The sequence below is a fragment of the Cuculus canorus genome, chromosome 3 (genome assembly GCF_017976375.1).
Source record: "Cuculus canorus isolate bCucCan1 chromosome 3, bCucCan1.pri, whole genome shotgun sequence".
NCBI lineage: Eukaryota > Metazoa > Chordata > Aves > Cuculiformes > Cuculidae > Cuculus > Cuculus canorus.
In genome coordinates, this window is record NC_071403.1 from 37,620,380 (window position 1) to 37,908,737 (window position 288,358).

A 288,358-nucleotide genomic window follows, 5' to 3' on the forward strand; every position below is an offset into this window, starting at 1 on the left:
GAAATCTCGACTGATTTCATCAAGGCTCCTCAGAAGGTAAAATAGCCCACCCACATAAATCTGATTAGTAGCTCTGCCCTTCATCCTGGTGAAACCTTTAGGACCTTTGCATATGAAAAACATTTGCTGTGAACTATCATCAGTTATGTTCCCAGGGGAGAAAAAAACCCTGCTCAACCATTCCTTATGACTGGGAGGAAAGGAGCAAAAATTTATTTTAAAGCTGAACAAACAAACCTCTCTCAAGGTTACCTTTCCTCTGCAGTTATTTCTACTGGGAAGTGATTTCTGGCTCTCTCCTAAGATCAGAGAAGGTCTAAAAGGGAATGTAAGAGCATTTTCTTTCTTTAAAAGACTAACAGCAGGAGCACATCTTCACAGTTTTCTTCGTGTGATGACAGTAGAGATGATTTTCTTCTGTCTTTCCAAGATGTTACATGACGAGCTGAGACACAGCAATACTGTCTCAGATTCCATTCCTGGGCATGTAACAAATATTTGTCCACTGTCACAAAATAGTTTCTAAGCAAGTTAATATTCTGAAACTTGATTTCCAGCATCCAGGGTCATGAATACCCTCACGGCAGCCTGGGAAAAAAAAAAAAAACCAAACATACTTTCGACCATCTGACAGTTTAATTGACATAATTTATATTCTTCCATACATTTCACTACATACATCTACTTTTAGGTAGAAGAACCAGTCAGGTTTTTATATCGGTTGTTGGCTAATTAGTTCCACTTGCTCTAGCAGGAGGCTTCATGAAAATACATGAGGGCCACCAGAGCAGGTGAACAGGCCTGGCAAAACACTGGGAAGACTCAAAGGGAAAAAATACAAGAAAGGTTTTTGCAGCACTGAAAAATGTAAATGTAAAGCGCAGAAAACTCAAAACTGAGGATGGTGGGGGTGTGGAAACATACCATGGGGATTTTCTTTGCTTAACAGTCACTTCTCAAAGTTCACTATTTCATAACTAGGTATTTTTGGAGTGGTCCTGAGCTCCTTTTTCTCCGAGAGCTGTGAAAACATGGCTGAAGCACACTTTTGGAGGACTCTGCATTGGTCCTGAATGTCTCAGGAAATGGCTGACCAAAAAACCTCTCCACTCATTTAATGAACCACAGCTTCGCTCCATTTTACTTCTAAATTTGGGAAATTTAATTTAAATCTCTTTTATGTTACCACGAACTTCTGATTTCTTTGTACTTTCTCATCATTGGAGATCAGGAAAGTATTTCTGCTTTTGAAATGTCAGGGAGGCGCCTCTACTTTTTACATCCCTGTTAATCATGGGAACAGATCACCACAGACATTCACAAGACTATCTTTTTTTCTGTCTGGGAATATCATGAGGCAGCAAATGATAGCCTTGCCCTCACTGCTGAATTTAAGTCTTTCTAACATCATATGCCAATAATAAACAAAAAAAGCTGGTCTTACTGGAGCTTTTACCCAAAAGTAACTGCTTCTAGGACAACATTGTGTTAAATCTCCCACATCTGACCTATGAGACACTGCAAGACCTTCACATGCTGCAGCTCTTCTCCAGGTTATCAGTCCTGTGTAACCGCAGGATCTAAAGACAATGAAAGCAGAAATGTAGCAGATTTCATTGTAGAAATCACTGATAGAAATGGAAAAGTAGAATTGCAGAATCATAGGACACCAGAGGTGACATCTGGAGGTTACCTGGTCCAACCTCCTGCTCAAATTAAGGCCAACTTCAAAGTTACAGGAGGTTGCTCAGGGCCATCTCTGGTCAAATCCTGAATATCTACAAGGGTGGAGGAGATTCCACAATTGCTGTGGACAACTTGTCCCCATGATCCAGCAAGCTCTTCACAGCCACTCAGGAATTTGTTTTAATTTCAGTGACAACTTCTCAGATTTCTGCTAATATGAAGAAATTCTAATGGAAGAATCTATGGAAAGCTCAGAAAGCTCAGAAAGATTGTGACAACGAAGTCAATGGCAAAACTCTGTCTAATTGCAGCTGGACAGGCATTTCATTCCTGAATTTCACTTGCCTGTGATCTACACCATTAACCTAAACATACAACACGATACTTATTTTCTTCCATACAGGTGGCATGAAATAAAGAACTAATAACGAACTAGCAAACAGTTTCACTAAAATGGAAATTAATTCAGAACTTTCTATGGCCTGTATTACAGATAAAATCCTATTAGAAGATCAAAATGGTCACTTCAGCTTATTTCCATAAATCTATGTTACCAAACATGATTACATTGTCAAGTAAGGTCAGTGGAAAACCAGAGAAACTAAAAACCAGAATAAGGTAATAGTAACTATAACAATTAACTCCCATGAAGCCAGTATGTTCCCCCAAGAGAGAAACCTTCAGCATGGCAGAGTCACTTCCTTCAGCATGGCAGAGTCACTTGGGTCCAGGACCATGGGAGGAAGGACCAGTCTGCTTTAGTGTGACTCTCTTCTCTCAGGTCTCTCCAAGTCTGTTTTGCAGTTCAGTCCACCCCCTTGAGCTCACACCATAATCAGCGCAGATCAAAAATCATTTGTAGAAATCAATTCATCTCATCTATCTTCAATATCAGTTTCAGGATGGTAATCCACTGGCTTGCAGAAAAGCTTAGATGTTTGGCTTGGATAAAACATTTAAGAGGCTTAAATCTGCTCACCAGCTGGAAAACACAGAATTAAAATCAGAGGAAAATACTCTTGCTAAATCGCGGAATAGTCTCTCAAGACATGTACAAGAAACTTTTTCATTTGGCTATTTAAAACACAATTGAATTATCACGTTAGATGTACTAAAGATGTATCCTGCCTTTGGCAGGCTGTAGTGGGTGGAATAAGTCCTTTCCAGTTCAAATATTAAGGTACAAAGTCTCTAGGGCTATATTCCAGTGGTTAGCTCTTAATCAACTTTTGCTACAGGAAGGGAGGACAGGGAGGCAGGAGGAAGGATGGATGTTTCTTGCATACTGGCTGAAGTTTGAACACAGTATGATGCTTCTGAGTCTCACTGGCAAAATATCTACATTACTTTCACAGCGCTGTCAAGAAACAGCACCAATGGAGTAAAGCAATTGGAGATAGGATGAAAACACAATGCAAATTTTGTTTCCATTCCAGAGTTTTTGATGCTGCAACCATGATATATGGCTTCTAAAAATCTTCTGGACAGTAGCTATTAAATAATGCCATATAATTTCATTTATAATCTTGGCAGATCAGTGTTCCTGAAAGGCTCCTCTTCTGTGTTTTTTTCTTTACAGGACAGTACAGAGTTTTAAGCATGTTATTTCTAGGGCACTTTAAATCACAAATATGAACGTGAAATAAATACTTGTCTTGCAGGTAAACCTTGATCTCTGCAGAAAAGGGATGCCTTCCAGTTCTAATATCTTTTTTCAATTGGAAATGAACTGTAGGCAACTGGTCCAGATCTAAGATACAGTGACGAAGTAGAAGTCTTAATGATCTGCATACTGTCTTCCGTTCTATTTCTTTAATCCCCAGCTCATTTAACACTCCTCGCTGCTTCCAAAGAAACAGGTTCTGAGCAGAGTGGTGTGTGGCCGCTTCTCCACTAAATGAGACCAGAAAATCATTACTTTCTGCATTGACTGGGGTCACAGAGTGGGTTCTCAGAAACAGCATGATGCTCATCAACTGACCTCCCATTTGTATGGAACATAGTTATCTATTCAGATTACTTTATAAAGTAAAGTATCGAATTTGGAGCCACGTTTGAGCATTGGCACTTGGAGCTGGAGTCACAGAGATGTTCTGTAACTCTCCACCCTCCCACAAGCCCCTACATTCTGTGGGAGCTCTGCCCAAGGGCAGATGGAAGCTGCATAGACATGGGACTGTGACAACAGCTGTGCTGCAAGAGGATGTATTATTACATTGGTGAGAACAGGATGCCTGAAGTGCTATTATTTCTCAACGCCTATTCTCTTATTCTTCTACCTTGAAGATTTTTAGATGAATTACATATCATGAATACTAATATCAGATAGCTAATAAATGTTTATTTTAAAAAAAAACAGTAGAAAAAATAATAAACCGTCTAAACAAGCACTGAACAGAGATATTTCTTATAAGTGTGATTTGTGTCTATTCGGTAAAAAGTTTTGAGCAAGGCTGAATTGTGAATGTTGTGACATACAGTGTTGGTTCTGGCTTTTCTGCCCAAACTGGTATTTTCTAATGCCTACAGAAATATGGACAAAGCCCACCACATTATTCTGGTTAGTGGGCAAATGTCGTGCTGAAGGAGTAAGAACTTTTCTAAGATATATTTCTTTCTGCAGTGGTAAAAGCAAAATGAAGCAGGGTGGAGATAAAATGTCCAGATATGAGCAATGCTATTTTGTCTTTGTTTTCACGGGAATTCTTATTTCGCCTTTCTCCTGAAATATAAACTTTCAAAGTATTTCAAGAATTTCTTTATTGTATTTAAATATGACTGGGTGAGCCAGCTGCCTAAAGTAAAATGCTAAGCATTCAAATCTGGTTTATATCCCCTGCTCTGAAAGTCATTGTTTTGTCATTGCTCTTGCAGGTACAGTAAAAGGAAAAAAATAACTAACCATGGTCAAGTAACCCATTTAAAAGTTTCAAAGCCTGAACATCAGAGTTTTTGAACCATAAAAGCAAGCATGTTTTTAAGCACACACTATTTTCTTAGCCTATAAAAAGGTACAAGCTTGTTGTGTAGGAAATGAAACATAATTTACAAGAAAAAAAGGACAATTAACATTTAATGAACACCATTGTCTTCTAACACGGATATATATTTTCATTATTAAGGGCAGAAGGAACTGTTTTTATATGTAGCAATGGTCCCGTATCTGTCATTTTAAGGTGAAAAGCAATATAAAATTTCTACTGAGAGCAAATATAGGAAAGTTTTCAGGCGTCTGGGATGTGAAGGCTATGCATGCCTGAAAGACTTTCTGTTTCGTCTGACTCCATCTCTTGGTCTAATACATTACCACCCCCTTCAAACCTTGTGATTTTGACATCATTTTTACTTTTAAGTGTTATAAATTAGAACGTAGATTTTTGTCTACCCAGAAAGTTAATTTGGACTAGAGCAGCACATGTACAGTGGGTACAATAGCTACCACATTCAAAACTAGACACATTTATTTCATGTAGCAGCATCTACATGGGAAACTGATCAAGAACAGTTATTTATAAATTAATTTCCATGTGTATAAATGCTGCAGAAGTTTTCCTAGTGCTTAAGTGAAATGAAATACAATCAGAAATTGAATACAATCAGAAATTGACACATAGCATACAACCGTGATTTCAAAAGAAACTAATTTACAAAAAACCCCAAAGATGTCCTTAACTCTAGCGACTGCTGTTTGGTGAAACTCACTGTCTTCCTACTTGGAACACTCACAAACTGCAATTTGGCAGGCTAGTTCAATTTGTTAATATTTACATTTTCTTAGTTCAAATATTTTGACATTTCAGTGATGAAGTTGTGATATCTGTTATTTTAGAACTGAGTTATTTTTTTCTTGACACAAGTTTCCTGGTTATACTGAGTTTGATGTCATTTGTGTCCAATCTGTTATGCTGCAGGAAGCTGGTTAATAAGAATAGCCACTTAACCCTGATTTTGATTCCAAAGAAAAGTGTTTACTAGAAAGTGGAACACCAGTTGTTTGTAGTGTTGACCCTGCTTCATGAAAAACAAAGACATTTTACAGTGAAATGCAGCCTGTACTATTTCTGATGAAAATATTTTCCTGAATACCCGGTAATATATAGATTTTGCCTATTAATGGCTTTATCTATTTGGCTATTAGTAGGCAACTACTGCTAGGAAGTCCTGGTGAACAAAGTGATTTATCTTTGGACTTCTGCTGCCAAGCTTTTGGATATAATTGCTTCTAGGAGGAGGACAAGTAAAGATGTGCAAAGCTGCATTTATTCAATCTTCTCAAAGAACACATTGTAAATGAAGGAGGACAAGCAGGCCCCGAAGAGACAGCTGTATGAGGTAACAAGGCAAGGGAAAGCTCTGAAAAACTCTGCTAGCTCTGGAAAGGAAAAGGAAATTAAAATAAATAAATATTATCATAATGACGGACAATTTTTTAAAAATCCACTTTTGTCTCCAAATAGGAGCTAAAATGAGGACCAGCTACCATTTAACCCACATCTTCATCACAGAATTTTCTGAGATTTATTTAGTAAAATAGTGTTTGTTTGCCTTCTATTTCTCTTTCTCAGCTCTTCCCTTTTTCCTATCCACATTTTCAGCACTCTTTGCTGGTGTACTACTAGGGTGGTAAGTACACAGTCCAAAGCCAGGACATGTCCCGCGGAAGGAAATCAGCTTTGCTGTCTGTGAATGGCACAACTCATTTTTCTTATAGTGTGAAAAATCAGATTGTTAATGACATGAGAGATAAGCTATGATTTCTGGATTTTTTTTTTCCTTAAATCACAAAGAACTAGATGGGAAGCCTTTTCTAAATAAATAGGAGTGTTCACTTTAACTCCTCTGACCTGCATGACTTTTATGGAGACACTTGTTGCAGCAATGACCAGGATGCTGTGTGTGACACTTCTCTCAAGAAATATTGCAATTTATGGAGTCAGACTGCATGGAATCTCTTGGTAAAATACGGCTTTTTACTATCAGAAGTGTTTATTGTTGTAAAACAATAGTGGAAGTTGTTATTATATATTGCTAACATGGAGTGTGCCAAGTCTCCAGCTTGAACTTGTACATTTCTATAACAAACACTAAGGAAAATAAGTGAATTATTGTACCTTTATACAAATTTCAGTCCTTCCTTGTTACCTCAAGGCATGAATGTCAGCACTGGCTTTGTAGGCAGGCATACCATCCCTCCTAGCATCACTTCCTAGGCTGGGCTTGGTCCCCACTCCTTCTGCCGATTTGGACATTGGAGCCTGAATGAACTCAATATGTCAGCCTAAAACATATCAGGAATACTTGCTTTTTGGGGAACAAGTTGAACTTCATCTCAGACCTTACCTTTTGAAATTTTAGATATATTTCACAACTGCTGCTTTGTTATGGCTAAACCCATGCATGAGCACGCATTTAATTTTCTGTGAGCTCTAACTTGCCCACAAATGAAATGAGAATGGACAACAGAATTGCATGATGCTCTCTAAATTGAAATGTGCTATGAGATGGGCATTTAAAAAATGTTTTTACTATCTGCTTATTGGTATTATGAGTTATGTAGCATGAACTTCAAGTGCTGAGCTGCATCTCTTTGAAGTCAATAGAATCATGATTACTAGGTCAAAAGCCCAACCAGAGGACTTAATTGTGAAGTAAAGGAACTAGGAATTGAATGGTACTCTTGATAAGAAAAATACTAGTCTAAACAAATGTCCAAATTCCAACCTGATATAATTCAATTATTTTGCCTAAATTTCTCAACAGTTTCAGCATGGTATTCTTCTGAACATCTACCCAAAAATAGATTTAATTTTGCTCTGGATTCAAATGTGAATCACATTCATTGGAACTTAACTATATTGAAAATAAGTGCTTTTGACAACACATCTTAGATTACTGCCTCCTTCACCTTGGTGTACCTTTTCATATCTTTTTGGGAAAAAAAAATATGATCATATTCTCAGTATATGCATTATAAAAGCTCAGGACCCCTTGACATCAAAAGATTTTTACTTTTTGAATTGAATGTATCTTGGGGCACTTACAGAAAGGAATCTCCAGTTTAAATCTAAATGAAATACTAAAAATCCTAATACTCCCCTATAAAAAAATGGGACAATTTACATTTTCAAAGTCCTCATGCCCCACGGGATGTGATGAACATAGTCAGTGCTTTATCTGTCTTTTGAGCTGTCTGTTTCAGTCCAGCTGGTTATTCTACAGCAAAACTCACCTAGCAAGCAATGCCACAAAAACATGAGACGGATACACCTTTGCAACAAATCTGATAGTTAATCAATAAAATTGAGAGGAAAAGCTGAGAAATTGTGTCCTGCAAAGAAGCAGATGTTAGTAGCAGTTTAGAGTCCAAACACTTAAAGCTGATAAGCAGCAAAGTTACTGTTATTATTCTTCAAAGAAAGGGGGAAAAGTAGAATGATAGGTAGGAGCTGTACCACTTTTCAAAGGCATACTGATTTTTTTGTGGATGCCTTCATCATCCCCAGTATTTTGTGCAGAAATCACTTTAGATGACTAATGTGCAGTAGTATTAGACACGAAAAGCTACAAAGTTTATTTTACTTTCTGCTACAAGTCACAAGTAGCAGCTTTCATTTTGAAAGTTTTAACAGATTCAGATTCTTAAACTAATAAAAGTACTTATTGTTAATGAGAAGGGTGACAATCACTTAATAGGAGCTGCCTCAGAAACAAAATACCTAAGACTTGAAGCTCTTTATATTGTTTAGATAACAGAAATCCTCATAGTCTTTGCTTAAATTAACTAAATTTCCATTAGTCTGTGTTCTAACGTAAGTTTAGCATAGGAAGCATGAAATTCTAGCTAGTTTTAAATGTTCCAGAAAACTTCAGGAGATGAAACTGAGACCAATGTTTAAAATTCTTCAATATTATTATTTTCCTTTAAGCATAGAAAGCCCAAATACAGCAGAATATTCTGAACATCTGCTCAGTGTAGACCAATCGTGTAATATATAGAACGTTTTATGTTTTCCATAGGATTTTGTCTATATGCGTTTATCTTTGTGTACATGTTTATCTGCAAAGTATTTTCATATACCTAAAAATACATGGAGTTGCATACAGTTTTATTACATGGAAACTGGGCTTGAGCACTGCAGCAAACTCAATGTACAGATCAGATTCACTTCCAGTTCATCAAACTTGTAAAATATAGAACTCATCATTTTTTACGGTTCATACATTTCAACATGGATGACAGCCAAATTTGGATATTGCAAAGAGTCCCTGAGCAGCCTGGGGTCAAGTGGGACAGTAAAGCCTTCCTTCTTCACTTCCAAAATCACCAGTTGAACAGCAGCAGGATATTTACCAAAAATACTTTTCAGGAACTTCTGGAGCTTGCTGCTTTGATTTCTTGCCTTGGACCCTGTTTTCCTCTGCTCAGCACTGGTCCTTGTTTTCTGGCTCTTTATACCTTACTCTCTGGCATCATTGTCCTAGTGTATGTTCCCAGCACCAAGCTTCAGCTCTGCCTTCTTGGTGCCTGTTGACAAAGTAATTTGTAATATTTTTATGATCAGATTTGGAGGAGCAGTCCTTCCTGGGTTGAACTTCCCTCTACTTCTTAAGAAATTTTGGTAACAGTCACCTCGAAGATCAACAGCTCTCCTTGCTGGCCCTAATACAGACATAGCACGTGTTGTTCATTTCAACAAATAGGATGAATATTTATTGTACTAAAGGTGTTTTATAAAGCTCCAATTCCAGATATGATAGTTCTTGCTGTTTTTCCAACATTTTATTGAAATCATAGCCATGTTTTTGCTTTGATTTAAATATTTATGCTTTCTCAAATTCAAGACAGAATACCTTTTTTTTCGTCAGTGTCAGTTATGTTTAATGGCAAGGAGGGTGTCCACTGAACAAGCACATGCTGCTCTTAAAACAATGGTCTGCCTTATAAACCATCTGATTCATCAACAATATTTGCAAGTATTTCTTCACTTTAAGATGTAATTTAACCAGTTGCATTCCACAGCTAGAAGAAACAAGAACTTCTTGTCATGTAATATAAAAATAATACGAAAGCTAATTATGGACGCTACTGGTATTTTTTATTCCATGAAGGTTCAAGCTTAATCAGTATAATTCTGAAAGACAGAAAGCACTCGCTATGCAGAACACCATTCCCTTGGGAGGCTCCCGCGGGAATGGTCTGAAACAGGTGTTTGTGTCAGACCCATGCTGACCGTGGTAAGCTGGAGCCGGGATCCCAGCCAGGCACACTTTATCAGCCCTTTTGGTTCCAAGTGATCACTGAATGATGCAACCAATCAATCTGTTTCTATGGAAGCCTTTACAGATAGGAATGCAGGTTTTTACCCTTAGAAAGTCAAGTTAGCAGAGGCTGTCAAATAAACAAATCTGCCAGCAGCCTCCCGATGCCAGCACTGTATTAAATGTTAGACATAACAACATTCTTCCCCTAGACAGTGAAATTCCTGGACCCTCACCAGCACCAGGCAGAGCTGGCTGGATTCTCTGTTACACTGATACAGAGTCAAAGCTGTGAGAGGTGAGGAGCCAAGCAAGGAGGCAGGTTGCCACCCAGGTGAGCAGCAGCTGCAGAAGTCTCCACCCCTTCAGCCATCCCCTGTGTGCCATCCCAGGAAATCAGACAGAGCAATTACTGATTTCAGTGGACTGCAGCACTGCTCTGAGTTGGAGTAATTCAATATTATAGAGTGAAGACTGCAAATCTCTCATCTATCCTTTCACTTTGTGTTCTCAATTATAATGACTGCAAACTCCAGGATACAATCTGTATATTCCTCCCTTTCTGGGCACTTCTGAGCTCACCACCTGTATTTGGTACATAATACATTGTTTTAAAGGTTTTAGCAATTATTATTAGGATGATAATTTATTAAGAATAAGCACACTGTCCCCCATGTACTCAGCCAAACGAATTTCTCCTCAGTGTCAGAAAAATTGCTCCTCTAACCTATCAGCACTCAGCATCTTGTCACAGATTTGTTTTCTTAAAAGAGCAAAGTATAATAGCAATATTCAAGTTTGTTTTTTACTTGAGTATTATCTGCAAGGAAGGACATGGTAGCCAAATACCAGTTTGGCCTAAATATGTTTCACCTTTCTGGAGTAGGAGACCAAGCCAATAATGCTGACTCAGCGCTTTCATCCCTTCCCACTGATACCCTGTAGCAGAAGATTCTGGTTTCCTTCCCCTCCCATCTACTCCATTCTCCCTTCCTCTCCAGCAGCAGTCATGCGAGCTCAGCTCCCCCTCAAAAATACGACAACCTCGCGAGTGTTTTGTTGGCTCGGAACAGCAAGCATCAGTTCAGCTGCACTCAGAGAGCCAGCTCCAGTCTCTATAATCTGCTACTCAGTCAGAGGCACACAGTAATTTGTTCAGCTGGTTTTGGGAAAGTGAGATGTCTCTGAAACCACCAGCTCTTTTGCTTCCTGCACATCTCCAGCTGACCTTCTTTGCTAATCTTTTGCCCCAGGTTACTGTTTTAAATTCAGGAATGAAAAGCTGTACAGTCAGATTCTGTATCTTCATCGCTTGGGGTTTTCTTTGTACTTTGAGCACTGCACAAAATGCTGGAGGGACTGGTTGCATTCACATACTCTATGCCCTTTCTGTACTTTCTTCTCCCTCTCTCTGAAAAAAAAGCCTCTTGGCATGCAGAAGGAGAAGCCAAAGGAAAAATGTTGTATTGTTTGGGGGAAAAAATGCAGTTACTAAATGAACTATTTCCCTTTTTTGTCCCTCTTGTTCAAACCACAGTTACTGTAATTTCTAAGTAAAGGTTAGTTTTCTAGCCAAAGACAATGTCATGCAGAGATACCCGTACACACTAACTAATCTGTTTCAGAAATAATACAGCCACTTAAGGGCAGTGCTACCAGTCTTGCTCTGGGCTTTCTAAGTGGTTCAATGTTTCATTGTTTCTCTATTTGATTGTTGTCAATCAAACCGGATGTCAATAAAAGTTCACAGACCTCATGTCAGTGTTGCATTTTGGAAATTTTATAATACAAGGTAGTGGCCAGATATGACTGCACAGCTGTTTAAGCAATGTTTTCTTTAGACATTTTTTCTAGTATTAGCTGTTTTATTCACACTTGACTGCAAACACGACCATGAATCTATATTCCATTTTCAGTGTTTGCCATCTCACGCATGTTACAATTTGCAAAAATCATTTAATATGTACAATCCAACATGATAATGTTAGCTTAGCATAATGAAACAAAATCGTTTAGAACTACTATGCACATTTTTCCAGCTAACACAACAAAACTATGCCCACTTGCTCCAAGAGAACGGGGTTTTTTATAGGTTAATATGAGCAACTTGGGCTGTATTTTCAGTATCTCTGACAAGGCTTAGCAGCATTTTCAATGTCACTGTTCACTGAAGTCAGCAGGAAACATCTCTGGACCTTTCTAGATTTTTTGCTCCCTGAGTGGCCTTCATGTTTCCTTCTATTATTCTGCATCACCTGGCCAATCACTAGGTGTGCCTTCAACAATTACTCCCTGAAATTCATAATATAGGTGGCAACACACTGTACAAGCCATCTGTGCTCACAGCCTCAATGTTTTGTCCCTTGGGTTTCATCCGAGCACTTCACTTGGCTGCGCTCCACCTGAGACTGAAGAGGACTTTGTGATCAGAGCGACACAAACATAATCTAGATCCTCAGCTTCGCTGAACTTCTATTAAATGGTCAAGAAAAAATACACCTGAATTTATACCAAACTTTCCGAGGTTCATATGAAATCTGAAATCTCTAAATGACAGAGGAGTAATATTTTCCATAGACATAAGTTTTAGCTGAGTAAATTTTCTGCTTGGCAAATTCTAATTTTGTTAGGGGTTAATTATTGAAAACCAGCAGTCCCTCTTTTGGTATCATACTACCATCTTGTCCCATTTTGTACACACCCAGCTTAATTCCAAAATAGACCTGTCAGCTTTAATTTAGTCAGATCTTTTCATGCATCACATTACACACATATTTCAATGTTGCGTGATGTGACTTCAGTACTCCAGACCGTTCTGCAGTATGATTTCAAAGTTATCTTTAAAATGTAAAGACATCCAGGCATTAGAAACAACTACTATCAGAAATAAACAATCTTTTATCAGTATAATTTTTGCTTATGTGCAAATTTAACTCTCAGACATCTTAATGTTCTTTATAGTTTAAACTAACTGCACTTTGTTTTATTTTGGGGAGAGAGGGTGCTGGTTTTCAACAAGCCAGCACATAGCAGTTATGTTTACAAATAAAACCTCAAAAATGTAGCCTACCTTCTGTCTGAAACTGTAGAGAACATGAAATAACAAGTCCAAGGGTAAAGGCAGTTTAGTTATTCCTGCTTATACTAAACCTAATGGCAATAAGGCCACTTTAAATGTCAACAATTCCACTGCTCATCAAAGCATGGAAGAAATGCAGGAACTGCTCATACAAAAATAGCTGCTTACTGCAGTTGAATCATTACCCCTTGTAGTAGATCTTCAATCAGGCATTAATTAAGAGGTTGCCAAGCAGTGCTGCAAAAGTGATACAATAGTTTTTTCTGAGCAAGGATTCAAAACTGAAAACACTTGGTCAGCAAGCTTTGCTTCTGTCACTAATCCTTCTCCAATTATGCAAACATTTGTGTATCTAGAAATGAGCACAAGATTGCACTTTGAACTGAGTTTGCTCAGCACACTTGTAAAGAAAGATTTTACTTTCCTCTGCTATCAGGGAAGACTTTTATTTGAAGAAAACCTGTGAGATAACACATTCCTGGATTAACATTTTTCCTATGCTATTTTTCACTGTTGCATTTTATATGACGTTGATTAAAGTCACCGAAATTTTATTACCAGTTTCTGCACACACTGTTTTGCCAAAATAAGTGTTTGTAAAAGCTTTTTTAAATTACCTACATTATTAAACCTTAAGCACAAACTGCAGCTACTGGAAAGTTTAAAAATCAAAATGTTTTACCTGGGAGGAGTACAATTCAGTTACATTCGATATGCAATTCAACTACACGTACTATACTCTCTAATCTTCTTGCTACACATACAGCTTGTTATTACTTGAATGTATATGAAAGAAATGGAAACAACGAGCACCTCTTTGCTGTGCTAAATAATGACAGTTCCACGGAAACAAAAGGAGCCTTTATAGCAACACTAGCAATGACGGGAGGAGATCCCTCCAGCAGCCATTAAATATCGCAGGAAAACATGGAGCATTGGAGGTTGTCAAATATTACAAAAATTTTCAGGTAATGCATCTGGAAGGCAAACCCCATGTCTTTATGTTGAACCTACGCAAAACTGCAAAAGCTTTGTGCCAGCAGAAGCCTTGGAATAAGGAACACGATTGTGTTTTAGTTATGACCAGTCACATGTGGCATACACAGAAATGAAACTAATGTGTCTGTGAAGTGTGGCCAGTCCAACTCATGGCTCCATGACAAAAGAGAGCTAAATAGCTGCACCATCAATAAAGAGAGAAACATTCTTCTGCAGGAGATCACAGAGTGCCTTTTGATGGCTGCTGTTCATTTGTTGTGCCCAATTATGAGTAGATGTGATACCCCACAGACTGTTTTTCTGGAAAAAGGTGGGGAAGTCTGCTGAACATTTTTAATATATCATTATTAAAGTTAACTTTGCAGACCTAGTGTTTTATACGCTAATGGCTGCATGCCAGATGAATGATTACTGTAAATGTGTCAGTTAAATAGTCCAGTGACAGGTCCATATGTGCTCTATAAAGAAGCTAGTTAAATTGATCCTGATCAAAACCAGAGTGATTAACTCAAAATTTCAGGAGCTCAGAAATAGAAAGACTGGTCAGAGATCTGAAATAGACCTAAGCAGATTCCTATAGCTGTTACGATTCTCCTCTCCCCTCTGGACTGCATCCATGTATGCACCCTACAAACCTATATAACATCTGTCCCTGGATGCAAATTTCATACCGACTTTGCAGACAACCGAACCAATTGAGGATGATGTTGCTGAAGGATTGTTTTATGAGCTCCTGCCTGCTGGAGTTGCTGCTGGTGGAGACTGCAGGAATGATCAGACAGAGACTCTTCTGCAAGCTTAGTGTAAAACCATGCACCATCACAGAGGTGAAGATACCACCAGCTGCTCCAGGGAGACACTGAAGGGTTCTGCTCTGGAATCATATTGCTTTCTCAAAGAGCAATGTGGCATGGGAGGTTGTTAACTCTCAAAACAATGTCCTATGCACACAAAAAGGTGTCAGTCAGACAACTGACCTCCATGTACACCCATACTATTCTCAAACAGCAATATCTGCTGGCAAATACTTCAGACAGAGAGTGCATGTATCAAGCCCATTGTGTTTGCTCCAACAAAAATGAGATATTTTACAAAGATGGTCTCGCTTCATATTCTGAGTCAGTTTGTGGTTGAGTCTTTGGAGTACGAGATAACATTAACTGGAAATAGTTTGGTATTGGTTTCAGAGGTAATTAGTTTCCCTTGTATCATCAGCTTCAAGAGCTTCAATATGTTACTGTTTTTCAGCCACAGAGCATGGCCTTTTTAAGCAACCAGATGATGAAACAGCCCATGTACGTTGCTTTTGTTCAACAACAGACCTGACTTTGATGTACTTGAAGCCATTTGTACTGCAGCATTTATTTTCACAATTTTCAGACTCTGCTTTTCAGATTACAGTGATTATTTTAAGGTTAATAGCCCCTCTGTCACCTCCTGAAAACTGATTGTTTCTATTTTGTCTTAGCATAGAAATGAAAGAATACAAACTGACTCTATATTCTTTAGCATTACTGTGCATGCTGGGTTTAATCCAACAGTGCTACAATAGCTGCAAAGCATTAATGCAAGGCACAGACTTCGGACTAAGCAATTCAAAGTAAACTTCTACAGACACTGAGGTTTGACCCTGAGTAGTCACCATCAACTGGGCAAGACCACTTTTCTATATGCATCTTAGCATGAAGCCTCCATCAGTCCTCTTTTGGCTTGATAAGCTCTTTTAGCAAACAGTCTCCCCCATCTTCTAAATATTTTCTGGAGAATAGGCAGTAAACACAGAATGCAGAAGGACCAAGAGTCAAGAACAGGTCATTAGTGCACCCTTAAAGGATGAAAGGCTGCAGTGCAAGAGTGGGCTTTATCCTAGGTTAGAAACGGTGCACCAGCGGTGAGCTAGATGACGACCCTAGAGTTGATCTTCACATATGCCAAGTGTCTTCTATCCACTGGAAGTCAGGAGAAGCAACAGAACAGTTCCTTAATCAAAAAAAAAATTGAAGAACTAATTAAAATTACCTAATTAAAACCTGTAACTGGTAAGAAAATGCAAGTGAGAAACATTCTCCTGTGCCACAGTCGGATCTAATGAAATCCTGCCCTGAATAAGCACACAGCAGGTAGGAATGGTTCTTTGCTGGCCTGTAGCCTGTTTGAATTAAGGTTTTTTGAATCATTATGCATGCTAAATTAGCTGAAGTAATCAATTCTAAAGTGTCATCGTGGTTCACTTCATTAATAAAATAACACTATGCAGAAGGAGTTACAAAGCAGTTTACTGCCAGTATGCCGAGTCTAAACAGATAAGTTGTTTTTCGCTAGATACAATTTCACAACAAAGTGTTGCTCTTCAAAAAAAAAAAAAAATTAAATTAAAATAGATGCACACTTGACTTTTATACTTTGTTGGCATATCTTTAAGTGCCATGCCTTCCATGGCTGTGAAATTAACAGCTGCCACAACTATAGACTTGTGGCTTGGCTTGTGAAGATTTCTGTAACTGCAAAGTTTTTCCAGCAATGTCTTTCTCTGTATTTGCTGATTATAGTTTCCTTTGAGGTATCTCCACATTTTTATGTCCATTGCCTTAGTGTCTAGTCTTTCTTTCCATTCATGCACTTAGTTGTGGTCTCTCACATTTTTTCCTTATTCTGAAAATTGACTTCTCACTCTCTCTAAGCAGTATTTTTATGTATTTTAAAGCAAATTCGGGTGGTGCTTAGGTCTCAGAGTGTATAAATTGTTGAGCTCTTTCTTTTGCTTTCTGAATTCTAGTAAGGACTAGTCCTCTGCTTCTGACACTTGGAAAAACAACAGCAACAAAGAGCTGTATTATTCTGTTCCATGTTTACTTCCTGAATTATTTGGGGGTTTGTATAATAGTATTGAAAGGCCCCAACAAAAAGATGGTCCCTGAATTGAAGAGCATATAAGTGATTATGTCAGAAGTAGGTCATAGTTTATTAAGTAATGTCAAAACATGTAACAGACAACTTCTGAGATGACAGTACCATGAAAAATACCATAAAGACAGAGGATAAAACCTTGATTCCGTTACAACTGTATTATCCCAGGCTAAAATAAGGCAGCAGTTCCCTTTTAAGGAGAACAACATCACTAAAGCGATGTGCTCATAAAAATGCTAACATGGTCTTTAAAATTATTCTAAACAGATACTTTTAGATAAGATATGGAAGCATTAAGGCTGTTGTGCATAGCAGTGGTGAGGCTTTGTCTACAGTACTGAGTACAGTTCTGTTTACAAGAAAAGTACTAAATTATTTTAGCTTGTTTAGGTGAGCAGAGAAAAAATTGAGGGGGAATATGTATGCTGCCTGAAATGTACGTTATTATGAAGTCAGACATTAAGGAGAGGATAGCTATTCAACTGGACAATGATGGATTATAAACAAATGTACAAAGACAAACAGGAGAAGCTGTAGGCTGGATGGCAGCAGAGATTCCCTAGCCAACAGAGTGGGCAGATTCTGCAACCACGTTGGCAGGACCAAACCCAGACTACCGCTAGAAGGAAGCTGGAAAAGTTTATGAGGGTCATTATAAAACATACTGCTGCAACAGAAGATGTAATTTTGGCCCTGATCTAGAGAACGGGGCAATAGGATGTCTTCCAAAAGCTTTCTTTGTTCCACATGTGAATTTTGCTCTCATAAGCTCTAAATTCAATGGCTCAGGATGTCCGTTCTAGTCTTATGATCCCATTTTATGCAGAAATCCTCTGTGTGAGAGATCACAAAAGTATTTCAGGAAAAACTTACACCAATAATCAACAAAGGAGAATATCAATGATTCCTAAGTGGAAGGCCCATATAACAGTCAGGTTCTCATACCATTGGAGCTATGAGCCTATGAGCTGTTGGGAAACAAGGGTACCCAGTATATCATAGAAACTGCTGTGTTTTAAAGATTTAGCATCTCCTAAATAAATAAATTTTTTTCTGTGCCTTACAGTTCAGTCCTGGTTCACTAACACGAAAGGCAATGTTTTCACTGATGTTAGCAACACAGGAACAGAACAGTGAATGATGTACCTAATGAATCAAGTGGTTTGTCCGCATCATTCATTATGATTTTAAGCCAGCTGCAACGTTTGATTCAAGAACATGATTTCCTCTTCTGTGATAAATGGACTGCTTCTAAACCCTGAACTTTTGTGAAAAGCTTCGGAGTTTCTCTTACAATCTTCAAGGTTTTCACTGAGAAAAAGATCAAATTATCTTTTTGGTTTCCCCTATAATTTTCTTTTTGCCACTGAACATGCCAAGAGAAATCAATTCAGGATCCTTCTTCACAAAACTAAAGTGCCCCCATCCTCACTTACCTCTTATACCTCTTTATGTAAAATAGGATATTTGGTGTAAATTGATTTCATGCAAAAGAATATGCATTTTTCCTTTCTTCACTCTTTGTACAAATTTCAGTATTGCCATTCTTGTAGCTGCAGCGCTCTACTGACGGCTGTGGGACACAGAAATCTCCTCATATAACATTTACAAGTTCAAAGCAAAACACCCTTTTAAAATAAAGTCCTAAACTTTGGCAATAGAAAACTGCACTACAGTAGTCTGATAAACAGGCTGGTTTGCAGAATTTGAACACGTGTGTTGCTGCCCCAGGCTGCATAGAGAACAAAGCCCTGTTTTCTTCAGAAGACCCCAGAATATCTGGGCAATCCTACTACAGAGAGAGTTTTCTGGGATTTCTTAATAACTCAAAAAACGTTTCTGTTGTGCCAGATACACTTAACACTTATAATTTCCTTCTCTTCATTTGGAAGTGCTTGCTGTGAATAGTGAGATCATGAAGGACGCCCTCTCAGATTCGCAGTCACTCACTCATCACCACAAGGAAAAGCATACCAATTATTAGGGAACGGCAAAGACAGACAATCATTAATGTGGTCATACAAATATTTTAATTAATTGCTAAATTAGTCCTAATTAATCCAGTTACTACTACCTGGAGTATTGCATGCTGCTAATGAGGAACTTTAACAACTATACAGAGGCCTGCACTTCAGAAGCCCAGTACAGTAAAAATTCTTTGAAACTGAGAAGCTTTGTGCTGAGAATTTTGGTTCAGGCTCCTCTCTGCTAGTGCCTAAGGGTCCTGGTGACCAGTATCTACCAAGAAGGGGCTTAGCAGGAGCAGAGTAGCTGGGACATTGCTGCCAGAGCTGTTCCACTGTTCCGTAGTACCACTCAAAAACAGTTTCCTTTCTCATCCCAAAAGGAAAGGATCCTCCCAGAACAGTGCATAATAGAAGTTACTAACAAGAATTCAGAGGATATTTCTGGCTTGCTTGTCTCAAGACAGATAATAATTGCTCCTATTAGAATATCTGTTTCAAGCAGAATCAATATTGCAGTAAAGCCTTCTACCCACGTAATGATTAATGAGTTTATACTAACCACCCTGGAGGTGCTTTTTTTTTTCTTTTTGAAAAGTTATAAACCATTTCCATAACAGTATCTGTAATATCCTGAAGGCTGCACGTACCACAGCAAAGTTCTGTATAGTCATTCAAAGGAATAATGACTATGTTCACACTACAACAGTAGTTTATAATAAGGGCTGAGGGGGAAGGAATATCTGAAAACCATAGAAAATATTTTTTAGAACCCATTACTCCCTTAAACTGTTTCTAAATGCTTTTGAAGAGGCAGAAGGGTGTTTTTCAAACTAATTTTTCAGCAGTTCCTACTCCTTCTGCTGTATGCATAGACTTTTTTTCTGGCATCCCCCAGCATCTCCTATATGAATGGACAGAAGGTTAGAACACCCTTTTTGCAACTGAACACATGTTCATCTCAGCTGAGGACATTATTGTCTTAGTTCCCTAAACTACAAATTTAGTAGTTTAAACATAGAAGTAGTATCTACAACACAGAAGCTTTGATGTACTATAAAGCAATGTTTTCCCAACCTGGTAGACACAGCACACAAAACACAGGAGACTCCACACCTGAGACAACAAGATCTGTTCTAGTCTGCCCTTTTGGTATCTTTAATCTTCCTCCCCATGCAAGGAGGCCCTTCATATCTCTCCTCTCTCCTGGGTTGGTGATATTCAAGAAGAATCCTGGTCTCTCTCCCTTTGCAGCATGAGGTATCCTTCAAAAGTTGTTAGATGTTCAAACACACTCTTTTGAATCTGTACTCCTCTGAAATATGTTGTGGCATAAGCAGCCTCATACTTCCCTGTCTTTCCTGGTGTTTCTTCAGCCTCTTTGCTCTACCCTTTACCACCTCCACATTCACATTTCCAGACCTACAGAGTTTGGAGCCCTCAAGCCCCCCAGATTTCAACACACTTGTAGTCTCTTTCCAGTTGTCTCTTTAGAGCTGTTCCTACTTTAAACTTATATAGAATTTCTTAGGTATGTGCTCAGTCTGGATTTTACAACACCCATACAGAATTAGCTTCAATAGTTGTATCTATATATACATATAAAAGCAAAAGAACAGACAGAACAGAGTATGGGTTACAAGCCCAGAAGACATCATTATACCACCCTCACAACCCACACCTTATCAGCCTCACTCACAAACTCATGAAATTACCCGCTAATTACCGGTTAAGCAACAATGTAGCTTCTAGAAGGCTTGTGGCTGTCTTTCATAACTGCAGTTTCCCTCTCCCACAGAGACTTTCATTCAATCCGCACAGAGCCATGAATAAAATTTATTCATATCAAGCACATATACGCACACTGCTCCCATAAAAGAGAGCACATCAAAGTGGTTTTTAACAGACATAATAGTGAAATAAAGACATTATTTTCTTCGCTATAATAATACTAAACCTATAACTTCAACTTCTCTTAGACTTACTTACCTCCTGCTTTATTCTGAGAAGACAATTAATTCCAGCAATGAATGCAAGTAGTCATAAGCACACCAGGATCCTTCAGAGTGAGACATTTTATAAATGTAACACATACAATACTGACAAGGTAAAATACTTGGCTATATCTAACTATGAGCCGACAGATATAGATGCAAAACAGACAAATTCTACTGTATTTAGTAATCTCCTGTAAGTTAAAAAAACCTCTTTTCTCTTCTAAACATAGATTATATTGACTTTTTCTTTTTTAAGCAAAAGGCAGATAACCTCTTGAATTTGTCAAGAACAAGAGCAGTTTTCCAAGGAAGTAGTCATCCTGACTTCTTTTCATTTCCTCTGTTCTGAAATTTCCCTTTTTCTGCATTTCCAGGAAGGCAAGAAGTTTGATTCTAGGTTGACAGAACTGAGCTCTTGACAGTATATACCTAAACTATTTGCCTATGCCAAGGATTACACAACTAACCAGAGCTGAGCACAATGTTGGAGGCAGAACTGGAAAAAGCATTGGGGATGGGCAGCTTCCAGAAAGCAGTTTGCAAATTACTCCTTCTAATAGCATAGTAGTTTATAGCATTGAGTGCTGCGTTCCTGACTGCATTCTTGTTATTTAAAACACTTAAAAGCAATGAAGATGAATGATCATAAGATTATGGAGTAACTAGAAAATTATATTATCATTAATTAGAACAAAAGAAATTTAAACTGTTGTGACTACCACAATCTGTGATTGCAACAGGCAGACCCTAATGCCTCCACGCAGTTCATTGTCAAATCACAGCCTAATTAAGATTAAAATTATGAAAGAAACTATTTATAAAGCATGTTCCTACAGAGCATAGTTCAGAAATAGAATACCTATCAGAAATAAGAGCAGAAGGTTCAAGTATATTTACATCCTTAAAAATTATGTAAAATACACATTAAAAATCCTCATCACTGTTAAGAAGCCCAGCTTTATGTGCTCTACAGGATTGTTCACCTCTCTGTAAACAAAAGAATGTAATTCATATTAAAACAAATGAAGATGTGAACTTATTGTAACAGTTCTACTAAAAGTCCGAGTGCAAATGAGGAAAAGAAGTTGTAGAGGTTCAGAAAAGGGAACTACGATAATCTCTTCTGAAATGTTGGTAAGAAATGATGAGGGCAAATCTTTAAGCTGGTCCTCTGCGTTTTTTTCCCATTATTATGCATGTCCAGCAGGGAAGCTCCACCAACAAAATCATCCATAACAACAGTAATCACCCCTGTAAAGACAGGATTGGAGACATGTGAGAAGAAATGTTTACACAAATGCAGTTTACCAAAACAATGGAACCATAAGCTAGATCCTTGAAACAGTCTGGTTTTTGCTGTTCCTATATACCCTACAGTATCTGGTCAAGTATGATTCTGCTACCAGTTAGGCTTGTATGACACCCAAGCTGACACAATGATAAGAAACCCGCTGTGTTCACATACATCTTATTTATGCGATTTAAAAATAAAAAAATAAATAAGACAAAGGATGACCCTAAAGATGAAATCCAGAGTAGAGAAGGATTTTTTCTATTTCAGGCTCAACTCAGCCCCCAGAAAAATTATAAAAACCCCACCACAGGAACTTCACTTTTCAATTTCCTACAAGTCCAGCATGGGAGCAATTAGCTCAAAGCGTGTGACTCTGGACAGCACAATTCAAATTGCATGAAATGTTCATGCTGAGAGCTAGCTTGTCATTCATAAGACATGCCAAAACCTCATTTTTAGTTTCTTGACAGTTTTTTCCTTATCTGAGATGGTGAGCTGCAAGAAGAATTATGTTCAGATATTGCATTTTTATTAATGTATGTTTACAGAACCACAGGGAACAGGAGAAGTAGCAAGGGGCACAGTTTCAGTAATAAAACAGATACATCCAGGGTACCGGGTTAATCTAAGAGACAAACTGTAAATGAAATTGTATCCATTTCAATTCAGGCAAGGGTAATGCAAGACTGTGCTGTTTCAAACAAAAATTAGAAATCTCTCAAGTAGAGAAATATTCTGCAAATCCTACGTCATACATTTTCAGGACATCTGGAGAATCTTTGTTCTTTACAATTCCCACTTCTCTTCTAAAGAGCATTATTAAAGTGTCAAATAAAAACTGCTGGCAAGTCCTAAGCATTTCATAACAGATTGTGCTATCTTATGTGATAATATCTTGTTAGGGCGTGAGACAACTAAAAACAATATGTGAAAAAACATTCAAATCAGAGAAGTCAGTGCAAAGAAGAATAAAACTAGGAAAAGTATTCTCTTTGCTCATTTTCAGTGTCCAGACAAGTTCACATAGCCAAAAGGAAATGGCAGGAGCCTCTTTGTGCTGAACAAAGCACCAAAGAATACCCTGAGAGGAAGGAACAATCATGAAGATAAACAGATACCCCAGAAAAAAAAAAAAGTCCAGACCTTATTTTCTGCAAGTTTTACAGCAAACCCCAAAATATGAGCATCCATGTTGTGGAATAAAAAATAAAATAAAACCATTTTGAAATAAACCTGTCAATCCACCTTCCAGATTTGGTAAGTTTTTTAAATAGTTTATATGTTTCAGCCGCTATGTTTCACTGGTCCTTTAAATCATTTTGACACCAGCATGACTCTATTGAAACCAGCAGGGTTACCGCATAACAGAGCAGAGAATTAGGACCACTAGTGTGATTGCTGGTTGCTAGACTGAAGGAAAAACAACGTTCTTTGAGTTTCATGTAAGTTCTTTTAATCACTACATGGGCTGAACTAATCCAAAAGACATCAGGCAATTCCTGTGCTTGGAGAACATCAAGTGCGCTGGGTTTCTTTTTTCTCCAGTTTCTGGGATATTACTGAATTAGCACAACAAATAGTCTGGACAACATAACTCTCTGAAGACACTTCCAATCCCACAGATGTGAATAGCAAATTAACAGAACTGGAAGCCAGGAAGAACCAGCAGGTCATCTAGTCTGCCCTTTTGTCAGCAAATTTCATCCAGTCTTTTGAGGCCAGTAACTTGTATGTCTGATTAAAACATTCCCTGTGATTCAGTTGAAGCAGAGTTCCCCAAATGATAAACAGATCTAGAAATTTTGAAATAAATTAACTGTTTCCCTAGTGGTTAGCTTCATGTTTTAAATAACTATTTTAAAAACAAAAACAAAAAAAAAAAGGCTTTCCAGGAACATCAGTGCAAAGAGCAAAGATAAATCTGGAAAATATGCCACGTCACAGATAAGTCTTGCATCTGCCATTAACAGGCATTCAAGCTGGTAACATCTAGAAAATCTAGCAAATGGCTTTCACTCTTAGCAAATAATGTTCTGCTGGAGGTGGGGCTAAAGATGCCTTCTCAGGTCAGACCAGGAGGCTTCCAGGACTGCAACTGCAAAAATCCCAATTCTAATACAGCCCCTGAAGAAATGTCTCACTTCCAGGCTAAGTAATTCTCTGCAGCTGCTCGTGCTTCGTGACATCAAATAGTAAGTTTCAGTTCCCAGAATTAAGTCGTTTGCTGCAGCTGCTAACAGTCATTTGCAGGAATAGCTGGGGCTGAGAGATCCCCAACATTAAAATACCTGTGGAGAGATTGTATCATTACATTGCTTGACTCAACTGTTCTTAAAAATGAGCATTTGCCCTGCTATTTAACCCAGTATTTCTCTCTGTGTATCTAAAGACACCAACATGTTCCCATTACACGATGACAGTGGATTTTTGTGCTTTTTACATTTTCCAGGCATTCTGTCTACAGATGGCAGAAAATGCAGCTGAGGACACTGAGATTATTTGACTGCCAATGTGCTTCCAGTGCCCTGCAAATAATTTGAAGGAGCTGGAGATTTTTATGTCTTTTTTTCTTTAGGGTAGAGATTGTAAAAAGTGTTTACCTGTTTGACAGAACTGTTTTAACCTCATAAATTCAGTTATAGGGAAGATGGATTGCTAACAAAGAATATGTGATAGAAAGATAGGAGATTGCCCCCTGTTCCAGCTGATCTGAACAAACACTATTACTGAACACAGGAAGGTTTCTCTTCTTCAGTTAGCATTCAATTATCGTGCAAAGTAAACTGCAACATCCTTTGCAGTACCTCAAAACTAACTGGAGACTCATTAGCTCTACAAGCAGATCTGAGGATTTGTGGCTCTGGGAATGGTGACAAATTACTTAATGGGACTCATATCACTAAACTGCTTAGCAAATCCCATTCCTTAAAGTCTGGCAATACATAAAATGTTGCTATACTCTGTTTTGATTAAGGTATACGAGGCTATACTCTGCTTTGATTAATGTATGTAAGGCTATACAAAAGCTAGGCTAAGGTTTTGCCAGGATTAAAGCAAACTTTAAAAAGGTCCTAAGTAACCAACTCACGCAGCATTTTGTGAAGACCGATGTACCACATTATTTTAAAGGCCTATAAAAGAAATTCAACCTCAATTTTGCCATATTTGCCTTGTTAAATAAAGTAGTTTTAGGAAGGTCTAGAGAAAAATTGCCATGCTCAGCTCAGATTATACTGGTACAAGTCATTGCCATGCTGGTGCATGTACTCACTTATGGTGTCTCCAACAGAGTGCTATGAGCAGACATAAATCTCCTACAGCACCAGATTTAGGGGCTGGATTGTGGCTTGTTACCCTCAGAGAGAAATTATATATACACTGCGAAAGCCTTCTTCTCTTGGGAGACAAGGATGGAGCCAGCAGTGACTGCTCATATAGGGCCCAGAACTTTCTATTTGATAGATATCTGGGAATGGTGAAGGTCTTTGAGATCTTTTCTTGCCTCCTCTCCTGCCACTCAGCCATGGAAAAGCTGTAGTTGGCAAGGAGAGGCTCTGTCTCCTGCGAGACGGTTAACCATAGTGTCTTTTGGAATCCAGTTATGAAGGAAATGATGATATTGTTAAATTATACTCAGCACTCAAAAATTTTTGAAAGCTGAGGAGCTTTGGGGAGCAGCATGACTTATATGAGGCTTATTGGGACGGAAAATGGATGACAGAGGGAGCTTGATGGACTTGCAGCAGCAAGAGGTGGCAGCTGCCACCCAAGGAGAGGTTGAGACCACCCCACCTTTGCTTTACAGTGCAGAGCCTGAATGCTTTCTTGAGTCTTTACCACAGCCCTTCCTTCTCAGCTTCTAGTGCAATTTCCAGTCCATATTTTGGAGGCAGATCATAGAATTACAAAATGGTTGAGTTTAGAAGCGGCCTTTGGTGGTCATATCATCCAACTCTTCCTTTCAAGCAGGGCCACCTACAGCCGGTTGCCCAAGACCATGTCCAACTTCCCTGGGCAACCTGTGTCAGTGCTCTGTTACACTTAACAATTAAAAAGTGGTTCCTGATGTTCAGAAGGAACCTCCTGTGTTTCAGTTTCTGCTCACTGCCTCTGGTCCTGTCAATTAAAAGGCCCTCTGTCCTTTCTACATCCTCCCTTCAAGTATTTATTTATACGCATTTATGAGAATCCTCTGAACATTCTCTTCTCCAGGTTGAACAGTCCCAGCTCTCTCAGCCTCCCCTCCGATGACAGATGCTCCAGTCCCCTAATCATCCCTGTGGCCTACTGCTGTAGTCTCCCCAGTATGCCCCTTTCTCTCCTGTATTGGGGAGCCTACGACTGCACCCAGCACTCCTGATGTGTCTCACCAGTCGTGAGCATAGAGGAAGGATCACCTCCCTCGTCCTGCTGGTGACACTCCTCTTAAAGCAGGATAAGGAAGGAAATGCCAATAGGTCTTATCTTCATGCACAGAGAAACAGTGATGAGCATAACATTGTTCAAAAGTCCTTCGGATTCTTCCTGCATGTTTCAGCATCACCTCATCAAAACATCACACAAAAAACTCCAGTCAAGAACCTAAATGTCACAAACTGGGGGCACCTTTTGTGTTTGAAAGCTCTCACTCTGCGAAAGTAACAACATGAACTTACTGGTAGCTGGCAGACTCATGCGGTTGACTGATATTATCAGTCACCTTGATAACGTCTCCCTGTAGCTCAGTTTGAATTTGGATTTTTTTTTTTGTTTAATTCTTTTTAAAAAATCCCGAAGAACAGGAAAAAATTGCAAGGTATGTGGCAATAATTAATAACAACTCCAGAAATGTCCTCCTCAAATCTTAAAGGGTCTTTGTTCTGATACTGGACAGTGACTCAGTTCATTAATTTGAAATGTTGCATAATTTTTCCTATTTCTCAAAACTTCCGGAAAAGAAGTGACATTTAAGAACTTTTCTAAAACTGTGGGGTTATATTGCAAACATTTACCTGCTAATATTATTATATATATCATCTGAGGATGATAACCATACATGTTTTACCAAGGATCCTTGACAAAATCATCATAATGTAACCCATAATATTCTCTAAAGGATGCTTTTTTCTTTGCCCCACAATTAACAGTAGATTACTGACTAATCTAATTCAGAATTACATCAATATTCCTTCACTTACAAAACATTCTGTGATATTTTTGTACATTTTCAGTTAATGAAAACCTTGCAATGGAAAAATATCAGCATTTGAAAGAGAGGTGCCTAAGGTCCTTGGCACTGTCATGGAGAGAGAAAACCCCTGTGATAACCTTAAATACTATTAGAAATTCGGTTCTCAAATTTTGGATGGGTTAACATGCCTAAACTTTCTGGATTTAGAAATTCCAATTTTTTGAGAGCAGCATTGTATATCAGTTTTCTGAGTAAAAAATCAGCTGAGATTGTAATCTCAAAAAGAAACAAATTTGTAGAAGGCTGCTAGCCAGGTGAATGTGTTTGCACTGGTTCCTGTGATATATGTTACATTTTATACCAAAGATTAGAAAGAAACTACAGACAGATCGTGGCATGTGTATTATCAGCTCACAGCAGGAACTAAAGATGAAATCCTGTGGAGTCAGAGTTCACGACAACCTCTAAGAATCCTTCCAGGTGTTTTCATGGAAATTGATACAATAGAGCACAGAGATGAAAGAACAAATATAAATTATTTTAAATCATAGCTTCGGGGCTTAAAGCTAAGCTCAGCAGGTACTAGGAGACCCAGCATGGATTTCAAAGCAAATGTACATCTAAAGAAAGCAATTTTTCATTAGAGTCATATTTTACACTCCATTCACTTTTGGTTTTCTTTTTTTTCTCACAGTTTTCTCTTCCTACACTATCACAATCTTTTCTTCAGCTGCTTCTTGTTAAAAAAAAACTTTTTCAGAAAATGAAAACATGTATTTCTTCTTATGTTTGTGGTCTCTTCATTTACCGTTTCCTGACTATGTGCAGAATTCAGGCATAATTCAGCTTAAAACTAGGCAAGCCAACAGCTTACACTCTGCTTTTACAAAGGCAAGAGTAATATCAAAGTAAGAATGCAAAAGGTCCTATGTCAGATGCACGCTATGAAAAAGAGAGTGAAGGGTCAAGTCCAATTTACAGTTAAAACCTGGCACGGCATTCTAGAGAAAACAGCATTTTGAATGTTCTAGTTCAGTGACAAGAAGAGGACAACAGTCTGATAGCCATACATGCAGAAACAAGGCATTCATCTGGATTTTCTGAAAGAATTTATCCATAATCTTGTACATGGTGGCCTGTTTTCTCCTATACAAAAAAAGCAAATGGATACCTGAGAACCACTTGTACCATTTTTCACACTTCTAGATACACAACCAGATTTTTACTTACTAATTCTCTGAAAGCACTATAAGCACTTTACATGATCAGAGAGATGACTGTCACGTTTGGATTGGTAAACTCTTGCTTGTGTGTGCAGCCAAAGATTTCACAGACATGTACCTGGAAAAATGCAATTATGTTTCAATCTGATTTCAGAGAGCACTTTCTTGGTACTTTGGGATAACTCACTCCACGTCTTAGATTATTATAAAGGCTTCCAAGAGACTTGATCTCATATGGATGGAGAGTATCTTTATATCATTTGCATTATGGACCTTTGTATTAAACAGAGAGACATACAGCCTCTATCACCGCTTACAAATAAATATACAAGGTAGATTAATATATATATATTAGCTCTTTCTTCTTCTGTTATCAAAAATGGAACAAATAGCATTCATTTAACCTGAATAGTTTAACACAATCCAGTCCCTTGTTCAGTTAATAGCAAAACCCCTTTACAACAGTTCATTTGAATTTATAGATTTTTCCATTCACAAGTAAACTTTTTAAAAGTTGTAAAAAAAACTTTAAATAATTAGGAATTGAATGCCTAAGAGAAAAACTTCTTTCCAAACACACTGGGGACAGAAACTATGATTTTATCACATATTCCCCTGGGTTTCTGATACCCTGGATGCCAGAACTACATCCACAGAAAAAGTAATACCACGAAACATCAACTTTGCGATAGGGAACGTAGAGTAATTCTTTTCAATTCCATTCTTATATGAGCAGAGCCTCGATGTGAGGAATTTTTATTCATGCACAGGGCTCAACATAGAAATAACTTTTTGTGATCTAATTGACTACCAAGGGTACTTCCACTACAATATTCCGCTTCAAATAATTGCAAAGTTACAATATACATAAAAGATTACTTGGATATAAGCAAAGAAATTTATAGAAACACACTGATTGCCCCCAGATGGATGCTAACTGTGGTGTGGCAAACCATAATACTGCACACTGTGTAGCAAATGCATCTATCTATCGGCTAAATTCCAGATAGGACTATATGAGAAATTGCAGAATAAACATAGAATGCATGCTTTACTTCTAAGAGCAATAGAGCTAGTGGCATTTTGGATGATAGGGAGCAAGACAGATCTTCAGAAAAAAACGAAAAGAAAAGAGGGAAAAATATGACAATGGTTTGGTTTCGGTACAGAAAGAGAGCAAGCAATCAAAAACAAATATACAAACATGAACTAGATATTTATCATCATTTTTATTGCATACTACAATTGGCCCATATTTCTTAAAACCTTTCAGACAAAGATTCTGAAACATTAACAGCCTTTCAGGAATTAATGAAGGTGAAATGCAAGGCCACTGGAAGGAAAATTGAGTTGTACAACAGTTATGGGATTTATCGAAGGTCAGGCACTGAATTGGTGACATCTGGAAATAAAAGCATGAAGTTTCCATTCCAGCACCCTCATTTTGCTGCTATACTTCGTATAAAAGTTTTGCTGCTTTTCATGGACATTCTGGCAGAAGCTTGAGGGACTTAATAGAGCAAAGCAGTACAATTTGCTGATTTTTTCAAAATCGTAATTGTCTGCCTCACTGTTTCTTTATAGGACACAAGATTTAGTAAAATTCTCTGTAAAAATGTTCTGCTTCAGTGTCAGCTGGAAAACTATATACTATGGATCCTTTAGCTGTACAATCAGTATGACCAAGCAAAGTAGAATCCACCAGAATAAGTGGCATCAAAAAAACCTTCTGTTTGCCTTGTGAAACTGACTTCAATATATATACATAAACTCAGATACAGATTTAGGTAGATACAGATCTGTTAATTTCATTATTAGTTAAATTATCATATGCCTCCACTAAGCATGTCTAACTGGCCACTCTTCCACTAATGATCTCCCTTATTGTCCTGAGCTGAATTTTAAAATAAGAGCAAGTTTAAATTCGCATAAACCAAGGCTCTTAGTGATGCCATGTAACATGAGCACTGTTGCTGCCATATTTAACAAAACAAATAAGGTCTGTTCAGATGTAGTGCTGAGTAATCCAACCACATTAGCCACTTCTGCTGACTGCTGCTGACTGGGAGCACTGGACCGCAGAGTTACCCCATGAGTCTGAGCAAGAGAAGCTGCATTCAATATACTGAGAGCAGTGGGTTGCTGTAGCTGGCAGGAAGGTCAACGGTAAGGGTCAGGAATAAAAACCAAAATTCACCGCGTATCTTGGAGGTTCACAGAATCATCAAAACTTTTTCATGGTTAAGCAAGCCAGATCAATCTTCTAATTGTGGTTTGTCTGTCGTCATTTTCACATGTGCCACGACGACTTTGTAAGAGCTTTACCCCTTTGCAAAGCTAACCCCTTTATTAGGAGGCAAGCCTACACCACAGAATAAACAGAACCATTTTTCAGCTTCTCAATGAAGCCTAAATGACCTTCCCCTCTTTAACTGTTCACATGAAACAACAAGGATAAGAGATTGACATTTGCTTTCTGTATGTTGCCAGGAATTACTTGCAGTATATCTAAGACCTACATTGCATGTACTAAAATATCTCAATTTTAAAAAAGTTAAAACATTTAATTATCCTCAAGATTAATGCATCATGGTTAATTTAAACACCCAGAGCCTGCTGAGTCACTATTAAAGGATACACCACAATCACGATTGATTGCAATATTGACCGCAATTTCCACATCCAGGATGCACACTGAATCTAATTTGCTGTGTGCTTCTACAACAATAAACTACCAAATCACAAGCAATCTTGCATTCAGCCACCAGTAGTGTGTGTCAGTTGACTACATATTCTCAGCTTACTGTGGCTTATTACTATTTAAATAGGTCTCACATGTGTAGTTAGAATGCTTAAATGCTGTTATAAAGTGTTTGGAGATCTACAGGAGGAAAAGCCAATGTGTCTTCAGGACTTTTCTGCACAAATAGCCCATTGCATGGCCATCTGTGATTGCAGGGCCTGGGTTCTGTGACCCAAAGCATCACTGGGACTACCCCGCACTTCTGAAAAAATATAATCTCTACTATTAGCTTCACCATGGAATCTGGGAATCATCTTACTAAAAGGTAATGGAAAGAGGTGGTAGATGGCTTTGCCACACTCCTAGATTTTTAGAATAAGCAGTTAATGCTGTAAAATGATGTGTCAGAAATCAGTAACGGATAGTCAGCCAAATTCTGAGCTCACTGATACTCCAAGTAACTCCAGTGAAGTAATGATTTTACACTGTCCCAACCAATGAGATCAGCACTGGGCCCATTTAACAGAGCAGATCCCCAGCTGGTGTTATTGTTCTAGCTCTGCAATTAGCAGTATTGGTTGATGTTCTTACTGTCTGTAGCTGGAGTCATGATGTTAGTATGTTGACAGCTCTTTATCCAAATAATTCAGCTGATCAAGACAAACTATTGATCCACTTGTACTTGTCTTTATTACTTCTTAGAGTGTGATCTTTATTTAGACTGGCAAGAGGAAATCAGTGGCGTATTCCTATAAGTTACGTGGCCACTGATGTCATTGATGATGGTGATGCAACTGATAGATAAACATGAGGTATGACATGTACTCTTAGCCCAGCAAAGAACAGTTTCTTATAAACATACATCTTTACCTCATCCAGTCTCTCAATTGAATTTTCAAGTTGCAGTGATGGTGCTTCACACAATCAGAACTATTTACTGTGATTTGTCATCGCTGCAAGCTTACAGACAAGGTGTTTTGCTTCAAAAAAAATATTTATTTTGGTTACTTGGATTACTGCCTGGACAGGAAACGATGAAACAGATGTCAGGGAGCCGGATGAGTAATAGAATAATTCTGAAGAGTGATCTGAGCTGCTAAGAAGATGACACTTGAGAGGTCTGGGGCACAAAACATTTTCCACTTTCTTTCTTTCCTTCTGAACTCAGAGCTTAAAGCACAAGCTGTGTGTGATTCAGCCTTGTCGAGCTGAGGCTGGCGTGGTCAGTGCAGCTATATTTTAGATCTATTCAGCCATTCTGAAGGTCTTCAGCAGTGCCATTTCAGGGGAAAAAATGCACATAAAAATTTTTTAAAAAGGTCAAAAAAGCAAAAGCAGGGAGATGTATTACAGCTAGAGAAATTGTTTCATGTATCATTGTGCTGTTACAGACATGGACTTATCAAAGAGGCTAAGAAACCATTAGCTACCCAGCCCGCCCCCGGCAGCACAGACTGCACTCGCACAGCTGTGCAAGACCCCATTTAGAGTAGAGCGGCACTCAGGGCTGTCCTACCGCTAAGTGGAGGCTGAGTCATTATTTAAGTTGCAGTAATAAAGACAACCCTTCTTGGTCTGGGTGGGGAATCTTTCCCCTCCTCAAATGCTAGTCCCTGCCTAAATGACAGATAGGTGCTTACTGTTCACAAAGAAAAAAGGCGTGGGAGTGGAACTGCTGCTATCTCTCCTCCAAACTAGGGAAGTGGGGCACCCAGACCTGAAGAAAGTGGACTGAATTCACAAGGGAAAGTTACTACAGGAGATGAAGCCAGTGGCATTTCAGTCCCCAAGCACTTTGATCACAAAGTTACCTTCGAAAAGAAGTTTGTAAAACTTCTTTGCCCAGTTATAACTGTCCTAGACAATAACTCTATCCAGGAAAACGGAGGCACATAAAGACCCCACACACCCCCTCAACATGCTGAGCAGCCAAAATCCAAATAGCACTAGAGGTTACAGCACAGCTGATAGGTAACCCCAAACGTACAAAAAATGAGTGTGTCCCCCACTGTGGGTTTGTCACAGCAAGCATGCGATAACACTGTACCAGGGGAAAGAGGTAGCTGTAGTCAGGGGACTTCTGCAACACTATTACCACAGCATTAAAAGGCAAAAACAGCGAAGTATTTAGATATTCTGCTTTTATTACCTCATGTTGCAACTTATCTGTAGATAGCAATTAGTAGACTTTCTGGGGATGTTGTATCTCACTCTGCAAGCTCTTTGATCCAGAAAGAAAGCACAGGATAGGTCTTCATTTGCTTAGCTAAAGTTATGTCTAATGTGGAGAACCCAGACAACACAGGATCAATCCACAACACAAACAGGAAGGAAAGTTTCTATTGAAGTAAGATGCTGCCACCTTCAGATCAAACTGAGGATTAGCAGAACTCTCATGGAGGCAAAATGCGCTCTGAAAAAATATGGAAGTGGGAGGAAAAGGCAAGAAACAAAGAATATCTCAATGCCATGTCAATAATACTTAGTTACAGGTTTTTCTGATTAAAAATATAACTTCGAATTGTAAGAAAGCAAGCAGAATAAATGACAGAGGGCTTAACACCTTTTGGTTTCTACTGTCCCATACAATGTTCTTTTCTTACAAGTAAAATCTAATAAAATGTTTTAGATTAAACTTATATAGGTTCTGTGCATTGCTACTTGGCATTGAGAAGACTTTTTTTCTGGAAGTGAAAGGTAACAGTAATAAGACAGCCAGTTGCAGAAAACTAGAAATTAGTTGTTCAGACCAGATTTAAGCTAAGTCATCGAGTTCTGCACATTTTATTGCTCGTTACAAAAAGAGCATGGATTTCTAAATAGCTATATGTTACATAAGCAAGACCAAGGAGAAGAAAAATGTAAAGGAAATTTTTCCTTCAATAAAGCACAGGAAAAGGACTCTCTTTTTAATTTTCACCTTCACCTCAGAGAAAGTCCCCAGATTGCTCTTGTATTTGTACAGATTTTAGGGATCTGGCAGAAACTTGGAACTATCCATGAGAAAGCCTTTTCCCTCAGTTTTGAGATTTGAGCACTGTTCTCTGCCAGCTTCTTGGCAATGCAACACCATTGAAGTCAGGACATCAGCAGCTCACTGGCCAAAAACCTTACAGAGCCATCTGTAAAATGTGGTTCTGAAAAGGGCAGAGGACATACAGCAAATTTAGGGATGCTTCTGGCTATATTTACATTGTTAAGCATTTGCACAGAAGTGGGATATTTGTATACACTCTGCACAATATCCCAGAGAATTCTCACTTGCAGTTCAGAACAGCAAAAAGACAATCGTGCCAGAGGTATGGTTGTCACCCTGTGCAAGTCAGGTGAAAAGTAAGCAGTCAAGGTTGTTTAGTGGTGTAGATCAACAGAGTACAGCTTAATGCCACAGGTGGTCAGGACCTCAAAGTCCACAAGATGGTACTCACAGCACTGTCCAAAGAGGACCTGCCACATATATCCCAAGCCCTGATTCCCAACAGGCATCAGAGCATGGTACTTAGTTGTAAGATCAAAGCAGCCGTTCTGTGGCTCAGCGCAGAGAGCAGTCTGTGCCTCCCAAAGGAACACAGACAAGTTTCAATACGGTATTTCTCTCTGAAAATCAGAAATACATCTGCAGCCTCACAGGCAAGGCCTTGCAAAAACTTTTTATGGGGACATAAATACATTTATAAAATACAGTATTTCTTGTTAGCAGGATTTCTTAATGATGACTTTAACTTGTTCTCAAACTTCAGTTATGCTGAAAAAAAGTTAGCATAGAAAGGATCAGGCTGCATGAAAGTCTGCACCAGTCTTTTTATGTGCAGGAACACATCAAAGGTCTTCAAGGGGTTTAATAATGGAACTATGACAGCCTGAAGAATAAACAGAAATTGAGTGGACAGATGCACAGGACTTAGAGCTTAATCTAGGAGTCTGTGACTTGCTGAAAAGAGCCAATATTAAAGCAATTATGCATTTAAAACAATTACTATTTATTCTTCAAAGAGTCATACTCAAGTGAAGTAACCCATTTTAAATTACTTCTGGTAATTGCATTGCATCCCCAAATTATATGTCTGCATACTCTTTGAACTAGGCTTTCCAAAAAAAAAAAAACCCAACCCACCTCTGTATTTTTGCTTAAACATTACCCCCCATCTTGAATACTTCCCTTCTAGCTTATCATTTCCCGCAAGTATAATGTAGGGCGTTAAGTCTGGGTAAATACCACTAATTTTAGTTTCTGTATCTAGGACAGAAGCCAGTTTAACAATGAACAACTGCAAATGCCTAGATTGTTCACTTACCATTGACCTCTGATAATCAGAGAAGTTCTATAAAATTATCAAGGCATTTCTATCAAAATTGTGGTAGCTCATCAAAACATTATTGCATGCAGCAAAATGACTGAACACAGATTTAGGAGGGGTCACTGCCCTGCTTCAGACAGCATGCAATAGCTTTCCATTTAGGAACTTCAACATATAAAATCTGGTTTAAAATAGTCCCCAGAGCATCCACACTCTACGGACACGTAATCACATTGTTCTTGTGTAGCAAAACCTAGGGAGAAACCTCAATCCTCTATATCTTCTACTGACTAGCTGCAACTGTAAGTATAAGTAACATAGTTAATGATCAATTTGTGGGGAAATTTCCAGTACTACACTTAAGAATATACCCTGTTCATATATATATATATATATGCGCATAGGCTAACTTTAAACTTGTGAGCCGAATTATCGCTGGCAGTGTGACTGCGGCAGAGCAGGCTTAGTACAGAGACTTGTCCATGGAACTAGGGCCATTTTGGGCAGCTGATCCATACCACGATCCAGCTTACTACCATCTATGAAGCTAGCAGTGCCACTGCTAGCTAGTTGGCAGCTTGCTCAGATGAGGCTACATAAGTTGCATCCCCAGCAGGAGTTTCGTATCAGCAGTGAAAACAATGCTGATTCTAAATGAAATGGTTTGGTTTGCTATAGACAAGACACCGCTCCTCCCAGTCTGCCTCGAGTCCACCAAACCTACTCATTCTACCCACAGAGTAACTCCTCTCCTCTCCATGCTTTGTCACTCTGCCCATTCTCTTTTGTTCTACAGACTGTGTCTCAGGCTAGATTTATATCACACAGGCATGTGCTAGCTAAATCTGTTGTCTCTTCTACCTTTGTCTTCTACCATATCAAAAGAGAAAGATCAGTATCTCCAGAAAGGAAATGTTGCATCAACCTCAGACCCTATCTCAGGGCAGGGAGAGCTGTCCATTGAAGAGTAGCTTCCACAACACAGAAAGGCTTTGAAGAAAGATTAAAGAGACTTAATTTTTTATCATTTTCATTATTGGTTTTTAAAGTAAGGACAGAATTGTCCTGCCTACAGAAAGACCACAGGATGAGTGGCTTAGACTAGTTCTCTGAAGCTGAATTCAGCTGCCTAAACATTGGCATCTAGAGGGATTTGAGTTGCTGCAGGGTTTCTAACACATCCTATGGCTTTGGCATATGGGACAGAGGATGTGTAAGAAGCCCCCTCCATTCTGATGTGGTAGGCAGCAGCCACCCTGGATACATCAAAAATTGCACAGAAGCCTATATTTATACAACTGAAGTGAGTCTCTACTGTTTTGGCATCTAGAGTTAGCTATTATTACTCCTAGTGCTTATTTTCTAAGAACATATCTTCACTATTGAAAGAGTGTATGATTTCCATTTTCTGGGCAACTAAAGCCTGTGAATTATCTATGCTACAGCAAAACCACAGTCAGAAGTGGGCACTTCCATTTTAGTGTGGGTAAGCCTTCGGATGACAATGATGTGTCATGAACCTCACAGTGACAGTAGAATTACTGACTTTGCTTATTGCAGTCTCTGGATAAATAACATGCTTTATTGCATTGGGTAAAAAAAAAAAAACCCATAGATATGCGCTCTAAGTATTTACTGGACATCGTATGAGCTACTTGTATGTTAGTTCACGCTGTATTGCAGAATTCAATTAGTGTGGGCATAAAGCATAAATATGTGAAGTTGTGATAGCACAAAGACCTCTTTAGGAGCTGTTAAACCCTTATTAGAAGTCATTCGCTTAAGTAATTTCACAATTTAAAATACTTCAAGATGAATATGCTTCCTAAGTTCTTTAAAATTTCCTCATAAATATGCTGGGTGCCACCCCCAGCCATCTGCAATTTTTTAAGAGAAGTCTAAGGAGTCCATTACTATATTCCATAACACTATCAGCCATGTAATATCTAAGGGTCTTTTCCATGAATTAGAAAATATTATATTAGTATAGTTTTCCAACAGTCTCCTACTTTAACTCACTCTTTCTCTTGAAAGCACTTGGAAATATCTCAGCATCACCCTTGTCTTTATCCTGAGATAAAAATATATGATACGTAATGCCTAAGAAAGTATGTCTACCCCTGCATGGGGCGGATGGTTATTCTAATTAGTCTTCTTGGTCATTGGGTTTTCTCTCTATCCATCTCCCAGGCCTTCCCTGGCTCAAAAAGCTCAGTCTGACTAATTGTTGGCTATTCCCATGGTCATCCCAAGTGTGGTCAGTTGTCAGCACCTCAGTCTAAGATGAAGGGATGTCCCCAGCACCTGGACATCCTGGTGGTCCATGCCAGTTTCAGGTGTCCAGTTAGTTTGGTGGGTCATGCTGGCAAATGTGTCCTCCTGCCTAAGGCTGCCTCGGATCCTAGAACAACAGGGTTTTTGCAGCACTTCAGGCAAGTGGGTTATGATTTTTTTGGTTCTTTATAATTAAAATTAATTTCTCTCAGCTCCTTGAGATTATATTTCCTGTGCTGTTTATAATTAACGTTGTTCCATTCTATCTTTTCCCTCTGCCTTCTGGAATAGGATGCAAGAAAGCAAGTATTTTCCTCTTGCTTTTTCTTTCAGCAATACTGGTTTTTATTAGTATGGGTTTTTTCCATTAGTCAGCCCATAATCATCAGAATAGCCTAAACTCACTGCTTTTGCTTCCTAGTCAGAATGTGTTTCATGCCTTGGAGTCCAGAGCTAACCCACTCTGTGGAAAAGGTGTGAAGAGCCTGTCTAGGTCTTGAGGGCACCCCCAGCCCTACCTATCCCTGCCCAAGCTCCCAGGGCTCCCCTCAGCCTGACTACACCCCAGGACCCTATTTCAGCTCCCCAGCCTGTCCAACAGTGCCCTAGTGATGCTACAGCAGGGCTGGTCTCCAGCTCCTCATTGCCCTGCACCATGGTAAGCCTGCTGGTAGGCCACTCCATCCTTCTTTCTCAGGGTGAAGGTGAGAGGTGAGCATCTCAGACAAAGGGATTGGTGCAGGACACCCTGCATGTGAGGGTGCCAGGAAACACCTTCCAAGTGAGCAGTACAAACAAGACTGCTTATTCTCATTTGGTACCACGTCATACTGTTTTTTTCCCTGCTTTTGAGCTTTTGACTGACTGACCAGGAAATGAGCGTAATTTCCTTTTTTCTATTTAATTGTTGTCATTACTGTGACAGGGTCCATCATGTAGACTGTTACTTAGAGGGATGTTTGGGGCACACTCGCAGTCAAATGCATCTCAAATAAATATGGCTATATTGGTCTGCCTAGACACGTTCTAGCTTAGTGTAGCTCCATGTGCCACCTCCAACTTATCAGTGGTGATATCTAGGAAACAGCTATAAGGACAGAGATAATTATGCTGCAGCTTGTGAAAATATGTACCTCAGGACATCATAAGGCAGAAGTTGTACCGACATCTTTGTACTTAATCCCTCTAGGGGAATTATTTTACATTAACTCATCCAGTTGGTTTCTGAATCCATGTGGGGTTTTTTTTGCCTTCACAATATTCTGAGTTCCAAGATATGACTGCCTTTAAACTCAGTCTAGTGGTTCACTGTTATCCTTAGAGTTCACACAAAGGTGTAGTAGTTATAGCTAGGATGAAAACTGCCTCCAGTTCTTCTCAGCTTCATGTATATCAAGTAATGATGCCATTTGTGCTGTGTTTGAGACTCAACAGCTAATATAGTATGCCCACTTCAGAGGAACTCTTTTTCTAAAGCAAAAAAAAAAACCTGAATTTTCAGACTGAAACATCAATTTCCTGTCAGAGGAATCAACTCAGATCTACTGCCATGGATGCACATAGAAACTAAGCAATAAACACGACTTCTGTCCTCAAAAGTTCATTTCTCCAGTAACATCTCATGCAATCACAAATTTTATGTACATTGGAGAAGGGAATAAAGGAAGCAACCTAAAATGACACACATGTAGAAAGCCTCTCATTCAAATACATAAGCAGATGCAGACCAAAACAGATTCACAAATACAGACTGAAAAACTGCAGATGAGGAAGGCTATAAGGACGAGTAATACATAAAACACTTGTGGAAACATTACTAAAACTGCTGTCTCTACTGCAAATACATGAAGTCCTTATTTTCCCAAGAAATAAGTAACATGCTAATCCAATAATTTCCATAAGGTCAAGCCATGAAATGTTAGGATTGCAGCTCAAGAACTGTTGATTTTGGACTTGAAAGGATTGTTTTCTCTTAGTATGAATATGTGCAATGACGCAGTGTTCTAGAGTTTACAATGTTTATAGTTCTGTTTAGAATTCACAGATATCATTGCTTCTCCCAGACAATGTTCACTTAATAAGGATATTGTGTTTTTATTATCACTATTTCAGCCCAGTTGTTTAGTCATTTATTAAGCATCCTTTGCTCTCATTTCCGTAATTGTATCACAAGAAGAAATCTGTGTATCAATACCATGTCAAGCAAAGCTAGAAGTTTTTGCAGAGCATACCAATATCCTTTGCACAAAACCAAGAAATCTGCACTTCACTATCAGCTGAAGCAAATAGTATGGCTTCTGCAGACTTTCCTCCCTGCCTAAAGAAAAGCAAAGTAAAAAATTTGAACCCACAAGTCTTGAGTTGCTCAGTTCAGCATTTCTGCTAATATCTTGACCTGGCTCCGTATGTAAAGTGAGGTTTAGAACAATTCATATACAACACATCTTTACTCCAAGGACAGTAAGTGATGCCGCTCCTGTCATTACATCTAAAATATTTTAAAGAAGGCTGACAAATCTTCTTGCTCTGTGAGCCATATCAAATCTTCATCTGTCTGACATCTACAAGATATATACTGTAGCCTTTGAAGTGGTGTGAAGAAGAGATTCCTGGAATAGTTCACAAATGAAACAGGGTAATGGTTCCACAGGGCACCACTGTGATATTAGGTTGGGAGGCCAGGAATGCCATTGCATCCTCGGAGTGCCCACAGATTGTTTCATGAATAACACTGAATGATTCATTTCCTCCCTTAATAAAAACAGAGATGCTTTGGAGATGCACCTGGGCTATGTATGAAATACAGTGCGATTCAAAAAAATGCAAGTGGACAACCTCTATTTTAAACTAAGGGAAAGATTGAGGTTTAAATTCAACTTTTTCAGTGCTTAGAAAATTCCTTTAGAAGTCGAACCATAAACAACATTCCTTTTTTAACAATTTTTTTAATCCAAACAGTCTCAATTCCCATTTAATATTTTTGTGCAAGTTTCTTCTGGAAAAATATTTTAATGAGTATATATTAAGAAGCAAAAACATGTTATAGTAATTTTACAGTCAATTTTTAAACAAGGCCATTTTCATGTCTTTACAGGGACAGACTTCTGAAACATGTGCATTGTGATGACTCTATGAGGTGGAATATGGTTGTACCAGGTACACAAAAGTGCGTTGTGAAAGATGCTTTAACCAGAAGGTCAGAGGTTCCTGTTGCCCCTGAAGTTACCATGAAATGATCTTCGTTTGCCTGCATTTATAAGGCAGGTGAATGAGAATGATTTATGTACAGAACCTTTTCTTTTTTCTGCTCCTTTGTGCTCATATGCTCATGCCTGTGTCACATTCAGCTTCACAAACCAAACCATCCCAGGCCAGAGCTAGCTTCTCAGAGCTTCACAGCATAAAATGAACTCAATATGTGAAACTAAATTGTTTCAAACAGTATCTTCAGCCATGGCAGGTGAGAGGTGAAACAGGTTTGTTAGACAACTGTAGGAAACTGAGCTTGTGAGCCAGCTGTTCTTGGCTAGAGAATAATAAATGTTCCTCCCAAGCAGCTGTCTTTTCACACATTCTGACACCATTCTCTGACACTAACAAGTCCGATTCTCCCTGTCTCTAATACAGATAAGCTCATTTAGGGATCTGTTGTCGTTTTGTCAAGGGCCTGCAGTTGTAGGTGATTGACTGCTTTTCCTCTATCCAGAGCTGGCCTTGCCTCTTGATCACATAGGAGGTAGACTATTAGCTAGCACACCTTGAATGCCAAGCTGTGCCCTCTGCTCCTTATCCATTTTTATAGTAAAAGCAAAATGAAACAAAACCACAGTCTGTCCCTTTACAAGAATATTTTTACAGTAAACAATAATTTAAAAGAATTAGTTTGTAGACAGTGTTTGTTAGTATATACTTTGCCACATTTTACTTCGGCCATGCTATACTTTGGTGCCATACACCAAACTTATTTACTTGCTGCTCCTTTTTGTCGTTCAAAGATTTTTCAGACTAAGAAAAAAATTTCAGGCCATTAATTTGAACATGGGAACATTATTCTCAAACATGTTTTCATAGTAGTATCATAGCATAGTATCATAGCATAATATCATAGTATAGTTAGGATTGGAAGAGACCTTAAAGATCCTCTAGTTCCACCTCCCTGCCATGGGCAGGGACATCCCACTAGATCAGGCTGCCCAATGTCCCATCCAACCTGACCTTGAACACCTCCAGGGATGGGGCATCCACAACCTCCCTGGGCAACCTGTGCCAGTGTCTCACCACTCTCACAGTGAAGAAATTCTTCCTAATGTCTAGCCTAAATCTGTCCCTCTCCAGTTTATACTCATTCCCCCCGGGTCCTATCACCACAAGCCTTTATGAATAGTCCCTCTCCAGCTTTCCTGTAGCCCCTTCAGGTACTGGAAGGTTGCTAGAAGATCTCCTCTGAGCTTTCTCTTTTCCAGGCTGAACAACCCCAACTCTCTCAGCCTGTCCTCATATTGGAGGTGCTCCAGCCCTCTGATCATCTTTGTAGCCCTCCTCTGGACCCGTTCCAACAGCTCCATATCCTTCTTATGTTGAGTATTCCAGAACTGGACACAGTATTCCAGATGAGGTCTCAAAAGAAAGGAATAGAGGGGCAGAATCACTTCCCTCGACCTGCTGGCCACGCTTCTTTTGATCCAGATGCAGCAGTTTTAGAACCACTCGCTCCAAGCTGCCTGTTCTGTCACAATGTAGGCATTAGAAATAGCTAATATCATATCATACATGGCATAAATACAACATTTTCACTTCGCTTCTTTATGGAAGACAGAGAAATCAACTGCTCTGAGGGTTAAATCTCAGCAGAAGGAAGATACGCTTGAGAGAACTGAAGAAGAGGTGGGCCTCCCTGTGATTTCAGCTTGAGCGAGTTGGTATGAAGTGTACAAGATCTTCCTGAGTGACCTTGAATGGAATACTTGGACAAACTGCTAAAAGCTTGGAGATATCCATTTCTGTTTTGCCTATAAAAATATTTCAAATGCCAAGAGAGAAGCTGTCAACTGCACAACCTTCCTCTGGACCACTGTTTATGAAGTTCTCACCAGTGAAAAACACAACGTAGTTACTCTGCAAACATATTCCAGTCTCCTGTCAGTAATAGTGCCTCCACAGCCACCATGAGAAGAAGCAATTTTAAGAATTTGAGTAGATTGTAGACATGTAATTCAATGCAATGTGAATAAATCCTTCAGTTGCACAGCCAGCTGTATGTACTCACATAATCAAGTATACTGAAATCACAACTCGCAGGAGTTTTCCAAAGTCACAAATATATTTCTTTGGAAGGAGAAGATTGTAACTGGGTTCTACTGCATATGTAATGAAACAACCAAATGATAGAAAAAAACAAATAGCTACTTTAAAAAATAACTAATTAAAGCCCTTCTATCTAGCTGTTCCATAAACTTTTAACTATATTATGAACTAAAGAACATAATTGAGGAAATATCTTGAGCTTTTCCTTGCAGTTTGCTTTCTGAGAACATAGGCTTTAAAAAATTCCTCAAGGAATTTCAGAGACGAATGAATACTAACACTGTCAAGAACACTATTTTTTCTCTATAGTCATACAGTGAGCACAAGTGAGTGTATTAATTATAGACTGTTATTATGCTGTTATCTCAGCTGAACAGATCAGAGTTTAGCCCATGAGCATATCTCTACCAAACCAGTATATATACAGAGTTACTGAGAGCACATTCTAGACCAATGACATTGATCGATGATCCAAAAACTGAGTAATTAAATCATTATCTACTTGATACTGCAGTCAGACAGCAGTCTGAGAGAGCAATCTCATCACTATGAGAGGCATCAGCAAGGCAACAGCTACAGACGATAACTCCCCTTCTATACCTAGATCAAAACACTCCACTCGGAGGCACTGCTTTCACTTAAATTTATCTCACACACTCAGAGCTGGAGTTATACACACAGCAAATAGAATGAGAGGCCCTCACAGGATGTGTGCATTCCATGATTGCTTTAACAGTTATTTCTTTAGAACAAACGTCTGATTTTCTAAGTGGATTCTCAGTTTTATTTCTATTTCTTAGAACAAATGAATAAAATCACTGACAAGTTAATGGCTCTTTTTACTCCTCATTGGGCTTTGTTTGATTTACTTTGTTTTAATTGCTCTGACTAGGCAAAAGGACTTTTTGATTTTGTTTAGAGAAAAAATCTAAAATTTAGCAAAACTAAAAATTAACCTCCACTGTTTTCTTTTTCTTACACCATCTTTAATGCTGTAGTTAATACGTGCTTTAAAAAGTGAAGTAGGTGGGTCAGGTGCCTTCATTCAAACACCTTTCAGGAGTGCCACACTCTACAGTCATAGGAATGCCAGATGAATGGTCTTTGAAAGCTTTTGCTCTGGATCTGCAACAAGGCACAGCAATGGCTCCTTTCCAGCAGCTCCCTATCACGTTCCATTCTGACAGCCATTTTCCAGCTATATCTACAGCTAGGGCCTATAACTTGAACAAGAGCAAAAGAACAAAAAAGATGCTAGAAGATTAATGATCTTTGGAACTATATCGCCACAATCCCAGCTTCAGTCATCATAAACAGAAACACATGAACAAAATCAATGTATCATGTTGGTTCACTTACTGAATATGCTTTCTATAAACTTCAGAAGAGTAGCATTAGGCTAACTTGGGCCTCTAAGCACCAAAAACTCAACTACAGCATATTCAAGAATCTTCTCAGAATGCCCCTTATGATGCAGAACTTCCTCCCCAATTATCTGCTCCTACAAAAGGCAATAAATATTCTTCGCTGGAACAAAGAAACCTTGCAGTCTCAGTTTTGCATCATCTGATTTGTCTGAAGGATGCATGCTTGCATCATTTTTCATACAGTCTGCTCCTACAAGAAGTTGTAGTTGTGCAGTACCTGATAATGCCAGATAACTGGAGTACTTCTGAGTAGCCAACAACTTCCCAGATGTCTACATTGACCTCAACCTCTGCACTTCTGAGAAGTACCCAAGATAGACTGCAATCTGGACCAGTAAAGATGAGAGGTAGGGTAACCAGAGATGCCTTTTGTGTCAAAATTCTAATCTTTTGCACTCTTGGCACTTTATGTTGTAGGTGAGATTCCTGTCCTACCTGGTACTTGATCTCTTCCTTCTTCTAGAAACAGAGACACCAGCAGGAAGGATTCATCCAGTGTTGCCAAGATTTTTTTTCTGTCCAGACCTCAGCAGTATGTGTCAGCTGAGGCTGAGGATGTGAGGAGGACATCAGTCTTCATCCAGATTAGTCAGAAGTGAACATGCTCCTCACAGACCATGGTCTCATACATAGAAATGAGCCTATCTAAGGAGATCGCAACCTCGTTCCTTCTCAGGCCTGTCTTCCTCCTCTGCTCCTAGCCATGAAGGTCCAGTGCTTCCTGTACAGGCTGCGGCATTCACAGGACCCTGCTATGATCTGATTTAACCCATTAAAAGAGATTTCCAGTTTTAGCTGCCATACTAGTAAAGTAAGTTCTCTCACTTGAGACCCAGAGCTAGAACAAGGTAGACGATGGGAACCTAAAGCAGAAAGCTACAAAGAAAGGAAGTAGGAGGTGAAGGAAACCTTTTGTATTTCAGTGGCAATGAGCTAGTAAATAAATACACTCTGCACAACTGTAGCCACTGAGTCCAAGTCCGGGTATGCACACAGTAGTTCTGAACTTGTAGTTAAAGCAGAGGCTTTTCTCCTGATTTACAGTCTGTTGCACTAAGATATGAATAGTGACGAAATTGAAATCCATTTATGAACATATGACACTAAAATACTTCCCTGGTAAGCCTTCTCTGTGCTTGGAAACTACCCACATCCATGCACCACAAATAGAGGTTTCATCATGTAACTCTCAAACAAAAAACCAGTGGAGAGAGTATAGTGTTTATATCTCAGAGGCATCTTAAAATAGAAAAATGTACTTATTATGGAATATCCAAAGACCACCCCCATCTTGGAGAAAGATTGTGGTAAATGAAGCTTCAGAGAAGGTGCATTTAAAATCTAAAGCATACAAGTGTGTAGGAGGCTCTATCATCCTTCCTGGTATGCACTATGTAATGGCTACATAGCGAATGTGCTGTGTAGCCGCTCGAATCCAGGCTAAAGAGCCCTTGTTAGCAGAAGCGACAAAAATTGCACTGCTGGCATGAACATACTAGGAAATTCCAAAGTAAGTTTTAGCAATTGGAGACTTTTTTCTCGCATCAAAGATCTCAGTCCATAAAAGGCTTCTGACATATAAGAGGAAAAGAAAACCTAATTAAACTGTATGGGAAGTCAGAACGATAGGTGGCCTAATTATTCCCAATTAACCTTGCCCAGTAACTCACACGCAAGGTGAACACAGACAAATCAGTGTTGTGGATAGCTGCTTCTACTTAAAACAGATACAAATAACACAATTGAATTAGGTGGCATTCACATCCTGCTATGACTAAAAACCATATATGATGAATGTTCTCCAAACTTACTCCTTCTTGTGATTCAACTTCTCTGTTATCTTAAGCACTGAAACTGAAGGATTCTCCCAAAGCTCGATGTATCCTATACCTACCTGTCCTATTTCTTCCACCAATGTGCTTGGTACTCTTTGTCCTTAGACCCCTTTTAGCTCCATTATTGGAGTTACACAAACACAGCAATCTGATTTCATTCAGACAAACAAAATTATGAGTCTTTTATATTAGCACATTCTAGGCAGCTGTAACCTTATCAGATGCTAACTCTGCACTGTTCAAGATGAAACAAATGGCAGACTCTTTTTAAATAAAGTTTCTAATGAGATAGTCCAGTCGAGATAAGCAAAATTCAATAAAGCTACACATTCAGCCTTGCAACAGATCAGCTTCTGAGCTCCATGCTCTTTTTCCACACCTCACTGAAAGTGGACTAGTGTACACCAAGGATGGGAAGCAGGATTAGGTGGTGCTCTACACTGCTTAGTCAGAAGTTCCTTATCTGTCTAGGAAACAGACATTTTTACCAAGTAAAGCTCATGATGACAAAGAATAAAATCCACTTAAATGTATATTGACATCCTGCCTTACACGTATCTCCAAAAGATTACAAATTACTCTTGTAACAGTACCCCAGGCTTCAATAAGAATTAGCAACCTACAAGAAAAGTGGTTTTGCAGCAAAGCTTGTCCCAGGGCAATTAAGTCCCTTTTTGCTGCTCAATTCTTGTCTGCCACTGCTATTAGTGAAAAAAAAGAGAATTAATCACCCTGTACTTTACAGTAAAACATTTTTCTCTGGTAGCTGTTACCTGTTACACAGAAAAATCTTGTGAGATCTTAATTTATATACAAACCAACCTACAAAAGTAGCGTGTGCACATAGGCACTTTATTTTAGTTTCATCTGCATGAACCTAGGCAAATTGTATTTCAGCTACAAGAAATTTCCATAGAGAATTATACTCTGCAAGTGCTATCACCAAAAATACCTGAGAAGTACTTGGCTTGAAACAACTACACTACAATTAAAGACATGAAGTAGTGATTAAAGACATGAAGTAGTGACAAAAAAAAAGTCAAGTAGTAAGTAATATTTCTAGAATATTTCTAGACTTGCTGTTAATGAAGTTGCATTGACTTCCACACAGCTGCTCACAATAACAATATAGTAGGAAAAGCAGAGAAAGGAAAATGTAATTTCATTTTTTTTTCTTCTTGGATTACATTCTCAAATATTTTTTGTTTCTGCTGTGATTGATCTAAAGATTAAGCATTTCCAGCAGTGATAACTCTTCATACTTGTAAGACTGGGTTGAACTGCATGCAGTTTAATGGTATATGTTGGGTTTACTGATGCACCAACTTGAGAAGTGATACAAGAAACTTCATGTATGGTTTTCAGGCTTAGATGCTCAGAAAAAAACACAACAGTTTACAAAAGAGTTATAGCAGTGATTTTTTTTTTTTTTACCATTACTGTTACTTTTTAAACCAACCGCAGTGATTTTTAATAAAAACAAGATTCTAGGGATGAAACTCAAATTATATGCAATGGCTCTGGTCTGCCCTTCTCTAGAGAGGAGTAGATTGCCTCAAAGCAAAGGAAGGAAAGTGGCCAGCATGCTGGAGGAAGGAGCTGTGTGAAAAACAAGGTAGCGAAAAGAAACTTTTAAAATTCAGCATTACCTGCAGCAAAACTTCAGGAAAAGCCATAGGTACATACTGCTTGTAGGAACTATACGGTGCTGTTTGCCTGGGATATAATCAGTTTTCCACTTTCTTATCATGATTTTGTCTCAAAGAATTCCCATATCTAAAAATTCTTCCAGTTCTGCATGTGTTTATGAGACTACTACCTTGACTAGATAACTTCTAAAAATTCCTTCCAACCAAAAGCATTCTGTGATTCTAATATTCTATGAACTCTAGTCCATTTAAGTAAAATCATGACTGGAAAAACGAAATACACAGTTTCAAGAAGACAGTCTGAACATCAAAATGGACACATTAATAATAAATAAGGGTAACCAACCCAGCATTAGGAATATTTATTGTTTTCATTATGAAATCTGTGCCCCCAAATTCATGTAAGTAAAGATCAGAAGTTAGTGGTTCCCATAACAATGGGAGTATTTTTCTTGTACACAAAATGGTCATGACTTAAAATCTGTTAGCTTTTTCCTTCATAGTCATGGCTTAACCTATTTGCAAAGAAACATTCATGGATTTCTTGCACGTAGATCAACAAGCTTTCTTATATCAGACTTCTAAGCTGTCACATTTCCAAATATTAATGAATTATTCTGAATTATATGAAGGTAAGGAGGAGGAGGGTATGTGGTTCCTTTCAAATTTTTATGTAAAGAGAGTCATACTAACAAAGACATTGAGGTGAATTAGTCTTATGAAAAGTTTGCAAACTGTTTTGAATACTCCTGCAATCATGTTTTGGTATCTACGCGGTATATACTCAAGAAAGAATTTTGTGGCAGAAAAATTTTATTGGGGGGGTTTAGGCTACCTGATCTGATTCAAATGTAAACATTTTATTTCTGAAGAAGATGACAATGGCTCACAGAAAAGTGTGACTAGTACAATCAAAGGGTACCAAGCAGGTACACTGAGTTGGTCTTTTCAGTCTGTAAAAGAGGTGATGGAAACAGAGATATGACAAGTATCTCAATAATCATGAAGCATAGCAGGAAGACAGTGAACAGGGAACAATTTTTCACATTCTTTCTCTCACACAGTATAAAACTGTGAAATTCATCATCACAGTATATTGTGGGTGGGAAGAAAAATCCATCAAGGGCTATTAAACACTAAGTTACCATCTCCAGTACAGGAAATCTTTGAGTTATAGATCATTAGAACCTAAAAATTGGAAGTTGATTATTCTCCCACTGGCATCTGCTAGGTTCACTGTCAAGGAGCAGATGCTCCTTAATTTGAACAAGTGCCAATCCCTTTATGTCATCATATATGTTGTAAATGGAAAAATACATTACCTATGTAATCACACATTTCCCCTTTCTGCATATATATACGCACGTATATATATGCACACATATATGGACATATATATATGTATGTATGCATGATTTTCTTTGGTTCCAGGTACCTTTTTATCTTCAAGCAATAGTATAAACTACTTTCTTAGCAAAGCCTTATCAGTCTATTAGTACAGGGACACCGTGAGCTCATACGAACTGTGACACTGAGACTCCTGTTACAGAGATTCACTCTACAGAGTCTCCCGAACTAGTGGAAACAGCAACTTCAATAATGTCTTTTGACAGTTTATTTTTCTGTAATGCCCCAGATTAAAAGAAAAGAAAAACAACACACCACAAATAAAATCTGGAAGGAAACCAGCCCAAATTCCGGCATGTAACTCCACAATCAGACCCACATGTGCCTTTTGCAGGGCTGGAATCTCTCGCTCTTCCCTACAGACATCCGCCACCAACCAGCTCCTCAAAACACAATCTGGAGCATTTTTATTATTTCCCTCAGGTCTCTTGGTCTCTGTCTCTCTGTTCAGGGAGTCTCAGTCTTTTTGGCTCTAAGCCTTGCTCAGTCTCCTATTTTCAAGAAGTATGCCTTTTCCTGGTCCCTCTCTTTTGCTAAATGTTTTCCGCACTAGATGTCATCTTACAGACTTCAGACTTTCACTTACAGACATCTTTCCCCAGGCTCCCAAACCCAGCATGTCTTTCCAAAATATGCCTCACCTGCAATCTTACTTGCTTTCTCTCCTTGACTCCCAGCCTGTCCCAGTTGGTTTTGCTCTCCACTTCTTGTTCATCAGGCTTTTGCCCAATCCCCTCATTTTTATCTCTTCCTTGTCTCTTCCCTACACAAGATTATTTTTCCCATTTTGCATTTAAACTAGCTAATGTCCTTCTGTAGATTTCCTCAGTGGGTCTACGCAGCCACAGTTTTCATCTCCTTGCTGTATGAACCAGCTGGGAAAAGTCTTTCCTCCCTCAAAGCAAACTTCTCTTTAATGAGGAAATACTTTTCCAAAAATAATTAACACCATTAGTACACAGCAGTTTTATGCCCAACAGTGAAACTCTGGGTAGGGCATAGCTTTTTGTCCCTTTTGTCAATGTTTTTGGGCCTCAGTCTGTCTTTAAGCTCATTTTGCATCTGTTGCCAACCATGCAGTCTTCTTAGGTCACTGCTCAAGAGGGTTGTCCTTTCTGCCTTTGCAAAATTTCCTCAAGTTCTCCTTCTAGTACTGACTAATAAAAGCTATGGCTTTGGCAAAGCATCTGGAGACCACACGTATCTTAAAGAATCTGAAATTGTTTTCCCCTCAAGACCTTCACCACGTGGCACTAAGCCTGTCCCAGCTTCTGGTAATTCAGTGCATCAGTGTCTTGTCCTCATCCTTCCCTTGCAGATGCCAGGCCTTCATCTTTGCCATGATGGTGGCAGCACCACGGCTCCAAGCACAAAAGGCAGAAGAAGAAAGAAGAAGAAGGCAGCCCATGGCAAATCCTGTTTCATCCTCTCAGGTCCGGGCTTTTAGCTTGTGAGACCTCTTCACTGTCCGAGCAGGGGAAGAGATGCTGTATAGTCAGTGACAACATAAACACAGAGATATTAGAGTGCTGCATATCTGAACAGAAGGTAAACAATGAGTTTTTGACTTAATTAATTGCATTTTATCCAATCATGTTCTCAATAGGAGCTAAAATAGTTTGATAGGATTTTCTACACATAGCACCAGTCTGTCACTGATATCTAGTCTAGCAAAATTTTACAAGTGTCAGAGTTTATCCTTTTATGACTTTAGCAGTTGCATCTGTAGTAAAATTAGCTGCTTTTTTTCTTATTTAACTTTTGCAGAAGATATGCAATGTCACCCACAACCCAAAGTTACACTGAAACAGACACTAATAGACAGCTAACAGCTCTGCACACCCAATTAAATATTGAAAAAATCATCAGCCTAGTCAAAAGTAAAATGATGATTGCAAAGGCAAAGGTTTTCTGCATTGTTCTGCAGGCTTTAGATGCATTAGACCCTCCATATCACAAGTTATTTGGGTTTAATGTTGTAAATACCTGTATTTTCTCCCCCAGCTGTATAACTAAAAGAGATCATGCTTCCCTGCTTTCTCTGAAGGTCTACTCCATGCACACAAAGGGATGAGTGAAGCCAAAAGGAGGAAGCAGTGATATGCAGAACATCTAGGACCACAGCTGGGACTAACTGAATAGACATCACTCTTCCCATTCTAAGGAACTTCCCAGAAGAGAAAGATGTTCTATGACTGCAGAATGGACTTCAGCTAAGAGAGCATCTAAAGTTGGCTCTGTTGAGAGGACTGACACATACCACAGACTGCCAAACCCCCACAGAGGACTCTCTCTCCAGCATAGAGGCAGTTTACTATCCAAACATTTTCCAGCTAAGGGAGGGGTCCTTCTTTTTTTTTGGAGGGTAGCGGGAGCAGCAGGTGTTCAATAAATTCGCTTAGTGACCAAATTTGCAGTACTAATCTCTCTCACTGTGTTTTTGATCTAATGAAAACTAAATGAGCTATTAATCTTTACATTTTTTTACTTTTACTCTTGCTAAAGATCATGAACTATTCACAGCTAAAAATCTTCACTGAAAGGGAAACTATCATCACAGATATTTCACAATAAGCTTGAGGATGGTTTTCTTCCTTTTTTTTTCCTTTCTCCAGTTTATCAGGAAATATGAAACTGTTAAGAGGAACGTAGTAACAACAGCCAGGACATTCTGTTCACTTGTCCTTTAATCTTTCTGCTGTAATGCTAGTGTGAGAATTGATACCAATTATTTTCCTAATTCTGTCCGCAATTCTGCATGTATTAAGCAGTTTAATCTAGTCTGCAAGAAAAATAATAATACTGTATTTGATAATCTGCTAGGTTAAGAGTCTTCTTTATCATCAGTGTTTTTGCAGATTTCTGTCCTTTGCTTGACAGACAAATTAAAAACACTGTGAAAATGTAAAGTCCTGTCCAGAGAACATGAATATATAACATAAAAAAACCAAGTATTACAAGAATGCTCTCAGATTCGGTCACACATCACCTTTTTCAAAATAAGATTTTGCTTGCAAAGAAGACATGTAAACGTTGTTTCCACAGCATTTTATAGGATTAACAACTTGCCCATTTGAATTATCTTCTTTTAAGAGATTCAAGTAACTAGAGAATAGTAAGAAGATACAAGAAAGAATCCAAAATATATAAAATCAATGTTGAATGTATGTCTTTACTCTTTTTACTTGTGCATTGCATTCCTATCTTTAATTACAAGAGAATACGACAATATGTGTTGCACTTTCTTGCTACTAGCCATATATAGATAATCTATTTCAGCATGCACATTGCTTCGTATGTGCCATGCTAGACCACAAAATCTATTTATATGATATGTAAATATAAATTGTATTTACACAATATGCTACATATTAAGGACAACAATGAGAAAAGTAGTAAATATCTGCTAGCATATTAGGCCAACAAAGTACTTAGCCAAGAGTTGCCTAGATGGAAAGTTATATGCTTTTATTTAAGTTTTGCATTTAATTTAGTTAAACTGATACAAAGAGCTATGTGAAAGCTCATTTCAATTTACAGAAGGCTTATCTCTGTTTGGCTTATATCATTTAGAAATAAGCTTAAACCTAAAGAGAGTTTGGTCTAAGGTAAAGAGAGTTTAGCTCTTACCTAGTTCTTTATTTTAGAAAGTAAGCTCTGTGTAATGAGCTTTATAGCCTTATAGACAATCTCCTTATTCTATAAAATAGCTGCAAAAAGCCTTTCCTATATAGTGTGCTACAAACTTGATTGAGGGCAGAAAGAAAGAATGTATTTTACAATTACTGTCCAGTGCATAAGGAAAATGAATGCAAAAATGTGCACAAGAAGCACAAATTCAGAAGTATTAATTTGATTTTATAATTGCTGCACAGTATACAATCGAAACTAGTTTTTGCAACCCGGGTACAAGTTAAAATTTCTTTCATTTTTTCATTTTTGTAACATGGGCACAAGTCACAAACAATTTTCTTTTGTTTTGTAGCCTTCTAAGAGCTCCAGATGACTAAATAATATACACTGTATAATCCACTACGGATCATTTTCAGCTACCTCAGATTTTGAAATGTATTGAAACAATAATTTTGAAATAAAAATATTTTAAAATGTACTCAAGTAACAAGAAAACAAGTGAAAGTTTAAGTTCATTTAAAATAAGATCAGTTCATTACAATTTCCAAAATTCACAGCTATATAAATTTTAAAATCAATAAGTGCATATACATACGCACAATATGCGCATAAAGCATGACAGAAGAATTCAAAAGGATGTTTTTTGAATGTTCATCTATACAGAAAAAGAGGAGAAATGCTGTGCATAGTTCAAATCTTCAACTAGCTACCATTTTTAAACATAGTTTTTAACTTAGTTAATCCTTAGCTTTATAATTTCTTTTGCCTGTTAAACAAAATAATGGCATCACATCATTTTATTTGTTAACCTTTTGAAAACCCGGTTTCCCAGTGAGAAGAGAATTCCAGAGTGGAAGTAGAAAACGTATAACAGGATGATTTAGAAACTCTTGGAAATATTCCGATTTATTCCTCTGTTAAGCATGCAAATGCACTGCCTAAAGCCTTCCTCTTCCTGTCAAATATGCGCAGGCTAGCAATATCAGCAGATCTATTTCCTAAGGGCCACTCTCACCTGCCAAATACTGTGAAGCATTTTCTTAGAGAGAAATTTCTCTGGAGCAAGTAAAAATAGGAAAAAAACCTAAAACCATATATTCCCCAGAGGAAATCTATTTACCTATTAACACTCCCTATTGCTTAGGTATTATCTCAGGCATTATTCCAAGTTTTCTGCCCACCCAGCCAGAAAGCTTTGCAGTTCTGGATTGGTGTCACCTGCCTCAGTAAGAGTCAAAGAGAATCGGGTGCACCACGCAGTTGAGAATCAAAATTTTACTCAAGGTCCATGATAGAAAGTCCACTGCCAGGCAAACCTCAGTCTCGCCTGAACTCATAAGGCACTCTCCTCTGAGAACAAGGGGGATGGTCTGATTTTTAACAGGTCTTTCAAGATTCAGCTCTGAGTTGTCATTCAGATTCAGATCTGAATGCAGAAATCCCACAAGTTCAGCATTAATAACACTCAGTGCTTAAGTTTTCCCACTGCTGATTTCTGAGATACAAAGTGGATATCTAAATAAAGATCTAGATATAAATCTCAGACTGTATCTACAAAACGGCAAAGTAAAGTTATTTTAATTGTAATGCATGTAAAATGAGGTCAATTTTAATACTTGATGAAATTATATGCAAAGTTATAAAACCTGGGTCTGTATTAGCTCAGATTTTTTTCCCATCAGATCTCAAAACTGAAATAGTGTCATTAAAGGGAACATTAGTGAAATCATCAGCAACACTCTTTCCTCACACACTAAATTGAGAAACTAAGAACGTGCTTTTCAAGCTAGGGCCTGATGTTGCCTAGAGGATGAGGTATAGGAGTGAAACAATTTTTGTTAGAGGTCACAAAAGCATCCCACTTCAAAGACGTCAACTTTACTGCCCTGCCAAGATTCAAGTTTGGACAATTATGGTATTCTGTTCTCCTAAAATTTTGTTTCCTTCACAGTAGTGCAGTGTTTTTCCTATCCTACAATTCTGTACAATGTTGTTCCATGTCTTTTAATGTTTTTTAGCAGTACCTTCACTTTAATAATGCACAGGCTACTGCCAAAAATGTTTATAGATCTTAACGTTATACTAGCATGGGTTTTTTTATGAATTCTTGTATCCAGAGTCACCTTTCCACAGCACCAAAACCTATGACAAAAAAATTCCAGAGTTTCTCTCCTGGGAAGAGGCTGGGGCTGCAATTGTTCATGTCCTACGAGTCCCTCCCTCAAACCCATGGAAATCTGCTCATGAAAATCCAACATAAGGTTGGTACTGGAGTTTTCCAAGTATCTTGTGGCCCCGCTTGACGATAAGCGCTATATAAAGGTAATCTGCACTGTGGAATGTGGACTTCAAGATAGAACAGTAGTTACAGGCTCCATTTTCTTAATTTTTACCTTGGATAGTAATGGCAGGAGTGCAGGCATTTTCTGTTTCAATGTGAACAAACTTTTACCAGTGTTCTTATACAGGACATAGTCTTAAAAATATTTGTCGCTTGGGCAATCAGCCTGTGCTGCTGATTTCAGTGTTGTGCCACCCACAGAGATGCTCTGGTTGTCACATTACTTGGAGAGCAGGAATAGCTATGAAGGCTGCAAAGCCAAGCTTCCTCTGCCAGATCCAAAGCCAACCACAGACTTTGATATGCCTACGGTCAGGATTTTAGTGTTTACACTGTATTTTCTTTCTGCTGCACTGTTGAGGGATAACTGTGTTTGTATTTTCCCAAATGGTGTTAATATGGCTGTCATTTGCCCTTTCCATGCGATGTCAAAGGAGCTAATGGTATCCTCTCAGGATTAAACAAAGCAGCAAGCAAATCTCAAACTCAGGTAGCTGCTTTTCTGAAAATAAATGTATCCAGAAGAGATGGGTAGAAGAACGTAAAAGTCCAGGCGTCCTGTTTAGTGGATACTCTAGTGGAAATTAGTGGATTTTATGCATGTAGGGTCTGGTGAAGAAGGCTCCTGAGGGTGGAGGGAGTCTAACTTTAGAAAGATATTTAAAAACTAGCTTATATGTTTATTTAGATAATGAAATAGTAATGTTTTGAAATACTGAAAATCTGTAATTTTAATAAAATAAAACCACTATCACTAGCTACATTAACAAATCCTAGAAGTTTATTACTGATTATCACCTGAAAAAGTACTACTTATAAATCATCAGTCTTCCTTGGCTTGGGATTCTTAAAATCAAACCTAAATATGCCCAAAGCTGACAAAATAACATTGACTGGACTCTGCTTTCTCTTTCCTATATCAAGTGAATTGGGCTCTGTATTTTTATAATAAAGAATAACAGGAGTACCTATTAAAAGGATTTTCACTGCCTTGCCTTCACATCAAAGCACTACAGCATAACTGAACAGCTTCACAACTGAAGGATTGGGGTTTTCTTAAATTAATGGCTATTCTATTTTTTTATTTTTTTCAAGTGAACGGAAATTGACCTTCACTGTCTCTTTAATCAATCCAGCTCAGAATCAAAGAGCAAGTTAATTATAACCATTTAAAACTTAACAGTTGAAGCCTTTTGATGTAATATTGCATTCATTTCTAATTAACTGTACATATGTCTTGCTGAGTTATCCAGTAACTCTTTGAGATCTGTCAGCATAAAACCTTAATAAAAGCATGAACACTTCAGGAAGAAGATTAGACAATCTTTATATAAGAAGCAACAGAAGGTGACAGGCAGTAAGACTGAATATAGGAAGAAATCTCTGCCTAACTGCTTTCCCTAACTTTCTTTAAAATGTGGTTGCTGCTGCATAGCAGCTTAGCATCCTGAGAGTCTGCATTGTCAATTTTAGTTTTATAAGTAAAGCCATAATAAAAGTAGCTGTATGTTTCAGCCTTTTTGATGATACATTGTGTAAAGCTTTAATATAGTCAAGCATAGACATTTTCTTTCCGTGTCTATTTACAGACACTGTCCTAGAACCTGGTCATCAAAATCAGTGAAAGCCACACCAGCACCCTAGTGAAGTAAACTGAAGTCAAGGAAATGCCGTCTCTCTTCCAGTGAAACTCTGCTCTCCAGTGACACAACCAGGGGCATGGAGTTTGAGTTGATTTGTGGGCTTTGCGATAAGGATCCAGTAATGTTCTAGGAAAGCTCAGGATCTTGGTTTTGTTTCTTTGACAATGAAGCTACAGTGTATCTTAGTTCATCAAGTTTATAATTATCCTCATTATTCTGAACACTTCTACTTCCCAAAATAACTCACTTCGAAAAAAGACTGCACAACGTGAATATGATTTTCATTTCATATGGTTCTTAAAATAGCAACCATCTAAACAGTAGGGCTCAGAAAAAGATTCAAAGTTACAGCATGTCCGCTTTCTTCAAAGCCACTTCTATCATCCTCTATCATCTTCTATCATAGATAGATTTGTTTGGCTTTTTTTCACTTGGTGGAGGAAGGATAGGAATGGATTGATTCACCACTCTGCTTCTTCAGCTTCAAACCCTATATCAGGTAAGGCAGCCAGAATGGAACTGAACCTCACCGTATTAAGAGCTCTGTTCACCCCACCAGGCGCATCTTCTCACAGCTGAGGAATATAAAATGGAGTGGAATCTCTCTGCTCGCAATACTGAAACTCAGGACATAAACATTTTCTTCATCAACAGTGGTAACCACAAATTCAGGTAAGAGTGATTATCATGCAGCAAGAAACCAGAAACAAATGACTGGAAACCCTTTGGAAAGAGTGGATGAAGATCTGGGAAAGGATGTTGGCAAGACCAGAACATCTAGGTGAGAGCGGAGAAGAAGCTGTGTTATTCTTTCTTAATTATAACTTTAAAGTTATTTGGAAGTTACTCTGGGAGAAAAGTTTACATTAGCCCCGACAAAGGTCCAGACAACTGAAGAAAAAGTTGTGAATCCACATTTTTCTCAGGGATATAATTTATAGTAGCTTATTTTTACCTTGGGAAGGGTGAAAATTAGTATTTACTGGATAATTACAGGAGACAGGAAATAAAGCAAGACTTGGGTGATAGTAGGCACCATTGAAGGAAATCTGCGTATTACAACATTTTCATTCCTGAAAGTGTGACACACCATGAGTCATGCTACTGCACAGTCTGCTCTGCCAAACTCCACTGAAATCATTGAAGAGGTAAGAGCATGGAAATGTCAATCACACTCAAGATATGTTTTCCACATTTTTCCCAAGAAAGAGGCTTGCTTTATTTTATTTATTGATAATCCATTGGACTTGGGACATAGGTGCAGTAATTTTTTTTCACTTTACCAGATTTTTTTGCCCCTGCTGATAATTTCTAACCAGTAAGCCTATTCCTGCCAAGGACTGGGAAGAATCAGACAGAAAGATTTCTGTTGCATAATTCTGTATCCAGTTAGACTTAAAATAAAAGCATATAATTGACCACAAAAATTAGCTTTGTCCTCATAAAATCTTTCCAAAAAATACTGAAAGGAAATTATGTCACTGAGAATATTTTGTATTCAAATGTTTTTGTTTAGCTTATCATCACAGCCAAGTAGCTGTCATGAAAGTGCTTTTGTATTTACGATGTTTCTCAGCATGAATGATCCCCAAATGTTTTGTTTTGTTTTAACTGGGAAAATATTCACCACTGAAATGCAGCCCCTTTGGCTTGGAAGAAGGTAGGCAGCTAAACAAATGGGATATGAAAAGGTCATGTAACTATAAAATGAACTAAATTAGGGCCAGTGCTTACAAGCAAAGCTATGCACCATAGAAGTGTGACCAGAATGATTTTAATATCCATATACTGTTTCTGTTTTGAAGGTATCCACTGAATGAACTCTGCCCTGAAACAAAACTTAATAAGAGATTCGCCTGGGAAACTAGAAGCTGTTAGTCCAAGATTCTGGGATATATGAAAACTAAGTTATCAGCCTTGAAACTTGTATTGCTCTTACTCTAACCAGATGTAAGATGAACTTGGAATAAATTCAAATGCAATTATCTAATTTGTGCAATCTATAGTGCAAAAAATTGTTACAATTTAGCAGCACACTGGCCATTTCCTCAGTGTAGCTGTACTAGGTACCTGGCAAATGGATGGCATATTTTAATTTTGGTGGATCTGAGACACTTACGGCTGAATCTGCAGGACTTTTAGGTTCTTTTCACTCTTTCAGCTCTAATAATAGCAACCAAAATGTGAATTTTTCATGTATGAGCTGTAGCCCTTCAAAGAATTACATAGGCTCACTTTGTTCTTGCTTCTAATAGATTTAAATCTCCACTGGAAACTGTCCTCTCAACATGAAAAGAAAAGCAGTGCTATTATTTACAAGGTCCAGGTTTAGCCCAGTCTACCTTAAAGGACTGAGTATAGATACACCAATCACTTGTAAATGTGAAGGCCAATTTACCAAGCAACTAAAAGATCCTTCTAGGAAGCACTAAATGAAATTCCATTCAGGGATTCACTGCTGAAACCAAGCAGAGGTCAGTAGCTTGCGTGGTCAGGAACTTTCTGCACAGAAACAAGTTCTATGTAAAAATGCAACAGCTGCTCATAATGAAAACCTAAAAGATCGTGATGACAGGACTGAAAAACAAAAACAAAAGAATCTTGCATTGGAAAGGAGTTATCTGGACAGTCATTTATATTTAACGAATGTGAAAATTCCATTTTGTGCAGAAAGAGCTGTGGGATGCTCTTTTAACTCCTAGGGGTTTTAAGCCAATAAAAGACAAAGCCGGGAAAGGAATCCTGGGGCCCAAACATCTGCTATCACACTGTGCCATATTATTCTTTTCAGAGATGCAATATGAAGCAGTGTGGGTTGTGGTCTGTGTTACTTGTCCTAGCAGGTTATTCCAGAGCATCAGGCTCTGATGGTGGGAGGCTGCCTTCTCCATTCCAGGATTAGTCTGTCTGTGTCCCTCCACAGTCTTTGGCACTCATCTTACATGTTTTTGCTGGTCAAAGGTGTCATCCCTGAAGCAAACAGTACCGTGACACTTCAAAATTGAGAGGAAACCCAAATCTCTGGTCTTCCAAAAATTCCATGTAGGGTTTTCCGGAATAAACAAAAGAGGTACAATGGCATGAAAAAGACATTGTGATCCTCAACGAGTCTGTTTACCAGAAAACAGCTTCTGTAAGAGGACACTGCCCCATTCCGGACAACATTTAACTCACTGAGCTGTACACACTTGCCTTAGGCCGCTCAATACCTAATACAATGTGTACACAGCAAGATTTTAGTAGTGCGAGGGCTGCAGGGCAGCCTCTGTGAGAAGAGGTTGGGGCTGCCCCATGCTGGACACGGACAGTTTCAGCTCATTTCAACGCACCCCCCCCAGGTTTAGCCTCCCAGATAAGGTGGACGCACCTCGTGGAAAGCCTATGGAAGGAAGGGCAAATAATGCTGGAGCAAGAGGAGGGAACATAAGGGAACGAGGAAATGAGGAGGGGATCAGGGGAAATGGCAGACAAAGCACCAAGCTGAGGGGAGGAGGAAGCACTCTATGGCACAGAAGATATTCCCAGAGACTGCAGCCTGTGCGAGACCCACACCTGAGTGTAGCAGAAGAGTAAGGAGGAAGGAGAAGAAGAGACAAACCACCATGTCTTGACCACAGCTGTCTTCTGAGTTGCTCACTGCCTCGCTGAAGGTAGAGCGCAACCTGCAGCGGCAACAGGAGTCTGGACCAAAGGAGTGAAGCTGAGCCTGGGAATGAGGGAGGACAGGTGTTTTACATGTGTCTCCCAATACCCAAATCAGTACGCAAAAACTTAGATTAATTGGTAAATTATTTCCCTGCCTTTATTTCAACCTATGATCTTCTCACTCTCTTGATCATCCTATCTTCTCTCCAGTCCTGCTTTCGGGGCACTGAGCGAGCGGCTGTGTGAGTACTCGGCCACATGCCAAGGCCACCTCTACACTCATAAACCAGATGCACTTCTGAGGTAAAAGAAATCTTTCTTGTTATCTTTCAGAAAGTACAGTTGAAGATTTAAACATTTCATCTTGTTTTGGGCACTGAACATTACACACTTAGCAAGGGAATCTTTTTACCCAGGTAACAGGAATACAAGAAAGATCAGAAAACAGAAGAACATAAAGGTAATATTACTTATTCAAAAGTAAGTAGAAAATGTCAAGACTAGGAATACTGCTCCAGATTGACTACCAGTGAAGTGTCCAACAGATCAAAGACGTGACAGATCAAAAAGATCTCGTAGATAAGATGAGAAAAAGCAACGGGTGCAATCCCCAGAATAAGAAAGAGGAACAAAAAGGTGGAAGAGATAGCCTTGAAATTATGTTCATGTTTTCAAATCTGCTTGGCTTTATAAAGTTGCTTCTAAGATGCCAGCAGAGCAGACTGCTGCAGCATGTCAACAGCCACTCCTGAGAAATCCTACAGGAAGGGGGAGGCATCAACAGACTAGAAAATAAAAAATAGTACCTATCTTTAAAAAGGACATAAAAGTTTAAATCTACATAACTTCAGTTTTGTTTCAGAAATCAAACAAAATTTGATAACGATTGCGGTCCTGGAAGGAAAGGAAAAGGGTGGAAGTATGTCATTATTTCATTCTATGGCAATATAATAACTGACTTCACCAAAGCCTCTATTTCCTACTTATTCCTACCAAACTTGTTCTAGATTAAATGTCCACAGGACTGAAGAGCAGCAGGTAGGTACCTATACCTACAGAGTGTTTTCTTATGTAGCACTGAGAGATAGGAAAAATGCAGCAACTTAAGTTCTGTAACAGTCTTCCCTAAATTCAGTATTTAAATTAACCTCCTGCTTACACTACTGAGTAAACAATAAAAATATCAGCAACACAAAGATGGAAGGGATTGAAATCATCTTAGAGGACAAAATAACAATTAAAAATCACCTTATTCAGGAAAAGTAGAATGTTATTCAGGTACGAAAAATGCAAAAAATAATTTCTTGGACACAGAATAGGACGCCACTCACTAAGCCTCAGTTCAGCTGAAACTGACTTGAAGGTTATATGGAATTACAAGCTAAACACAAGTTAACAACATCATGCTGTTGCCATAATAAATTTTAAAAAAGGCAAACAACACACTAGACTTCTAATTGGTAATACAGACTGCAAGATTTATAAAGGGATCCTTCTGTTCTGTCCAACATCAACAAGGCTTTTGGTATAAAGTACAGTTCTTCACCATAATTCAAGGAAGATGCAGAACAACCTGACAAGCATAGAGCAGAACAACAAGAACAATGAGGGCTAGAAAACACCCTTGACTAGGAAAGATGGACAAAATTAGAAGAGAAGCTGAGGGCAGACATTGTATATCTTTCAAAAGCAGAATAAACTGAAATAAACAGGAAAGGATTGGTTTATTCTCTAATGTTCTTTTACGTGCCCTAACGTATCCCATTCGGCCTCAGCTGCCTGTCCAGGACAGCGTCCTGTAGGACTTGTATCAAACAGACCAAGCCTCTAAAGATGTCATAGGGCATCAAAAATGTCACTAGGCACCTTTAACAACAGTCTCTCCTATGAGAGAAGATAATTGGCATATAGATTATGCTGTGGGCAACAGATCTCAAGGCTAAGCTAATACTGGGCAATGTGCCTTCTCCTTATGCTCCATTCACTTTGAGAATGACTTATTCAATCCAAAAGTCTTATGTCTGAAATAAACTAGATTACTTGCACTGGGGAAGTGTTTATTTGCCTTAATTCTCCACAAGGGGAAAGTGACTAAGGCAGGTTTAGAAGTGTGTACTGTAAATAACTACAATTATATGAGATGAATTTCACACCATTGTACAAATATTAACTCCCAGGACATCCAATACTTTCACTCCATCACAAGTTATGGTCTTGATGCAAGAAATACAGAGTGAAGTTCTAAAACCCATGCTAAAAAGAAGGTCAGATCATAAATCCCTGTTTCATTCTTATAACTTACTCCATATGACCAACCCATACCCTTCTGCACAGTGTTCCACTAAACTTCCTAAACTCTAATAAGAATCACTATTACACACTATAAAGGTCATAAATTCAGAAAACAGCATGCCTGCTCTGAAGGTAATATAATTTCTCAAAACAAAAGAAAGGGACATTTTAGCTGTTATTCTTTCAACAGAAAAGTCAACAACTACACTGTAATATGGTTATGCTTGGCATTTTCGTTCTAGATTGTGTTTTAAGCCTCATTGTCAAATGCTTTCAAGAAGAGCAAATGAAGACTATATTTCAGCCTCTGCAAAATGCAACATGTTTTCCATGTCTGAAAATGGACAAATTCCTCCACAGTAATTGGCCATGCACCTAGCAAGAAATAATCCAAAGTATTCCTGACTGGTATCTTTCAGTTTCATCTTTGCTTTGATGGAAGAGAATATAGAAAAGAAAACAAAATATTGTTTCTCTGAATTTGTTTTCAGCTTTCCCATTGCACCTGTTTACTCTGTGTAAGACCATGCATAAATGAAAAAATGGTGAGACCATTGCCGTGACTTTGTTCTCATCTTCAGATAATTCAAGAAAATAAAATCTGTTACACTTGGCAAACAAAATCTGCTACCAGCAACAACTTCTTCAAAGAAGTTCTCAAAGTAGTCTATATAAATCCAAATTTTCTGTGACCCTGATTGGCTTAAGTAAGGCTTTGGAAATAAAATAATCACCTTTTTTTTCTCCAGAAACTTCCACTGTCCTACAGCAGCACCATGCAGAGCATCTCCAGAACAGACTGCACTACAGACTTGTCCTAGGTATACATCTGTAAGGTATCAACTGGTTCAGCTCCTTCATTGCTTAAGGAGTCTTTGGAAGACTTATTTATGAAGGAAATAAACTGCTGTTGAGCTTCCGCCTTCAGTTTCTGACACCTCAAATGGCGAAGTTTACAGCACTTTTAATGATCCTTGTAGCATAAATACAAGCAAAGGATATAAGCAAAAAAAAACCAAAAAAAAAAAGTGAAACTGAATGAACTATGCATGCAAACCCCTACAAATGTAAAGAAAAAGATTTGGGATCTTGTAGATCTTCAGAGCCTAACTCGAATTTTGCACTTCCACTCTCTCCATGATCCTATAAGCAGTGTGATATTCTGAGATAACTGTGTCTAACTTGGAAAGCAACTGAAATCTTTGCATTACTGTTTACAAAGCTCACATAATATAATGGGAAAATTCATGTACTAATGACTGTGCATACTAGTTTCTGTCCTTCGCTTATATCTCTTGGATATCTGTGGATTTGATCACAGCCACAAAGCAGGTGGGTTTTTTGCAATATTCTGACTGCACGAAGCTCAGTGTGAAACTGTATAACAAGTAATGGTAACTGAAACAAAACTGATTTAACTCACATGGATTCTTTCACACCCACATACTTATACGTGTGCAAGTAGGCTTGCCAGGTTTGCTTTAGTGACAAGGAGGACAAGAGACACTTCGCTATTCATCATATCACCTGCTGTCGTACACTGGTAACCATGTGCTAGTTTTCTGATGTGTCTTTTATACCTGCCAGGCTTTGACAGGAATGATGATATTTTGCCTTTTCCATCCTGCAACAGCTCTGTAAATCATTAGGTAATACTACTGATTTCCTCATATTCCTCATTATTTTCCACATTATTACATACTACTGATAGCCTCATTATTATACTTCGTTTCCACATGTAGCCTATCCTTCATCTTAGACTGATCATTTTCCTTGTTGCAGTGTGTTGAGAAGGTGGAAGTAGATGGATTCTGTCCTTTACAAGGTGCTAAACTGGATGCCACCAACACACGCCATTCTTTTATCCATTCTTCTTGTTTGCTTTTAATTCATTTTTGTTACTTTCATATCTAGAAACTCTCATTCATGTCAGTCTTAATATTTCTATTACGAATCTCTAAATTCTTTATGCTGAAAAACAGTAGGAAAAGTAAAGACAAGTAATCTCATTAGCCATTTCCCTGTTTATCCACATAAAAGAAGGCCAACATTCTTTCCTCACCTGAATGCATAATTCAGAGAGCACACTATAGCATAAAAACAAATACACACAGAAATGGAATGACAGGATCAAGATGAGAGTTAAAATTCAGTTCCATTTCATATATGGAAATTCTTTCGGCACTAAGAAGGCCGCAGTTCTGAAATTTTAATCACACTCACTAATTCAACAGCAATTCAAATCTAGGATAAAGGAAAGCAATTTAAACTATAAAATATCAATGACACTGATCAGTATGTTTTTATAAAAGGCATTGCCATTCAATCAATATGATTGTAACAAAACCATACTGAGTATCATCACCATCACTTGCCTGATTTACCAAAACAGCATAAGGCAAGCACACATGTCCAACAAATTCAGCATACCTTGGCTAATTTTAGTACTTTTGACATTGCTACTGAAAATGTAATCAGGACAATCTTGAAAGGTATTTTTTCTCCTCGTGGCTGGAGATAACTGCATTGCACAATTGCCCAAGTGCATTTTGATATGAGCATCCCTTCTCCTGCCCATCAGAACAACAGCCATTTCCAAAGGCTACAGATGAATGATGGACAAATGGTCTAGTATGAAGTAACAGACCTTAAAAGGCTTTGCCCTGTTCTCCATTCACCAGTTTGGAAAGTTTTTGTTGTCCCTAGTTATAGTGTGTGTACCATTTCAGTGTCTAGAAATCTTCAAAGACGTTCACAATCTCTCATTTAAGGGAAAGAATGGTGTTTTCCACAGCACACATATTTTTTCAAGCAGTGAAATATTTAAGATAATTATGCCATCTATTTCATAAGACTAAAGGTGGGGGTCCCAAAACAGTCCATATTAATTTTCAGGAGGTACCGGTTCCCTTAGGTTCTCTGGAGAATCCCAGCCTAAAGTCTCCAAAGATTTTTTTTTCTTTCTTTATGTATGAATTTATCTCCTGAAAAGAGCTAAGCACATCAGAGATTAATTTTATGGGTTTTGGCTTTATTGCTAAGCATATCTCATATAAAACAAAATCTTAAGAGAAACAATTTTATGAAGTAAATTCATCATGAGAGGAGAGGATTCATATTCAACAGTAATGCTCAACTAGACAAATAACTTCACAAACAGGATGACTGTAGTGAGAATAACTATGGGCATGCAGATGTTCATAGTGTATATGTTCATAGAAGGTCTGCTTCTATGTTAGAGTGTCCTCTACCATAATAAAGCCATTAGGAACCCTTGTTTCAAGTGTTCATATCCTAGCAGAGAGGAGAAAGGGGATTGTTATGGTAGAGAGAAACCCAACTCCTCCCAGAGTGAAGAAGAAAAATGAAGTCCCAGCCAGCCCAGTACCATTGTAAGCTGTTGTTTCTACCATAGTGTGAAGCCTTACAAAAACATGACCCAACTGTTCAAACAGTCCCAAGGATCCTAGCATCAGTAATTGGTTCAGCTCTATAACTTTCTTTATCATCACTGTATAAGAGTCAGGTATTGTCCATCATTTTTTCCACCCATATGTACCAAGAGTGCACTGATACACAACACACAGGCCACCCTTTGCAGAATATTATGAGAAAAAAAATTACTAGAGAAAACACAAATATTAAGAAACTTTTTTTAAAAGAAATGTTGAGCTTTAAAAGTGTAGAATCCATGTTAGATCCTACCTAAAACAAATATTATCTAGAACTTATCTGAACATTAAAACTTAAATCAAGAACAGGTACACGGTCTTCAAAGGCACACTCTTTGTACTCTTTTATGCCTCACATAGATGGGTATCTCTGGTTACTTGAAATGACAGCTGGCATTCACGTGGAAAGAAGGAGTTTCTTTTTTCACCATTACCTCATTGTATATACAAAAATGTTGTTCTGAGATATGATGTGATTTGACATGAAGTGAGGCAAAGGCAAAAAGAATTTTTAAAGGTTTCCTTCAGCTTGGGTGATTCCTGTCAACTTACGAAACCACCAAAGAGCAAAATGTTTTGTGAATAATTAGCAGTTTAATTACCCATAAGCAGTGAGTAATTTGTATTACCTATGTGGTTGGCTCACCATGCAAAGACCCATTCTGATTGCACGTCTGTGTTGCCTTGCAAATTAGAGGATAACCCTGCAAGGCATTGTCTGTCCTCAAGTCCTATGGTTGTTACAACAGCGCACAACACCTAATTCAAAAGAGATTCCTAAAGGATGACAAATGTTTGGTGGATTTTAGATTAGATGACCTGGGGCAATGTACTTCAGAAAATGAAGCAAAGAAAGAAAAAAAGCAAAGAAAGAGAAAAATTTAAGTAACTGAGCCCCTCCAGAGCAAAATTAAATATTTGTTGTTCTGATTACAGTAATGTTCCTTTATCATCTGTTCAGTATTCATAAAATAACCAGGAATCATCTCTTGTTGGAGGAGCTGGGACAAACATTACTGCAGGAGTGGCCACTACTGCTGACCATATGTATGCCTGCCTGCCTCACCTGCACCCACTCCATGCTAGGATTCCCAGAGAAATTTCTCATTTTGCCCAGAGAGATATTTGCAGAGCTCTCCTCAGCTCTTTTAGGTACATCTGTGGTTTTCAGTCATGCAAAGACTTCCATATGCAATTTGTACAGTTGGCTACCCTTTATTAAATAGAACTTTTTGTTTAAATTTGGAGAAGTTTGTGGATTTTTACTATACTGACCACAGTGAAAACAAAATTTCCCCTGACACCACTGTATGCCCAAGTTCCAGGGCACATATCTCATCCAGTAGAAGGTTTTGCTTTGCTTTCTCACCAAAATACTCAGCTAAAGGTTTACAAGGGCTTGTTTCCTCAAAGACCTTGAGAACTGCTGCTAGACAGAGCTGTGACTCAAGTGCTACACCATGAGACCTACTAAATGCTACATACAGATAAAAGAAAAACTGCAGGCTGTAATATATTGTAGATGTAAGCGCAGTCATTAGATTAGATGTTTGCTATCATTAGACGCTGCTCCAAACAGCGAGCAAACTAATATCCAAAATGTTATATTTCTTTGATTCAACATTAGCTAAAGATGGGTTTTTAACTCCATTTCTGAAATGATTAGCTTCTGTGGATTTGAACAAGACCTTTAAATGTTATTTGAATACAGATTTATGGGTGATTCATTTACCAGAAAGCAAGTGCATTAATTCTCCTTAGTTGGAAATCATCAATATGCGGTCTGTTGAATATATGTGCCTCCCTCTACTCAAAAGCTGTGTGCAAAATATTTTCACTGGTATTTGAAATGTTTCTTAAAACCGTGATTATTGGAATACTAGAAACTGGAATAACGTTAGCACCACCTAGAGGCACACGTTAAAAATACGCTTACATTTTACCCAGAAAGATTTTAATTTCAGAATGTGTTACACCTCTTCAGCTTAAGGAGGTTCCCTTTGGCCTGCAGTTTTGAGGGCTAGTTCTGATATAAAGTTGTACTGCAATTTCTTCATCCAGTATGATACTTTTAATTGAAAAAAAAAGTACATTTTCTTTGTTTATCTTCTGCCTCAAAAGAAAGAAACTTAGAAATAAAATTAATTTAAATGTATCTTCACATATTTAAAGTGGACAAAATCACCTCAGCAATGAAAGAACAGACAAAAAGCACAAATGGTTCTGTTTAGTTGTCTTTAAATAAACTAATAAATTCTATTAAAACTGCAATCTTAGTACACCTGATTTTACACACAGACGATCAGATCTTTGTTTTAAGTGAGCTCATACCCTTGAGAATATTCTCATATATAACCAGCTTCAGCATCTCCTTAAGGCTCAGAAATACTTTGCCTGCTTGTCTCTGTCTTTTTTTTTGCTCATGTCACGCCAGTGAACCCCAGTCATCCAGTGTTTGTCTAGTGTATCTTGGTCCATCATTGTCTACAAACAAGTTCCAAGTTTGTAGTAAAGTTTTGCAGCTGATCCCTCAATTCATGACTTTTCATTTCATCATATTTTTTAACTCATGCCATGAAATGACAGGAATCCTCTCTTATTGGAGGTGTTGGAACAAACATTACTGCAGGAGCGGCAACTCCTGCTGGCCATGAGCACGCCCATATGCCTCATCTGCATTCATTCCATCTGGGACTCTGAAATAAATTTCTCATTTTGCCCAGAGACACATTCTCAGAGTTCCCCTCAGATGTCTTTAGTACATATTTAGTACATATTTAGATGTCTTTAGTACATATTCAGTCATGCAAAGGCTTCCTATTACTCCATTTTTCAAAAGTATCTAATTTTCTAGCGCAATATTCCAGTTCTTCATCCTTTTGAAAAAAATTCCTAACTTATTTTGTCAGAAACGTCATTAACAGATGGCAAAGAGGTTTTCATTCTCATCTCTGAATAGTTTCCTACATTTCTCAAAATGCACCCTTTTGAAGTCAAGGCCCTGAATACCTGTCTGTTTCTTATTATATTTTATGTCAACAGAATAAATTCAGTTGCTATATCCATTTTTTTCTATGGTATTTTAACTGTTTTTTAAAAGCCTGTTTAGTAAAGCATGCTGTTTTTCTCAGATCAGATACTTTGATGAAGAACTCTGTTAATTTTCACCAGGAACAGTGCCCCACTGTTACTAACAATTTTGCTCTCCAGCCTATACTGGGAAATTACATCCAGCAGTCATAACTAACCACTTCATTGAATTTACTTTTCTAATAATATTAGGTACTCAAGGCACCTCTAACCAAATGAGAGTCAAAGTTTTTAACAGATACTTACCATGGTACCATAGAACTTCTTTTAATTTTTCCTATAAAGACAATTTTAACCTAATCAGCGCTTTTTTTCTTCCTTTAAAGTCTGCCACCACTTTAGTACATATTCATACGCCACCATTACGCAGTGTCATTATTTCTTCCCTGAGTGGTAAAATATTTTTGTGTGTCATGATGTTATTCTGCATCATGATTTAAGATTTTAGTACTTTTATTCCACCATTTTATTCCACTGACATCCACGTTTACATCTCACTGCGATTATTTATAGTCCTTTGCATTAGTATGAAACTAAATGGATAGTTTGCGGATTTTCCTAATCTCATCCAAAATCTCAACACTGCATTACATATAAATTCTTTCATGACACGTATCATCTGACTGCTATCAGTGTAATTTTCTTTCTTCTTGCTACCTTACTCTTTCTAACAGATGCAATCAGCTTGTCTCTACCATTTACCTTTTCGACACTCAAATGCTTCACACGGTCACACCAGACAGGTATTTGTCATGAGCCTCTGCCTTCATGTGTAAGCATTTTCTTGGATCAAGTTAAGCTGGAAAACACACAGTAGGTAGTTGAATATTTCTTCCAAATTCCAGGAAATATATATTTTATTTAAATAAAGTTGTGAATGTGATAGCAGCATTCTTGATCTTAAAAAAATAGAAGCACACAGGTCATCCAATCCAATCATTCTCCTCGCTTCGCTATTACCACAGACACATCCACCAGCTGTGCTCTGCAAAAACAAAACAAGGTACATCCTCATTTCCAGCTAAAGTTTAAGGATTGAAATATCTAATTGCCATATACAAGTGCCTTTTTCTGCCATATGAAAGCTTATAAATTCAGGAAAAATGGTGGCATAGACAATTTTCCCACTGGGTGGATTGTGCGTCTCTCTTAGCATAGAGGTGTGACACCACCATTCATAAATGTTTACTTTTTAACACAACCTAGAAAGGTGAGTATTGTCCTCCGCTACAAGTCAGGACACTGATGGGTGTCACCGGTGGATCTGTCTGTCCACTGCTCTGCGCAACACAAGCTGGAAGAACCCCAGCTGCTTCCCACGGACCCTGAACTCTCCTACACCACAGCGACTTGCTGCCCTTCTGCCAGGGCTCAGCCTCAGAGGGGGAATCTGGAAGCCTTGCAGCAGGTGGGGCTGGCTGAGGGCTCCTTCTAACCCCCCTGCCGATGGATACCATTCCGCCAGCACAGCAAGCAAAGAGCATAGTCCCAGTTATCCTCTGGGATTTTCCTGTGTTAATTTTAACACCAAGCAATTGCTTATGGCCAGGTACTGAGGTGGTAAAAGGCACCAAAGAAACAGGAAAGGGGCAAACCGACAGCCCCACTGGCAGCCACTCATCACAGTGGGGCACACAGTAAGATCACAGCAACAACTAAAATAAATGGCCAACTCGGAAGGGAAATGATAAGGGCTTCTTTAAACAGGAAACTAAGGGATGCACAGCAGTTCCTTATAACAACATTCCAGTACCTGAAGGGGCTACAGGAAACCTGGGGAAGGACTTTTTACGATGATATAACAGTGTCTGGAAAAAAAAGACTATTTGAAAAATACATGCCATAAAAACCATGCTATCAGGAGGACATTCAGTCTAACTTTAAAAAAAGAAAATGGTTATTTGGATGAACTTTAGCTTACATCAAAATATTCCACTTTTTGTAATAGTAACTACTTTTATCAGTGCAGGGGGCCCTTGGCCTGAGGAGAGCTTTAGGCTCTGTCATGTTGCATCCCTGTGGTCCGCTTAACTGTGGATCAGTGTGCTGCGGCCTCAAAGCTCCTTCTCTGAGGGCTCTGTGCAAGTAATGAAACCTTTCTCTGCCCTGCATCCAGGCTGTTTATGACTGAGGTGAGAGTGGTCCCAGGTGCCACCTGGCTGAGCTGGTGGAACGTCGCGGTGGTCTGGGTACATATGTAGGAGAGCCTGTCTTCAGGTAATGCTACGGATTCTGTATGTTCCTCTGTCTCTGAATACATGAATGCTTGAAGGAATCACAATAAGTAGTTAAAGTGTCCTAGTAATAACCTAGTGATTCTGACTGAAGCTCACAAAAACAACATTGTGGGAAAGACATAGGCTATCTTTTCTTGTTGATTTTATTCTGCTCTTGAAAGAACATTAAGAGACAGAAATTATTTTCACTAACATGGAAACAAGGCAGTCTTTTTGAGGCTATGGTTTACCTTCAGGCGATAACATCAGTTTAAGTAATAAAGCCACACTGATGATTCTTTTAAAAAAAAACTAAAATATTGTTTTCTAATGCCTTAAATGGCAAAGGGTTCTGTGTTCTTGTATGATTTCTTTAGGTGAAAAGATGGAAGTGAGGCAATTTGCATCATGCTGGTGAGTTGGTTGGTTGGTTGGTTGGTTTCAGCTGTCCTGCTGAATCAATTATAATCTAGACATCTGGGTTTAATTACTAGGGATGAAATGGTCAAACTTCTAGTATTTCGGTGCCTTCAAGCCAGGTGCAGCACATCTTTCCTGTAACCCAGGTGGGTATATAAGGGAACCCAAGGGGTGCAGGAGTAATTGCGGTAAAGTAAAGGGGACAGGGGAAGAGTAGGAAGCAGCAGAAGAGCTTGCTGTAAGAAGCTTCATCGAGAAAAGCATGGGTTTTCTTGCTTGAGATACATTGAAGAAGCTTCGTATGCTTGAGGCAGAGTTCTTTTGGCAGTGTGTATGACTTCAGTAGCGTAACAGAATGGACAGCCTCAGCTGAAGATCCTCTTGGGAAGGACTGTAGCTATCATGAGAGGATGTGCGGCTTTTATTTATGCGAAGCCTGTGACTTAAGAGTTTGAGTTATGTTTATGTTATTGATTGATAAACTGACAGTCCTGCCTGAAAATGAATTTTTAATCCATGCCTGGCAGAAATGTGACAACTGTATCAGTAAGTAATCTCACTGTGGTTTATCACTGTTTTGTTAATTAAATGCATTGCATTGGGTTTGTGCATTTGTTATTTTAGGATAGTATTGAATTTATGCCTCACTGAGAAAGATTTCACACAGAGGACTTGCTGCTTGCACTTCAGGAAATCTGGCGACTGCTTGCACGATCTTTTTATGGTGCTTTAGATGTCAGGGTTTGAGATTTTGGTTCTTCTTTGTATGTTTAAAAAAAAAATACCTGTCAAGTATGAGATTCTTATTTCAATGTTGTGTGAGACAATGAGGAGCTTATATACAGCTAGGTGGTGTGGGGTTTATTTGATTCAGTAACTTTCAGAATTGTCACCTTTAACTCAAAAGTCAGGCTGGCTGTTTCTATTAGGATGATACTTAAAAAGTAAGGGCCAGTTTTCTTTGTCTTTATGGACTTGTGTACTGGGAGGGAAGAGCCAAAACTATATACAGGTTTTTTGGTTTTGTGGGTTTTTTTGGGGTTTTTCTTTTTCATTTTTAAGAAGCTATTTAGTTGTGAACTGCTGATGAAGGCTTCTGTGACCAACAGGTACCTCAAGGAACACTGCTATTGATTTACTCTGATTCCAGAAACCACATCATATGATGGCAGAAGTATTGTGTAGGTTTAAATAATGTTTTTTCATTAAAATAAGCTAAATAAGGAATTTCAGTTCTGCGAGTTGTGAAAAATTATTTTGTTCATTACTAAAATGCTAGTTGTGAAATCCTGAGTCAGTAAAAGCTTTTCAAATGTTCATTTTGTGGCTTTTTCTGTAAATAAAATTTATTTGAGCCCCTCGGTGCATGTCTTAAATAAGAATGACCTAGAATGCCCTTTTTGTATCAACATCTCTCTGAATCTTTATTCCATTGCTTCTTTCTCTTCTATGTGTGTATCTTTTCTTTATTTGTAGTTTGGGGGTTTTTTTAGAACAGTGTCTGTCAAATAAGGCTGAGACCAGAGTTAACTTTTCCTATTATTTCCCTGTTTTTGATGGCAGGGTCAGTTAAAGCGTCATCTCTCAATCTCTCAAGAATCTGCTTGGCTTCTCCTTGTGACAGAACCAGCCCCTGAGAGCACTGTGACCTGCAGCCACTTGCTGTCAATGAGCTGAGAAGCAGACAGCTGAGTCGCAAGTGAAGTGACTCGATGCATGTTTTCTTGACCCTGTAATTGCCTTCCATGGTCTGCCAGCTGTGCAAGGAAGGAGGTCAGGAAGCTGAGCTGGGCTGATTATAGCTCTTTGGCTGGGATATCCTTTTTGAGTTAAATACTCTGCTAGGAGAATGTGCTTTAAAAGACAAAACTATAAAAAGGTTAGTAGTGGTAATTGGCCTTTCTGTGAAGGTTTAAAATAATTGAACTGAATTGCAAAATCAAGACTTTGTACTGAAGTTTCTACAGAAGCCTTAACTGATATGCTTAATGACTTGATTTGTTCTTTAAGTACATTCATTGTGACTCTTGGATGTGTTACTGATTTAAGTTTAAAGAACTTCAGTCTTCAATTTAATGTGCTCCCTCCACTTTCTGTACATAACAGTTCCTTGAATAGTCTTGAACAAGATGCCCTAGTATTTATTGTCTGACTCCCCTGTGTGGGAGGGAATGTAGCCAAAGCACTTGGTGCTTCTACACCATCATTCTCAATTGGAGCACTAAATCAAAGTGGAAGTAATCATCTGGAATGGGAGTATAATGTCAAGAAGACTGAAAGCACAGCCAAGTAATTTAACCTCCACATTGACAAGGCAAGAATTAGTTTGCTTTTATCTTTTAAGAAATGATGACCTGCCCCTAGAGAAATCTTTCATGCGAAAGGGATGCCTGTAATATCTATGTAACTGTAAGCCAAGGGACAGGAATGAAAAATTGAGTGCAATTGCATGGAAGAACTTTCAGATTGAATAGTGATTGATACTTTATCTTTAAGACTCTAAAATGTAAGACCTTAAATCTGTTCTTGTGACTCAAAAGACTGAAAACAAAGTATGTTTATTAAAACAGATCTCAGAGGCCCAAGTTGTTGGATTAGCAGTGTGCCATTGAGCGTTTGTAGTACTAGTTCAGCAATCGTGCTGGCAAAAAAAGCAACATGTTTGGAATGCTAATGGAGTTTTATGTTTTTAAGTAATAATAGCCTGAGTTCGTTCACTAATTTCAGATATTATACTTCTACTTAGTCTTATGATATCTCGCAGATAGGGATACATTCTAGTCTTGGACTCTATTAGCCATATTCACCTTGTAAGATATGAGAGGCCTTGATCAAATGTTGCTGGAGAGCATCAGTGAGTTTTGCTACTATTAAGATATTTTGGTTTGCAGACAGGATGGCTGTGGCTTCTGTAGTCCTCAGTATTTGCACTGCGGTACAAAAAAACTATTCATGGTGAGCGACCCAATATGTTATCTTCAGTTAAAAATATCAAAAGGCTCAAAGGCACAAACTGTACTGTCTCACAAGGAACAATTGTGTATGATCCTGAAATGCTAGCAATTCACAATTCTTGCAAATTGAACATCGGTATCTAAAATTGTATAAGCAGCACTCTTATTTTGGAATTTAAATATCCCCTTTCAGTTGATATGGATGTTGGAAGTAAGCAAGCTTGCTTGTTCTGGATCTTCAACCTCATTTTCCTTCTCCTGTTCTGTCACCCAACTCTAGGGAGAGAGAGGCGCTCTTAAGAGATCCTGATGGCACTAAGCTGTAGTTAAAATTAAAGATGTATTTTCTTAACAGCCTTTTATGATTAGCATAGCACAGAATTTATGATTAGAAGGGCACAAAGCAAAATCAATGGAGTGCAATGTATAAGTAGTGTAATACAGCTTTTATAATACAAATTAACTTATGGTTTCTAATCACCTAGACCCTCTACAGGTCAGGTCAATTCTTAATACATGGTTTGCTGTATTGATGTAACAATCATAGTCTAGACTTGAAAATCACCTAATCAATCCCTAATCCTGGAGGGAAGCAAACAGTGGAGGTGTCCATGGTCAACAGGGGGGCGGGTTACAGGTCTTACTGTCCAGCAGCAGTTAAAATACAAGTTGCCCACTTCAGACTTGTAACTGCTTGGTTTTACAGACAGTGCTCTGTGTGCTGTTATGCTTCCCTCAGAGTCATCAGCAGTGCCTGTCTGGCTGTGTGCCTTGGACTGTCAAGGGTGGCAAGGAAAGGGAGAGGTTGGCCTGGTGCCCAGGAACCTTGAGGCTGGTAGGGAGGGAAGAAGAAATGTTTAATTTGTCTGCTTTGTACACAGAAGCTTCAGGGCCTGATAATGGGGGAAATGGAATGAATACATGACCTGCCAGGCCACAGAGAAGAGATGCTCACCTTATAAAATGGTGTGTTGTGCTAACTGCATTGCCAGAGGTCAGGAGTAAGAGGTATCAGTCACATACATGCTTCTTTCCCTTTTATGAACCTTTTGAGAATGTGAGGGAATTGCTAAATAAAAAAACTTTTCAAGCAGTCATTTTGTCTCTTTCTCACTGCCTTTATTTGGTGTTATGTTCCACTTGTTTTGGGGACTTTTACCTTGTATAGAAGTTGGTAAGCATGGTCCAGAGGAGACTGACAAGTGTTAGCAATTTTTTATCAGGTTCAAGGAAAACAGGATGTAGTGGATTCCACACTTGCATCATTGAACAGTATGCAAAATTCTTCTAAAGCTGGTATATATCAAGACTCTGAGCATGTAGGTTTGTTCTTAAGTTATGGGTGGAGAATTTTTGTTTTCTTTTCTGTGCCACCATCCCCCACAGTCAAAATGCTTTTTTGAGAATTCTCATTCTCAGTTTTCTCTTGCTTGTGGAAAACTATTCCATTATGAAGTTGTACATCTGCCAACTGCTACAGAGGCCTGCTTAATGGGGCTGGACTGATCTGATATGTGGTAGCCAACAGCCTGCTGTGTACTGCATTTCACAGGCTGGGTCACTGCACCTGTGTTATGTAAAGCACTGTCATTTTTTTTAACAATGTAGAACCACATTCCCAAATCATGTCTTTAGAGCCCCAGTAGTTGCCAAATATTAATAACTTTCTTTATGCTCATGTATCTAGCAAAGTAGACAACTGAAAAAATAAACTGTCTGCTAAACTGAAGAACTCTAGTTTAAAAATTATATTTCTTAAGTCAGTCTTCTAGTACAGGATGTGCAAGGCTACCTGAATCTAGAGTTGATAGCTTGGACCTAATATTTGTAGATGCCTGAAGTTAGCTGAAATGCAGTATGCCTAGAGTGCCCTGTGCTTGTGGCACAGCTACTCAGCTATTTCTGATGTGCAATTGTATTATGAGAATGCATTTCTTAAGCAGAGGTTTAAATCCTGTGTTCTAAAAGAAAGTAAGGAAACTTAGTGTTTAACGTTCTTGTGTAACTTGAGGCTTTTCTGAGAGAACTCCTGGTGGTGTAAGCAAGGGAGCCAGCTGAAGACTGGTACATCACTGAGACCTTTTCAGGGCTTTTGAGTACTTTCTTGAAGAGCTGACCTTTAAATCTAACTTAGGAGACTGTCAGTGTGATTAGCTTGGACGTACATAATCTCTGCTTCTCCAGGTGAAGTACCTACTGTCTTTTTATCTGTTCAGGATGGATTGCTGGCTGACTTTCTTTCCCATGTTGCTTATTTCTTTTTTTTTTTTTAATATAAACAGCTCCTGTGATAAAGGAACTCCTCTTAATAAATACCATGGTAATAATAAAGTTCTTCTCTGTTCCTAGGGATTATATTTCCTCTTGCTGCCTTTTTCCATAGCATTGCATCACAGACTTAAAATAAGCAAGTAGGGTGTGGCTCCCTTAGACTAGGGAGTTCCACGGACGTACTATGTTCCTGTATATGAAGGCTTTTTTCTTGTTTGGCATAGTTTTTTTGCTGTAACAGTCTTGAGAGATTATGTATTATGATGGTACATGACTCCTGCTAAACCAGTACCCTGACTTTTTTTTTCATTATCATCTCTGCAGAGACTATGTCTGGTATAATAATGTATATCAGATGGGCTTGTGGAGGGAGGCAATTATCTTTTATTAGACTTGCTTAAAATGGGACAGAGTGCCACGCAAGCTTTTGGTCACACAGTGATCTCAAAGGGCTTATGTGCCCAGATGCATATCGAGTCTCTTTTCCAGCTATATTAGTCTAATAAAAGGTATTACCTCCCTGTAGAAATACTGCCTGACTTGCAGCCTTCATGATCTAAGGATACAACAACACATCCACCATTACCAAGGCTGACCAATACACTCTTCTGTTTCCAGTTCCCCCTCTCTCGTCACATGCACTTCTTTTTTCAGGTCTAAGGCTTTTTATGCAAGGTGTGATGAAGTCCTCTTTAATCAATGTGGTCTTTTCTTTAAGTTGTGAGACAAAGTTTGTCTCAGTAGAAATGAAAAATTTCACTTTGTAATGCCTATCACTTTAGCACAGACTAAGGTTGATAACTCTGGGACCCTAAAGGTTATTCATGCTTCCAGTATAAGCATATGTAATTTATCACTACACGTTTGTTCGCTTTAACACTTATTTGTGTTCATGAACAACACAGTGCCTCATGGGATGAGATTTATTGCTTCCTTTGAGGTATTAAGTAAAGGATACTAGAAACTTGTTTCTGACATCTACATTACGCAGGATGCATTTTCTGACTGAGATAATAACTAAATTCAAAAGCAATTTAACAAATAAGGTGTTAGGATGTGTCAGTAATGATCTCTTCACTTGCCCTGTTTTATCTCCATAGATCATCTGTTTGCATGTAAATAAGTTTTACTTCTTGATGAAAGAAGAATTTAGTGTTACTTATAAAATCCCAGCTTTCCCTTGCCCTTTTTCTGTCAATGTTGGGCTTTTTTAAGATCTACTGAAATACTTCCTTTGAATTTTCAGGGGGGAAAAAAGCCTTTGGAAGGAAGTTATTGATATTAAACAAAAGCAAATTGACAGCACTGAGGCGATAAGTAACTGTAGTTATTGAGTGATGCTAAACCATAGAAATTTACGTAGTTTAAAAGTGTGCAATTATGTCCAGCTTACTTACGTACCTCTGACACTGAGGAGTACCTAGGTGTCCACCTAGATAATTGCCAGCTACATGGCCTTCTGAGATGTATTTTGGATTAAGTAAATAAAAATATCTAGCAGTGGTTTAAATTACTACTTTTCAGAATTCCTTACTCATATCTGAGGTATTTCAGGTGGAATAATAGCTACTGTGCTACTAGAAAGCTATTATCCAGTTCCCATCATAGAAACATGGTGGGATGAATCCCATGACTGCAATATGACTATCAACAGCTACAGGCTGTTCAGAAAGCACAGACCAGGAAGGAGGGGTGGAGGCGTTGCCTTCTATCTCAGGGAAGGGATAGAATGTGAAGAGCTGTCATTGAAGAGTAGCCATGAACAGGTTGAAAGCTTGTGGGTCAAAATTAAAGATGGAAGAGCCAATGGGAACCTTGTGGTTGGTGTATACTACAGGCCGCTTAATCAAGGAGAGACAACTGATGAGGTCTTCTTCCTCCAGCTATAGGAGGCTTTGTGTTTGCAAGCTCTCTTCCTACTTGGGGACTTCAACCACCTCAACATATGGTGGAAAAGTAGCACAGCAAGCTGTAGGCAATCCAGGAGACTCCTGGAGTGCACTGAGGATAATTTCTTAGTCCAACAGAGACCCTCACCTGAGGAGATGTAGTACTGGACCTTATAGTCACCAATACAAGTGAACTCATCAGTGACATTAGGACCAGAGGCAGCCTGGGCTGCAGTGATCATCCACTGGTGGAGTTCAAGGCCCTGACGCATATGGGACAGGTGAGGAGTATAGTCAGAGCACTAAATTTCAGGAAAGCAGACCTCCAGCTCTTCAAGGAATTACTTGGGACGACCCCCTGGGACGTGGTCCTCCAAGACAAGGGAGCGGAACAGAGCTTGAAAATATTTAAGGAAGCTTTCCATGAAGCACAAGAGAGCTCAGTCCCCGTATGTAGAAAACCAGGCAGGAAAGGAAGAGACTGGCATGGCTGAGTTGAGACTTGCTAGTTAAACTAAAAAAGAAGAGGGAACTGCACAGGTGGTGCAAGCAGGGACAGGGAACCTAGGACGTGTATAGAGATGCTGTCCAGTTGTGTAGGGATGAAGTCAGGAAGGCCAATGCACAGCTGAAGCTGAACTTAGCAAGGGAAGTAAAGACTAACAAGAGGGGCTTTTACAGGTACATCAACCAAAAGAGGAAGGTCAAAGAGAATGTACCCCCACTGATGGTTGGAAATGGGGATCATGTATCAACGGATGAGGAGAAGACTGAGGTACTCGACAACTTTTTTGCCTCAGTCTTCACTGATAACTGCTCTCCTTTCCCCTCCTGGGTCATGGGACAGCAAGATGGTGACTGGAGGGTAAACTCTCTCCCATTATAGAGGAGGATCAGGTTTGTGACCACCTGAGGAACCTGAACCTATAGAAGTCCTGATGAGATGCATCCCAGAGTCCTGAAGGAATTGGCAGATGTGGTTGCCAAGCCACTTTCCATGATATTTGAAAAGTCATGGCAGTCAGGAGTAAGTCCCTGGTGGCTGGAAGAAGGGTAATGTTTAGCCCATTTTTAAAAAGGGTAGAAAAGATGACCCTGAGAACTACTGACCTGTCAGCCTCACCTCTGTGCCTGGGAAGATCATGGAACAGATCCTCCTAGAAGCTATGCTAAAGCACATGGAGGCAGCCAGCATGGCTTGACCAGGGGTAAGTCCTGTCTGACCAACTTGGTGGCTTTCTATCATGGGGTAACCGCAGCAGTGGACATAGGTAAACTGACAGATGTGAACTATCTAGATCTCTATAAAGCCTTTGACATGATTCCCTACAACTTCTTTCTCTCTAAAGTGGGGAGAGATGGATTTGATGGGTGGATGGTCGTATTCAAAGAGTAATGGTCAATGGCTCAAAGTCCAGATGGAGATCCATGACAAGTGGTATCCCCCAGAGATCCATACTGGGACCGGTGCTGTTTAATATCTTTATCAATGATATTGACAGTGAGATTGAGTGCACCCTCAGCAAGTTTGTAGATGACACCAAGTTGAGTGGTGTTGCCACACCGGAAGGATGGGATGTCATCCAGGGGGAACTGGACAGGCTGGAGAAGTGGGCCTGTGAGAACCTCATGAGGTTCAACAAGGCCAAGTGTAGGGTCCTGCACCTGGGTTGGGGCAATCACTGTTTTCAGTACAAGGTGAGGGATGATGTGATTAAGAGCAGCCCTCCAGAGAAGGACTTGGGAGTGCTGGTTGATGAGAAGTTTGACATGAGCCGGCAATGTGCACTCACAGCCCAGAAGGCCAACCCTGTCCTGGGCTGCATCAAAAGAAATGTGGCTAGGAGGTCGAGGGAGGTGATTCTATCCCTCTATTCCTCTCTTGTGAGACCTCATCTGGAATACTGCATCCAGTTCTGGAATCCTCAATGTAAAAAGGACATGGAGCTGTTGGAACGGGTCCAGAGGAAGGCTACAAAGATGATCGGAGGGCTGGAGCACCTTCTCTATGAGGACAGGCTGAGAGAGTTGGGGTTGTTCAGCCTGGAGGAGAGAAGGCTCAGAGGAGATCTTATAGTGACCTTCCAGTACCTGAAGGGGGCCTACAGGAAAGCTGGAGAGGGGCTATTCATAAGCGTTTGTGGTGACAGGACGAGGGGGAATGGGTATAAACTGGAGAGGGGTAGATTTAGACTAGACATTAGGAAGAATTTCTTCACCATGAGAGCAGTGAGACACTGGCACAGGTTGCCCAGGGAGGTTGTGGATGCCCCATCCCTGGAGGTGTTCAAGGCCAGGTTGGACGGGGCCTTGGGCAACCTGATTTAGTGCGATGTCCCTCCCCATGGCAGGGGGGGTGGAACTGGATGGTCTTTAAGGTCCCTTCCAACCCCAACTATTCTACGATTCTATTTAATGTCTTTCATTTTCTGATAAATGAATGTGTGTGTACAAAAATAGCATCAATATGATGTATCTGTATAGGCAGCTATGATGACCAAAAGGATGGAGCCAGCAAGTCTCATTTGCCATGGTTGTTTGCCATGATGGTTTTTATACTCTTAACAATCCTGTAGTACATTTGTTCCACTAGCAATAAAATGTTTTGTGCTGGCAAAATAAAGCTAATGGCTTTCCAGTTTCTAAGTTGATGGTATTTTTTTTTTTACTGCAATCTAATTAGTTACTGAGAACTACTACCTTTAAGAGCAGAAAGCGTAGCATTAGTGCCCCAACATGGACAAATTTTCATAAACTATGTGCACTTACTTTTCTGCAAAATGTACAATCACTCCCCAGGTTTTCTAACATTATCTGAAGAAGCAAGATTTCATTGTGCTTTCAATGTTATTTAAATTATTGTACTTTAGAAATTAATAGAAGAACAAGGAATTATTTGATATCTCCCCCGCTGCAGCCTTCTCCACATGCTATTGGCTTTTCTTATGACTCTTGAAAATGATACATTAAATGAATTTCGGTCGGGTACCAGAAAATTATCCTTACCTTCACAGGATAGCAGGGCTCTGACTCTTCCTTCACTTCAGCACCTCTCAAAGGTATTTTTTTTGTTTTGGAAGTTACAACATCCTTAAATAAAATTTTAATATAATGAATGCCACATCATGGTTCTGATTTTGTTTTCTCTCATGATAAACTTTAGTTCTGGTGTTGCTTGTCTCGATTACAAATTAACATCTGGAGTTAGGCTGATGTAGGAAGGATTATTTTTCATTAATTGAGTGACAAGTGGTCTGTTCTCCAGTTTGTGTGGATCCCACCCACCTGAATGTTGCATTGCAGACTTACAGTCAAAGTCTAGGCCTGCCACAAAAGCAGTAAGGAAACAGATGCTAAAACTTAACTTTCTGAAAACAACTGACCCTGGTGTTTTTCTGCATTGATCTGTGTCATTAAAATGGTATCTCCTATCCAGGAGAATCTGTAAGATTCTCTTATAATCTTAATCTCTTTTTGTCAGCTCCAGTCCAGGAAACACTTCCTCTCTTGATACTGAAGTAATTTAAATGTGATAGTAGTGGGGTTTATCCCCTTTGCAAAATATAAACTTAAGAAGATAAGACCTTTTGATTACAAACCATGGATTTGCTCCATAGATATAGGAGGGATTTAAATGTTATATTTCTACACAAGTGTTTGTAAATGAGAGAAACTTTTTTTTTTTTAACATAATAAATTTCATAGTGTTTAAAGTCTATGTCTAAGTTAGTTTAAAGCCTCTTTCTAAATGCAGTTCCTGGAAAATCTGTGATGGATAAGAACATGCACATATAGCACTTGCAATATTATGAGGTTTAGGTTTGGTTTTACCAGCTGTCTTTTGGAGGTCCCTTAAAAGTAACTAATGATCCACATGTTCAAGACACTGGTTGAAAACAACTGGGCTCAAACTATCATAGATTTTCTCATGTTTCTTTTTTTTTCCCTCCTGTATTTTTAGCCAGTAATTGTTCTACTACAAATCCCAGGAACTTATAGCTCTTCTCCAGAGTAACTGGTGGTGTTCAGCACATACTTGCTCTGTCATGGCTAGAGCTATACTTGGTCTATGCTTGAACTCATAGCTCATGGATAGATGATACAGTGAGTATGGTAGGTAATTAATATAGAGTCAGTACTACTCAGCACTTCCTAATCATGTTGAGAAAAATTCCCTTAGGGATTTTTCATTTTCCCCTGAGCTCTAAGTCTTGCAAGATTTTTCTAGCTTGGTATTCAGTCATCACTTTTTGTGATCTCAGATTAACACTGATACAGATAGTAGTATTTTTACAGTGGTGACGCATAAACCAAACGCAATGCGAGTTGTAAATAATTTTATATGAAAAGAGTGGAGTAACTTGGGACCTTGCTGGAAGAGTGCTCTTGCCATAGTAACAGTGCAGGTTTTGGGTAGTCTTAATGTTTAGGCTTTTTAAATTTAAAGCTTAACTAGATCAGTTCTGATGTGGTTTTTCTGAGGGTCAAATACTTGATTGAAAAAAGCATATTCTTCATGGCATTTTGAAATTATGTCTTATGTGACAGTAATTCTTACTGCGTACACACAGTCATTCTAAATTAATGTTCTTGAAACTTATTTTTAAGCATTCAAATTAATATGCAGTCTTGACATGGCATAATGTGTTCAGTCCTGTGATAAAGAATCTCAAAGCGGAAGAAAAATATTTTGGTAGTCATGCTGTACTGTTAGCACAGTAATCTCAATATATGGAATTTGAGGAATTAGCTTTTTTATTAGGTCCATTTGGAAAATATTCACTTGCTGAAAGATGTATTAAGTATTGCTATGCTACTTACTGCTTGATCTGAAAAATTGAGAAAGAATGTTGTGGAACTCAATTTCAATCCAATGCATACTAGTTGTATAGGGCTGTGATTTAGCAAGCAAGAATAGAATGTACTTGAATGAAAATTTTTTTCTTTTATGGTCTTGGGATTGCTACCTGTGATCACTCAGTTCCCTATCGAATTTTTAAGTGTCAGATCTGTTTTCTGGATGAGTTTGCAAAGTTTTATGTATTGAAAACTGATGGAACAATTAAAGCATTGATTCTAGTGGAGTTTGGAGTCTCTATAGATGAGATGGTTTTGAGGGAATGTATAAAAATAGCGTGCCTTGCTGAAAAAGTAGAAAAATTACATGGCCTCACAACTGTAGCCACTGGAGGACCATGTTCCTTTCCATGATGTATTAAGCTGCTGCTGCTCAAGCTGTTTGGATAATGAGGTTAATAGTTTTCCTACAAAGGTTCCCATAAAAACACTAAACAACTAAGTGGACAAAAATAATTGAGCGAAACATAATGATTATGATCAAAATGTCATGGAAAAATTATTTCACTCTTAAAGGAATTCTAATAAATTCAATTTGTCAAATTTCTGAATTTGACAGTACAGTGTTACAAGGCCTATTCTTGATCCTTGATGTTGGTCAACAAATCTGTGTTATTGATAACTGGAGTTCAAAGCCCTCATGTGCTGTGTAATATTTGCACCTACAGTGAGCAAACTACTGGAGATCCATCCACTCAGTTGTCCCTTTAGCAATGCTGAACCAAGGATATCAGAGAGGTTATTTGTAACTGTCATTAGGTATCCTTGTTTCCCTGTCTGTGTCCATAGCAGTCTCCTTCTCGCATTCTTTGAATAACCTAAACTTAACTTGGATAACTCCTTGTGTGATAAATTGAGCCATATAGTTTTGAATTTTATTTTGCTTTACACTGAATAAATATTTAATTACTTTAAAGAAAATGGCAATTCGCTATAGATTGAAGTTGGGTGTTCCTCCTATGAGCAATTGCTGTTTCCTTTATTTTTAATTCTAGAGTTTGAAAAATCAGCGATGAAGAGTTGGAGCAGACACATCTCTGATATAGAAAAGGATGACTGAAGAGTAAGAGCAGTGCATTTAATTCTAAAGGGAAAACTGTATGAGAATTCTTAGCTCTATCTAAGCAAGGGAAAAGACTGTTCCTGGAGTTGAGCATTGTTAGTCTCTGTGTAACAATGAGGAGACAGCTTTGCTGTAAGCAAGTCTAATATCCTTCCTACTTGTTTCCTGTTCACCTTCAGCTGTGTCTGAATTTGTTCTAGCCACCGCCAGTTGGTTCAACATGTTCTTGCTTGTGGCCATAGCTGGTTTGTTAGCATTTTTAGAATGAAAAAATCGGTAAAGTAGTAGCAGAAAGGAAGAGTATTATGTGGGGCCCTGCAATGTATGTTGGGAAGGGTTAGTAGGTATTCCGTATGTTTGAGTGTGGGAAAAGAGGAATGAGATTGTTTGAAAAAGTGCCCCACCTCCTTCCCCATCTTGCCTACTCTATTCATAAGTAAAAAAGAAAAGGAGCTTCTAAAAAGCTTCATTCAGAAACAAGGGGGCTGGGAGCAGTCTCTTATGTTGACAGGACCAAGAGTGAAAAAAAGGACCCTTTTTCTGTCTCCGTGGAGACTTTTTCCTCACCAGACTACTGATTCTCAAGAGTGTTATTCCTTCTCACTTGGCAGGTTATGAGTTGAAAAGACAGTCTTGCTGTTTGTCTTAGAAATGAAGCTGAAGCAGAAGCAGGCCATGGTGAGAGGAAAGCTATTGTGGTCCAACAGTTGCTTCGAATCAGATATGAGACACGAGACACATGTATTTTAGTTACTGCAGTTGAATGTGAATGGAGTTCTACCATGTACAAAAGCAAAGGCGTCAGAACAGCAGTTTAATGTTGGTCTGAGGTGAGCATGTTTTTTGTTTTCGTTCCCTTTTTGATGACAGTACAAATGCCAATTCTTAGTGCAACTCCTCAGTTGCATTAATAATAAACGTGCTAGTTACGTTTTTAAAAGGGAATTAAGTAGTATTCAGCATATGGGTATACCAGAACGAACATGCACTATAGACTTTCTAAATTACATGCTAATGAAATATATCTTCTGGAACAAAACAGACATGAAGTCATTGTTTGCTGCTTTGAATCTACTGTAGTTCTTTCAGACAGTTCAGTAATACTTGATATCTGTCAGGTAAAATCTAACAAACTTGAACTGCACATCTTTCAGTTTTAATGTGCCTTTCTAGAATATGCTTCAGTGTTTTAAGCCTTGACATATGTGTTTGCTGGTGTCAGATTATCTCACAGGCTCAAGCGCAGAATGGCAATTTACTGAGGCTTTTCAATACGTATTAAGTCTATTGCATTTCCCTCCCTGTTTTCTAATGGACTGGAGCTAAAGAGCTGTTTAAGAAAGGCGTCCTGTTTTGATTCCATGCTTTAACTACTTTGCTACAAAGCAAAAGGCCAAATAAGTCAATAAGAAGATCTCTGTGTTTTGACACCAAGAGAACAGAACAAAAACTTAAGAAGTAGTGATTGCTGTCTGTATACTCCCATATTTGGAGCTGGTTACCCTAATACTATGAGTGAGAACTTCAACAAGGCTGAGATCGAGAAGCTTGCTGCCAGTCCTGAAGAATTCAGAGTGTAACTACCTGACTTGACATATCCGCTGTAGGATGTGTGAAGCTACCACCATTTTACAAACAAAGTAAAAATTAGACCAAGATTTGTGCAAGGCTGTGTTGTCATTTAAATTTTGAGGTTTTCACCCAGTTCCATGCTGCAGTCAGTAGACCTTGTCTACTGTGTGGCAGTTTGAAGCTCCTGTATTGCTTAAAAGATTTACCTCTTCTAAGTTTCCTTAGGCTACTCCACAGTTGCAAGATCATTAACTGACACATTCTAAGAAATAATGCAATCCTGGTTGCAATCTTCAGTTTAAAGTTATGGAAAATACTTGATTATTTGTTGACTACTCACTATGTACACATACAGAGGCACTTGTGTTCTTGCACCCATGTTGCCTGTGGCTTCCAAAAATGCTGAAAATTAACATTACTTGAGTTGGAATTATGTGTTTTTGTGATTACAAAGAATTTTACTGACAGAAAAATATTTTGCTTTACTAAAGGTCTTCTTCCTTCTTTACCACTTTGCCCAGAGGTTAAAAAAGAACTTATTCCATGAAAATATACTCCAATGGAGATGCAAGAGAAGTCAGTCACTTAAGAAAAAATAGTTATGGGCTGTATTCAAATCAAAATTTGTTTCACCACTTGCATTTCAACTCCTGTCTGGGATGGTTAGTAATTTTGTTTAACAAGACTCCTTAACTGGGTATATGTTGTCCTAAGGTTTGTGTAAAATGAAAGAAACTAAATTTTTAGATAAAACCTGTCTATTTTATGCAGTGAAGTATGTGGATGATTTAAGTCACTTTGGAGATTGTTTTTCTTTTTAGTAGGTCTGAAAACTTGCCATCATTAGCTTTTACTGGAACACTTCTAAATAACACTCTTTGCTGTTACACAGCATATGGTGTGTTAATGCTTTCTTTTTTATTTTTAGTATGCCAGAACTATGTGTTCCTCCCTACAGCATGAGCTGGCTTTCCTTGTTCACATTCCTTGCAGTCCATCTGCATATAAATGTACTCTAAAATCATCAAATGATGATGCTAAGGTACTGATATGTTAAGTCATATAAACAGTAAATTTTTTTGGTGTATTTGACCCAAACACATTCCACTAACACCCCAAAATCAAGTGCACTCCATTTTTTTAATGAAAATCTTATTTGGAAGCTTTTATTTTAAAACTGGCATTTGTCACATTGTGGAGAGCATCTTTATCAGCAAACATGAATTTTTCTCCTGTAGAGTGCCTACTCCTTTGTGGAGAAAGGGAAAATATTACTTGTGATTAGGGCAGACAATATAAACTTTTCTCAGGCTCAGGGAGAATGTGTTTTTTCAGTCATTGTGAAATTATGAAAAAAGGGTACATGCCTGTAAGACACAATTCAGCTAATAAGCTTTATTTTCTAAGAGTTGAGTGAATTGCATTGGATAATCCTCATCCAAAACAAAACTATTATTTTGAGATGTTGTGTTATTAAATACTGTATATTTGCAAAGCAGCAGAATTTGCCACCTCTTCTTGCCCTACCTCAAGTGGTTATTGATTTAAAAATACTAACAAACTTACAGTTGCCTACAGTCCACGAGTTGCATTTTTCACAACAGGCTCCTCAGGACTATTGAGCATGCTTTCAGAGTAATGCTTGCTGTGGCGGAGCCTTGAATTTAAACTGCTGTTAAGCAAGAGTCCCAGATCTTGAGATTTCATAGTGGAAAAACAGAAAACAGGTGGTAGAGCTAGACATAATGGTTCTTTCCATTTTTACTAGTGCTCTGAAAGCTTGCCCTAGGAAGATTTCTCTCTAGAAAAGAGATAAAACAGTAAACAGAACAAGACAGGCATACACAGTGCCTGTCAGTCTCTGACTCCTGCCATCTGCAGTATAAATACTTGGGTTTAAGAGCTGATCCTTTATTCATTCACAAATGAACGAAAAAATAAGCTGAAAAAAAAATAAATAACATCTTTTGTTGTCAGTATATGGCATGCTTAATTTAGTAACACTTTAGTTTAATTAGTGTTGTCTGTCAAGGCCTATGTATAACTTTAAAAAAAAATCTTGAGTAAACAGTTGATTCATAGCAGTATGTCTATGCTTTACCAGTTGCTGATCAGTATCTGAATAGTAGAGCTGCATACACCCACAGTCTTGCATGTAGTAATACTTTTTGTATTAATATCAGCATTTTCTAACACAGTTCATTTTTTTTTCCTAGGCTGAGAAATGTTTTGAGATGAGAATTCTGTGCTGTGTTTGAGTCTGTATAGAGAACTTTGTACTAGTAAATGGGCATATTCTTCTCATTGACAGCTGCTCAGGGATGAGCAGAAACCACCATATCACTGGCGCAAACCTAGATTGTATCAAGAAAGAAGAAATAGGCATCAGGATGCTGCTTTATCTGGATCAGCAAGGCAAATACTAAGCCAGAATCCTTCAACACTCAAGTGAGCATTGTGTCCAGGTTTGGATCTTTCTTGGCAGAACGCTTGGGAAAATGAGTCTTAAATATCTGTGCATAACATCCCACTTAACAGAATTTGGTGAGTTAGCCAATTTTTTTGTAAAAGCCTGTCCGTCTACCCCTGCTTTGTGTTAATTTCCTCTATGATGCAGCCTTTTCTGCAAACCCTCATGCTTGTGAATAAGTATTGCAGTGTCTAGCTTCCGTGAGTTATCTCAAATAGGTATTTAAAGGGTTAGGCTCTGATTAAAATCCCACTGACTCTATATTTTAGTTAGTAGCGTGACTCAAAATGCCTGTGTCAGATGTCTTTAACTTCTCCAGCTGTCCTGTCAGTGACGATGAGTCAGAAGCTAACACACTAAATCTGGAAGGCTCAACTGCTAGCATAACTGATTTGGCAGCTTGGGGCAGATTGTGGACTGGTGTGTTACTGAGGTGACAGTAGCCTTTCCAGAGTGGTGCAATATCTTTCAGAGGAGAGCGGAAATTTTCTTGGTCAGTTGTTTTATTCTACACTGACAGTAAAAACAGTATTTTCCAGGAGAGCTGAACTGACTGTGGGCTGGTAGAAACAGTGTTCATGGGGACTTCTCAGCTTGGCTGTATGGTGAATGTTTTGTTCACTTTCTATGCAGAAACAGCAACTCTGGTATTTGTGGGTAGCTGCTAAGCTTGCAGCACATGCATGATGCTGGAGGTGACTGGCCTGCAGTCCCCAAGCCTGAAAGAAAGTAAGTAGGTGGTTTACCCAGCCAGAAAAGTTGCCATTAAGACCTGGGCAGCTGTGCTCTTTAGTGGAGATATATATGGTGTACATGCAAAATGAGTTTGTGTGCTCAGTCCTGATGTATCCACAACTGTATCACCCAATACTAAGGGGACAGAGAGGTTCTTCTAGAGATCTTGAGTAAAATGATGATGGCACTGAGTTGTAAAGATGTATTTTCTTAACAGGCTATTATGATTGGCATAGCACAGAATTTCTCATTTGAAGGGCACAGGATTTCTACAAGCAGAATCAATGTAGTACAATGCATAAGTAGCATAATACAGCATTTATAATACAAATTAATGCATGGTTTCTGATCACCTGGATTCTCTGCAGGTTGGGTCAATTATTAATACACTGTTTGCTGTATAACGTAATTATAATCTAGATTCAAAAATCAGAAAAATTAGTCACTCCCTCGATTGTGAGGGGAAGCAGACAACAGTGGAGGCATCCATGGTCAACAGGGTTACAGGTCTTACTGTCCAGCAGCAGTTCAAATCCATGCTGTCCACTTCAGACTTGTAACTGCTTGGTTTTACTGATAGTGTTCTGTGTGCTGTTATGCTTCCCTCAGGGTCATCAACAGCACCTGTCTGGCTGTGTGCCTTGGACCATCAAGGGTGGCAAGGAAGGGAGAGGTTGGCCTGGTGCCCAGGAAACTTGAGGCTGGTAGGGAGAGAAGAAGAAATCTATTTGATTTGTCTATATGGTTCACAGGAGCTCCAGGGCCTGATAATGGGGGAAATGGAATGAATACATGACCTGTTAGGTCATGGAGAATGGGTGTTCGCCTTGTAAAATGGTGTTAGTTATGCTAACCACATTGACAGGGATCAGGAGCAGGAAGTACCAGCTGCACACTTGATGCTGGTTTGGTAGCACTGTCCTACTGTTAAGTAGAAACACTCCTCCTCACAGTGACAATAGCAGACTTCACAGAAAGTCATACTGTGCAAAGGTGCTTAGAGATTTGTGGCTTTCCCTGCCTTTGAGCCTTTGAAAGGAGAGCTCTGTGCTTTGTGGTCACCTGGCAACTATGTATACAATATGGGAGGTGATTTTTCTCTTTCCAAGTTACTTCATCTTGATTCAGCTATAGTTATAAACTGCTATTGCCAGGTTATAGATTTTTTTTTTTCCCTTTCTCCAGAGAAACTCCACAGCAAGTTTTTGTATGGTTCAAATGAAATCTAGATAGAATTGCAGTTTTAGGTCCGTAGACATAAAGAAACATTGTTTTTCTGTATTTTGTTGATGGCTATACTGGCTGCATGTTTGAGCGCATTTGTGTTTTGGTCTTCCTTTTAATATAGTGTTAAAACTCTTACACAAACAATGTTTTTAATTTTTATTTCCACAATATTTCCTATAGGCTTCAATTAAAAAGAAATGCATACAGCAGACAAGATTTAATCCTAGCTTTATAATGCCATTTTTATTGTTCCCTTAAAAATACAGCTTTTTCAGTGGTAATCATGAAACTTTCAACTAAATTTCTAACTAAATTTTTCAACTAAAACCAAATTTTTGAAGATTTTTCTTTTAAGCCATCTAGATTTGGAGTACTTTGCTGAGCAGTTGCGAAAAGAAACTGGTCTGTATAATAAAGGTACTAAGCCTGAGATCTTCCTTACTCAGGGTCAGAATAAAACAAACTGGAATAGAAAGGTTGAAGTTCACTAGCTAAGAAAGTATCTTGACAAACTAACATTTTGAAAAGTTACAGAATCTAGCAAGCTAAAAGGGCAGAAAATCTTTAAGTGTAAAGTTTTGCTAAGGGGAGAGTTCATGAGACTGGATAAATCTCATAAAAATTAATTTTTCTTCTGGCCTCAGAACAGATGCAGCTTCCCTGGAAATGGTAGGAGAGGCATGTAAGCAAACTAACGTAATTTTTTCTTTAAAAGAAACAATTTCAAAAATTAGTAAGAACACCATTAATTTTGCATGTCAAATACATGGTTAAAGTTGCTTACTGATACTTTTTGAAGTATTTCTACTGTGCTTTGTGCTTTTGATAAAAGCAAACCAATACAAGGGATGTTCTTTGACGAAAGCTTTCCGATGCTCTGCAATTGAGCTGGCAGAAGTTATTTTTATGGCGGATGCAACGTTTGAAATGTGAAATAGCATGAGATGGAGGCCTTTGATTAAATAACGGATATAGCATGTGCTTGCTAAATTAGCTTCAGGTTAGATAAAAAATGATTTTCATGCCTTATTTGATTTGATTTAAGAGTGCTTCATTGTCACAACGCTCATAACTTCTATGTTACAAAATACTACTCGAAGAAACAAAATCTGAAGAAATTTGTGCTACGTTTGTTGAATCTACATTTCATTTCGAAATAAAACAGTGTTTAGCTTGGATGACCAAATAAGCACATACGGTTATGGGTTTTTTACCAGCAAAACTGTTTTTCCACAATTACCAACAGATGGCCACAGCAAACTGCTCTAAAACTTCCATAAAGTTTTCTGCCAGGCATGCTGCCCATGAAGCCTCCCCCCCTTTTACCCTAGATCTACCATCCCTCCAAAAGCTTCAATAAAAAGATTTAACTTTACAAAAAGCCCTGAAGATCAGATAAGCTGGCCTGAATTTGGAACTCTTTCTTAGAGTATTAAGAAATGGCTTTAGATTCAGATTATTTTTTTCCTTCTTTTAAAGGTGGTGGGAATTTACATCTTCAAGCATTTTAAGACTGGAATTCTTAAAAAAAAAAAAAAAACAAAACAAACTACATTTAATTGAATGTTGTCTTAGCTTGTTTAGAATATACCTTTCCAAGTTTGTAACTCCTCCTCGTAGTACAAGAATATAGCCTTTTAAGATACATGGAGTATTTTCATGAAGTACAGAAGGTCCTGTATAACTGAGAAAAGCCTAAATCAAGTATCCATCATACATAAGCAAATAAAAAAACAGATACTACTTTGGTGCCATTTCTGTCGCAAGCTATCTTGAAGGGTTAGTAGTAAATATGGACGTACATCTGAATTTTCCTGTCAAGAAATAAGCCCTTGATCACGAATGGAAGTTGGTTTCAGTTATCATAGCTTAATTTTAAATATATGGTGGGGAACAGTTATAATTTTAAAATTTACTGCCAGTCTTTATTGTATCATTGTCTATTATATATATAGTGTTCTGACTGTGCCATGTACTATTCCTGCAGGATGTGTGGAGAAGGAAAATGAATCCTTTAGCCATACAAAAAAACTGAACAATACTTAAATCAGATGCACAAGGTCTGCATAAAACTAACTGAAAGGATATTAGCATTGGAAGAACAGCTCTTCAGAAGCTCTCTGAAACGTCACCTACTTTGCTTACTCTAGCCAGTTTCATCATGAACACATCTCCAAGACTGACACAGGTTCAGGGAGGATTAATTTAAAGCTAGGTCTCTTGGGGCCACTTATAATTCAAGAAGATCCTCATGTGCAGAGCTGGCACTCCTAGGAACGGTTTCAGTTATTCAAATGGCATAATACCTTTTACAAAGGTGGAAGGCTTGCATCAAACTTGGCTAGGAAGTGCTGTGCAGTGTGTTTGATACTACAGGCATTCTAGGATGGTTTACTTGTGGTCTTTTGTGCTTGTTACAGGCGCAACATATTTGCAAAATCAGTGACTGATTTTGTATTTTGCTTTCACAGGGATCAATACAGACAAATCAATAACGATAACTGGATCTGAAACACAAATTATAGCATGCCTCAGAGTTACAGGGTGGCCATGTTGTTCTTTATTTACTTTATCCTTGCCAGAAACTTTCAATGTCATGCATTTCAGTCAGGAGGAGAATATCTCCTTGAAATCTGTCACCATACCTTTGGCTCCCCCGTCATTTTCCATTGCTTTTTTTGCATCATGCTGTTCGTGTTAAAGAAAACCTTCGGACTGGTATTCCTTGGGGAGCTGACTTAGGCTTTACTCAGGGTCTGATGTTACAGGAATCCCCACAGATTGCACTTAAAACTTACAAGAGCCATGGCAACAGCCTTTAAGGGAAGCCGAGCTATTGACGCTGTATGTTCCAGTGTGGTGGAAGAAAATAGAGAAGATACGCTGAAGTTCACATCAGAAAAGTATTGTTACTCTTTTGTGACCTTTATTTTTAAATATTCTGTAGAACAAAGAATCCCCATCCCAAATTATTTTTCTTAAACCACAGCAGAACTGGACCATCAGTGGCCAAAGCTCCTTGAAGAAGGTACAGGACTATTAAAGGGCTTGCTTGCTGCTCTAGCATGAGAGAAGAGACCAGTGATGGTTCTGATTCTAAATATATGTGAAGTCAAAATAAACAGGTAGTAATAGGAACAGATATCTAGCTTCATTCCTTTGGCTTCCTGCCCAGATTTGAGGTGCTGCTACCTATACAGCCTCACTGTGAAAGCTGTAAGAAGGAGCAATGGAAATTAGTTGTGCCCTGTTGGCAATGCTCTCTTGGTCCCCAAGCACTAGGTCTTAGCTGGAACTCCTGCATATGGGGAAGCTGTGGATCCTAGGCAGGGGGAATGAGACTTGAGAGGAACAGCATCTCTTGGGGCTTGAAGGGTTAGTTGAAGGATATGGGAAGATATCCATTCTTTCTGAATTCCCAACATTTTCACAATACCCAAGAAGTTTTACAATGTTATGTGTTATTTGTAGTGAGAAAAGGGTGAAGACTGTATTGTGAAAGATTTAAATAGCTTTAGCTGTCTGGAAACTGAAAATTACCAGACCACTTTAAGCCAAATGCATGAAAGTTTTACTGTAGAGTGGAGAGAGATGATTGATACCACTGCTTATGAAGACACTGGGAAGACAAGTATACTCAAGTTAAAGACTGGTGAGTACCACAACTACTGACTTGTAAAATAACATAACAGTAAGCTTTATGAACACGGGCAAGCACTTACCTTGTGCTCTGACCTTGTAAGATAATAAACTAATTTAAGGGTTACTTGACTTGTATATTGCTAACATTTTATGCTAAGTATTAAATTAATAACTTACAGTTCTTAAGCCTTCAAAAGAAAAATTTTTTCCCACACTGGGCTTTAGCAGGAAAGGCTAAAAGACTTCCCTCAACTGTAAAATGTTGGAAATCAAGTTACACAATGGTCTTTCTCACCAAGGTGATGCTCAATCTACTAGTGAAATGCAAAAAAAAAAAAAAGTGCATGGTTCCACTTCTGTCTAAGCAAAAGATATTGATACAGCATTTTACCTTTTGAAATAATTCAACATTTACAAGCACAATTTGAAGTGTCCAACAAATCTACAAATCAACTCTTACTTTTAAATGTGTGTTGTAAACAAATGTAAGATGGAGAGCAACTATGTGTCCGGATTAAATCACAAGCAAGCTCTCTCCACTTATCCAGCATTTGTAGCTAGATAAATGGAACCTGGCAGGAGCTTGCTTACTCGGGCAATAACTGTAAATTTGTGCTTAAAATGAAAAGGCATTCTTTTAAGTTTTATCGTTCCAAATACTGACCCAGACAAGCTAAGCCATAAACTTAGTAACTGTGACTCTTCTCAGGAATGATCTAGTGAATGTCAGTCAATAAGTTCATTACAGGCTGTTGTAGCTGGCTAGTGCTATGGGAAAAAGAGAAGCTGTGTGATACTCAGGTTGAAATGGAAATATTTAAATTCATTTTCCTGCAGCCTACACTAGGCTAAAGGTTCTCATTTTTTTTCCTGTGCCATTGTGCTTTATTCTCAGTGCAAACCGAAGCAGATCAAGCTGACCTTGATTCTTTGAGACTTTCACAAACTCTCAACAAAATAAAACATCCATAACACTGTCAGTTGAAGAGGGTGTGTTTTGAAAATACTAGTTTCTGTTCCATGGATCAATTTCTTAAAATTATTTGCAATTAGGTTTGTAATTTAAGCTTAGCAAAATAATTGGTAGAGTATCGAAGGAAATTAATTTTATAGCATTTTACCATTCACTAGGCAAACTATTTTCTTAGATATCCTTTTGATTTATCCACTTTTTATCAGTTTCTTTTTAGAGTCTCCATAGCCAACAGATCTGAAGCCTTAACACAATTTGCCTTGGCAAGAGGTCTCCTTAGGGACTGCCTGACTTCTTTTATAGCAAGTCAGCTTGGACATCATGCATATGCTTATATTGTACATTCTTTTTCTTTGGTCACGTACATAATGATTTACCATGCTGTGTGTGCCCAGGTTTATCAGTTGACTAGCTATTGGCTAACCCTTCTGCAAATGCCTGACTGAGCTGTCTTTGAAAAGGCATATTCTCTGCACCTACAAGCTGTTGAGGAGATGTTGCCAACCTGTCCTGCTGCCCTCCTTGGGCCCCAGCCATAGGGTAAAGCAGATTACTGAGAGAGAACTGGTGCAGCAGAAGTGACTTTTACAACTAGCTTTGAGAAATCTGAACAATTTGGTACTTATTTTCATTGAAAATGTCATCAAACTGAGGGACCTGAAAACTTGAGAGTTGGATTGTTCTCATTACTACTAGAACTCTGAGAAGCATAAGGATGATAGTCCTAGCAACTTGATAAAACGCTGAAAACTTGACACAATGCATGTCAAGCAGTAGGTGGGAAGGGATCGCAGTGATGATTTGTTTGGTAGTGCTTCAACTCTGGACACAGCCTGTGTCTCCACTACATATTTGATAGAACCACAGAAGCATTTAGGTTGGAAAAGACCTTTAAGATCAAATCCAACCACTAACTTAACACTGCCGAGCCCACCACTAAACCATAAGCCTAAGCATCTCATCTAGACATCTTCTAAAGGCCTCCAGGGATGGTAACTCCACTGCTTCCCTGAGCAGCCTATTCTAATGGTTGACAACCCTGTCAGTGAAATACTACTTCCTAATAACCAAACTAAACCACCCCCTGCACAACCTGAGGTGCCATTTCCTCCTTTCCTATCACCTTCACTTGGATGAAGAGACCAACACCCACCTCGTTACAACCTCCTTGTGGGGAGTTGAAGAGAGCAATAAAGTCTCCCCTCCATCTCCTCCAGGCTAAGTAAGTACGATTTTCTCAGCTGCTCCTTATAAATTTTTTGCTCCAGATCCTTCACCAGCTTTGTTGCCCTTCTTTGCACACACCCTAACACCTCAATGTTTTTCTTGCAGTGAGGGCCCCTTTCTGAGAGGAATCACATAAAGTCTCTTCAACCACAGGGCCCCCTACTACTGTCCTTAGCATTTCACAGAGACGACGTTGCCATGTGCTGTGCAGCAGCTGCCACCCTTGCTATGAGTGTGGCGCTGGGCCCTGCAAGGAGAGAGTGGCCCTTGATACTGAGGTGTCCAGTGCCTGCAGTTATGGTTTCCTTCCCGCCCCGGCGCGACCCCTGCGAAGGCCGACAGGCTTCCTACGAACGCCCCGAGGTGCTCCCTCCTCCGCACCCCCTTAGGCGGCTGCTCCGCCCCGAGCCCCGTGTGCAGTGGGAGGCTCCGCCCCCCCGGGAGCGGCGAGCCCCCATAGGCCCCGACCCTCCCTCATTTGCATGAGCGGGCGTGGCCGGGCCCGTGCTGTTGTGACACGTGAGGGGGGCGCACGTGGGCCGGTTATGTAAAGCGCGTGGGGGGAGGAGGGCGGGTAAAAAGGGCGGGGAGGCGGTGGGCCGGCGCGCACGCGCACGCAGGCGCGAACCGGAAGGCGAGGGGCGGGAGCGAGCCAAGAGGCCGCGCCGTTTCTCCTCCCCCTCGCGCGTTTCCCCCCCAGCCCAGAACGGCGGAGTCTCCCGAGCGACAATGAAGCAGCAACAGCAGCAGCCTCAGCTCCCCCCGCCCCAGCCGCCGCCGTCCGGCAGCGCGGGGGTCCCGGCCTTTCTCAGCAAGCTGTGGGCGCTGGTGGGTGAGGCCCCCAGCAACCAGCTCATCACCTGGAGCCAGGTGCGGCAGCGCGCGCCGGGCGGGCCCCCTTCCCGCCGGGGCCTGCGGGTGGGCCTGGAGCGGGGGAGCCGCGGGCCTCACTGTGTGCGGGAAGGGACCGGGCACGGCTACTTGGCTTGGCCGATCCGGGGGATCCCTCTCTGCCTGCCCCCATGGTTGGGGGTGGGGGAGGCTCAGTGCTGGAGGGAGCCCACCTGCCTGCCCCCGTTGCTGGAGGGAGCCGTCCGCCCGCCTGCCCCCCCGGCTGAGAGGAGCCCCCATTGCTGGGGAGAAGCCCCTACCCGCCCTTACGGCTGTGAGGAGCCCCGATTGCTTGGGAACCCCGTCCGCTCCCATGGCTTGGGGGAGCCCCTGTTGCTGGGGTGAGTCCACCTGCCAGCCCCCATTGCTGGGGAGAGCCCGCATTGCTGGGGGAGCACCCGCTGCCCCCCACCCCTATTACTGGGGGGAGCCCCCTGCCCGCCCCTGTAGATAGGAAGGAGCCCCGCTGCCCGCCCCCAGGGCTGGGGAAAGGCCAGTTCGCCTCTCCTGCCGCTGCCGGTACCTGTGGAGCGCCAGGGCCGGGGGGTCCTGCTTCCCCCCCTCCCCGAGCTTGGCAGGGGTCCGGAAGCGGGCGGACACGCGGCTTGTGTTAAAGCCGTAACACGGGAGAAGAGGCAGCGCTGCGTGGGGTTTTCCCCCAGGAAAAGCGCCAGGGCTCGCCTTTGAGCTGAGGGCTGCTTGACAGCATGAAAGAAGATGGGGGGTACTCGTGGGGCGTGCGCTTGGCCTGGTGTGACAGCGGGGCGCCGGGCCCGGGCCGGCCGGGAGCGGTGCGGCCACGTGCGGCGGCAACTGTTGGGCTCGGGTGGTGTCGGGCCGCGTGCGAGAGCGGAGGCGCCGCACCCCCCCGCCTGCAGGGGGCGGAGCGCGGGCGGCCCCGGGGCGGGGGGAGCCTCGGGGTGGGCACCCGTAGATAGCGACGGGGTAGGGGGGACACCAACGCGCTTTAGTGTCGCTCTGGCTCTGTTCACTTCGATATCCGAAGCCCTGGGGTCTGCAGGTGTACAGTGGCTGTGCGGTATACATTGGCTTTCGTTGTCCTTAAAAAACATGGAAAACATGAGTTGGATGTCCTTCCATAAGGAAGATGCCCCATCCCTGGAAACATTCAAGATCAGGTTGAATGGTGCTCTGAGCAACCTAATGGAGTTAAAGATGCCCCTGCTTACTGCAGAGGGGCTGGTGCTGGATGACTTTCGTGTTTCCTTTCAACACAAACCATTCTATGATCCTTTATATTCAAATGCAGGCTGTTGTAGTGAATAATAAAGAAGCGTTGTCAAAGCACAAACTTTATAAGTACCTTAAAATATTGAAGGGCTGGCAACTTTGCCACAGTAAACATTCTAGCTCCTGTTATACTTCATAGAACCCTAGAATAGTTTGGGTTGGAAGAGACTGTAAAGATCATCCAGTTCCAACCCCCCTGCCATGGGCAGGGACATCCCACCAGGTCGGGCTGCCCAAGGCCCCATCCAGCCTGGCCTCGAACACCTCCAGGGATGGGGCAGCCACAGCTTCCCTGGGCAACCTGTGCCAGTGCCTCACCACCCTCATGGTGAAGAAATTCTTCCTTATGTCTAGTCTAAATCTGCCCCTCTCCAGTTTATACCGATTGCCCCTCGTCCTATCGCTACGAGCCTTTGTGAACAGTCCCTCCCCAGCTTTCTTGCAGGCCCCTTTCAGGTGCTGGCAGGTTGCTATAAGGTCTCCCTGTAGCCTCCTCTTCTCCAGGCTGAAACAGCCCAGCTCTCTCAGCCTGTCCTCTTATGGGAGATGCTCCAGCATTGCTAAGCAGTATTTAAATTTCATTTTTCTCTACATCTTGAATGATTTTAAAATTTATATTAAAACAGTCCCCTTTTCAAACTGTATCAACATCTTCAAGTGGTATCAGGGTGGCATCTCTAAGCTGAGTTTGAGTTAAGCGCTCAGGCAATGATAAAATGTCTTCCTAAATGTTTTGCTGATAATAAGTTACCAGTAACTTCAGCCAGAACTTCTGAACAAGGAAGCAGGTAAACTCAGATTTTGTAGGTTACAGCAGCTTCTCCTTCTTGTTCTTTTTTTTTTCTGGAAGAGATGGGCTGTAAGAAAATTCAGATGTCATTTAGCTTTAAAAGTGCCATTTTTACCACTTCCCACTTTTAATGGAGACTTGCCACATTTATTCCTTAGGTTTGTCTCAAGTGAGCACACCAAGGCTACTATTAGGTATCTGGTATTTTCTTGATTAGAATTAAAGATTAATTGTTCCAAGATCCTGCAAGGCTGTTTGTGGAAGGAAGATCCACTAGTCAGAGTTGATGTTACCAGCATCCACCAGTTGCTCTGTGGGGGGAGGTATTGTGGTCACTTGGTACACAAGTGATTACATGTTTTAAAATGTGCTATGTCAATATTATGTGGTACAGAAAGCTTTCGAAGTGTAACAGGAGAGGAAAAGGACGGTTACTATAATATTTCACTTTCCTCCTATACAAATCCATATCCTTACACTGTGAGGATAAACAATATCTGAAACCAAACAGCCAAATTTTGTCTCCCTGCATATGTATCTTGGTGAAGCCACGGGTACATGTTGTCCATGGAAACAGGTACAAGGAGTGTCAAATGAAGTGTTCGGAAGATTGCTGTATGCTTCAATCAGTGATGCTAGGACTTGAAAACTGCATCTAGCTATGTAGTAATGCTTCACTGAGTTCAAGTCAGGCCTTGACATCTGTACAGCTTTGCTGTGAACGGCTGTCAGGGCAGCGAGAACTAGTCGATGTGTTTCCCAGATTTTTTTGTAGATCTGAACAATGTCAAAGTGGCCGTGAAGTGAGGTGCCACATGAAAGCTGTCTGTTGACATGACAGGTCACTGTAGGGCCACTAGTTTCGAGTACCTTCAGCTGGTGAGTTTCATTAATCACAGTATCCTCCTGAACAAATTGTCCAGCATACAGCTGGATAAACACATAATGCAGTGGGTGAGCAGTTGGCTGATAGTTTGGGCTCAAAGAGTCATAGTGAATGGGCTTACATCGGGCTGGCGACCAGTCACTAGAAGGATTCCATGGGGATCCATCTTAGGCCCAGTACACTTTAATGTCTTCATAAATGATCTGGATGCAGGACTTGAAGATTTAATGAGTTTGCGGATGACATGAAATTGGGGAGAGCTGTTGACACTTGAGGGCAGAGAGGCCCCGCAAAGGGATCTAGACAAATTAGAGAGCTGGGCAATCACCAACTGCATGGAGTTTATCAAGGGCAAGTACTGGGTTTTGCACTTGAGACACTGCAACCCTGGGTATACATAGAGACTGGGGAGTGAGAGGCTGAGAGCAGCCCTGCAGAAAGGGATCTGCGGGTTCTGGTCAATGGCAAGTTGATCATGATCCACCAGTGTGCCCTGGCAGCCAAGAGGGCCAACCACGTCTAGGGATATGGCCCCACCTTGAGTACTGTGTGCAGTTTTGGGTGCCACAGTATAAAAAAGTTAGCAAGCTGCTGGTGAGTGTCCAGAGGAGGGCTGTGAAATTGCTGAAGAGTTTGGAGGGGAAGCCATATGAGAAGTGGCTAAAGTCACTTGTCCTGTTCAGACTGGAGGAGACTGAGGGCAGACCTCATCATGCTCTACATCCTCCTCACAAGGAGAGGAGGGGGAGCGAGCAATGATCTCTCTGGCAACCAATGATAGGACCCAAGGGAATGGCAGGAATATGTGCCGGGAGGTTGGATATTAGGAAAAGGTTCTTCACCCAGAGGGTGGTGGAGTACTGGAACAAGCTTCCTAGGGAAGTAGTCATGGCACCAAGCCTGACAATATTCAAGAAATGATTGTATTAATCCAATGGCTAAAATGATCCATTCTCGCCCTTTCTTTTGCTTCTGCTTTACCTTCCACTGACTGATTCTCAGAAGGAACTAGGTAGGCATTACTGGCCAGTTTTCATCTTCCAATGCTCATCTCAGTCTTAAGCTCCTAACTCATCCACTGGTGAGCCTTTTATAAATCCTGTTTCTGACACCCAGCAAGGATTGTCAGAAACAAGCTCTTGGGCGAGGACCTTCTTGTGGCCTCAAGGTTGGTTCTTCCAAGATTCTTTGGATCACAGAGCTGCTGGCATCTGGGGGTAAGAAGCAAGTGTGACACAAGAGCCAAAAAGCTTCTAAGAAGATGCAGTATCGGTGGTGGCATTTGTTGAAGATGATAGACTTCTCATTAAATACAGCGCAAGAGTGCTGTGGATGTACAGACAAAACCTGAACCATTTTGAAGTAGCTGATTTGAATTCTGCCAATTACTTGTCCTTTAGTTAATGGAGCACAGTCAATGAAGAACAAAGCTAAGCCTTTCAGTTTAGTCAAAGCCTGTGGATAAAATAAAACATCAGTCCTCCCTCACAATTGATATCCGAGGAGGAGGGTGGTGTTACCTTGTGTGGTTATCTTTTCAGTAACTCTAAAACCCAGCAGATGCCCTTAGTTCTTTGACAGCTCCATCTGCTCTGCAAATCCTGTCGAACTAAGCATACTTTTCTACTGGAAAGCAGAAAGTACTTCCAGCTGGTTATTGTTTTGGTTTTTTTTTCCCCCCCTTGCACAGTCTCTGTGTGATTTCTTCCTAATACTTTGAAGCTACATACAAAATTGATATTATTGTCCTGTAGTGAAACTGTGGCAATTGTAAACAATTCATTTCTTCAGGAAGCAATGAGTAATGATAGAGATGCTCCCCTTCAGATATGGTTAGTGATGGAAATTGATAATACTGTTGCTTTGCAACTGCAGGGCTTGTACACTTTTTGTTTTGGAAAACCGTAGGCAAGCAGATCAGTTACGTACTTCGTGCACAAAGGAAACATTCCTATCTGGTGATTAATTGTAAAAGCCCAGTGTGTTTTCTACAGTGGTTTTTAAATAGCTTAATGTATCTCTCTCATTTTAGAATGGCCAGAGTTTCTTGGTATTGGATGAACAGAGATTTGCAAAAGAGATTCTTCCCAAGTACTTCAAGCACAACAACATGGCAAGCTTTGTCAGACAGTTAAACATGTGTAAGTTACGGGCTTTTGCTTTCTGGCATTTCTGTATCCTGTATGTGTTTGGTTATAGACAATTTCCTTTGAGCAGTGGCCCTGTGTTCTCTGCAACTAGGCTACTGTCTCATCCTCAAAAGCGATAACAGGATAGTACAGCATAGTTTGAATTTCTTAATGTGGGTTTTGAGAGGTTTTCTTTTCCTTTTCTGTTTCTTTTTTTTAAGATGGCTTCCGTAAAGTTGTCCATGTTGATTCTGGGATTGTCAAACAGGAGCGAGATGGGCCAGTAGAGTTTCAACACCCATATTTTAAGCAGGGCCGGGAGGACTTGTTGGAACACATTAAAAGGAAGGTTAGTGAAAATTCAGTATGTTGAAAACCTGTACTAGTAAGTATGAATGAACAACAAAGTTTAGGTCAAGTATTTTGTAGGATTGTGAGTGCAAATAAGTTTGGAGTTTGGGGAAGGAGACTGTGCTGCTTGCGTATTTATCTTGACTTTTTCAAATGTATTTTGGGGGATTTGACTAGGCTCGTTTAGTAACAGCAAAGCAGGTTAGATATAGTAAGTTTTCATAGGTGGCAAAAATTAGCAACTTATGCAAATATAACATTTTGAAAATAGGTATTAGAAATTCAGAGTATGCTTTGAATTCAGCATCAGTAATATAACAATCTGCTTGTTTTTGTACCTTTTTTTTTTTCCACAACAAAGCCTCTGTGAGCATTAAATTTTCCCCCAGAGAGAAGAGGGGGCAAACCTGAAACATTGTATTACACTGCTAAATGTGACTCTGAAATGTGTTATTGCGAGTCAGTTGAATATACATATCAAGTAGAAATATGGGAAGTTAAACTGTAGTGAGAGGGATATGTACTTACTGACATTGGGTTATTGCAAAGCAGTTGTGATGAGCTAGAACTCTTAGGAGAATGTGCACAGCTGTTTTTAACAACTAAAGCTAATGTGGTGACAGCTGTTAGAGGACATTTGTGTGTGTTTCTGTGTTTTTTTTTATTTGATGCTTGGTTTATTGTTAACTCAAATGCATAGTTTATCAACGCTAGAACAAAAAATATACCTGGTCACCAAAAGAAAATAGCAGTTAATAATAAGTAAAAGAAAATGTTGTTTCTGGGTTCTGATTTTTTAAAGGTTTCTTCTTCGAGACCTGAAGAAAACAAGATACGTCAGGAAGATCTCTCCAAAATAATAAGTAGTGCTCAAAAGGTGCAAATTATACAAGAGACTATCGAGTCTCAGTTGTCTGTTTTGAAGAGGTAAGTTGCTCCATCAGCAACTAATCCGTAACGTTGAGTAATTCTAATAATAGTTTCCAGGCAAAGACCTTATTTTAGGTGTCTCTTGATTTCTTACTGCCTAGCTTTAAATATTGCTTTAGGAAAAAAAATTTAGTTAAAGAATTGCATTAAAAATGGAATATTCTGATGTGGCTAAAAATAATAGGCAATGTTGGTCTTCGAAGGCAGTTTTTGAGTAGTATGCAATTAATTAACACCTGTGATAATAGTTCCATAATGCTGCTGAGGCTGGATATTCAATTCAGCTCTTAGCATAAAGTGTGCTGGTTTATGTCTTCAAGTTTGAAATAATTACTGTGTTTAGTTTGAGGCAGAGTTTGGTTTGTGCAAATTACTTATAGTTCTTGCTAAAATTAGTGTCTCTGCTCATTGCTTTTCAACTTCCTGTTGGTGTTGTCTTTACTGCCCCACTGCTGAAATTTGCAGAAGTTAATGCCTCTGAAAATCTGTTTGGAAATTTATTAGTTACCTTAGTGAGAGGTGTAGAATCTAAAATCCAAATGTAAATAAGGTATTTTTGGAATTTAGTAATTACAATTTGTTCCCAACAATGAGAGAGGTGTTTCACATATTACTTAATACAGACAGTATATAGGAGCGTAACCTTGTGGACTGCAAGTCACAGGACCTCGACAGTAACTCTATCTCAGGGCTCCTTAACTTACATTGAGAACGTGAAGTCTAGTGTACCTCTGTGACATAGGTTACTGATCAGTTCAAATTTTAAGAAGCAAATGCTGACAGTTCTAGTCTTCAGTTTTAATTGCTTGAGTATTAGAATATTCAGAACCAAGTTTATTTTGTCTAGGTAGAGTCTTTATTAGAATCTGGTCAGTATAGAGTAAAAATTATCATATTTACCCTTTTCCAATCATAGACAAGTTTGGCTTGGAAGGAACCTCAGGAGGCTGAGAGGTCTAAACTGCTGCCCAGAGCAGAGATGACTTTGGCTGAAATGGCATGCAGTTGCTCACAACCCGACAGTTTATAGAAATTAGAAGATAGAATGTTCGGTCTTTGATGTCCATATTGTTGTCCTGTGAGTTTAAAATGATTGAGGTAGAAACTGGAGCTAAATCTGAAGGCCAAGTACTGTAAAACATGTTAATAAAACTGGTGTGCAAATTGAGAAAGTTCAGAATCCTTGACCTCAGTTGTTAAATTTATGATGGAGCTATGCTCTTTAAAGTATGTTGGACATAGGAACAGCTTGAGGAGGGAGTAATAAGCTTCATCACACTGCATATAAACAGCCGTTTCTGAAAACTTAGCTTAAGGTTTCGTAGAAGCCCAGACACTGCTGAAGAGATTTTCCTCCTTTTTTGGCATATATCTGTTTTGAAAACTGCACTGCAAAAGAGATGAGGGTGGTGTGTTGTCTTTCCATATTTGTTGAAGCTTTTGGTATTCATTATCTGTCTCTTAGTATGCTTTATCGTGTTTGAAACAACAAACATTGATGGATGTGATAGCAAGGGCCACTTTACAGCAGTTTTTGTACTCTCAGTAACTGAACTCCCGTGAGTACTGTAACAACCAAGGTTTGTAAAATGGCAGTGTTTTATGACTGCCAACTCTGCTGTGCTGTCTTAGCACCTAACATGCCTGTTTACTAGAGACCAGAAAGGCGACTGTTAGCTGCATGTATGACTTCAGAGCTTGTTCTGTAAAAATGCTCTGAAGGTGGCTGTACGGTTGCTGACAGGTGGTTTACATCTAGCAAGAAGTGTGTCAGGAAGGACAAACAGGCTTTATATAGATGAACTCTTTAGTGGTGAGAGCAAACTTCCTTCTTATGCTGTTGGTCTCTTGCTGCTGCCACAAATCAGTTGTGTGCTTGAATTTTTTTTTTAATGTAATTCCTTAGGATTTAATTACTAGAAGTAAGAGGAGAAGGTAACTGTTATGGGAAAGGAACCAAATAGTTTGTTTTCAAATACTAAATATATGTATAATGAGTATTGCTGAATTTGGGGTGAGTTGGTTGGTTGTTTCTTTAAGGGGACTGGAAATTCTCTGCAGGCTGTTGTCTCCATTTTGTAATTATTTGCCAAGGCTGCTGACTGTGTGACTTCTCCTCCAATCTAAAAACACATTTCAAAGAGCTTTAATGAAGCAAACTAATCTTTAACAAAAATTATTAATGTAAGTATTTTAAAACTTAGTCTTAGTTTGACTTTTAAATCATCCTTTTCAAACAGGGAAAATGAATCCCTTTGGAGAGAGGTGGCAGAACTTAGAGCAAAACACTTGCAACAACAGCAAGTTATTCGGAAGGTAAGGCTTCATTCAAGTGTCATATATGAACGAGTAAGTGCTTCTGAACTAGGAATGCTGTGCCACATGTTACATTGCTTTGCCCTTTTCTTTTTGTAGTGTCTGAAATGTCTGTTTAATAGGAAAAACAGCAGGCTGGTGTATGGTGAATGAATCTTTGTGAAACATTCAGTATATTTCACCCCAAAAGGGGAACGTGAGGCCAAACTCTTGTAAATATTTCCAAAGAAACATATTTGGGAACATCATCCGTCATTCATTTAGATACCCTTAAAATGGTCCATCCATTTTTTATTAATTTGGGCATTGGATGACTAATACCGTGTTGTATGATCTCAGGAAAAACTCTTTCTCACTGCAAGAATTACAACGTTCTGTATCAGTAATTCACTAGTGTCCCACTTAACTGACCCATTGATTGTATATTTCTGAAGTTATCAGAAGAATAGACTATTGAGTCGAACCCAATGGTAGTATGTTAGCTTAACTTAGTTTAAGTTAGATTTATGATCTACCAGAACTGATGCAAATGCAGAGTTCACAGGTATTTTTTTTTTTACACATTAGAAAGGCAACACTGAAAGTAGTCTTGTAGCAGAGACTCTTACGGATATTTTTTTGCAGATCATTCAAGTCAGACACCTACAGTTAATGCTTAAATTTAAAGCATAAGGGAAGAAAGTCTAACATTTCAAAAGGAAAGGCAGCTGATGAATACTGTGAAGTGTACATGTAATTTTTTCTGAATCTGTCAAACATGCCTTTCATCTGAACCAGTATTTACAGATATGTGTACAGTCAACATCCCTATGTGCCTTCTGTTATAGCTTATTAGAATTCTACTAACTGAGTTACTGCTTGGGTTTTTTTTGTGTTCTGTATGATGTAGTGTAAAAACCTACTCTTAAGAGTACCACAATTTTTAAGTTTTCTGAACAGTTCTAATGGGAGTTACTACGCTGAATAAGTGAGTTGCTTTTTATGTATAGATGTAGTTATTGAAGTCTTCTGCTAGAAGGTGTCTGGGTGCTCCAAGAGAAACGATTACGGAGTAGAGCAACTAATAATAGTGTTCTTTTTCTTACAGATTGTACAGTTTATTGTTACCTTGGTGCAGAATAACCAACTAGTGAGCCTAAAACGCAAGAGGTAAATATGGTCTTGAAAACCTGCTGTCTACATGTTTTATTGACTAAAAACAAATAATTAGTTTTGAGATGGCTTTGTTCCTTTACTCTTTCCAATTCAGGCCTCTACTTCTGAACACTAATGGACCTACAAAATCAAATGTATTTCCACAAATTGTGAAAGAATCAGCTGACAGTAATCACCATGTAAGTTCTCTTTTATATGTATTCTTTGTTATGATGAAGGAAGGGGTGGAGAGGGGGCAGACAGATGAAGTAGCTTGTCTTACTGGGAATAAAACATAGCTTTGTGCTGAGAGCTGTCAACTCTTAAATGTAAAATGCCGTGTTGCCTTTAGAAGACAAGTGTGTTGGTAGTGACCATTCTCTTTTAAATATAAGCATGTATAAGCCAGTTACTAGTGTATTAAATACAGCTTGACGTGATCCTACTTAAATCAGTTTTGGTTTTAGTAATAGTTCTGTTAGAAACAGTATATGTATGTTGCAGTGTTATCACTGGGAGTTAGGCGTCGCTATACCCCTACAAGGGATAAAGGTCCAGTGTGTTGCTCTGTAAGGCAGCATCCAACCCAATGAAGTCATGTCAGGTTGCTGTGCCATTTGAATGTGTCACTGTCCAAATAATGGTTAGTGAGGAAATGGTTAGAATGAGTGCTGTAGCATGGTACTAGAATTAGTAGCTTTATAGCAAGTACTATTTAAATATCAGTCACTGTTTTAATATTTTCTAGTTCTTATGTAGTCCTGATGTTGCAGCTTTTTTGTTGCTTTTTTTGGCAGTGCTTGTCTGTTTTTATTTCTGTGTGTATATTTGTCAGCTATTCTCCAGCTTGTATATTTATTTGTGTATTTTTTTCTATTAAATGAAAAATGAAACAGCTTGTAATCGCCAGGGTGCAGGAAAGCTCTTATGCCTCTCTAAAAGTGAAGCATTGTAAGATACAAAAATAACTGTTGGAATGCTGAAGCTCATTGTCCTTCTGTCCCCTGTCTCTTCTTAAAATTATTCTCAGGTACCTCTGAACAGGAATGAGGGCTTAAAAAGGGAACAGATTTCAGATGACATTATTATATATGATGTCACTGAGGATGTGGGTGAGGAAGAAAATCCTATGGCTGATGAAGAAAATCTTCCCATTACACCGGAAACAAATGAAGATACCACTTCAGATTCTTCCAAGTAAGTCTCTAGAAGTCTATGTGTATAATTGGCCTTCAGTGTTGCATAATATGCAATAATTCAGATGTTTTAGATATTTTTTTTTGTCTGGTTTTATTCAGTACTTGTGCACATATAGAAGCTCATCTGTGAGTTCACACTAGGTTCTGATTTATTTGCCTTTGGATTTGTTCCAGATAGCAAATTGACTCTTGGAGTTTTAATATGGTGAGGATAGAAACTGGTGAGAAGCAATCAGTATTATTGAGCTTTTGTTAAGTACATGACTTGTCCAAAGACAGAGTGATGTCTACTTACTTCTGGTTATGAATACAGGCAGGAGTGACTTCTCTTATTTTTGCAGATCTTTATGGAGAATAAATTGCGTGTTCTGTGTGTCAGGTGTTGGTATGGTCTTTGAACTTTATTAAGCCAGTTAATTTCAGCAGGGTTTTTTCAGTCCCAGATGTTTTGTGACTGTTCTTCCTGTCTTCACTATAAAAGTAATCCATCTTTCAGGTATAAGTAGTTGAAACTAGGTCCATGGATTGAGATGTGACTCTCTTCCTGAGTTGCATTGTGTTGATAGGGCATGTATTATGCCTCAAGGAATAAAATATAGATATTTATAGCTAATTCTCCAACTAGTACTGTTGTTGTTCAGCTGTTGTCTGGGAATGCATCCTCTGACAGGAAACCGTCATGAAGGTAAGGCTGTGATAAAGAGGCAGCACAACTAACAGCTACTTAAGGGTTAATAAAATCAGAATATGGAGGAAGGCAAATGATTTAAGACTCTTTCTTGTCTTTTATGTTGCTTTCCCAATATTCGTAACAAGTTTAGTTAAATACAGCGCTATCTACTGAGATGCCTTTATGCTATGGATGCCTTAGAGTTGGTTCAGTTCAACAGGGAAGATGATATATTGTCTCTCTAGTTTGATAGCCTGATACAATTTCATCCACTTCGTACATACTTTACATTTTTATGTGAGCTTATAGTTGTTCCAATGCAAACAATGTCAGTGTTCTTATATGTTTTTTGCTGTGTTTTGTAGTAAAAAGCAGCAGGAAAGTTTATTTACTTATGATAGCTTGACTTAAATGATAAGTAACAGAGCCTGTGGAATAATATAATGGTATCAGTTTAAATAAGTGTATGAAATGCTTTAATTTATTTCATATTACAGCTGTAGTCATTCTCCGGAAATTATAATTGTGGAAGATGATAATGAGGAAGACTATGCCCCTGTAATTCAAGGGGATAAAAGCACAGAATCACTTTCTGTCCCAGCAAATCATCCCCTCGGCCCTGTCAGTGACAGTCCGAGCCCACTCATGTCAAGTGCTGTACAGCTGAATAACCAGTCAACTTTGACTGCAGAAGATCCGGTCTCAATGATGGATTCCATACTCAGTGAGAATGGAGTCATTTCGCAGAATATAAATCTACTTGGAAAGTGAGTAGCCCAGTCTTCCCCCTCCCGCCCAAGTATTAGAACTGGTTGTTTGACTGAAGTAAAAAGAACTGGATAGTAGTTTATATTGAGAACTTGAAATTTATAGGTCACCCTTGTTCTGGCCAGTTTCTAAAGATCCTTCTGTATTTTAAGTATTTTAAGATGGCACCTCTGGTTTTCATTGTGAAGTGAGTGAGTCGGAGTGCATAATCTGACAGTGTGTCATTGTGGATATCCTTGTTTAAACTGTCAGAATCTACATGTGTAGCTCTTTCAGGTGGGTGGGACTCATTAGAGCTACCCAGCTGCAAAAATTGCATCTCTGCTGATATGGTATCATAGTGTGATTTGCTGTCTGTTTTGGCGCTCCAGCCTGCTTTACTTGGGTTCTCCTCTAAAACTGTGTTTTATTTCGTTTTGGGTTTTTTCCCTAGAGGTCGTTTCTAATGAAAGATTTAGTTCAGCCTAATTCTAGTGAATATTTTTAGATGTATGTAGTACAACTGTGTAAAGTTTAATTGTGGATTTCCCTTCCTTTTGTTAAGGGACACAGCATTAAAATATTGTTTGTCTTCTAGAGTTGAACTGCTGGATTATCTTGACAGTATCGACTGCAGTTTAGAAGACTTCCAAGCTATGTTGTCAGGACGACAGTTCAGCATAGATCCAGATCTCCTGGTCGATGTAATTTTCACTGTTTTAAGTATTTTAGCAATACACTACAGAAAATATTTTTTACTGTTTAAAGTAGATTTAAAACACAACAGATTTTTTTTCTTTCCTTAAAAAAAGGAAAGCTATAAATATTTGTGAATATGCTTCTGGGGCAATGATGTAATTCTGAGTGCTACACCACTGCTCAATCAAATACTTAAGTTTTGATTGAAGAATTACTTTCTTAATGAAATAATGCTTGTAATTGTTGCTGCATGAACTCAAGACATCAATTAGATTAATAATGTTGCTTTGAAATAGCACAGTGCATCATCTGTGGTGTTACCAATTAAGTGGGATTAAAAAAGCTCTTGCTGTTTATTTTATGAGTTTCTCTGCAATTTTAGGGTATTTCCTAGGAGTGTATACATAATGTTCCCAAGTTCTTTTCAGATTTATGTCAAGTAAAACGGTCTAGGTTGGAAAGGACCGGTGCAGGTTATCTAGTGCAGCCCCCTTGCTCAAAGCAGGGCCAGCTTGAAAGTTAGATCTTGTTTATGAGGACCTCCTTGACTCAAATTCTGTGTTAGATCAGTTGCAGTTTTCCTGCTGTACCTTGTAACTCTTGTTTCTTGTCCTTTGTCCACCTCTGTGGAGTTTTTCTCCATGATACATCTTTAGAAGAAGTGGAAGAGTGTAGTTACCCTCCGTTGTCTGCCATCTCCAGACAAGATTAGCCAAGTTCCTTTGGCCTCTTGTATGCCATAAGCACAGCACCCTCTAGTTTGAAAACACTCATCCTGGGAGGCCTAAAACTGGACAGTCTTCCCCAAGTGGCCTCAGGTGCTGTGCAAAGAGAAACATTTGCTTCCACTGACGTCCTGACTCTGCTTTGCCTGTAGCACAGCCTGCCTCCTTATAGCAAGACCTTCCTTCTGGCTCATGGTATACTTTTAAGACTGCAGCAAACCACATTAGTCTAAGTTAGATGTAATATGGTTGGGTTTTTGTAAGTGAGGTTCATGGAATTCCAAACCATTATGCTTCATATCTTTGCAGAAGTGGTAACTACTTGTAAGTAAACTCTAATCCTTATAGAGAGTGAAAACATAAAGTACAGGGATTACTCTCACACATGCTGATTTGACATTCTTGTAATCTTAATAGCAACATGAAGATACCTGTAACTTGATGTGTTTTGTCTTATTCAGCTTTTTACAAGTTCCGTGCAGATGAATCCCGCAGATCATATCACTAATACCAAAGTAAGTCTTAAATCCATTGCTCAGTGTACTCAGTAGTTAAAGATGCAAACTTTATTCATCCCCTACTGGTTTCCTTACTGGTGTAGTAGAACCTTTTTCATGTTCTGGCTGTGAAAATTTCCATGAGAATAGAAAAGCTGCAGCTGAATTTGTCTTGTTTGTTAGGTTTCAAACAGGAAAGGGAAAAGCATACTAATTAATAATATCCTTTACAACTTAGTATTACCATGAGGCCAATACCTGTACCTTGTACCAGTCTCTTAACTTTTTTATTCCCTAAGATTGCAGTATTTGGCAGATACAGTACATACTTTGTCAGAACATTTTCATCGCATTGTCTGGTGGGAAAAGAAACGTGAGAATAAGCAGTAGAGGGAAGATCTAGCGATTTGATTTTGTCCTGTTAATTTACGAGCATTAGTTTTGGTTCTTGCTCGAGTAAGCCTGTGTTTCCATTTCACATTTCCTTAGCCAAGTACTGTTGGTGTGGGTAACTGATACCACTGCATCCCTTCACAAACAGAAATTTTACATTTTTTAATAGCTGGTCAGCTGTGTTGTAGCAGCATTGGAAAACGCGTTAAAGCATGTGTTTGAGATTTTGCTTTCTGTTCCAGGTGGAGACAAAGGGAATAGAAACTACCAAGAATAACGATGGTCCTGCGGTTTCACCAGAAACACAAGTTTCTAAACCCAAATCAGGTTAGTTGTAGTGTTTTGTTGAAGCAGTTTAGAAGTTGAACAAGCATTCTTCTAAAAACCATCTCAATTATTTGCTTTTCATCTATTTTTGTGTCATGCTTGTAAGCAAATAACCAAAACAAAATATTTACTAGGTTTGCTTTTTAGGGGTTTCGCATGGCACCATATACAGAGAAATGATTGATTTTGCAGGAGAATCTGGACGAATACTGTTATGTATGAATGTAGCAATTCTTCAGTTGTTCACTTAAAATAAACAACTATAATGTCTTTTGTTAATTATTCTTTAAATAAGTTCTTTGGGTTGGATTTTTTTTCCCTTCTGCACATAGAAAGGCATGTGAACTGATAATGTTTGGGGAACTTTTTTTCCCTTAGAAAAACAACTCATACAGTACACTGCGTTTCCACTCCTTGCATTCCTGGATGGGAACCCAGGCTCTGCTGTGGAGAGTGGGAGTTCTGCAGTTGAAACTCTTTCCTCTGACAAACCCCTGGAAATGGACGAGCTCCTGGAGAGCAGCCTGGATCCTGAGCCCACCCAGAGTAAACTGGTGCGGCTGGAGCCACTGACAGAGGCAGAAGCGAGTGAAGCCACACTGTTCTATTTATGTGAACTTGCCCCAGCCCCCATGGACACAGACATGCCATTCTTGGATAACTGATGCGATGGGGACTCTGTACATAGTTACGAACTATTTATTTAGAATATTGTTTGGTATCTGAGTTTTTTTGTAAATCACTGTTTTATGTAACCAGGTAACGTGGAATCTTAAAATACCTTTCCTATGTTACTTCCTACAACCAATTGTTTAACTGTGTGGTTAGACAAGCTGTTAAGACACGGTTGGCAATACCAAGTGAGACTGTTACTGTACTGTTGTCAGATACTTGGTATTATACATATCACTGAATATCCCAGGTAACTGAACACTTGTTAGTAGTAAGGTTTGATTTATGAATTCTTATACTTCTGGTCTTACATATGACAACATAAACTAGTAGTGTATGGTTAGGGAGCACTGACTTACTGTATCTTGGTTTTTTTCTATTTTTTACAACGTTTTGTTTAACAAACATGAGGCTTTTTTGGGGTGGAGGGGACCAGGACCTGATGTAGGCTTTTTTTTTCCCTGCTTGAACTGGGAACAAAGTGCCTGTACCTTGCTAAATCTTGGTTCTGCCTTACTTTCACTTCAGTGGAAGTGCTCACACATAGCACAAACTGGGGAGAAGTTCTTTACAGCCGCCAGGCCCCTTGACTGCATGAGTACTTTTAACCTGGACCATCTACTCTGATAAAATAAATGTTACTTGAGTGTGATACTGGTCAAGAGTTGTCTCTTATTCTGTGTCAGGTGGGTATGGATTTAACAGCCTGTGTTTTTCATGCCTTAGTAGCTGCGCAATGAGGTCTGCTTCTGTGCATGTTTATTGGAAAATACTTATTATCTCCAAACTTCAAGATTTTTTTAGGTGCATCCAAAAGGTGTGGTTAATGCAGCAAACTGTTCTCCTTGAGTAATACACCTATTGTTTTGCTACTGAAAGGAAGGCTCTACGGAGGGATCTGAACAGGCTGGACTAGTTGGACTTTGAATTTAGCAGTCTCCTCCAACCTTAACAATTCTATGAGTGTAAAAGGAAGAGGGGAACACTTGGAGGGAGGGATGGTGGTGTGGTGTTTTTCTTCCCAAATAACCATTCCACCCGATAGCCAGCTCCAGGAAAACAGGGCTCTAACAACTTCCTGCCTGTGGGAAGTAGTGAATGGAGTTCCCATTTAGCTTTACCCATTAATCGTTTTTCTCAACCCGACTTCTCCTTTTTACGCTTCCGCTTCTCTCTCCCCCTCACCACTGTAGAGTGAGGTGGGGCTTAGTTGCCAGCTGGGATTAAACCACAACAAGCAGTTTTGTTACAGTACTTGGGAACTGCTGTCTTAAAACTGGTGTTCAGGAATTTTCCCCAGACTTAACAACCACAGATGCAATACGAAACCACAGATGATGAAGAAGTGTGGTTACAAGTACAAAGTAGGCTTGTGTGTTCAGGGGGACCCAATGCAGAGGGCAGAGAACAAGTGTCTGAAAACCTGACACGGGGTTGTGTGTGATCCTCCACAGAGCCGTGAACTGCCTTACAGGTGTACTTTGCAGCACTGGGAGCTGTTACTTCTCAGATGACAAGTCCCAGGATCCAAAGATGACATTACAACACATAACCACATGCTGTCCACATCTGGCCAGTCATATGAGACAAAAAGTCACTGGACATCTTCATCCAAATTTATTTATTAATAAGGTAACAACATATTCCAAATTATTACAAGCCTTTACTGGGTCCTTCCACTACCATCACAAATTTGACCAAGATGTCAGACTTCTGCAGTAAATGTCAGTGTTTAGGTGCAGAATTAAAATAAAAGCTTAAGAGAATAATTAGCAACAGGAAGTAACAGTACAAACACCACGATAACAGATCAGCACGATGTCTGCTGAAGGCTCTCTGGTCACTCCCAGTCAGGCTGCTCTGGTCTCAAGCTCTAGCAATTAGCAGATATAAATAATGCAGCTTACCTACTTCGGTCAAAGCAGCAAGCACAAAAGCATTTAAGATTTCATAAGTGCGCAGGAACTATACAGTACTTTAATCAAACGGCCTAATACCTTGCCTTATGCCTAGATTTATACTTTCTATGCTCCAGTCCATCTCTAGCAATGGACAATGAGAAAAATACCCAATACATTAGAATATTTCAAAATTTAGAGCCCCCAATACATTAAGAAACACTTTTGTTGAAGCCTTAGTTAATGCAAGCCTCCTTTACTTACTGTGATTTCAGTGCTCCTTTTCCTCCATTTCTTTTTATCCACAATGCTAAAGTAATTCCACTAAAGGGCTTACAGTTTTCATCACTTGGCTCCTTTCAACCTCTGTGATTGTAGCTCAGCCAAGAAAGAAAGTGGCACACAAAACAGCAATAAATTACAGCACAGCTAACCCATTTAAACTACTTTTAAAAAATAGTACACAGATGCACATTATAAACAGGTGCCTTAAAACATGCTTCTTAGCGTCCGATACCAACATGTTTTTCCCCAGAGTGTCCGTCCCCCTGTTTGCAACAGGACCCATCAGACCCAACAGCACCAAGACAGACATCAGCTCCTCCACAGCGTTAGGTACAAGCTTCTGCATTTAACATCCATACTAAAGGTATTACCACCCACAGCAGGGGAAAAGGTCAGGCTGTCAGTACCAAAGTGTGGCAAGATGTCCAATAAACTCCAAGCATGCACTATTTTGAGTCTAACAATACTTACTCAAGACTGGCTTCAGAATCAAGGCAACAGGGATTATCAAAGGCAGCCCCTCCTCTGCTTGCAAAGCCTGACCTAATACTGTCTTGTTACCCTAACTAACACTTGCACTTTTTTCCTCTACAACTTTTTAAAGCAACTGAGGGGATAAACCTACTTTCAAAAGGTGTTGATATCTACTGCTCCTGAAGCACTCAATCTAGGAGTAATCCTATGAAAATCATCATTCTAGCAATTGTCACTGAGCTCAGCTAGAAAAAGTCATTTAAGTGAAATGACAAAAGACATGATTCAATGTAATCATGCAGAATAAAGCAGGGTATACTACATGGATAGCACGTGCGCACACACACACGCGCACACACACACGTATTTACAACTGCACTATTATCTGGAATACTGTTTGCTTCAAAGAAACAGTGAAGCTAACACAATCTCCCTAGAGAGCAGCACTGCTTAGTCAAAGTCACGGTTTGTAAGAACCAGCGGAGCAACCAGAGTCCACACGTACAGCACGATGCCAATCCAGCTGGAAGATATCTTCACCCAGACAGACGGCCATTTGCTGGTCATTGTCTCATAAGAAGAATCCGGACTGTGAAAGAAAAAAAAAAAGAAAAAATATAATATACAATTTTTGTTTCAGCATGACATACTTGCATGGTAAGCCACTCTTCAGAACTATTTTCAGAGTAAATCATTTTCACTTCAACTCCACATCTCAAAGGACATTTCCACCCTTCTTCCAGGCAGTTCACACCAATTTGTACAAGAACACAATTTGTCAGCTGCTGTCAAAGGAAAGATGGAAAGTAACAGCAGCCTGAAAAATACTTAAGAGAAGCTGTCAAGAAGCAGCAATAACTACAAGGAATCTGTAATCAAATCTGTAAAATGGCAGGAAAGGGACAGCATTTATAGATACAAATAATGCATTTCACCTTGCCAACAGCTGGAAGAACCAATAATCGTGATGTCATATTGACCCAAGCAGGACCACAAATCACATCCACAGCAAGACTATCTATTAAGAGTTATTTCTGAAGAAAACCCCTTTCTAGTATTGCTATTTTAGTGTGACACAAACCATCCTTTTACAAATTATTAGTGACAGCTTTTTCTTTAAATTCTGGAGAATATCTGCTCAAGCTTTTAACAGAATATTAAAAAACATACAGAGCAGAAAGACTACCTGAATGACAACTCACACACATGAGGACTATTTTATTGTAAGGGTTTTTTCAAGGAGCAGACAACTAAGTCTCCTTCCCCTACAGACCCCATCACAGAATAGCTGAGGTTGGAGAGGACCTCTGGAGGTCATCTGGTCCAATCACTTGCTCAAGCAGGGACACCTAAAACAGGCTACCCAGGACTATTCCCAGATGGTTTTTGATTACGTCCAAGGATGGAGACTCCACAACCTCCCAGGGCAACCTGTGCTAGTGTCCAGTCACCGTTACAACAAAAAAAAAGTAGCTCCTGATGTTCAGAAGGAAGCTCCTATGTTCTAGTGTGTGGCCACTGCCTCTGGTCCTGTCACTGGACACCAGTGAATTGACGTGGCTCTGTCTTCTTTATACCCTCCCTTTATTTATACCCATTGTTAAGACCCCCGTGAGCCTTCCCTTCTCCAGGCTGAACAGTCACAGCTCTCTCAGCCCTTCCTCATATGACAGATGCTCCAGTCCCTTAATGTTTGTTTGCTGAACTCTCTGTCCAAGTCTGCCTTGTACTGCAGATCCCAGGACTGAACCCAACACTCCACCTGTGGTGTCACCAGAGTGAATAGATGGCAGGATCACCTCCCTCCACCTGCTAATATAACGTGTTCTACCTCTCCTTTTTCCAGCTCTGTGTCAGACACAGGTCTGGTGCTTACTTATTTTTAGTTTTCATAAAATTTAAGAGAGTCTCTCTTATTCACTTCACGGGACATATTTCTGCAGTCCAGTGGATCATGAAAATTACCCTAGAAAACATGACAGTTACTTGGGAACAAGGCTGATTACTCCAATTTTCAAATATGATTTATTTAATGTAGATCAAATAGCATACTTCGAGAAAGCCCATTCAGGACCTACATTCCTTTCAGCACACAATGCACACCTTGTCCAGCTAAAAAGAGCATCCTGTATGTTTATTATTAGCACAATATATTATCAAATGTAAATACCTGTACCAGTTGGTAAGCGTCATCATGATATACAGTGATGCCAGGAAAAGCATGAAATGAAAGAAGGAGTAACTGTAAGTAACTCCATCCCGCTCATTATCTATGGCTCGGTGAACATCATCTCCATCATCAAGGGAGCCGTCACTCCTGGGCATTCCATCCTCTATCAGTGTTGATTCATCACTGGTCAGCATCAGCTTGTTAACTTGGCTGTTGTTGGATGTTCGAATGCTGTATTTGACAGGAAAAAACACAATACACTTAACAAATAAATACAATTTAATATCTGACAATCAGCAGTAATAAAAGTTAATAGGATTTTTTTTTAAATTACTCTTACCTTGAATAGAGAACACACAGCAAAAACAAAATCAGTCCTACAATTCCTTGCGCATCCCACCACTGAACTACCTGACCTTGGACTGGAACAATGGTGCTGTTGTAACCAATGATGCTCAGCAGACTTGGGTTACAGCGCCTGTCTTGGGGTGGGAAATTACATTAGAACTTATTTAAAACAACAACAGAATATATATCCACAGTACAATTCCACACTGAACATGTGGCAATAGAGAGGAACTTTGTGACCATGACAGTCAAGTAAAAAAAGCTTTAAATTTAATTTCAGTCTATTGAGACTCTCTAAAGCAGGCAAATGACAGTACGTGGCATATAAATGTCTCTTTGAGCAGATAAGGGATTTTAAACTTATATAAGATAATGGATCAACTCCTTTACTGTTGCATTACGTGTAATCAGATGCAAAAAAAAATAAAAAAAATTGCTCTGCATATTAAGCTTTAAGAATTCTACCACTAGAAAACAAGTTTGACAACCAAACAGTTGCAGTACCAACTACTACTACACTTACCTGGTTCATTGGTCATAGCTGACCAAGTCAAATACATCGTATAAACTGTGATCACAGAAGACTGCAGCAAACCAGATCTCGGCTGAGATTCCTATACAAAGAAGTCACAAAACAGCAAGTTAGGCAATTAAAAAGATCTAAGGCATGATTATAAGTTTCAGGGACCGATAATATTAAAAAAACCAACAGGTAACAGAATAAAAACTATACCTGAATCCTTGGCAGAATTGACATTATAGACGCACCAATACACAGCAGCATATTGACACTGATAAATGTCTTGTTTTCAGAACAACCTTCTGGATGAGTGTAATAAACATAAAACAAGACAATGGCTACCAGAGACAGCAGATAATTGACAGCCGTAGCTGACAGCAGAGCTGTGAAAAGAGACAAAAAGAGTTAAACTGGTTAATAATGGAGAGTATTAAAACTGAAATAATATTCCATGACTATCAGGTTTTGGATATGGTGTACACTGAAAGAACTGAGAGCAGTTCTGAGCACTGAAATATAAAGGAAGTAAGTAGTTTTCAATATTCTGAGGTGTTAAAAGGAAAGAACACAATAAACGGGAAGCCTGAAGCCACACTTGGTTCTTCAGTGCTCAAACAGCAACCAAGAAGAGCAGGGATGAAGGAATCAGTTATGCTACGTACACTTTAGCCAAAAGCTTAAAAAAGAAACTGAAGGATTACTTCTTCAACAGAACAAAAGTCCTACTTCCAAATTCCATCTTATTAAAAACATTAAAGAGTGAAGTGGCCGCTGCACGAAGACAAGCTGTGTTCTGTTTTGAAATATCTAAATTATCACATCAGAATGGTTGGACTCGATGATCCAGGAGGTCTTTTCCAACCTAGTGATTCTCTGTGTGTGTGAAACACTTTATTAACGTTAGCATATCATTTATCCAGTGAGATGGTTTGTACTCTCCTTCACTATCTTGGCTTTTCACTTCACATAAACCTTCAAAGAATGACAGACTGTCAGATAGAAAGTAAAAAAACTTATTTGAGATGCTTAAGCTCAATAGGGAGAAGTAACAGGTAGTTATTTTTACCCAGTGCTAACATGTAACAAACCCATGGCTGAAAAAACACCCCAAAACCTACAATTGCCACATCTCTACTATCATAAATGGATGCTCTACTCCCAGGGACTATATCTTATTACTCAGAGGCTGCTGCCCCTCTCCCGGCCCTCTGTTATTTAACTTGACATCAAAAGGACAGCAAGACAACAGGGCCGAACTAAATCTTCTGAGAAAGCGATACCTATGCACAAAGCGCCATTCTGCACTCTGGTAAAATGCATTACTCAGTGAATAAATTATTTAATGTAAAGTACAATAAAATTTAAAACTCAATTGTAGTGCAGTCCATTACCTGCATACCAGCACCTTGAGTTTCCTTCCTCCATTTTTTCAACCCAAGATTCATTCCAGGAGTGGGCAAAGTCAATAAGCAACACCAGCTGAATAAGAATAAAGCAGAATGCTCCAGCCATACCTACATAAAACCACACTAGAAGAGAAATAAAACAAAACCAGTTCAGAACTAGAGAAAATCTACCACCTTGTCCTAATGTCTCTAAACACAGGAGAGTGATATAGTCACACAGGTACAATAAAAACTACAAGACATCTGCATGCACTTAGTTTTGTTATAAAACCAATTACGATTGCACCGTGATACAGTGGAAGACGATATTCCCTCACCAGTTGTAAATGGTCCCTCTGGTATGAAGAAAGCTCCAACACTAATAGCAAGTGCTGTTGCAAATTTAAAGAACCAGAATCTAAAGGAAAATTAAAAAAAAAAAAAAAAAGTCAGGTAACTGCTGATCCAATTCACAAAAAAACCTCAAAAGTACACAAAATGCATACCCTTAAGAGCCGTTTTTTTTAACTCACTCATTCTTAACTCACTACTTTGAAGGATAAAGATCTTATCTATCCAAGATCTCCAACAAAATATGCTTAAACTGTGCTAGACTGACTAAGTTTGACACATTTCCCAGAGACAACTTACCAATATTTTACAAATGAAGCTAGAGTGGAATATAACTGTTAGTTGAGTTTTTTTTAAGAAAGTTTTAAAAAGAGCAGTGAGATTATTGAACTGCTTGCATATCAGAAAAAAATGGTTAAAAAAGTCCTTATCTGCTCTTTACACAAAAAACAAAAAGTAAGAAGATTTGGATGATGCCTACGATGACAGAAAACATTATGCTGGAATTCCCCACCAGTCTCTATTTCCTACCAGAGGGAGGGAGATATACAAAAGCCTGGATTCTTTCCACCTAACTTCAAGTTATTTAGGTCTACACATGATGAAGATTTGTCACAAGAAAAAAGCAAAGGATTTAACTTTCACAAAAAGGACAAAATTCTAGGTCCCTGTTGCAGTGCAATAGAATTGGATTTTTTTTTCCAGTAAAAGATATGGACAAACAAAACAGACCAGTTGTTTCCCAGAAAGCAGACAAGGAAAAAAAAAATTTTGAAGATTCAACAAGCTCACCCTAAATACAGAATTTATACAAATACACCCTTCATAGGGAACTTCAAATCAAAACATTGCACCACCAGAACTATAAGAAAGTCAAGACTATTTTTTGTGATCACAGCAACAGGCAGTTCCAAATATAGGCACAGTACCATCTACATGTACTTCAAAACTGAATATAGCTCAAAGACATGTACCACAACCCCGCAATGTCAAACACTTGCACGGTTTCCAAGTTTTCTATTCCTATCCATTTTTTTCCCCATACTTTAAATATGTTTAATCTCTTCTTCTGGCTGTTAAAATCACGTGACAGTGACCAGAGGAGTAAATTCTAACTGTGCAAGAGGAACTACATGAGATGACAGAAGCACAGAACACGGGAAAAATGAACTAATTCACTGGGATATAGAGAAGTGACTAAACCCAGTTTGAAAACTGAATTAACTTACAACATTTATGACATAATACATAACCCACTACAACTAGATTTAAAAAAAAAAAATGGAATTCCACATGTCAATTCAAATACAGAAATAAGAACATGTTCAAGTTTGTATAAATTTCATCACCAATTCTAGACTTTAAGGAATCATAACACTCTACCTCATATAACGTGCACATCAGTCAAAAACAGTACTCGTGAAATAACACCTACAGCTGCTATGCATTCTCTGCAAGCTGGCAACAATCCCATGAATACATTCTAACTAACTTTTTTATTGTTGTTATTATTAATCTGAGACAAGAAACCGTTCTGACTCCTGCTACAAAAGCAAAGAAGGTGAACATTTGCACTAGATCACATCACTGGGCTTAACTTGCACACAAGTAAGAAATTAGTATAAATACATAGGCAAATCCAATATTCTAAAAAATTCAAATCACTGACAGAACGACTACACTGCAAGGCATTACCGAAGACACTTAAAATTTCAAAAACCAAAAGCTGTGGTTTTCATAAAACTACCTGTAATGCATACTACTGAAGCAACTAGTTACTACAAAATTGTTGGAAGCAACATTATTTAATATTTTACCAGTTACCATTACCAAATATCAGTTTTCCTTTCATTCTAGTGCTGACCCTAGACTGGTTAAGAAGAGTAAACTGCTGTGTGTTGCATAAGTAGTACCAAAATTTGTACTGGAGAGCACAACTACAGATAAGGTCCCAGAACAAGCTGCCCAGGGAGGTGGTTGAGTCACCTTCCCTGGAGATGTTTAAGGGACGAGTGGATGAGCTGCTGAGGGGCATGGTTTAAGGACTGTTAGGAATGATTGGACTTGATGATCCAGTGGGTCTTTTCCAACCTAGTGATTCTATATTCTATGACTCTAAGAAGATCCCAAGCACTTATGAAGCAGTTTTGGGTTAAAAGATTCCACATCATGTAAAAGCCATCTTAAACTGTTAAAAAAAACCACAGTGTTGATATGGAATGTATCTGAACCATTTCCTTTTAATTGTAACAATAATGCTCTCCTGAACAAAGCAGAGCTGAGGGAAAGGCTGAACCAAGTTACTGCTGCTAATGCACCTTAACACTGTATCCAGCCTCATTTTCTTGAGACAAAAGAAGTAAACAAATCAATCTTCTGCTCAGCCTTAATTATCTTCTTTTCCACTACAGAAATAATTTGACCTTTTTTCTCATTTTAAGCTAGAAATGTTTAAGCATATTAAAGCAAATATAAAATAAAATCACGACCTCGTTTTTATGGCCTAGTTGTACACAGTTACTGCTATATATAGCCACCTTGAAGAAGCAGTCGTCTAAGCAATCACTGTGACCACCAAGATCAGGCACCACAAATGGTTTCATGCTGTTCAGTGCCATGCCCTATTATAAAATTTCACACCTCCCTCATCCAAGAAGCTACATTACACATAGGCTGAACATGGATGAAAAACACCACTTGCATCAACCTGCAAGCTGAAATTCCACGATTATCTTCCACCCGATAATTCCAACTATAATGAAGTACAAAAGGAAGCTCAAACTAAATACATAACTCACTCTTCTTTATGCATATGGGAGACTGAAGACAAGACAGCAGAGAGGGAACAGGTATAGAATATATCTATATAGATGTAACTGCTACAATCTTTAAAAGTAAAACCGTTCAGAAAAGAGCACTGTTCAGAAAAGAGCACACCCTTACAAACGTCCTAGTTAAGAGGAATGCAAGTCGTAGAGCACAGATGAGACTTTCTAATCTTTCAGTTTGTTTAAAAAAAAATCTCAGTAGAATGAAGTGTAATATCATTATTCATCTCTGAATTCTGTCATCTTTGGACAAAAGCAGGATCTCTAATTTTAGGAAACCTCTGGAAAGATTATCCATTGTCATACTTCTTGGAGCCTGAAGTGATAGCCACGTGTATCTTCTCCTCTTACAAAAATTAACCTGCCATGTTTGAGAACTTAATAACTTAGAATTCCCTCTACTGAAACAATCTTCCTCTAGCTACTGTGAACTTTTTTGTTTGTGGAACAGTAAATGTAACCAGTGTGCTCAGCCTTTGGCTTTACTTTCACAGGAGCTGTATCTCATACACACATTCCCCACCCATGTCAGTTCTCATTTCTATACTTACCCATTGTGCACTGCTGCTCTTGGGTCATTGCTGCTTTTCACTTTGATCATCAATAAGGAGAAGAGAAGGAAGAACATGGCCATACCAAAGCACACACGGTACACTGCTTTGTAACCAACTAGTACATCACAATTCACGTGGCCATGCACACCAGGAATAGTTGTTCCCATCCCTCCATCACAAAATCCAGGAATCTGTGATAAATACGAGACACTTCAGTGCTCTGTAAAAGGCCTTCTCTGAGTAAATATATATTACTACATCATTAATATATAACTCATTAATACTGCAACATTATGCAACTATTAACGTCGCCAGAAAATATGATACTAAAGGGCTGTATTGTTAGTTACATCCAATCAGAATATTAAACACATTCAAGGAAAAAAATCCTAGATAGGCAAATTCAAAACAAAAACAAAAATACATTTTATTACCAGTGTGTTGGTGGGGTGTTACTAGCAATTTCAGAACTCTAAAACAATGCAATTTTCACTTGTTGATCTGATTCAGGACATATATAAAAGGTCTGGGATCTGGTAAATTTTTCTTGACAGTTACTATCAATTTCACGACACCGCTAGGAGAAAGCAGCCTGCTTATAGTTCTTTAAAACAGTAACAGCCTCCCAAAAAAAGTAATCAGAACCAATTAGAGGTATCTGTAACTGCCACAAGAAACAGCTGAGAGCATCCTTTCTAGTCACTACCAGGATATGAATAACATGTTTTTGAAGTTAATTCATGCTCCAGAACACCGTAATTTTCTTTCCTAGGTGACTAAAATGTGTCTCTCTGAAGCTATATGTAGTTACTATATCACACTGAAATAAACATTTACAGTTGAACCACTTGGGGGTAAAAACATCAAAAGCAAGCTTAACAGAAGTTACTACATCTACTAGAAAAAAGAAATTAAAGACAGCAAAACTGAGACTAACTGAATCAAAGCATGTACAACTCAGATCATTATTATAACTTCATATAACTATAAACTGAAAAATCCTGTAAGAAATTTCTAATACCCTTACTGAAAAGTATACTATTATCATTACTGAAAATTATCTGTTACACTTGTGCAGACTTGAAAATAAAATTTTATCTAGTACACCACAATGAAACTAGAAGACATCTTCGACTGTGGTTATTCTTTCATTCTTTTAATAACACCAATCAAAATCAATCAAGTGCCACAAACAAGCAACTTAGTATAAAATTTAAGACACATACATAAATCACTTTCTTGCTTGATACAAGATTTCATGGATTTTGGTCTGAGCTATTAAAGAAGAAGCGCAACTTCATTTCCAAATAGTGCTTTTCATCTATGCAGTGACTGTCTCACAATTTTTTCTTTATTTGATCTACAATTAAATTAATAGTGACTGTGAAGCACAGGTGGCAGCACAATCATGTATTTCCAAATAAAATCCATGCTTCCAAGATGTCATTTACAATTATCAGTGACATTTGTTCTACCAAACTTGTTAGCAAAGAAGTAACCCGACCTTTTTCAGCTGCTCTTCCATGCCTGGTATTAACATCACACAAGCAACACTCACACCAAGGAGTAAAAAGAATGCATAAATCAGCCGAGTGATGGTGGAGTTGTTTCCGCTGGGGCAGCATCGGCAGAGCAGGCATGGGGCACTTCCACACAAGCATGGTATCTAACACAAGACACAGAACATAAAGTAAGTAAAAGGTTTTGCACGACTAGATTTCAATATTTAACCAAGTTGTGCAGAAGTTATGATAGAAAATGACTCATCCTATGCATCTCATCACTAGCATAGACTAAACTGCTGCAACACATTACACAGCTTCCTAAGGATCTTGGCAGTGCCTCCTAATGCACCACTGTTCAGTGAAATTAGTGCTATGTCAGAAGTAATCATTTATCCATTCAGAGGAAATAAAAGACTGGATTCAGGCTCTTTTCTTCTCTTGAATTTTATTTCATTTCCGCTAAATGAGATACAAGGATTGATTTTAGTTCACAACTACACCCTTCCTTACACAGCTGCAGAGATTAAAAAAAAATACATCGCAGAAGAAAATTTTGAGTGCAACGTGGATCTAGGTTCACTTTCAGTATCTGGCAGAGTAAGGTCACCATCCTCACTGAGGCCACAAATATTACTGGAGCACAAACAATAGGTAAAATAGCCTAATGTTTAGGTTGCAAATCATTGTGTATTCAGCAGCTACTGATGTGTCACATGATTCTGTCACCTGGCAAAATTAACTTATGCAATGTAAAAAATTACAAACCGCAAGACCAAAGCAAACACACAGCTCCCATATCACCACCGGCAAAAGTGGATGGGTTGCTGTACAGCTGTAATACTGCAAGGGAAAAAAATTAAGATACAAGTTACCTGTATTCAATTCAAACAGAAAACTGTGGGAAGAAGGAAAGGGAGCAAATAAATAAATAAATAAATAAGAACTTCATCTGAGTGACAATTCAGGAAGTGAAAGAAGGGCAAGATTCCACAAGTAAGCATAAGCCAAAAGAGGAAAGGTACATTCAAAGTGTTTGTGGATTGTTGCGGGTTTTTTTCCTATTTACAAATAGTTTATTTTCCCTAGAAGACAATATCCCAGAAAGCAGTTAACAGCTACATTTTGGAAGTCACATACCTTACAGCTAAGGCAACGCTACCAGGCAAGCAATGCCCTACCCGAGCTACAACGGACCATGGAACACCTCTTACAAAGGTATTCAGCTGCAGCAAACCCCAGCTTCCCCCCAAACATCCATGTAGGGACACCTCCACAACATGACAAAAGCCACAGGTGTTCATCACTGTGCCAAAGACACCCAGTCAGTGACATAAGAACATGACTAGTTACACAGCCACATGACCAGTGCACATCAATCATCCAGTATGACTGGTATGTGTCAGAGAGAGCTATTCAAAGCTTAGTCATATGAGAACAAAAATGCCAGCAGTTTGCTGCTACCGGAAAGGACCCAGGGCTTGCAGGGAAGAGCAGACAGCCACAATACTCTTAGCAGCCTCCTGAAAAGCCCTTAGGAAAAGGCTCAGATTACATGTTCTTACAAGTTCAACCAGACCTACACACAGGGTCTTTTAAATAATTCCTTTGTATTCTTTACATATTTGTGTTCCTCTCCGAGGATGGAAGAGCCAAGAATTTTCACTCCACTATGCTTAAGAATCATTTTTAAATTGGCAAACCTCACTATTAAGTTTGACTTACTAAAAAAGTGAAAGTTTTCATTGCAACTATTACAGTATGTTAAAGACTATTATTGGCTTTTTTTACCACCTCCTCCACTCAGTATCATTACAGCATAACGAACACAACAGCACTGATTTCAGGAGAGGTTTCTCTTGATACAAGGAATATATTTTTTTCCAGTAACAACAATCTTTCACTGCAACAGTCGCCCCAGGTATGTGGTGGACTCTCCATCACTGAAGGTTTTCAAGACACAACTGGACAGGATGTGAAATAATCTAATTTAGGCACCTTTTCCCATGAACAGCTGGACCGGGCCAGGTTATGTTTCAAGGTCCTTTCCAATCTGGGCTGTTCTATGACTGCAAGCAATTATATTGAGACATCTACGCTTAGTAAGGAGGAAATGTATGGCAAATACTGACTTAGGATGTATCAGGATTTTACAGTACTAATGCATTATGCTATTTCCTACACACACAAGTAAACCTTCTACTGAAGAATATTTCTATTCTATTAGTTCAAAAATTACTTAACTAATTCTGTCTTCATTAATATTTTTTAAGTACTATTGAATAAAAGGTTGAATTTGGCAAAGCAGGACATGAAACAAGGTTCATCTGCTGCAGAAAAACTGGTCCAAGGACCATTTGGTATAAGTCACTTCTCTGGAGAATGCCTGTGTTAAATTTTTTGTTAAATACTGAAGTAATTCATGCAACTTCCTCCTGAGTGCATCACAGGAGGAACACATGTATCCTGGATGTTTCTAGAGATATGGGAGGCTCACAGTGGCTGAAATAAACACGACTGTCTCCATCTCACCAGGAAACACTATATCCTACCAAGGCAATACACCTTGAAGAGTCTGAGCTCTGACACTAACTTTTAGAACATTTTGCTCCCAAGTAGCTGATCCTTACAAGCTGTGCAGGTCTCCAAACAAGACACATCTATTGATAACTGATACTATTTATACAAGTTGGGCTCTTCTACAAGAGATCAATCACATTACAGTCCAAGTCCCTCTTTCTTTTGTCAAGACAGAATACAGTCTATATCATTCCAATAAAACAGCTTTATACTATCAGCAAAAACACTCCTAACAAGTAACAGTCTTCAAAAACAACAGACGGGAAGAGCATTTAGCCCAAGGAATTGAGTTTACAGGAAACAAAGACAGTCTGTGTCACTTTCTTCCTAAATTCAAAGCAGGTCTCCTACAACAAAATATTAATTTACAAACAGTAAGATACTACTACACAGATCAAAGCTTAATATTGAACTCCACAGGTGAAGGCCAGTTTAGTCATCAATGAAGACAGAGCTACTCTGCAATTAGTTTTAAGCTTGTTTTACTAAGGAAGCTCAGACAGCAGTCACTAAGCCACAATGGTATAAACCTATATATCACACTCTAGCAACTTTCAGACCTATCAACCAACTCACATCCCTGTGTGTTTCTGAGAAAAGAGAATAGCTCAGTGGCGCTCACTCGGGGAAGATAAGAAAAGATGACCCATACACCTATTCTGGGAGCAGCAAGCCGGGCAGACAAGTTAATTAACGCCTGCCAAACTAGTCACTTCGTTCTCTAAAGGCAGCAGAAATTGTAGGAGGAACACATGACAAGGTGAATACTGCAGAGAGGAGAAAAAAAACCTCTCAAAACCACTGAAAGTCAAGTGTTACTGCCCCTCATGCACAAAGAACACATTTTTAATACCAAACAATCTTCTTACAGGGATGATGACTAAATGATTATACACTGAATTAAATATTCACAAACACACTAAGCCGCCCTGCTGGGCCTAGTCAAGTTTTAGCTACATCATCCCTACTCATATGCTTAAAGGAACCGATTCAATCAAGATCTTTGCCTTGACAGAGCATTAAATCCAGCAAAACAGCAGCTGAGCTATTTCAGAGAAGAATACAATAAAGGAAAGACCCAGCAGAGTCAAAACGGCAGTGCCTGACTAATCTAGGTCGTCAGGATCAGAAGATTTTTGGTGAGATGACAGTGCTCTTAAGGCCTTCCCCTTATCCCAGCCTCATCTCTGACAGGCTTATCTTTGCTCTTAAAAACGCTAAACTGAAACACTCCCTGATCAATGTGGTATAAGGCAAAGCTACAAGCAGCAGATGAAATCCACAAGAAACAGAGTTGTGAGGCCAGATGCCGAGGTCCGTTACCCAGAGAAGCTCTGCATGGCACAACACGCAGCCTTGCACAGAGAAGCTAAACAGCTGAAGCAACACCAGCAACAGTGTCTTCCCAGACAAAAAGAGTAGTTTTTCTGGCCATGGCACAGTCCTCACTATTACAAACATCTGGGTTCCCCTGCAACATCACAGTGCACTTCTCTTTCAGAGCCACAAATGGTGTTTATACTGACATAACCTTAGAGGGCAGCCAGAGGGATTTCTCCAATAAGAGCTATCATATAGGCTGTAAGTGCTGATTAGCTGTGGTTTTAAATGTGGAAAGAAAATCAACACTTTAAGGCCGGGGGGCAGGATCAACAACACACACACAGAGCGATTTGTTTGGGCACTTTAAAGAATGAGATAGAGTTTAGCAACTCACAGTAAATCTGACTTAGTCAAGATTACACGCTCATGTAAATCATTCTAGATAAAAAACCATTACCTGAATTTCTCTGTACAGAAACAAACACACAAAGCCGAGAACAGGTATACAGTGATTCTTCATGCACTATAAACACCAGCCAGTTATCAGAAAGGCTGCTTATGCACGTGAATATGCAATATGTATTAACTCAAATATTTGAATTAAAACCTATAGTTAGTATTTGACAAAAATTAAGAATGTTAACGTTAACTTTATTCAGCTACTAATTAAAGCCTAACTGGCTAATCCACTAAGCAGTGCTTAAAATGTTAATTAAAGCAAAATGAACACTGACAGTAGCTCGTTAACAGGATATTATCAGTCGTCTAGACACTGATTTACATGCATATCAGTCTGGAACCCTAGCTTATGCAGACTTACCAATTCTATAATCATTTCATAGACTCTGTATAGAAGATTAAGGAATTAAGTATTATCTCTCTAACTAAATATTCTGTACTTGGGGAACTGAAGTTCACTTGAACCAATATGAGGTTTTAAACCATGTTGTGCATGTGGATTGTGTTAATAGATACAATTTTAATTAATCAAGCACAGTACGGTATTTTTGGTACAGAAAAATACAGGTTTTCACAATACCACTGACAACTTTAACACAAACGTTTAAAGAGTCACAACCCACCTGGATGTGTGTACTTGCATAAGAACCAGACTTGGAATGACATATCACTTACGGATAAGACAGCAGAGACCCAATCAAGAAGAGGACTGCCGTGCAGGATCTCTACCAACCTCTCTGTTTTTCTGCATAGCGCCAACAGTTTTAAAAGCATACCAAAGCATTTTTCACTGAGAAAAATGACCCCATCATGCTTAACATGGTGGTGACACATCACCACGGTCTGCTGTGCAATGAGAAAACGATGCTTCCATAAGACAAAGATGCTACAAAGGGTGGAGTTGCTCAAGACAAAGCCATAAGAAAGAGGAATTAAACACAATCATTAAAAACAGGGAAGCAGGCGAGTTTTAGTTTTCCTAAAAGAAAGTAACTCATAAGCATTTCTTTAGACTCCTCCACAGAGTTGAGAAAAGGGAATTTTAATGTCTTTAAATTGGAGAGATTTTGAGTAAACATTAGGAAGAAATTCTTAACCATGAGCGTGATGAGGTACTGGAGTTGGCTGCCCAGAAAAGTCCTGGATGTGCCCTTCCTGGAGGTGTTCAAGGCCAGGTTGGATGGGGCCTTGGGCAGCCAGATCTGGTAGGAACTGTCCCTGCCCATGGCAGGAACAGGACGTTCTTTAAGGTCCCTTCCAACCCAAACCACCCCATGATCCCATAATTTTAGCGAACATAGCAACATCTCCCCCTCAATAACGCAAACGAGGCGGCGCCCAGCAGCCCGGCCTCTCCGACTCAGCTCCGCATCGCCCTGCAAAACGGCTTCGCCAGGAAAGCCGGGAGTGGGGGGCCACGACGACCCCTCCCCATCCCGCCATCCCGTGGGAGCGGGGAGGAGCCTCGCAGCTTGAGGGAGCGGGGAGACAGCGCCGCAGCTGCCCCTGCGAGAGCAAGGCGGGGTGAAGGGGTACCCGAGGCCCGGGGGTGTGAGGGGGCAGCTCCGGGGCGCTGCGCCCCGCCTTACCCAGCTCGCCAGGGAGCAGAGGCCCAGGACGCCGCCCATGGTCCGCGCGGGGCTCAGCAAAGATGGAAGCCCGGCGGTTGTTTACGGCTCCCGACGGCGCTTCCGGTTGCGCTGGCGTCACATCCGGGGGCGGGGCGGGGAATGTGTGTCTCCTGGGCAGTTCTGACCCAATTGATGGAGCTGTAGAGTCATAGAGCGGTTTGGGCTGGAAGGGACTTTAAAGATCATCTAGTTCCAACAACCCTGCCATGGGCAGGGACACGTCCCGCTAGAATCCTTCGGTGGAAGAGACCTTCGAGATCATCGAGTCCAGCCGCACCTGTCCTGTACAAAACCACATCCCCCAGCACCTCATGCCCCATCCTTTAAATCCCTCCAGGGATGGTGACCCAGTCCCTCCCTGGGCAGCTGTGCCTGTGCCCCACAACCCTTTCGGGCAAGAAATTTTTCCTAATGTCCAATCTGAACTAGCACAGCTTGAGGCCATTCCCTCTTCTCCCATCACCTGTCACTTGGGAGAAGAGACCAACACCCACCTTGCTACACTCTCAGGCAGTTGTAGACAGCGATAAGGTCTCCCCTCAGCCTCCTTTCCTGCAGCCTAAACAACCCCAGTTCCCTCAGCTGCTCCTCGTAAGACTTGTTCTCAAACCCCTTCACCAGCTTTCTTGCTCTTCTCTGGACACACTCAAGCACCTCAATGTCTTTCTTGTAGCGAGAGACCCAACACTGAACTCAGTATTCCAAGCACAGCCTCACCAGCACTGAGTACACAGGCACAATCACTTCCCTTCCTCTGCTGGCCACACCGTTTCTGATAGGGGCCAGGATGCCACTGGCCGCCTTGGCCACCTGGGCACTGCTGGCTCGTATCCAGCCGGCTGTCAACCCACACTCCCAGGTCCTTCTCTACCAGGCCACTTTCAAGCCACTCTTCCCCATGCCTGTAGCACTGCATGGGGTTGTTATGTCCCAAGTGCAGGACCCATCAAAATTTAACCCCCTCCCAGTGTGTGACTGGCCTTGGGCTCAGGCTCAGGCCCATTGTCCCTGAGCTTGTAACTGGACAAGGCAGTGGTCTGGCGGCAGTGGCCCAGCTGCAGAAAGGCGAGCCCTCCCAACCCCGTGCACTGTCAGCGGCCTCCTGCTTCCCCTGGGATGGAGACTGACCCACTGTGCCTGCCTGCATCACCATCGCGTTTTGATCACCTCCCCTGATGTGATGAAAGGATATAATGTGGTGAAGAGTTGGCCTGTGCTTCTTCATTGTCTTCCCACACGTGCCTAAACCAGGGAGTGCTGGAAAGCGGGAATATGTCACTGGGAAAGACAGGGCAGCCTCCCTGCACCAGCTGCTGGTGCTTGTTGTGCTGCTCCTCAGCACCTCCTAAAATCAGCTAATGGACCGTATGGCTGTAGTCTCCCTTACCTGAGCAATACTAATGGGTAGGCTTCATCCCATAAAAAACATATAAAACCATAGAAAACTTTGACCACATCAAGTCTCATTAGGGACCACATTTCTTACAAGTGCTAATAAGAGAGTTGAGCCTGCAGGACCTTCTGGCTGTTGTGGTGGTGCTATGTGGAAGAGGAACATAGTCAAAGAAAAAAAAGTCCAAAAAAGAAAATAGTCCCAAAAGTATTCCTCAAAAATCTTTATAAAATAATTGGACAATCAAGGAACAGGAAATGTACATTTTAATAATACAGACATAATAATACTGAGAATACTCTCTTGGCTGAAAATACATGACCATTTCATTCGTCAAATGTGTTTTAATAGCTAAGCACTTAAGAAGGATAAATTAATAAATTGTATCTTTAAATAAACTGCTTAGTAGTATGAAACAGAATATTTCATAAAGCGTAAACAATATGTAACTATTTTACAGATTAAGAAACATTTTTGACTCTCATAAGTGTATCTGCTTACTAAGATGCAAAATGATTATAGTACTTCATACTGAGCTACTCCTCAGGTTGGACTTCCCTGTGGACATTGCTAAATCTACCATTTGCAATCGATTCTAAAGATAATCCTATTCTCAAAATCAAAGTCAAGCATGAAAACAAAAAAGCTAAGGAGGAACTTTTGCAGCCTGAACTTTTAAAGCTGTGATGCTTGTTCAGTGATAATAAAGGGAATGGGAATAATTAACAAAACAGCTATAGCTATTAGTTTGAGAGATAAGTAGACACAACTAGTGGACACTGATTGATGAACTGAAATCAAATGACATGCTTGTCCTTACTAAAAGATTTAGAAAGTTTCTGGAAGTCCCTATAAAAGTAAAAATGACTGTAGGTACTTGAGAGTGGGAGATGGGATTGACAGTTCACTGGGGTACATCTGCTTGTAGCTAAAGAGTCATCTACCCAGCAGCCTCCAGCATCTCCTCAGTCTGCTACCTCTTAGTCCTGCACTGAGACAACAGTTGAGGTGTGGGTGAGCTCTGATCTTAGTGTGAGGTCTAAGCCTCAGAATGTCAGAATTCTATATTTTAGTTAATTCAAACTTATAACTTTTAACAAATTATTTCTTCTTTCAGTGCACTAATTTGAGCCCATGAAGTGTGCTGTGTTCATCCTCTACATAGCACCACCACAACAGCCAGAAGATTCTGCAGGCTCAACATCAGCTCATAGCTAGCTTGGCTTGCTCTGCATAATGAATTTGTAATCTCTCTAAATAGGAGCCTATTCCCTCTCCTTTGAGAAGCCCATATTCTTTTCCAAATAGGAGTTTTCATTACTTACAGATTATTTTCTGCTTCAGTGTTCCTGTAGTCTTCACAGTACAGACTTTTTCTTTACAGAAACCTCTGATAGCCAAGGCAGACTATTTCTGAGAGACCATCCTGATCTCTTTTCTTTAAAAATATTAAATCACATCATTGTTCTCTGATTGTTTCATTCTCTCTGCTGTCTTATTTGGTGAATCTACTGTGGAAAGATACTGAAGTGTTACATACGCTTCACTGCAACCCAGTCCTCCTTCATCACACAACTTTTATAAGAAATTTTAAGAGAGAACCGATCTGCTACAGGAATTTCTCTGCTGTAGTTTTATTTCACTTTCAAGTCATACAGCTTGCCTGACAGCTTTAAATCATATTTTGAAATCTGGATTGTGTAGAAAAGAGCAGTTTCTCAACATTATTCCTCTGGAATTTGGAGGTCTATTTGGGCTATTCATATGCTGCTATGGAAATGCTTAGGACTTTGCTTACCTTTATCCCTGACAGGAGATACTTCCCTTTGTACTGGAGTTTCTTTTAAATCTTTGCTGTCAGTCCAACTGCCACTGGAAAAACCTCTTGCTGTGTTGCTAGGTTTGAGCCCTTTATTTTCACTGTGTTTCTTCAGTTTTGTCCAGTTTGAAGGTCAGTGGGATTCTTCATACCCAGATATCTCTTTCAGATGGCTTCCCCTGTATGATCCCCTGCTTCCCTATAAGCCTCTGGAGTTTGTATGTATGGATATGAAAATCATACTTGTGCATTACTTGAGTAGCTCTCTGAATTTGTTTTAGGAAAAACCAGGACCCAAACAGCTGAAGTAGCTTTTTTTGGGTTTTCTTATTTGTGTTACAGAGCTTCTTGCTAAAAACTGCATTTTTGTCAGATGCATATTGGAAAATGAGGCTTTTTCCAGATTACAGACTGTCTGTCAGTTCTGTGGTCTTCACAAGCAACTTCCATCAGCTCCTTCACTGAATACTAGATCTTCAGAGGCCCCAGAGCTGCATTGTGGGGGAACCCAAACACAGCTACACACGTCTTACACTGCAGAAGAAAAGCCCTGGTTAGTATTTTATTTCATGTCCTCAGACCACTGAGAGGAAGGGCTAACTAGACAGAACAAAACACACTAAACAGGATTATGTTTTAGGGAAGGCTTTTCCAAATCCATAATTTCTGTTACTGGTTCAACACAGTTAAACAGCATAAGAGAGAATCCTCTACAATATGTTAAAATATTTTGTGAAAAGTGTTGAACCCGAAGTGTTTTCTAGCCACCTTCAGCTGTGTAGAAGTTATGAGCACGCTTCTCCAGGACCCAGGGCGTTGCTTTGTGAAGCATCCACCACTATGGTACAGCAGCATCAGGCCTTTCACCATGGATAGACTCCTTACATCCACAAATCCCAAAAAAAAAAAAATGTAAAAGCATCTCCAGGCCTTCCCAGACAAGATTTCCAAGCACACACATTAAAAAAAAAAAATGTGTAAGGGAATAAAAAGCAAATAAACGTGGCTGTAATGGAGCATTTCTTACCTTTGTTCTATGATGCAAAAATCATGCCAATCATCAGCATAAAATTTAGAGGAGGCAAAATCTTCAGCCTTCAAAAGTGAAGGAGAAAAGTGAGGAAGACTTATTCTTGCGACATGGATGTGGAGATACAGCTGAAAATCATCTCCCCCAGAGGGCAGTGTAACTTAAAGAATGGAAATGTCTCCCTGTCAGAGTTTAAATGGAAATCGTCAATTTGAAGATATGGGTTTTTATCTCAACAACGTCAACAGAAAAATAGTCTATAGGGATGTATTCTCTGGAACAAATCTGTGTACACAGTGCGACTCTACATTCTCCATTCCACTGACTTTAAGCCACATTTAAGTGAAATCTGCAAAAATCCCCCTCCCCCTTTTTTTTCCTCTTGATCCTCCAAATGAAAAGGAATATTGAAATAATGTCTGTGATAACAGATTGTGACACCCAGGGTTATGTCTCTATTGTGACAGAGAAGTGGAGCACAAAAGCATAAAATCTTTGTTTCTGACAGTCTGTGCAAATACTCATAATATGGATCTCTAAAATTAAATGGAATTCAGAGGCAATATTTTTTAAGGACTGACCTAGATGTAAATCTAATGCTGATTAAAATAAACAGATAGGAGTAGTTTCTCTTGATCTCCGTCTTACAAGTTTTGGGGTTTTTTTCTAACAATACCTGCTCATGTAGATCAAAAACAAACTATACAATAGATGGAAATGATAAAGCATTATTATGTATGTTTATAAAATTACGGTTTATCTTCTTGAAAAATACTTTACTAAATAGAAGTTGCTTAACAACATACATATTTTTTATGAATACATATGAATTTAATCCTTCTTTAGAAAAGAGTGAATAATCTGGAATTTCTAATCAGCTATTGTCATGAAGCAAAGAATAAAAAATCATCTGACTGTGCAAATTGCTGTCACTACATTCATGGTGACAGAACAGTAAATGCAGGTTGAGTCAAGATTGTTATAAACATCTGTATTAAGGCCAAATACAATCATTGCAAGTGAGAAAAAAAAAAAATCATTCCTGCCTCTGTTACTGTTATTGTTTGCTTGGAAAAATATGTTCTCCAAGGTAAATTAACAAGACGGTTCCACATCTCTACATAATGTTCTAAGTTCTTAACAGGAAAAGCCATAAATATTTGTAATAAAATCAAACCCCCTCAATTTGTGTAGCATAGTATGGTTCAGTGTTTTAAAATAATTGGCAGACTGCTCTAGCATTGTACCAGTGTGTGATGGATACCTTTAAACTGATAACTTTGTCTATTCCCATCTTGCCCAGTGGTCCAATGGTGAGAAATTTTGTGTTTGCATTATTCATCCTGGGGATAATTCTAAAGAAAACCGGTGGAATTCGTCAAGGAATGATTGGGGGTTTTACACCTTCTTTTTTGTCAACCAGTGAGATTTTAGAAGGCCTGTGTTCATCTCTGTTCTTCAAAGTCATCCTGTCCTGTGTGTTGGAGGGCTCACCCGGGTTTCTGAGTGGACCTGAAGACATGTAGCTGTCTTTGCTTTAGGCTGCCTGCAGTCTCAGGCCTCAAAGACAAGAGATCTGGTCACAGTGGCTTTGCTGAAAGCAGCTTTCAATGCTGGTTTGGAGGGAGGCATGTGCTCGGGATTCCCCAGGGTGCACTCTGGTGGGCTGTGACCGCTCTGATATCCTGTTCTGTCCATGAACAAACACTTATCAACAGCCGGATGAGAACAGAGAAAGTGCTTTGAAGGCTGCCCCTACTTGTCTTCTATGCACATTCAGTGTTGTTATAAATGGTAACCTGCCTCTCTTCACTTTATTTTTTTTTTCTTCTTTTTTTTTTGTCTTTTGTGGGCAGGCAGTTTCCTTGGCTTTTACTCTGAGCAGATTTACAAAAAACTAGTTCAGAACAGAAAGCCGTGCTATCACCATCTTATTATATACTTGTATGTCTGAGTCATCCTCATAGGTACAGACTCACAGAGAATATCTGTCACTTCTCATTTTTCATGTATGAGATCTGACACACACAAAAAAAATGAGGCTGTGCTTTTAAGACTCTTTATTCAACAAATTAAGAAAATCAACTACAATCACCTTCAAAATAGTTTTCTTCTGAGTTGACACACTTGCATATGATGCTGCTGCCAACATTCAAAGCAATTCTGCAGATCATTTTCTGAAAGTTTGTTGAGGATCTCGGTCACTTTTGCTTTCGCATCTTCTACTGACCAAAAATGGGTTCGTTTGAGCACCGCCTTGATCACCGCCAGATCTGGGAGCCAGGTCTGGTGAATACAGTGGGTGCTCAGGCATGGTGATGTTGTTAGCTTACAACTAGTTCACAGAAAAAGCGTGGTGGGCTGGCATACTCCAGCATTTTCCAACCCGGGGTAAGGAAACATCTGTATTTGAACAGGGATCCACTTGTACCCAGTGAAGTGATTGAGTTGAGCCTTGTCTCATGGCAACAGGCTAGAATGTGTCCTATAGCCATCTCCTTGCCTCTCCCCTCCCACTCTTGATTCCTGAGCTGCAGCGTTAGTCTCATTTTTTCGTTGTTTTGGACTTTGTAGATACGTCTACATAGATAAATACGTGTGTGTGTAGTTATGTATCTGCATGTTGATATTGCATGTTGAACACTCATGTACATATACATGCACACAAACATACACATATGTACTTGTACGCATTAATAAGTTACTTGAAATGACCTGTCATGGATCTTTATGTTGTACCAGCACTTCCAGTGTTGGCACTTCACTCTACTTTTCAACACTGTAAATACACAGCCATTTGGGTTTTACTTATTTCTTTTTATTAGTAATGGCTAATTTGGAGGCAAATAACTTTCCTGAATTTGTATAAATGCCTTTTAACTTCTATGTGAAAACTGAGTATCTGCCAGAACCTTATCTGGCACAGTATCACCTTTCTCCACTAAATTTGGTGGAGCTGTGTGTGACCCAACCTTAACTAAAAAAGATATATTTTTTATATACATATAATAGGCAGCACATATAATTATATGACCTATAACATTTTTATTAATTGCATCTTTTTTGGCCAATACATGTAACTACTGTGTCATCTAAAAATAGGCCAAGAAATACAGATATTTTTAGCTCTGGATTAATAGGCAAGTTTTAAATGAGACAGTTTCATTTTAAATGGCCTCAGAGTTTTGTACCTCATATTTAAGGCACAAATTAGAAGATAGTGGTCTAGACAGTGTCTACCAGTATCTACCACTGTCTCTTTTCTGGATAGCAGTGTCTGGAACCAGTTGATTATTGCAATTTTTTTTTATTAAAGAATCCTTAAAATACAAATCTACATTTATATGAAAACCAAAACTGCTATAGAAAGTTGATATATTTTTGAGAGGGTATTTTTTTTCTTAATTTTTTTTTTGTTTCTATAGGAATGTTCCTGGATCTACGCTGATATATATCTGTTGTTACTGAGGACGTATTTCCCTCAACTGTGAGTTTCAGCTAAGTATAAAATTTACCAGTGAGGGGTGGCAATACAAAGGTTCTAATTTTCTTAAAACGTAATCATGAAGAGATAAAGCTGTAGGATTTTAATATTTGCTCCAGTAAAACACTTACTTGTTTCAGCAAAAAAAAAAAAATCAGCAGCTAGGAATCATCTTGCCTCTAGGACTCATATTTTTGACACTGTGGCTAATTTCAAAGACATTTATAACATTGGACGGATCAGATGCTGTTCACCGGCTGTTTTAAACAAATTGAAATATGAAATAGCCGAACCCCCAGCTGTTGTTTAACTGGCTCTGGCAGTTGTTCCAGAAGACGGGAGGCAACAAATGCGATGCCAGTTTTTCCAAAGGCTCGGGAGGCACCTGCACAGCTCAGCCTCCCGGGAACCCACGCTTCACAAACCTAAGAGCATTCTTTCCGAAAGTTGGTGAGCCCATGAATAAGGGTGATTTGGCTTCTACAGTGTACCTGGATTTCTAAAGAGCCTTACAGAAGGTCCTCACTGGGAGCTTTCAAAGCAACTAATCAGTCATGAAATGACAAAAGAGCCTCCTTTTCCGATTAATAGCTACTAGCAAGATCCATCAAGGGCCATTAAACATAATTGTCCAGTTGCAACCTCTATTCAGGAAATTCTTAAAATGGTAATTGCTGGAGTGGCGATGGCAAAGCTATCAACACCTGCTTGTCCTTCACTTACACTCTTTTCTGAAGCATTTGTTACCGGCCTCTGTCAGGGACATAATGCTGGGCAAGAAGACTTTTGTCCTGACGCAGCACAGCCTTTTCGATGTTCCTAGCCAAGTGTAAAATTATACACTGAGTAATAAAAAACTATCTATAGTTTCCTCCTTTTACTGATAAAAGGGCTCTTCCTTATGTAACTTAATAATTTTATTTAAAAATAGAGCAAAAATTTCCACATCAGTAGCTTCTTTTATGGAGGATATCGAACTTATAAAATTTGAGTCCTTGCTGTCCATTTTTATATAGTAATTGCTGCAGTACAATGTAGGAGCAATGCAGAAACCTATCATTCCTCTTGTTTTCAGAAGATTTTCGAGAAAGGAACGTAGCTCCTGCAGTTCGAGAAGTTGTAATGAGAGTCCTTCTCTGCAGATCCCTGGGAGATTGGTAAGGACACGAGTCAGTCATAATCTTTGTGCCCCAGAGCTGCCCTTGTGCCCTTGTACAAATTCCAAAGGTGGAATTTGTACGCGTGTGCCTTAGTAACTCACAAAGCCATAAGCACCAAAGTACTGGAAAGCTTGGAATACGGCACGAACTCTGCAACTGTATAAACTCACGTAAGAGACAGCAACACTATTCAAGTGAACTTTTCTAAATGTAAACATTCTCCCTCACTATAACTTCTTTTCCTGCGTGACCATATATATGTCTGTGGCAGAGTCAGATGTAAAAGCAAGCAGTTCTGTCCCTTAAACAAAGCTGTTAGGAGAAAAGATTTATGTCTGTGTACTAAATGGACAATTGCTCTCTCAGTCTATCAACCTGTTGATATGATCATTTGGCAAGCTAGAATGGTTCACCACTATTTTTTGAGTGGAACAAATTGCCTGTGTCCAAGTATAGCCTAATAGTAAATGACACAATGGATATACTGCTAATGCATTCAAGGAAGTAAATCAGTGTTTATTATCAGAATCCTTTGGCTTCATATGGAACAAATTTTTAAACAGAGAGAAAAAGAATCAATGTTTTCAAAGATGAATGCCTAAATTAATATGTAAATAAGTCCTCTGCAAACCCATTAACTTCAGCTGAACTTGCTGATTCTCTGGACTTCCAAACGAGCAGACCATTCAGGCCACCTAGAAATCATACCTAATTTTAAGTCCCTGTTTTCAAAAAAACCCTTGAGAGAATGCTTAGAGCCATAATTGATTTTTAACAATTGCTTATTTGTGGTGATGAGCAACTTATTTTGCAGAAACCAACATTAAACTGATTTTATACCATGAAAGAAGAAAACAGACTGAATCACACAAATATCTGTCTGCCATTTTTCTTCCCTGGCTTGATAGGTTGGTTTGAAGAACAGCATTTTTCACTGTGAAAGCTGCATTTCATCATTCATGGTATTCTGCACTGGAGTAATGGTATTGGAGCTGTCACTTTATAATGATGGAAGAGCCATAGGAAGCTTTCAGGAGCATTGGTATTTCTATGACTGCTTTGGAATATGTTCAGCACTGATTTCGTCTTTATGTGTATGAAATTACCCAAGCATAGCAAGGTTTTATTGCATACATCTGGTTAAGTACACTGCAAGTGGAATTTTGTTATCATGAAAAATGCAAGAATCTCAGTAATTTTCCTTATTTAAATAATAAAGATTTTCTATCATCAGAGTCACAATTTATTTCAAACTGTTGAAGTGCTGTTAAGGGAAAAGAGCAGAACTCTTTTTGATTTGCAGACAACAAAACTTCATTTGACAGGTGGGTGGAACTGGTGGCTAACCTTACCGCTCTCCGAAGGCTGGATCTCATGGCATGTCCCATGAGATATTATCAAGAAACATGTAAGTACCAGAAGGCATTGAAGGTAAATGTATTTGAGGTATTTACTTCAATACAAATAAACTGTATTTATTGACTGAGGACTATCAGTTAATATTCTGGCCAACTGACATGGCTTCGCAGATACAGCTTAGCAACAATGAGGAAACAAGGGGCATAAGACTTCTCTTGCACATTTTTTAAACTGTTTTCAGTTTTGGTTTTAGACTGTCATTTTACCTGTATTTGTTTCCCTAGCTATCACACGTTTCTTTTTCTTCTTGAAGCCTTTATGACAAGGAGGGACACTGGTCAAATATCATATATTGATAATAGTGTCAGGAAATATTTGCAGTCTGCTGTAAATCGAACGTGTACCATATAGGACTGATTTCCATTATATAAAAATTCTGATGCCTGAAAATAAAAGAAAGGGTTATTCAACCATGCAAGGGTTTAGGAGAGGACTATCTAGTCTACTGCCACAAACATGGCAATACATCTGATTCATTACTTGTAGCTTCTTGATTTCTTCCTGATCCCAGTTACAGATCGGTTCATTATAACCTAAGGCAGAAAAAGGAATCACTGTAACTTCTGTTTCTCAAACAACAAAAGATTTTGTACTTTTTTTTTTCTAGTGTGACTGAATTTTTGCTTTTTCATCTGTCTCACATAAGTGAATTACGATCATTGACTTTATAAGTCATTGATGATCTATTACTTCAGTATCACCTGGTCTAGTTTTGCTTTCTTAGGTGTTACAAACTTTCCTAGCAAATTATTATAGCACATTTGCTTGGTATGTTCTCTATATTTTATATAAATAATTTATTTTATATGGATATCCTTTCAGGTGCGGATTGAAAAGCATTTTTCTTGTCTTGTCTCTTGACTGTCATGACAGTTTAACTTTTATCCCAGAAAACATCTGTCTTCAATGACAACACTTGCCATTGGCAACGTGTGACAACCATAAAGAAAAAGTGTTCATGTAAAGGAAATACTGCTTAACCTCCCTCCTCCTCTGGGCTGTCTGGGCTCTAGCCTGCAGTGTCTCCCAGCTCCTCTGGCTCTCCAGAATGTGCAATAGTCAGCAGCATGGTCAGGACAGCTTCTGACAGCTTCTCATTGCACTCTCATCTTAGGTCTTACGACAGCTTGTCCCAGTCACCAAACTGTTTCACATATAAGGTTATGCAAACCTTTCAATGTTGGACTAGATCAACTCCGATTTTCACCTTATGGCTAAAGCTAGGACAGTCATGCCTGGGTTATGCTGCTCCTGGTGTGGATTTGCACTACAATTTTCAGCAGTCTCACACTATTTCTAGAATGCCCCCAGACCAGCTTTTTTCAGGTCAAGGTAGTTTGGTGAAAGCTGACCAAGTTGCAGATGGCATTTGCCTATCTCCGTGTAGCAAACCTATTTCCAGGGAAATGCAAAGTTTCATAAAAAGGGCAATGAGATTTTCTGCCAGCTCTGAGCAGTAAATTAAAGCTTAGAGACAAAGATGGTGTTCTCATCTACCCACCTGATATCCAGTTAAGAAGAGCCACCTCCAGGCTACTCAACAACAGAAGCAATTTTCAATTTTAAGGTTCCAAGAAAAAGAATAAAATGTAATTTTTTTCTTTCCAGGATGGTAAAATCTGTGACAGCAGTGTGTCAAGTGAGGCAGATGATGTAACAGGTCTGAAGGGGGTCAGTGGTGGTTTCAGAGCAGTGTGGATGGTGAAAGAGAAATGTCCAAGTGGTGCTGGTCCAAGGGATGCTGGGGGTGGATTAAAGGTCACTATCCAGTATCCATCATCCTGGGTAAATTAGAGGCACAGAAATGCCCTCATCTGTCTCTTGCAACATGCTAAATTGAAGGCCACTCTAAATCTCTCTTAATGCTTTCTTAAATGATGTGCCCCAGATAAACATCTGGTTCTCCAGGCTCTCCTACATAGTCAGTGAGTGGGTGATAGTTAACCTGCTGCTATTTTCCCATTGATTCAAGTATGGAATCAGAGGGAAGAGGACTTTGGACTCTGACACCTTGGTGACAGGACTCCAAGGCTCAGGGGTAGAGACATGTTTCAGGAGGGGGATGAGCTCCTTCCTGTGTGTACATCCTAACCGAGATGTTGGAGAATGGAAGTTGAGAGCAGCCTGCAGAGTGTGATCAGTTGGAGTGAATCCAGACTTGCTCGTCCAAGCAGGTGTGTGCTGGTGTCTCAGTACGTGTGATGTGGTTTAGACATATAAATACGCAGTGTATCTTTGTAACTAAAACATAGATATTAATGCAAAAGAAATACGTAAAGCTCATGATTCATGTTTTTATACCATGTTTATAAATTGAATTTACAGTGTTATGTTTTTATCGTTATTGGTGTAGGTAGTGACAGATGCCATTCTGGACCTCAGGCAACATCCCTAGCATTTTATTTAGTAGCAGGCATTTCCACATCCAAGCAGTATAAATGCTGATTATTGCTGAAACTTGTGTTTATACAAGTGTTCACACACATCTTTCTAAACAAAGGGCCACAGATCATCAAGCTTGGAAGACTGGGAACCGTTTTATGGACCATTCTAGCATTCTTGTGTCAAGGCTTGACATTCCATTAGCAGGAAAAGAGTTTTTAAAGCTGACTGCAGGAAAGGAATAAGGTCAGTCCCAGAAACTTTCATGCCCTGGTGACTCAAAGGAAGGGAGCAAACTATAGATCCTTTGTAGTCCTATGCTGGCATATCAATGAACCATCTCCATTTTGTGGAATGAAGTCTTATGGCACCAATGCCTCCTTAATTTGTGTGATCTAGGAGTGAAAGAAAACCTAGATGAAATAAGAATATGCAATGAAGATAGAGGAAAACCATTTACAACAAGAATGTATATTGGAACAACCCAGCCTAAGCTAGCTTCACCTACTTTTTACTCTTTATGTTTGGTACCATATTATTTTCAGCTCCTGATATTTGTAGCATTTCCTGGTTAAACTGTTAATGCTTAAGAGCCAAATAATTAAAAGGCACATACATGCTTGAGCATCCTTAGAAGTTCCTTAAAATGGAGAAAAACCCTGTGGAAGTTAAATCTTGCCATCTGCTTTCATTTTTTTTTTTAAATAAGATATTGTTATAGTTTTTCGTTCAATATGGGGCTATATTTAAATTGATGCAAACTAAAACTAAAAAATTTGGAAAATACTTTTTCCTTATGTTTGAGTGTTTCAAAGAAAAGTATTTTTCATTTCTGTGAGACTGTTTTGGACTTTAGGCTATTAAAACAAAAAAAAACCTCTGAACAAACCCCCCAAAACCCACAAACCAAGAATATCCCAAAGCTTACATTTTTTTTCATAATCTACAATTTTTCAAGAAAATTAGGAAATTTTCAGTGAAAGTAAAGGTATGGGCTAGGGATATCCTGTGTGGCTTATGAAAGCTGAAAAGACAATAGCATAAATGCAATGGTTGAAATCTCTGCTTTTGTATGATTTTTTTAATGTATTTAACATTGTCAGCATTTATATTTATACTCCATGGGACTCACTAAATTTACATTCATGGAAAATTAGAAAAGGATTGATCATGTAACTAGTTGTAATTGATTATTTCCCTTTCCGGGCTGTTCTGCGATGCTGTGAATGATGTGCTAGCATTAGTTTACACCCAAATCCATATTTCAACATTACAGAGTCAGGTTTGTGGTTTTTGCTCTTGTCTTATGATCAAGTTGACCTGACAATAAAAATAAAAATAAAAATAAAAATAAAAATAAAAATAAAAATAAAAATAATAAAAATAAAAGAAAAGACAAAGACGAAGACAAAGACAAAGACAAAGACAAAGACAAAGACAAAGACAAAGACAAAGACAAAGACAAAGACAAAGAGTGTTCTTATCTACCGACCTGATATCCAGGTAAGAAGAGCCACCTCCAGGCCACTCAACAACAGAGGCAATTTTCAATTTTGGCCTTCCAAAACCAAAGACTGCTCTGAAAAGAGCAGTTCTCCTAAGTCCTAGGAATTTATAGCTGAAAGAAAAGTTATTACTTGCTTTGATAATGATGATGATGATGATGATTAAGCAGATTTTCTGATTGGCAAATATATTTTTGCTATATATTTTTATATTTCACATCTGTAGTGTAGCAGAGGAAACTTGCATTCTGTTGTGTTGCACTAAACCAAAACAGGATCAATGTAAGTCAATATTGGCTCTTCCTGTATAGCAAGGGTCATTTTCTGTCTTCTAGGTGAAGACTTACTTACATAAGCAGCTATATTAAACTTAGGAGCACAGTCAAGTAAGTAAACATTGCATGAACTCTAAATAACATAGCAAACAAAATTTCCAGTGACAACCTCCCAGATCTTTGGTTTATGAATTTAGAAGACCAGCCACCTCTGCATATTGTGAACTTTCCCGTGGTACGTTTAGAACTGTGAAACAAAAATAATGTTTTCTAGGGGACAATCAGAGGAAACATATCTTTCGGGGGTTATGAGAGTGGAAAACCCCTCAAACTCCTACATAGTGATGATTTGAAAATTTTGTATTCTACAACAACCAAGCTCTTTACTAGTGCTACATTGTTGTGGCAGGATCTTCATAGTAAGTTTGAATTACAGAAAGACCACATGCACCATTTCTGTAGCCATCAAACTTTTGTGTGAATTGTTACAGCTCTTCTCACAATCATAGAAAGTTTGCAAACAGGTGTGCTGCTGTGGCATGCTAATAATATATGAATAACTTGAAGATAAACCCATTTATTGGTTCTGTATAAAGATATGATTTGTAATTGGTACTATATGACTACATCCAACTTTTATTTGAATATGATTTTTGTTGCAACTTTTTTGATAGTTTTGGTTGGACATTTTGATTACCATCAAGGTAGAAATATTTCAGTTCTGCTTCCTAAAAGCTCATCTCTCTTCCCAGCCCTCCACTGACAGTCTTTCTGTCAGCTAGATTCTTGCTCAAACTGCCTGCCTAAGAACTGATGAAATCTCAGATATGTCCATCCTTACTCTCTTCCTCTACAATCTCATTACCTGATATAATGTTTTGGACCTCCAAATCCACAGTGATCATTATCTTAATGATTTTCTGAATTATTAATAGTCCCATTTTACAGAAGACCAGAGATTCTCATACAAGGTTATTTAAGAGGGTCAGCCTGTGTCTTCAAATCCATTGGCTATGAGCTAGTTATGTTCTCTCCCTGAAGCTTTCTAAGGAACAAACCTCTTGCTTTCCTACTCTTTTCAGATAATTATAATTCCAACTGAGCTAATAAACACAAAGTTAAGAACTTTGATCTTCAAGGCTGCTAAATTTGAAATTAATTTTGTGACTAGGTGAGGATTTTTTTTTCTGGGGAAAAAGACTTTTTAAAGTGGAGACGATTTAATGAGGGAGCAAGAATAAGACTGCAGGTGATCAGTCACAGTACTTGACAGCTGAATTATAAAGATTAATTCTCCAGTAATGTTGGCAAGGCACTTCTGAGAAACTTCCTGAAAGAAATTAATTCTCTGATTCAGTGAAGGTTTCTGAATAGTGAATCCATAGAAACAGTCTGTTTTGTAAAGCTAACTTGACACACTCCAAAGAGCTGATTCATTCTGAAAGGTTCTTTAACGAACCATCTTCTCTTGGCTTTTTTTAAAAACAAAATGTCCTTTCACCTCTCCAACCTGTTTTTCGCTGTGTTTCAGTATCCATGTGCTCTCTCCCTGGAGACTTCTCTGAGCTAGCCATGAAATGAGTGCCCCCCAAAAAGACACAGTGCAAGTTTAATACTCTTTACATCATACTTGGCGTAATGATCCCTACATCTGAAGTGGGGACTCAGATTCAAGTCCATTCTGTTCTCTGATTATTTTTTTATTCCGAATTACTTGCATTAACTGTCTTCTTTATTTGAAACTTTTTATTCCAGATTACTCGGATTCCAAATTAAAATGACAAATTATACCAAATTAATAGATTGTCATGTGCTTGGATGCCTGTAACAATTTTATAGTTCTCTGATCACCTTGTGATTACATGCAGATAATTCTCCACAATGCTGTTTCTTTCCTCTTTTGTCTTTCTACTGGTTTGTCCTTCATTGCCCATTAATGACTCTCTGGGCTTGTTTGCTCTTCTAGCTGTTACAGCCACTTATAGGCCAGTTCATATCCTTTTAAAAGCTCCATCTCCTTTATGCAGTGCTAACTGAGGAGTGCTCCCTAGTTATCAGAAGTCTGAGGAGGAACCTGGCTTTTTGGAGATGACAAAGGCAAACTGGGTACCTTAACATGGTTTTCATTTAGCTGGGACTGGCACTCTGAAAAGAGCAGTTCTCCGAAGTCCTGGGAATTTATAGCTGAAACAGAATTTACAAAGGGAAAAGGTAGAGAACAATATTGTAAAACAGTTATGGAAGTATATTTACAATATAAATTAATAACAACACACTGTGTCCAGTCATTTGATGAGGAAATAATAAAATGTGTTATTTAGGGATTATGAGATACAATCAGGCACTGTAGCTCTTCTAGCCTTATTTCTTGCAGCTAACTCACCATATGATGCTATACAAGCAGTTTTTACTGCTGTTGGAGTCAGGAGCACTGACAGACCATGGCTGCTGTTAGACTACATATGCTCTATCTTGTGCTGTATTGCATCTGTGCTTCCTGTGCAGGCAGAAGGGATGTTCCACTATTTGCCTCTCTGTGCTTTAAGCAACAGGTGCTTGTGACAGGCATGTACTTTGTTTGCATGGCCAGGTTTGAGGGACAGGTCAAACACCCTTGGAAAAGGGAAACGTGGAAGGGGACAAGAAGGATGCTGTGAACTTGTCACTTCTAGAATGAGAAAAGTGGAGATTATTCTTTGTATTCCACTTGTTTTTTTCTCAAGTTCACTGCCTTTTTAGCACATTTCTTCAGTAATTACAGCTTATTCTGGACATCTGGCAAGACTGTTCCTGGGAGGACAACTTCCTGCTATGGTGTGCAGAGGACAAATAACTCAGAAAATGAGAAAATGTTCACCTCAGGAATTCATATAGTATATGACGTTACTGCAGCAGCCAGTGTGAGCAGCACTGGAAGGCTAACTGACCTCAGTCATAAAGAAACACCTTGCAGATTGCCATACAAGTAAATGTCTTCTGACTTCCTTGTAGCTTTCCAGGAGAATGAGGAAAAAATAATAAAAGGATAAGTGTAAAAGGAACTGGTGCATTGGAGGTGTATTTGGACCAAAATCTGATACCCCAGAGATCAGGAATTGTGTAAATCTTCCAACTGAGCTAACTTGCTAACTAATTTCTGACACCAGAGGGCCTGGGGTCACTGCATAGACAAGTATGGCCATTCATCACACTGGGAACTTAAGAGCTGCATGAAGAACCGAATCAGTGTCTTCTCTTTCAATGCTAATGCATAAATTGTACATTTCACCCCAGCAAAGCGCAGTGTCTGAGTACACTTCATCTGGTAACACATAACTCTTCATAGTCAACCCAGTTTTTCAGGACCCACCCAATAATTAAGTTAAGCATGTGTAGATGGTTGCAGAACAACAGAGCTTGAATGGAGACCCCACTTTCATGATACCACTCTGGCAATGTTCATGAGTGCCTATGGCCCACCCTTAACTCCATTTGCTGCTCCAGTTTACAGCATGACACACAGACAGTTGTACAAGACAACTGAGGAGATGATGCATCATTTCATGGACCTAAAACTGACCATCTCTAAAGTAGGTGTAGGGGGTAAAAGAACTTTATAACTCAGTGCTATTGTCAATGCATTCATATAATGAAAAGACAGTCTCAGCTGCCTATATTTCAATTGTAACATTGCAGTAGTATGTATTAAGCCTGGCAAATGTACCACAAAGCTCTGAAAAAGCTCATGACCACCACCACTTCGGTTCTTCTGAGCCAGTATGCAATGCTGCTTCTCTTCAGAAACCCAGCAAGTCACATTTGAGACTCTGCTTTGCCATTGTTGTCTTTTTGGGAATGGACTTAGAGCTCTGTTGCTGTGGTTCATCACTTCTGAACAAAATGTTTGTCTGTTTATTGACCTGAAAAGGAGATGTTTCCTTCCCAGCTGGGTGAAACATAGAAACATAGCCTAGGGAATGACTGCAAACATATTGCAATTCTGTCTTTTGGACTGTTTTTTCCCTGATTTCATATTCTCACCCAGGCTGTTAGGTTAGGCTGTTTATTTCAGAGGTGTTTCTTTACTGAGTGTGATGCTTTATGAAATTGTCAGCTAAGCATTAATCACCATTTAGCCTGTCATTTTGACTGTGTCTGACATTCACTAAACTGTACCTCAGGATATACACATCTGGCGATGACAGTAATTTGTTAATTGAATGTGACTTTTAATGAACTTTTCACCCAGCAGGCTATTCCAGGGATTTATGAACAACTGTATTTGTTACAAGTGGTTTTGTAATATTTGGTAAGCAAGCATCAAAAAGCAAAACAGTGACTTCGCGGTAGCTGCTACAGCATGTAGGGTTGCCTGTATTTTGTCTGTTAATTCTCACAGGTACCAATTGCCAAAATGATGTCTGACTTGCTAAATGCAAATTCCTAAGAGGTGTTTAATATCCATTCTCAAACGTATCATCTGAGTATGGCCATTCATCACACCAACCATCATAGCGAGTAGCTTCCTCAGTGGCAATATCACCAGCCTGATTTGTTTACCTTCTTCTCTGTTCTCTGGGGAGAAGATTGCTGCTGATGGCATGGTGCATGTACTGTTGGTAAGGCTGCATGTGTGCCTGTGTTCTCCATGAGGGTGACATAGGAATAGCTTGTTTTCCTTTAGAAAGCACGAACAGGCTTCAAAGGGTAGCACATGCTTTTCATATGAAAGAGGTGAGGATGACCAAAAGGATAGGACACTGTGTCTGTCTAGGATGCAAAAAAGCAGCTTTATAGCAGGAATGGACTCTTTCCTGATTCTTTTGGTTCTGTTTCTAATAAGGATTTGTTTGTAACAACTAGCTCAAGAGATGCCTCTTTCTTTGTCATCTTGATTTCTGATTCACATTGGTTACATTCCCTTGGAAGAAATGGAGATCAAATATAGAACAGGATGAGGGAAGCTTTGGAAATTAGCTATGTATACATAGACTTGGCAAAGGCATTAATAGATTCAAAGGAAAAATGCAAAAAGAAAGAAAATAATCTAAATTAAGTCAACTGGCAATATGAATATCAAAAGAGAACTAGTTTGGAAATGGAAATGCAGCACACTTGGAATTAATGTAGACTCCTTCTAGGTCTGGCATGATTCATATAGTGCCAACAGGCTGTACAATTTGCATCAGTGTCTATGTTTCAACGCAATTTTGTAACCAGGCTATTTAAATGCTCTAATCCTTTTATGAACGTGTGTGAGAGCCTGGAGATGAGGGAGGGTAGGAGGCAATAGCAGAATATCTGCAGGGCAAATCTCCCATGCAACCTGTCAGCACCAACTGCGGGCTGAAAAAGCAGCATCTCTCTTCAAACCCTGGCTTTGTCTTTCTGATAGGAACACACATTTCAGCTGCAGATACCCTGAGTAGACGTTTCTGAATCTAGGCAATGTAATCTCCTCCCTTCTCCTTAGAATGCTTTAATTCAATTTCCATATATAGCTGTCAGTTCTGTTCTAGTTCTCAGTGAGACATGAAGGCTGATGCTGTATCACAAATTACACGACACTTGCATGTGGAAGTTTGCATGTCTTTGTGTGCACACATGTAATCTTATGAACCAGAAGCTTGATTTTTTTTCACACTTGCTTTCAACTTCTATGGAGTTAACTCTTGATTGGTACTAATTTAGAGGCCAGTTACTAGAGGCCAATAGGTTGAAGGCCTTCTCCAGGTTTTGACAAACATGAGGATACAATAGTAACAAGATAAAGAAGTTGCCACTTAGAGTAATTATGCTATGTAAAATAGGAAGGGCTCCATGCAGTGTGCATGATGTCAGTATTGCAATGAAAATACTGGTATATAAGTGAATAAAAATATCTACTATTCTTAGATAGACTCATAGAATCATAGAACCATAGAATAGTTTGGGTTGGAAGGGACCTTACAGCCCATCCAGTCCCAACCCTCCTGCCATGGGCAGGTAGACCTCTCACTATATAAGCTGGGTCAAGGCCCCATCCAACCTGGCCTTGAACACCTCCAGGGATGGGACAGCCACAGCTTCCCTGGGCAGCCTGTGCCAGTGCCTCACCACCCTCATGGTGAAGAAATTCTTCCTTATGTCTAGTCTAAATCTGCCCCTCTCCAGTTTATACCGACTGCCCTTCGTCCTATCACTAAGAGCCTTTGAAAACAGTCCCTCCACAGCTTTCTTGTAGACCCCTTTCAGGTACTGGCAGGTTGCTATAAGGTCTCCTTGTAGCCTCCTCTTCTCCAGGCTGAAGCAGCCCAGCTCTCTCAGCCTGTCCTCCTCGTATGGGAGGTGCTCCAGCATTGCTAAGCAGTTTTTAAATTTCATTTTTCTCTACATCTTGAATGATTTTAAAATTTATATTAAAACAGTCCACTTCTCAAACTGTATCATTGCAGATGACACTAAGCTGGGTGGAAGTGTGGATCTGCGGGAGGATAGGGAGGCTCTGCAAAGGGATCTGAACAGGCTGGACCGCTGGGCTGAGGCCAATGGGATGAGGTTCAACAAGGCCAAGTGCCGGGTCCTGCACTTGGGGCACAACAACCCTGTGCAGTGCTACAGACTGGGGGAAGAGTGGCTGGAAAGCTGCACAGAGAATTTTCCCTCAGAAGATATCCAAATGAGCTAGAAAGATGTCAAGACCAACACAAAACATTACCAAGTCCAGGACTGTATTTTGGTACTAATACAAGTAATAGTGATATATATTGTGGTTGGGTATATTCTTCTTTCTTCATGTGACCTCACACAAAGGAAGCACATTAGGTGATCAGCACACTGAATTCCAGTTTTGTGTTGAGAAAACGAGCTGCTGAATGTAAATCTATGGTATAAATGCTAGTTTTATGGAAGAATAATTGCAGGTTCATTATTCTTAATAAACCTTTCCTACAACCCAGAAAATGAGAGACATCTGCTAATTATTTTCATCATAAAGCTAAAAATAGTAGTCATATTTTTTTTTGCAAAAGCAAACCATCTGCCCACATAATGAAATAAATTACAAAGAGACTAATCATTAAAAGTGAGAATAAATTATATTCTAATAAAAGTATTTTAAACGGAGTCTTGGCATAACTCCAAACTATAGCTTTTATACTTTAAGAGGACATTCGGAAAGATCTAATAAAAATGCAAGCTAATCAACCAGTTGTAAACCATCACCTGAGTTATTAGGTGTTTAAAGTTCCCATTGTAAATTGGATTACTATAATAACATGCCTTAAATAGTTTTAAAAATAAATCCTTAGTGTTCTAGGTCACACCAGAAAAAACATAAAAAGTAAACCCAAGGGATTTGAGGTTCAGGAATGCCAACTTCAGTTTCAAAATGAAATAAAATTCTAACCCTCCGATTCCCTTTATTTCTTATCATCTATAAGTATGATAAAAAAAATGACATAGTTTGTAGTGTAAGATCTGAAAAACCCAGGAATGATACCCGTCTTTAAGCTGAATCTGTCCAGTGTTCAGAATAACAGGTATAAATGGAAAACCTCAGTGCGAGTTTCCTAGTCATGCAGCTGACACTGGATCTATGGAAGTGACTGGATAATGACTCAAATAGGTATGGATTGGACACAGTGAGATTATCAAAACACTTTAAAAGGATTTCAGAACAGATAGTTTAAAGTCCTTTTGATACAACATCAAAAAGCTGTGTTTAAAATTACTGCCTAAAATTTCTAGATCTTTTAGAAAGCTTTCAAAGCCAGTTCGGTATAATATTGGTTTTACGCAACCAGCTGTAGGAAATGTGATTGTCCCTCGCTATTCTCTAAGATGCCAGATGATAACTTTTGTGTTTCCACTGAAACACAATAATTAAGACATTTCTGTATTATTCACAGGGCAACACTGTAAGAGGAAAAACGCAAAGACTGCTGATTTCAGGCCCAGACTGGGGTTTTTTTCAAGCTCCTGCGTAAAGGCATGTCCCAGAGGCCAGAAGTCATAGATAGAGACTACTGCAGCTGCAGCATAGCTGCTTCCTGAAGGTTATAGTAAAGACACTAGCCAAAAAGGGTCACATACGGCTACGTTCAGTTGCCAACTTTTTGCATTGTTTTCACACCAGAATTTCTCAGACGCTGTTCGCATCAGGCAAGAGCAGGAGGATGTCCTGTGTTATCTGCTGGTGCAGTTTCAGGGATTGCAGAAAAAAACCCCTCATGTAATATGAAAAACTGAGACTAAAATGAGTATGGCTTCAGATCAGAACTGTATTTTTCCCTGTTGGTTTTGGGTGATGAGGCTGTCCTGGGTGACAAAGACACCCCAAAGGAATGTTCCTATGTGCTTGTTGGAGGTGATGGGGCTGTCCCCAGCCAGGTCACAGAATCATAGAATGGTTTGGGTTGGAAGGAACTTTAAGGATCATCTAATTCCACCTCCTCTGCCACGGGCAGGGAGACCTCCCACCAGTCCAGGATGCTCAGGGTCTCATTTAACCCGGCCTTGAACACCTCCAGGGATGAGGCATCCACAACTTCCCTGGCAACCTGTGCCAGTGCCTCACCACTCTCATCCTGAAGAATTTCTTTCTAGTCTCCCTCTCCAATTTAAAGCCATTCCCCCTCATCCTATGGCTATATGCCTTTGTAAACAGGCCCTCTCCAGCTTTCTGGTAGCCCCTTCAGGTACTGGAAGGTCACTATAAGGTCCTCCCGGAGCCTTCTCTTCCCGAGGCTGAACAACCCCAACTCTCTCAGCCTGTCCTTGTACGGGAGGTGCTCCAGCCTTCTCATCATTTTTGCAGCCCTCCTCTGGACCCGTTCCAACAGTTTAACACCCTCCTTATGTTGGGGATTCCAGAACTGGACACAACACTCCAGATAACGTAGGGATCTCCTGTCCGGGCGGCAGCGGCAAAGCTGCGGGGGACCGACCCGTTCCGCTCCACGCTCCTTTATCCGGGGGAGCGGTGCCCCATCCCGGCGCCGGGCTGAGGCCGCCGGGCCGCCCCTCCAGGCTTGGCCCATCCCGCCGCGGGGGGCGGCGCGGGCGCGCGGCGGCGGGCGGGGACCCCTCGGTCCCCCGGGGCGAGCGCGGAGGCGGAGAGGCGCTGCGCTGCTTCCCGCACCTCTCCGGGACCCGCCTCGGTCCCCCCGCTCCGGGGAGTCTCGGGAGGAGGGGGGTCCCGCCCAGCGCTTGCAAACCGGAGTATTCCCGGCTGTCCGAGCATCCCCGGCGGAGCGCAGAGTGCAGGTACCGTGCGGGTCCCTCCGGCTGTTTGGGCATCACCCGCGCTCCCGGGAAAGGGACGGGGGAGAGTTACCGCCGGAGGACGGGTAGCCCAGCTGCTGGGGGAGAGCAGGCATGGAAGTAGCTGCTAAGGGTGCTCCTGCGGACGGGGGTGCGACCGTGGCCCTGGATAAGTCTCAACTAATCCGTCTGTGCCTCCCTGTCCTAGGAGCTTCCTTTCCCTGTCCCAGGAGCTTCCATTCACCGTCCTAGGAGCTTCCATTCCCTGTCCCAAGAGCTTCCATTCCCTGTCCTAGGAGCTTCCATTCCCTGTCCCAAGAGCTTCCATTCCCTGTCCTAGGAGCTTCCATTCCCTGTCCTAGGAGCTTCCATGCGAGTGACCGGCCGGGGGGTTTAACCTTTATTAACGTCTGGTGTTAACCCTTCGGGAAGTGCTCAGGGAAACTGGTGTCATAAAACAGACACGGGGAAGGAAACTAATACGACTTTTTCTCCGGCAGAAAAACAATCAGAGGTGCTCCAGGTGCGATTTTTTATTTTTTTTTTTTTTCTACAGCTCCTTTCTGAAGTTTATGTTTGTGCAATCAAATTAATCAGTAGAAACAACATGGAAAAGCAGAGAGCAAAAATATCAGCCTTGTTTACATAATGACATTGCTTATTTATATTAAAACACCTTTCTGAAAATAACCTTGGCGGGGGGTGTGGTGGTGGTGGTGGTGTGGAACTAGATGGTCTTTAAGGTCCCTCCCAACCCAAACTATTCTATTCTGTGATTCTATGATTCTGTGATTCTGTGAAGTCCATAATTGAAGTCGCATGGGCAAGATAATGAACAAGTGGTGTGCAGTTTGTTGGTGTAAAAGGTGTTCTTAGAAAATCAGTTAAAATACATGACTGACTTTCATCTATCCGTGACTCTAAGGAGTGTCCTTGTACTTCGATCACTCACGAGGCAGGAGTTTTGCTCTCTGACTGTAATAAAATGTTGGCAGTAAGAGAATTTTTTCTTAATTCAGTTATGAAAGATGCTCTTCTGCATTTGTTAAAAGTTATTTGTGGACGCTGAAAGGCAGGCAAGTGCTTTTAGCAAAGGAAGGAGTAAAAAGAAAACTCAAAATGCTCCTAAAATGATGGTTAAAATGATTTACAGGATACTGTTTGGTTATAGCAGATGCACCTAATTCTTTTGGTTTGAACTTTGAAAAATAATGAGGTTTTGGTCATTCCAAGAAAATCGTAGCTGCCTTCGCGGGCATTGTGGTTAGGAATAATGACTGTGAAAATAAATTCAGGGGGTTAATATAACCAGTATAGCTTCATCACCTTTTGTAGTGAGCAAAAACCAGTTTGAATGAAACGCTTGATCAGAATAAAGACCTTGAAGTAAAAAACATGACTTTGTTTACCTTTCTTCACTGAAGAATTTTGGGATTTTTTGCTTCAATTGCTAATATTCCCTTTGAAACGCTGAACTTAAATGTTTGTATTATGATGTTTGTGAAATGTTACAGTGTGGTTGATAAAACTACTTATATGGGAGTAATATGAACTGAAACTTCACTAGAAATATCCAAATAACTTCAAAAAGCAATTACCTGACTGTGTCATTAGAGTGAAGGTTTAGTTCTGTAGATTGGTTTTGAAATACATTCCTCTTGGAACAGAGACCGGTCTTTTATTTTGTCCTAGACATGTCACGACAGTAACAAATATAAGTAAAACAGCCTAACATACGTCACTATGTTATAAAAAAATGTATGTTTCAAAACCATGACAAATTTAGAAAATATTAATGCAAATCATGAAGTGCAGAGAGAGAGAAACTCAGTCAGGTCATGTTGTTAATATGTCTCAAAGTGTAAAATTGTTCCCTTATGTCCATTTATTGATCTCTCCTGTTCGATTACTGTTTTCTGTTAGTATAATGATGAACATTTTTAATGAACCATTCAGAATGTACCTGCTTTCTTTGATTTCTAAAACCTGGGATAAAAATCAGTGAGGAATCATATGTGCAGTTTTCTCCATCAGCTAAAGGTCACTCTTCTGGGAGATTGCATGTTCCCTGAGTCCTGCTGGGCTTTCTGCTGAACTTCATCGATTTCTCTTTCTGATGAAGATTCTCCAGGACTTTACTCACGCACTTCTCCGGGCATGGCTCCCTCTTGACTGTCTTTGGGGAAAGAGTGAGGGAAGTTTCTGTGCTCTGTCCATGTCTCAGTGGCCAAAGAGCCTTCGTGTGCTGCAGTGTCTTCCTGGCATGCTCCTTGTTCCCTCAGAGTTTTGTGAGCAGTGAAACAATGCAGGATTTAGTATTCATGACTGATTTCTTCCACTCTGTGGCATCCAGGCTGGCCACTCAGACCCATGGGATTAATTTACTCCCTGACTGAACACCAGCGCCAAAAGGAGAGAATTACAAAAACAAATCCAAGTGATCTTGTCTGCTAGAAATATTTGTGTAGTCAGACATCTGTGTTAGAATGGATTATGATTCTGGCATTTAAATTTTTTACAAGGGGATCATCCAGATTTTCGTTGCAGACTAGGAATATAGCTTAGCAGAAATCCTAGAAAGTCAGGAATAGTGATCTGTGTGTGACAAGCTCCAAAATCTGGCTTTCTTCACATGAAATAATGTCTTCTGAATGTGACAATAATTCTGGGTTTAGAAGTTTTTCCCATTTGAGATTTCTGTGTGTTGTTTCGTCCTCTCTGCCCTAACTATATTCTTTTCAACCTGGTTTCCTTAGGAAATGAAGCTAAAAGATTAATAATAATGTTGTCTGACTGATAGCTCCCCTCATTGCCCTGGAGTAATTTTTTACCCATGGGGATCAATTTCAAACAATATAAATAGAAAACCAGAGATTGCAAAGTGATTAAATTCTTACAAATGTCAATACTGCTGGTGACCAAGGAGATGGTAAAGATGAGGCTGATGCCCCCACTGAGGAAAGAGAGCTGTAGCAATCTTTCAGCTTATCAGACATGAGAAAATTTGTGTGGGTCCTCCATAGGATGCTGAGCTTAGCAGCTGCTGCTACTCATGGGGTTGGTGATTATATTTTTCAATTTTTCTGCCCCTTGGGAGCAGACAGTCTTGGAAGTTTTGATCATGCCTTTTCTCCTCCATAGTCAGTTCAAAATAAACTCTTATTTGTCCGAGATATTTCTTGTACTGATAAAAATACTGCTGTTCCTCAACTTCATGAACTGACCTGTTGCCTTCCTAGCCATAATGTAATGCTTCTAAGTAAAGGGTCGGTAGCTAATGATGCAGTAATTTTCTTTTGTTGCTGTGACTCAGTGCAAACACTTGATTACTGTAGTCACCATAAAACCTACTTTGTTCTACAATCAGTTTCTCTGAATTGCTTACAAGTTTTTTATAAGACTTTCATTTGCTTCCTGCTGCCACTGCTGTTTCTTCTGATTATGTCTGCCTCTGAGTGTACTCTTCTGCTTTCTCTGCACAGCAGGATGCTGTAGCACTCTCCCCTTGTTGTGACAGGAGAAGGGGAATGAAGGAGAAATATGAAAAGGTATAGTGAGCTTATCTAGCAACATCTTCATACATACATGGTGCTTTTATTGACTTTGAGGTGGTGGTTGTTGTTCTGATCATTTGTTCTGTTACGTAACTAAAGTTAAGAGCTGTACTTATGAATAATTGCCTCTTTCGTTGTCTTTCCAACATTTATACCATCACAATACTTCCTTTCTTCTCTCTTTCATTGTCTCCGTAAAAAAATTCTTTTGGGTATTTTTGTTTTTGTTTGCTTTTTTTAGAAAGCTTTAATAGTATCGTAAGTTACTTTGCTACTTTTTGTTCCCTTTGTAGAAATCATATCAACTGGACTTGCTGTCTCAGCATAAACATACATATACAAATGAAACCAAGTAAAACGCTTAGTGAATTATGTTAATTTCTTTTTATATATTCATCTGCATTCAAGTTGCACTAAGCTCTCCTTTACATCCTATAGAAATCATTTAAATATTGTTAAAGCCTGCATTCCACGCTGAAGAGAGAGCACAGTGCTTGTAGTCTGAATTTATTCTCCTGTTTTATATTAGCAAAAGGAGGAATGAGGTGCACAGGAAACTTTTTTCTCTGGGAACAAGCCCATATGCTCGTGTAACATCTTGCCCTGCCTCTTCTTGCACTTTGATGTACCCAAACATCCTTCCTTTCCTGCTGCAGTGACCTGGCCCTCCTGGCAGCCCCCCCAGGCACTCTCCACATCCCAAGGAGTTGCCACCAGGCACACCACATTGCACTGGGTGCCTTCCAACTGGTTTAAGAGGCAGCTTCCACAGTGGCTTCTCATCCGCCATCTCTCACCAGAAGTTTCATCACTTCCAGAAATGCAGAATGTAGCAGCCTGCATAGGTGCTACCGAGTCTATTTCAGTTAAGATGCATCCACGGCATCTTAAAACCCTGGCAGGAGAAGTGTTTAACTTGAACCACTGTGACGGATGAGGTAGGGTGTACAAACCTGTGTCCTTAACCTTGGCAGGTCAGAGAAGGACAGTGACATGCTGCAGAGAGGGGAATGTGGCCCCTGCCCAGAGGCCAGGGAGATGGGCCGGGATGGGAAAGCCGGCACCTGGGCTAAAAGCAGGAGCCCCTTAATGTGGTCCAGCTTCACCTAAAGCAGCACATCTGACTACAGCCCAGACAACCAGTGTCAGTGATGAGAGATGATTTTACCAGTTGGGGCAGGTTTGCACTGTGCATGGGAAGACATGTACCTTGAGCAGCCTTTGAGCGAGGAGCTGTGTCAGTTACACCCAGGCTGAGGCATTTGAACCAGAGGTGTTCAACTACCTTGCCAGAGCTCAGTGAGCACTAAAAATATGCAGTAGAAGCTTTTCTGCGTGTGTTTGCTTTGGTATGTAGCACATATCTTTCCGTGCTGACCCCAAAGGTGGGGGCAGGTCTATGCTAAGTTGTGCTGCAAGGACACAGCTCTTGATTAATAACCTTTCCTTTTGCTGTGGTATCCTTAGGAGTATCCCAGAGAAGCAACTACAGATCAAAGAGCACTTCTTGCTTTTTTCTTCTGTAATCCAGATTAAGCCGTATTTGCTGCAACACATTACTGTCCTCTTTATTGGCTTTCCCCTTCCTGTCCACATATTGCATCCAACAAAGGGAGGTGAAGTGGGTTTATAGTACACAGTACTGTTTATGTTTGCAGATCTAACATACCTGCTGATGCAGAACAGGGAAATAATTTATGCTGCTTTCCAGCCCTTCATGGGCAAATGGGCAGCCTTCTGTTTTAGCCTTTTTAAATTATCTTTAAAACTGCTTTACAAAATTCTGTAGGGAACTCACAAGTTTGTCTGTAGGATCCTGACTAACCTGTAACTGTGTTCAATAGTGCAGCTGCAGAGTTGTTGAAATGTCCTTGGAAGATGTGCTGCATTCAGCACCTCTTGGGTAGAGACAACTTCCTCCTCTGCAAAGAAAATCCCTTCAAGTCATCCTTGGATCATGTTGACATCCTACAGCTCTCTTTGCGTAAAGAGAAGCCAGCAGGTCAATAAAAACAGTTATTAAAGTGAACATCACTGGAGTATGTAAGCCTTTTTATGAGACAAACCAAATGCCTTCAGATCTCTGGGTTTGGTCTTTATTATTCCTGGCTGACTTGTTGAAGGGTAACATCGCTAGGATACTCTTCACAGTATTTTGAGTTAGTTGTGAGTACAAAACACACTAGTAGTACCTGTGTGACAGGCCTTAAAAGAAAATGAACCAACAAAAATGAAACCAGGAAGAAAGGAAGTTTCAGTTTGTGTGGCCAGAGCTTTTAATAGTGCTACTTCTTCATACTTTCAGGGCGATATTGCCTTAAATTATGTACATTTTTCCCATTACATAACATATTCTGATTAGGACACATCTTGAAGTTTTCCTGTATGCTAGGGAGTGTTTACATGGAAGTTTAGTGGATGTGTGTATATTCATGTACACTACAAAAAACAGCTCAGCGTAGTATTTCATGATGTCTAGTGACTGAGGCTGAGATACCAGACTAGTGTTAATAAAATTCATGCAACTATGTATTCTGTCTGGATAAAATATTCCCTTTTGCTCAGGCTTGACACCTCCTTTAAATTCTGTTTTGCCTAGTCTTGAATCTTGTGTCATTAGTATCCTCTAGCAGAGCACCTTACTCTGATATTTGTAATTCTTTCATTACAAGGTATCTTGCTTTTGCTCAGACAGAAGCAGAAGCGTTTGCAGCTGTTATATATTTCATACTACCTACTGAAAGTGTTCTGTGACGTATCACTGTGTGATGCCAAACAGATTATCATAAAGGTGAGTCTCCACCCTCCCTCTGTGTCATCAAAAGTAGCTTTAATTCTTGGGAAGTATGTGGTATATTTTGTTAATGAGCAATTCCTAACTGCAAAACTGGATCTTGCAGTCCTTAATTAAGTTTCCATTGAATAGTGTTGGTAAGATTTGCCCTGTGAGTATTTATGTGGGGAACTTGGAAGGTCTCTTCCGTATGTTATAGACAGGATTTGGTTAGGTAGGAAGACTAAAGGAAACAGAAGGCAGGAAGATGATGTCTATAAATTCTGTCTCTGAGTGGACAAGCAATTCTTGGAATATTATGTGAAATATAACCAGAATTTCTCCTGTGATACCAAGTAGAAGGATGTAGTTTGCCTAATACCTGAAGTATATCTACATTTCTCAGGGCTTAGCCAGTGGTGGATAGCATTGTTAGGTTTGGCAGATGATATGACATGGTGTTAAACAATTGTATGGCACCTCATCTCAATTTAAATCTAGGGTAGTAGGGAGTGCTGGAGCTTTGCTGCTGCTGTATGAATAAAAAGATAAAAGGACTGGCTTTGTAAATTGTTGTGCAAAAAGGGGAAGCCGCTCTGGGACTGAGGAGCAAAGCAGAGCTCTGTGCTTCTGTTGCCACTTCTTCCAGAGCATGAATAGTGTGCTTTTACAGAGACAGCTTGTAACTGGAAGACATTACACAGGTTTAGCTGTGATCCTGCCTGTAGCAGAGCCAAGCTTGGACACAGGCACGTGGCTCCACCCTTGACACAAGGACTCAGGTGATACTGTGGAGTTGACGAGGGCTGTCTGTGTGATTCACCTGGATGTGTTTCCCTGTAAAATAGGGTGGACTTTTCCTCCGGGTGAAGAGCTTTTTTCCTAGAGTATCAAGAGCATGATGGTCATGGCTGGAGCAGTCACCCCACAGTGAGCATGAGGGATGGGCCTGGCTTATCCTGGAGCAGAGACAGCTGGCAGCCATCCTCCGTACATGTGGAGAGGTGCTTGAGAAGAGTGAGTCAGAGAGACAAGGGGCAGCGACTGAGCCAGGTCAGAGAGGTTCAGATGAGACACAAGGAAAAACGTTTTCCCCTGGTGTCAGAGGTGTAGGATGCCCATGGACGCTGTGCTGTCTCTATCCAGGGAGTTTCCAGCCCAGAGGGGTCCCTGAGCAGCTTCATCCAACCTCAGCGCTGAGCCTGCTGCTGCAGGGCCTGACCAGGGACCTCCCAAGCTCCTGTCCGGCCTGAGCTGTCCTGTGACCCTGTCATCACAAGTGCAAAGCTGAGCCTCTGGAAAGTTGCTGTGAAATTCTCATTGCCATCTATGTATGAAAAGTACAGCACAGAAGAGGGACTCTTAGTTCCCAGACTAAAAGATGGCTGGTGACGGTACCTTTAATAAGAAACAACAAATAGATGCTTACAACAGTGTAGCTGTTTTCAGTCCCTGACTTCAATATCTTGCTAATGTAATCTGTCTTAAATATGGTTAAATTCAATGATTTAAAATTATTTCTAAGTGGGCAGCATGTGCTATAGTTCAGGCTTCAAATCTAATTCAGTTTACTGCCATTTTTGTTCACCCAAGGAAAGTTTTCTCCAAGGCACAATGTAGTATTATAAATATGCAGTGATTCTGTAAACATGTTTTGCTAAAGTGTTAAGATATTGTTTATGTTCTATGCTCAAAAATGAAACACTAATTCAGTTGCTTTCTTGACAGTACGTTTCATTCACAATGGCATGATTTGAGGTTTTAAAGAAAGGTCTCTAAGTGGGGGTGGGGTTCTTCTAATACATCTCACTTGTTTTTTTACTTAGGGAGCTCAGGTATTAGAAACTGTACACTACCCTTCTTATGTTCTCTCTGATTGTCTTTTCAGAGGAGCTGGAGTGCAGTGAAACCTCATGATAATGAAGTCTCCAGGGCAGACAGCCACTCGCTAATCTGTTATTAAGAGTGTGGGTTGCTTCTGTTTAACAAAAAAAAATTTTTAAAAAAATAAAAGAAAAACAATTGCTTCTAAAATAGATGTAGTCTCACTTAAACAAACATCAAGCAAAAAGCTTCTCTCTGTGTTGTCAAAGCTGTTTCATAAGCAGTGATTGAACCTGTGTTCCCTGAGTAGTATAAAAGAGCTTGCATTAAGAAGCCAGTGGTGCTTTCAACCACCTCCTCACTCTTCCCCATAATTACTCAGGAACCGTCACTAAAAGCACTTTCTGTTTACCTCAGAAAGCTTAAAAAGACAAGCATGTGCGGGTTGGAGGAATATTTGTTTTCTTTCCTTCTGAACTCGCATTTGTTTGCTGGAAAAGCTAGAATTGTGGAAGGAATTGAACTGAATAAAAATAAATCTCATCCAATGACTAATGGAAACATAATTTTATTGATGTGGTTGGAAGCTTTCCCCTTGAATGTGGAAGGCGTAGAGCATAGAGCCAGAGCACGATGCCTTTGGGAAGAAGACTTACTGAAAAGGCAATGCTAGCTTTTTCTGTTCTGACTTTGTAGCTTTATTACTTACAGTTTGAAGAAAGTGTACATGTTGTGCAACAGTTCCTCTTATTAATGGGCTGACTCACTTTTATGTGCCTTCTCTCCTTCTAGATTCTCACTACTTACAGGTAGAAGTAAGTAATGCTTCAAAGTAAAACAGAGCATATGGGACAATGTGTTTCACAAACAGATTTCCCAATAGATTCAGTGTATTGTTCCTGTTCTAGCAACTTCTGAAAGTAAAAGAAATAAATATTAATTCATAGTATGAATTCACTTACTGATTATTAAAGTAATTCCAAATGAAAACCTACTTGTTATTATCACATTTAAAGAGAGATAATTTCTTGTTTTGAGTGAACTATAACAATTTCTGTATCTTACCATGGAAATTGAATGTTATTACAGAAACATAGCTATCTTGGATGGATATAATAAAACATTCAACTGTATATTCACTGTGTTAATTAAGCAACTGTTTACCAGGCCAGCCCTTGTAGAGAGTTGTATTCTGTCATACAAAGAGAGAACAAACAAATTTGGAGGTCTCTTTAGAAAGAAGCAGCAATTGGTGAAGCCGCTAAAGAGCTAGAAGAAAGCTGAGCAAATTTGCCCAGCTGACCTATTTTGCAAGCTCACATGGAGTGATATCTGCCTCTTGATTGTGACTACCAAAATATCAATTAAAACTTCACACCATAATGATCTTAAAAGTTGCTTTTTTAGATTTCTATCAAACCTAGAGCGTGAAGTTATATTGCTTCAAATTAAATGAGATTTCATCCTCTGGAAGAACTGGAAATTCAGAGAGATACTTTTTTTTTTTAAAAAAGGAAAAATCTTAAGTGTACTTAATCACTTGATCAGCTCTTACTGTAAATATTTTAGCTATACGTAAGTTTTCTAAGCATGCATTTTGAAAGGAAGTGCTAATTTATTTATTTAAATTTGTTTCTTGGCCTCATTTATGTAACTTCGTAAATTAGGAAAAGTGTGTAAGATTAGAAGTGAACCACAATAAGTTTAAAAAGGTCGGTTTAAATTTTGGACGGTAACCCCTCTCACCCTTGTTCTGTGCCTTGGATCCATTTGATTAAAGCTGCCAAAAAGCTGAGATTTTCACTCCAGACCTTTGTGTAGAGCTGCCATTCAGGGTAGGAATGAATGCATGTGAGCCTGCACTATTGCTGGTTGAGAACTGGAGAACAGCGATAACGGCCAGCACTGTCAGTTCTGGAGATTAATGTCCTGAAATGTCCTTCAGGTCATTTCCCGTAATCTCAGTGTTTGTATTAAGACTTTCCGATACCAGTGTTTCATGGTGGAGGAAGAGTGGGGCTGACAGCCTGAGCTACCATCTGATGGGAATCAAATTTGATGCAGAAATGGAAGTGGATTGGTTAGTTTTGTCTGTAACAAGTGATGCAGTCCAGCAGTTTAGACTTAGAATAGGGGCCAATCGAAGGTGGAATGTAATTACCATTTGAAATTGAACTGACTCAAAATGGGGATATCTGTTCAGAAGTCTTACCAGGAGCTGGCCGGGCAATCTGGCTCCATTCCTCCCATGCCAGTCTGAACTGCTCCATCAGACAATGCACCAGTCTAGAGAGCTAAACAAAATATGTGCAGGGTAAGACTTAGTTCTGATTTTCTGGTGTCCATGTTGATCTCTGCTATGTTTTGAGGCAATGGCCTTGATAAGAGCATGCATAGAGACCTTTAAGGCTTGATCTGATAAGAAAGAGTGTAATGTTCAAAAGCAGGATGAGGATAGATGAGGGAGCGGGAAGATGTTCAGCCTCAGGCAGCATAGGAGCTAAAATCAGCTTGGTGGTTTTGGAGCTGCGCTTGCACAGTGCCAGCACAGCCAGTGCCTAACTTCCCAGTGTCTGGAGCTGTTCTGGCTTTATTCAGAAGTGTGAATCCTCAGGGAAAAAAAGCCCTGAAGCTGTGGAAGGACTATTAAGGCACCATCATGTCTGGTATGAGTATGGGAGTTTCAAAAATCATTAGGAAAATAAGCATATGGGCTGTGTAAAAGGCACATAGGCTTATTTTTAGTGAGGAACATAGCAGACACTCTGTTCTCCATTTTACATCTCTTCAGAAAGTGTCTTCACACTTTTTCCTATGTATTTGTGACTCTGAATTTAGGGAGGGAGGATGAATTTAGAGGAGGAAGGGAAGCTGAGGAGAGAGCAATGCTGGGATCTGACAGAGATTAGCACCAGTTTATTTGCAAATGGAAGGTGCAGAGGAGCTGAAGTGATGTGTTATATTCTTAATTATAATATGTTTCAGTGGAAAAGCTGCTGCTCAGGAGAAAAAGGTATTTCCAGTAACAGCTCTGGAGTTGCAGTTCCTTAGAGAAATGCCATTGTGCATGAACATGGTGCCTAGCATTTGTTGGTGAACTGCGATGTGAAATAATACTTCTTGAGATAAAAATAGAGCTTAACTGTGCTAAACTTTCAGTAAACAGTTATTGAGACTTCAATCTAAATGTTTAAGCTGTGAACAAAATAGCAGGAAAAACCCGTGACTGCTTTCTGGATGAAATTGCACCCTCATTTTCTATATTGGAGGAAAAAAGATATCTTTTTTTTTTCCTCGTATCATGCTGCATTTGGTAATAAATGGCCAGAAAATAGCTCATATATTTCTTGTCTGGGGTGATGGGCCAGCAGGCAGCTCAGGGAGCAAAGTCTGCAGTGCATGGAAGGGGAATGAGAACCTCTTTCTGCATGCCATTTGGCCTTAGGGCTGTGATCACACTGGACAGAGAAGTGAGATAAAAGGATGGGGTGGTTTGGTTTTATAACTGAAATGGGCAGGATGAATCTAATGAGACCATGCAAATACTTTCCTAATCTATTGAGGAGAACAGTAGCTGAACTAAATGATGTGCCTTGGTGACAGCAGTTGTACCCAGTTGTCATCTCAAGTTTTGGGAGCTGTGGCGACTGTCCCTATGCAGATTACTTTCCTTCTTCAAGGTACTGGTCACTTTGAATAGGCTTTGAAATCTTGGATTTCCCCCTCCTGTGTTAAAATAGAAATGTATGCTATAAAAATACCAAGGCTGTGTAATTTTCTGTGGTCATAAATTTCTTACAGAAAGAGTGCGCCATATTCAACAATTTAATGCTGGGAGTGGTACTGATGCTTGGGTTTAATAAGGTTTGTTAAAGTACTATTTTATTGAAGTATCTTCACTATTCAGAAGAATAAAATTGCACTGATTGATTTGCACCATTTTGCATTAGTTTGCACCATTTTGCACTGTATATGCAGTAACTGAATTGCACTATGTGAAGTTTCTCCTGTTTTGGTGGTAAAGACTGATTTACTCTTGTCTCCAGGATTCAGGAAGACTTCTAATGTTACAGTGTACCGCTGAATCTGTATAAGCAGAGAAGATACTGGTAATCAAACATGAAAATCGGTAGCAAAGGTCATTTTCGTTACCCGATGCATCTGCCCTCTTCCCATCCACTAACTTGCTGTTTTAATGGATCCGGGATAGCACAGATTTATTACTAATCCTTTTTTTGAATCAGCAGTGCCTACTCAGATATTACGGGAATTGTACAGAGCTTTAGACTGATGGATGGCTCGGATTAAACAAAGAAACAAACAAACAAAACCCAAAACAGATCAAAAGATCTTTTCTACTATGCCATGAAATTGATTACTTCTAATTCAGAAAATAATTTAAACCTTTCTTTTTATTTGTGTTTGTTTTTCTGGGATTGAGTAGTAAGGGCAGCTATCCAATTAATCCAGACTGGCCTTCCACTAATTCCAGATTTTGATGTGCAGCATAGCAGTACTTCCTACTGTTGCGGCAAGTACCTCGTTCTCCACATCCAAGAGCACGGGACATGGAGAAGGTCTGCAGTTATTTGTCTACTACTTGTTATATCACAGCTGTTGGCATTCGCGCCACTGGCTTCAGCTTCACATCTTCTCCTCAGCCTGGTGGTTTCATGGCCATTTGTGGCCCCTGTCACTGCACTGTTCTTCACCCTTTTCTCCAGTCTGCTGATGAGCCACATTGGGCTGTTGGACCTGGTGCATGGTGAAGTGTATGTTGTGGCACCTCACAGATCCCTCCACCCTGCAGTTTGGCGATGAGGATCCCCGCTCTGTGGCTGGAGGCCATTGTTCAGTTGTGGGTTATGTGAGGTAGGAGTGGGTTTTCTCACAGATCTCCAGCTTGTTCTTGCTAAAACGTTAAAATATTACCTTCTGAGAGTGAACTGAAGACTTCAAATTGCACCGTGTCACCAGAGAAGTTTCTTGAAAGACTGAGATTCTTATGTTCTTCTGATGAGGCAAATGAGTGATGTACTCTGGATTCAGTTGTGCCAAGCAGTCGATAATGGAAATTCACTGTTTGTAAAAAGTTTAAGATCTTAGGAGCGTTTATTGGCATGTATGTAAAACATGCTGCACAACAGAAGCATTCTGCCCTCTTACTGACTGGGCGCCATTGTTTCACTTGATTTATTTTTTTCTACAGTCACTGAACAACTTCAGTTCCATTGAAGTCACTTAGTAAGCAACTTGAAACCACAGTGCTAAATGCAGCTTTCCTGGATATGTATGTTCAGCATATTTTCTTGCTGCATGAAAGGCTATTGGTGTATCCTGACTTTGTTTTCTCTTTTTATAGCATTTACAGTTTCAAAGAAAATTTCCACTTGCACTGGGAAAAGGCAATGTGAACTTGCAATTCATTCTCCTTTGCCCAAGTTATTTTGTCTGTATCAGTTTTTGAGATATCAGTCTCAAGTTTTTTGTTGAAAGACCACAATTCCAGGGGAGTAGTTAATTTTGTAGGTGTTTATCCCTTTTTCGTCATCCAGGTGTAATTTTTTATATATACATGGAGTATTTAGACAGTCAGCTCCTAGACGTGTTCCAAACCTACATCTCTGAAGAATGAAATGTTAGCTTATGAAATTCAGTGAGCACAAAAGCTGAGAGGACAGTGTAGGACTGGCTGACTGATGTATCCTAAGAAGAAGGCATGGTAGGAGGAGCCTGAGCATTAGGCACAAAACCCTGACCAGTTGTATTTGTAGCATGCTAGCTTTTGTGCTTTTAACAGTCATGATACTGCTGCTGAATGTCTCTTCTTCTTCGTGCTGCTCTCGGAATTCTTCAGACAAGCGAAATCTCGCTGAGGGCAAATAGTGATAGAAAACTGCATTTCTTTAAAAGCAGAGAATCTTTAGAAGAACTTTTTAGCAGCTCTTTCAGGAAGAGTTTCCTGCCTCAAGAGGTACTTTTAGGCAGCTTACACTCACAGCTCATCAAGACCTAGGGAACAGACCACCCAGGACTTGAAGGGTATTCTATTGGTTCCTGTCTGTCTTGTTGAGCTTGAGGGTATATGAGCATGAATTTGGCTTCTAACATAATTGAGAATATCTGATATAATTTGTGCCTGACTACATTAGCCTCTCAGCAGCACCGTGGTGCACTGGCTCCACTTTTTCTTGAGGGTTGTCCTGCATACCAAGGGCAGTTAAAAAACCTGTAGGTCTGCCTGCTTGTCACTGTAAAGCTGCATGGTTGATTGATGTGTGGACCAAACATATCTTTGTGTAGAGCATTGACATGTGAACTGTGGTCAGAATAAGGCAGTGCGTTTGTCCTTCTCCTGAATGTGGTTCAAGGAAACATTTCATTCCTCGAAGGAACAGAGAGAATGCTGTTGCTGTACATACCTGAGAGAGATATGAACTGGGAATGGTACCTGATGAATTAACATCAGAATTGTGTTCACTTACAGGCATAAGTAGACTCCCATCATTTAAGTGGCATACATAGCAGAGAGAAGAGCAAGAAAATCACCAGATTGTCCGATGTTTGGTTTCACAGCACACTGAATCTGAAGGTAACCTTCAGTTATCACCAGTGTGACATCCTGGGTGTGCCAAGTGTGCCAAGGCTTCCTTCCGTTGTTTTGTTTCAGGTTTGATTTCAGTGATAGCAGATGTGGAATAATGTGATCAGTCACAGCCTGTTAGATTAAAAGAAATGTTAGCAAATGCAGTCATAGAGGCTGAGTGATGGAGACCCTTGTGATAAAAAATGGAATAGGTTCTTGTGCAGAACAGTTTGGGTGGGGGAGAAGGAGGAGAAAGTGCGATGATCAAGTGAGAGGAGATTTGGAAGGGGGAAATGAATGGTGGATTCAGGAGTGACATCAGACAGGGGACAGTAGTTTTCAAACACACTTGCTTCTTTTCAGGCTTTATGATTAAGGCTTCAGGGTTATTGTCCTGCTGCTGTTGACATCAGTTATGCTTCTTCTTTGTTGTTTTTGTTATTCATAACATGCAAATATAAATACTGTGTTTTAATGATATATAAAATTGCATTCCCTTCCTGATAGCATCAAGGAGTCTTGCAGGGGGATTGCAAAGCACTTTAAAAAATCCTGTTTGATGATTGAAACTGTAATGGAGTATGCAGAGGTTAGGGCTGGGATTTAATGATTCGCGCTCTCCCTCTCCTACTCTTTGCAGAGATGCTGTTGTTCCAGGGGGAGCTAAAAAGTGCAATCCTAACCCTCAGGGAATCCATTGTGCTGCAGCTGTGTCTGGCCTGGGTAGTGCAAAACCAAAGACTGAAGAAAACCTTTTTCCACATCTGCTGTCCCTCTCCACCTTTTTAGGATCAGATATGATTTATTGTTTTCTCTGGGACTGCCTTCCACTCAACTCCAAATGCCATTCAGCCTTTGACAAGCCCTGTTGTGCCAGCAGATTGCTTCAGCTGAACATTGGCAAGTGACCACAAGCTGCTGCTAGGGTGAGTCTGGGCTTCTGACATCCTTTTCGTCCTAATCACAGGTTTTTAAAGAGGGATTTAGTTTCAGAACTGCTGACCGGCGCTCACATCTATGCTGATAGCTTTATTAATGGCAGATACAGCACATGAATTAGCATGTCCTGACTGCCCGATGTCAGGGATGTCTCTGTAGGCAGGAGAGCAGGTGGTGTTTCTTTGGGGCATTTGACTTTTAGATTTCCTCATCATCACCTTGTTTCAAAGAGCATCGCTTTAGGAATTGATTGCTTCTGTCGCTGCCCTTTCAGAAGGGCAACATGCAGCACTGCAGGGCTGCCTCTACAGCTGCCAGCAGAGAGTTACTGGGCTTCAGGGATGATCGATGTGGAAAAACCTGTGTGTTCATCTCTCTGTGCACTGTGAAACTTCTCGTTTTACCATTCGAGCAGAGTTCCACAAAAGAGGTCACACAGTTTCAATAGGAAGACAAAACTGATAAGCTTATGTTCTTTTCTGATTGAGCTCTTTCAATCTTGAGAGTGCTTTTTCATTCTCTTCTGCTTCTTTGAAATGAAAAAACTAAGCTGGATGAACAGTTAATAGGATCATTGCCCATTTTCATTGGAAAACTGTAGTGTCTTATTAGCCCTTGTAATTTTCCATTTCAGATTGTGCTTTCTACCTCTCTAAAATCAGCAGACACATTTGACTTCTTTGTGACACAGGAGGGACTAGTCCTTCTCTGCAGGCGATTGCTGTGGGGCTCGTGGAGGTGGTCTCACACACCAGCTTCTGGGGGTGGAAATCAAAACTGAAAATGGTTTTTGTGGTCTTTTCTTTGTTAGAAACTTGACATTCTACCTTGCCTCAGCACTGTGCAGCAAAGACTGGTCTAGATACCTGTGTGTGTTGTGCTGTTCCACTGCTTGGTTGTCCAGACAGGAAGGGATTTTCTTAAGTCAGTGTGACTAGATGACGTGGAGTGCTCTTTGGTGTGGAAGAGGAGGAAAGTTTTCTATTTGCTTTGAACTCACATAGTATGTATTTCATTTGGAGGTGAGAGGGTGGTATTTTTATATTTTCCTTCAGAGCACAAGAACAGTTGAGCTGGTTCAGATAGAGTAGCTGACTTGTGTGTAGTGTCTTGCCGCTTCTTGCCGCTGAGAGAAGTGAAAAATAACTGACTAGGAAAAACACTATGAACACAGTATTCTCCCCTTTATATTCTCTGTGTGTCTAGTGCTCAGCAGCTCGTGGGTTACTTGAGACAGGTGCAGTAGCTTTGTATAATAGCTGTTGACAGATTTTACTTTCTTCAATTTTTTATGACCTTTTCAATGTTATTAATTGCCTCCTAGACCTCTCAATCATCTTTTCAGATTGAACCCAGTTTTCAGATCCTGGCTAGATTTGTCACAGACATCCACAAATTGCACCCTGTAGCCACCTGGATGACATCAAGCAAGTTCTATTTTGTAAGCAATCGAGATTTATTGCTTATTGTTTCTGTGGACATGTGAACTGCTAAGATCGTGCATAATGGCAAGCAAAACATAAATCTGTGGAGATGTGGGACTTTACAGAGTGTTGGTTTCTGACAGAGATCCTGGCCAAGGTACAGGACATCCAGAATGATAGCACTAGTTGCCTTAAAGCCAAGCCTCACTTACTGCCACACTTCATCTTTCTTTCAGATGTCCCTGCTACCTCCTCATCATGCTCTGCTAGCTGCTGTAATTGTCTCATTGTCCCTACCCCAGCTGTAGCCATTGCTTTCTTGTCCAGGTTGGGTGTGTAGGGATGTTGCCAGTGCTTTACAGGGTAAGTGATTTAGCAGGCAGAAGTACTCATGCACTTTATGTGCTCGCAGCACACAAAGAAATACTGAGATGAGAAAGGGCTATGTGCAGTGAACACACTTTAGATTATCTGCCTACTCTTTGGCTTTCAGAAGGCATACACTGAGTTGTCCCAAAAGAAGAGAGTGAAGCAACAACTAGTCACAGCTCTGGAAGAAACAGAAACAGTCTTGGTTATTTTTAACATTGTATTAAAAAGGCGTGTGTAGCTCCTTAACATTGTGTTTGAAGATCTGAAGAAAATGTATGTTAATAAAACATCTGAACTAAAGCCTAATTACAGTAGATGATTTTTACACTGTATCATCTAACTTAAGTTCGTGGCTATCCCACAGGAAAAGTGTAGATATTTAGCAGTTCTGCAAATCAGTAAGTAATTCAGTAGGTATTGAAAGCCAGGACTGTTAAGTGAAAGATGCTTAGTTAGACCGCATTAGTATAGATAGACTTGGTTTTGAAAAATTGTTTTTCTGCTACTGAAAACGAGCTTTTTTGGGGTGCCCATTCATGAATGTTGAGAACAGATTTTGAATTTGAAATGCTTATAAGTAAGTGGCAATAACACTGGGTATGGAAAAGTTTTTTTTCTCTCTGCATCTTTGAAATATATTTTGAAAGTAGTAGAACGTCCTTGCTTATGCAAGTTACTGGTAGAGGAAAGAGCTACAACTGTAAATAACCAATAATAATAATAAAAAATTGATTGTACAAAGCTTTGTCCATTTTTGAAAGATAAACTCCTTAAATATGAGTTTACAATGTGGAAATCGTGTCTGCCAGTATTCTTCCTGTTCAGAATAGGCTGTATCAGATGGATTAAATCGCTGTGGATTCTCTCAGGGCTCGAAGATGCTTCACAGAAGGCAGAACTCCTCACTGCTAGTCCAAACCTATTAAAAATCCCTCTCGTTCTGTCCTGTCCTGCATCTAAGATTCAGGAAATGCTCCCCATGACTTCAGCACAAGGTAGATCAAGTGTTCAATCCATGTTAATTTCGTATCTTTATTTCTTTAATATTTCATCAAAACCTCAAGGACTGCATAGGCACCACACCGAAGTGTGTTAACACCCAAGTTAATATAATGGACTAAGGAGGAATTGTGATAAATGATTTTTTCATTGGAGAGACTATGTCTAAAATTCTTTAAGAAAGGAATCTCTAAAGCTGCTTTGTGTGCACGTTAAAGATGCCCTATAAAGCACTGCACAGTCTAAATTATGCTATGTTTATGTATTTCAGAAGAAAGAACAACTTGGCCTTTTACGGCCAAAGTCATGCTGTAGTTGCAGTCATGGGAATAGAGAGGAAGCTTAAGGAGGTTTGGTCCGTGGGCTGAAGTTCTGGTCCCTCTCCTGCAGCAGCTCTGTACTCAGCCAGTAAGGCTGTGGATTTCAGTAGCTGGCATGAAATGCCTTTCAGTAGAGGTCAGCACTTTGGAGGCTGCTGCTAAAAGAAATATGTTAACTCACCTGAAAGCAGAATGAGACAACTGGTAAGTATGTCAAAAACCTATTTCTGAGGGTGTCCATGAATAAAAAGCGTTTCTTCACCAGTGTCTATAGCCTACCTTTTTCTGCATGTGATGGGATAGAGCCGTCTCCTCTAGGCTACTTTTTCTCCAGTCCATGGTATGGACAAGGAGCAGGTTCATTTAGGTGAGAAGTGTTTATCAGTACCTTCATCTCTTATTCCAAAACAGGTGGGAGTTATGAGTGATTCTGCTTTTACTGGAAACAGTACGTGAAAAAAAATCAAAAGAGTAGCTGCAAGATGCCATTTCTTATTCTCTTTTGACATGCCAGTTGCCTTTTATGTTTTTATCTTGAGAATGATTAGGAAAGGCATGACTGCCTTAGGAAAACAGTGGCAGATGAGCATCTGGAGAGTGCACTGGTATTTGTCATGGTTTTCTATGATGCATAAATCAGATACCTATGTCCTGAAGGTCATGCTCAAAAATATTTATTTAACAGGTCTGAAGAAATACTCAGGCCCTATAAGAAGGGACGTCCCCACCCTAGAATCAGACTAACATCCCCCTTGTTTCACCAGCCAGATAGCTAGAAGATTCTACACAAATCCCTTGTTCATGTATTTCATGGCTGAGGAACAACGAGGGGTGAGGGTAAGGCAAGGAGCACGCAACCCTTTAGCTGGAGTCTTGGGGAAACAAAGGGAGCTTTATATGCGGGTTGGCAGGGAGTGTCCTGTGACTCGCCTCTCTCCTGTTCACTGGAGGAGGTGGCTTTCATAGGGGAAGTGTGGCAGAAATCCTTCTGTAATGCAGCTAGAGGAGAGGAGCACTTTGCTGCAGCAGGTCGCAATTCCTTTTACATTTCGCAGCTGGAAGCTAGTGGTTACTCAGTCTAAATTCCAGGTAAATTAATATCATAATCCTTTCGTAGGAGACAGCTCTCCGTCTTCAAATTTTTTTGAGCTTAGTCAAGCTACTGCAAGCCATGCTACCTAGACCTATGGGCTGAATCAGTGCCCTTTGTCTGCTTTGGAGGAATGTTGGTTTTGATGTTTTCAAGTTTAAATTCAGTACTGCATCCGCCTCATCAATCACAATATGAAGAGAACCCCTGTCAGAGAATCCAGGCTTTATCTTTGCTTTTTGCTCTTCTCCAAGACACGGAAAGAGGAGGGGAAAACAGCTGTCAAATGCTTCTGGGCAATAGTACTGAGACTCAGAAATCAAAACTGGACCAGGGCAAAAAAATCTTTATCATAGGTGCCAGGAGTGGAAGTCTGAATCTGGAAGGGGAAATCAGAAGGCAGACTTTCTGCTTTACTTTGCTTGCTAGTTCTTCTGTTCTGATTCTGTTTGCTTTTTATGAACCAAATTTTTATCATGCTGATTTTATTTCACTGCTATTTTACACTAGTGTAAAAGGAAATATATTATCAAATCTAGTGGGTTTGTGTTTGCACTTGTATAAATACTTCCACAAGCTATTACTTCAACTATTAGTTATTTCTTCTGTACAGCATCAGGGAATAAAAAAGAGTGTAGATGTTCATAAATAAAGATTGTATTCCTAGGGGAGCACTAACAACTTGGCCTAAAAGGCACGCGCCATGTCCACAGTCCAGTATTTGATATCTGAAGTTCCTATACCAAAAGGACAGTAGTAAAGGAAGGTAACCTTAACAGAAAGCATGTTTAGCAGTTTAGCATACATTTAAAAACTTGCAGCATTGACAACTTCTACAGCATTGCTGAGTTAGCTGCATAAGGGTGAAAGATTTGTGATCTTACTGTCAGCAACAGGCTATGAAGGTCTGCTAGAGAATGTAATGAAAATATTCATTAAATTTTTGATACTCACTACTTTTTTTTTTTTAAGTGATGACCCTTAATTTTTACATGGATATGAAAAACAAATGAATCACGATTTTCCAGCGGGAAGTAAAATGGGATAGTCTGTTCCTTAAATGGGTTTTTCCTGGTTGCCTGTGTCCTAATGCCTTCCAGGCAGAACTACGTAGTTATTTACAACAAAGCTCTTTCAGTATGAGGATAGACTGGTTTTGTGTGTTTCACTGCATGGATTATGTTGTTGTCTTTAAACTAAGGGTTTGGGAAGGGCACGTTCTCTGTTCTTTCCAATAGGCTGATAAAGCACAGCTTTCTCAATTGCTGTAACAAGTCACTTGTGCTTTCCTGATCTTCCCTTGCCACTTAGCTTTGCAAAGAGATACTGGATGTAGCTGAAGTATGGTCTCTGATCCTCATCAAAACCAATAGATCTCTTCTGCTATTGATTCCTATGCAGTCTGAAAACCATAATCAGGCTTTGGCATTGCTTAAAACTCAATACTGTTACTGACTTCTTCAACTTGATTTTGAAATTTCCATTATATTTCTGTCATTGGGATCTCTTGCCCTGTTGAACAATAATGCTGTTTACTGAGAGACGCATCAGAAATGCAGCTGAATAAAGGGAACTTAAACACTGTGAAAGCAGATTTAAACTTCATACAGCTGCTAGGAGGTATCTGTATTTCATGTCAACATATTGAGGGCAGAAAACAACTGTCACACATGTTTACATATCATCAGTTTTCTTTATTTTTCCAGCTTCAGAAAGCCCTCCATCTTAATTCAATCTCTGCTCCTCGCATTACTCCTGGAACACACCTGTAGGATAGAGGCCAATAGGACACTAGAAATGGCAGCTGGAAGTTTTTTCCTACCTAAGCAAAGCAAGCATGATTTGATATTTCAGTTGTGATACATGCGATACGTATATACCATAACCACCCAATTTCTGCACTTTCCTTATTAAAAAAATTTAGATAGCAGTATTCTTGAAGAGGAATAGTACCAGATTATTTTTGAAGTGGTCATCTGATGATTTCAACAGTTATTCAGACCTGAATATGACTGTCTCTCTGGGAATGAGTTGTGGTAGCGTTTTCCTAATTAGTGTACAGTTGCCCACATGAGGTCTAACAACCTGTGGTAGCAGTTCATGTGAATATAATCTGTTCTGGTCATGAGGGAATGGCAAGGGGAATCACGTTCTAGTGACTTAAGAAAGCTTAGGAAAGGATGTATCATTACCCCTTTAGACTAATACATTGTCAGTTTCTGCTGGTTTTAAACTCATCTCCAGGATGCTGAAAGAATTCCAACCAAATTTGTTACTATCATTATGGCAGTTGAAAATTCAACTTTAATCAGTCAATGGCATTTGCAATTTCGGTGGCTCTTCTGTTCTAAAATCACATTGAATGAAGGACAGGCACTGTCAGCATAAATTATTATAGCTGTGACTTATGTGAAAAATAAAATAAAGCTGGAATGGATGATTACAAAGATAGAGGCTGGTTGAACTTTGTGCATGAGTTGTTTGCTGGGATTATTTTCATCAGCCTGTAGCAGCGTTCTTGATCAGATGACAAGAGGCAGCGGCTGTTGAAACAGGTAGAGGAGCAGGCACAGCACAGATAGTCCAAACGGTGCTGGGATGAAGCTAAGCTGACCCAAAAAAACAATCCACTAAAAGCTCCAGAGACATCAGAAACTTCACTAGCTCTTTGGCTGCTGGATGTGCATGGAAGGCTGATAGCAGAATGCACTTCCAAAAGCCATGGTGCCGAGCTAAATGCAAACATCGTTCCCTTAAACATACTCTTCTCTTTTACCCACACAGAGGAACATGACTCTGATCAACTGCAGACTAGGAAAGAGAAAATGAAGGAAGGAGCTGGTGAAATTTCTGGATTTTAACATTTGAGGGGAAGTCTGGTGTGCTGGGATGGTGGAGAGGCACTACAGTGGGCGTATTTATGTTTTGTTTCAGCAACCAAGAGCATGGCTGTATTTTCAGAAGTCACAGTTAATACTCTGGGGGAAGATTGCAGTGTAACATTTACATGCCAGTTGTACTTCATTGTTTGTCACTTTTCAACACAGAACAGTTGCCCTTTTTATTTTCTGTCACTTTTATACGCTGATACGGAATGGGATTGTATGGAGGAAGAGTCAAATGAGAAGATTATAAGGTCAAATTTTCATTTTGGTTGAAAGACAGCTTTTTCTTAGTCTCAACAAAAACATCTCCAGTACCAGTTTTCCAGGAGTCTGTTTCTTTAAAAAGATGTTTTCAAGATTGATTGGTATCAGGTGTGCAGTGCCACATGACTCAGGTGTTGCTATGGTGACCACTCTTTTTAGATAGGATGTCAGAGACTATAATTGCACTTACAAAATCCTGAGCACAGTATGATAACCTGCACGGAAATAAGCTGTAGCCTCACTCAGACCTAGGTCTCTCCCTGTAAATTTGCTGATTTGCAACTGCAAGCCACTGAAAATTGCGTGCTGATGGCTGTGGGAGATTTCGCTCCCCTCTCCCTTTCTGTGTGACGAACAAACCAGCATATGGGGAAAGACTAAATCTCTTCAACCGCCATTCCTCCCCAGCCCCTTTTGAGTCTGTGGCTCTTTCTGCCCCTCAGTCTCACAAATATACCCAGTCAATACAGCACTCTGTTGATGTCCATATGGCTCCACTTGGGTCCACATCATTCTAGGGCATATGAAAAAAAGTTGTTTATGACCCTACTGGCATCTGTGTGGTTGTTCTGTGGACAGTGGCAAGCCTGAAACAACTTCTCTGCCTTTGGCAAATGTCTGACCAGTGATTAAAATTAAATTACCCTTCAAAATGCTGCTGGGTCATCAGGGTGTTTCATGGGTCCTAACACTGCAGCCACACCTTTCTACAGTGCAGCTGGCAGTAATGTTACACTCGTTCGTTAAGTTTTGCAGGCTTAAGGGCACAGGGTAATTGGCCCCTCTGTTCATACACTGGTTATGACTGTACAAAGGTAGTTTGACTTTTTGGCTACTACAACCTGTAGACTCCTGCGTTTCTGCTTCAACTCAAGTAGGTTGTAGTTGGAATGAAATGTAATAAGCTCACAAGGCTTATTAGCTTGAATTCTGCCTCAGTAAGATGAAGAGAGAAAAGTTGGTAACGAGTTGAGGAAACTGTGGAGTGGGTTCAAGATCTAGAAGCAAAGGCTGAGGGAGCAGTGGTTAGAGGGTAATGGGCCTTCCTGCCCCAGTTCCTCTATTACACCTACTGCTTCTTAGCAGCAGCAAGGACCTCCAGGGTCAGCCTCCTGTGGTTGCCTTTAGGCACAATAGTATGAGCAGCAAAAGGAATCCTGTTTTCCATGGCTTGCTACAGTATTGTTCCTTTGGTCTCATCAGAGGTCTTAGGCTCTCATGGCAGCACAGTAGACCTACAAGAATCTGTGTCAGTATACTGGGCTGTTACAGGAGATCACATGTCAGGGAAAGGTCTGCCACTAGAAAAGAAAATTTCCCTGGAGTTTAATGACGAAAAAAGACCCTTCTTGATGAAGTTTTGCACATTCCTGCAGTTTTAATTGGGCTTGATCCTTTAAGTTGCTAAATAACATGAGCTGTCCCCAATATGTGTAAAGTCAACAACACTCAGTACTCTTCAGAGTTAAGATTAGAAGGTTGAATATTTGGACCTGTTGTTTCCTGTGGTGTCTCTTAAGCGTGCAACTGCTATTTTGAAATATGAAATTAGAAAATAAGATCAAATAAGTGATTATGGCCCTAGTTGTACAAAGAGATTAAGTAAATATTTTTAAGCATTCAACTGTGAAAATTAAGCACTTGATTGTGTGCTCTGATGTACTGGAGCTATACAGTACAATAGTGTGTAATGCTACAACTTGGAGTTATAGTGGCAATTAATTGTATATTGTACCAGTTTATTGATTTTACATTATCCCTTGAGGTATTTGAGTTATCCTTTGCTAAGCAATAAGTGGGCGTGATGCAACAATAAATGGAACATAGTCAAATAGTTAAAGGTGAGTGTAGCTAGCAGTTTTGTAGTTCAACTTTGTCACATCCGCCCTGTATTAAGTATGTGCCCTTCAGCTGTGTTGGGAGTTTTTTAGAAGCCAGAGTTATTCCAGGGGTCAAATTCTTAAACCGAATTTCACCATTGACTTTTAATGATATTCATCAATGAATTTGAGATCAACAGGCTGTAAGGAACATTTCCAAATATGAAAGGAATTAATACAGGCATCAAGCAGTTTGAAAAATTAAATACCAAAACCAGATGAAGAGCAAAAGAAGTCAGATTTTATATAGCATAGAGCACAAACACAAATATGGAGACTGATTGAAATCTGAAGGGATGGTAAACAAGAGCATCTGTCTTTTCAAAGACCATGTTTGTTAATAAGGAAATAACAAGCACTGTTAATTGGCTGCTTTGCATCTAACTGTGTAAATAAGACTGGTAAATGCCAGCCAAAGCTACTACAGACAGGAGAGTCAAATAGTGAATTGTTTGGCCTAAAAGTGAAGCTTCCACAGCTGGTTCCTTACTTGAGAAAACTGTGACACAAGAAGTGACTTAACTTATTAATTACTGCCTTATTATTTGTGTTTTTACTTCTGTTTCCCTGATTTCTTGCTTCTCTCTGGGGAAGGGCTTTCCCTCCTGATTTTGCTGTGTTCTTCTAAGTAACAGAAACACACAACAGAAAACCATCTGGAAACCAAATTCTGTGCCAGCCCCATTCAGAATAAAAAAGCTGATTTTTGATGCCTGATTTGGAGTACCACATGCTCTGCTCTACACATCTTGCAGCCGAACTAGAAAACAGTCAGCATGCCCGGTTTCCAAAAGATAGGAGCACTTAGAATACAAAGTCCTGCTGGATCGGTTGATACTTCCTCATCTTTTGGACATCTTTCTGAGTGAGCTGCTCAACCTGAAAAAACTTGGTAACATCTTATCCTGCTTTGTGCATTGCCTGCAAGCCAAACTGCTTAGTAAGGAAGGTGCACTCGTTCAACCACGTCTGGAAGGTGCACTCATTCAACCATGTCTGGAAGACTGTGTCCAGTTTTGCCCTGCCTTACCAGAAGGATGTGATGAAGTCAACCAGGAGACCGTCAAGTTGGTCAGGGAAGGAACACTTGCCCTGAGAGGAAAGGCTGAGGGACTGGGGATTGTTCGTCTTGGAGAAGACTTTGGGTGGACCTAAGAGCAGCCTTCCCATACCAGTAAGGTGTTACTGAGAGGATGGAGCCGGGATCTCTACCGAATCACACAGGAAGAGAACAAGAGACTATGATCACCACCCAGAATAGCGAAGGTTCAGGCTGGGGTAAGGAAAAGCTCATTCTGCATGACGACAGTCAGGCCCTGGCACGATTTGCTCAGAGGAGTTGTGGAATCTCCACCTTTGGAGATAATCAAAAGCTGACTGGACAAATCCCTGAACAGTGTGGTCTGAATTAAGTACTGACCCTGATTTGAGCAGGAGATTGGGGTAGATGTCCTGAGGTCACTTCCAACCTGAACTACTCTATGATTTTATATAACCTGAGTTTTCAGTCTTCCTTTATTCTCTACTTCTGGCTTTGTCCCAGACATTTCCTCCTGGCTGCATATCCTGTTCCGCTCTCAGAAGCCTACGAGTAATGCAGGATGTCACTGCTGTTCTCTACCAAGTGAGCCTTGACACAGAATCACAGAATCACAGAATCACAAGGTTGGAAAGGACCCATTGGATCATCGAGTCCAACCATTCCTAACACTCCCTAAACCATGTCCCTAAGCACTTCATCCACCCGTTCCTTAAACACCTCCAGGGAAGGCGACTCGACCACCTCCCTGGGCAGCCTGTTCCAGTACCCAATGACTCTTACTGTGAAGAATTTTTTTCTGATATCCAACCTGAACCTCCCCTGACGGAGCTTCAGGCCATTCCCTCTAGTCCTGTCCCCTGTCACTTGGGAGAAGAGGCCAGCTCCCTCCTCTCCACAACCTCCTTTCAGGTAGTTGTAGAGAGTAATAAGGTCTTCCCTCAGCCTCCTCTTCTCCAGGCTAAACAACCCCAGCTCTCTCAGCCGCTCCTCGTAAGACTTGTTCTCCAGCCACCTCACCAGCTTTGTTGCTCTTCTCTGGACACACTCCAGAGCCTCAACATCCTTCTTGTGGTGAGGGGTCCAGAACTGAACACAGTATTCAAGGTGCGGTCTCACCAGTGCCGAGTACAGAGGGAGAATCACCTCCCTGGACCTGCTGGTCATACCGTTTCTGATCCAAGCCAAGATGCCATTGGCCTTCTTGGCCACCTGGGCACACTGCTGGCTCATGTTCAGTCGGCTGTCAACCAGCACCCCCAGGTCCTTCTCTGAAAAGTGTGCTGGTTTTGAGATGTTGATATGCTCCTGTTTTGACAAAACCCTACATTGCCTTTATAAGGGAGTTGTTTGGCCAGGACTTGTAGACAACTGTCCCAGCAGGAAGTGTTTGCTTTCCTTTCATACCACCACCTATTTTATTTAGAATGGTGTTTTGTTGTCTTTAGCATTGCTGCTCATCTGGAAGCTAATATTTAACTTCTCGAAGTGGTGACTGGCAACAAGCCATAGCAATAATTAGCAGGAAAGCAGAACATTCCAACAAACTCCTAGCTGAGGTAGTTTAGTATAACAAAAATGAAGTTTTATTTCTGCTTCAGCAAATGAAGAAGTAATACTGTCTAGTGGTCCAGCCTCAAATAAGTTCAAGGAACTTGTGTTCAGGGTCCAAAATAAAGCAGAGCAATTTCTGGGTGCAGGAAATGAGCCAAAGACAGTGGATACTTGTTCATTTAGGCAAAAAGACAGGTGGGGAAAAAAATTTAATCTCCATACAGCACAACAGCAGTCATTGTCAAGAGACTAAGTAACTTCCTGCATTAGGGAAGTGTGAAATATGTTTCACAAATGGTCATCACCTCAACTGATCCTGTACAGGAGTTCAAACCTGTGCCAGTCTGTCTCTGTGGTCTTGTAAATCTGCTTGGTGAGAAAGACACTTCTGTCCAATGCTGTAAGTATAAGTTACTAATTTCCAGCTGGCTGCCTCATCCATTTACTCCCATTGGAACAAAACAACTTTGTTTTGTTAACTTTTTGTTCTCTGTGAAAGAAGTTATTGCTCCTTTTTTTTTTTTAGGAGACTGACATTTTAGGATATCTTTATATTTATTTGTGCTTGATCTTCTGAAAGAAGCACGAGCAGACTGTGGCCTCTGAGAAACCACAGGAGTCTGCTTCTTCATGTCTCATGCACCCCATCTGTTTGTAAAGTATTCAGCAAAGTCAAGTAAGATTCTTTGCTTTGACTTAGTTAGGTTTTTCAGTTGTCCTAGAAGCAGTGACCCTAATTAATTTTCATATGCAGAACTCTTTTTTTAGAAGATTAAGCAGAATAAAATTGAACTAGTTAGAGCCTTTCCTAATTATGTTACTTTCCCTCCTCAGCTGACTTTGAGAAAAGCTCAGAAAGTTTGTGCATTTCTTCTGCAACAGTGTCAGAATCCACACAGAATGGGCAGATACAAAGACATCATCTAAAATGTGCCCATGAATAGTCTGAAATAATGATTTACTGATAAATAATAGAATCATAGAATCACCAGGTCGGAAAGGACCCACTGGATCATCAAGTCCAACCATTCCTAACACTCTCTTAAACCACATCCCTAAGCACTTCATCAACCTGTTCCTTAAACACCTCCAGGGAACGTGACTGGACCACCTCCCTGGGCAGCCTGTTCCAGTGCCATGTGAAATGCAATTGGGAAAATTGCAGAATCTGTTTTCTAAAATTAAAGGGACTCAAATGTCAGATTTCTAATGTGGGTTAGTGACATGTAAAATTTCTAAACTGGTGATAAAATATATAATGGACACTTTCTTGGCCACTGTAGAATGTTTGATATTGCATCTTTTCCCCCAAAGAAGTTGCTTCTGGACATGAAATATGCTAGATTGTCTGACAATAAGAAGAGCAAAGAGTCTTTCCCAGAAAACACGGCCTGAAGTTAACAGTGAGGTAGATTCATCAGTTTGTCTATCAAAAGTCATTTGATTTCATCCAATTATACTGCCTTGACAACTGGTCATCACTGTTTCCTTAGCAGTTGCTAAGAGTTCACCAGCCTCGAATTCAGTAATTAACTTGGGATGTGCCTGAGAACTTCTCTCCAAAGAAAGACTTAGGTAAATAGTCTTTCTGTTTGGTAAATAGTCTTTCTGTTTGGTGAGGAGAACAAAACAAGGAGCTTTTTCTGATGTGTGATGAAGTACATGTTGGCATCAAATTTAGACTTCAACGTGTGATGATCCAATTCTTGAACTCAGTGTGGCTTGTTCAGGGTTTGAAGTCCTAGTAGGAGACACACAGGTGATGTAGAAATGATAAACATAGAAACTGATGCTCGGAGTTTCCAAGATAATTACATAGTTATCTTCATTTATTTTGGACATGTTGGTGGTCTGTTTTTCTCAAGTACTGTGTGTCTAACAGCTTATGCTGATCTTCTTTACTTTTTTTTCTGGACTTGTAACTCCAGTATTCCTGGCAAACTAATGTATGCAATGCATTTGAACTTCACCAGTGGTTGGCAAAAGGCATATTTTTTTCCCTGAGGTTAGTTGTATGAAAACTGTATAAAAACTCTTTCCAGACTACATAATCACTGTTTGAGTTTGTTACACGCAAATAATGCATTTAATTAAAAGCTGACTCTTCAGTTTACTTCTAATCTTGTTCCTTTCTTTGTGGGTGTGGTAACTCCTGAGTGGCACAGATTAATTCTAATGACCATTCCCCATTGGAGATAAGGAGAGTCAAACTATCAGTTGCAGTGAGTCAATAGAGCAATTGGGAACAGAGGCAATTATAACTGTCCTATCATCAGATTAACAAGTTTGTGTGGTGAATGATCTCATTTACTTACAGTTACAAGAAGCATGGAAATGTCCTAAGGTGTTTTGCAACTGTTGACTCCTAAGAGAACAATGTCTTGTTGGGGTCCTCCTTAGTCCTCTTTTTTATCAGAATTTTGCTAAAGTAATATTCTTCTAGAGAAATACTCAGCAGATCCTTGCAGCATGGTCAGTGTTTTTAGTGTCAAGTCTTATTTAAATAAACATACAGTGTTTTGATTTAATTCTGTTTTGGCTTTGCTCATGTTTGGGTTAACCCCTTTCTGACAGCTCAGTGCTGTGAACACTAGTTAGCTAGTTGGGAACTAATTAGAGAAGAGAACATGTAAGAATTCTTCATTTATGGAGACAAAATGAGCACAGTCATTAAGGTACTGGACTGGAAATCTGGAAATTGTGGATGTTGGACTGACTCCAAGACTCTGTCTTCTTGTATATGAAATAGTCACTGCAGAATTTGCAGAAGCAGTCTTCAGGTTTCAAGCATAATATTTTTCCTCTGTGTTTCTAATAGTGGCCTGGCTAATGGCAGTCCAGACCCCCAACTTTGGCCACATACTCTTTTTTCCCACCCTCAAAGAAAGCATTGTATTAGAGGTTAAAGTGTGAAGACTAGGGCAAAACTTAGGTTGGCATCAAAAGAGCAGAATTTCTGTTACAATACTTCCATTATCTTCTGCGCAGAAGCTCAAGGCAGCTTTTCTTCAAATCTCTGGGTGTTCTCTGGGCGTGTTTACAAAAGGGGGAATGAGCACTGTTAGGTGATTTGAATGATTCATTGCAAAGTCGATGATTTCATCTGCTAAAGTGAGCAGCAAGTAGATGCAGGTACTATCCGGCAACCCAGAGCAAGGAAAAGTCCATGATGCACAGGATCCCTAAGCATGCCCGTTTCCTAGGTAGTAGCTGTTGATTAGTTCCAAGTGGATTTATGAGATTGGAGGCAATTTTCTGAAGAATCCAAATCAGTAAAGGAAGCTTTTGCGTCGAGTTCTGCAGTTTCACTTCTTTCTACCTTGAAGGTCAGTACCAGAAGTAAAGGTGTCATTGCACCTGTGTTATACAAACCCTTGTATTCTTGTTGACTGAAAATGAAGAAAAATCTGCTCCCAGATGCTATGAAGAGTTGTGGTGTGCGGAACAAAAACAAAGGCAAGATGAGGTCCAGGAGCAGTAATGGGCCTTCATCATGATAGTCTACAAAATGCTGCACATTGCATTTGGCTGCTTAGAGTAGGCTTTAAGACTCACCCTTTATTCATTTTAGAGAAAAATGGGTGGGTTTATCAGCTGTAGTATGACTGAACAATTCCATATCCAGTGAAATTTAGAGAAGTTTCTTTTCATTCCTGATGTTGCAGGGGTACAGGATGATAGACTAGACTATATATAGAGATATATCTACAGATACATAGAGAGTGGAAACTTTTATTGTAACTGTTAATTGATACATATGCAAAGTGAAAATTTTATTATAAGTGATAACAAGGTAAAGGTCTCAGCAATGTTATTTGGAAAATAAATGTCTTTAGATAAGAATTGCAAAACTGGTTTCTTAATAAATGATGATATGGCAGAGTAGACTTTCCACAGTCCAAACGTTATCTTATTTGGGAGATTCTGAATGCTCTTAGCATTGCAAGACAAACAAAGTTTATAGCAAATAATCTATCCTTATATATGTAATTGGCATACTTTCATCAAAGTGTCCTGCTGCATACCAGTAAGCTGTTAGATCATTAGTTTATCTAAGCATCATGCCAGTTGCCCAACTTTTAACTGTGAAAGTGGGGTTGGTGAGTCGCAGTTTTGGAAGCTGCAGAAACAGTTCAGAAAAATGTAACCTTTAGCTGGTAGAAACCCTAGAGAGCTGCAAAGATGTATAATATATATGCTTTTGAACTTTAAAATGGAAAAGAGAAACCCCATCAACAGACCTTTTATATGTATGTGTTTTTTCCTTCCTCTCCTCAGCACTTAAGTAACTATAAAAGGGCTAAAATCAACACATAAAATGTCAAGTTTGAAAGGGCATGTAAGCAAAGAAAGGATTTGGGGCTAAGGATGTGGCTCAGAGCACTGACTGTAACAATGGTTTGTCCCGTTATCAGCTGAAGTAAAAGGATGGGGTTTGGCCTTCAGTTCAGCAACAGATTTGAACAAGAGCGTGTGTTAACGTGAGATAACGTTCATAATTTTGTGCTTCTCTGCTGACACCAAGCACGATTTATTGAAGGGACAGGAAGTAGAAGGAAAGAAAATAGGCGAAGGGACTAATGAGGCTCTAGCCATTGCATTATCCCAGCTGGGCTGTGCGTGTGCATCAGCATGATGGCAATCACGTACTTTCTTTCCACCACTGCAGCTCAGGTAAGTGTGACCCTGATAACATTTCCTGTCTCCCTTCATTCACACTAGTTTCTTCAGATTGTGGTTCTTAAATTAGAAATCCACTCTTGCTTTGCCTCACCAGCTGTACTAGTGAAATAAATAAAGCATATCTTGTAACTAATGGCTAAAGACAGTTACGTCGTTGAAGTTTTCTGAATAATGTGATTTAATCACAACTTATAAAATAGGCATAATCTACAAGCACAAGAATAAAACTAATTTTACAGGCTGCTAAAAGCTTCAGGAAAGAGTGCATGTTTTCATGTAAATTTATGCTTTCTTTGTTGTATTGGTTACTGTTGCAGAAATGTTGAGATGGAGGTTGAGAAGTGGTATTTTTGTGATTTCTTTTGCAGTGTTTTGAAGTCCAGTAATCTCTCTGTAACAAACTCCTATGTACTTCAAAATCCTGATCTTTGTATTATTATTCTACTAACTTTCTGGAGTATCATTTTTTATAACTAGCACTTCTGGAACAGGCAGGAGTTCTCTGAGCCCTTTACAAAATTTATACTGGGTTTCATGAAGTATTATCACTTAATATGAAAATTCAGAGGGAAGAATGTTCACTGAAGGAAGAATATGGGGAAGAAAACATTGCATCAGGCAAGTGCTGAATTGCTGACTGTATCTGTGCAGACTTTAGTGTGGTTTCATACTATACTTAAATAAATATTTACATGATTTGAAGGTTACCTTATTATAACCATTAAAACAAATTGTTTCCTTTTTTTCTCTTGTTTATATGTCTAGGTTAAACATTTGAAATAGAGATAGCATAGTGCAAAAAAAGGAATATCTAGCTAGGCAAATTAATTTCTATTTCTGCTATTGCACTTTATAAATGCATTGGCATCCATTGAAATGTCCCAATGTGAGCTCTTTTCACTCTAGAAACTAACTGTCTGATGTGGTTTGTGGTACCACCCTAATCTCAATTGCCCTGATGTACATCCAAAGGAACCTAACTCCTATAGGATTGCTCTGCATTTACAGCAGTTGAGTTTTCACTCAGTTTGGGTCCTCTGTGGTGAAAGAAAGCTATTTGTGGTAAATGAAACTCCATCTTCCCCCCCATCCCCTACCCCCACTTCCCATCTCTCAGCTGTGGATGACTGACCCTTGACAAATGTCAGGTGGAGACTATCTTGCCTTTGTACAAAACATTGAGTCATTTCTTCAGTTGAGAAGTTAATTTTTCTTCAGTGATCCTTTTGTGTTTTCCCCCCCCCGCTGACTTACTTAGCACACAAGAAGCTTTTTTATTTGAATAGCTTCAAATTGTTTCAGCCTTTCTGATTTTTAAAAGCTGGGAGGTTTTTCCAGTGGTGATTTGCTTCTCTGTTAGTTCTGTGATGGCAGGTTATTTGAGGAGACAGTGGAAGCCAGAGCTGCTGGCACCTTCCTGGATGTTCATTCCTCTCTGTGACTACCCACAGTTTAAGCAGTGGCTTTATTCTGTAGCTCATGCCCAGCCCATCTTCAAGAAGGACCATGTTGTGGGGCTTGAAGGCATACCTGAACCATGAACTTTAAAGTATTTAGCATTTTGGGGAGCAGAATTGGGCAGGTTGGCCAACTGACCTTACTAGGTGACCCTTTTCCCTGTAGGCTGGTTGGTTCTCCAGCAACTGACAGCAAATGCAAGAGTAAGCAGTATAGTTATTTCCAGGTAACTTCCTTGTCTGCTGTGAAACTTTGTGTCAACACTGAAATGTTAAGTCTGTTGTAGACCTTTGCTGAAAATGTGGTGGTAAAGTATGATTTATCTTATAACAGTGTGAAAGCAATTTTTGCCATAGTTACTCGTTATCATTTCGGATAGCAGAATGCCTTTGAACAGACATGGCTTGCTTGCTTACTTGCACAGTATCCAGCTGCAGTTGCCACCTTTGGCGTGATTGTAGCAACAGTGCTGCTGCAGAGAGATTCACTCTCTTTTACAGGAGGACAGAGAGTTTGTTATATGATGTGGTTGTTAAGGACTTGGATTTTGTAGCAGAAATGCCCCAAATGGAAAGGCTGAAGCCCTGCAGTCTACCTGTATGTCATGTATGTGAATTTGTAGTTTATTTATTCATTTTAAACGTATTCAACTTTCATTTCCCTCTTGGCAACAGTTCAGCTTCCCCTTGGCATTTTGCCATAGTCAACTGAAAGCCAGACATTGAGATCACATTCTAGTTGTTTCTGAGTGTCTCTGGTACTCATCAGCCTCTTTTTGCTGTCCTGTAAGTAGCCTTTTTCTTACGCTCTAATTTGCTGTACTCTACTATTTGTGTTCTTTTAGGACGTTTTTAAAGCATTTTAGCAAGGTTTCATAGACATCTAGCATTCCTAATGAACTTTATAAATGAAGAGCTATGTTTGTCTCCATACCGCTTTGAACAAACTAAGCAAGAGAGAAGTTCCTCTTTATTTAAATGTATGTAGCTTTGCCAGCACTCTCCTGCTCACAGGGCTTTACACACCTCAGAGTCTTTCTAGGCTCCTCACTGAAGCACTAGAATAAGAATCTTCTTTGACATAGTAAATGTGTGTAGATTGTTTTTTTTTTTTTTAAAAACACTCTAGATGATACATTCAAATGTTATTCTTTTTCTGTGACTGTTGGAGCTTTAGGGAGTTCCCTGCAGAGAAGTACAGAAATGGGTTCAGTTTCTTGTGTGGCTGCCTCTCTTCCTTCTTCAGAGGGGAAGAAGGATTCATGAGGCAAAACTGTTCACATGGCCCTTCAAACACGGACCGTCAAGTCAGTCCCGTAGAGACATGCATATCACAGCCAGGTTTCTGGAGCTTTCTGTGTCCAGGAGGAATCTGAGATGGAGCACTGGCCATGAACAGCTCTGAAGTGAGCACAAATAGCTACTTATGCTTGGACCTGGCTTTTGCGCAGTCCTCACAGATTTGAGTAACTCTTTACACTTTAGGGAGGAGTGCTGCGATGTCTAAGGCAGGAACAAATATTTCTCATTACTCCCCTACCCCACTAGAATAAATGAGCAGAACTTTTGTGGAGGAATATCTGCAGAGAATATTTGCAGAGATTTATTTGCTTTCGTCTCTCTCCTCTCTGTTTCATCGAACAAGTCTGTAGTGGTTTGGATGACGTTATAAGGAGCAGAATGTGACAGTTTCAAACTCAATGTGGCATATAAGTCTGGTTGGTGAAAAGTCATGTCTTTTTGGCTGTGATCAAGAAAATTCAGAGTTATTGTTGCTTTTTTTTTTCTTTTTGAGAAAACAACAAATAAAAAACACTGTAAAAATTTAGCAGAGAAGACCAGAGAAAATGTTTCCTGTGGCACCTCTAGTCTTCCGTAGGTCTTTGAAACATGAGATTATGTGCAGAAAAAAAGTCTACCCGGAAATCAGACCATCTGCAGTTCTCTACCCCAAATCATGCAGGACTAGGAAGGTCGCGTATGCTCTACTCGTCTGCAGTGTTGAGTGGAGTTTAGAAAAAAATGATCCACCATCTCTAGGGTTATGCGCTCCTCAGAAAAACATGACGGGTATCCTTCTTATTTTTGACCTTTTGAAGATATAGGTTTTAATGCAGAAGTAAATACCAATGCATAAATTAAGGAGTAAATGTTTTGAGTACTACACCAACATCAGCGTAGCTCCTCAAAGATCTGCACTTGTCAGTCAGTGTAATTTCCAGGTTTTTGTTTTGAAAAGTTCAACTCCAACAAAACAAAACTCCCCTGGAGTTTCCATTAGGCAATGTGTTTAGGTTTGTGTTTCTAGGAAAGATGTATCTTTGTAGAATGTGTCTTTCAAATATCAGTTTGCAAAAAAATTCAGTGATAATGCCTGTTTTCCTCCTCTCCCTGTCTGTGCTTAATAAGACAAAATGGGAAAAAATAACTTCTGAGGAATTTGCGAGGGGGTAAGCGAAGAGAGGAGAGAAGAGAGATTAATTTACGCTGCCAGGTGTCAGACTGTAATATGATTATGCTGGCAAAGCTAAAAAAGGAACTGTTCGGAGCTCATAGACATTTTGGAAGAGGTTATTAGGTTAGCAGATGGGAAAAAATTGTTTCTGAGCATTCAGCAGTTCCTGAACTCACACACAATGTTACACAGGTACATATACACCTGGCCAAATGCCATGGAGGCTGCGGAATCCTTAGAGGAATTTGCAAAAGTGGTGTTTCCAATTAAACGTAAAATCCAAAGGCTACAAAATGTCAGCTCTGAACAGTAATCTCTCACCAACTGGAAATGTTCTTCCAGGCTTCTCGTTCCTTGGCATCAGGGTGCCTTTGCCTAGTCTGTGGTAACTCAAGCTGACTAGCCTGCCACTGCGCTAACCGTCCTCTCTCCCCACGCCAGGCCCTGCCTACAAGGCAAGCAACTCTTCAGCAGCAGTCAGCGGACTCTCTCTTGTGTGGACCTAGGAAAAAAGTTTTGTTGAAATTGATGTGACTCAGGAATGGCATGGTTCCACTAGACTTCTGTGGAGTGGAAGTGTGGATTCCTTTACAAAGGAAAGCAGTTTTCAGTAGGAAAATCTTACCCGATTCTGGTCCAAAGGAAAGCAAAGTTAAAACATTTGCTCAGACTGATCTTGCTTGTTACTTTTGCTGTGGGAGAACAGCTCTGGTCTGATGTGTCAAAATTAGACCCCATTCTCACTCAGAATATAGCAGACTAAATGTTAAATTGAAAATAATAAAGAAGGGGGGGGAAAGAGCACTGATTGTTAAACTCTTAAAACTAAAAGATTCAGTATGTGGACCTCCCAGCTAATGTTCCTATGACAAATAAGAACAAGACTTGATGGCTTTCTTATATTTTGGTGTCCATCCCTCCACTTTTCCTTAAGTGTGGGTGGCCTACATAGATTAAAAAAAATTAATAAAAGTTCAGCACTTGGTGACATTCCAGGTAAAATAACTTGAGTCCAGCCGTACTTCATTCAAGTAATTTATAAAAAGCACAGTTTAACTTTCTACTCTGTTGTCTTTTACATAGTCCTATATGTAAAGGCTGTTTTCACAGCTTCATTATCACCTGGGATATAAATACATATTTTGGTCCCTATTTAAAGTACTTTATCCAGGTGTTTCAATAGCAGGGCATGTTTGCTGAAGGATCATCTGCCAAAATGAGAAAGACTCTCTTAAAGCCATCTGCCTTAATTAGAGATAATTTTAATTAAATTAATTTAAAATACATCTATTCAAATTATCTGGCTGCCAGCCCAGTACATCCTTAGAAATGACTGTTTGGTTTTTGTTCTGAAACAACAGATAAGCTATAATGTTTGAAGGTAGGGATTTGCTTGTAGGGCTTAATATTTTTGAGAGGCAATAATTTTCCTCAGTTGCCGAGTAAGCTCAGGGAGACCATAAAATAATTACCTTAGCATATTTTACTAGAATTTTGATGAAAATATGTCTGTTTTATGGAACTAGTCTATAACCTTGAAGCTCTAAGAGAAAAGGCTGTTTTAATGTCCTAGACTAAGGGCATTGGAGGGTAATAGAAATGATTCATACCTCTCATAAAATAGAAGTATATTGAAAGGCTAAAGAAATTAAACGAAACGAATCCCAGGTGTAATTCTACTGACTTGTTTAGGCTTATAACTAGTATGAATTTCACCTATTAGACCTATTCTCATAGGAAAAAGAGACACTGCAATAGCATGAAAGTCAGAGAGGTTTATAAATCACTGTGATCAATCGTATCCTTTCAGTAGGGACACGGAGGAAACAAATGGCATAATCTAAAAATAGGAAGACAGGAACAAGTATAGTACTGCAGATAAAACCTTCACCTAAAGCGTAAAAGTAATCTAAAATAAGTTGCTAGGAAAAAATTCTCAGTGTGTACTGTGGCTAATCGTTCAGCCTATTTGTTTCCATCATTAGTTCTCAAAAATTGTGGGTTTGGGATTATTTTTGTTCAATTATTCGAAATTCTGTTTTATCGATGCTATTCAGTGGAGCAGGGTGTAGCTGGTTCATTCCCAGAAAATTTAAGTACAAGATGCTGCCAAATCTTTGTGTCTTCATATTCCCTATTCTGTGGAAAAATTTGGTAAGTTTTTTTCCCCAGTCTCAAAATTTTCTGGCAGAGTAAATTTGAGACTAGCCTTGTTCTGACCTTTTGTGCCTTTGTGTGTATGTAAGTACCCTGTGCTCTGTGACTATTCACAGATGTCCTGGAGAAATAACAGACAGATGAATAACCAGGGGCTGTATTGCAAGTGTCTGATCCACTGGAATCAACTCTTGCCTCCAGATCTGAGTGGGACAAATCTGACCCAGTGATCTGCTCCTGAACATTAAAGAGCACATTCCTAGTGGTATCTCCTGCCTGTATTATCAAATCTTAATGGAAAGAATAGAAGCCTTGCAATTAGATAAAGTTAAGTACGTGCATAACTGCAGGATCAAAATGTAAGCCTGTACGATCAGGATATATTGCAGTGAATCGTAATTGATTGAATTAATTTTTTATTTGTGAGTTAAAGTCTATTGTAAATATAATTGGGAAGTCTTGCGAATCGAGGTCATTATTTAACTTAAATTATAAGGCTAAAGGAAGACACATTTCTCAAATCTCAGTCTGTTTCCTTGGTGAGTCACCATGGGATGAAGCAGATTTTTCTACCTGTAATTTTATTAAAGTTAGTAAACGGGACTACTGCCAAGATTGAAGAAGTATGCTTTAGAGTATATGACCTGGGCGGAATTCTATTACAGTAGGCATGATGTATGTTGAAGAATGAAATGAAAATGAAAAATTGTTCATTTGACATTGAAGAAATGTTGTATCTGAAGCAAAACTATATGCTGAAGCATAAATAAAATATAAATGGAGCATACAGAGCAGGGAGCTGAGGGTCTAGATTTAAAATGCAATTTTAGAAAACGGTGCATAAAAGTTGTATAACATAACTTCTCAAAATGTAGCTGTATGTCCTATTGATTTTTCATCTTTGTGAATGTTGACTGACATGCTGAGCACAGCGGTAGGAAAGTTCAGTAACTTATTAAAGGATTCCAGTGCACCAGGATGACTTGCAGCTGGGGGTTAGTTCCGTTTTGATTGTATTAAACTCCACATCCCAAATGACTGTTTTCTGCTGGGACTCACCTAAAATCAACAGATTACTGTGAGAAGCATCTGTTGGTTCATCTTCCGCTGAGGGCAAACTGAACCAAAATGATTTTGTAGAACTTTCCAGCACCTGTGGTGGCCTAAGGACATGGTCAAGCCAAAGTTTTTAGAGAGAGATAATATATTTTATTAGTTAGAAAAATGTCATTGGAAAAACGTCTGGATAGACCAGTTCTCCTTCAAGCTGAGATGGCTTTATAGAATTATGGCTTTATAGAATTATCCTACAATAGTTTGTATTTGGAAAAGCAAAGCCCTTTTACTGCCCTTTTGTAGGTGTGTTGTAAACAAGAGATAATTGTAGGGCAGCTGAGTTGAACCTAATTGCTGCGGCTGTGAGATCTTGAGATGTGACCAATCATTGGGGTAGCTGCTAATGAGGTGGTAAGGGTGTATAAAGCCTAGTGTGGCAGAGCAGTTGGAAGACCACTCAGAGGAGAGAAGACCACTCAGAGGAGGAGCTAGGAGTGAGAGAGAGAAAGCACTACAAGAGAGAGAAGTCGACAAAGTTAAGAGTACTCCAAGGAGGAGCTCGGAGTTAGAATAGCACCTAAACAGAGGATGGGTCGTGGCCAAGAAGCAGGAGGAGGCGGAGAACAGAGACCAGGAAGAGGTCTGGCTATCCATGGCACCCTTGAACTGAGTTAATAAAATAATATTTTATTTAAATTAATATTTTATATATAGAGTTGTACAAACATGATTTTCTTTCCAACATCCTATTCAGTGAAGAATGCCAAATTATTTTGGATTGGTTTTCCAGGACCATTTGTGGATGAACCAGAAGAACAATTCAGGTAAACTTAGATTATTTGTGGAGTAGAAGTGACTGAAGCGAGAGATAAAACACATAATTATAGGGGAAATAGTTATGCAGAACTTCACAGTGAAAGCAAACACTGCTGAAACCCTGGGAACCATGTTTGAATGAAGTGCCGGGGTGGTACTTACAAGATACCATAGCAGAGCTTCAGCTGGTGTTTGTTTTTTGTGAACAGAGTGGAAGAGATGCTCTCATCACCAGTAAACACTGGTGAAATAATTGAAGTTGTCAACTGCTTTCCCTTTCAGACTGGTACTTGAGGAAGGTAGTTGAATAATAAAAACTTGGAGTGTTATATTTAGAAACTTAGTTATAACAAAGACAAGCAGGTTTTGTGGCAACTTGCTGTCCTAAAGAAAATAAAATTAGCTTTTAGTAGTACATTAGTACTTTTGTTGCCAAATAAAGACTTGAGAGTTAAGCTGGCTTTGATTTAAATGCTATATTCAAACTTCTGTGAGTAAGTAGAAATTAATTACAAAGCTCCTCTTCGTTTGTTTTGTTTTGTGTTGGGCTTTTTTTCCTATTTTTGTTTGCTTTTGTTTTGTTTGTTTGTTTTTAATTAGAACAGACTGCTATGAGTAATTCTTGTATATCATTGGAAATAGTGACTTCTCCTTATGTGTGTTCAGCACTATGGAACCAGAATGCAGAAATGAAAAATTTAAATAGGGAAGTTTTACTCCAACTTAAGAAGAAGAATGGTGCTTGGATTTGGTTACACTTTAGATTTTCTAGACTGTCAGCAGATATGAACCATGTCATTACAAGACAAAGAGTTTTCTTTCCTATCTTCAAGGGAAGAAGCACTAAGGGGTGTGACTGCAATAGTGACTAAACACAAGTGTTTCCACATTAGTGAAGTGCAACTGAAGCTGGCGAGGGAAGACGTTCACACATAAGGTGGGATGTTCTCCAGGTCTGATCCAGGCCACAAAAAATATGGCTTATAAGTTTGAAGGAGGAAGAATCGTACAAATAAGATATGAATTATCTGTTTTTATATGTAATTGTGGAATGGTATCTGGCCACAACAAAGATAAAATCAAAAGTCAGCTTTCATTTGCATAACTGAATGCCAGACACAAATCTTAAGAAAGGATTTGGAAGGGCGGAGTTCTATGGCTGAACTCAGAAAGTGTACAGTCTGCACGTGGGTAGGTAGGGCAGGCAATATTTATACATTTTGCAATAGGAAATGAAAACTCTCTGAGAAGAAATGGCCAAAATATAAGAGGAAGAATTAGGTTTGTTGGTTGGTTTGTTTCCATTAAGCTTCGTATCTTATTCCATAGAAGGTTTCTTTCTAGCATCACTGATGCATTGGATTTTCTTCCCTGCTGAATTGTGCTTCCTGTGAAGTTGACTAAAGCTTATGTCAGTCATAGCTTTTGGTCATTTGGAAAGTGACTTGCTTGCTTGGTATTGACTGCCTTCAGTTAATATCACTTCATTTATTTCTTTAGATAACTTCTGTTTCAGTTGCCAGTATCATGACCTCTTCTCTCCTTATTTTCTTTCACAATGGGAAAATTGTGCTTTTATTTGAGACTGCTATTAGCTTCATAATGTGTTCTTCTATGCATTAGAGCACTGCATGTATTCAGGGTTAAACACAGCTCACAATAAAGCTGTTCTACTCTGCATGAGTTTGTGGAGGGTGAACTCCAGTAGGGTATCTGTACATTCTCCAGAAGCATAAAACCAGCATAACTAATAAGTTATGTGGCTTTTTTTCTCTTGTTTGTTCCATGATTATGGTATTTGCTTTATGTAAGTGATCAGAAAATTTAACTGAATGTTTCAAAGCACCAGTATGAGGAAGAAAAATTTAATCCCATTTAATTTGTATAGAAAGTGGTTTCATGCCGTATGTACCTTGTAATGCTGGTTTGGTGTACTGGATTACACAGGTCCTTTCAGCAGCAGTATCTATACAAGTGCACACATATCCTTTTTAGGTACAGTATACAAGAGTTAGCAAAAGTTAAGATCTCTGTTGTATTTTGAGCTGAAGATAGATGAGGTTTGTGATGGTCCTTAATAAGATTAATTTTCCATCTTTAACCTTTCCTCATGAGAGCATAGACAAGATTTATCTAGAAATTGGTCTCACCAAGGGGCAAAATTTGTCAGCTCTTGTCTTTAACCTACAGCTTTGGCCAAGGTTTTCAGATTCTGTACCCCAAATGGATGGGCATCTGAACAAGATGACCAATGTCTTGGATCTTCATTCAGTGCTTCTGAGAGCACCAAGGAGGAAATGGAGGAATGGTGTAATCTTGGTATCCCAGACTCGCTAGTTTGAGACTAGGCAAATTATGTATGGAAACCATTTTTGCACATTATCAGTAAGGATGTCATCCCTGCTGCAAGAGCGTACAGTAAGTCACGTATCCAGAGCAGAAGAAAGACACAAGACAAAACAAGTGAAAGCCTGTTATAAAATATGCTAAACTTTAAAATATCATCCCAAAATATCATGTGTTATATGGCCTGTAATATCCAGACTGAGGCAGAAGACGTAGAAAGACATGCTTCTGCAATGTAGATTTACTGAGATGGGATATAATTTAGTTTCTCTGTATGGGAAAACAACTCATGAATTTTTCAGAGGACATGCACTGAAGAGGCCATCTCTCTTGGTACAGAAAACCTGAATCATCTAACATGCATAACAAAAGGAACTCATTTCAACTTTAGTGATATATTAAAAAAACTGTAAGCCAATAAATGTACTTTATTCCCCGAGTGATTCACTTCTAACTTCTGTATAGTTAGCTATGCCAACTATACTATGTACTATACTATATACTATAGTTAGCTATGCTAACTATATATATATGCTTTTATATATTAAGAAATGTGTGGTCTCTTGTCCTAAGATCCAAACAGAATCAAGATGCCTGTGTTTGATACCAATATGCTAAATACCACTTGCTTATCTTTCTCTTTGCTTCCTAGCACTAGGTTTACAAATGTGTTACGAATATTACTGATGTGAAAAAACATGTAACAGAAATTTTTCTCACAAAAATAGTTATGCAAGTGTCCGGGTTACTGTTAGTCATCATCATAATCTCTGGACTATCCAGAGCATGACTTTTCCTAGCTTTTTTCCTTTTCTGTGGTCCAGTAGTGCTTCAGGATGAAGTTTGAGGTTTACATGAGCATATATAATGAAAACGTGCCTATTCTGAGATCCTTGGGAAAAGGAGGCAAAGTTGTCAGGATGTAGCTGCAGCACAAGAGGATGTGAAAGCATGGCAACTGCACAGCAAGGAGATGTGGTTTTCATCTCAGTTGTATAGCGGGAAGTACTTCTTTCAATAAGTTTTCTGTTCTCCTTACTTAGAAACTTTTGAACCCACAGACTTTTGAGGTAAATGTGTTTGGAGAACACTCATTTCTTAAAAGCAGATAAAACCCAACAAAACACAACCAAGAGGACTCAAGTTCTTTATGAATAAGATACTGAAATATGTCTTAAAGTAAGAGAACATTAAGACACAAAATAAATCAGTCTGGCTCTAAAAGTACTTCTTGGCTATTGTATTTTTCAGGTGTTTGTGGGAGGATTTCACACTTTCCAGTTTGTTCCTATGAAGGAGCCTTCAAAAGGAAAAGTGTTTGGGAAGTGAAGCTTTCTCTGATAGTGCAGACAGAGACTATTCATTAGACCTAACAGAAAAGTTTTTGAGAGAAGTGCTTGAGTGGCAAGGAGTGATGTGTTTGGTCTTTCAGTCTCCTGCATGGAGTTATAACAATACCAGTGTCAGGAACCTTCTGACATTTCCCGAGGAACAGTTTGTCCTTCCAAGCAGAACAAAACCAGTATTTTGTCTCTGTGTAAGACAGTAAAAAGATCAGAAGAAAGAAGGGCTTTCACAAATACGTATGTTGGAGATTTATCTACTTTCTAACAAATAAGGTGAGGAAGAGACAGTGCTGACATTTAATCTAGACCTTGGCACCTGCTACAACTGAGCACTGTAAAGCGTTTTTTTCCCTTGATCTTCAACACAAGGTGTTTCAGGAGACTTATTTATTCTTTTCCTTTGTCATTTACTTAAATAAATTCTCATTAGCTTCTGTGACTAATTTTCTCCCCAGAGGCTGTCTATACTGCTAGCGAAAGAGAATTCAAAGATCAACAAACTAGCTGTCTCACTAAGAGAAAATCCCACTGGTAGTTTACCTGCTGTTGCTTTGTCTGAGGATGCTTACTTAAATGTCTGATAGATACAGTAATTCAGTTTTACTTTTGATTGTAGCCAGTTTTCACAAGCAGAACATTTCCTTTGCCCTTGCACACCTAAGTGGTCTGTTGTGCATTCTCAGTTGTCCTGCAGGGATTTCAGAGGCGTATATGAGCAGATGAACCTAGTCCTCCCAAAAAACCCTTAGTGCTATGTCACGGCCCAGTAATGAGCTGCAAAGTTAGTCTGGTGTCATGGAGAACTAATGAAGTACTAGTTGGGATGCCAGTCAAAGCCTTCAGTCTGTAATTTTAGAAGGTGAGCTTTTCTGGAGGTCCACCTGTCTTCCTGCTCTTGACCATCTGCAAACAGCTGCATCCTCTGTCAACTGTTGTTTTCCACCTGGCCCCCTTCTGCATTTTGGTGGCCTAGTTTTGGTATGGTGAAAAAAGGGAGATGGAGAAGTATGGAACCTTCTGCTCTCAAAATCTGTCACTATTCTTTTAAAGCTGCACACTATTTGTCTGGTGAGCAGTGACATGGGGGAAAATGAGAGCAGTAACTTGGAAGCTGAGAGAAGCAACTGTGTGCAGATATTGGCAAGATGTAAATATCTTTAACTTCGATAAGGCTACAGTAAAATGCATTCATTGAATCTGAAGGACATGTTGTTGGCAGGAGGAGAAGTGGAATTGAGGAAACAGATGCTGTGCACATTGTGATTATTATTTCCTCTGTGAGGAAGCATGACAAATACTACACCTAATAGATGCGAGAAAATGCCAAAAAGATAGTTCTTTCCTGGTGAACGTGTTAAAAAAAATAAAGGTAGAAACAGATAGAGTGGAGTAACTATACATCCTTACTTGGATGTAGGTCTTAGAAAATACTATTATAAGATAGCATCAGAATCAAATTGAAGAAATTCCTTACACCATTAAAGAAAAAAATGCCATTTATCTAAAGTACAGAAGCAAGCTATTTTGAATATGGTCTGTCATATGTTTGGAAGTGGATTTAAGCTTTGACTTTTATGGACCTAAATGAACTTAATTTTTGATAAGTAATGTCAGTTCTAAGACTGCTGGGGTAGCCTCTTGTCTTTCAAATATACTTAATGAACATCCTGTACTAGCACAGTGGCGAGCCCTTAACTTTTGAATTCAGTCTTCTCCTCAGCCACTAATACCTTAAGTGGAAAACTTTTTCCTTATAGGAAAAAAAAGGTGAAAACATAATGGTAACTGCTACATATGTAAAGGATTGTGTACTTTTATTATTTTTAGATAGCTACATTTGAGTTACGGCTACTGGACTGAGGAATAATAATCAGCTGATTTTCTGTCTGACAGATGTCTCTGCACATTTTTTTAATCGAGTGCATAAATCAAAATTCATGTACATGAAAGTATGTCCGACTGTCCCCTTTATCATCTTCTTGGGTTTTCTAGTATTATGCAATGAAGGGAGAACATGTCAAGGGAGAAAGAGATAAGCTGGAGAGGGAAGGGAAGATTTTAAACAAGTGCACAAGGTAGGTAAGATGAAACTGTACTATAGAAGAGAGTAGATTCATATAGCGTGACTTGTAGAACAGATTTTCTCCATTTAAAAAGTAACCATTCAAGGACCAAAACATCCATGCAGGAGAGAAAAGGTGAAAAAAAAAAAAACCCACAACACATCCACAAGACAGGTTTGAGAAAGTCTTTGGTGTGTTTTGTTGTAATTCTGTGAAGAGCAGTGAGGTCACAACAGTATTGCTGTCTCAGCAACTAAATGGTTGAAAAGTTTAACATAAGCTTTACTAAGCAAAAGGAGATCCTGAGTGTTTTGTGTTCTGAAGCAAGTCTCTTTATTTGCTCCAGTGAGTATATGGAGAAATACATTTAGGACACTTATAGTTTAGTAAATACGAACACCCACAAAAAGCCATGGGACTGTGCCTGTAAATATGATTCATTCTCCTTATTTTGACATTTCTTATCAAGTGCTGACCTTACACATTTTAATGATTACATAGCATAATGCTATATCTGAGAATGTTGATACATGTACTTTGTATATTATCTCAATGTTGCATTCGTGAATGTCTACGTATAGTTTTTTATATTTTTGCTATGTAGGGAAAAGATTCATTTGGACTTGACCTGACTGTTTACACGCAGGACAGGAACTTCCTGCTAAATCTAAGGTGCAGAACTTTGATTAGAGAAAGTGATTTATTTACATGTTTAAGTTATCTTTCAGATTTGCCGATTTTACGCAAGACTTTGTTTCTTGCCAAGAAGGATTAATTTCTTTTATTGCAAAGTATTTAGAGATACAAAGAATATTAAGAATATTTATTCTTGTTATTGGAGTGACACAGCTGAAAAACACTTTGAAGGAGAAAAGGAAAATGTTCTTTGTGGTGGAAGCACCAGGTCAGCATCAGTGATCAAATTTCTGCCTCTCCCTTCCTGCACATCTGAGCAAGTCTGATTGATCCCTATGTGCCTTGTTTTTTCTATCCATGAAATGAGAGCACTGATATATCCCAGCCTTAAGAGAATTCTAGAATGGGGACTATGTGCTTTGCTTCTTATATGAACAACACTACTATGACTGAGATTTTCCTTATCTAAATCTTATTCTAAATACAGCCAGTTGACATCTGAAAGCTGACAGCCTTCCATCAGAATGGTCTCCAGCCCAGTGTGTATCCCTTCCCACACAAAGCACTGACCAAAATTACACAGAGTCAATATTCCTGTTCCCACATTGCGCACAGAAATGCTCTCATATAAAGCAAGTAAATGATGCTTTTAATTGAACAATTAATGCCTTATTAAAAATTACTGTTAATTATTGGAAATTATTGTGTACACTTTTGTGATTCTTAATAATAAAGTTGCTAATGGTGGTTCTCACTTGCAGCTAAATATCACCTCCTTTTGCTCCAGGTGTGCTCACTTAAGCTGATGCCCTGAGATATGATCCTGTAAACACCTCTGTGCCCAATCCAAAGACCTTTTTGGTCAGCAGGAGTTTTTCCATTCAGCTCAATGGGCTTTGAGACAGGGGTCAAGGGAGCAGAGAGCTGTTGGTCCTATTATTTCCAGGATTCAATTATTTATTAGATAAAAGTCACGAGCACAAGCTGAGATTAAACCAAGCTAACAAGGAGCATCGGAAAACAAATTGGTTGATATCTGCAAGATAAAGAAGTTTTATGAAGACTTTTAGTTTTGTTTTTGAGAGGCCTTTTGATATAATTTGCTTCTCTGTGGAAAGAGTTTGTTCTAACAAGATTCTAAATAAGATTCTAAACAACATTTGTAGTAAAGAAAACATGCTTTGCTTCACAGAGACAGTAAGACAAAATAGTTTCAATTCCCTTCTGAGTGGTTGTATGGCAAAACCACTTAAAAAGAGGGATCAGGTCATAAAAAGATACACAAGTGGCTGGCAGAAAGGGCTGCTGCTGACCTTACCCATAGGTTTCTTGTAGGTACAGAGGTGTTCATTGTGCTAGTCTGATGTGCAAATGGCAGTATAAGGAAATGCACAGAGTTTCTTTTATCTTCTTCTGGTGCACAAATAAAGCTTAAGCCCTCAGTATTGAAGTATATGGCTTTTTATAACAAAAGACCCATTGGGCAAAACCTATGGCTATTGTATTGTTGAGCAGGTGAGGAGCATCCATCCAGGCTACAGCTGTTTTCTTCTTACATTTGTTCCATGTGCAGATGTTGCTATGAGGAAAGGAGTCAGCAATGACTGATGTGGAGCCTGTGGTCACTGATTTTGCAGCATCAGGACGGGCAGGCCGCCGGAACGCCTTACCAGATATTCTGGGCTCTCCTGCTGGTGCTGGGACTTCAGACCTGCCACACAAACTGGCTGAGCTCTCTGTTTCAGAAGGTAATGGCTGCACATTTGAGAAACAGACATTTTTATGCGGTTGTCCTTTGCTTTCTGCCATCATGCAGTTTTGATGTCAATACTAATATTTCTTTTTTCATTTAAGATTAAATTCAACCTTCCAAAGCAGTTACCACTTGTACCTCCTGATGAGACAAGTTAATTTTATCCCAGATTCAGTGTGCAGCAGCTTTGGGGAAAGGTGCTGGGAACTGAATTCCAGTTCTGCTGAGGAAGAGCAAGCACAGTTGCATTGCTGTGCAGCTTGTAAGCCCATCACTCCAGCTATAAATTAGGGTCTACTTCAGCATGGAGGTAATTTAGCACAAGACAGCAAGCTGCACTGTTAATCCAATTACAGCTATCCTAACTCAGACATGTATATTAAGAGTAGGATTTGCAGCATTTACTCCTGCTAGTAGGCTTTCACCTTTGCTATCTGAAACCAGTGTCCTATTTTGCCATGTCCTTCAATTTGATAAGGTGCTCTGTTGATTTAGCACAGGTCTAATGAACACCAGCTTTACATTTGAGTTCTTTTTACTTTCAGGGGGATTTTCAGATTCAGAAAAATCTGTTTCCTAATGCCTGTGAAGTGAGAATTACAGGTTGGCCCTGAGCATGGATTGCCCCTACTTTTTTAGGTTTAATTTGGCAATCAGTTTTTCTTCTCACGCCCTTCACTGTTGCTGCTGTGGTCCCACATCCAGGAGCGATAATGGTGTGGGTGCAGCACCGCAGCAGGCGGGCCTGTGGAGGGTATGTGAATCTGAACTAAAGTAGATTATAGGAGGGATTCCCAGGCTCTGAGAGTGCATGTCCTGCTTGTACATTGCCCGAAGCAATTTCAGGATATTTACAGCTTCCTAAAGTTCCATAAAGGCTCTGTGTGCATGTGTGTGTGAGAGAGAGTGGTGGGCTTTGATTAGAAGCGGTTCTTGCTTTGGTGCTTTAATTTGTATTCATGTACTTGGGGTTCTGCAATTTAAACATGGGCCTATCGAAGGAATGCAGGGCAGGTAAAAAGAACATTTCCAATGGAAGTAAGAAGAGACTGAATGACCAAATCCTGTCTTGAACCTGGGAAAGAGAGGAAAATAAAACTCTGAATGGGTGGCGGAATGTTACTTTTGCAAAAGGAAGGCACAAAGATTTATGAAGAAGAGGGGATGGGCATAAAGGAAAAAGACAAAGACAACAAGGTCAGATACTGTCAGGCTACAGTGCCATAGTGAGGGGAACTGGGAGAATCTGGAAGAGCAGGTGAGAAGAATGGTGGGCACTGTGGAGGAGTAAAGCTGGGAGACATACAAGTCCAGTTAAAACTCCTTTGTTTCAAGGATAAATTTCTCCCTAGGAATATGGAAAGTATATCCCTACAGGGTTTCTTCTAGCATGTGTGACTGGAGCACTGGAAATATATTCCAAAATACAGATATTTCATGCTTTGGTTTTCAAATATTATAGAGTTTCTTTATTCTGAATATCTCTTCCACCTGGCATGGTTCATGCACTGTGACCAAGAGTCAGACTGCAGCAGGCGAGAACTGTTTCCCTTATCAAAGAGGAGGCAGATGGGAATTTATATTGTTACTAGTATCAGGAGCTGTTGGAAGGGAAGTGACCGGTCCAACCCACTGAAATACTTACTGCTACATTGTGTCTAACTAACCTTTGTATTGTTTAGAGCAGTAAACCTTTAGGGGGTGCACGATATTAACCATGTTAAAGCACCAAAGAATACAATAGCTGTAGATAAGTTTTTCTTGTTTGTTGCATTTTGGCATCTGGAAAGTTTGGTAGTTGGAAAGAATATACTTTTAAGGCATGCAAAATTTCTCTTTCAATCTTTTTTTTTTTTTTTTCCTGGTTAAAAATAAACATGAAAGAGTGAAAGTCCTCTTAAAAGAAATGTTATAGCACAGCATAAAATAAGTACTTAGCCCTCCAGAAAGAATAATCCCCCTCTCCTGATGCCCATCCAATGCGTTAAGAAGAAATTAAACACAGCTACATTAGTTTCAGCAAAATATTCTGATGCTTTCTTTCAAACACAAAGGCTGTCAACGCCAGGATTTGAAGAACAATTAACAGTATGGAATTATCCTTTGCTTTTGTCATTGGCGTATAACTGTACCAGAGTTTGCCTGGAAGGAGCAGTTTCTCTTATCAGCAGTTTGCAGTAGTGACAATAGGAAATGAATACAGGATACCGTTAGGTCCACTCTGACTGCTTGGATGGTTTTTGGGGTTGGGAATTTCACAAGTACCAGATGGGAATTACTGCCTCATTATGTTGTAAGTTAAACTTATGATGAGACAGCAAGTAAAATAAGAACAATTAATGAAAATGGAAAGCAAGTTTGGGAGTTCATATCCTGTGAAAGGGAAACTATTTGTTTCTAAAACATTTGGGGCTCTAACAGGCATCCCTTTTTGCCTGTTTCTATCTTTAACAATAAGTCATTAAAAAAAATGAAAGCAATTTCCAGCTGAGAACATTGGATAAATGAGAAAAGTGGAGAAGATGGAAAATGTGGCTATATAAAGTATGCCCTATTTATTTTCTGCTCTGGAAGATTCAGTGAAGATTATGGGAAATGGTGAGGAAGACTGTCTCCATCTTGCTTCAGTCCTAGCTAATGCTCATTGGATCATACATTTCCTCTCTTTCTAAAATGCTGTCAGCTGCTGTCATAGTGAAAGGTCAGGAACAGGATGTGCTAATACCTTTTGTCTGACTTAGAAGAGAAAAGAGACATTGCTTTATTTTTTATGAGTTTACAAGGATCATTGCCGAGTGATATAAATTTCCGTGTACTCTGCAAGCCACGACAAATTAATGTGCTCATGATACGGACATGAGAGATGTTGGCAGCAGCTGTTTATCTCCGAGCCTAACTCTGAAATGAAGACCATTTGTATCCTGTCTGATCATTCTCTGGTGGTACATAAGTTTAGGAGGGCTGGGACTTTCCACAGGTGGGCTGGTGGGAGGCTGTGCTGGAACAATGTTAAACAGTTTATGGATGTCACTGACGATCGGTAGGTTGAAGAGAAGTTTGCAAGAAGTTTGAGAGCAAAATGTTTATACTGTCACCCACATTTGGTAATCTGTGTTTGGGCAGCATTCTGCCAATAACCTTTGTGGTTTGCTGAATTTTTTCTAGGTGACTGTGCATCTTGATATGAGTTTAGCACCTGTTGCACACCTAAGTACTACCAACTATGGGATTAGATTTCCTCTAACAAACTTTTTCCTCTCCCCTGCAAGACTCCACTAATATTAGACATCCAACCCCACACAGAAACAGCCAATAGAGGCAATTGCTCTGTCTGCCTTTCTTCAACACTGCTGTGCAACATAATGCTGAAGGGTGTCAAATAACTTGCTTCTTAATTTACCAGTATAAAACCGAAGCTTTCAAAGCTCTGAGCAGACTTACAACATCAAGCAATTTCTGCCAAGAGCTTTAGCTGATGAATTGTGTACAGCAGTATATACTTACTGTGCTATATAGAGACCAAGATATATAACTCTTTTGGCTGTTTGTGATATTTTACAGCAAGTCTGCAGGGCCAATAGCTGAAAATCTACCCCTTGGATTACAACTACTAGAGTGGAAGATAAAAGAGTCAGATGTGCAGAGCAGACCTCTCCTTGCCCCCAAAAGCTGTGGGCTGCCCTAATTCTGAGTATGCAGACTGTTCTGTTAGCACTGGTAATGTCATGTGGGACTTGAAGGTTGTGTGAAAATTATTAGGTTTGCGAGAAAATCGGGGCAAGAGGAGTTCCTGTTTCTCAGTGAGAGTACCTCAGCATCAAAAGCGACAGTGTGGAACTCTTTATCTAATGACCACACTGGGGAGCTTTTGTTTATTTTAGCCATGTAAGCATTCAACTCTAAGCTACGGAAGACTGAACTTCCAAATCAGAGTAACAAAAAATCTCCTTGTCCTGTGAAGACAGGGTGAATTCTCCTAGGTATTTCTTGGCAAAGAGGGTCAGCTGGGTAACTGACACATTCATAAACTGTAATGCTATCTACCTGAAGCCAAGCAATGCTCAGAGCAATGCAATATTATTCTAACTATAACTTTGGAAATGACCCCAAAAAAAAGAGTAATAATAATAAAAAGTTATCTTCAGTCTGTTTCTTACACCCAAATGCACTTCAATCAGCATGTGCAAGGAGCAGGCAAGCTCTGCAAGTTCTTTATTTTTATCTATTCTTTCTAAAGCAGCCATGAGTGTGGTAATAAAGAGCCAATCCAAACAGAGGTGATCAGTGAACCCAAATATTTGGGTGCATCAAAAGGGCTGTGAGAATGTGCATGATATGAATGTTTAATTTCACCTTATTTTTTTAGATGAAGGAGCAGAGGGTGGAGAAGTCCCATCATCCAAATCCTTGCTGGAAAGTCAAGAGGCAAAAGGAAAAAACAGCAATTCCTGACACCTAAGAACTGCTGTGTTAATGAAACTCATCAACAGACTTCCCAGTTTCCCTGTGTCACCCCTTCTGAAGCGTGGTAGCAACTTTATCAGCATAGACAAGATTTTGCAACACACCTATACCTAGATGAAATTAATGTGGAACTACTGCTTTTTTTACTGTCGTCCTTCAAAATCGATGCTCTACACATTCAAACGAGAAGAGAACTAAAGAATGTAGCTCTTGTTTGGGGTTTTCTCATGGTTATAGTATTTATCCTAACTAATTTTCTTTGACAGTTCCAATTAGTATACATAGCAGATGTACTACTAATGATTGCTCAAAAATAAAAATCCTATTTCTTAATTTACAAAAATAACTTTGTCTCTCCAACACAGAGGTATATTCACTCTCCCACCTTAAGATGCCATTAAGTGTATAATAAATTAGAGATATTATCTGTAATTTAATTCCTGAGTTTTTTCTTCTCATCAGGCATATGTAGATGAGCGCAAGAAATAAAAAAAGAAACAATTTTTTCTCTCCTTCTCTTGTCTCAAAAAGATTTTGTAAACTATTTAAACATCAGTGTTTGTTTTCAAACTCTCTTTAAACTCTATTTGGCAGATCTTCTCAGTTATCCCACTTTTTAACAGTCTTGCCACTTACCTGTCATTTCTGGTTTTAGGCTGAATATTGTAGATGTTCAGGTGATCTAAAATAAAGTACCCATGTTTGTAAGTGATTAAAATTGTTAAATCTCACTGTGGAAATTAAATAGCTATTATCTTTTCTGTCTTTTGTCGATTCATTGGCATTTCTCCTGCTGGACAAGACTCAAAACCCTATAATACATATTTCTTTTATTTCATCTGGTTTTTGCTTTATTGTTTGCTGACAACAAAGATATTTTGATCGTGATTTTTCAAAGGTTTTTAAGGAAAGTTTCTCCGCTGAAAGGATTTGTCTTATTGTAGAGGTCATGCTTCTGAAAATACTTGGCACTCGTTCCCTTGTAGGAGATGTAAGATTCAGGTACAGACATGCACCTTTACCTAGGGCAGCAGCCATTTATGTACTTTGTGAAACCCAACTAACATTGACCACCAAATGCTTATATTCGCCCACACAATCTTTCTGCTGGGCTGTAACCAGATAGAGGAAGCATCTCTGATGGGTGCATTCCACATTTGACTGCTATTCCACCTATGGAATAATTGTGTACTTAGCTTGTAAGAGGCCTCTTTGCACACCCACAATTCCTACTGTGCATTTACTCGCACACAGTCTTTTGGCGACGTTTTCAGTAAAGAATTGTTTCATCCAACTGAACTGACACTTGGTTCCCTCCACTTAGCTATATTCATTTAATGAGGGCAACATCCCAGAATTACTTATAGGTCTGGAAAGTTAAAATATTTCACTGGAGCAAAACAGGTGGCTTAAGAAAGTCAGTGACTGAACTAGCTGGCACTGGAGGACCAGAGTTGAAAAGCACAGTGGAGAGGAACTCGCAGCTAACTATATTTGAAGTACACGCTGTTGTTCTGGGTTACAGTCCCATCCTCATATACCAGCCTCCTTTACAGCGTGAAAGTACATAAAATTGTTCAGTTTTAAAAAGCTAAAATGATCCCATGGAAATCAAGTATTGGAGCATTACTGAAACAGAATTCCTTATATGCTTTAAGTGGAGCATATGCTGAAGTGCTCTTCTGGGTCATGGCCTATATACTGAATTCTCTTCTTTCACAGTTGTAGCACTGGATATATTTAGATTCTTCTCTTATAGAATACAGAAACTGACATTTGGGTTACAGGAAGAGATACTTTAGGCACTTTGTTAGCCTAAGATGCTTTGAAGTTTTTTGATATTAAAACACCCATTATGAACCAGCTGAATTTAGCAAATTATTCATGTGCTAAACTCTATATAAAAAAACATTCCACAGCTACATACATGCATTGTTGTAGCTGCTCAGAGACGTACAGCTTAGAACTTCTCAGAGTGTTCAACACACTGGAAAATTGGTGCTTACTTTATACTTGAGCTGTGTGAACCTGTCATTGAGAAAAAGTTCTGTAGAAAGAAGAATTTTAACAGAAAATTTGAAAAACTGCTGAAGAAGTAAAGACTAACAGGCACATTTTAAATGCAACTCAATTAAAAGCAGGATTAATATTTTTAATCTGTAATATGTGGATCACGTATTATACAGTTCTATACATATCTAGTTGCGGATTAACCAAGTTCCAGATGCAAAAATTCATTTTCTTGTTTGTATTTTAAAGATAGGTAACAGTCCTACTGAACTTTGGCAGAGCCTTTAAAGAGCAAAAGAAGAGTGCTTTTGAATAGATTCCTCACTGAGCCATTTTATCCAGTTTCAACCATTATGGAGGCTGTACCACCCTCCGTAGCCCAGCTAATGGGTCACTGATGACAGTGCATTCTCTTAATCCACAAGGTAACAAAGGTATGGCCTTGAATCAGCAGAGTATTTTAAAACACACTTAACTTCAAATGCAGACAAGCCTCACAGAAGTCAATAGAACTACTTAGTGCCTAAAATTAGGTACATACTTAATTACCTTGATAAATTACCACAGCAAACTTCTATTAAGGCTAATCTGGTATTATAATGCATTAATCCAAATTTCCATTTCAGCAAGAGTGGCACAGGTAACAGCATCTTTTTCATCAGTTTACAGCACTGTCCTGGGCTTTTATAGAACAAACGTTCATTTTAGTACCAAGCAAAAAAGGTAACTTTCTTGTCTCCAAATTTTAGAACTTAATGGAGCAATTATTCATTCTTAGCCACTCTGCATATTAAAGAAAAAAAAGGCAGGAAATAACCTTGTAACTTCATTTTGCTTATATAAAACAATTTAGGTAGTTTGAATATATAGAAGATTGGCCTCCAAATCTTTTCCAAATGTCATTAAGAAGGTAATTTTCTTCAAGTCAGTTTTTCATCAGAAGGTTCATGGAAGAGGTAGATGAACATGCTGAGGTGCATCTTTTGTTGCTATAAAACAGGAAAGTTCAATTTGTTACCTGGGATGCAATGAAGGACTAAATAGGTTTTTAGGTAGGGGATTGATTATTAGAATGTTCTCATTTAGAGAGATTAAAAGATGTAATTAAGCATTTTTTAAAATGTTCCTCATACAGCTATCTCCACCTGTACTGTATACCATTATTCTGGTATAACACTGCATTGGCTGAGCTTGGATAAATGAAATGAGTTGCAAAGCAGTTCACTCAATGTCGTATTTTAGAAGGACTTTTGAAATCATTGATAGTACAGCAATGCATAGGCCAGATCTACTTGCCACTGAAGATAAAGATTAGTTTTATACTAACTACAGTGTGAATTATATCTTACTTTAGTTTCAGGCATGATTTAATGATCATACAGGAAAATTCTTCCAACTCAGAAAGCCCATGAACACAAATGCTTGAAGGCAAGGCGACCAGTCAGTGGAAATGTCATATATGTTTGCAGTATCCAAGACATTGTATTTAGTTACATGAACCTATAATCTGACCCATAGTTGCCACTTCTCTGTCGTGCGGCTTTCATACAATAGTGACCATAAAAAATATGATTGCATTTGCACTAGTTAAAAATGACAACAGAAGAGTGGCTAGAAAAGGTTTAAACTACACTTTATCATCAGTATTCCAAATAAACTTTATGTATCACACATACAAAGAGGAATACTTCAAGATTTAGTAAAGTACTTGAGGCTAGTTCGTATTCTCTTTTGGCTGCTGGTTCTCTGTGTGTGATAAAGCCCATGAAAAGGAACCGAACAGAGATTTCTCCACCAGTTTGGCACAGGCTATATTTGCTGTACTTGGCAAGCATAAGTCCCAGACTCATCGTGGTGTGTGTGTGTGTGTGTGGGGGGGGGGGGGGGGTCCTCAGGAATCCACACAGCACAAGCAAGTAGGTCTGAGCCCACTGCCATCCCAGCGCACTTGCTGTGAAGCGGTAGGGTAGAAATAGCAAGGGCTTAAACTGTCCTGCCATCTAGTGGGATCTTCAACCTGCCAGGTCGTTTGTGCAAATAAGTGGAGTGGAACAGTTACAGAGACCTCAAAACCAGCTGAGAGGCAGCTGCTTGAGAGCAAAAATGTCAAGCGGGTTTGAGGGAATTTCACTTACAGTCTACCTAGTGAGAAGTAGACTATCTCCGTCCCGTATCTTGGTATCTCCGTGTATTCAGAAAGTTGTGTGATCACGAACAGGAGATGTCTCATGTTGCTGCTCCAATGGCTTATATAAGCTTGGGAAAACAATGCCAGATGAAGCCTCCTCATGGCTGCCTTTTGCAGGCATAAGATGTTCCTGGTGCCCCTTGTAGCTTACTTACTTCCTTGCCTGGTCAGTAGGAGCTTGTTGGCTCTGGTTCGAAGTCCCAGAACTCTCAGTGGAAACTCATTCACAGTGCCTGGGCAAAGGAAAGATGCCACGCTTGGGCACCAAGGAATGAACTAGCCAAAAGCATTTTCAACCTGTAAACTCTGTCATAAAACAGGTGCCTCAGTCTGGCTTGCAGCTTCAGATGCCTGCTCTGTGATTTGGGTTTGGATGCCAATGCTATCGTAGATAACTGATTTTGACATTTTTTAGAGAGAATTCAGTTTCATCTTCCCTACCTGAAGCTGTTCTGTTTTGGATAGTAATCAGCAATAAATACAGAGAACTGTTAATATATTATTTTGGTTTATTTCCTTGTTCAGCCTAGTGAGGACTGGTTCTTAGTCCAAGATGGCTGGGACCAACAGGAGGCATGAAGGCTGTTGCTCCACCCTGTCGTGTGCCACATCCTAATGCTAGATCTCCAGCCTTTAATGCAAGACTTACATTTGATGGAAAATGGAGGGATGGGGTTGCTGTTGATACAAAGCCTGGGTGCTGTGGGCTTTTCAGGATTAAACATATACCCAGCAATTGCCTGCAATGTAAAGGGCCCTGATGTGAGGATTTACACAATCTTAACCAGTGCTTTATTTCTGGGATTGTGCTGTGCAGTGAACAATACTGTCAATCCAGTGCTTATCATAAAATGTACAGAAAAGCTAACCTGTCACAGACTGGCTTCACCTTCCTATATATTTTAATCTTTTTTACCTTTGTAAATTATGCATAAGCAGGGTAAACAAAAAGCAGGAATCATAGAACCATTTGATTGGAAAAGACATTTGAGATTGAGTCCAACCGTATCTGTCCACAACTAAACCACATCCCTGAGCACCTCATCTATCCATCTTTTAAACCCCTCCAGGGATGGTGACCCAACCACCCCCCTGGGCAGCTGTTCCAGTGTCCGATGACCCTTCCAGTGAAGAAACTTTTCCAGATATCTAATCTGAACCTCCCCATGGGCAACTCGAGGCCATTCCCTATCACTTGTTACTTGGGAGAAAAGACCGACGCTTCACGTAAACTGCTGTTAAGCCCCAGCAGCATCGCAGAAGCAGTTTCCTCATGCTGCTCCTGGTTTCCTAAGGGGACTGGAGCACCTTTTCCCCGAGCAGCCGGCGGCGGGCAGGCAGCCCGCGGGCACAAGGTGTCGCCCGAGCCCGCGGCAGCCGCACGGCGGAGCCCCCGCCCCCGCCCCGCCCCGCCCCGCCCCGCCCGCGGCGCGCAGCGGCCTCGGGGGAAATGGCCGCGGGTCGGCGTACTCTGCGGTCTGTGGCGCGAAAAAGAGGGGGAGCTGTGGCAGCTCCCTCCCGACCCGCGCCGCCCTGCCCCGCATGGGCAGGGACACCCCCCAATAGATAGGGCTGCCCAAAGCCCCATCCAGCATGGCCTTGAACACCTCCAGTATGGGGCAGACACAGCTTCCCCTCGGTGAGAAGAAATTCCTCCTTAAGTCTCGTCTAAGTTTGCCCCTCTCCAATTTATACCCATTGCCCCTCGTCCTATCACTACATGCTCTTGTAAACAGCCCCTCCCCAGCTTTCCTGTAGCCCCTTCAGGTACTGGAAGGTGGCTATAAGATCTCCTCTGAGCCTTCTCTTCTCCAGGCTGAACAACCCCAACTCTCTCAGCCTGTCCTTGTATGGGAGGTGCTCCAGCCCTCCGATCATCTTTGTAGCCCTCCTCTGGATCCGTTCCAACAGTTCCATCTCCTCCTCACGTTGGGGATTCCAGAACTGGACACAGTACTCCAGATGAGGTCTCACAAGAGAGGAATAGAGGGGCAGAATCACCTCTCTCGCCCTGCTGGCCACGCATCTTTTGATGCAACCCAAGACATTGTTGGCCTTCTGGGCTGCAAGGTATCAGACAGACCCATTAAGGAACTTTGAGCCAGTCCCTGAATAGTCTTTGTCTTGAACACTGAAAGAGGGAAAGCTTTTATTAAAAAAAAAAAAAAAAAAAAAAAAAAAGCTTGTGATTATGCAACTAGAGATGGTGTTGCAATGTAAGAAAGTGCTGAAATAAGTTTCTTTCAGGCATGTTCTTTCAGACAGCCTTTGAACTCTTGACTTTGCTTTTTTTTTTTTTTTTTCAGTTTCTAGGTAAATTTATAAAAGATAAAATGAAATACTGACATGTAAGGAAGAGTATATTTAAGGCCAGGGAAGAGAAGGGAGAATGGGACGGAGTTAAAAGTGTGAAAGTTGTGCCATGTTTTCTCTCCATCACCCTTCTTTTAGCAGAACGACTTAGCACTTCGCCAGTCAAGATGTGAGTGAGGTAGCCTGCTTCTGCACCCTCTGCTGGCTCTGGACTCTGAATGTTCCGAGCTCTGGCTGCCCAAGAAAGTTTCAAAGGTCTGGAGGAAGATGCTATTAGAAGCTTTGTTTAACTATTACAAGATTAGTTAAGGATTTTGATACACAGAGGGTCTGGGTTATGCTTACCACCACACTGAAGGAGAAATCTTTTCAAATGTGTACACATGGATGTATAGAAATGGAGGAATAGTAGATGTATCTATACTTCCCCACCAGCACTTGCTACTACATACTTCTTTTCCTTTTTGGGCATATCTGCATCTTTTCCCATAGTAGACTCTGGATTTGGCAAACTACTCACCTACACTCAGCAAGTGGGATGTGTTTTTAAGTTTCCTGGTTTAGACTTGCCCATTGTGACCATCTCATGTGATTTCTTGCATAACCCAGGATATGGAACTTCTCTGAATTACTTCTTGCATCACATCTAATAGCTGTAATTGTTAGCATAGTTTACAGCTTGCAGGGATGAAAAGTGTAGTAAGCACTTTGAAAGTTGGTCATGAGGTTAAGTTAATATGCACTTCATTTTTAATATAAATTTCTCTAGACTTAACTTCAAGTGACTGGGGTTTTGTATACCAGACTGAAGAGACTACTCTTAATTCTGTTCCTCTGGGATTGTCTCCAAACAGCTGGAATGCTCTACTGTCACAGTACATAGGGATGCAATGAGGAAGGTTAAGGCCCACTTGGAATTAAATCTGGCAAAGAACATCAAGGACAATGAGAAGGGCTTCTTCAAGTATATCACCAGTGAAGGGAAGACCAGGGAAGATTCAGCCTACTGCTGGAAGAGATGGGTGCCCTTGTGGCAGAGGATGCAGAAAAGGCAACATTACTGAATCATAGAATCATATGGAATCGTGGAATCGTGGAATAGTTTGGGTTGGAAGGGACCTTAAAAATCATCTAGTTCCAACATGCTGCCATGGGCAGGGACACATCCCACTCGATCAGGATCAGGCTGACTAAGGCTTTGTCCAGCCTGGCCTTGAACACCTCCAGGGATGGTGCACCCTCAACTTCCCTGGGCAACCTGTTCCAGTGCCTCACCACTCTCATTGTGAAGAAAATCCCCCTTATGTATAGTCTAAATCTGCCCCTCTCCAGCTTATACCCATTGCCCCTAGTCCTATCACTACAAGCCTCTGTAAAAAGTCCCCTGCCCGGCTTTCTTCAGGTAGCCTCTTCAGGTACGGGAAAGTTGCTGTAAGATCTGCTGGGAGCCACCTCTTCTCCAGGCTGATCAACCCCAACTCTCTCAGCCTGTCCTCATATGAGAGGTGCTCCAGCCCTCTGATCATCTTTGTAGCCCTCCTCTGGACCCATTCCAACAGTTCCATATCTTTGTTTTGTTGAGGATTCCAGAATTGGACACAATGCTCCAGGTGAGGTCTCACCAGAATGAAATAGAGGGGCAGAACCACCTCCCTCGACTTGCTGGCTACTCTTCTTTTGATGCGGCCCAGCATACGGTTGGCCTTCTGGGCTGTGAGCATACACTGGCAGCTCATGTCAAGCTTCTCATCGACCAGCACCCCCAAGTCCTTCTCTACAGGGCAGCTCTCAGTCACATCATCTCCCATCTGTATTGAAATATGGGATTGCCCCAAACCAGGTGTAGGACCTTGCACTTGGCCTTGTTGAACCTCAGGAGGTTCACACAGGCCCACTTCTCCAGCTTGTCCAGGTCCCTCTGGATGACATCTTGTCCTTCTGGCATGGCAACTGTACGACTAAGCTTGGTGTCATCTGCAAACCTGAGGGTGCACTCAATCTCACTGTCTGAGTCATTGATGAAGATGTTAAACAGCACCGGTCCTGGTATGAACCCCTGAGGGACACCACTCATCAAATAAAACTGATTTTACTTTTTGTCTGAATCTTAACTGGTATTGAGAGTGATTTCAAGATATTGCAGCAAATGGAGTACTTCAGTATGGACAAACGGAAGGAAGGTACATTGAGCTATTCCAAAAGTTTCCAACACAAAGGAAAGAAAAGACAAATATTATAATAACCACGGGCCTAATGGTACAAAGTTAAAATAACTGCATCTTCAATAAATAGAACGGGGAGCCAGGAAGGTGTCTAGCTGTAGTGCAGGCTAATTCTTTGAGGAGAGCCTCAAAGCCTTGGGTCCTCTAAATGTCAGATACAGCAACATAAGACTACAGACAACAAGCTCCAAATGCCTTTAAGAAGCAGAGAAGACCCTGGAGATATTTCATAGTATTTGCTTCCCTCTTTAAACCATTGCAGACCAGCTGTCCTCTCAGCTTAAACCAATCCGAATAAATGTCTAATAGTTCATAATGAGGTATTAGCAGGTATTTATTTTCCAGGACTCTCCTAATCTTAAGTCACACCAACTTGTAACCTAAGAGACAGTGTAGAAGAATGAAATCCATGATCACAGACCGTTTTGTTTTCACCAGTTAGCAAGAGACACCAGAAATAGACCTTAATATGACTTGTGTTCTAATGTTAATCCATCCTGGCATCATTTTGGTTGAGCTTTTACAGTGGCAGGAAGCCTGCTAAACATGCTCCTAAGCTTTGCCTAAGGTATGCTGTGCTCTTAGACGGGATATGGTATAAACATGTCTTCCCTCCTCCTGCCTGTATTATCTTGCATGTTGCCTATCTTCTGGTCTGTGCTTCCAGCAAAGCCCTTCCAATGCCATTTACACAGCATAAGACTGGATTCTGCTCCTTTGCACCTGGGGGCATTCTGTGACCACTTGCTTGTGCAGCTGTATAATTGTGTCTTCTCCATAAAGCATTTATCTCTTTTGTTTAAACCGGGATTTCTAAAGAACTGTCCATCAATAGAGTAAACCTAGTAACTTTCTGTGACTCACTGACAGCACCAAGGTAATTTATTTTTATTAGGGGGATCAGCAAATCTCTTAGACAGCTAGAGGATACATGAGATAATTTTAGTTAAGGACATTCTACTGCTCTGTTTGACATTAGGTTTTTCTGTAGCACCAAAAAGCAAATCACAGTCAGCCCTGAAGCAGCATCATCCCATTTGACACGGTAGCTACTAAAATGTGGTCATTTCTGTATTACATTGAGATCAAAGCTGCACAGAGGCTCAGAGCAGGGCTTGAAACAAGGTTAGAATGTGCTGAGAATACTCTAGTCTGCTGTCCATAAATGGAGGAAATCACAGCTACACATTATTTTCAGATTTTCTAACTCAAAGGTAGCCCCCTATATGTTTCAGAATGCCAAGAGATTACCAAAATGCTAAAGTGAGTTAGGACCCTGAATCATGTTGACTTTCAATGTGATTCAACACCTAAATGGCCTTTGAGTGCCTATATCTTCTTTGGTACCATGGGAGTTAGGCCCTGGTGTCACTGTTACAATTTGTTACACACATGGGAACAAGATGTTCTGCAGTTCCAGGGTCTTGTTGCCCCCAAACACAGAAATATTTGAATAATGCAGTCATCACTAAATTATCTGAAGGTCTTATAACATATTATCCCTTTAACTACTGATCAGAGTCTACAGAGTAATATGTTATTCCTGCCTAGTGTACTGCAAGGATGGTGAAAGGATGGGTTTAACTGAATTGGTGTAGCAAGAGTGCCCCTCGTGTGTTACAGCCACAGATAAATCTAACTTCAAACATTAACTACATCAATTTCACTACATTCTACATTTCCATAAATAGAGTACTAAACCCAGTGGACGCCTGCAGTGACTAGATGCTCAGCAGTTCCTGACATTGATTATGAGGAATCCACACATGATGGAACACCTTGGTCAGACTTTTCTACTACAGGAGCCTTTTTTTTTTTTTTTTTCCCTGAACGAGTATTTTTTTTTGGAAGGCCTGAATGAAGGCTGAATGAGGCTGAGAGCATGATGCATTCTTCTGAATGCCCGAGGGCATGAGAAGGGATATAACAGGGATATAACAGGGGGGTGAAAGGAGGCATAAGCAATTTTTGCATCCTGTATTCAAAGGCTGAAGGTTAGAGCAGTCCCACATTCACCCTAGGTGGCCTTTGGAAGCAAGGATTACTTATTACACAGAGATGTCTTGCCACAGCATTTTCATCTTTCAAGCAAGCCTTGCAGAGAGAATGCAAATCTGCCTAGTTATACTGCTTAGGTGGTATAAAAAGTTTAGTGTAAATGAAAATGAGTTCCTGGATGTTCAGAGAAGAATCTCCAGAGACATCCTTCATCACACAGGCTTTCTACAGGGGACTACGCTGCTTGTTAAAATCTTCAGACTCTGCTGTTGAGTGTAAAAGAAACTCCAAACTGCTGTCTGGTCCAGCAATCTGAAATGCACACCAGGCCAGTTTATTTCACACTGGAATCTCCATTACAGGCATAGCAAAGCATTTATAATGATCCAGTTAACTTGTACTAGCTGTTGACATCAACACAACTCTCACATAAGGATCCACAAGCAAATACAGGGCATAAGGTGCCACAGAAAACATTTTTGGCTGTGGCTTGTTACCCCACAATGTGTTAATAATGTAATATTTCCTACTGTTGATTTATCCTGCTCCCAAAACATCACTAAGAGACAGGTGGGATCTCACCATCATAAAATCTTGTGTGATGACTTTGGCAATCTATCTCAGCAGCAGAAGGAATGTGAACGTTTCAGCAGACCCTGTTTTACATCTGAAGCATGGTGCAAAGTGTTAAGAAGCATTTTTTTTCTTAAGACTAGGTACTTGTCTTAGCTAAGTATGTTGAGAAATCCTGGTAGAACTGAGCCATCAACATAGGTATGATTGCTTAAAGTATGAAGAATCCTGAAGTGTCTACCTCCCAAGGGCCAGGTCACAGCCTTGTCTGGAAGGAAGTGCAAGGCGGAAGTGTCCTTGAGTCCAGCTACCGACAGTGGCACTGAAACAGTTTCAGGAATTTTATATCACACAAAATCCATGAGACTGGTTCTACACAACAAACCATGGTAAGCATAGATAACAAGGAGCTTTCCCAAGGCTCTGTGTGAATATCCACACCAGAAGGCTCCAGCGCTTCTGCAAACAGACCTTATAGGAGAGGATAACTGTCTTGTCAGTATTGGGAGAGGAGACACTGTCAGTTCATGAAGCTATTGGTAAAATCATTTAGGATTTAATGTGATGCATCTCAAATGAAGTAGGTGAGTGGGGAGGTCAGTTTGCATGTACTTGCATGTCAGCTGCCTTGAATGCCAGCTATGAAGCTCTGTGAGACTATGGCTGCAGGGTTTGGCTATAGGTGGTGAACACTACTAAATACTTAATAATTTTACTGCGTTTAAGGAAACACATTCCCAAACTAAACTGGAGTCATAGATGATACTCATGCACAATATCACCCCCATGTGCCCCATGCATGACAGTGCCAATCACAAAGCATATTCCTCATTTATTACAGAGTGTTTGACTGACTACAGACATTACGTTAGTGGACATATATATGAGACGCACTAGTAAGGCAAACTTTGGAGACACGGCATTATTCAACTTTGACAAAAAAAAAGGAACTTAATTCATTTCAGCTTCATGAACAGCAATTGGTGGTCTGTTATTTCAAGTGATGCCCTTACTCTCCCTGGCTTTCTGAGAGCTAGCTGAAAAGTCTCAGAAGTGTGGGTCAGAAGAGGAACTCAGACATAAACCGAGCAGCTAGAGGAGGGCATTTTGTGTCCCTCTCTGCACTTCAAAGTAAGTGGACGGAAGATTAAAGAGAACTAGATGCACTAGTTCATACCCTTAGGGCATCAAAATTTATGAAAATGTTGTTGTGTGGTAAAAGGAATTAGGATTTTATTCCTGGGGTTAGTTCAGAGAGGGGTTAATTATTTCTGAGGACAAATGAAAAAGTGGCAAACAAAGTAAAATCCCATCAGAAGCATCACTTGCTCTACATCCAAAGAATGTGTCATACTACAAGAGCCTGAAAGAAATGCAAATAACAGTCAAAAAATAATTTAAGAATATTAGGAAAATATTTATAATTAGTTATATTTCATATGACTAGACCAGGTAGGAAATTGCTGAGGTTTTGCTCCTAAATCATAGAAAGTCTCCTTCACTTAGTCCCCAAGTTTTGTTATGAGAGCTGAAGAGCTGGATTCGTGACTCTAGAATCCATCCAAGCCGTAGGATTGGAAAGATGAACACTTGTGGCTTGGCTCAGGTGACTACAAAGTGCCTTCCTTGAAATTCAAAGAATAATTAAAAAGAGGAAAATATTCCCTCTCTAGCAGAAAATAAACCATTGCATTTAATGAAACAGTTTTCAGGTCTTTTCATTCATAGTTTCCAAATGCTGCCAGTGGTGGAGGCAGGATGCTGCTTCCAGCCAGGAACCACAAATGCCAGTTTCATAGAATCACCAGGTTGGAATAGACCTCTTGGATCATCGAGTCCAACCATTCCTATCTGCCACTAAGCCATGTCCCTGAGCACCTCATCTACCCGTCTTTTAAATACCTCCAGAGATGGGGACTCAATCATCTCCCTGGGCAGTCTGTTCCAGTGCCCAATGACCCTTTCTTTTTCCTGATATCCAGTCTGAACCTCCCCTAGTGCAGCTTGAGGCCATTCCCCGTTGTCCTATCACCTGTCACTTGGGAGAAGAAGTCAGCACCCGCCTCTCTACAGCCTCCTTTCAGGTAGTTGTAGAGAGCAATAAGGTCTCCCCTCAGCCTCCTCTTCTCCAGGTTAAACACCCCCAGCTCTCTCAGCCGCTCCTCATAAGACGTGTTCTCCAGCTCCCTCACCAGCTTCCTTGCTCTTCTCCGGACTCGCTCCAGAGCCTCAACATCCTTGTAGGACCAGGCAGCATCCGCACAGATGCCATATGATGCTGGGAGAAAGGGATTTGTACTTGGCCAGCACCAAACTGGCCTCGAAAATCTTCGCTTTTACAGAAGGTGGTGTGCGGTAGCGTTGCGACCCCGCATTTTTATTCAGTCATTTCACGTTCGGTGCCCGCGTTACCTTAAGAGGGACACAAACTCGGCGTTCCCGCGAGTGCCCCTGCCCCGCGGGGCGGGAACCGCGCCGTCCCCTCCTCCGCCCCCCGCCGGGCGCCGGCTTTAAATGCGGGGCGGCGGGGAGGCAGCGGCGCTTCCCACCGCAGCCCATCGGCACCCGCAGCCCCACGCCATGGTCGAGGCTTTCTGCGCCACCTGGAAGCTGGTGGACAGCCACAACTTCGATGAGTACATGAAGGCACTGGGTAGGTAGCGGCACGTTTAGGAGAGGCGGAATTTTTGCACCGAATTTTTGCACCATCCTAAAAAAAAACCAAAAAAAACCAAAAACAAACCAGCCCCCACACGCTGCCAGAGGTGTAGGTGAGGCTTCTGCGGAGGCGGGGGGAGGTTTGGGAAGCTGTGCCTCTGTCGATAGGGTTGATTTGATGCGGGTCATTCAGCCGGGGGCGTTGCGAGAGAGTCGTCCTGGTGGGCAGGGGCTCCGGGAGATGCCCCCGGGTTAGGGAGAGCGCCCGAAAGGAGGGCTGCCTGCGGTTAAACTGGGAACAGACAAACGCAAAGAAAAAGAAATCATTATGATGATAAAGGACTGAAATCCGCCTTAGCAGAAGCGATTGCCACCCGTTCCTTGCCCCACGGTGCGTGGAGGCGAGGGCGAATCGGAGAATTATCCCCATCCATGTGGAGATAACTATGGATGCTTAAGGTATAAAGGCACAAGCGAAGCAAAGAGTGATAGCTTAAAGCTGTAACGGGAGGTTTGTGTGACTCGATGCGTGGCAAAAATAATAATAATAAAAAACCCTAAAAAATCTAGTGCCTGATGGATTTCTCTTTTCCCTTGATGGTCTAGGAGTGGGGTTTGCAACGCGACAGGTGGGGAATGTGACTAAGCCCACTGTGATTATCAGCAGCGAGGGGGATAAAGTAGTGATCAGGACTCAAAGCACTTTCAAAAACACAGAAATCATCTTTAAACTTGGAGAAGAATTTGATGAAACTACCCCCGATGATAGAAACTGCAAAGTAAGTGAAGTTTTGGGCTGTAGTGGCTTCTTTTTTCTCCTCTTCCTCCCCACCCCCATCCCGAGGCTGTATCTTTGGTAGGGTCAAAGGGGAAAAAAATGTAACTTCTGCTACTGCCAGTTGTAGCACTGTGAAGGACAGGAAAAAGAGACAAGATTGCATCTTACTTGCCTCCTTACACCATGTCTTGTCTGAAGCAATGCTATGTCGCCAGCCCCGTCTGCCTTCCAGAGCTGAATAATTGTTAGCTGCCCACTTTTCTTTCAACCCAAATACCGTTTAGCATAACTTTTTCCAGTCAAAATGGGGAAATGCCTTCTTCCCTGCATCTTTGGGGACTTAACATAAACGTATCCCAAAGCACTTTTGAAATACTAGCTTTTGTGAGACTGGAACTCAGAGGATGCAAGTTTTTGAATCCTTTGACACAAACAGGAATTGTATAGAGCTCATGCTTAAAACAAGGATGATTCATGGGCTTGGCTTTAAAATGGCTGGGACTACTTCATCATTCCAGATCCACATCCATCTATTGAAGGGAATTCAATAGAATAGTGCACGCTGAACATGTGAGCGGAATCCTAAATACCCCAAGTAAATTAATGTCTTTGTGTTTCTTGGTATCTCACAGTCAGTTGTGACCCTGGATGGAGACAAGCTAGTACATGTACAGAAGTGGGACGGCAAAGAGACAAACTTTGTGAGAGAAATAAAGGATGGCAAAATGGTAATGGTAAGTATAAAACTCACTGAGCATTAACATACACTGCTAACACTCCTTGCTTACGTTTATCTCATGCGTTATGAACAGACAATCTTTCTCGTACACAAATCCTTAAACTAATTGATGGGGAAAGCCAGCAGAGGTTTTTCAAATACTGGTTTTCTTTCGCATCTTATTTTACTGACAACTAGAAAATTGCTAATGTTTTTTAGGTAGGCCAACCTGTAGATTTCCAGATCTTAAATGCTTTCTAGAGTTTGTGCCCAAGCAAGAAAAAAAAAGCCCTGGTTAGCTGGAAAAAGTACAAAGTTCTTCATTACATAGGCAATGATCTGTTGCCAGTCTTAATTTAGATTTTTTTTTTTTAAACTTGTTCTTTATATGCATGCATAAAATAATATTTAATCACACACAACAAATATTTTCACAGCAAAATGAAATTACAATATTGCAGGAGGTAATGGTCTTTTCATATTTAAAAATAAAGTATTTATTCCTCCTCGCTTGTTAAAAACTACAATTTAACAGCAATTGTGTGAAGAAAAGTCTTGTATTAAATTCACATTCTTTTCCTGACTTTTGAGGAACAGGGGTATGGGGTGAATAAATGGTTTAAATTATTATATCTGATGTCCAGGATGGCACTTCTCATACTTAATTTTAGCACAGAGATGTTGCTTTTAAAAATAAAATCTCTTATAATGAAACCTTCTAAAACCTCATACTAATCTGTGACTTGGCTGTTGAAGAAAACCAGTTAGATTATTTTCTAAATGGTTCAGAGAATATCTGTACGGATGAAGACTTCCAAATAATTAAAACCTTAAAGAATTCTCTCAGTGCAACACAACGTGACAAGCAATTCAAGGGAAAAATACATGTTTGGTTTTGGAAGCAGCTACACACCTATACAGTAAACTTTTTCCTTTGGAATTTGAACACAGTGAGATGTCTTTTCCCACTTAAGAAAACACCTCCAAAGCTTATATACTACACTTAAGTGTTCTTCACAACTGCAGTGACTAAAATATTTGGTAATTCTAGCTTCGTAAGTGCACAAAGGCATTTATTTTAATACAATATTTTCCTTAAGCATATGTATAATAGTTTAGAGCGTGGTTATAGAGGACTTGAATTTTAGATTGGACATTTTGCAATGTGATCAGCTTTGGGAAAATAACTATTGCATCTGTATTAAAACAATGTGGTGTTTTAGAAATCACATTCACAAAATTAGAGAAATTGAAGTAATTTCCAGTCTTGCTTTAGTTGCTGTGTACATGTGCATAATCGGCTTCATGGGTTTCAAAGTAGCAGGGACAAAGCTATATTTATTATGGGGTCCATAACTTTGAGTTTTTTTCTCGTTTGTTCAGAATACCAATAATGAAGACCAACTTGTTTTTCTATGAGTTACATAATGTGAGACAACCTTGTTCTAGTGTGGACTTCTGAATATGTGTTAAGTCATTACAGAAAACGGTCCAGAATCTAACATGTCTTTCTTTTCCTTGGACTTGCAGACTCTCACCTTTGGTGATGTGGTTGCTGTTCGTCACTATGAGAAAGCGTAGCTTACCTGACCTCTGTCCAGATGTTACTTCTGCTGGATGGATTAATGTACCGTCCATAACTGAACGTAGCTAAAATGCACATTTCTGGCATGAAAAGTTAATAAAGAGGGGGTTTTGGGGTGGTGGTGTTTTTTTAAAAAATAAAACAAAAACTTTATGCCATGGAATTGGCAAGTTTGTGCTGTATAGTGAAACAGGTTAATTGTGGCATTAAATTTCTGAAACACTAGCTTTTTTTTTTTTTTTTTTTTTTTTTACAGTAAGTGGGACATATTTGAAATTGTTTTGGAATCAAGATCAAATAGAAATTAAAGTTTTTTTTAAACCTGTGTTCATTTTGCATTTAATTGGCTAATATTCCTGTGTTCCGGAGGGAGTTGTTGAAAGTTCCTTTTTCCGAGTTAAACAACAGAAATGCATGGTGTACACAATGCTGTAGCAGCCTCTCTCTGTGATGCAGAGTACATTGGAAATGAAAATTGCCTTCAGAATACTCCAGTGGCTTGTTTTTGAGGGAGAAACCTAAAGCCCCTATCTTTATATATGTAGACAAAGAAGTAAGAAGCTCAAGCCAGTTTTAGCTCCTCTCTTCGCTGGGAGCTGGTTATCCAGCGCATGCCAGGGCCAATGGACAAGACAGCCTTCAATGTCAGAAGGATCCTGTAGTTTTGGTTTTAATAGTTTTTCATTTGTTCTGGTGGGTTTTTTCACTGACACACAAAAGACTGAAGTAAATCAAAGGGCAAAGGTTGAAGTGTTTCACAGGATGGGAGGAAAAGACCAACATGATAAAGGACAGGACTGGAGGAACCTAAAGTAGTACAAAGCTTATCATTCATCAGTCTCCACAGAGGTGGGAAGAAAGCAAAGGGAAAACGGTACAAGACAAACCCTCTGAGCTTCCACTCCCTGAGCTAATATGTACCGGAGATAACAATTTGCACTGTGAGCAATTTAAGATAAACTGCTGCTTTAAAGAGAGAATTTAAAACCTTGTTGCTAAAGAATATTCTCTAAAAGACCATTGTGGGAAAACTGCCTTATACTTTAGCTTATCAGGAAAATTGGAACAGGTAGCTGGCAGCATGTAGATGTTTGGAGAGTCCACGCTGTCTCGGTGAACCACATGGAGGTGTAGCTACTTAAAAACCTCAAACAAAGGCAGAGCTGAGCTGTGGCCTTTAGCTGGTGAGTACTCCCGAGCGTGCGGCTGCAGAGGGAAGTGCAAGAAAGGCGTCCTACCCAACTTCTCAGGCCTAATACTGCACTGGGCCATCCTTCACATCTACTGTGTGTAACATAATTCTTGCTTCCCTGGGTAGCTAGGATGTCACGGGTAGCTTATCTCACCTGCTAAAAATTCAGACACAACCGTGGCACTGAGCCAACACAAGTACAAAATTTAATCTTGCTAGCTTTACTTTTTCACTAAGAAGCTGTCTGATGGGAACATCGAAGTCTACTCTCTCTTGTGGGGAACACCAAGAGTCCTTAATTACGAACCATTATAAATACGCTTTACTTGGTGGATATTGTTTTTAAAATCTAGAAGCTACATTTTTTTCATGAGAGAAATTAAAAGCAGAACTTGTTCCAGTGGCACAGAGAGCTGCAGTCTCTGCATTGGGCTGCTTCAGCTGCTGTAGGGCAAGTTCTGTTTCAACACTACCTTCTGCCCTTTGTTTTTATTAGCTCATGCAACCCTCCAGTACCTGATACAGCATTCATATGTCTCCCCTGCGTTGCTGCCTGTTTGCCCACGGGTGCGTTTGCCACATTACTATCCTTCCCACCTACCCCTGCTCAGAAAGGTGAGAGCTGCTTTCATTCGTCTCTGTGGAAAACAGACTTGGGTCCCCAGTACTGTCATTTATCCTCATGACAAGTGATTTGTGGGGTCAGAGATATTAAAAAGTAAGGTTTATATTAAATATGAGGAAAGAAATAGCAAAACAGATTGTTTACAAACAAACCCTGAACAGTAAATATTTTACATTAAACACCTTTCAACAAATATTATTTTTTCCCTATATACATATGTTCACGTGCAACCATCATAAGCTTATTGAAGAAGAGTTTTGCTATTCTAAGAATAAACAATATTAATGTCAAATAAGTGAGAGAAAAATGGAGAATTGGTACCTGTAAAGTGCCTGTGGCACTGTTCAGAGGAGTAAAAAAGTGAGGAAAACTGACATATGGGACTTCCAGCCTCTGATAAAATGGTGTTGCAAAGTGCTGGAAAACAGATCTGTAACAGAACAGCACAGTGAGCAGTGGGACATTTTGGGGCAGCTACAGAATCCAGGGCATCATTATTCTGGTTTGCTCTTAAAACTGACACCGAGTACTCTTCCTCACCAGAAACGACTCCAACTTCAGCAATAAACACGAGGTCCTCCTTAGCCATGGAGCCTCCTGTTTACAGTACGCCTCAGCATCTTCTTCAAGCTGCATTAAAGGTGTACTCGATGGAATATTTCGCCATCTTTTTTTTTAATTCTAAAGCGTGTTAAGTAAACAGGTTTCATTTCTACACGTACCAGGTGAGAAACGCTCTTTGCAAAAGATGCTCAAGGCTCCTGCACGGCACGACAGGCGCAGCACGGCCACGGCTGGCGCTGGGATGGGGAGGGGAAGGATTTTCAGCTGAGGTAGGGAAAGGAAGGCTTTTTGGCTGGGATGGGGTGGGAAAGGGAAGGATTTTCCACTGGCGCTGGGACGGGAAAGGGAAGGATTTTCGGCTAGGATGGGATGGGAAGGGGAAGGATTTTCAGCTGGAGCTGGAATGAGGAAGGATTTTCGGCTGGCGCTGGGACGGGGCGGGGTAGGATTTCCAGTCAGAGGTGCCGGCCGCTCCGGAGAGCCCTTTGCTGGGAGCCCGGGGCTCGAAGTGGCAGAGCGGGGCGAATTTAGCCCTGTCGGCGCCCCGGCTGCTTCCCACGAGGAGCCCAGCGTCTGCCCCGCGGGTGGCACCTCCCAAAGGTCACCCCCGCTCGGCGACAGCCGGGGGTGGCTCTCGTTCCCGGGCGGGGCGCGGCGGCTCCCGGCAGCCCCGGGGCGGCAGCGAAGGGCCGGAGCTTGCACAAGCCGCCCCGGGGCTCCTGCCCAGCGGTCATCATGAAGGGGCGGGGGGGCCGCTGCGCCCGCTGGGCGCTCGGGCTGGCGCTGCTCTGCTCCGCGCTGGAGGCGGCGCCGCGGCCGCGCCGCGCTGCGGGTGAGTCGGGGGGGAGGCGGGGAAGGGGCAGCCGCGGTGCCTCCCCGAGCTCCCCCCTTGCGCTTCCTTGCCCTCCCCTCCCCGCGCAGGGATTTGCCGCGCGGGCGTTGGACTTCCTGTGAGTTTTAGATCAAGTAAACGCTGCGCCGTTCAGTTGGCGAGAGGGTAAAAGGGGTCCGTGTTCGCTTGGCCGGGGGGGCTGGCGCTCCCCGCGGGGGAACCCGCCCTGCCTTTGGCTCACGGGACCGGAGGCACCACGGCGAAACAGTGAATGTGGCTTCTGTGCTGTCGGCAAACACACACGTGCGCTGCGGTGTGGGTCCATCAGAAGTGGTTTCCAAAGGACTTTCATTCCCTGTGCCTCGGACTAAGAACGCAGCAGTGTCCAAGTGTTTGTCTCCCTGTTGGTGGTTGGAGAAGGCTCAGAGATCTCATATTGCGTTTCAGTACCTGAAGGGGGCCTATAGGAGAGCTGGAGAGGGGCTATTCGTAAAGGCTTGTGGGGCTGGACCAGGGGGAATGGGTATAAACTGCAGAGGGGCAGATTTACACTGGACATTAGGAAGAATTTCTTCACCATGAGAGTGGTGAGACACTGGAACAGGTTGCCAAAGGAGGTTGTGGGCCGCCTGCTTTAGTGGGATGTCCCTGCCCATGGCAGGGGGGTTGGAACTGGATGATCTTTAAGGTCCCTTCCAACCCAAACTATTATATGATGCTATGATTTGGAGTGGCAATTTGGCAGATTTCAAAGATCACTGCTGGTCGTTGCTTCCTGAAATAAAACTCCTCGGGGTCCAGTCGCGTGGTGCCTGCTTTGCCATGGAATGAGCATGTGACCTTGGGGAAAATCAATTTATATCTGTCCTGGTTTCACACCCGCCTATCCCAGACACGGGCTTGCCTTTCCTAAGTGCTTTGAAACTGACAGAAAGAAATTACTCTTATTTTACAAGAAACTTGAAAGCTTACACAAGCTTAATTCATCTTGTTCACTGTATTCCTGTACCTCTCAGCTCCGTTTTCCATCCAGTGCTAAGTAGCAGTGGCTGAGAATGTGTCTGCCTGGGAAGTGGTGAGTAGGTAAGGCTGGCATGACTTTTTCTGGTGAGAAACCCAGTCTCTTTAGTACTGCAGCTGCTGGGGAGAAGAAGACTTTGACATTTTTGCCAGCATGCGGTTTCTCTTGTTTCTTTCTGTCCTGTGATCTTTTATAGTAGCTTCCAGTCAGAGAAGGTCTAGAAAAATAATTAAAATGCCCTCCCTCTCCTTTCAGGTGGAGCAGAGAAGTCCTTCTGTTGCCTCCTCTACTCTCCAGTTTCCAATTTGCTGTTATTGAAAAGGAGCTGATTTTCCAGTTCCCATCTACTTCCATTTTTTTTTCCTGCCAGTTGTCTTAAACTTATGCCTCTGCTTCTGTTCTCAGTTCTTTGCTAGCAGACTACCTGAAGGACTCTTGTCAGGAATGCAGAACTCACCCACACTTACCAGACAGGCTAATCAACAAGTTGTTAAATTTATCCTCCTTCTCAAAACTTGAAAGAGGATTAGCAGTACACAAACTGGAGTAAACTTGGCATTACCCCTGTATATTCAGTTCCAGTGCAAGTAATGCATTTTCTTTAATCTTTGTTTTCTGAAAACAGGGCAGTTCTGGCATGTATCTGACCTACATTTAGATCCAACTTACCACATTACCCCTGATCGCACCAAAGTTTGTTCTTCTTCCAAAGGAGCCAATGCCTCTGACCCAGGCCCATTTGGAGACTTTTTGTGTGATTCTCCATATCAACTTATTTTGTCAGCGTTTGCATTCATGAAGGATTCAAAACAGGAGGTTTCATTCATGATTTGGACGGGGTAAGTGTTCAAGTCACTCCACAGTTAAAGCTTTTAACAGCTGGATAATCATATGGTTTAGTAATTCACAAGTTTATATTTGTACCAACAGGTCCGAGTTCAGTTTCACAAGTGCTGCTTTTGAATAGTCCCTTTAGTTGTCTGAATGGCTAATAAGTGACAGGCTGAGTGAGAATATAAAGCCTCAGGAACAGATTTCTATTCACTGTAATGATTTCTGGATATTGTTGGACTGTTCACTGGGACATTTACTACGTGACTGTATTAGTCTAAGTTAATTGGAACAGTATGGGGAGGGTGGAAGGTGGAAAAAGCAAAATGAAAGATCAGAGAAATATCTGCCTGGAATTAATTATGGGAGGTCGTATTTTTTTTAGGTCTTATGGTCATTAAAGCTAAAGTACACCCCTTTTTAGAAGATACTCTTTAACTATACCTTATTTGGCTCTGTAAGAAGTAACTGGAATCAAACAATACTATGGCTTATGGGGGTGGTTTTTTTTTTTTGTTTTTTTTTTTTTTTTTTTTGTAAATGTATAAACTTACCATTCAGATTTGGTGCCTGTATGAATTCTGGATCGGGGGCTAGTGGGGAGAATGATAGCAGTGTCGTAGATGCTTTCTCTCTCTTCATTACTACCACACATAGCTGCATATCCTTCAAAGAAAGTGTGGTTTCACAGTCCCTCACTGCAGTATTTTGGATGTATGCAGTTCCCTGTTGAGTAAAACATTTACCTTCTATGTGCCAATATTCCCTATTAGAAAATGGCCATAGTAATACTTTCTCACAGGAATTATCTGTGAGGCGTTGTCTGCCTTAGCAGTGGGACTTGAGAAAGAAGTGTGAAAGGAAGCCATATAGTAGCTCAATAGTAACATGCCCTGTTACTTTTTAGATGTTTATAAAAGATAGTTTTACCCTTCTGCCATAGCAAAATTCTCCATTCTAGAATCACATGATTTTTTATAGTATACATCAATGGATAATTTATCAAAGAGATTAAAAGCTTTGAGTGAGAACTAGTTCGTTTATCAGTGATGGGGTCTTTTTTGCTGGAAAGGTTATATATGTTACATCACTTAATTTTACTGGGGGAAGGGAGTTATGAAATAAGAGTACATAAAGACAAGTGATTAATTTATTTCATTTACTTTATTGTAATTTATTTTAAACAGGATGTTATTTAAAGTGGAATGATAAACTTGGAAGGTTGTGTAGATAACAGAAGATACATAAAACCCAAACTGCACAGCAGCTCAACATGATGGAGTTGAATTAACTCAATTTTTAAGAAATCTTAGTTATGATAAATGGGAATCCTAAACATTAGTCTACTTGTTTGTTTCTTTTTTTAAAAAAAAGCCTTTGCAGAGAGCCTTTCGAGCAATTGTATTAGAGTCTATAGTAGTATTGCATGCTAGCATGTAGATATGTTTGTAGAATTTTTTGGTTTTCCTTATGTTGGTAATAAACCTTTGCTAATGCAGCCTTTTTCCTTTTTCAGAGATAGCCCTCCTCACGTTCCTGTAAAAGAACTCTCCACAAAATTAGTCATTAACATCATTGGCAATATGAGTACTACAATTCGTCATTTCTTTCCAGATCTTCAGGTTTTCCCGGCCTTGGGCAATCATGACTACTGGCCACAGGTAAAACAAGTTAGAGTTGTGTTTGTATATCGTATTGAGTGTGTTCCGAGTGCTCAGAAAGCAGGTGTGAAAAAATAAGAGTTAAATTTATCATAGAATCATTGAATCACTAGGTTGGAAGGGACCCACTGGGTCATTTAGTCCAACCATTCCTAACACGCCCTAAACCATGCCCCTAAGCACCTCGTCCACCCGTCCCTTAAGCACCTCCAGGGAGGTGACTCAACCACCTCCCTGAGCAGCCTATTCCAGTGCCCGATAACTTCTTCCGTGAAAAAAATTTTCCTGATGTCAAGCCTGAACCTCCCCTGGTAGAGCTTGAGGCCATTCCCCCTTGTCCTGTCCCCTGTCACTTGGGAGAAGAGGCCACCTCCCTCCTCTCCACAACCTCCTTTCAGGTAGTTGTAGAGAGCAATAAAGTCTCCCCTCAGCCTCCTCCAGGCTAAACAACCCCAGCTCTCTCAGCCGCTCCTCTTAAGACTTGTTCTCCAGCCCTCTCACCAGCTTCGTTGCTCTTCTCTGGACACGCTCCAGGGCCTCAACATCCTCCTTGTGGTGAGGGGCCCGGAACTCTACACAGTACTCACGGTGCGGTCTCACCAGTGCGGAGTACAGAGAGAGAATAACCTCCCTGGACCTGCTGGTCACGCCGTTTCTGATACAAGCCAAGATGCCATTGGCCTTCTTGGCCCCCTGGGCACACTGCTGGCTCATGTTCAGTCGGCTGTCAACCAACACCTCTGGGTCCTTCTCCTCCAGGCAGCTTTCTAGCCAGACTTCTCCTAGTCTGTATCACTGCGTAGGGTTGTTGTGCCTCAAGTGCAGGACCCGGCATTTGGCCTTGTTAAACCTCATGCCATTGGTCTCAGCCCAGCGGTCCAGCCTGTTCAGATCCTTTTGCAGAGCCTCCCTACCCTCCAGCAGATCCATGCTTCCTTATAATATGTAGCTATTATTCTGGAAAGAATGTTCTACAATTTTCCAGTTAGCACTTAAAATTATAAATGTTTCCAGTCAAGAACAGAAAGTAAATCTATCTGTTTTGTTACCCAAGCAAACAGTGATGCCAGGTAAAATCTGTACTTTGCCTGAAGCCATGCAAAATTACTGCTAATCATTCCTCATGGCTAAGAACCGCCAAGTCTCATAGCTAATACAGACTTATCGTTTCCTTGCTATTTAAGTCATGTGTGTACAATAAGTTAATCTAACAGAAATGACATCCTTAATGGATCTATGAGCCCATGGTGGGATTCGAGACCTACTGGAAGTCTGTCTACTGACATCTCTGGCTATTTTTTAATCAGACTAATAGCAGGATTTTTGTAGTGTTCCCATAGTTCTGCCACTATTATTAAAAATATGTCTCCTTTTCTTTCCTTATTGGACACTTGGATATATTTGCATTGATGATTTGCTGGATACGTGTGCCATTGCAGCTGAGGACAGTGCTTTTTTAGTTTCAGTGTTCTGTGAATATTGGTTTTGGCATAGCTGTAAAGTAAACAGTTGCTTCATGTGTCCTTTAAAACATATTGCGGGTTGATCTGGCATCACCAGATGACTGAGAAGCAAATTTGTCATTGGATCTGTGGGGATCAGAAGGGACGTGGAGCAGACCAGCTGAAATATTTTGTTTGGAATGCCTTATGGGAATTCAGTAACACCGTTTCACACGTGCCAAAGGCTTTTATGCCAGCCTTCTGTATTGTTCATGAAGCCTGTCAGGGTATATCTTGGTGTAGTAGGTGATTGTATTGCTGCTGGAGTTAGTGACTGCCAAATCAGGGAATAACAGCGGTGCTCGGAGAGGAGAAAGGGAAATGTGAGAGACAAAATAAGAGTTGGAAATACCTTGGAAATGTGAGTGCACAAACCAAGTTGGGACTTCAGTCTCTTGTTCTTAGTCTGGTAGTATAGCTTCAGCTTGTCATATGCACTGACAGGGGGCCAGGGTGGTTCACCAGAAATCACTGGTAAAGTATTTTGATAAATAACACCTTAACTGAAGTGTTTCATTTCCATTTTGTTTTGTTTTTAAAAAGTCAGAGAATAGTTGTGATCCAGCAGTCTGCTTTGATATAAAAGAAAAAAAACCTGTGTACAATAACCTCATAGACAAAGAATATAGTGGCTTTTCCATCAAATACAAGGTTTTTTTTGGAAATTAAATCTGAAGATAGGAAAAAGATGGTGAGGAAGGGCAGAAGGGCAGCAAAGAGTATTTTGAAGCGGGCTGCCGATTGACATAACTGGTGTAGTTCTCTGCACAAAACCGGACAGGAGTGTTTCTGCGATTCCGCCTTCAAATGGCAGGCTTCACCAATGCACAGAACTGACATGCTTTACTGTTTGAAAAATGCTGTGGGATCAGAAATTCCACACCATGGAGTTACTTCAGGTTGTTGGAGTTTTTCTTTCTTTTCTCTGTTAATGACATTTCTGTTTTTCCTGTGGATGTACTTGGCAAATGTCTTGTAGACTGGAAGTGATGTGGAACAGGCCAAATACCGTAGGCTGTTCCAGAGCAAGTGTGAAATCTGTGTGCTCACCATGCACTGAAGAATTTTATCGCTCTCTATTGTGTTCTGACCTGTCCGTCTTAGCAATTTAACGGTCTTGGGTGATTTTTCTTACAGAGCCTATTAAAAATACTACTCGGGTTAATCAAGCATCGGGTTACCTTTCAGACTGTGTATTGTTACCTTGGTCTTTCTGCATACTGCTATTTGTTTCACATCCTTGCCCCTGCTTAAAACAAATTCCCTAACTGCTGTCTAATCCACAAACTCACAGAGCACTGATTTGCCCCGGTCCACACCACCTTCGGTCCATGACATGGCCTCTTACCTGAGGTCAGGTTTTGCCATGCCCGTTACTGATGTTAGTTGTGACAGAACTAGTATGGCTCAAAGATTTCTTCATAACCAGTGTCTGCACTGCAAGCAACAAACGTCTGAGCAGACTTTGGATTGCATTGCTCTTAGACAGGGACTTAGTGCCTAAGCCTCTAATAACGTAGGCTTAGTTCAGACACCTTAGAAAGGTCAAATTGTATGTTTAAGAAAACATGCGTTGTAATACTGTTCCTATTTTTTAATCTCTGTTTTTTTTTTATTTCTATCACCAAGAATCCAAGCAGATATTTTAGGAAAGGCAAGGACAGGCTGGGATTTTCCTGTCAGGGTTAGATGAGAGCGTGGCTTTTAGCAGGCTGTGATGTTTGGGCATTGCTTGGTTCAGACGGAAGAGTGCTATGGTCCTAATTAGAGCTGGGGGGAGGAAGCATGGTCAAAACTTTTCTTTTATGTTTTAAATGCGTTGTTACTAGAACTACAGGGTAGCATGGAAATATTTGTGAAATTTCTGAGGCTGTTTCTGTGGGCCATAATGGAGTTTTGGGTTACTGCTATGAACCTTAGGTTGCTTGTAAAATTAATCTTCTATAAAAGAAGCTAATGTTCAAGCTTTTCCTCCAAGAGACTTTATTTTTATATTTCGAATCTTCACTTTATGTCTTTATAACTTTTGCAGAATGTATAGTTTTCAATTCTGCTGTTGTTCCTAAGGCTTCTGACATGAGATTTTCAGTGCATTAACAAGGCTGTGCAGTCAGTTCTGAGTAAATTCAGGCATTTGTTTCTGATCAGCAATACAGGATATTCAGAAGTTGTTTTTTTTTTCCTTTCTTGAGTTCCCCGGGTGATGACTGGATACATTTAGATGTCATGTGAAAGGTCCAGTGCAATAAGTTAGTGATTTTTTTTTTTTTTTCACCTGTGTGTCTGAATGCTAAGACTAAGGCAGGTTCTGCTCTCTCACAGGATCAGCTTCCAGTAACTACCAGTGAAGTTTACAATGCTGTAGCAGATTTCTGGCAACCTTGGCTAACTGATGAAGCAATCAATACTTTCAGAAAAGGTAAAATGTGCCAGTAATGCATTGTAAAGCTAGGTCTTAGAGAACTAATGTTTCTATAGATTTGTCCAATTTGTTTAACTAATCTCGTAGGATGAATCAGCGCAATGGATTATTTGTAATATTTCTCCTGTAAGAAGTTACTTGTCATTTTGAATAGTAATGCATATATTCAGGGTACGTTTATTCTCTTCTGATACGATAATTATTGCTTCTTGTAGCATATACAGTATTACTGGCTTTGTAGCGATGCCTGTGGAATGTCTTACTGCCTTCAATACCTCGGAATACTTTTTAGATAAAGGCATATAATGCACAAAAAGACTTAAATTTGTAAAAAAATTGATGAAATATTTCTGTTTAGATATTATATGTATTTCAGAGCACATCGAATAGGCATGCATTTGTTCAAGTTATGATAGCACTTTATCTTGGTGATTATGCTCTTAGTTGTATCATGTTTATGTCCAACTTGCTAAACTGGGAGAATATTATCCTAATTTCAGTTCTTTTTAGCAAAGGACTGAAAAGTTCAACCCAATTTCCAATCCATTCAAACATTAAGGATCTGGTACTTTAATATGTGGGTTTGTGTCCTGAATGAGAAGGAACTGTGCATAAGAGTGGAAGTAGAAACTCTAACAAGAAAAGTAAAATTCAAAGGGCCAAACCTTAAGTTAAGGTGTATCGTTATAGCTCTGTTGCATGGCTTCATTGAAGCCCATGAACTATGAAATTCCACCTGCTGAAGAAGCTTTCTATGCCATGGACAGTTTTAGGAGTTTGGATTGAAAAATGTGATCTTTACTTTTCATCGTATTCCAGTCTGAAGGTAAAGGACTTTCAAGGTACAAGGCTGCTAAATTCAAACAATTTTTCGTGAAGCAACCTATATGTTTGCAGTATTTGAAGAAATGTGGACTTTTTAACAGTTACTGCATTTCTCAGTGAGGAAGAAATGTTACAGGTCACGTCTTGCGTGTCAGTTGGATAGTTACATCTGAAAGCTGTCAAATAAATGCAAAGGCAATTACATGCAAGAATTAATAAAAAAAATCAGTCTTGGCTTATCCTACCTAAAATCTTGCTAGAAAAAGATTCTTAAGATGTTCTGTTGTGATAAGGTGATGCATGGCTTGAATAAACATGCCATATTCTATTTTACTAGAAAGAGGAAGGCTGAATATTTTGTCAGTGCTGTAGTTGAATACTAAAGTTGTGCTTTGAAGCCTTTTGTTTTCCAGGTGATTTTGATTTTGGTCTGCTTTCCATAGGTGGCTTCTACACACAGCTGTTCAAATCCAGGGATAACTCTCAACCACTCAGGATAATCAGTCTGAATACAAATTTATATTATGGCCCCAATAGCGTAACTGTGAATATGACAGATCCAGCCAATCAGTTTGCTTGGCTGGAAGGAATATTAGAAACCTCTTCAGAAAAGAAGGAAAAGGTAAGGTCTGTGCACATCAGCATTATTTGTTTAAACTTTGAAGAGAAAAAAAAAAAGAACTAAGAAGTAGAGACAAGGAAAACGTAAACATGATTCTAGAAGAATATTAATGCAGGCAAAGATACTGCAAAATCAAAATTTTATTTTTTTTAATAATTCCTCTTTGAATATGCACATTCTACTACAACAATTGATAAAATGGTTGAATGCGGTTTCTCAGATTATTCAGTAAAATACCTCGTTTCCTACGTAGAGGGAAAATCTTATATAAAATACTGTAGAAGCCAGGATGAGAATACTTAACACTTTTACTTTTGTTTCTGACTCTATTTAGTCATAGCCTTTAATTTTAAACTGTACATCCTTAGTCTGAGACAAAAGCTATCATATTGGGTTTATATTTTCATGTAGTTACAATTATCAAAAATAGAAATTAGAGAGGAGTTTGTCAACCACAAAATTTAGCCAAGCTACAGCAATTGCTATGATTTGTATGTTATAATAAATTATGTTATAATACTGAGGTTTTGAAGAAAGGTTATAAGTTGTTGGCTTGTGTTTGATTGATTAGTCCAGGGATTCGATCATCATCTGACTGGAAAAAGTATTTAATTTGAAACATGTTTACATTTTGCTATGGTGTTGTAATTTTAATATCATATTAGTTAGGAGAAAGGCGAGATTTCCCAACCTCATAAAACCCTGCAGTGTATTAGTTGGTGTGTGCAGTAGGAACCAAGTCTCAGCCTCAGACAGAGAGGTTTTAATGAGTTTTTCCATGTTTCTGGTGACTCTGACCATGCAGACTCTGTAATGTTCTCACCTAAGTTTTAATTCCTATCCTCTTGAGATGCCAAATTGAAAGTCTTGCCCTAGTAACTTTATTTTTTCACTTGAAATGATTGATCAAATTTTCTGTTGGCCTAAAATCACACGTAAATTTATTGGAACTTTTTTCCCCAAGAATATACTGAATTCACCAAACAGACCTATATTTTTTTTTTCTCATTATGAATTTAAACATTCTTACTGTTTGTATTTTGCATTAAAAAGCCTGTCGTGGTAAATAGTTTTCAGAAAGCCATTTTGAAGATAGCATTATTATGAAATTGTGGTAAACATTTCTAAGTTACAGCTAAAAGTGTGAGTGTCAAATGAAGGTACTAATTGTGCTTTCTACATCTAATTCCTTAGGTATATATAATAGGACATGTACCAATAGGATACTTGCCATATGCAAGGAATACTACAGCTATCAGGCAGTTTTACAATGAGAGACTGGTAAAAATTTTTCGCAAATACAGTAGTGTTATTGCCGGGCAGTTTTTTGGACATACGCATAGAGATAGTATCATGGTCCTCCTGGATGAAGAAGGTAATGATGCTTGTTGAATCCTTCATCTTTTTCGTCTTGATTAAAAGCAAATTAATACCTGTGTGTTTTTACTGGTGAGCCTCTGTTATAAACACTTGAGAAAATGAAATTGGGAAATACTGCTACTTATGTCCAAGAATTCAAGCTTCACATGCTCCCAATTTTTTTCCAAAGACAACATTGCAAGGCAGACTGTCTTTTTCTGTTGAAGTCAGAAGAGACTCCCCAAGCTTCCTATTTTTTTTAATGAATGTTCATGCCTAGACAAGAATTTCTAGTCTTTCCTCTCCGCTCTCTCAGTGATATGGGCAAATTATACTAGCCAGTTGCTATTGTGTAATGTGTCAAAGGGAATGTTCTCAGGCCAGCTAGACATGCTCTGTGTTCTTGTGTTTCCTGCATCATTACTGTGCCTCTCTGCTGAGTTCCCTGCTGCTTCAAAGTTAATTAAGATAAGGGTAAGCGGGAGGCAGGGGAAAGAAAGTCTCTGCCTGTTGCATCTCTTAGATCAGCTAATTTCCCTTCCAGAAAAGCACCCAGGTTTGAAAATTTTGTTTCCTACTTAATTTTAAGCATGGGCATGCCTGTATGGAAGCCTCTAACACCTCTAACTGAAGATCTCTAATAAGTAACTGGTTAAGTGTTTGTCTGTACCATATAACAGTGAGAGGTCCATTGCTTTGGTTTATGTAAAATGCCCAAATATTAATTGGCTCTTTGTTATATATGAACTTGCAAAAGCAGTGCTCAGAATGCTGACTAGGATAACAGGAATCATAATCATTTTACCTTTTTACGTAGCATTGTCATGGAATTAATTTCTGGTAAAAAGGAATCCAGCCATAGTGAAAGAATTGGCTTTTTTTATTGTTCTTAAATGGTATTTGAGACAGTCTATACCTACAAATTTTAGTACTTTGTTCCATTTGTGTATGAAATCATCACCTCTGCTACAAATTTCACAGAGGGACAAATTGATCTTTGTGCCTTGTCATTACAGTTTGCATGTGCAAGTAACTGCTTCCAAATTATTTTTCAGTAATTTTGCATCTTCTGACAAAATTTAAACAGTGAAATTGCAGGTAGCAAAATACAGTTTGTGTTTATCTGTAATTTTAGACATGCCATTTTCCTCTTGATAAAACTCCAGAGAATTCAAGATAAATGTTATATTGTAGCCAACATCAATGTACAGGGTCACAGAGCTCAGTTTTATCTTCTGCAGAAGAATCTACTCATTTCCAAGCTTTCAAACCTTCCACTTGTATGTGGAGACTGACCATGTGTTTTCATTGCTGTGATGTTGTTAAAGAAAGGAGTAGCGAGGGCTTCTTTGTTCCACAGAGAACCCCTCAATATAATTCTCTGTATATTCTGTCTGTGTACATCCACATGTTTCAATTGCTTTAATGATCAGCATTCACATGTTAGATGCTGGAGTAGTCTAAATGAGTGAAGTCAGGGTCAGGTGATGGTGTCCTGGTGTTTCTAATAACGTTATAAATACATAAAGCAAAACATAAATAAAGCAGCATGTAAAAATGGGGACAGCAACTAAAAGTTTTGAATATTTCTTCAGTAGAAATATGCAAAATACAAACACCTTACATATGGGTCAGACCATTTTGCACTGGTAGTTGCATTGGTGGGAAGCCTCTAGTACAGACAAATTTGACCGGTACACACTGAAATGTGTACTGTGGTATTTTACACAGATTTTACTCTTATCCAGTGGAAGTATAGAAGTTCACAGTGATATAGCTGATACAGGGGAAAAAAAGTGCTAATGTCTTTAAGCCAGTCATTCTGGTTCTTGCTGTGTTGGTTCTCTACGGACACTTTTGATTGAGAAAGAAATGATTGAAAGGAAACTGTTTCCTCACCTTCCCTCTTCCCACAGAAAAGCCAGTAAATTCCTTGTTTGTGGCACCTGCTGTAACCCCAGTGAAGAATGTATGGCAAATGGAGTCCAATAACCCTGGTGTCAGATTGTATCAATATGATCTTCTTGATTATAGCTTGCTGGTGAGTAAGGATTTAAAACCACTGTTTAAGACTTTAAATATAATGTCATTAAAAATTTGAGCAAAATGTCAGCCTTTATAGTATTATGGCAGTTGGTGGAACTTCAGTGCTTAATCTTGTTTTTCTTCCTGGGCAAAGGAAAGGAAATTTGAAAGAGAACTTTGTCAGTCCTTCAGTGTCTGCAGGACTACCTAGTACTGACTTTTCTCTATGGAATACTTTTACAATGTAGAATCAAAGACAGTCAGATTTCTGGGCAGAATCCTGTAACTATTTTCAGGGTGCTCTGCAATGGTGAAAAAAGTTCATGTAAATCCTGTGCTTGTTTACATACCTATGTTTTTGCTGGTGGTAGCCTGAGCTTTGGCATGCAGTCCATGAAATGCTTATAAAGGGTGTAGGAGAGAACATGAAGAAAAGCACTTTTAACCATGTGATGTCTTTTGCACCTTCCTATATAGAATTTATGCTTATAGGAAATTATAAATAAATTTAGAAGGAAAAAAATAGTATATATCATTCTGTTTTGTACCTTATGTGATTTTTGGTGATAAAGTGAATCCTTTATAATTATTTTGACACAGAATGACTCAGATATTCAAGGTAAAATCTTGACCTCACTGAGTTCAGTGACAATGCATCCTGCAGCTTGAATGTGACTGGGGTTTCTCTCTGGAGACCTATGCGAATGCAAGCTATGCTTCTTTCTTGTGCAGATTTCACTCCTGCATCTCCATTTCTCCCTTTCCCTTAAATTCTCCATGGGCCTTTCTTTTTCTGTCTGTTCTACCCCTCAGGCAGTGGCTACAGAAAAGAAACTTCTGGTTCTCACCTTTTTTCTCCACTCCTAAAGCAAACATGAGCATAGCAGAGTTTGGTTTACAGTTTGCACAGGAAAGACCTCTAACACTGCCACTGCTGCCTTTTGTGATTCCTTTTTCTTCTCCTCACCATCCCCCCACCATTACCACACTGCAAGTACCAGCTTTGGGTGTAAGCCCAGCTCTTGGGGTGGGACGTGACCTTCTATTCAGTTGTGAATAACGAGAAGTGACAGCTTCCTAATCAATATATCACTCTAGAGGCTTAATGAAGCAGGGAAGAAAGCAATACAGCCGTGCCTATTTTTTTTCTTTTTTTCTTTTTTTTTTTTTAACTGTAGGATCTTTGGCAGTTTTACTTGGACCTCAGAGATGCCAACAAGAAAAATGAATCAAACTGGAAGTTAGAATACATCCTGACTAAAGCGTATGGCATCGAAGACTTGAAGCCAGAAAGCCTGTATGAAATGGCCAAGCAGTTGTCTGTGCCACACAGCACATTGTTTGAGCAGTATTACAGTAACTTCATTGTGAGTTATGACAAAACCATTGTCTGTGAAGAGGGGTGCAAGATCTGCCAAATATGTGCAATCCAATATTTGGATTACTCCTCATACACGGATTGTATCAATCGGGAAGCGATGTGGAGATGAAGTCTCCATGCAGTTTATGCTGATATTGACTTTAGCCTGTGATTTAAACAACCTGCTCATCCTTTTGCTGAAGCGCTGTCATGCTGACAGGGAGCCTGTGGGACTTCTGTGAATTTCAAGGGAGCAATAAATCTCCCTATAGTTTTCTTCTTGAAAAACTGTTTTCCTTTCACATCTAAATAAAAGTTTATTGGCTATGCAGTGATGGCCATATGTTTTGTTGTTTCAAGTGTCCTGTGCCCTCTCAGGCATCCCAGTATGTGGCTATAGAAGTTACTCAGTTCCAAAGTCTCTTTTCACAGGATGTATAAATGTAGACAATGCAGTTTCAGGCACAGTATTTGTATGGGAGCAGGTTTCAACCATCTGCTGTCACAATTTACGAACTGAAATCTGCAAACCTGCATTTGCTGAGACTGGAGTGCAGTTATGTTGTTGATGTGGTGCTGGTATTGGGTAGCTGGTATTGGGTAGCTCCCTGTCCTGATTTTCCTTTTCTTTCTTAACCTCTTAAACTCACCTCTGTTTATGGGTGTATCTTAATGACAACATGAAAGTCACTTAATGGATCACAAATATCTATCCTGTAAATACTTACTGAGTTTTTTCAGAATGTCTGTATTTGCCCAGCACAAAGTGCTTTTTTCTTATGATAGGGCTACATACACTAGTACTGCTATCAAGCAGTGTCTCTTGGTATGAGATTTTGCAGCAGACTATAAATCAGGTTTAAATTGATCAACATCGCTAATTAGACATATACATTCTGTGTGCAGCACAAGTGCACTTGTCATGTTTCTCAGTTTTCTTTCTTTTTCACAGAGCAGTCTAGTATTTAATGTGAAGCTTAGCACTTGTATGAATTTACAATTGCACAGACCACATCTTCCTCTTCTGGTGATTGAATGTGTGCAGAAGGTGCTAATATTAAGAAGGCTAATTATCTAGTGTGTATAACCAAGAAGGACCTTTACCCATTTTTCTGTCACATCAGTAGCTATACTTTTGGAACCTTTGGTCAATATAATACCATGCAGACCCTACTCTAGGTAATATTATTCCAGAGTAACTGGAGCCATAGAAGTGGTTATGTGACAAATCCAATTGCTAGCTGTTTATTTTCATGAGACTAAAGCCTTTACTGTAGCTGTTAAGAAATTTTCTGCTTTTGTTTCCACTCAAGCTTGAAATACTTAGCAGAATATTTCTGGACAAATTTTTGAAGCCTGTAGTATTCACAGCTGTAAACACAGATGCCTCAGATTTGTCATGCATCAATCATCCAGAGAGGTAGTTGTTGGTTTGCTAAATTTGCATTCAGAAACTAATCCTCCAGTGGCACTAATGTTTAAAAATGCCATTAGTAATAAACAGTAGGGAGCCCTGTATTTTAAATTGTGTGCTTGAAAGAGGTTATGATGGGCATGTAAACTTTTTAGACCTATCTGCTCTGGCTAATCTTGAATGTACCTGGATGTGTAAATAACCTGAGTTAACGTGGGTTCTGTGCAGACTGTGACTGTGAGGAAGTACCAGAAAGTTTCAGCGCCGAAAGCTGCTGATTCCCTCTGCGTTGGATGTGCTTCCTGATTGGCTGACTCATGGGTTTGTTCATTAAAGATGCCTACGTGTCCAGTATCTGTTCTCCCAAGGCAGGCAAGCACAGTTGTGGGTGGATAGCATAAGGGCAATTTCAGCTGATAGGATAGCTGAGCTTTTTGCCAGATGGGTTTTATTCATTTCAGTCTTGTATTTTGAACAACCATCTTTTTTCTCCTACCGGTTTGTTTCTATGAGTTCTGTGTCTTCTGTTTAAGCTTAGTATCCACAAGGCATCCTGGAAACGCTATAAGAATTATGTAGTTGTATTCTTCCGTTAAGGTGTTCTTAGTTGCTGAACTTTAAGGAAGACTGAGCCACATGGCAGATTAGTAGCTACAGAACTCTAGGAAGAGTGTTATACTGATGATGAGTTGTTGGGCATCTTACTTCCTAGGTTTATTTTTCTTTGTGTGTCAGAAGGCATTGTTTAGTAAGCATGAACAAATAAATGCCTACAGATGTATAAATAGCAAGCTATGGTCCAAACAAACTTTTTTTGGTTTTTGATCTGGACTTCAGTTGAAACCAAGAGTTGGATGGCATCAACCAAGGAGCTCGTTTTTCTTTCTGCCAGAGGGATATATCCAGGGTTACATTTAGCCAGGGCATGTCCTCCAAGATACACCCTGTTATGCAGACTGGTATCCTTTGCTTCTCCAGTATGTAACTATACTCATGCAAGTGCAAGCATAAGTGGCCAAAAGAGATCCAGGAGTATGTGTGACTGCATCATCTTGGAACTCGGACAAAAAAACAAGGAGAGGGCTTCTAGGAATGTTTCACTGTAAATAAACTTGAGATGAATCATGTGAGCAGCTTAGAGGCACCTGGGTGTGAGGGCAAACAGAGGTCAACCCATATATTTATTTTCAGGTTCCTTCGTTATTCCTTCGTGAATCTAGGAACGTTCTGAAGGTGAGTTATCCTTTCCTGACAGAAGCTTTTTTAAGGAATTGTAAAAACCACCAAAGGCATGACCTGATAAAGTTGCTGTCTTCTGTAGACCAGATGCCGATTTCATGTTTTGAGTGATGTTTTGTGGCTCCATCTTGAATGAAGGATTAGAGGGGATATTTGTAAGGCCACATTTGACAGAAAGACAAATTACACCACCTAGTGGAGTAAAAAGCTTTTCATTTGTCTACAGTTAAACTTGAGGCATATAAACAAGGTGAGTCGTGTCTCAAATATTATAGGATTTACCTTCTAGGTTTTGAAGGTAAGTAGTTTTTGAAGGAAGTACTGCTACTTCTTTGTAGCAGTACTGCCATGTAGCACACTTCTTTGGGTGTTAAATGGTTACTGACTCTTAGAGGCCAAGCCACTTGATGCATCCTGAACCCTGCAGTACGTACAGGTCTCAGCCTACATCTGGGGAAAAGCTGGAGCCTGTGGAAGGGATCCTCTGAGGCCAGCTTAGCTAGCTAACAGAAAAGAGATGCAGCAGAAACCAAAGATCTATGCCTAAGCAGGCTGGTGTGTCCTTCCAATTAGTTTCTGTGCATTAATTCTCCCCTGGAGACAACTGTCTGAGCTTACGTCTAATATGAGTGCCTTTAACAGGAGAGTTGGTGCTGGGGAGCTGATGTGACTGCTGCAAATTTCATTAGCAAGTGGAGGATGTTAGATGTACACTTGGAAGTGCAGCTGCCAGCTGCCTTGCATCTGAAAAAAGCACTCTCCCGAGAGTATTCTGCAACATGAATAAAAGCACAGTAAGTGGGGATGATCAGTGAACTCTGGTCGAAGGTGTTGTCCTGATCCAAACTACAGTTAAGGTGCACCCAGAAGCCAGTGTTAATTGCTTTAGATTGGGTCATTCAGTTGTGTCTGGATGTGATCTCTCAATTTCTATTGTTTTTCACTTGCTAGCCCGAAGAAATCAAACTGGCAAGGGGAGATGGGCAGTGAGTGAACATACTGGTAGTAAAATTGAAGTGGTAAACTTAAGTTGTTTAAAGATAGAAATACGCAAGTAAGTACATATAGTCTTTTGTGGTCCCTTTCCTGTGTAGACTAATGACAAGCAGTAACATCTTCAAAGATAAGTATCTAGTTTAACACTGTCATGTAAGTTTCCTCTGTGGAAACAGCAATCTCAAGAATGTGAATTGTTACTTTGTTCTAAGAAGTCCTTCTCATGCCCAGTCAAGAGGAGCTATAACAATGTCAATGAAGAAAGGGACTGTAACTGTCTAATCATGATTAGTTGCTTTTCTTCCTTATTTTCCAAAGCTGAAAACTACTTACCATGAAAGCTTTCAACAAGAAAATACTGCTTTAGATAATGCTCTTGTCTGTCAGCCACAGCTTCCTTGTTCTACTGGAGGAACACCATATCTGGTAATTCTACCGGTTCTGTTACTCGCTGGTCTGCAAAGAAGCCTAAGGTTAAATGAACATTATTTTCATAGCGTGTGTGAAATATCATAACTGTAGCAATTCAAAGAAAACACACAGAGAAAAATTAACAAAAACGTTAACCATCATGTGTATGCTAAATTATTTTCGGGTGGTTGTGGGAATGGCAAAGGCCATTTTGAATGAACATTGCCAGTGTGCTACTGAACACTATATCTTAATTCCTGTGAAAGTGGGTATCAGCAGAGTGATCACAAGCAGAGCGAGTTCAGAGGAGGGCCATGAAGATGATCAGACGGCTGGAGCACCTCCCATACAAGGGCAGGCTGAGAGAGTTGGGGTTGTTTAGCCCAGAGAAGAGAAGGCTCCAGGGAGACCTTATAGCAGCCCTGTAGTTCTTAAGGGGCCTACAGGAAAGCTGGGAAGGGACTCTATCAGGGAGTGCAGGGATAGGGTGAGAGGTAGCAGTTTTAATTTTAAAGAGGGTAGATTTAGATGAGATAGGAGGAAATCTTTTACTGTGAGGGTGGTGAGATCCTGGAAAAGGTTGCCCAGAGAAGTTGTGGATGCTCTGTCCCTGTGTTACCTGAAAAGTTGGACTCGTTACCTGGCATGCAAACAGCCAATCTCACACACCAGGTTAAGACATTAATTTTTTGACAGAGTTGAACAAATCTGGGTGCTCAGTGACTTTCCACAAATCTAAGCACACCTGACAGGAGGCTCTGTACTCAATTTATTACAAAAGCTACAGGTGGTTGCATCATACAAGTTGTCTACTACATATGCTCAGTGAGTAGGGGGCCTGCTTCTGGAGGTGGGTTTCTGATGTTTTTCTGACAAACTGGCAATCTTGATGACAAGACCTGATTTAATATGTCCTTTTTCAGCAGATTAGGAGTGCTTTAATCTTTTACTTAGTGAAAGTTCTGCTATTTAATTTAATATTAACAAATGTTAGTCTGTTCTGTTTATCAAGATGTTTAGAACAGTACACTCTTTTTGCAACACATAAAGCTTTTCAAGGCCAGGTTGGATGAGGCTTTGAGAAACCTGATCTAGTTGAACCCAATGGCAAGGGAACTGGTACTAGATGATCTTTAAGGTCCCTTCCAAGCCAAACCATTCAATGATTCTGTGATTCTATGAAATAGGATGGTGGATAACTGAAATCATAACAAGGAAATCACTTAAAACCAAAAAAGCTGAAAGCAAAACCACTGGAAATGTGGCAAATCACTTAACCAAGCACTTAGTGAAGCAGTGGAGAGAGCACTGATGTGCTTACATATTGGCCAAATGACAGCTTTTCAAGCGCAACTTTCATTGCCTTCAGTGCTAAAGCTATAGTGAAAGACTGGAAAATTCCTGCTATTATCTGTATTTCTATCAAGCTGTGATCTGAACCTACCTGTCAAATATGTTATAGCTAATTGCTGAAATATTCCTCCATCATGTCTTCTAGCTTGCATTGGGTACGACAATTGGATGTTCTGTTCTAGTACCCTATAAATTCTTTGTTGAATTTTAAAGAAACCACTCAGACACCAGGAATAATTAAACTAGAGAAGTTTCAAATGCAGAGCTGAGCACAAAAAGTTTTTTTCCATCCTGAAAAGCACCCTGAGATTTCAATATTACCCACTGGAACAAAATCAAAACCTTATTGAGATTCTAGGCAGGGAGATATGTAAAGTGGGGATTTGAACCTGAGCCTGCCACCTTCCTCCTCAAGCACTTGCTGTGCATATATCATGGCCTTGACTGTGCCTTCTCCTTCTATCCTGGAACTGAACAACTTTCTAAATTAAAATTTCCATTGGAATTGTTACATTTATGTAAATAAATCTGATATTGACACAGCATTTTCCACAGAAAACTGTTAAACAGTTCTCAAGAACTTCTCCCACCCTGTCTGTCCAACAGAGAGTACATGCCAGTGCATACACTGCCTTTTTACTATCCTATATGAGCTGTAATTTTTGATAGTTTGTGTGGCCAGATGATCAGCTGATAAAAACTGACTTTGGAGCACTGAAAAGAGTGAAACAATTAATTAATTAATTAAGTAAAGAATAATCCTACTTAAGATTCAGGGATGGGATTTCAATAATACCTAAAAAACCTTTCTGTGTGACGTGATGCAGTCCCATCTGAACTGAATGCATCTCAACTGAACAAGAAAACCTAAGTAGGGTTAGTTGTATATCATAACCTTTCCTGGAATAATTCCCTCTGTAGCTCAGAGTGACGTGACAACGCAGCTATCCTGCTTCGTCTTCCAATCTACCCTGGATGTTTGCCCATTTAACGTTTGTTTATGGCACGTAAATTCTTACCAATAGACTTAAGAGAACAAACTGAAATGAATTGTGCTCCCAGATCTTCTGGTTTGATGTTCATTGACTGTAGGTGGACAATGCTTATCCAGTGTTTCTAGGGAGGTGGGGCACTCTGCATCTAGCAGGTTTTGGTGTTTATAAGACAATTTAGAAATGCCTGAAGCTGCTAAAGGATGACAGTTTCTCTAGACTCTTGTATAAGCACTGAAATTTGCAAAGCCTCCTGTGTTCAGTCTAGCAGGATTTTCCTTCAAGTGGGGGTGGTGATAAAAACCTGTAGTTGTATCACTCAAAATGCCTGCAGAAAGGCTCTTCTTCCAGATGGGTAGAGTACCTTAAAACTTTTGCATGCTGCTTTGGCTTTTTTATGCCTTATAAAATGGTAAGCATCCATTTTTAGACACTTGGAAAAGCCTTCCCTGGCCGATTTGTCATTCCAGTTTTGTTGGATGTTTCATCAAAGTCGATGATCCAAGAGGTCTTTTCCAGCCTAGTGATTCTATGATTCAGGCAGAACATGTCCTGTATATTAGAATATTTTACACATATGAAAGCTACCATCTGCCACAAAGCATATTTAAACCAGTTGAAACTTGAGACTTTGGTAAAATATTCCATTAAAAGATTCTGATGTTGTTGCTGCTGATTGCAATGGAGCTTGCATTTTACCTAGCCTTAACTGAGTCACTGCAAAGAACATTTAACTTACTCTCACGGGAGAGAATATTTGATGTTGTTTTTACATCAACCTAGCCAAAACCTTCCAACATTTCTAACAGATTTTGTTGCTAGCTAACAAGACATGTTCCAAACTGTCTGCTTAACAAAGTCTTTTCATTTGTGTTTTTTTCTTTCTTCCTTTTTTTTTTTTTTTTTTTTTACTTTAAATCTAATTGAAAGTATTTATATAGAGCTTGAAATTCTAGACAGGCACAGGATTTTCTCTGAATAATTGCCAGTGTACAATGGAGGACTTTTCTATAGTATTTTTTGTGTTTCTCCCCTCCTCCAGTCCCCCAGCCAAAGCAAATTTCTGCTAAGTGGTGTCAAAAAACCATAGCAACTATCTTATGACAGAGTTGAGAAGGTTTTGTTCTGCAGCGGTCCCATTAATCACTTATACTGCCCCCAGCCTATGGTCCTATCCAATGTGACTCTGGGAATTTTCTGCTGAAAATTGTTGCTAAATATTTGTATGGGTGAAGCACTCCTCTTAGAGTGACCCACAGAGGAAGTGGAGTGTGTTGTTTGTAGTGTGTGTGGCTGTGTGAGGCTTTAAGGATGGAAAGATTATTATTACCAGGAGATGGGAGTTTTCTCTTAAGTCCCGTCAGAGGAAGAAGGAGCAGGATCAGGAAGTTTGCCTGGGGAGCAGGTTGGAGAGGAGCACTGAGGGAGAGCAGATCATGTTTAGAGGGCTCATTCAGGCACATTCAGGCGATTTTCTATCAGGGCATGGGCACTGGTGGCTGCGCAGTGGGTGCCCCTGATCATTGCTGTAACACACTGTCACTGCTCTCATACCCTGGCTGGGTGGCCATCGCCCCTCTCCTCAGCCCATCACTCTACTCAGCCTCTTTAAGTTACCCCTCTAGATCCTAATATTTTTCTCTGTCACCAAATCATATTTCACCTTTTATTTAACTGCTAAAATGTGACTACTACTTGTTTTTTGCACTTTATGAGTTCAGACCAAGATTTTGGTGGAGTTAATTGCTTAGAATATGCCAGCAATTAAGTTTTGATCCATCAAACCAGTCTACAAATTCCTACTCACCCACTGCATTTACTTACTCACTGAGTCCATAAGACCTTCCACTGCAGCAGAAATCTAGCCCTCTGGAGTTTGTATTCTTGAATATATCCACTGCCTATGACACAAACAGTTGCTCAAATAATTTTGGGAACTTAGAGTCCAGAAAAATGAATAATTAGGAAATCTGAACCTGGCTTTTCCTATATTCTGATTGTCAATATTTATTCCGATACACAAACAACAAAAGCCTTAGACCAGAAGGTGTTTCTATACCCTAATGGTATTTGCTGCTTTCACAGAATTCTACAGAAAAGCAGTAGTTGTTTGATTAGCGGGGTAGAGGCAAAAGTGGTTGTGCATGGAAGACGGGTGGCCCTCAGCTCTTCTCATCTTCTGGAGTGCCATTTGGATGGAAAATAGGATCCTGTCTTATATAATGATTTATGTGAAAACATGTCAGTGCTTCGCAATGTTTTCCAGAAATTTGCATATCCGCTCCTAGTGCTGTCTTCACTTCTTTGCAACAGGCCAGCCATGTTTTGCTGCCGCTTCTCTTCACAGGACAAAGATAACATCAACAGTCAGGGCCTCATACTGTGCCATTTCCTTTCCAGAGATGCTGACTGCCTTTTGAGGCCCCTAATTGCTTTCAGGGTCTCTTTGCTTTGCTTTCCCTCCTGAAGGAGAGTTAAGCCTACTTGAGAGAGACCCTGCCTCTTTGCCTCTAAGCTGGAATAATGACCAGGGGAGGTGAAAATCTCTTGCTTCAGCCGCAGTTTTATTATACTGCTGCTAAACAGAAGCTCATGATAGGTTTTATTGGGCTGTGTCTCTGAACCCACTCTTAAGTTTGTTTTCAAGTGATAATTTTTTCTAATACCTTGTATGATTATAAGGTGGGGTGACAGACCAGTGTCCTATTCTTAAATTGCAAAGGGTTTAGTTCTGTGTAGTGTATAGCATTGCCAGTTTGAAGAATAATCTCCATGCATTTTCTTTGTTTAGGCATAAAAACACCTCTCCGTTTATGCCAGCATAAGGAGTGTTTAGTGCTTTTTTCGAAGTCTGACTTCAGGAACTTTGTTTTGTTCACATATATGAGGGATGAGAGGGTACTTGAAGACACAGTTCCTGGAAAAGAAAGCAAAATGTGGTGAAAAATGTGAATTATCTGGTGCTGATTGGCTAGGTTGACAACTAGGTTGGAATGCTTAGAATTTGGTGCAACTCTAGTGAGGTCAGCGTGTAGTCTGCATCTACAGCATTTAACCCAGGGTATAAAAACCAAATAATATATAGAGTGCAAACTATGTTTTCCATTCGTTAGGGTGAAAAGAAGCCTTCACGTCTACGCCAAATGTAGAACTACAAATAGCAATTTTATTTTAAGCTTTTTAATTGTGTTACAGGTCCTATACTTGTTAAATTCATTGCTTCAATCAGTCCCCGTCATTGTGGTTTTCAGTGACTGTCTAACTTTTATTTCAAGGATATCCTCTTATTTTTGTCTATCCAAACTTAGTGAGACTTTGTCACCCACTGGTATGCAAAATTATAAACCACTTGAATGTAGTAGTTAGGGAATAGATCCTAAGCTTTATACGTACTAATGAGGAACGCATGGGAAATCATGAAAAAATTCCTTCTCTTTTCCATCGCAGGTCTCCGGGTGCTCAGAGTCAGTAAGAATTCCAGTTTCCCTCTAAAATGTAACTAATTAGCTTATCTCTCTTTTTCGTTCTCCGTCTTTCTATTCCACCTTCACTCCTCTCCCAGTTATGAATTACTGGTGTTATGAAGAAGGCACACTCTTCGTTTTGTTGAATGTTGTAAAATATTCACTAGAATCTTATAAGAATTTGTCCTGCTGCTGGCAGAAAACAGCTCTGTAAACAATGTGCTCCTTTGTTTGCCCAAAGCATAGTAACAAATGGATTATGTCTAACAGCCATCTATAGGGCTTTTATTTCATCTCCATTCAGGCTCTGCGTGTTTTGCACTGCTTTTAATGAGGCTGCCTGAACTATGGTAACCCCACGGTACATTTGTAAGCAAGAGATATTAGATGAATCAGCCCCTTCCAGTACTGCATTATGAGGTGATTTGCTTTCATTACAGGATTTATTTTGTAGGTGGTAGACCTCAGTGAGAGGACACTGCAGGCACAAGCAGCACTTATCTGCTCTGTAAGGCCAAGTTCAGGGTCTGCATGGATGTAAATCTCCTTTCCCACAGCCAAATCTCCATTCTTTGAGTGGCTTGAAACACAAACTTTTTTGTGCATGACCTTTCCTTTGCTCCCCTTCTGCTCCAGACTCATATTGGAATGATTGATAGTCCTTTATAAAATACTCCATAAAGAACTACTTTACTTCCCCGTCAGCATGAAAGCTTGGGCCCCCCACCAAAACAAGTACAAACCCCAGCATCTCACAGCAGAATGAAAAGCCTCTTCTTGCCTCTGCCTTTCTGAAGTGTGAAGGTTTCCTCTCTGGAACTGGAAATCTTTATTCCTTGGCAACACAGCACACTGCTATCAACAACAACCAAATATAATATTGTCTAGATAGATGCCTTCTTCTTTCTCTGGAGTCTTAGGAAGGTTTTACCTTTTAATTAATTAATTAATTTTAATTAATTGTCATAATTTGTGAATTTTAACAGAGCAAAAGAGGATTCTCAAGTAGCGTAGTGCCCTGTTTAAGTCTTTTGTGCTTTGTTTGAATGTAATTGTCCTGGTTTCTACTGGCATAGAGTTAATTTTCTTCCAAGTAGCTGTTGTGTTTTGGATTTAGTGTGAGAATAATGCTGATAACACATATTGTTTTAGTTGTTGCCAGGTAATGTCTATGCTTGGCTGAGACAGAATTGATTTTCTTCCCAGCAGCTGCTGTTTTTCAGATGTAGTGTGAGAAGACTATGGAAAATACACTGGTATTTTTTAGCTGTTAGTAAGAAATCAAGGATTTTTCAGGTTTCTGTGTTCAGCTTGGGTACAAGTGCAGAGCCAAACAGCTAATCCAAACTGGCCAGCGGAATATTCCATACCATAACATCATGCTTAGTATAAAAATGGGATTTGGCCAGGTCATCTATAGTCCATGTTCCGTGTTCTGCTCTCGCTGTGCTTTCTGTGATCTCTGTGCTCGCAGCTGTAGCTGCTATCACTATGCTTGTTGAAATCACTGCTCAGAGTGGGATAATCATCAGGCAGTGAGCAGCTGTATTTTAATATATATATATATATTTAATAATTATCATTATTAGATCTTATTCTGTTTTCTATTAAAACTGTTTTTATGTAAAACCACAAGTTTTCCTTTTTTTTTCCTGATTCTCCTCCCCATCCCACTGGGGAGGAGTAGGTGGGAGATAGCAGCTGTGTACTGTTTAGCTGCTGGCTAAGGGCTAAACTATGACAGTAATCTGTTCTCTAGATCTTCCACTTCTGCTGCTGATCTTCAGTCACTATCAGAATCAACTGATAGGTTTTTTTTTTTTTGCACAGGGAATATTGTTACAAAAGATAATTTTAAGCACAATAACAAAGTAGATAAAGCAAAGCCACGTGGCGGCTCACAGGCCTCATCCTTTTCCTCTCTGGACCTCTATATATTGATTGAAGCATTTAGTTGTTAAATATTATAGATCAAGCAATTCTTGTCTTTGTAAATAGAAGACCCCGTGAAAAACTGGGAGTGATAGAAGAGATACGAGATATGCCATTACTTTGGATAACTCCCAGAATGGGACTAGAGATTCAAGCACTGAAGAAGTCACTGTTATGTTTTCAGATTTCACAGTTGGAAGGTGGCTTTGGCAAGGAATTACTGGCAGTAAGGGAAAATCTGGTTGAACTGTGAATTGCTAGGTCTTAATGAGAATCGTGACAGCACAGGGCTGCAGGTAATGCCTTGTGCTGATTGTAGTCTTTGCTAGCTAGTAGCAGTGAAAAGCAAAGCCCTAAGATTAAAAGTGCCGTGAACAAAAAGGTGAGAAGTCGTATAACATATCTTGCTATCACAGGAAAACAAAAAAAAATCTAATGACTAAGATAAATTAATTTCCATAGAAGACTGCTTGGGGGAAGATATTCCAGTTTTCTAGATTGTTTTTTTCTTTTTATAAATTTCCTTTCAATAACAAATCAACACCAAACGTTCCTTTCCCCAGCTCCATTTTGTGTAAAAGAATACAGTAGAACATTCAGGGAATTCTCCAGCTATTTTATTTTTAGTGTTACTTTTAATGGAGAAATCCTCTCCATCTTTCAAGCACTTCTAATTTCTGGTTTTACTAGTGTGGTTGTAGCCTCTTTCCTGCATACATATCGTACTGTCATAAACACGTGTGTGTGATGCGTGTGTTTGCATGTGGGAGATAACACCAAGGTAAAGAGAGACGGAATCTGAATGCACTAGTGGATGCATGGGTTCCTGTAATATCTCAGTTTTGACTTCATCATTTTTTTATAAGTTGAACTCCAAATGCCAATACTTGGAAATGAGAGACTGAGCTGCCCAGAAGGCAACTTCTGATCTCCTGAATGAAAATGTTCATTACTGTTTATGTGTATGCACTTTGTGTCATTGAGCTGCAGAAATAGGCAGCATCTGCATACTCCTGAGAAATGGCCTGTAACAGAAAGATTACAAATGTATTTGGAAGCACTTTAAAAGGCTGATTATAAACTTGAGGGGAGGGCGTTTCTTAATGAATATTCGTGTTGCTGGGTGATAAGCATGGGTTTACTTAATAGGGCTTTACTGTTTATTTGTTCTTTGACTCTACATTTTAATGAGTATAGAGGCTTGCAGATCAAGTATCTGGACACTTATTTCCATTATAATTCACAATTAATGAATTAATTTCCAACCTATAATTAGACTGAATTTAAATACAGCATGTTTCAAACTCAAGGCTCTGGAAGGCATTTAAAAGAAGACCTGCATGCCGTCAGACACCTATGATGCAAGTTTAGGTGATCTCTTGGGAATTGGCATCTGAAGGTAAGTTGATTGCTACTCTGGAAGCTGATCCAGTTTTAAGGTGAGAGATGTTTCAGATAAGATGAAGTGCTTAATCCTTCCCACTCATGCTCCTTTCCTTTCTCTTAAGATCTAATATTTCCTTGGAAAAATCTGCTTATATGCTTTCAGTGCCTTGCCTCTCTGAAAACAAACTGCAAGCTTCTGTTGCTTTTCATTCCCCCTGGATCTGTCAAGAGGCTGCAATTATTGTGAGCAGCAAAAAGTTTGGATGTGTCACCACATGAGCCAGTCTTTGATGGGCTGAGTAAAGGCAGAATGAAGACTGAAAAAAGTAAATCTAGGTACAAGTTAGTTAACAGACAGAAATCCTGTGTTTACTACCTTCTGCTGTGAAGGAACCTCAAATATTAAATGGGAACTTTGTATGTTAGGTGTCTGGCAAGATCACACAGCAAGCATGAGTATTATTGTCTTCCTGTGGTAACCAATCTCCAGATATAAGAATATAAAAAAAAAATTTAATTTTAAAAATTAAAACCGAAAAGTCAATCATTAGCAATTACCATAGGACTGACTAAGGTATTTATTTATTTATTTATTTATTTATTTGCATTTGAGAATAATATATACTTTTTAGGTAAAATGAAATATCATAAGACGACAAACCCCTGCAAACTAGTTTTAAACTCATTGCCTAAATATTTCTTTTTAAATAAATGTTAACTGGACATTTAGCTGACCAATTGTCTAACAAGAATCTGTATGACAGTTGTAGAGGTAAATTGTCTTTAGTTATCCAACACCAAGGACCACATTTTTTGCTGATACGTATTTGGATATATCTGCTGCTGAAGGCAATGAGACTATGCTGCTTTACATCAGCTGAGATTTTGCCTTGTATCCTGTGAACCAAAAAAAAACCAAAAAGCAAATTTGGTTTTATTCTTTCTGCACTTATTTCCCTTTCCAGCCCCAATTTCACAAAACCCAGTTTCACCAGCTAATGAAAATCACCATCACCATTTCTACAACCCCACGCGGGTGCCCCTGAGCAAGCCAGGAAGTGCATGAGCTCTGGGCAAGCGTTCAGGTGAGGGCTGGAAGCCATCTCTGTGCTGAGGGGCTGATCCCCTTCAGCTTCATGCTTGGCTGGAGCTTTGTTCGTAGTTGAATGCTCCCCCCTCGGAGCCTTTGTGCAGCAGCGGGGCTGAGGTGTGAGGGAGCCGGCAGCCGGTGGCCGCGCCATGTGTGGACAGAGCATGACCAGTTTGGTTACAGCCAGTCACTGCCGGGCTTGGCGTTACATCATCGTCAGCCCACAGCTTGGCCAGACAGAGCCAAACAGGCTCCTCGTTGTTTTTCCTCTTTTCATGGACAAGAAGAAAGCCTGGGAAAAGAGCAGGGATCCCAGACCTTCCTTGAGAACAGCCGAATATTGTCTGCATGGTAATGAAGGGAACAAAACCACCAAACATGCACAGCATTCTCCCTCCTGCAAACCAGGATTCACAAAAGCGGGGGTGTAATCAGGAGTGGGTGAGGGCAGGACAGCATGGTGAGGAAGTAACACACAGTCCCCCCCTGTAGTGTCAGGGGAAGCAGTCCACAGAACCCACTGTGACTCCTGGGAAGGCCAAGCAGCCAGAGCGCTTCCCTTGTTCCTGTTTTTCATGGCAATGTCCTCACAACTGACTTGGAGAGCCTGCGTCAATGTGGTAGCACAGCAGCTGGATATCTTTCAAAAAAATTATTGTAACACATGGTGTGCATTTGTGATTGCAATTCTCTGTTCCACCCACAAAGTCAAGATGGGTACATACATATGCACAGCTCATCCTTGTTTTTGCAAGCTCTTGATGTTATCTTAAGAGAAAGCGATAGCTTGTTTATTCTGTTTTGAAATTCAAAAGAAGTTTAATTTTTCTGTTTACATTGAATCTTAGTTGTTGCTTCTTTCAAAAGTGTAAAAATGGACTGGGAAAAGTGTAGTCTTTGTGTATACTTTGGACACCATGAGCACCGGAACCATTCCCATCTGCTGGAGGCAGGTCCAGCTTCTGTGAAATTTCTGCACTGACAAGCATCCATCTCTTGGCACCCAAGCATAGTGTCTCTGTGAAGAAACACAGTTGTCATGGGAAACTGTGATCTTGGAGAGAAACAAGTTTTGTCAGGCGTTAGGAGACTTGTCTGTCTGTACCATAAAGGTAGGCAGCAACATTATACTCCACTGGAAACCAGAGTAAAGTCTGGCAATGGGGCAATGAGCTCTTGGAAGGCTTATGATGCTGGACTGTGTTCTACCACACATTTGCAAAGGCTGGGGTCTTCTAGGATTCTCCAGGCAGGCATGATCCTCCATGTCTCACTTTGTTCCCTAGCTCCATTTCTGCTGCATGTGATATACCTTCTAAAATGTCAATAAGGACAATGCCATCTGTATGGTCAGGAGAAACCCTGTCTATTCTGGTTTTGCTGTCATGCAGCTGTGCTAGTGAAGATGAAAATATAAACGTTTACTTGGGAAATGACATCTCATGCTGCACACCTCTGAAAATTATAAACTGTTTTATAATTTTCAGCCACATTATCATCAGTCTTCCACCATATGTTTTCACGACAACACGGTTGCCTAAGTTAAACTAGTCTTTCCTTATTCTAGTATTTAGCCTTTATTATAGCAGGAGGCAACCATTCCTTCCCAGAACATCTTTTGAAGTCGTCCAAAAAAACCATGCCCGTGCAGATGGGTTTCCTTTTAGGGAGATCTACAGTGTGGAGAAAAGTTGGATACACATCAAGATCAGGCCCAAGGATGGAGTATATGTATTCATTGCATACAAAACATTGAGCAGTTCAAGCGTTTCAGGGAGCCTTGATAGCCTTCCTCTTATCTGTTCTGCTTTTATCTCATCCTTTTGATCAGGCATGACCAAGATGGTGGACCAGAACCATATCAATGGTCTATAAAGTGGCATTCAGACCTCTACATATCTGTTAGAATTGTTTTTTCTTGTTTGTCCAAAACTCAACAAGCACTGCATACCATTGCCTCATAATTATCCCATGACTGACCAACACACTCAGGTTTATTCCATCTCTGTTACATGTTATGTGGTATGAAAGATAGAGTAAAAAGTCCTCAGAGAAATACAGAACTTTGGGCATCCGTTGAATATCTATTCCTAAAGCCTTCCTGATCTCTGCAGTGATAATTTTTTCTACTAATGCATAAAACCTGATTATAGCCTTCACTATTACAAACGTTATCACTAGTTACAGAATCATCCACTATTAAGAAAAAAAAAGTTGCTCTAATTAAAACAGAGTCTTCATTGAGATGTGTTTTTTTAAAAAAAGGACCTCAGTGCATGTTCTTTGTTGTGATAGTACACTCTGACAGGCAGAAAATAGGAAGAATGGGCCCAGCTTCTTATGCTACAGTGAGCTTGATGGTAATTAATTATGTAAATAGATGAGTGTGTTCATTTCTGTTGACAAAACACGCTCCCTTTGTGCATGAAGATGAATTGTTTCTTCCCATAAGGAGCCAAGTCCAGAGCAAGTGTAGTAAATTTGAAAATAACCTTGCAGGAGATTTCTTGGAACTGCAAAGAGAGTTGCGATCCATTATCTAATTGTGTCAGTTCTTTAGTAGCATTAGTCAAGTTAGAGGAAGGACCTTAAAAACATCTGTTTTTCAACACTAAAATTTAATTTGACTGAATTAGAAACAAATAAAAGTAATGCCTAAACATGCTACAATCGGATTCCCACCACATCTCTAATTCTTTTAGAGACCAACGTGCTGTTATTGACAAGGATGTCTTTTTCCTTAGTGGGCTGAAAGATGATAAAACACAAAAGCAAGGCTTGGCTTCAGCAGCCTTTCCCAAAGATTAAGGAAGTGGTTCACTCAATTAAAATAGACTGTATCAAAGCTTCTTTTTCATTGAATAATTATGTATGATGACCCTGAAATAATTTTAGAGCCAATTTACCTGTTGGACAAAGCATTTCTCCAGCTTTCGAGTCCTTGTGCAACTCTTTAGTGCCCTCCTCTGTCCCAGTTCGGAAATGCTTATGTCTGGAGGGGAAACTATTCATCTCTGGCTAATAAGAAAGCAAAATTGTGACTTTATACCTAAGATGAAATATTACTGTTGGCTGTTTTCTTTTCAAATTCAATGTATTTGTTTCAGAACTGGGAAATGAGGCATTTAATTCATTTGGAGAAAGATAAATCAAAAAGCAGTAAAGGAGCATGTGTGTGCCGTCTTTCTATTTTGCACCTTTTTTTCCAGTGATCATAATGATAATGACTTCTCAGTGAATATGTCAGAGAATGACAAGTGGAAAAAAAGTTCAAGACAATGACTAAGCTCACCACTCTCTAGGCCAGTCAGACATCCTTCTATCTGGGTCATCATTGGACATTGAACATTCTGTGCCTTTCACGTAGATAAGAGAGAGGATGGTATGTGCTATCTAAATCAATACATAAGGAACATAAGGGTGGTGGAGGCAAGATATGGGAGAATGAAAAAAAGGATCTATTGAGTTTGCAGACACAGGAGACTCACCTCAGTGGTACTTTAAGATGGCTTCACTGGCATTGTGGACAGCCAGGGCATCATCTCCCCTTCCTTTCTGCCTCTGGAGTGTATCACTGCAGCCTCTTGCATGCCACTGCAGTGCCAGTCTTATGCAAGGGCAAGAAGGTCTCATGCACAGTCAAGAGATCTGGATTTCCTTAGACTTATGGGAGAAGCTATTTGACCTAGCTGTGGTTCTTGGTTGCAAAATGATTATCCCTTCACGTCCTTGGACAAGCACTTCAATAATATTTGCTTATGCAACATCCATCTCATTTTCTTCCTAGTAAAGAACAATTTCTCCATGTGCTACTGTCTCATCTGCCTGTCACATCCTCTCTACAGGGAGTGGAATTCATTGATAAATAAAGCTGCCAAATCCTGGTCTTTCCTTTCTCCTTGACAATATATTCATAGCATTGATGAGCATTGTAACCAACACTGGTTGAGAAGTACCAGCACTAGCAGTGTGGAGGGTTTCGGGTTTGTTTTATTTTTTTGTTGTTGTTTCTTGCTTTGTTTTGTCTCTTTCTTATGCCATGATAATTTTCTGGAGTATTCTTGTGATTCTAACTTTCTAGGATAGAGAGAAATTAAGTCCTGCTTTCCGCTGGTTTCCTTCTGTCATGCAATGTGTGCTAAAATAAAATCTGTCCATCTGTCTTCCTTTGGTACACAGGTACTATTTCATTACTAAGATTGGATCTTACATCCCACATGACATTTATATGGGTTAGCTTGTTTTAATGTGCTGTAAAGTCAAGTAAATGGAAGAAAGAAAGATAGTAACTAGAATATATAGGTCAAAGATTTCTTCATCCTTCAGATAATCCAGTTATTTTAAAAAGAAGCTGAAAGTAATCCTAAAAGCTGAGCTTATCCAAATCAATTATAAACATTGCTTCAAAATCCCTCATGGATTTTATTTTATATTTAAAAATATTTTTTGTTACTATTACAGATCTCACTTAAAAAAAAACCCAAACCAACAATCTGCAGGAAAAAAACAAGACCCCAAACCAAGTAGCTTGTTTGTTGGCTACTGCAAGTGGATGGTTTTAAATGGTAATTTGAAAATGTTCGTTTTCCAAATATGTGGATTGACTGTGCCTGAACTGAAGAACTGCAGCACTTGTCAGAACATTGAATACAACCAGAAGCTAGTTTGTATTTTGACTTTGACCATCTTTACAGGTGTATCTGTACAGAGTTCACTTTAAGATGCAGGATTTTCACATGCACTACAGACATACTCATAGACATGTAAACAGGTCTTTGTCCATAGTAGTCCAAAACTAGAAGAAACAGTGGATTTCCTTCTCAGATAAGGCAAATTAGGAAAAGTAGTTTTTTTACTTCAGAGCAAAGAAATCAGTACTCCAACAATGCACAGTGACAGACAAGTAATATCATGTTTCAAAGTTTTGCTAAACATGAATCAATACTATTATTTGTTGCATATTTTATAACAGTCACCCATTGCCACGATTTCTGAAGGCAGCACTACTCGTGAGCACGCCTTCCTCCAGTACCTGCATTGTCTGGTCCTGCTGTCTGCCCGTGGGCACCCTCAGTCAATTCCCTTTTTATCACTGCACCGCTGTGAACATGAAGCACTAAAACATATGAGAACTATTATGCTACTGTTTCCCTATCTCCAAAGACCAGGATAATTTATCTTTATCTGCCTTTTGCTTAAAATACACGTGGGGACACAGGGCTACTGTTTGCAGCAATGACAAATTTTGTAGCGGTTGCTAAGCATTCAAAACCAAGATGTTGTTATAGCTGGCTAAATGTCAGTAAAAGCTTCTGAGTTTAACAATAGGACTTTGTGAGGGATAAAATGATTTTTCTTCTGTAGGTATTCAGCAAGCTGAAATGATAGCAGCTTCCACTTGAAATAAACACACAGCATGAAGGGGTTTTGCTATATGATGGTTTTCAGATCTTTAGGATGCAGGATAATTGACATAGCTGACAAAATTCTACAAGAGGCAATTAGAAAGAGGCCTGGGTCAAAGTGGAGAGAGAATTTTTGGTCCAAGTGTTTGTTCAGAAAGGAATATTGTTGACCTGTGTGCTAATAAACTTGTCCCTGCTTTTTAATTTTTCTTGCATTCAGGAAAGATGACTTTGAACACTTATTGTAGTAAACTAATTTGTATCTAAGATATGCTGGACTCTGCCAGCTTCTCCTCAGTTTGAAATAACTCACAAGATCCCAGACTCTTGGCTACCTGCTCAGGACAGAAAGAGGTAGCATCACCTTTTCTTTGAGAGAGATCAATTGTAACACTGCATTTATCATAAAGTACTGTGAATTGCATAGTATTAGAGTGTTCCTTACTGAGCTGGCGTGAGTTTCTGTACTGCATGCTACTTGGATGGCAAGCAGCAAACCAGTCCATTGCCTGTGCTTTACTAGTGACTCAACATGGAAATCAGAATCACCAATATTATCCTTTCCAATTCCAGCTGAAAGTGGGAAAGATTAACCAAAATCTCCCAGCAGATGACTATGATGATTCTAATGCAGAGTAGAAAATACCGTAGATTTCTAAATGTGCAAATATCTTGCTGTTATGATTTACAAATTAGATTTCTCAATTCTACTGGGAGCAGGCATGTATCTGACTGTAGGGCTCTTAGTCAGTTCATCTCATTTCTGCAATCTCTTTGAATTTTTAGCTAGAACAAATTTTTAAATCACGGTTGAAAATGCGGCTTTACTTTCTTTTCTGGCAAGAAGTACTGTTGACATGTGGGCTGCAGCCTGAAGCTAGGAAATTTCACACAGGTGCTTAAACAAATCTAAGGTAATGATGTTCCAACAGTGGCTGTGAATGCGCAAAGCTTTATCAGTTGTTAAATTAAATTTCTCTGCTTTGCTCATATTTTTGCTTCTCTGGAAAAGAGACATTATTTTTCATCCACATGCTTGGGAAAACCTAATTTTGATTTCATGATGCAGAAGCCCCCAAGTATTTCTGATGACATTCAGATCAAGGCTTGCCCTCAAATTTGGTGTATTTCCCAGTTTATATTATCACTTGGTCTATTATCACTTCTTACTTGTCTAGCTGACATCAGCTGAAACTGTCAGCTCTTTGGGATGCTTAGCTGCTCTTCCTCATAAAGGCATAGATTCTAATGCCACCAACTTTGTTTCATCCTTCCTTTTCTAAGAAGATGACACTGCTGCTTGTCCTAGGTTATTGACAATAGATATATTTAGCAACATAAATATAAATTAAAAAGAATTCAAGCAAATAGGTATGTGTTGGAGCCTTTTAACTGTACTTTATTCAGTTATATACACAGAATTCCTCCCTCTGAAGTATTGATTCATAATTATTTAAAGTGCCATACCACAGGGATTGCTTTTTTTTTTTTTTCCAAAAACTAAAAGCTGGATTTTCTATCTAGATTACTGCAGATGATATAGTAATTCAAGTTTGTAAAATGAAAATTAAACATACTGCAAAAAATAACTTACTGGAAAGCAACATAAATAATATAATAAGAAAAAAATATTGCAACAAGTCATCTAATTAATGGACCCAACAGTTTATCAAATTAAATTTTACTTCAGCTTGTGCATTAGCTATCTACACATTAGATTAAATATAACTGAGTTTTTGTTTTAAGACCACTAATTCTTCTAATTTGAGAAAGAACCTAAATGTATTTCTGCGTTATGTTAATGCTTCATTAGTAGTAGGTGTTGCATTACAGAGGCAAAAATGCTCACCTGCATGACAGATAAAAGTGATTAATTCCCTCAAAGCTGCAAATGTTGATGAGGGGTAACAATTACTTGTGAAGAAATGTCTATTTATGACATATATAAACCAGGTTATCTAGTACTAAATTTGAAATTTATTTCTGCTATAGCTATTTAACATGTATTTCATTAGAAATGGTTTAATAATTGAGCTATATTTCATGGGAATGTCATACAAAATACACTGCTTCTGAAAAGGAGGTATTAGCAGCGTGTCGATGGTGTTTGAGCTTCTTTGGAAGTAGATGGCACAGATGCACAGTTCCTCTTGGCACCACAATTGCCTGTGCGACACTGAACATTCAAAGGGAGGATCCCCTTTACACATCATGCAACTAAAGCTATATGGAGTGGGTGGGTAGTGTTGATCCTGCAGGTGAAAACAGGAAAACCCCAACAATCCAGGAGTCCTGGAAAAGATCATGAACTGGCGAGACAGCAGAGATTTTGGAGCACTGCCCAAGGAGGTGATTTGTACTGAGGCCCCACATAATGAAAAGCAATGTGCTCTGTATACCAATGGATCCTGTTGTGTTATGGGAAATTGTCAGAAGTGGGAAGAGGCTGCTGTATGAAATCTTACACACATTGCAGAAGCTACTGAAGGAAAAGGTGAATTAAGTCAGTTTGCACAAGTGAGAGCCATCCATACTGCTGAATGAGAAAAGTGGCTAGTACTCTGTCTCTATACCAACTCCCAGATGGTGGCAAACACCCCGTGGGGCGGGCTACAGCAAAGGAAATGGACTAGCTGACAGTGTAGAAGTAAACTCACCTGTGCTGCTGCACAGTCGCAAGACACTGCTACCCAGGTAGGAAACACTGCTGTAAAAGTATATCATACAGACACTCACATGCCCAAGTGTCAGGCCACTGAAGATCATAAGAACAACTGTAGTGGCTCAGGTGGTGATTTGCATAACCATTGGATGCAGCAAGGTTAAAATTAAATCATTTTAGTGTGATACAACCCAGAGTTCTTGCCAAATTGCAGAAAGAATAAACTGCAAGCTATCATTTTGGCACAAAAATGGCTGTAATCTATTTATTCTGACTTTTTCTCCAACAGATTCCTTATCTCCTAACACTAAATGGCTTTTCTGACAACTTCTGCTGATTTCTTCTTCTGTATCCTGTAGTGGACATTTATTCATCGTCATCAAGGTTTGTCTTTGAGTTTTGCTGTTTCTTTCTTTCAAACAGTTAATTTCCTTATAATGTTTTACTTTGGGTAGTTTTGGCCAGATTTTCTGAGTTTTCTTGGATTTTCCTCTCAGCTCTATTTAGCAACATACATTTAAGTCTTCTTTTCTCTTCTACTTTCTCTTTTTCTCTAAATGTGTCCATAAAACTTCATCCTTCTTCCTTTAGAGCTTTTTCTTTTGATTCCCTAATCCTTTCCTCCATCAGTTGATCAAGGATTTCTTGAGGTCTTTGAAGCTTTTGTTCCACAGCAAGTCTCTTGCTAAAGCTCGTCAACTTTGACCTGGTGATTAACTTACTTCAGGTGCTTGTGTCTTGTCTTTTTGTACTGAATCAACTCTTGTCTCTTCTTCTCTTTAATTTCTTTCAAATATCTTTTCTCAAAAGCCCAGGCAACCTGAGCAGATCATGGTTCAAGTCTCTAGTATTCTTCTCCATGATCTGCTTCCCTCTCAGCAATTTTTCTTCGACATGTTTCCTCTTCTCACTTTAGAGCTTTGATCTTTCAAGTTTTGCCTTGTGCTTAGTTTCTTCCTCCAGCACCAGTCTTTGCCACCTCTTCTCTAGTAACACTATTTCTTCTGTCCTAGGCTCCAGAAGTCACTCCCTGTCCAGACTGCATTTGGCCTTCTCTTTGTGCCACTTCTGGACTGCCCACCAGCAGCTGCCACCCTTTTTTCTCCACTAGGAATTTAAGTTTCTTATCCTGGCCTCTCCGTGTATCCTAAACTCTAGAGGCAATCTCTGTAGGAAGGACCACGAGAGTCTCACCCAGAGCCGGGGGCATAGTTAGGCAAGTGGGAAGATCCCCATCATGGAGGAGCACTGCAGCCGTTACAGCTGTAGACACGAAGGACCACCCTGCTCTGCCTTCTGTCCTGTCTTGTGAAGAGGCCAGTGCTGTCTGAACTGGTTCCCAGAGCTGTGAGAGTGCACCTCACTGTGGGGACGGGACAGCTGGACTAGGATTGCCAAATGGCTTAGGGGTATGTGTTACAGATGGTACCGTACTGTTGGCATTTCACAGGCCCATTGCTGTAAGGTCTACAGGATTTTACTAGTGCTACAACCCTGTCCCTCCATTTTTAAAAAGCGAAGAGTGGGCTTTAGGAAAATAAGTTATTTAGGAGAGTAACGACCATCCGATAGTAAACATAGTTGGGACTGACAGTCTTAATATGGCACATTTCTTTTAGAGAGACCAGTTGAGGCAAGTTTGGCTTTTTTACAGCAAACTCCCCAAGAAATGCATCCAGCGTGGTACAGGAGAATCTTCTGTGAGGGTTTGGGCCTTCTGTCAGCCACAGATGTGAATGCTGGCGGTGTTTAAGTCTAATGGCTTAAGGACCTGAAGATGAATTTCCAATCTTAAATCCCCGTGTAAATATAGCATCTAATTCTACCAATGTAATGAACACCTCTTCCAACATGGAGCACTTGGACCATCTGCCGAGAAAACTCACCAGAGCACTGAGCCTTGTACCACAGAAGGACACTTGGCTGCTTTGTTTGCTTTGGAGTTGTGCTATGGAGCAGAGTGCGAGGGGGTCATATGGCTGTTACCATTAAAAGAGATTGCTGGGATTTACATCATCTGAAGCTCTTTTTAATCTCTGCATGTGCATTAGGCTGTACCATCAGGAGTATTAATCCATCCTGGATGTTATATAGATTGCTGTGACTATGTCTTTAACAAAAAATCAAGAGGCATAGCCTTCTCAGAGACAGGTTTTTTTTAAACATCCGATAAAGAAGCTGCATTTTTGTCAGTCCCATACATGACTTTTAACTGATTCCAGCAACAGGAAATTCTTTATATTTAGTTTCAATATTGTTGTAATATAGGGGTTTTAGTCAGTTTGTTGTCCTCTGACAGTCCATGTGTTGTATATTTTTTTCTCAATTTATTAACTTATTTTCTCACTTTTTCAAGTTCAATTTCTGTTTGAAGGCTCAGAAGTCTCCTTTGGACATTTTCTTAAACCTGTCTTCAAAATTAAATAAATAATGCATAGTCTCTTTAAAACTCTGGTTCGAGTTATCTTAGGTAATACTCCATTCTTTAAAAGTTGTCTCAGAATCTTGATAATTTCAGTACTCTAACACAATTACTTTGCACATGCAGTTTCTTTTACTGTGAAAATAACTCCCTTAACCTTTGAATGAACAATAATGCAAATTCATGCTAACATCTTGTGTATATCTGCCAGTCTCCTGTATTGCAACAGATAGTATGTTTCATAACAGAAAGAGTTCTTGTCCTCCTTTAAAGTAACAGAGATAATTCATTCTTGAGATTAGTATTTAAGCAGCTGCCAAACTTAACATACCTCAGAGCAGAGAGCGCATGGAGAATGATGCAAATGAAAGCAGATGGCCTTCTTAAACTATTTGTCTTTAAATTCATAAAATTATTTACAGACATGCAATGTATGGAGATGAAGTACAGAGAGACCAGTTGCATTTTGTGTAAAAATCGTGCTGATAGAAACAAGGGCAAGAAAACACAATCTTACTAATTAAAATACTGTCAGCACATTGAAAATCAGAGCATTTTAATACTGAAACAACAGCATTCCCTGTGGAAAACCAATTTCAGTTAACCCTCCCAATCAATCTATCAAAGATATTTATGCCAATACTATTGTTTCTAAGGACCTCACACATCTCTGTAATGTGTAAAAAGTACAGTTATCCCAATTTTAGAGACCAGGAACTGAAGAGGAAAAATAGGAGCACAGGAAATCTCTGTTGAACAATTGGACCTGTCTTTCCTCACAAGTTACCACTGATCTGCTTTTCCTCTCTTATATATCTACTATCTATATATGCATATATTTGTAGCATAGTTTTGACATATATTGACATAACTGCACTTGGAGTTACTTACCATGCAAGTGGATTACATTATCAGTGGTGTCATCTACCCAGAATTGTACCGAGCCTCCATTTCTTCATGTTGTGGTAAGCGATGGGGAAACTGGGCTTAAGAATTACTAAAGCTGTACATAGTTTCTTTGCACAATATTTTTGTTTGAAATATTGAAGAATCAGCATTTTACTGAAGAAAAACCTTTAAAAAAAAGTGAACACCAGCTTCTCAGTCCCCTCAAATAATTTAGAGGAGACAGCTTCAGAAAGGACTGACATGCAGTGACTTTTGGCCATTTATTAGAGAGCACAAAAGCTCCTCTGCATCTCTTTCTTTAGCTGTGACGTGTGCACCACCGATGTTGCCAGATATTTCAGCCAGAGACTGTGTGTGGTATATTTTCAGTAAACTTACAACTCTATGTAAAATAGGCAAGAACATGTTATTTGAAGGTGTTATTGTTAATAGGAATAATATAATTTACATAATAATGGCATTCATTAAGGCAGGCAAGAGTGCTACTGTGATACCTACTTAGGTCTCATCCTAATGATGAAAATGCACTCTTTAAATTTCATCAAACTGCGCTTTTTGTACTCTTCGTTATTGTTGGCATGGTGCCAGTCTTTTTGAGATGCAGAATAATTGGTGTAGCCAGCCATATAATCAGTCTGTAGGTAGTTGAGTAGCAAAATAACTGTATGCATAAAGTAGCAGTATAAATAAGAGACAAAGTCAAATATTTTATGGTATTTCACTCCGTGTACCCAGGATGATTATGTGACTAGGGAGATCTAGATTTCCTCTCATCTGCCCATGATTTTCAGCTATTCAAATAAATCTATCACTAAACAGCATTAGTAATATAGGTCTATGAGAGCTAGAAGAGAAATGATTTATTGTTTCCCACTGCCATTGTTTCTTGCTCCTGCAGTTTAGCTACAATCTTTGTCTGATGATGCTATGTGTTTTTTCTACAGGAGCTGAAATAGAGGTGTGCAGTTGATTCTTTGGATTAGATTTAACTGGCCATGAAACTTCATTACAAAACAAAGCAATAGTTAGAATACATCTTTCATGAAGCAGTCAGATACAGACAGTGAGGCTAAAAAAGATAAAGATAAATGGATTAAGGACATTGATTTACTTCTTTTCTTTTGTCGAAGAAATAAGTATACGAAAAAATTACTATCTGTTATGAGAAATGCTGGAGGTGGAAGTTTCAGCCTTCTGACCAAGACAGAAGTTTGGGTGGTTTACTTGTGCACATGTAGTAGACAACAGATAACTGCAAGCATAAGGGAAGAAAACACAGATTTGACAACCTTGTATTAAAACTAAATAGACCAGTTCTTCAGCTGATATAGAAAGGATTCTCTGTATTTATTCTGATAGAGATTTACTGGTTTACATGTGGCTTGTCCTACAAAAATGTTTCTTTGATTATCACTGGGTGGTAGGAGATTTTACACACCGAAATGGAGCTGATGAATAGAACAATTATTTAAACTTCCTCAGAACAATTGCAGCCTGGATGCTGTTTCAACTTCTGCCAGAGAAGAAGCCAGCTTTAGTGTTTGGATCCTGGTGTCTGAGAGGTTTGAGCCTGCTGTTATAGTGGCAGACACTTGAAAGCTGACCTATGTTAGCTTGTCAGCTGAAAGAGAAACTGCCTACCAGAGCAAATTGCATCTTTTGCCCCTTGATGGTAAACAGGTATGAACTGTGATAGAAAATGTTCTTATTGCCAATGCTCACATTTATTTCGATTAACTCAAGGTGCCAGAAAGGATCAAAACGTTGCAAGAAAAGGCTGAAAAGATTTAGGGAGCAGGAACTCCTGTTTTCTAGGCTGAGCAGCTCAGCCCATGTGGGCTTTGCCTCCCTACCCACCTTTTCCCCGTTCCAACTGCTTCATGGAAGTAGGAGACATTTTTCAGGGAGTCCAGTAGGGTGCACTAAGAGGCTATTGCACATGTAGCTGCTGCGAAATTACACTGAGATCAAACGGCTTCAGGATTAATTTGTTTCTGCTGTTTTTTTTCTTTTAAAGGTGACTATATTAATTTGGAAAACAACAGTACCTTTTATGAATGATCAAAGCTGTCATACAAAAAAATTGCTGGGAACTTAAAATATTCAAGGTACTACTATGCTGGATTGGACCAGTTTCCTAAGAGAGCTTTTTTAAATACAATTTCATTTTGAGAACACCCTACAATTGCAACACATTCATAACGTGATTGAGGTCAGCGATTTTATCTCAAAGTAGGTCTTGCTAATCAATGAGTTTCATGTGTTATTGGTTGTGAGGAAGGCTCTAATTATGTTTGCACCCCATGAAGGGAATGGTTAACACAAAGAAATCTCATCTGCTTTTGCGATGTGCTCAGCCCAGCAGTTAGTTTTGTTCTAAATTGGGCCTGGCAGCCTCTGAGGTGAATGACTGACATGTCAATGTGCTTAACAGACGCCAGAACCAATTCTCTTGTCTGACACCTCCTTTCCTTCGCTGAATATTAATGATGTGTGACCCAGCTGAATGAATGAAAAGTGCACACATCCCTCGTGGCTCTGTGCAGATGCTCAGAGATGACAGCAGGACTTGCCCAGGAGAGGACACAAAACCATAAAGCCATCTGGTATTATATAGTGAGCTTAATTTGTTCATTGACTTGGCCAAATGTTTGGTAAATCAAAAATTGACAGGAAAGGATTCATAATATTTATGCTGCAAATACAGACAAAACATCACAGAGAAGAACAGGAATCCTAGATGAATTCCTAAAGAAACACAAGAAGTACAGCTCAGATTTTGAGCTGGGAAGATGGGCAAGAAAAATATAAAAATGTTTTAGTTAAATAAGAGTAACAAACCAGTACTTTGCTTAATAGTGCCTTCAATTACCTTGTGAGTGGTTTCAAATAACACTGGCTATTGATGATCACCACAGGGTTTTATAGTACTTTAGCACAAATTCCCAAAACATCTGAATATGCCAGCCTTAGAAGCCATTGCAGTCACTTGATATTTATCAGCTCATAATTAAGATTTGGCTGAATCAAATTGTAGGCTCTTTCTTAGTCTGGATTATATAATATTTATTGTTATGTCAGAGATTGATAGGATTAAATGTGTAGTCAGACTATTGAGAATAGGTGATATAATGTGTATTCAGGGAGCAGATTTTTTTAATTTGATCATGACAATTTTATTTATTCCTTCAATAAAATAGATTCCCTTTCATAATGTACTATTAAAGATTACTTGTTTAAATGTTTCTAGTATCTCAGTCTGCAATTCTGCCACAATAGGCAAGCAGAGCAAATCCATACCAACGTGCAAGAGATTATTTCTCATTGTGAGGTCTAGATTTAGTTCAAAGAGAAAAAATATCTTTTCTCACTGCCTTTTGCATATTGTATCTTTTATCTCCACTACAGTAAAAATACAACCTATTTTCACCTTCAGTCTCTTTCTCATCTTTTGAAGATACTGTGGTTGAATACCCTTTGTATTTTCACAGTATCCCAAAGAATGGCTATTCTTTTGCATCCCTGCAGGAGCCTCCTGTATTCATGCATTGAGCAACTTTCGCACTTGTTATTGCAAATCTTTCCCTTAGGTGACTTTTCTGTTTTCTTCTATACCACACGACAGCTCAGTTACATTAACCTGCTTGGTGCAAAATCATTCTGTCTTGCTCTTCAAATCTTTTTGTGTGGCCCCACTTGGTTAGCTAATTATATTATTTCTCATCTTCCATATTTCTTCCTGTTAGCCCCAAGGCCCTTTGCAGTTCACTTCGCTTTTATTTCTCAGCTGTTGTTGCTATGTTGCTCCTGTTTTCACCATGCATGCCATGCATCTCGCCTAACTTTGCTGTCTAGGAGACAAATGTTTAGTCTAAACCAGGTGCTTAAGTTCCCCTGTAGTTAGTTGAGAGAAAGGATGCCTTGATAATGCTTATGTGTGCTATTAAAATTTAGGTCTTCAAGGAAATAAACTGTTGTTATTGTAAACACTCACTTAAAAAAATTAAATGAATTTTAAAATAACTTTTTGTTGACTTCTCAATGCTCCATACACTGAACTTTTGTTTCTAGGGTATTGCCATGTTTCTTTGAGAAAGTGCTCTTCTGCTCATGTTATACATAAGGATTGTTAAGGCAAGGGTGTTCAAGCAATTTACAACAGAAACCTGAGTAACACCTGTTACTACAGCCCCACAGAGACAGGGTATGCCTGATGGCCAGCACTGTCATATGCAGACTGTTGATTCAAGCCGGAGGTGGCTAAGAGTCATTTAGATGTACCATGGGAAATGTTTTTCTTTTTCAGAAGTTATCTCCTTGAACAGAACAGAATCCTTGCACTACATTACAGTAATAAAATCAATAATAAAATAACTTCCTGTAACATTTGGCTTTCTATTATTTTAGAAGAAAACGTGACAAAATATTTTAAGCTAAAAAATAAGTACTTTCTTTACTCTTAAAAAAAGCCAAGCAGTTAATTACTAAATGTCTACAAAGAGAATCACAGTGGGATTAGACCATTGAAGGGGAAAAATCACCTTCAAGCAGTTTTGTTAAAATTTTACTTCTTTTATATGCAAATAAAAAATAAATAATAACTGTGCCGTAGGAACAATAGGCCCAAGGTCCATAAAGAAACTAGACCTGCACTTAGCAGATTTGTAAAAACTCCATGATCAGTCCCACTGAAAAGCAAGGAAGGACTTTTCAGCTGTGGTTTGCTGTCTAATGGGTTGTGCCCTTCCAGCCTAAGCAAGGCAAGATGATGAAATCTATAAACGCTAAAATAGTCAATAAATTATTTTGTCAGGTCTTTTTCCAGTATTAAAAAGATAACATAATTATCTTAATCCAGTGGAGAAAGATATTAGCTCGCTTCAGTAAAAATGTTTGTATTTTCTTGTATGTACCAAATTCAGCTTTGACATTCTTGGAAAGAGCTTAATTTCTTCATAAAGCATTTGCAACTTCCCTACCTGAACTTACTTATCTTATTATATGCCCTTCCACCACACTGTCCCAAACTAATCTGTGTAGGAAACAATGTGTGGATCCAGGAAGGCAGTTAGGTACAGTTTGCATTTGGAGGGCTATGTCTCTACAAAACCATTTTACTAGACCATGGTGTAAAAAGGAATCCTTCATCTAATTTCTTGAAAGTTTTACTCTGACTTTTTTCAGACTGATAACAGTGAGCAAGTTCTCCCATACGGTGTGCCTCCACAATGTTCAGCCAAGGTAGTACTATGCTGGAAACTAGTAGACTTTACTGAATTTTCCTGCACTCGCGTGGGCAAATTCAGCCTGTGAGGGAGCAGAGTAGGTGTGTGTACACATCAGTTCTTCTATCTAAGCCACCCTCAAAAAGGAAAACTAAACAAAACAACTGGCAAAAGAACAAAGCTTAATCCAGAAAAGCTTTTATCACAATAGAAATCCCAGGAGCATCCAACAAAGAGACTTTGTATTAAATTAGTGCCAAATTATTGAAAGCTCATCTGCATTATTCCCATGTTGAATGCTAAGAGAATTTGTCCTATTAGGATTAGATTTAGAGAGGTGGGAGTTGGGACAGGCTGAGTTTCCAGCAGCAAGGGCCCAAGCAAAGAAACTGCAGATGGGAGAAGTCTCAGCTGAATGGTAAAGGACATGTTGATCTGTAATGGATGCATTTACACAATGGGATGTAGTCCACTTAACCGAAATCTCTGTGATGTTTAGGATAGGATGTTACCATTGTTTATTGCCCACCGCTATGAGAGAAGAAAAATGTGTCTTACTGTCACAGTAAGTTAGAGGATTGGCCCCCAGAATTGAATTAACACATTTTCGTATGGTTTGAAACACCTGAGAACAGTTTCCTTGTCTATTAAATGAGATCTCATTTTTAGCTAATAAATTTGGTCTGCTAAAATGAGCCTCTCAAACATATGACTGTGGGACTAGCAGGAGCAGTACAGGAATGCAGCTTGGGCCATGGCTCTTCATGTTTGCTTGCAATGAATTTTGAGACCCGTGAGAAGCATTCCCATGCTACCAGAATGCTCACAGCTCTCAGGAGGATGCCTGCTCAATGACACCAAGAGGGAAACAGGGTCTGTATATGCCATGCCTAAAGAAAAGGAAGAAATGAGAAATCCATTCAAATATGGGTAAAGAACAGAGAAAAAGGAAAGGCAGAATGAACAAGTATACAATATACATGCTAGAGAGAAATGCTTTCTGCCACACAATTTTCTGCTGTTTAGTAAATATTAATTAGGTTTTGCAATCTGTGGCCCTTTCAGGATTCAAATGAATACGTTAGCTATTGACAGCTATGAACAGACTTTTTATAGTTATAAATGAAAGTAATTTATTTACTGGCATGATGAAATCTGGACACCTTGAATGAAAGACAAGGACTAAGGTACACTGTACTAAAACTAAAGAGGAGGAAGGAAGCAATATTACTGAAAAAAAAGAGAAGCTTTTAATTTTTACTTTTTAAAAGGAGTGAACATCAATGATAAAGAATCCAGCATGGATTTAAGGCTAGGGATCAGAGAGAGATAAGGAGCTTAAGCCTGCAGCATTAACATCAACTGGTTCTTTGCATATGCTTCAGTGACATCTGATGTAGCTGACCTTGTGTAACTGCACAGCAGACCCAGGCATGAAAGAAGGAAGGAAAAGCAGTACATTTTCCAGCTGAGCAAACCACAAACTCTGGCTTTCCAGTTTGTTCTACAGGTTAAATAAAATTAATGAGAGCTTATCAGTTCCTTGATTACATACGAGGCCAAGCATAATCCTTTTCCTGGCAGAATTAACCTTTCTATTGAGGAAGTGATCCTGCTTGAGCTTACCGAAGTGGGCTGCTTTTATTTGCAACTGAATTAAAATCAGTATAAAAACCATTGTGAATATTCTTACTCAGATGGAAAGCAAGTTATTTCAAATATTTAATTTCTGTTTATTTCTAAGTAAAAGAAGTTAGTCTTAAACAACAACAACAACAAAAACAACAGAAACCCAAAACCAAACAACCTAACTCCTACATAAGCACTGAACAAAAATTAATAAAAAAAGTACTCTTTTGGTTAAACTGATGCAACTGTATCAGAAATAGCGTGGTCAGCAGGATAAGGGAGGTGATTGTCCCCCTGTATTCAGTGCTGGCAAAGCTGCACCTCCAATACTGTGTTCTGGCTTGGGACAGTCACTACAAAAAAGGCATTGAACTGCTGAAGCATGTCCAGAGAAGGGCAATAAAGCCCTGATGAAGGGTCTAGAGCACAAGTCTTACAAGGAGTGGCTGAGGGCACAAACGCTGCTTAGTCTGGAGAAGAGGAGGCTGAGGGAAACCTTATTGCTCTCTACAACTACCTGAAAGGAGGTTGTAGTGAGACAGGTGTTGGTCTCTTCTCCCAAGAAACAAGTGATAAGATGAAAGGAAATGGCCTCAAGTTGCACCAGGGGAGGTTTAGACTTGATATTAGGAAAAATTTCTTCACTAAAAGGGTTGTCAAGCATTGGAACAAGCTGCCTGGGGAAGTTGTTGAGTCGTCATCTCTGGGGGTATTTAAAAGGTGCGCTGATGTGGAGCTTAGTGACATGGCTTAGTGGTGGGCTTGGCAGTGTAAGGTTGAGGGTTGGCCTCCATGATCTTAAAGCTTTTTTCCGATACAAATGATCCTATGATTCTAATTTTGGGAACAGATAAGGAGTGTCCAAGGGTGTGTTCTCATGTCAAGTTCTAGTGTCCTCGCGCTAACAAAATTCTTAACAGGACTTTCCTCAGAATAGGAGTTCTGCTTGAGTAATATTTATAGGATCAGGCTCTGGGTTTTTCTGCTGACTGTGCTAACAGGAGAGTCAGCTGTGATTTTGGTTCTTGTGATATGGATTAGATCCAAGCTGAGCTTGATTTTTTTCCAAGTCAATTATGAATTATCTGAGAACCAAAGCTGCCAAATGAAATTTCTCTGAACTTCAAAAAGAAATTAAATTGCTTATATGCTCAAGAAAGGAATCTTGCTATTTTTAAGAGGTAAGAAATAGATATATTTTGTGATTTTGTTTATTCACAATAGGATGTTCAGATATTATGGTGAAGAAAGGTCAGTAAGATAAAGAGAAATGGAAGCAGAGGTGAAGAAAATAAGCCGTTGAAACTTTTTATAGGCCGATTATTATGTAACATGTCAAGTTATGTACTACAAGCATGTTTCCTTATGCAAAAATCCCCTCAACAAACCAGCATCACTCAAAAAAACGGTACCTTGAGGTCTTGAGATATGAAAGAGGTGAGTAGTTTGGGTTTACCATAGAAGCATAAAGCAGCTTCTGAGCCTTTCCTAGCTCTGTTTTGCTCTGTGGCATTCTGTTTTCTTACCTCATCTTTTACTATCAGTACAACTGGAATAAAAAATATGTAAGTCTTAATGCTAATATATTTGAAGCACATCTCTGACTAAGATAATTTTAATCTCACCTAGCTACATCAGTAGAATGAGATGAAACAACTGATATGCATTCATCCTATCTTTAGTACCACTTTCATTGTCTGCAGATATGCCACTACAAAGCAGGTGAAATATGCTACAGTACTTTCTATTCCAAACATGGGCTGAGTGACTGAAAACTGTTGAGAGATCAGTAGATTAATTATATCATGTCAACAATTTTTTTGCATCCACCAAGATAAAGATCCAGTTTTAGCAAGAGCTAAGCATAACTGATGATCCATCCCAGCTGAAGGTAGTGACAAAATGCCCTGGGTACTCAGCTGGGTAAATTTTTTACCTTGAATGTTTTAATGAATTTTGGGTTTTTTTTGTTCTTTTATTGGAAACAAAAATATGAAGGAAACAAAGAAATTATATTCCATCTGAAATTTCATTTACGAAGCCATTGCCATTGCATGTACTATATTTTCATTTTATTTCCTTCATATCATACATATAAAAAGAGTTTTATTGATCTCCTTTTTATCATTCTCTCTGTGTTTTCCTGGGAATAGATCTGCTTCTAAATCAGGTAGGTATTGCAACTGTCATCAAATATTTAATGATTTTTTCAATCCTTGTGTCTTGAAATAATTCTGAAAACAAGATTTATATGTCCATTAGTACAGTACTGTTTGCTCAGTGGCAAAGGTAATGTTTAAATAAAGCAAGTGTGGCAGAATATTAAGAGACTGTTAGAGCTGTAATTTGTCACAAGTTAAATTATTAAATTTTATTTTATAAAGCCATATTTATTATAATTACCCTCACTCCCTTGCATATTGGGCTATGATACATTTTCCTCTTCCTTTCTTGCAAACAAAATGTCATCAAAATTTATTACTATTTAAATTTTGGTTTTATCATGAAGAATATATTAATTTATTTCACTTCTGGCCTTCATATAACTATCTTTTCTTCTCATCAGACTTACTCATTATCAATCAGAAAACTTCCTACTGTTAAAATAAAGGGATTTTCAGCTATTGAGCAGTTTATGTTACATGAAATATGGAAAAGAACAGTTCAGGAAGGCTGCATTAGACTAAATCATATCTGTCCACTGTACACTTCCACTCCTCATTGTTTACTACCAGATGTTGTTAACAGGGCAGGTCCCAGATGACTAGAGGCTTGGTAATGGGGTGCCCATCCACAAGAAGGGCCAGAAGGGGGATCCAGGGAACTACGGGCCTGTCAGGCTGACCTTGGTACCAGGGAAGATTATGGAGTGGTTCATCTTGAGGGTACTTACCAGGGATCTGCAGCACAACCTGAGGATCAGACCCAGACAGCATGGGTTCATGAGAGGCAGGTCCTGCTTGACCAACATGATCTCCTTCTACAACCAGGTGACTCGCTTAGTGGATGAGGGAAAGGCTGTGTGGATGTTATTTACCCTGACTTCAGTAAAGCCTTTGACACTGCCTCACACAGCATTCTCCTACAGAAGCTGGCAGCTCATGGCTTAGACAGGTGTACTCTTCACTGGGTAAAAAGACTGTCTGGATGGCCAAGCCCAGAGAGTTGTGAGGAACAGAATTAAATCCAGTTGGCAACTGTTCACAAGTGGTGTTGCCCAGGACTCAGTCTTGGGGCCAGTCTTGCTTAATATCTGTATTGATGATCTGGATGAGGGGATTGAGTGCTCCCTCGGTAAGTTTGTGGATGATACCAAGTTGAGCAGGAGTGTCAATCTGTCAATATCCCAAGTATACTTTTGGTTAGATCAAAATCAATACCAAAGTTAGTAAAGGTATGTTCTTCCTAATTAAAAAGTTTTTATTTCAATTTAGCCTCCTGAAATATGTGAGAAATAGTCTCAAATGAGGGGTTTTGGTGTTCTGCAACTAAAGAACTCCTTGGATAATGTAAGTAATGTTTAATCAATGACTTAAAAAGAAAAAATTGACAAAATACAATACTAGGTATATAACATCCATGCTTTCTAAACAAGTTAATGGTATAAGAATCAACATCTCCATATCCTGAAGAAAAACTCTTGATACTGCTTCTAATTCATTATCATTAAACAGTCAGCAATGCATAGAACATGAAAATGAATGCTATCAAAGACATTTGTAAATGCATATCAAATGCTGATAATGCAGTATGTAGAGGTTCTTGTTCATCACAAACTGCAGTTTATGAGTGTTAAGCTACATGGAAATTGTCTGTCTCAGCAGATATGAAAGTCTAGTTTGAATTAACAACCAAAAAATCCATTGCACTGACCAAAAAGAAAAAAGACGGGGCATAGGCTGATTTACACCCCTTCCAGCTACATAGAGGTGCTGTTTTCCCCATTTCTTTTAGAAATCAGTACTAAAATACAACTTCAAGGGAATAGTTATGAAAGTTGTAAAAGAGTGTCTTGAAATAAACATTTTGGACTACAAGGAGTTTCTTTTGTGTAACCAAAGGTTTGTGCTGTCTCTGCCTCTCCACATTTGCCATGAATCTCTAGAGGTTCAAAGTATTCTGAAAAATTTCAAAGCCATGGATTAGGCATAGTACAAAGAAGAAGGAATGAGGGTGGGAAGAAAAGAAGGAAGGAAGTCACAGAGGAAGAAAGGAGGGACAGAAGGATGGATGGATGGATGGATGGATGGATGGATGGATGGATGGAAGGATGGATGGATGGTTTTTCGTAATTCACCAGGAACGAACAAAAACCATCTTTATCCTGCCATTTGCTCTTAGACTTTTCAGTGGTCTCTCCGATCCAGTGCCTGTCCTTTTCCAAGCATGGTCAATCCTTTTTGCTTCATTGTTTTTCCCTGAGAGCATAACACATTTATCCAAACAAAGGTAGTACAAGGGACCTAGAGAGTTTCTATATCTCTTTTTGCAGATGTTCCCATCTGAAGCTGCATTTCCAAATCCAAGATTTGCTTTTCTGCCTTGTCAGACAATCTTGATTACTGAGTTAGAGAAATTGATTAATGAGGAAAGGTTAAGGAGCTAAATACAAATAGCTTGGCTGCACAATGACTAAGACAGATGGGAACATCGTAATAGGCTGCAGAATACTATTGCACTGAGAAGGAAGGGCCCCTGGGGAAAGGCATAAAACATAATCTGGCTCATTTCAAGTCCTCCAATTGTCACCAGAACCATTATGGTGAAAAGGGAAGCAGGTGGCTGCTTTACATACTATTTTGAATTTAAACAAGTCTCAGCAGAAGCACTTTGTCAATTACAGGTTATCATAAGAATGCAATATTTGCCCTGCTCCTTTAGGTCAAAATTCTACCCAGCTGTGAAACCTGTCTCCTGCAATGTCTTTAAGTAGATGCTCTGGAACTGAGTAAATGAAGAGTGTTTCTTCTTTTGGTCTTCTCCCAATTCACAGCAGTTAGAGGAGTAGGGTTTTCTTGAGGTTTTATTAGAGACCATTGTGTTTAATAACTTCAAATTAAACTAACCCTCTGTTATTCACCTATTTGTAAAACCATTAATGACTTTAACATTGGGGGTGATTTTTCCCAGTTTAGTTGTGTGAGGAGTGCAACAGTGTTCTAATCAGTGGATAGTGTCTTCTTGGGTCTCGTGTTGAAAGATAAAATAATTGTCCTGCCAGTTGTCCAGACCTTGAATTTACGCTTTTTTCACTTGCCTCCTTTCCAGGATGAATAGTTGTGGTCTAAGTGGTCTGTTCTCTTAAACTCTTTCCCTAAACAGCCATTCCACACTTTCTATTATCTGTGCTGTCTTTCTTTGTCCCCCTTTTCAAGTCAACTGTTTTTAAGAGCTTATACGCTGGTGTACACCCAGTACTCAAGATGTGTGTCTGTCATGAACTATGATCCTTTTATTTGTGGATTTTTTGACTAACGCTGAACAGGGACGACATAGTCATAGTGCCATATTGTGACACAGCATCTCTTTCCTGCGTAGTAGTAGTAAATCAGATTGTGTTTGAATCAGTGAGGTTGTTTTGTCCCAGCTGTATAATATTGAAGCACCCGATGTTGAAAGTGGGTTATCCTCATTCCCAATCTAACATTTGTAGATGTGCAGCAGGGATAGATGACTCTTTTACTTGTCTCCCCCCAAGTAAAAGGAAAAAGATTTTTCTTTCCTCCTCCAAAGTTAAGGTTACATGGAGATAGTGGAGTTTAAAAGGGTAATTTTTGCCGTGGTCCAAGAGCCAAAGTCATGGGATTGTAAGAATTCTTATTTTCTACATTCCTTCTCCACCTGAAAGAGCTTGCTGCATTCAGGAGCAGTTGTAATGCTAGAAAGATGAACAGGAGAGCAGAGGATTTATATGAGTGGAAGAAAGGGAAAGAAGTAGTAGATTTACATGGAGGAAGACAACAACAAGGACAAGACAAGGCGACTCACTGTAGCAATGCTTTTGGTAAAATACCCACAGGTTATTTTAGACTGTGTAGAATACACAGAGCATTGATAGGGTTAGAAGCTATTCAACAGTGTTATAAAAGCAAAGTTCAATTAAAACCATGTAGAGTTGCCTGAGTTTGCTAAGAGCTTTGTCAAAAAGTGCACAGACCTTTGTTTCATAATGAATATATGTTTAAGCTATGGAGTAGCAAATATGATTTCTAAAATCTCTCTGACAAAGACTCTTTGAAACTGAAAGGACTCCAAGTTCCATTTATGTCAATACCCTCCTAAACAAGCAGAACCTGTAAAAGAACATGTTCTCTCTAAAAATAAACCAGTTTTGTTCAAAGATATTAGCAAGTTTAGAAGAGTACAAGAACCTGAGAAATATTGCATTAGTAGACACACAGAGATTGTGCTATTCAGTAGCTGTCATAGTATATTTAAAGACTGATATTCAAGCAATTAACATATTAATACTAACATCTCAAACTATAATTTAAATGAAACTTTATGGCTGAGACACAATAAAGATAAGAAAATGTTGAGCACTCACTGTTCTTTATGGAATGCCAAAAGGGAATGAAACTTGAACATGTCACAGTGCTCATTCACTGCCTTCCAGAGGCTTACAAGACAAAACTCAAACACATGTATTTTGATCATTATTCATGTAAACTAATATCTTCCATTGTTATCTTTGTGAGCTGCAAAACCATAGCTTTACAAGAAGAGTTTCCCTAAGTAAAACCAAAACATTGCCTCGTATAATACTATGCAACATTGTTTAGGAAAAGCACATTTCAAATTAAATCCTAAATATAAATTATGATCTTCAATAAAGTCATGACATGTAAATAAGCACTCAAGTAAACAAAATAATGCACTTACATTGATAGCATTGCAGTGGACGCTGTGTAACATTTTAAAAATTACTGACAAGTGACTCTGTAATTTTGCAAAAACTACTTTCCCTAATAGAAATGCATCTTAAGATTATGAGATACCTTATAAATACAGATTTTGACTAAATAATTTGGCTTCCATTTTTTAATGAAAAAAAGCAGTGTAAAAGAGACATCTGTAACCTAAAAAATATCAGCCTACCAAGCATTTAGTTGCAATCAGGCACCACTTCTAACAAACTGCTTTCTCTATGTCTCTGTTTTCCTATGATCAAATTACAAATGAAGGCCGTGTTTTTTTCATGCTATGTCATTGGATTCAGAAAAAGAGATCAACTGTAATTTAATAGGGTCTTACATTCAGTGCTTTCTTCTGCTACCTGGCCTCCAGGGGAAAAAGACAAGTATAGCATCAATTCCATCATTTCCAGATTTATCCTTTGGTTTCGAAGGAAATTTATCTCTATGGTCTTTTGTATTACGATTTTTATTGGGAACACTGGATAAAGACACTTTTGAACTTGAAACCTTTTCTAGATTAAAGAATGATTCATAAGCTATTTTGCTGTTTTTCTCTAAGGGAGAAATTAAAAACTCTCCTGGTTCATACACAGCATTGTGAAAAAAGCCAGTTCAACACTGCACGCAAAAGCTTTCCTTTTGTAGTATATTACTGTAGCCATTCCTCATTTTCAGGATTCATGAACTTCATGATAAAAGACAAAACCTAAATATTAATTTGTAACTTCCATTTTAAAATCACTTATATTTTTATACAATACTTCAGAAGGAAGTACAGTGAAGTAGTCTTCCAATTACTGTCCTTCATGTTACTGAAACTGCAATAAATGATGAAATAGAATTGATATTACGATACATTTGTGTGTACCATATCTATTAACAGCTTAATTTTTTAACTTGTCTTATTTTTTGGAGTCTTGCTAATTCTTTTCTGTATGATGGAATATCAGCCAATAAATGAGGTAGAAGGGATCAGTTCTCTACCACATCACCACAATATTTTGTATATTTAATTTTTGTTCTAGACAAAACTGTGTCCTGTATTCTTTCTTTACTTGTGCATCAGGTTTACGCTACTCATCTCTACAGCCAGTCCCTTAAAAGTGTAACCTACTTATTATCTCTCATTTGGATTAACAATTTCAAAACATGTTTCTGCAAACCCCACAGTTATAGACTCCATAACTTGTTTTTTAAATTTATCTACAAGTATCTTGTGCTGCCTTTTTTGTGGAATGATACAATTTAGAATATATTGGGATTTTTTTTAAATAATTTTTTCCAGATCTGTCTGCAAAGCATCTTCATTGTTCTTCTTCAGACTCTCCTTTACACGTGGTGACTACCAAAGCCTACAGGAATGTTAAGCTGCTGCCAGTCTGAGGGCCCTGATTTTTCCACTGATGATTGCACTGAAATGCTGAACGTCTTTAAGAAGCTCAGAACTTCAGCCTGGCTGATGATGACAAATGCATATCAGTAAGAGTAAATGTTGGTGAATGTATTGGATCAGACTGAAAGAGCCAAGGGAAAGTACCCTGGAGCACAGCTTTTAAAGCCAGGCTGTTGGACATGTTAAGTTTTCAGTGAAATCTGGGGAACTGAAAACAGAACATGCTGCTGGCATCAGCACACGCTGCTTGACCTACAGGCTGGCCAGGCCGAATCACCCTTGAGCTTGGAGGATCTTGTTTAATAACATGCAGGACTAACAAGCACTAGCTGTGACAAAAATCGCGTCTCTAATGAAAGATGCTTTTCCTTTCCAGGATCTTCTCATGCTTAAAGACCAGCAATTCAATAATGAGCACTGTTTTCAGGATCCACCTTTACCCCAAGCAAGACTGGGTGAATCCACTTTGGCTTAATATGTGCTATTTTAGCAGCAGTGTCAGTAAACAGTAATTAGTTCAGTGTTCATAAAAGCAGCTCAACCAGCCTCTCTTTTCTGAGATACAGAGAAGCAGTTTTTCTTAAGTAAAGTGATCTTACTTGTCCATATTTTCATGCACCGTATTTTTTTCTGAAGTGATCAAGGAAGAACTTGCTAGGAACAAAAATCATTGCTTTTCACAGTATCTAGAAGAATCAATAAGGATTTGGATTTTCGAATATATTTGTCTTGCCTCTCTTGAGGCAGTGTGCAATATTCATAACTGGGTTTAAAGATCCTGACAGCTATTTTTATAGTCAAGACAAAGTGAGTCTGGATGGATGCACAGTGGTAAGGTGCAGAGCCTGAGACTGCTGTTCCTGGGGAGCTGAGCAATGAATAGGGCTACAGGTAGTATGATTTCAGAGTCAGTGGCTTCTTTCCACTGACTGATGCAAATCCAAGTCAATCTCTGAGATGTAAATCTCATGTAAAAAGATGTTTCCATTTGGCCTTCATTTTGTACTCATATGCACAACGACTAACTATTACATGAAGCTATCTGAAAACACCAGGAAAGGTGAGACCTTGTGAAGGAGGGACTAATTTCACCTAATGCTAGCTAATATCAAAAGTGACTACGTGATCTATCCTCATTGTCTGGGCTCAGTCTTATCAGCAGGAAAAGCAGAGAGAGAGAACATTCTCCCAAAGGTGATCTGTCCTATGCATCCTTTAGACATCCATCTCAGGATGGAGTGGGTGAATTGCCCTGAAGGTGCTTCTCTTTTTTTTTTTTTTTTTTCTCAGTTATTAGGCTGCTAATCAAGGCAAGACATTTAATTTCTGATTGGCTAAAGCTAAGTAAATTAAAGCCTGTGCTATCTGCCTAAACAGCAAAACATATTCTGTTGTGTTTCCTAGTTACACATACATGATAACTTCTTATACCATGGATGTGGGTTATATTGTTGCTTATATGATATTTAAAAACTATTCTTACGCTTCGCTGGTTCTTCAAATTGAAATGATAGAGGATAAAATAATAATAATATTTATTGTTAACTATATTCTTAGCTTGCTTATGTGATGTGTTTTCATGCAGACCAAAGATTAACAGGAAGCGTGAAATGTTGCAGTCTGTGGAACCAAGAAAATTATGCTTGCAGGTGTCAAGATACACAGAAGGTTTATTTATAAGGGTAAAGAAAACACGGGTCTTTTTAAGCAACACATTTTATTTCCTGTCATCTTCTCCAATAATTGTAAAGACTTCGTAAGACTTCAGGCAAGAAATATAAAGGGTACAAAGCATTACAGCAATAGTATTCCAAAGTGGTTTTTTCTCAACAAAGCACATTTTTTTTTTTTTCTTTTTTTAATAGGTGTGATCCTCCCTTAGGTGACTATGTTGTAGTCACACTGGTTTTTGCCATTAACTACAATAGGGTACAATTTTAGATAATCATCAGAAGCAGTCTGTAGGTAGACAGGTGTCTTGTTGCAATGTGGGATCCAACCCTATAAAATATGATCTACTTTCCGTGTGTTGGCATATCAAGTCAGGTAAAGAGGTAAGTGATGCATACTTGGATTAGGTAGTGAGAGAGAAAAGTTAACACTATGAAACTGGTTGATGGATGGAGTCATGGTTGGGAATGATCATGAATATCCTGTAAGGCAAATGAGCAAAGAAACAATCAAAACACAAAGGTTAATGGAACTTGTGCAAGGTTTGCTTAAAATTCTGTAGTATGCCTTCTAAAGAGTTAAGCTGTAAGCAGGCAGTCCCCATGGAGAGGGTATTTGGGGAATGAATAACCTATAGTTGGAATCCGACAAGCTAGTATTGTCAGCTTGGCTGTGGTTTCCAGTTTTCAGAAGGCTGTAGTGGAAGTGTCCGTCTTGATAGCCCAGAGGCAGTAGCTGTGGTTGATCTGTACTAAGGTGCGGAGGCCTAGGCCAGCTGTGTATCTGAATATCTTAACCGCTGTGTTATAAGTGACCTAGAGTCAGTGCTCAACTATGTCATATTGCATCATGCAAGTTATGAGGTATTTTATAACTGAAGAGCTTAATCCAGCATCTGGTGCTTCACAGAGCGTCTCTGAAGACTTCAGTAGTGCCACAGGCATGCCACAGGTTTGGAGAGGGAAGTGGCAAGGTAGAAGCTGTATTTGAACTGAGAGCATCTGTGCTCCATAGAAAACTATAGAGTCCTGGACTTTTGAACTTCCAGGTTGAGAGCCCATGATCACAGTATAGGATTGCCTTCAGTCTTGTGCTCAGCTCTCTTAGACATGACTTTTTATAATCATCCAACTGATCCAAGAACCCAAGTTCCATTGACACTAAAATGCTTGGTATACCTGCCTCTATCTTTTTTTTGATTGCAGGCAGACTGGGGAGAGAGGGGACAGCACTGATGTCTCTGAAAGTATTTGATTTTCTCTTTGAAACAGTAGCTATGACTCTCAGAGGGGGGTAGTGATTACATTCTTGGAATGTGTAAGTAATAAAACGACTCTTGTGATTGGTTAAAAAATGTATAAAAACCACTTGCCTTCAGCAAAGTTAATGTTCAAGTTTCATTTCCTCTAGAGACAAATATTAGTTCAGAGGAGCAAGAGAAGATAGAAAAGAATGAACCAGGTTACTGAAGACCATGGGGTCATTTTCATGTAACTCCAGACATTGTTGCAAAAGCTGGAATATTAAATCTCACCAGGTGGAGAGATGGATGTGGACCAAGGGCAGCCTAGAGGGAAATAAGATTGAACTAATGAAAGTTTGCTCTCTCAGTAGTATGTAAAGAACGTCTCCAATATTGTGCTCACTAAAGTAGTATCTCTGGGCAATGTGAGAATAACCATAGGCAGAAATTACACTTCCCTCTTAGAATCACATGAGCAAGAATAAAAACCATGTCTGAGAGAATGTGATCTGTAGATTTCAGCAATGTGTCACACTCTTAATGACATTTGAGTATCTTCTGAGGTTTCCTGACATAATGAGATTTCAGACTGCTTTAGAAGATGATTTCCTTGAATCCAGTAGAATTGCTGATGACTGTCTGATTTTCTTCCCTGTTCATACATGGTTTTGTGGAGTTTCTGTATTGGAGTTGTTAAAACAACATATTTGACTACACCTCTTCCAACAGAGCTATGAGATACACTTCCATTGAAAGATCAAACTGAAGTTTACCCAGGTGAAATAATCCCTGAGAATTATCAATTCCATTTTCAAGACAAGACTTGAGCAGTGAATGTTGTATTTCTCTTCAAGAAAGAAAACTTGTGGGAAGTACTGTCATCCTAAGGTCAAAGATCACAGAATAATTGATGTTTGAAGTGACCTCTGGGTATCATTTGTCCCAGCCTCTCAGCTCAGAGCAGGACCAGAGAGACAACATTGCTCACGACCATGTCCAGCCAGATGGGTTTGGATTACTTCCAAGGATAGAGACTCCACAACCCATCTAGACAACTGGTTCCTGTGTTTGATTGCTCTCAGTGTAAAAACCCTTTTTATTATATTTAAATAGAATTTCCTTCATTTCAGATCATGTCCATTTCCTCTTGTCATCTCTCTGACAGAGGGTGCACTCTGTCCCATCATCCAGGTCATTAACGAAGATATTAAACAGTATTGACCCTGTGGTACACAACTACTGTGCTGCCAGCTGGATGACGCATCACTGCTCACAATCCTTTGAGTCTGGCAGTTCAGCCACAGTTCAGTTCACTTCACTGTCCATTTTCTCTAGTCTGTAGTTCATCAGTCAATCTATGAAGTTGTTATGGGAGGTGGCATGGAGAGTGTTACTAAAGTTGACATAAAAACATCCACTTCTCTCTCTTTGACTACCAAGCCAGTCATCTCATGTAGAATGCAATCATGTTGTTCTCATGATTTGCCCTTCTTAAATCCATGCTGACTACACCCAGACACCTTTTTGTCCTTTATATAAGTCACTCCATCACCTTCCCGGGGTAAAGGCAAAGCTGACAAATTTTTATTTCCTATAATCCTCATTCTTGCTCTACCTGAAGATAGAAGTAGCATTTCCTTTCTTCCGGTTCTTAGGAAGCCCCTCCCAATTGCTATGACTTGCAAAGAGAATAGCCTTTTGGTGACATCTGCCAGCTCCTTTGGAGCTCTTGGAAGCATCAGTCCCAATGACTTGTGCATGTCCACTTTGTTTAAAAACTCCCTAACCTGATTCTCTTCCATTAAGAGCAATTTTACTTTGCTCTACACTTTCCCACTGGTGTCATGAAACTAAGATTCCTGAAAGCTGGTCCTCCTTGTAAAGATCAAAGCAAAGGTGGCCTTAGGAACCTCAATCTGTTCTATGTCTGTTGTCACACTGTTCCCTGCTCCGTTCAGTAGTGGGCCCATAGTTTTGCTAACCTTACTTTTGCTACTGGTGTACCTGTAGAAGGTCTTCTTGTTGCCCTTGACATCCCTCAACAGACTCAATTCCACATGCACTTTGGCTTTACTACCTCCATCCCTGCATGGACAGACAGTCTCTATTCCTCTAGCTCACTTGATACTGCTTCCACCTCTTCTGCACATCCCTTTTATGTTTGTGTTCTGTCAAGAGCTTCTTGCTCATTGAAGCATAGTTCCTGCTGCACTTGCTTGATTTTTCTGCTTGACAAGATGGACCAATCTTGAGCT

The 288,358-nt window shown here is 39.6% G+C and overlaps 5 protein-coding genes and 1 long non-coding RNA gene across 12 annotated transcripts; 4 read left to right on the forward strand and 2 right to left on the reverse strand.

The window, feature by feature from the left end:
- The first annotated feature begins 97,753 nt into the window (after window positions 1-97,753).
- Window positions 97,754-114,354, forward strand: HSF2 (heat shock transcription factor 2). Its single transcript, XM_054063582.1, has 13 exons — window positions 97,754-97,997; window positions 102,978-103,086; window positions 103,296-103,423; window positions 104,228-104,352; window positions 106,596-106,671; window positions 107,759-107,820; window positions 107,921-108,005; window positions 108,836-109,002; window positions 110,172-110,441; window positions 111,020-111,125; window positions 112,307-112,360; window positions 112,978-113,062; window positions 113,441-114,354. The coding sequence occupies exons 1-13, from the start codon at window positions 97,857-97,859 to the stop codon at window positions 113,725-113,727; spliced, it is 1,695 nt and encodes a 564-aa protein (XP_053919557.1). The 5' UTR covers window positions 97,754-97,856; the 3' UTR covers window positions 113,728-114,354.
- Window positions 114,355-115,336: 982 nt separating this feature from the next.
- SERINC1 (serine incorporator 1) lies at window positions 115,337-132,132 on the reverse strand. The gene is made up of 10 exons (XM_009557241.2): window positions 132,001-132,132; window positions 126,052-126,213; window positions 124,545-124,738; window positions 121,153-121,232; window positions 120,821-120,958; window positions 119,643-119,812; window positions 119,433-119,523; window positions 118,902-119,043; window positions 118,562-118,792; window positions 115,337-116,980 (listed from the first exon to the last, which is right to left on the reverse strand). Exons 1-10 carry the CDS (start codon window positions 132,037-132,039, stop codon window positions 116,842-116,844), a joined length of 1,386 nt encoding a protein of 461 aa, XP_009555536.2. The 5' UTR covers window positions 132,040-132,132; the 3' UTR covers window positions 115,337-116,841.
- A 23,251-nt stretch (window positions 132,133-155,383) lies between these two features.
- PKIB (cAMP-dependent protein kinase inhibitor beta) lies at window positions 155,384-209,227 on the forward strand. Of its 6 annotated transcripts, XM_054063823.1 has the most exons (4): window positions 155,384-155,734; window positions 201,543-201,625; window positions 203,823-203,997; window positions 208,369-209,227. In XM_054063823.1, the coding sequence occupies exons 3-4, from the start codon at window positions 203,850-203,852 to the stop codon at window positions 208,452-208,454; spliced, it is 234 nt and encodes a 77-aa protein (XP_053919798.1). In that variant the 5' UTR covers window positions 155,384-155,734; window positions 201,543-201,625; window positions 203,823-203,849; the 3' UTR covers window positions 208,455-209,227. The 6 variants fall into 6 exon arrangements, with proteins under 6 accessions (XP_053919798.1, XP_053919795.1, XP_053919799.1 ...); XM_054063820.1 differs by lacking the exon at window positions 201,543-201,625 and having other exon boundaries at window positions 155,387-155,734; XM_054063824.1 differs by lacking the exons at window positions 155,384-155,734; window positions 201,543-201,625 and adding an exon at window positions 171,265-171,394.
- A 13,042-nt stretch (window positions 209,228-222,269) lies between these two features.
- FABP7 (fatty acid binding protein 7) lies at window positions 222,270-225,621 on the forward strand. Its single transcript, XM_009557244.2, has 4 exons — window positions 222,270-222,423; window positions 223,035-223,207; window positions 223,839-223,940; window positions 225,455-225,621. Exons 1-4 carry the CDS (start codon window positions 222,285-222,287, stop codon window positions 225,503-225,505), a joined length of 465 nt encoding a protein of 154 aa, XP_009555539.2. The 5' UTR covers window positions 222,270-222,284; the 3' UTR covers window positions 225,506-225,621.
- LOC128851750 (uncharacterized) lies at window positions 222,489-228,181 on the reverse strand. The gene is made up of 4 exons (XR_008449177.1): window positions 228,049-228,181; window positions 227,867-227,956; window positions 227,648-227,756; window positions 222,489-222,720 (listed from the first exon to the last, which is right to left on the reverse strand). It is a non-coding gene; the product is annotated as an uncharacterized LOC128851750 (long non-coding RNA).
- Window positions 228,182-228,428: 247 nt separating this feature from the next.
- SMPDL3A (sphingomyelin phosphodiesterase acid like 3A) lies at window positions 228,429-242,689 on the forward strand. 2 transcript variants are annotated; one of them, XM_054062942.1, is made up of 8 exons: window positions 228,429-228,722; window positions 230,369-230,582; window positions 232,091-232,235; window positions 236,060-236,156; window positions 237,428-237,606; window positions 238,801-238,981; window positions 240,882-241,006; window positions 242,169-242,689. In XM_054062942.1, the coding sequence occupies exons 1-8, from the start codon at window positions 228,626-228,628 to the stop codon at window positions 242,478-242,480; spliced, it is 1,350 nt and encodes a 449-aa protein (XP_053918917.1). In that variant the 5' UTR covers window positions 228,429-228,625; the 3' UTR covers window positions 242,481-242,689. The 2 variants fall into 2 exon arrangements, with proteins under 2 accessions (XP_053918917.1, XP_053918915.1); XM_054062940.1 differs by lacking the exon at window positions 228,429-228,722 and adding an exon at window positions 228,865-229,805 and having other exon boundaries at window positions 242,169-242,688.
- The last annotated feature ends 45,669 nt before the right edge of the window (window positions 242,690-288,358 follow it).

Coding starts and splice junctions, on each gene's coding strand:
- FABP7 (XM_009557244.2), top strand. CDS start 222,285: ATGCGGGGCGGCGGGGAGGCAGCGGCGCTTCCCACCGCAGCCCATCGG. Junction 222,424..223,034: donor TGAGTACATGAAGGCACTGG/GTAGGTAGCGGC, acceptor TTGATGGTCTAG/GAGTGGGGTTTGCAACGCGA. Junction 223,941..225,454: donor AGGATGGCAAAATGGTAATG/GTAAGTATAAAA, acceptor TTGGACTTGCAG/ACTCTCACCTTTGGTGATGT.
- PKIB (XM_054063823.1), top strand. CDS start 203,850: ATGACTGATGTGGAGCCTGTGGTCACTGATTTTGCAGCATCAGGACGG. Junction 203,998..208,368: donor TGAGCTCTCTGTTTCAGAAG/GTAATGGCTGCA, acceptor TTATTTTTTTAG/ATGAAGGAGCAGAGGGTGGA.
- SERINC1 (XM_009557241.2), bottom strand. CDS start 132,039: ATGGGCGGCGTCCTGGGCCTCTGCTCCCTGGCGAGCTGG. Junction 118,793..118,901: donor CTGTGTGTTCTCTATTCAAG/GTAAGAGTAATT, acceptor TGTCAAATACAG/CATTCGAACATCCAACAACA. Junction 116,981..118,561: donor ACGCTTACCAACTGGTACAG/GTATTTACATTT, acceptor TTTCTTTCACAG/TCCGGATTCTTCTTATGAGA.
- HSF2 (XM_054063582.1), top strand. CDS start 97,857: ATGAAGCAGCAACAGCAGCAGCCTCAGCTCCCCCCGCCCCAGCCGCCG. Junction 103,087..103,295: donor TGTCAGACAGTTAAACATGT/GTAAGTTACGGG, acceptor CTTTTTTTTAAG/ATGGCTTCCGTAAAGTTGTC. Junction 110,442..111,019: donor AATATAAATCTACTTGGAAA/GTGAGTAGCCCA, acceptor TTTGTCTTCTAG/AGTTGAACTGCTGGATTATC.
- SMPDL3A (XM_054062942.1), top strand. CDS start 228,626: ATGAAGGGGCGGGGGGGCCGCTGCGCCCGCTGGGCGCTCGGGCTGGCG. Junction 228,723..230,368: donor GCGGCCGCGCCGCGCTGCGG/GTGAGTCGGGGG, acceptor TTCTGAAAACAG/GGCAGTTCTGGCATGTATCT. Junction 237,607..238,800: donor CTTCAGAAAAGAAGGAAAAG/GTAAGGTCTGTG, acceptor CTAATTCCTTAG/GTATATATAATAGGACATGT.